The 216,452-nt window shown below is 38.4% G+C and overlaps 1 protein-coding gene across 1 annotated transcript; it reads right to left on the bottom strand.

Annotated features, from left to right (window-relative positions):
* Nucleotides 1-54,247: 54,247 nt before the first annotated feature.
* Nucleotides 54,248-206,916, bottom strand: SPTLC3 (serine palmitoyltransferase long chain base subunit 3). The gene is made up of 12 exons (XM_045833316.1): nucleotides 206,666-206,916; nucleotides 172,274-172,456; nucleotides 145,818-145,972; nucleotides 145,058-145,206; nucleotides 119,543-119,667; nucleotides 116,237-116,330; nucleotides 102,420-102,525; nucleotides 92,613-92,832; nucleotides 83,918-84,044; nucleotides 62,365-62,500; nucleotides 57,083-57,212; nucleotides 54,248-55,465 (listed from the first exon to the last, which is right to left on the bottom strand). The coding sequence occupies exons 1-12, from the start codon at nucleotides 206,780-206,782 to the stop codon at nucleotides 55,352-55,354; spliced, it is 1,656 nt and encodes a 551-aa protein (XP_045689272.1). The 5' UTR covers nucleotides 206,783-206,916; the 3' UTR covers nucleotides 54,248-55,351.
* Nucleotides 206,917-216,452: the final 9,536 nt, after the last annotated feature.

Genomic DNA, 216,452 nt, shown 5'->3' with positions numbered 1-216,452 from the left:
GAAGCACTTTGGGGTGGGGGGAGCAGGAGAGTCAGCACATGGATGGAATACATAAATCAAGATGGCAAACTAGAATCCTGTAGAAAGACAAAGTTTAGGGCTGGCTCTAACACCCTCCCGTCCCGCCAGGGCCAGATTGTGAAGTGGGCGCAGAGGGACAAAGGACTTTCCTATTGCCCAAGGCAGGCTGTTCTAAATTAGAATCCAGGCGCTGCTGCTCCTGCGTTTGCATCACACACAGTCCCCACATGTGAACCTCAACTGCCTCTCCTCTCATCTAAAATTAACATTTTTTGGATCCTAAGGAAAAAAATAAGTTTTAAAAACTCTGGAAAGAAATCCTTGCTGTGAGTAAATTCTTACAAATTTGTAAAAGGAGAGTTGAAGATCAAAGTCTTTGTAAGATGTTGTAAAAATCATAAATTGAATTTTGGGGACAGAAGTCTTTATAAAATGTTGAACAAATGTATGAATAACTGCTATTAAAATCCTTTTACGCTGTGAGATCCAAATTCCAGGTGACTTTATGTTCTAGTAAGTACACGTAACTAGTGTCAATAAATGTCCATGCTGTGTGATGAAGTTATCAAAGCTGCCAGCAGTGCTCTGCCTTTGAGGAGTTAGGAAACATAGGCTTACAATTTTTTTGGGGGGGGGGGGGGAGAATGACAGGTTTTAATAGCCTAAACAAATTAAGTTTCAAGCACATTTATGAAATCTTACTAATAGCTGATGAAAGTTTTAAACATCCTGCCTCCTTAAGAATTCCTGCAACACTGTCTTCATATCCTTACTATTGATCTTCCTACCTAGTAAAATGTCTGATTGCATGTCCATATTCCCACCAGACGTGGATCACCTTTGTGGTAGAACATTCCAGAACATATCTTCTACCTACTACCTACCCTCCACCCCTCCAATATCCAGTTTTCTTCTTCCTGGGGTCACAACTAAAGAAACATTTTTCTGCAGCACTTGAGACTAAGTGAGACAGTGAAGAGCTCTGTTACTTCTATGTCGGGCCATAAAACTTCCTGAGAGATATCTACACACAACTCTCTCTTTCTTTCTACTTGACAAAGGACTCTGAGGTACCAACTCAAAAGAGAACTATTGGACCAGGAATATCTATCTTCATTTAAACTTGCATAATAAGAAATAAAGCTTTGTTGCTTAAAGCACTGTGATATGGTGAAGTTTGCTATAGCAGCCAGCATTAGCTGGCCTGACAAGTAGTACATTCTTCAAGACAGGGACACCTGCCTCATCATTAACATATTTCTAGTTGCTCAATTAGTGTTTGTTTAATGAACATAACAAATCTGGTCTTTATTTAGACCTTACTTAATAAATTAACTCTCTTGAGAGTGGTCCTACTAAAAGTGGCTGACCTATGAATATTAACTCTTCAGCCATTTGTACTATTCCCTCATAGATTATGTTTTATTATTATTTTTTGGTCCTTTATCTTGCAGAAAAGCTTATTTGACTGGAATATTTGGAGAAAGTGAAAAAAGAAATAACAACCAGCCAGAACATCTATAGTAAATATCATTGGAGAGAACCTTGTGGTCTATTATTGTCAGGATTTTATTGTTTATACTTAATTTTCTTACTGAAAACTGTTGCAGTGCAGCAAAGAGTAGTGTAAGTGCAATTAGTAAAATGCAACTTTTTATTATATATTATACTTTTGAATATATATAAAGAGAATAATATGATGAATAATTACATACCCATAACCCAGCTTCAACAAAAAGCAAGGCCAATCTTGTCTCATGTATGTTATCATACACTTTTTCCCTCTGAGATTATTTTGAAGCAAATCCATGCCATCATATCACTTCATTTGTACATATTTCAGTTTGTATCTCAAAAAGGTAATGGTGAACTTACCCCAGTTCAATTAAAATAATTTTAAACATTAAAAAAATCAAGCACATGCATAATGCATATGAGCTTTGAAACAGATTCAAGAAGTCAAAACTAGAGACTTTTTTTCCTGGGTGTAAGAATGATTAGCATTTAGGGATTATGGTGGAGGCTGTTATGTATTCACCAAAACCTGTTTTCTTTTCTTCCTGGACATACTGGTAAACTGCATTTCCTATTATCCTGTGCATTTAGATACGGCTGTGTGACTGAGTTCTGTCCTATAGAATGTGGGTAGAAGTAATGTGTGCCATTTCTCTCTCTAGCCCATAAAAATGTCCTGTGCATGATCTCTCTCTTTTCACTTTGTCTGCTGGCAGGATGTTTCTGCCCAGAATGGACTTAGATCCATGATTAGCCTGGCTCCCAGGAGCAGGCCCTTACCCCACCCCTACCTCTTCCCAGAACACCATGGCTGGGCTATTGTGAGACTGAGAAATAAACTTTTAAAAACACGTATAAAGCAAAATTTGGGGGTTTGTTACAGGAGCTTGCATTACTCTCACAAATATAGGGGATAATGTTCTGTGAGGGAGGGGTGACAAATCTTTTCTTTAGAGGGTCTGATAGCAAAGCTTTTTGTCTTGGTGGGCTTTGAGATCACTGGCACCATTACTCAATTCCACTGTTGCTGTTGCAGTGGGAAAGCAGTCAAAGAAATGCATGAACAAATGGGCGCGCTCTGTTTTAATAAAACTTGGTGCACATAAACAGGCAGCTGGACCACATGACTCAGTTTGCTGATCCCTGTTCTAACAGATTGACACAAGACACCAGTTCATCTTAGGTGCCATATATGAAGGAATTACTGCAAAGTGGGGCATATGGATTCTACTTACTAGCCATGTAACCTCTCAGGCAAGTTACTTTACCTCTCTGTTTCTTCAGCTCTAACTTGGAACTAAGAATGCCTATCTCGGGCTGTTGTGAGGTTGTAGTACAAGGTGAGTAGTTCCAGTTCTGTCTGTCTGATAGATGAAGGACTCCATATTGTGTGCATGCTGCATGTGTGAATTCAGAAGTGCATGTGTCTCATTCACTTCTGAATTCACATAGTAGATGCTCCATAAATATGTATTTATTCAATGGATGAAACTTTCAGAAAACTGCTAGAAAGTGTAGCTGAAAGGAGCCTTGGAGGTAAACTCTGAGCCCTTGAGGAAATATAAACAAACAAAAAGCCTGAAGTGTTGCTCCATTAGAGTCCTTTGAAGTATGAAGAACTCACAGTGTTCAGAAGTGATAAAATCACCACCCTTAGAGGCTCAGAGGAGCTCCCAGGGGCTCTAAGCCCTGAAACAACAGCTGGGCTTGTGGGATACTTGGACCATCCACTTCCTGATTCTCTAACACACACATGCAATACATGTGAAGATAGAGGGGATGCTTGTGGCTCTCTACGTCTCCCTAAAAGCCCCTAAATGTTTGAAGAATCCAAGAGACCCCCAAGTACATGACCTGAAGAGGTTAAAGCCTTTATTCCAGTCCTTCCCAGGCACTGGCTGGATTGGCAGGGAAACAGGATTGGCTTTTTGAAAAGGTTCATGATGGGCCTTCATTTTGTGGCAGGGTCCAGTGTGATATCAAAATATGATGTCATGCTAGTCCACTGACCTCTTCTGCAAATAGCTGTTGCCTGAAGACTTTATCTGTTTCATAAGAAGTTCCTTTTTTGCTTTTACTCTGCTATACTTATTTCAGTGCAAATTCTAGAAAACAAAATGAAATATCAGGGACATGTTATAGCTGGAGGAGAAAAGTGCTAATAATTGCAAGGTTATATGTTATACATTATGTATGTTCTTTTTTTAAAACTCTGACAAATAATTTCTAGGCTGGAAGAGAGCAAACTATTCAGTCAGAATTGAATCTCAAAGTGGGAAGGGGCCCATAGAGTTTATCTAGCTTCCTTTTACAGATGAGTAAACTGAGGCCCAGATAATTAAATGGACATTTTTAGTATCTCAGAGGAACTTGGTGGCAGCATCAGGTTTCCTAGCTCCAAGACCAATGCTCTTTCTATTTTTCAAGGTAAACTTAAAGAATACATATGGAAAAGAGTACATATCCTAAGTTTACAGCTCAATGGGATTTTTACTACTCAAATAAAGAAATAGTGAATTACCAGCACCCAAAAACCTAATTACCCACATGTTACCAATATTCTGACTTCTATCACCATACATTGGATTTGACTTTAGAAAAAAATAATACAATTTAAATTTTATAGTATATCTCTTTTGTATCTGGTTCTTGTTCTATCATCTATCTCTCTCCCCAACCTTTTATTTTGAAAAAATTCAAACCTAAAGAAAAGTTGCAAGTATAATTGAATGAACACTCATACATCATTAAGGTGGATTGTACGAATGACCAACATTTTTCCCTTCATTGCATCAAGGCCCTTTACAAAGTGGATTTGCAGCTTCTCCCATCACAATGAGGTGCATCCACTCCTTGACTCTGTGACTTTTGTTTGGCTTTGACTAGCAATGCAGCACAAAGTGATATCACACAAGTTCTGTGGGCAGCCCTCAAGAAGTCTTGCATGCTTCCATTCTCTCTTTCTGTGTCTGTCTTGGAACTTTGCCACTTCCATGTGAATACCTGCTAGAGGAAAAAAGACAGGGTCCTAGTCGAGTGCAGCTAGGAGACTATTTCTGGAAGCAGGTCCATTCAGCTGACCTGCTGCTGATCAGAGATGCATAAGGAAACCCAACAGAGACCTCGCAGAAACAACCCAGGTGAGCTCAGCCTAAACAGCGTGATGAATTGGCTGTTGTGTGGGGGTTTGTCATACAGTAAAAACCCATCATTCAAACTTTCAACCCAAATACTTCACTCCCAATATCTCTTCTAAGAATAAAGAGATTCTCCTCCATCATCACAATATAATTAGTTATCATGCTCAAGACACTTAATGTCGATGCAATAATATCTAATTTCCAATCCATACTCAAAATTTTCTAATTGCCCCTATGATATCCTTCTATCCAGAATTCAGGTGAAAATTATTTACTGCATTTAAAAAATTGAGATATAATTGACTTATTATATTAGTTTTAGATATATAACAATGATTCAATATTTGCATATATTGCAATCTGATCACCACAATGTCTAGTTAGCATCCATCATCATACAATAGTTATAAATTGTTTTCTTATGAGAATTTTTAAGATTTAACCTTTAAAGAACCCTCAAATGTACAATACAGTATTATATAAATATAGTTGCCATGCAGTATGTTATGTCCCCATGACTTATTTATTTTATAACTGGAAGTTGTACCTTTTGACTATTTTACTTATTGCACTTAATTGTCATTGTCATGTCTTTTTATGCCTGTCTTAAATAGTCCCCATCTACTCCCCATGTTTTTCTTTTGGTCTTTAGTGCCATTAACATTTCTTAAAATGTCTAGGCCAGTTGGTCTTGCAGAATACCTTCACTTTGTATTTGTATGATTACTTTTCTAGGATTAATTTTGGACCATACACTTGCGGCAGAATTCTACCTGAATATTTCTCTGTGTATCACATCACAGGGTCCAAAACAACAATTTGGGAACTCACTTTCAAGGTGCAGAAATCTTGAGTAATTTTTATTGGGTTAAGTGGGAAGAGTTTTTAACTGAAAATATGTTGGTGTGTTATATGTTTCATATGCGGAAAGAAAGAATATGTAGTTTCTGGCAATATCCTCTACTTTGTTCTAAGTTGTCAATCTTGTCCAGTTTCCTCTGGACAGTGGGCTGTGGCTATAGTAGGGGGTGACTTTACTCTATGAACCAGTTATTTTTTTATTTGCTCTCATCCAAAGCCATTATCAATTCATTCTTAATAGTTTAGTCTTAAATTCTCTCTCTCTCTCTTTTTTTTTTTTGTTAGAAAGACAGGATTGGTCTGGAAAGGAAAAACAAATTTGTTATTCATCTCAGTTCCCTTCAGTGATTTAAAAATAGTCAAATCTTAGCTTTACAATGCATTTTTAAATGCAACTCATCTAAATATACCTAGGAAAATTAAAACACACACACACATACACAGTCAAATGAAGGGAAAAAATGAACAGTTTGGAAATGTTAACTCTTTACAACTAAAGAGTAGTTAAAATAATCTTTTCAATAGCTCCAAGTGGGGTTATATCTGGAAGAGAGCTAAAACTGGTAAATTTGCATTCAGAAATGAATTTAGTGACAGGAGTTCTTCAGCAGAGAAAGATCAAACTGACAATTTTAAGTGCCACATCAGAGATGTCTCCACTCAAAATAGTTTTGGGACTGACTGGTTCCCACATCTTTACTAATAAACACAAGATCTCATCACCGATGCTTGTGGCAGGATTTCACAATGAGTGGGGGTGGAGTGCCTCATTTGTGAGCCAGATGTGTCTAAACTGAAATATGAAGATTCTCACTTGGAAAACTCTAAACAGGATGGTGAAAGTTAGATGAGAAATAGTCTGTAAAAGAATAAGTATAAAAAAGCTGTTTACATATTTTTGGAGCTCAAATTTGGGTGGTTGTTATTTTACAAAGGTTGGGATTTTCCTTTATTTACCTGGTGTCTGATTTACTTCTGAAATCATGGTTCAATTTTATCCATAAGCAGCAAACAAAAAGTAGTTTTTTGGAATAAACATTTAATTGTTGGGGATATGAATGCCAAATAACACTCTACAGGGATGTTTTGGTTACTCACAAAGATTGAAGGATTCCCATACTTTATTGGTGTGTATGAGTAAACAATGTGATGGTGATACGAGGCACAATGGTATTGAAAAAAATTTATATATGTACTAGTCAGGGAAAGTAACATTGGCTGCCATAATGAACGGTCACCAAAATCTCAATAGCTTAACAAAATAAAAATTTGTTTCTTGCAAATTTGAATACTTTAGTCTTCAAGGGAAGTCTTCCTGTTATTAAGGGGCCCCAGGTTCTTTTATTTATTGGCTGTGCATTTTCCAGAACCTTCTTCAACAGACTAGGGAATAGAGAAGAGTATATGGAGGCTTGCTTAGGAAGCTTTAGGGCCAGGCCATGTGACTTTGGCTTGAACTCTGTCACATGGCCCTGCTGACTGCAAGAATGGCTGGGAAATACAAAATTCCTGTATGCATATAAGGAAAATAAAATGGATATGTTGAATGCACAGCTCTTTTTCCTCACTGAATCATCTTTGCCAAAACACCACTCATTTTCACCAGTATGTGAAGAAAAAGGTATAATGTCATGGATGGACCAGAGCAGGGACCAACATATTCTTTCTGTAAGGTATGGAGGGTAAACAATTTCAGCTTTGTGTGACAAAAAAATTAAGAGCATCATGTATATAATAACCACTTGTAGTATATTCATTTTAAGTGTAAATGCCATTTTTAGCTCAAGGACCACACAAAAAAAGACAGTGTGCTGGGTGTGGTGTGGAGCTATAGCTTCCTGACCCCTGGACTAGAGAAACTCTAACAGGAAATATTTCGTGCTGCACAGTTTTGTTTCACAGATTCTTTCCTAAGGTGATTTTGACTTTGGTTGAGATTTTTCAAATGACTGTATCCAATTATATGAGAATATAGATTTAATTGATATTATGAAGATTATTTAGAATACAATAAATTACATTCTTAGGATGTAGCTAAACAGAAATTAGAGAGTAGGTTATATTTTAAAATAGTAAACCAACATGTTATTATAAAAGAGTTCATTTCTGCAACATAATCCATGGTTTATCATGCTATTTTTTTTCAGTCCACTTTATTTGTAATGACTATTTAATGAGATTCATCTAGTACTTCAGTTATCTCAATTAAAGACCCAGTTTCTGGCCAAGATGGAGGTGTGGTGGATACACTTTGTCTCTTCCTACAACCAAAAGAAGGACGACAAATTTAAAAACAAAAACATAACCAGAACTGACAGAAAATTGAACTGTATGGAAGTCTGACAAAAAGTTAAAGAAGAAATAGCCATCCAGACCGGTAGGAGGGGTACAGAGGACTTGTGGCAGAGCAGGGGCTTGAGGACCTGGGCAGATGAGGCAGTGGCTGGAGGAGCAGGTGCTCCCACAATTTCTTGCAGATAAACAGGGAGGAACAACTGGGGAGTGAGACAGGTCACGCAGCCCAGGTTTCTTGTGTGGGGAAATAAAGCCACAAAACCTGTGACTGGAACACCCTGTGGGGGTTGTGGTGTCAGGAGAAACTCTCAGCCTCACAGGAGAATTCTTTGGAGTAACCCACAGGGTCCCAGAATGTACACAAACCCACCCACCTGGGAATCAGCACCAGAAGGGCCCAATTTGTCTGTGGTTAGCAGAGGAAGTGACTGAAAGCCGGCGAGAGCCGAGCAAGTGGCATTGTTCCATCTCTGACCCCTCCTCCACATACAGTGCCACAACTTGCAAAGAGGTGGGTTGCCCCGCCCTGGAGAATACCTAAGGCTCCACCCATTACAATGTTAACAGGTGTGCTGAGACAAAAAAATATGGCCCAAACAAAAGAACAGATCAAAGCTCCAAAAATAGAACTAAGTGATGAGGAGATAGCCAACCTATCAGATTCAGAGTTCAAAACACTGGTAATCAGAAGGCTCACAGAAATGGTTGAGTATGGTCCCAAAATAGGGGAAAAAGTGAAGGCTATGCAAAATAAAATAAATAAAAACATACAGGGAACCAACAGTGAAGGGAAGGAAACTGGGACTCAAATCAACAATTTGGGGCAGAAGGAAAAAACAAACATTCAGCCAGAACAGAATAAAGAAACAAGAATTCAAAAAAGTGAGGAGAGTCTTAGGAACCTCTGGGACAACTATAAATGTTCCAGCATCTGAAAAATAGGGGTGTCAAAAGGAGAAGAGGAAAAGCAAGAAATTGAAAACTTATTTGAACAAATAATGAAGGAGAACTTCCCAAATAGGTCAAAGGAAATAGACTTCTGGGAAATCCAAAAAGCCCAGAGAGTCCCAAAGAAGTTGGACCCAAGGAAGCACACACCAAAGCACATCATAATTACATTACCCAGGATTAAAGATAAGGAGGGAATTTTAAGCAAGAGAAAAACAGATGGTTACCTACAAAGGAGTTCCTGTAAGACCATCAGCAGATTCTCAAAAGAAACTTTGCAGGTAAGAAGGGGCTGGAAAGAAGTGTTCAAAGTCATGAAAGGCAAGGACCTACATCCAAGATGACTGTATCTAGCAAAGCTATCATTTAGAATGGAAGGACAGATAAAGTACTTCCCAGATAAGGTCAAGTTAAAGGAGTTCATTATCACCAAGCCATTATTACATGAAATGTTAAAGGGACTTATTTAAGAAAAAGAAGATAAAAAATATGAACAATAAAATGACAACAAACTCACAGTTATTAATAACCACACCTAAAACAAAAACAAAAACAAAAACAAACTAAGCAAACAACTAGAACAGGAACAGAATCACAGAAATGGAGGTCAAATGTAGGGTTATCAGTGGGGATGGGGAGAGGGGAGAATAAGGGAAAAGGTACAGGGAATAAGAAGCATAAATCGTAGGCACAAAATAGATGGGGAGGGGCGTTAAGAATAACATAGGAAATGGAGAAGCCAAAGAACTTATATGTATGACCCATGGACATGAACTAAGGTAGGGGGATGCTGGTGGAAGGGGAGGTGCAGGGTGGAGGGGAATAAAGGAGAGAAAATAATGGGACATCTGTAATAGCATAATTAATAAAATATATATAAAAAGATTCAGAAGTGACTGTTCAGGTCCTTTTCCCATATATTTATATATTTTTAAGTATATTTTATTGATGATGCTATTACAGTTTTCCAAATTTCCCCCCTTTATCCCCTCTGTGCCCTGCATCCCCAACCCTCCAGCACCCCTCTCTTTAGTTCTTGTCTGTAGGTTGTACATATAAGTTCTTTGAGTTCTCTGTTTCCTATACCATTTTTGGCCTCTTCCCATGTATTTTATGCCTACTAATTATGCTTCTTATTCCCTGGACCTTTTCCCCCTCATTCCTCCCTTTCCCCTACCCACCGAAATCCCTCCATGTGATGTCCATTTCTTTGATTCTGTTCCTGTTCTAGTTGTTTGCTTAGTTTTTTTTCCTGTTGTTTTTTTTTAGGTTCACTTAATAGTTATGAGTTTGTTGTCATTTTACTGTTCATATTTTTATCTTCTTTTTCTTCATAAGTTCCTTTTACATTTCATATAATATTGGCTTGGTGATGATGAACTCCTTTCACTTGACCTTATCTGGGAAGCACTTTATCTGGCCTTTCATTCTAAATGATAGCTTTGCTGGATTGAGTATTCCTGGATGTAGGCCCTTGCCTTTCATGACTTCAAATATTTCTTTCCAGCCCCTTCTTGCCTGTAAGATTTCTTCTGAGAAATCAGTCTATGGGTACTCCTTTGTAGATAACTGTCTCCTTTTCTTTTGGTGTTTTTAAGATTCTCTCTTTACCTATAATCTTGGGTAACTTAATGATGATGTGCCTTGGTATGTTCCTCTTTGGGTCCAACTTCTCTGGGACTCTCTGAACTTCCTGGACTTCCCTGGAAGTCTATTTCCTTCACCAGTTGGTGAAGTTTTCCTTCATCATCTGTTCAAATAAGTTTTCAATTTCTTGCTGTTGTTCTTCTCCTTCTGGCACCCCTATAAGTCAGATATTGGAATGTTTCAGGTTGTCCCAGAGGTTCCTAAGTGTCTCTTCATTTTTTTAAAACTCTTGTTTCTTCATTCTGTTCCAGTTGGATGTTTATTTCTTCCTTTTGTTCCAAATCATTTGAGTATGGTTTTCTTCCTGTCACTTTTGGTTCCCTGAATATTTTGCTTTATTTCACTTTTGATATCCTTAATTTGTTCTTTCATTTTGTAACCAAGCTCAATCAGTTCTGTGAGCATTTTGATTACCAGGGCTTTGAACTCTTCATCAGATGGGTTGGCTATGTTCTCATCGCTTAGTTATCTTCCTGAAGTTTTGCTTTGTTCTTTCACTTGGGCCCTAGTTCTTTGTCTCAGGGCATCTGCTAAGTTTTAAGGGGGTGGGATCATAGGTATTCACCAGGGCAGGGTAGCCCTCCTTGCTGCACTGCAGCACTGCTGGTGGGGGAGAAGCCAGAGAGGGAACAATGCAACTCTTCTGTTTGGCTTTAGCCCCACTTTCCAATGAACTCTGGCATGTGATTGGGAGTTTCTCCCACTGAGGTAGCCATTATAGTCCACAGTGAGCTCTCAGTCTTAGTTTCCCATTCAGTCAGCCCCATCTGTGTGGTCTGCTGCCTCCCCAGGGGTCCTCTTCATCTGCTGTCTTACTGGTCTGGTTGTTCTGGTTGACTGCATCTTCAATTCCTTGATTCTCAGAGTTCCATGCACTTTGATTTTCTGGCACTTCTGGTTGTTTATTGATTTTATATTGGGTTTTATCCTCCCTTTAGTTGTGGGAGGAAGCGAAGGGTTTCTACCTACGCCTCCATCTTGGCCAGAACTCCCCTTTGCCCATTTTTAATTGGGTTGTTTGTCTTCCTGAAGTGGAGTTGTGTAAGTTCTTCATATATTTTGGAGGTCAACTCTTTGTCCAAGGTATCATTGGCAAATATATTTTCCCATATGGTCAGTCCCCTTTTCATTTTACTGCTGTTTTCTTTAGCTGTGCAGAAGCTTTTTATTTTGATGAAGTCCCATTTGTTTTTTCTTTCCTTTATGTCCCTTGATCTAAAGGCATATTAGAGAAAATATTGCTGCATGAAGTATCTAAGATTTTCTGGCCTATTTTTTCCCCTAGGACTTTTATGGTATTGCGACTTATGTTTAAGTCTTTTATCCATCTTGAGTTTATTTTTGTGTACGGTGTAAGTTGGTGGTTGAGTTTCAGTTTTTTACATGTAGTTCTCCACATCTCCCAACACAAGGAGGACATACAGAGGGCCTGAAGACATATGAAATGATTCTCAGCATCACTAGCCATCAGAGAAAGGCAAATTAAAACCACAATGAGATGCTAGTTCATTCTGGTCAGAATGGCCATCATAAACAAATCAACAAACAACAAGTGCTGGCAAGGTTGTGGAGAACATGGAACTCTAGTACACTGTTGGTGGGAATGCAGACTGGTGCAGCCACTGTGGCAAACAGTATGGGATTTCCTCAGAAAACTAAAAAGGAAATTGCCTTTTCATCTGGCAATTCCACTGCTGGGATTATACCCTAAGAATCCTGAAACACCAATTCAAAAAACCTATGCACTCCAATGTTCATAGCAGAACAATTCATGATAGGCAAATGTTGGAAGCAACCTAATTTCCCCTCAGTAAATGAATGGATCAAAAAACGATGTCATGTTTACATAATGGAATACCATGCAGCAGAAAGAAAGAAGGAGCTCCTACCCTTCACAAGAGCATGGATGGATCTGGAGAGCATTATGCTAAGTGAAATAAGCCAGAAGATGAAAGACAAATATGATCTCACCTATAAGTGGAACCTAATCAACAAAACAAACAAGCAAGCAAAATATAACCAGAGACATTGAAATAAAAAATAAACTGACAGTAATCAGAGGGGAGGGGGAAAGGGATAATGGGGAAAATGGGAAGGGTCATCAAAGAACATGTATAAGGGACACATAGACAAAGCCAAAGCAGTGTAGGATCAAGGGTGGGAGGTGGGGATGTGTAGGGCAGAGGGGAATCATGGAGGAAAAATGGAGACAACTGTATTTGAACAATAATAAAAAATAAAATAAAGAAACACATAAAAAAAGACTCAGATGTTACCTTTTTCTTTGCTCTTCCCTTTCTCTTTGTTTTGGAATGGTTACTTTTCCTGGATATTGTATAACTGGGTAATAATATTAAGCAGAAACTAGAATCATGTAATAGTCCAGGCAAAGCCACATAAGAGGGTGTCTATTTGGTCTGACCATATCAATCCTGACTCATGCTATGGTGAGGGGTGAGATTTTATATATCATTTAGATGAAGTAAATATAATAAGTAAAAGGAAGCATTGCAAAATGTGGTTTATAAGATTTTATTAATGAATAGAAGATATCTATTGTGGCTTTTTATCTCTTTATTAAGTGTTTTTGTGATTGAGCAGTATGTTTTCACTGTTAAAAATATAGAAAATTATTAAAAAAATAGAAATTATACATATATTTATCACTAAAGATGATCACTGTTAACCTTCTGGTGTAGTTCTTTCCTGTTTATATACATACATGAGTGTACCAAACACATATACATAGTTCACATACCTATTTAGGCATTTTTACATAGTTTGAAGACATAATAGAAACCATATTGTATATGGTGATTAAGAATCTTCTAAAAGAAAACTTCTAATGGCTGCAATATATGATCTTATATAAATATATCATAATGTATTTAGCCTAACATCTATATTTGAACACTTACATTGTATAAAATTTCCTTAATTAAAATAACATTAAGAGAGGTATACCCAATGAAACAAGTGCTTATATCAACAAAAAAATGTGTAAGAATATTCATAGAAGCTTTATTCTTAATAGTCTACAGCAGGAAACATTCTGAATGTGTATCAACTTTAGAATGGATAAACAGATTTTGATATATCCATACTAATCATCAATGGGAAAGAACAAATCACTGGCTGCTGCAACAATACAAATGATTCACACAGATATAATGTTTAATATAAAAAGTAGATACAAAGGAATACAATCCGTATCATTCTATTTATATCAACAAGCTCAAATACTCTAAGGTGATGAAAGATCTTGGGAGGGGTGTAGACTGGGATGGGGCCCAAGGAAATCTTCAGAGTACTAGAAGTGTTCTATATTTTGAACTGTGTGCTAGTACATATATATGTAAAGTTTAATTGAGCTGCACACTTCATTTAAGATTTGTGTGCTTTCTGTAACTTGTACCTCAATAAACAGATATGAGAATAACAATACTCTGTGATACATATTTGAAGATAGGTTTTGACCACATCACTTATAAATTCCTTACTATAAGGAATTCCTTACTTAGTACCCATGTGTGGCAGACAAAAAGTAGGAAGGGATATCTAGGAGTCAGGGGTCCCATCCCCACACGAGATGCCCACCCCACAACCCAAGATTTCAGTTCCAGGAAGAGAAGTCTCCATAACTTCTGGTTGTAAAAACCAGCAGGGATTGAAGCTCCTGGGTCTTCCAGGAGACCCAGGAAGTTCCTCTTAAAGCTACCCTGTTCCCCCCACCCACACCCACACACACTTATTCAGACTTACTCCCTCTGAGCCTCAGTACCAGGGCAGGAGATTGAAAAGCGCCAGAGGCATATAGGGAGGAACTGAATTTTCTGGTATCAGGGCAAGAGCTGGTGGCAGCTTTCTCCCAGAGAGAAGTGCTGGCAGAGGCTGTTGTTCCTTTTCCTGAGCCCTTTCCCCACAGAACCAGCAGGTTGGCACCGTATCTGAGGCTCCATCAACCTGACTCACACTGTTTGCCCTGCTCTGGTAATTCCCTGAGGCCCTGTCCACCAAAGTTTCAGGCTCACCCAAGCTGTTTCCAGTGGATATTCCATATGAATGTCTTGTGTTAGCCCATGCTTCAGATTTTCCTAAATTCTCTCAAGCAGCAACTGGCTTCGGCAAGCTCCATACCTCTTGCTAAGTTGCCCCAGATCCAGCACAAGTAGCAGCCATCTGCATATGCTTTGTAGCTAATGCTGTGTGACCCTGGACAGAGTACAGACAGTGGCTGACCTTGGACGTGCCAACAGCAATCAAGTCTCAACGATAGGAAGAGGGTATACACAGCCCACACAGTGGGCACACATTGAGTATCCACTGGGGTAGTAGGTGAGGATGTGCCAATGGGCCCTACAGAACATCTACTACATTAAGTCCTTATGTCAAGCCTGGAAGACATAGTAGCTCTACATAATACATAAAAACAAACACAGGGAGGATGCCAAAATGAGGAAACAAAGAAACATGGCCTAAATGAAAGAATAGATCAAAACTCTAGAACTAAACAAAATGGAGAAAGGCAATCTATCAGATGCGGAGTTCAAAACACTGGTTATAAGGATGTTCAAGGAACTTAGTGAGGACCTCAACAGCATAAAAAAGATCCAGGTAATCAACAGTAGAGTGGATGAAGCCTAGAATCAAATCAGCAATTTGAAGCATAAGGAAACAAAAAACAACCAATCAGAACAGCAAGAAGAAAAAGAAGCTAAAAAATGAGGACACTGTAAGGAGCCTTTAGGACATCTTTAAGCATAGCAACATTTGCATCAAAGGGGTTCTGGAAGGAGAACAGAAAAAGCAAGAAATTGGAAATATATTTGAAAAAAAATAATGAAAGAAAACTTCCTCAATTTGGCAAAGGGAATAGACATGCAAGTCAAGGAAGCACAGAGAATCCCAAATAAGATGTACCCAAAGAGGCCTACTCCAAGACACATCATAATTAAAATGCTAAAGGTTAAAGATAAAGAGAGAATCTTAAAAGCAGCAAGAGAAAAGCAGTTATTTACATAAAAGGGAGCCCCCATAAGACTTTCAGCTGATTTCTCAAAAAAAACTTTGCAGGCTAGAAAGGATAGGCAAGAAATATTCAAATTGTTGAAAAGCAAGGACCTACAAACAAGATTATTCTATCCAACACAGCTATCATTTAGAATCAAAGGATAGATAAAGAGCTTCCTAGACAAGAAAAAGCTAAAGGAGTTCATCATCATCAAACCAGTGTTATATGAAATGTTAAAGGGTCTTCTTTAAGAAGAAGAAGAAGAAAAAATATGAACACTAAAATGGCTATAAATAAATATCTGTCAACAAGTGAATCTAAAAAATGAAATAAATAAGCAGAACAGAAATAGAATCATAGATACAGGGAACATTTTGATGATTGCCAGATGGGAGGGGAGCTTGGGGAAATGGGTGGAAAAGGTGAAGGGACCAAGAAATACAAATCGATAGTTATGGGATAGTCATGGGAATGTAGTAAAATACAGCATAGGAATAGAGTAGCCAAAGAACATGTATGCAGGATCCATGGACATGGACAATGGTATGGGGATTGCCTGAGGGAGTGGGAGGTGTTGGGTAGAGGGAGGCAATGGGGGAAAAACTGGGAAAACTGTAATATCATAATCAATAAAAAACAATTAAAAATACTTCTTTACTTTCTGTAACTTGTACTTCAATAAACAGAAATGAGAATAAGAATACTCTGTGATACATCTTTGAAGATAGGTTTTGACCCTATAATTCCTTATAAATTCCTTTGTGTAATCTCATACATCCTAAGAAAATGCTATTTGGAATTAAACAGCATATTTTTTACCAGAAGTCTTCTCTGGACTTCATATAAGTTTCAACTTAATCCAGTGTTGAATATTTGAAACCTGAATTCAAAAGTCATTGTAATTAAAGATGATGTTCCAAGACTGAAGTTTATAGAAAGGATTCACAGTAGAATTCTTCATCTTGTAAAATTTTCTAGTACAACTGAGTTATGATACAATTAATAAGCAATTGTTTTATGTATCCAAAGATGTTGTTAATTTATGGGGTGAGATAATATGCATCCCATAATATATTAACTTTATATGTAAATACTCCATACATTAGGTTTTTACTGTGATAATGTTGCTTAACAAAAACACCAAAATTTCAGTGGATTACCACAACAAACATTTTAATTCACACTCACAAACTTTCAGATAAGCACTGATGAGACTAATTTTGGCAGGTCCAAGATAGACTATGGTCAGTTGCAGGTCTGTTCCCCATGTCTGCATTCAAAGACTAAAGCTAACAGAACAACTACATGAAGTTCATGGTGGAAAGAGGAAACTCCAAAAGGCCTGCCCCAGCCACAAAGGCACATTTAAAGCTTCAGCTCATGTCACATCCACTTACATCCTATTGGCTAAAGCACTATGGTTAAGCTCAACATCAGTGCATTGGGGATGTGGAAGACTGGGGTGAGTACACGCCATCTTGTATTAGTTATTACTGCTGTGTAATAAATAACCCTAAAACTCATTGCTATAAAACTATTAAAATTTATGATTTTTCACAAGTCTGTAAGTTGATTTGGGTGGCTTTACTCATCTAGGCTGATCTTATTCATGCACCTGTGGTCATTTGGCAGATGGGCTGGGGACTGGTTTATCCAGGGTCACCTTAACTCTTTTCCATGTGGTGTCTCATTCCCAGCACTCTAGCTGAGACTTGTTCTCATAATTGTGGCAGGGTCCAAAAGAGAATGGAAACCTACAAGCTCTTGAGCCTAGGCTCAGAACATGTACAATGTCACTTTTGCTGCATTCTGTTGTCTAAAGACTGAGCTGGGCTCAAAATGTGAGCAAAGTGGCTGCACCACCTGATGGGAAGGGCTGCAAAGGCACATTGTAGAGGGTATAGATAAAGGGAAGAACAGGAAATTGTGACTGGCTTGGTAATCTACCATATTGACTATAGTGCACTTTGTAAGGGTATAGAGGGAGGGAAAATCTGGATTTTAAATAGAAGAAAAAATATTTCAACTTTGTTAAATCAGTTTCAACTTAGCTTTCTTCTAACAGAGGGGAAAAACTATACTGCATTGCTTGTCTTATTTTAGGATCCTACTGTGTGCTTTTCAGAACCAGTAAGTTTTCACCAGATTATAGGTTTCTTCTACTTAAGGCCTTAGGCTCATACTGAGATCTTGAGGAATTTGTTCACCAGTGTTCCTTATGATAGCAGAGGAAGGTGGCACATAATACTTTGTCTAATTTGTTTCTCCATATTTTCAGTGCCCATTATTCAATTAACTGTAGAAGGAAACTGCATGATCAGAGAAACTGATACTAGAGTAAGTTTTGATAATGAATAAAATTGTGTAAATAGGGTGTGATTTTAGTGTCATTTCTTCCATTTCCTTCTCAAGTCTCTCATTTCTCCCTTGGTTGTCTTTGTGGGGACCTTTGGTGGATTGCATTGTTTTTCCCAGTTCTTCAGTGAAGTATATTTTACTACCCCATTGATATTAGGTTTAGCCATGTGACTTGTTTGGGCTTATGGCATATGGGTCAGCAATGATGTGGTCGTTCTGAGGCTGGGCCTTAAGAGATATTGTGTGTTTCTTCTCACTCTCTTGTGCCTCTGCCCAGGTCAGCTACTGTTCTGAGAAGGATGACAGATGTGTGGGAAAGAATTGGACCCAATTGCCAGCCTGGGTCCAAGGCTAGCAGGGTCTGGCCTATGTCAGCCAATCCCCCACCTGCTCCACAGATGTGAAAAAATGATTACTGTTTTAAGCCACTGAGTTTTAGGGTGATTATTGTTAACTACTGTTAACTGATTCCTAAAATTTCCAGAATGACCTGAATTGTTTGTCTGTGACTCAGGTTCACATTTACAGACACAAACTTGAGTAAACAAATTCTATGTGAAACTATATAGTTAGAAGATATTCTTATCTCATCTTTACAATTTGCCATAGCTATACAATTTCTTCATTATTATTAACTTAATCTTTTTGACTTAATTTTAAATCAATCATTTAAATCAACATTTCCACTGATCTTTATCTAAGCAATAATGTTCATGAAATCAAAAGCTTGATGTGTTGTTATATTTTTCACATCTATATACCTGTGTCTATCTGTCTGCATCTGTATCTGTCTCTGTGTTAAGCCTTCCTCCCACATGCCCAAATCTGAATCTACTTTAGCCTGGTAAACTCCACTAGCTGTGTCCTGATGACTCCCTGAAACCCTGCCTCACCAAAAGTTTCTTCAGGCCCTGGGAAGGTGGCAGCTGGCCTTGGTATACCATAAGACTTTTGCCAAATGTCCCCAGGCCCAGCGCTGATGCCAATATAAATCTGTATCAGCCTGGTGAACACCACTTGCCCCACCCTGGTAACTCCATAAGACCTCATCACTCAAGTCACATACAGCCCAGCGCTCTTTCAGTAGCTGAGCCTTATGGGAAGCTGGCAGGTGACAGCAGGTCTCTGTGTGCCTTTGCTCATTTGCTTACTTGCTCCGGCCCTGGTAGCCAGCTTTGGTTGGCTCTTCCCACATGCATTCAGGCCCAGAAAAGGCAGCTAACAAATGTGGATTGCTTTGTAATTCCTAACAGGTAGCCCTGGGCCAGTCACAAGCAACACCTGACATTTACCTCCACCGGTCCCTCCCGAGAGGCACCTGAACCAACACACCTGGTGGTTGGCTTAAGACTACAATAGGCTGCCACCTGTTTAGCTCCATAAGTGGCATACCCAAGGGGAGGTATCAACAGAAACCAGACCTTGCTGGGGCAAATCCCCCTCCATGGGGTCAGCTCCAGCACAGCAGCTTGTATGCTGTGGGCATAGCCTAGCTTTGGAGCCATACAGCCTGAGGTTCAAATCTACCCACTGGCATGGCAACAGCAATCAATCCTCAACTACAATAGGAGGACACACACAGACCACACAAGAGACACTCTTGAAGCACCTGGCTCATTTTATACAAAAAGAGAAATTAAGAAAACTCTTTATATCATTGAATAAAAAACACTCAGGAATAAATTTTCCAAAATACAAAAGACCTGTACTCAGGAAATTATGACATTGAAGAAATAAATTGAAGAAGGTAAAAATAAATGGAAGCATATACCATGCTCATGGATAGAAACAACATTGTTAAAATGTCCATACTACCCAAAGCAATATATAGATTCAATGCAATTCCTATCAACATAGTAATGGCATCTTTCAAAAAACTAGAACAAATAATCCTAAAATTTATATGGAACCACAAAGATGCTTCATAGCCACAATAATCTTGAGAAAGAAAAACAAAGTTGGAGGTGTTATGCTACCTGATATTAAACCATACTATAAGTCACAGTAATGAAGACAGTATGGTACTAACATAAAAACAGACACATAGATCAATGGGAGAGAAGAGAGATCCCAGAAATAAATTTATGCCTATATGGTCAATTAATATATGACAAAGCAGACAAGAATATACGAGGGGGTAAAGAGAGTTTTTTCAATAAATGATATTAGAAAAATTGGACAGATACATGCAAAAAAATGAAACTAGACCACTTTATTACACCATACACAATAATAAACTCAAAATGGATTAAAGACAAGTATAAAACGTGAAATCATAAACTCCTGGAAGAAAACCTATGCAGTAAAATCTCTGGCATTTCTCTTAGCAATATTTTTTTTCTGATATATCTTCTTAGGCAAGGGAAACAAAACAAAACAAAAACAAATGGGATTACATCAAACTAAAAAGTTTTTGCAAAGCAAGGGTACCCTTCCACAAAATGAAAAGACAAACCACTGAATGGGAGAACATATTTGCCCATGATACAGCTGATAAGGGATTAATGTGAAAAATATAAAGAGCTCATACAACTCAACTACAAAAAAAATGAACAATCCAATTAAAAAATGGGCAGAGGACCTGAATAGACACTTTGCCAAAGAAATAATAACACAAATTTGAAAAGATATATGCACCGCTATGCTTATTACAGAATTATTTATAATAGCTAAGATATGAAAGCAATCAAGTGCCCATCAATAGGTGACTGGATAAAGAAGATGTATATATAAACAATATAATATTACTGAGCTATAAAAAATGAAATCTTACCATTTGCAGCAACAGGGATGGACTATAGGGCATTACACTAAGTAAAATAAATCAAACAGAGAAAGACAAAAGCCATATGGTTTCACTTATATATGGAATCTAAAGAACAGAATAAATGAACAAACAAAACAGACTCATAAATACAGAGAACAAACTGAGGGTTGCCAGAAGGGATGGGGTTTGGGGATCTGGGCTTTAAGAAACACAAACTGGTAGTCACAAAATAGTCATGTTGATATAAAGTACAGCATAGGGGATATAGTCAATAATATGATGATAACTATATATGGTGCCAGGTGGGTACTAGAATAATTGGAAAGGGGTCACTTCATAAATTATATAATTGTTTAACCACTATGATGTACACCTGATATTAATATAAAATAACACTGAATGTCAACTGTAATTGAAACAAAAAGAGAATGGTTAGAATCAGTGGTACTGGTTTACTTATTTCTAGATATGGTTCCTGAAATCTGCACTATGCCTTTCTCTCTTTCCCTGTCTACTGGCTGCAAGCAAAGAATATAGTTTAGGATTCCAAGGTTCTTGAAAGTGACAGAGTCAGTAGAAGGTTGATTTTTAAACCTTCCCGTATATTGGAGGCCTCCTCCTCTGCCGTCTGCATCCTCTCCTACTCCCACAACCAGCACTTGACTACTCATGAGGGAGAAATCACTGCTTACTCTGTTAAGCTACTGAGAATTCAGGAGGTATTTGTTTTAGCAGTTAGAGTTACCTATCTAATAAAAATGTACCACCCTTAAAATTAGAGCATATCCATCTATTTATTCACTAAGCTTACCTTGTACCTCCTGTGATCTATTTGCCACACTTTGGAAATACAGAAATGATGCAAATTCCCTTTTTACAGTCAAAGAAACTGAGTTCTAGAGAAGGAGCACCTGCCACCCAAGTATGCATTGAGTTAGAGCAGGGACTGAAGACTGAATCCAAGATGCTCAAGCCCTCCCTCAGACTGGCCATATTCTAGAGATGCTGTCCACATATTTAGTCCCCTCAGGATTACAAAATAGGAACAGACACTGCCAATGTCCCATGTTGCTTTGGCACCAGTGATAAATGACAAGGACTCTCCACTGTGATCATTCGTGACTCTGCTTGAGGGTGTTCTTTGGTCACAGGGGTGCATCCTGCATGCATGCAGGGATGGGTGCCCTGACAGCTGCCTCCACCAGTGCTCACACAGGAGTTGGTGAGAACATACCTCAATTCTCTTCCTTCAGTGCCTGTTCTATAGTCTCCCAGCAGGTCTTCGGAGAGACTCCACCCCCATTGCCCACAGTGGTAACTTGCCTGCTAATACTCCTTCTCTTGGCTCCTTGCCTCTCACTCTCACTTCCCCCTTCTTTATATGACAGGCAGAGAGCTTGAGGGAATGCATCTCCAAGAAGGTAAACTCTGAACAGAAACCTGGATTGGAGGAGGGACAGGCTAGAAGAGTGTTGTAGGCAAAAGATTCATCACTTAAAAGTCTTGGAGGTGGGAAAGGGCTTGGTATGCTCATGGAATAGAAATGAGACCTGTATGGCTGCCACAAAGGGTTAAATGGTGGGGGAAGGTCCTAGAGAGGTAGGAAGGCCCAGATCCTCAAATTGTTTGACTTTATCCTAAAAAAATAAAATAAAATGGAAAACCATCTTCCCCATTCCTCAAAGCCTAGCAGTTTTTGTCCTTTAGGTTTTAGCTAACATGTCACCTCCTTAGAAAGGGTCTTAAGCAGAAAAGCCATTAAATCTGATTTATGTTTTTGGAGTTCAATAACAGACTTTTACATAAAATGAAAAAAACAAGGCACTGGTCCTTTTGGGCAGGAGACAGCATGGGTACCCAACAGGTTCAACTTTTGAACTCTCTGTAAGGAGAGGAGGGTCCCGATGGTGTCCAGTGCCTCGGTGCTTGGTGAGCAACCACCTGCCCTCTGCCTCCTATTTTCACTATGGTCTGTCTGTCCTTCTTCTAGTCAGAAGGGGTTGATGGAGTTGGCCCTGGATGGGAAGGTAACCCCACTGCTTTCTAAACTGACACCTTGGGCCCTAGTCTGTCTTAAAACCTTTAAACTGCCAGCAAATTCATACCAAATCCAAAGTGGAGTTAATTCAACTGGGAAGAAAATGTGAGTCAGGATTAAACAGGCAATGCCCCTACACTTTGTTCCATACAAAATAAATATCTTTTGCATTACACCCCATTAAAATTATTAAAAGAGGCTCCAGCAATATTTCCAAACCCAGGGGAAGAATTCTATTACAAAGGTGGACAAAATGGGCTCTTGAAAACTCCAACAAGGGACCCTGGAAATGGCAGGGAAACTGTGAGCTGTGGATGTAAAATAATTGACAATAAGTGGTCCAGACAAGCCCAACAGCTCAGCTCTCTGAGGGGAGTCTCTGTCACCCCATTCCCTTCAAAGGTGGGGGATTCTGTTGTGAAAGCAATTAGGTTGTTTGAGACTTGGAACTAAGACGTCTCAAAATTAAAATAAAACTATGGAAATCCAAAACCAATCAGTACTCAAAAGACTGATTAAATCTGTCTTTGAATGTGTAGATGCTTGAGTAATATTATTTGAGTTATTATATTCATGAGGATTCTGAGAAGTCTTATGGTGTTATTAAAGTTTTATGTGAAACGATTTTGCAAAGCTGTTTTGGTGTGAGCCAATGTGACAAGCACTTGGATAAACAGTGTTTTTCCTCTGAAAGGCAGATTTATTGTAGTTTCAAAATGGATGTAAAGGTTAGGTCAGAAAGTGTTTTAAAAGGGGAGCTTATCCTTGTAGGTTTTTGCGTTTCTCAGCTTGAAGCTCCCAGTGCCCACCCCAACTCTAAAGTTTGAAAAGATGGTGTGACAGTACAAATTACTTTGTTTTCCATGTAACAGAGTTTGAGGTTTTTATAGTTGTATAAACTATTTTTTCACTCAATCTTTACAAGTTGTGGCATTGAGAGAAATAGTCAATGGATGTAAAAATTGTGTGATAAATCACTACTAATAAAAATGCAAGGATTGACCATGTTAACCGAATCAAATAATTGCTTTTCATATCATTTAAATTAATTCTCTTTTAATCTATAAAAGCATATTTATTAAACTATACCATTATCTCAAGTGTAGTTGAAAATGTAAAGAACTTTTCTGTATAGAAACACAATACAAAAGTATTGTGTATTAAGTATTGATCTGCGCATTAAGGAGAGTGTGAATGAAATGGATACATATGCACATGTATCTTTGCAGAATTGCTGATGGAGAGATTTTACTTCATTTTTCTTTATTTACTTCAACCTTAGGGAAAAGTTTGAAATTGTCACATTATCAATCTACTAACCTTTCCTATGCTCCAATTTTCCTCATAAAATGCGGGTAATAATGGTATCTACTTGTAGAGTTGTTGCAGGTATTAATTTAGTTAATAAAGAATCTAAACAGTGACAGACATTCAATACATGCTCCCTATATTTTCCAACCCCCAGCATCTAGTTATTGAGCATGTAGCAAATTCTTAAGAATTGCTTCTCTTTTAATGATTTTTTAAAAAATATGTTTTATTGATTATGTTATTACAGTTGTCCCATTATCCCCCTTCATTCTCCTCCACCCTGCACACCTTCTCCCACCCACATCCCCTCCTTCAGTTCATGTTCATGTGTCATAAGTTCTTTAGCTTCTACATTTCCCATACTATTCTTGCCCTCCCCCTGTTTATTTTCTACCTACCATCTATGCTCCTTATTCTCTGTACCTTTTCCCCCTTTCTCCTCTTCCCACTTCCCTGTTGCTAACCCTCCATGTGATCTCCATTTCTGTGATTCTGATCCTGTTCTAGTTGTTTGTTTGGTTTGTTTTTGTTTTTGTTTTAGGTGTAGTTGTTAATAATTGTGAGTTTGCTGTCATTTTACTATAATGTTTTTTACCTTCTTTTTCTTAGATAAGTCCCTTTAACATTTCCTATAATAAGGGCTTGGTGATGATGAACTCCTTTAACTTGACCTTGTCTGAGAAGCACTTTATATGCCCTTCTGTTCTAAATGAAAGCTTTGCTGGACAGAGCAATCTTGGACGTAGGTCCTTGCCTTTCATGACTTGGAATACTTCTTTCCAGCTCCTTCTTGTCTGCAAGGTCTCTTTTGAGAAATCAGCTGACAGTCTGATGGGAACTCCTTTGTAGGTGACTGTCTCCTTATCTCTTGCTGCTTCTAGGGTTCTCTCCCTCACTTTTACCTTGGCTAATGTAATTATGATGTGCCTTGGTGTGTTCCTCCTTGTGTCCAACTTCTTTAGGACTCTATGAGCTTCCTAGACTTCCTAGAAGTCTATTTCCTTTGCCAGATTGGGGAACTTCTCCTTCATTATTTGTTCAAATACCTTTTCCACTTGTTGCTCTTTCTCTTCCCCTTCTGGTACCCCTATAATTCAGATGTTGGAACATTTAAAGATGTTCTGGAGGTTCCTAAGCCTCTCCTCATTTTTTTGAATTCTTATTTCTTCATTCGTTTCTGTTTGGTTGTTTTATTTTTCTCCTTCTGGTCCACTCTATTGATTTGAGTCCCAGTTTCCTTCCCATCACTATTGGTTCCCTGTGCATTTTCCTTCATTTAACTTAGCATAGCCTTCATTTTTTCATCTAATTTGTGACCAAATTCAACCAATTCTGTGAGCATCCTGATCACCAGTGCTTTGAACTGTGCATCTGATAGGTTGTCTATCTCTTAGTCGCTTAGTTGTATTTGCTGTGGAGCTTTGATCTGTTCTTCCGTTTGGGCCACTTCTTTTTTTTTTTTTGTCTTGTCACACCTGTTATGTATGAGGGGCGGAGCCTTAGGTGTTCACCAGGGCCGGGCAACCCAGTCACTGGGTTGTGACCTGTATGTGGGGGAGGGGTCCTAGAGGGAACAATGGTGCTTGCTCTGCTCTCCTTTGGGCTTCAGTCCCTTCCAATGCTTCCCCCAAGCAAACTGGGCCTTTCTGGTGCTAATTTCCATGTGGGTGGGCTTGAGCGCCTTCTAGGACCCCGTGGGTCTCTCCAACGAACTCTCCTGTGAGGATGGGAGTATCTCCCTGCGACTCAACCCCCACAGGTGTTTTCAATCAGTGCCCCGAGGCTCTATTTCCCAGTGCTGGGACCCTGGGTTGCGTGCAGTGCCTTGCTTCACAATCGCCACCTTGCTGGGTCTGCCGGTTGCCAGCCCTCACCCAGGGTCTGCCAGCCACCGCCTGCACACCCAGGGTCCACCCACTGAAGTCTTGCATGCCCCGGATGCCTTAGGTGCTGGAGTCCACTGCTCTTTGTGCCTCGACCCCTCTCTGCCCGGCTGCTCAACTCTGTCCCTCCTACCAGTCTGGATGAACATGTCTATTTTAACTCCTTGGCTGTCCAACTTCCAGTTCTGGTTGTTATTCTGTTTCTAAATTGTTGTTGTCCCTAACTTGGTTGTGTGAGGAGGCACAGTGTGTCTACCTATGCCTCCATCTTGGCCGGAAGTACCTTTTAATAATTTTTAATTGTTCTATTACAGTTGTCCCAGTTTTTACCCCTTTGCCCTTCTCTGCCCATCCCAACCCTCCATTCCCACAGTTAATTTCAGCACTGTTGTCTATCTGTGTCCACGGGTCATTCATGCATGTTCTTTGACTAGTCCCTTCCTCTTCTTTCCACCATTATCCCCCTCCCATTGTCCCCCTCCCCACTCCCCCTTAGGGACTGGCAGTGAAAACAATTGCTTCTTAATGAATATTAAGAGAAGGGATCTAGAATTTGAATAAGATATGCTACTTCTGGGAGCATATGAATAGCATTGTAGGAATTCTTATGAGAACTGCATTTATTTCTTTTTTAATTGATGACAATGTTTAAAGATGTGTAGTAACGTAAGTAGCTATGGCATGGAAAATCCAAATGGCATCAAATTAAGTGCTGCCATCCACCTAGTTACTCAAATTTTTCCTTTCCCGCTCCCTCCACTGCCTACCCATTAGCAAAGCCTACTGATTTCCTACCTCCAAAATACAGATGAAATTTACCAACTTCTCATCCCTGGCGCCAGCCCCTAGCAAGACCTCCAACAGTTCTCATCAAGGTGCTTCCAGCAGTCATTACTTCATTTTCACTCTTGCCCTTTTTCAATCCTTTTCTTCCATAGTAGTAGGAGTGATTTTTTTTTTCAGAACACACTAACTTAATTTTTTCCTATTCTGTTATCAAAAATTACTTTATGCCCTGACTGGTGTAGCTCAGTGGAGGGAGTGTGAGCTGCAAGCCAAGGGGTCACCGGTTGGATTTCCAGTTGAGGCACATGCCTGGGTTGCAGGCTGGGTCCCAGTGGGGGCCACATGGCAGGGGCAGCCACACATTGATGTTTCTCTCCTTCTCTTTTTCCCACCATTCCCCTCTCTTTAAGAATAAATAAATAAAATCTTTTAAAAATTACTTTGTTAAGTTATGATTGACAAATGGAAAGCTGTACATATTTAATGTATATAACTTAATGAGTTTGGAGATAAGTGTATGTTTGTAAAGCCATCACCACAATCTGTGCCATGAATGTATCCATCATCTCTGAACATTCCCTCCCACCTTCTTTATTTACTATTATTGTAATAAGAACACTTATAAAGTTTAAATTATACAATATAGTATTATTAACTATAGGTACTATATTGTATAGTGGATCTCTGAGACTTATTCATAGGAATGATTTTTTTAAAGAGCAAATGAGGTCATGCCATGCCCATCTTAAAAACTATTCAGGGTTGTGCATCGTGCTTAGAAAAAAATGCAAATTCCTTGCTATGGCCCTTAATACTCTATTAGAACTGGTCTTTGTCTGTTTGTCCTACTTCATCTTGGGCCATTCTCCCGTTGACTTCCTAAACACCAGGTTCGTGGTTCTTCTGACAGCTCCTGGATCACAACTATGCTTTCTGTTGTGGGCTCTTTGCACAAAAGTCTGTTGTGTAAATCATTCCCATCTTCCACATTCCCCAAAGCCTAGCTGCTTTTTGTCCTTCAGATTTTAGCTAATGTGTAACCTTCTCAGAAAAGTATTCCTTGATTGCTCTACAGAAAAAAGTTCTGTATCTTTTTTTTTTACTTACTGAATTTTTTGTCATTTGTAAATGTATATTAGTTAATTATTTACTTGTCTTTGTCTGGTTCCCCTGATCCATGAGGTCAGGGGCCATATCTGTCTTGTCTCATCAGAACATGCCCAATGCCTAGCTTAGTGCCGGATACACAGTGGGCACTCAGTAACATTTACTGAATGAAAAGTGGAAGTGGGGCTATGCTAGAGTTATGTTTTTCAATGAAATGCAAATGAAAATAATACTTACTTTTTTCTTTTGACAGGACAACAAGAATCTGTTTCCCAACTCTCTCATGTATGTCTTTCCACTTTTATGCCTTCACTTGTTCATTTCCTTTACCCTATTATACCTGCTGCCTCACTAATTTCCTTTGTAGATGAGGTCCCATCTCAAGGCTACCCCTTCCATGAACTTTCTTCTGATCTTTCCAGATGAATACGCCCTTTGTTGAATCTCCCTCCTTGTCTCTGGTGCATTCCTGCATGCTCTTACCTTGCTGAATGTGATGTGAACATGGGCTGTAAACTTTTCAGAGCCCATACAACCCTTCATCCCTGAGGAACTTAGCAGTATGCTTTATAGATAACCCTGCTCTCTGTAAAAGTTGCTCAATTAATTTACTTATGATGAAAAAACTGAAAAATGAGCTAATTATACAAATGTTTCCAAATGTCCAGATGTTTAGTTTCATGTAGAAAAAGCAAAATCCTGAATGACTGATCAAATGTCTTCCTTTTCATCTTTGTGGTTTAGAATTGTTTCAGTGCAGTTTGGTTCATTTCTCATCAGCTTGACCACGTTCTCTCCCTTGCTCAAATAGTCCAAATTTGCCTCCATCTAGGGCTTCCTCTTTAAAAATATATTTAAAAAATTTAGTGCTTCTTTTTCAAGGAAAGGCTGAGAAACATTAAAAATACTAATACTGAATAATAAATATAATGAGGTGGAATTTGTTTTGAGCATATTGTAGGAAGAGCCAAGGCAGACCTCAAAGAACTGGCAGTTTCTCTCTGCTGGGATCAAAGGGCAGGTGACCTAGATTCCAGCCTGATACTTACAACAAAATGTGTTTGCAGCTTTGCCTCTAAATTCCAAAGAAGGTCACAATGAAATGAGTGGGGTTGGTGATGATGACCTTTTATTAACTTAAAAGGCTAAGAGAAGTAATATGCCTCCCATTTTGGAAGTTAACCAACATCCTGTTTTTATTTTTACTATATATATAGTTAAAAATAAAAGATATATATAATATAATATATATAGTAAGTCAAAAATATAAGAGATATATGTATCTTATAATCTGGCTGCACAAAATGGGAGCTGTAAACTTTCTGGGGTGGTGGCAATGATCTCTATCTTGAGAGAGTTCTGGATTATCTATGTGCATACATTTATATGAACTCAAGAACTCATAGAACCAAGCACTTAAAACTTGTGTGTTTCCCCCACTAAGTATACAATGATTTTAAAAAGAAACGAAAAGGTAACACATAGGTACTAAAAAAAAGTCAAGTAGCACAGGATTGGCCAAAGAAAAAAATAACAATAAAACAGTTACACAGGCAATTATCGTATGATGTGGTCCATGGTGAGCTGCATCTACATCATCTGAGAGCTCATTTAGCCATGAAGATCCTCAGGCTTCACCAGGGAATGTTGAAGCAGAATCCATAGTGTAGCAAGGTTCCTCAGGCTATTTGGCCACATATTAAAGTTTGAAAGTTCTGTCCTAAAACAAACAAAACCCACAAAACAAAACAAAAAAATAAAACAGAGGATCACAGTTATGTACATGCCAAGGGTCCATCTTATCAACTGTGCCACACTGTTTGCTTGGTATTTTGGTTAAAATTTAGTCATTTTCTTACCTTCTCTCACTTTGCAGTATCTCTGTTTGCTGTCCCTGGAAACTGCTTAAGCGTCAGACTAGAGCTGGAAACTGTCATTCAGGCCCGATTTTGTTCACAGCTATGCACTGAGCAGGCAAAATGAAAGTAGTAAAACCACTTAACTTCTGTTTACTCTTCTTTACAAAAGACATAATGGCACTGGGCTACCCAGAGCTTAAATTAATTAATGTTTATGGAGCACTTTAAGCCTTGGGGATAAAAGCCTCTTTGAAAGTGCGGGTAATCATCATTATGGCTAATGAAGCTCAGTCTAGCCCCTCCCCCTCACTGATGGGCAGAGAGCTGCCCTGTAGAACATTATCCAGAAAAGGTGGAAATTTAACTCAAATGTCATTTTCCTTCTTTGGTCACTCAATGGATAGTTTTTTCCCCCCTACAAACTGGATATAGATGAATTAAGTGGGTCAAATCAAGTGGGTTGATGGTAAAATAAGCAAAGCATGTTCCAAATGCAGTGAGTTCCTTCAGCTTCAGACTTCTTTGGTTTGGAAGTGAGATCCAAATTCTTTGATTTGAAAGTGAGATCCAAATTAGCCAGGGAGAGAGGGGCAGGGGTGAAGACAAGTGACTTAAGAGTTTATAGTGTTGGTTCTCATGATGCTGAGGCTTATTATTTAGTCTTGGGGTTGACCAACTTTCAAGAACATAGTTACTGCTCATTGCATAGAGAAGACACCCTCAGTAGGTTCTCTACTCTGGGAAAATTACAATTGAAAGAATAGATACACCTCCAAATGGCAAACTGAACAAACTCAACAACTGACAGTGTTCAAAAAAGGACCTGTTTCCTTAACACAGATTATGTTGCAAATGACATTTAGCAATGACAATTTTAAGTTACTCTTTATTCATTTCTATGGTTCTTGTCTTAGATTGTTACTGTTATCTGATTTGAGATCATAAAGAGAGCAGATGGAGAAACTCAATGAAGTAGCCACAGTGCCTTTGGAAATTTATTGTAAAATGATTAATTTGAGTTTTGGGAAATCAACTCATTTTGGTGTGTACAAGAGAAATTTGCTACTTTATCTACTGGAATCGTTTTGAAGAGGGACACTTTAGTTTGAAAGGATCTTGTAAGAGCCGATTCACATATTTGTTAACTAAGCATTATCACTGCCAATAAAGCTATCTAAATGTAAGAGTTCCTGAATCAGGTCTTGGGACTGGTCTGACAGAAAGAGTGAAGTCCACATATTAGCTGAAGGAGTTAGACTACAGTACAGGCCATCCTTGGAAGAGGAAGAATCACTGACCTGAAGTGCAAGCGATGTCTTGACTTTTAAATCTCTAGATTTGGGCACCATCTTGTCCACTTCTTAAGACAGGCTTCACTCCTTACCTTCCTTTGAATCCCTCAGAAAGTTTTAGGACCCTGCCTTGGGGATGGTGAGCAACTGTTCGCTGCATTCAAGAATCAGAGTCCTAGAGGGAAATGCCTCTAGGCATCATAATATTTAATATAAATGTTAAATTCAGTTATAGGGCATTGGTCAATTCAAGAGGCATATCTGAGAACCTCCTTTGTGCTACAGAATGAAAAGGGTGCCTTGCCCTCAAAGGGCTTGTGAGTTAGGTATAGAGTCAAACATGTTCACAATTGCCTGTTACACTAGAGGAGATTTATTAGGGCAGGAGCTGGGTCTGCTTCACTCTGTTTCGGTCTTAGTAAATGGTGAAGCACAGTACATGTTTTTTGAATTCATGGAAGGAGGGAGGGAGGGATGAAGGGAGGAAGGAAAAGGAAGACTGGAAGAAGGGACGAAAAAAGGAGGGAAGAAAGAAAGAAAATGAAATAAACTATCCATGTTGTTATTCAACTAGAAACCAGTTATGGGCAGGTTTCAGGGAGGAGGAAGGCATTGAATAAACATTCAATTGTAGGAAGGACTTGGAGAAATACACAGTAAAAGAGAGAACATTCTAGTGGAGGGAAATAACAACAATAACAATGGGAATGAATATGTAGGTTTGTGCAATGAAGTGGGGGTTTAATAACAGCAAAAAAAGAAAATAGATGAACAAAGAGTAGGGCCAACTTATAGGCACTTAGATAAGAGGTATAAAAATAAAATTGCTTTGTATCTTGTCATGTTCACATAGTAATGATAATCTAATTAAAACTGAAAAAAATATAGCCCTGACTAGTATGGCTGAATTGGTTGGATGTCATCCCACAAACAATAAAGTGAAGGGTTGCTGGTTCAGTTAGGTTGTGCATTCAGTTCCTGGCCAGGGGCGTATAAGAGGTCACTGATCTTTGTTTCTCTCTCACATTGATGTTTCTCTCCCTCTCCTTCTCTCTCCCTTCCCCTCTCTCTAAAAATGAATACATAAAATATCTTAAAAAACTGAAAAAATATAAATCCAGACATTTCCAAATAACTGAGCATTTGTGGTACATGGAGAATAATATTGTTACCTAAAAAAGGGGGTTTGGCTGTCCATTGTCAAAGAGAGGCATATTCTGAAGGCAAAGGTAGATAAGGAAGAAAAAATGTTTTTATTAAGATGTTGCAAAATTTGGGAATACTGGAGACTCCCCTGCTCTGGGCTCATATTTTCCACAAAACACAGAAAAAAGTCCATTTGTTCCCCAAAAGACTGAAACATAAAACCATGCCCAGAAATCCCGCTCCATCCTTATCTGTCCTTCAGAGCACAATGCTGCTAGGCAGACTGCTCTCTGACTTTAGGCTCCCTGGAGTCTGTGCTGGGGTACTGGAGCCTGCTTCTTGGCCACATGGCTTCCAGGGCCCGCTGGGTCCCATGAGTGCTCCAGCCCACAAATCTGTGCTGCAAATTCCAAAAAAAGTGAAGACAGAGTCTCTGCCTTCCTTCCATTTAAATTTCCTGGCCCAAACTTCATGCAACTGGGAAGCATCCAGCCCCGCAGCAAATCCCATCCTCTTCCCAGGACTTTCCTCTCATAGCAGCTCCCCCTTCCACCATGTACCACAGGGACTAGGAGTGCTTTTCACTAGCCTTGCTCTGTGCAAGGCTTCCTCCTGCCGCATTCTGATAGGGGGTAGGGAAATGTGTCATCATGTGCCACGCTAAGTTGTTTACCATTGCTTCAGGCATCCTCCTTCTACGGCCTTTCCCCTCTCTGGACACTGTGCCAGGATCAATATCAAGATATTAATTAGGCTGAAATTTACCAAGCTTTTGATAAAGACTGGTGGGGGATCCTAGAGAGATTTTGCTATTTATATATTAATGCTAGATGACAAGTTTTAAATTAATTTTTGAAGTAATTTGTGTCTTACAAAAGCTATCGCTAGTATTTGCATGAAAATCAAACTCCTTTTTTAATGGCAACTAAAATATTTTTCAGTGGGCATATCCAAAACAAATAAACAGAAACAGAAAGGGGTTAAAAAATTGTTTAAAATCTTTCTGTAAATCATTGGCCAGAAGAGAATTTGACCTGTAAGTTCCCTGGATGTGACTTGAAAACCACACACCCTCTTGCTCTTTGAATTTAGAAATTTCTATTCTAGGATAATAAAGTGAAAAGCACAATTTATCACAAAAGCACTGTGGATGCCTAACCCCAGACTCTTGAATGTCTGTACAAGACAGATCCTCAGTGAGAAAAGTGTAAGTAAGTTTCGACCAGTGTAGACAACATCTTTGAGTCTTCAGAAAGGCAAATCTAAAAATAATAGTAGCGAGTAAAATGTGAACTTTCCCATTCATCTTAATGGGGTTGTCAACTATGACGTTTAATTATATCGCTGGTACCCATTTGATGGCAGTTATGGGACTCAGAGGCCAGCAATTAGTGGTGACTTCTAGCCCAAAGAAGTGCCTCCGGTTTCTTGATTGTTGTAATGATTGTTTGCTAAGCAGAAGGTCAGTTCAAGTCTTTTTGATCCCAGTCAATCACCTTAGTTACTGAGTCATTAGCCTCCTAATAACAGACAAATCCTATGCTCAGCTAAATCTGTCTTAGGTGTATTGGTCATTCTTACCAATAAGTCAAAGAGCCTTGTATCTCTGATTGTGATTTCATAAAGAAAACCACAGAATATAATTAAGAAATGGCCAGTGAGCAGGTTCTGTTTCTTTCATGTGATGGCAGTTTCTCTCCCTCTGGAGGATTCTAGTCCAGCTCCTCAACCTGGTGAACACTCTTTAAGGTTGAGTCACTACTGACATGAGGAACTCTCAGGGAAAGGGAGTGCAAAGTTCACTCAGTCCTTTATACTTTCATCAATTCATTTCATAAAGTAAGTTTTTACCTTTATTATTGGCCAAACACTGGTGCAGAGTAAGCTTGACCAACAAGATGTTGGAATTTACAATATACAAGTGATAATTTGGAATTTACTAGTATAATTCAGGTATACAAGTAAATAGTTTAGAATTTACTTGTGTAAGAGCGATAAAATGCTATGATGACAATAAAGAAGTGTTTTGAGGTTGTTGTTCGGCATTGCATGATAGAAATATCATGTAAGCCAAAATATACCATACATGCCATTTTAAATTTCCTGGTAGTCACATTAAGAAAAGTAGATAGAAACAAAAGTAAAGAGAAAAAATTAATTTTATAACATACATTGTAACTCAATATATTCAAAATAAAATTTCAACATGTAGGCAATATAAAAGATTATTGAGGCCCTGGTTGGTGTGGCTTAGTGGATTGAGTGATGGCCTGTGAACCAAAGGGTTGCCAATTTGATTCCCAGTCAGGGCACATGCCTGAATTGTGGGCCAGATCCCCAGTAGGGGGTGTGTGAGAGGCAACTGCACATTGATGATTCCTCTTTCTCCCTCCCTTCCTCTCTTTCTAAAAATAAGTAAATAAAAATTTTAAAAAGTTATTGAAGTGTTTTACATTCTTTTATTCACAATAAGTCTTCAAAATCCAGTGTCTATTTTATACATATATAGAGTACTTCAGAAATGATTAAACATATAGCTATATGTAAATGTGGCTATTATATTGGATAAAGTTTTAAATAGTGGATGAAGAGGGACTTTCTACCACCTAAAAATGAAAAAGAGCCAGCCATGCAGAGATATGACCACTTGAGAGAGAAATAAGCAAGTGCAAAGGCCCTGAGGCAGGGTCCAGTTTAACCAAATTTGAATTCATCGTAAAATAAGAAAAGCAATATAGCTAAACATTCAAGTTATACTCTATACTCACATGGAGCCTTGCTAAATAGCTTAAAACCAACTATTCTTTTAAAATACCCACTTAACACAAAAGGCCATCATTACTTATGAGCCTAAATGAAATGATCTGTTCAGTTCAGCTTAATGGCTTGGTTATAATGGAAATAAACTCAGTGCAGAACAGAACTTAAAAAAAATTATTGCTAAGTGAATGCATCTTGAATATATATTTTTTCTTTTTGCCTTCAAACATGCAAATCCATCACATTCTGGTGTGTATTTTACTGAAAAATATACTAATTGTATACTCTAGGTTCTAATAGCATTATCTATCTTCAGGACAGGACTTGGTGAAAAATACATCTGGGTACCATTGCTTGTGTTTCATCTTTGTCTGGAGGCAGGCCATGTTTGACCCCTCACTTAGCCTAGCAACATAATGAATTAATTAGAAGCAAAGGTATGCTATGCATAGAAAATGAAAACACTTAAAAAGAATCACACAGAAAACACTTAAAAAGGATCATTAAATACACATTAAAATAAAATGTCTGGCATATACCCTATATGCCAAATAAGCATTTCCATATTCATATGATACTAGTTTTATATATGTCTTCACTGGGATTCCTCCAAAAGCTGATTCTGAGACAAGGATATGAGTGCAAGAAGTTTATTTCAAGAGGATTCCAGGAAGCAGGGAGGAATGAGACAGGGAGGGGAGGAAACCAGTACAAGGTGCTTTGGCAAGCTGGTCACCATAGTGGATAACTGGAGCCTCTTTTAACTGGAATTATGCCACTCTGGAATTTGTGTAGACCCTGCTTCAGAATTATCTCACTACAGGAGCAAGAGATTTATCCCTCAACTCTGTCAGTCATAGGCTGCCCTGCTCCTGTGCTGGGGAGAAAGATTTTAACAACCTAACATACCCTAACACTTGTGACCTAACTCCTATGTAGGTGGAGAGGGCTCCAATGCCCAGAGAAAATCCTCAGGAAAGGGATAAAGATGTTGGAAGTTAGAAGTTCAATGGTGTGAACAGAATGGGAAAGGCCAAGTGAACATGGGCAAGTCCATAATAGTCTCTGATCAATGTGTATAATGGAAATTCATTCAGAACTTAACTTCAGCATTTAGTAACTTAAGTGTACTTTGCATTGTTGGGCATTTTACTGTTTACAAAGGACCTTCATTTATGTTGTTTTCCTCAGTCCTTACAAGGACTCTGAGGAATAGGTTGAGCAGGTTTTACTATTCATATATTATAGAGGAAGGATCTGAGGTTCATGAGGGCCCATGGTGACAGAAGGTTAAGAAGCAAAGCAAAGCAGGGATCTGGCTCTGGTGGAAATTGTGATTGCCTCTTCAGTACCCCCATTTATTCTCTATCCCACACGATGCAACTATGCACTTTGCACTCTGCATGAAATTGACCCCAATCCTAGCTATAAGGGATGGATGGACCTTGATTGACCAAAGCCAATCAGATCTTTGTGATTTTTTAAATTTAATTTTTATTGTATTTTTCCCATTACCATTGATTCCCCTTATACTCCCCTCCCCCTAACAATCACCACACTGTTGTCCATATCCATGAGTCCTTTTCCCTTTTTGCTCAATCCCTCCACCCCCTAATCTCCCCCCTACCACCCACAGCTGTCATCTTGCTCTCCATCTATGAGTATGTCCCAATCTTTGTGTTCTTACTGATAAGTGATTGGTTCAGTTCAGTCAGGGCAAAGTGAAGAACTACAAATTAATGTCTTGGATAAGATAAAGATATCTCTTGATCTCTTTTTTAATTATGCAAGTGTATGAAAAAATATGTAGCCCTGTATTTGTTGACAGCCAACATGTGAACATGAGGAACCTGGCCTTAGGGTGAAGCTGATGTCATCAATGGCAGAAAAGACATTAAATTTACACAATGGAATACTATGCAGCAGAAATGCAGAAGGAGCACCTACCCTCTGTGACAGTATGGATGGAACTGTAGAGTATTATGCTAAGTGAAATAAGCCAGGTCATGAAAGACAAATACCACATGATCTCACCTATAAGTGGAAACTAATCAACAAAACAAATAAGCAAGGAAAATATAACCAGAGACATTGACATTAAGAAGAAACTGACAGTAACCAAAGGGGAGGTGGGAGGGGATAAGTGGACGGGGAAGGGGGAGGGGATTTCAGGAACATCTGTAAGGAATACATGGACGAAACCAAAGGGGGGTAGGATCGAGGGTGGGAGATGGGGATGGCTAGGGTGGGGAGGAGTGGTGATGGGGGGAATAAAGACAACTGTACTTAAACAACAATAAAAAAGTGGAAAAGCCCAAAAGCAAAAACAAACAAACAAAAAAACAGAAAGGGGGCCTTGGTGACATTATTGACTCACTGGGTAAAACTCTGCTGAAATGAAGAAATATTGTTTAAGCAAGCTCTTTGGACTTGGTTCTCAAATGCTTGCAGCTGAGAATATTCTACCTGACTCCTTGCTTGCTGCTCTACGCTAAATACCCCAAGTCATCCTAGAATGAAAGAATTTAAACCTGTATGCAAAACTCAGAGGGATTTTACATATCATTTGCATGACATGTTCATCTAACTTTAAAGTTTTCCACTTTCACTTGAAATGTATTGATAATTTGTGGAAGCATACATAAGGTCCAGGTTAGAGCTTGAAGACCAGCTTTGTGTAAGGGATTAAAGAGCAAAGTGTTAACTAGATGAAGAAGAAAACTTGTTTCAGTTTTAAGTGAATTTGTGGCTGGTATGCAAAACATTTTTTTTGTGAGAAATCACAAGTTCAGACAATAAAGGAAGAAAAAGCAGAACTTATGATAACTGGAGAGTCAGATTTTCTCTTTTTATTTGGACGTGCACTGCTACCACTATAGGGAGGTGGTGTACTTTCTTCTCTTTCATCTATCTCAATTACATAGGTTGGAAAGTAAAATACTCATTTTCCTAGCCTGTCTTGCAACTACAGGTGGTTGTGTGATACAGTTCTGGCCAAAGAGATGTAAATAGGTGTCTTCTGAGGGGATTTCAAGGAAAGCATTTGCTTTCTTGATGAAATAGGACATACACAACCAGCATTTCTCATCTTCTTTTTTGTCTACCTTGAATGATGATATAAAGTCCAGAACTATGGTGGCCATTTTGTGATAATGAGGCAAGAGACATAAAGACAAAAGCTAAGGACAGTAGTATGGAAAGGCAGAAGCAGTCTAGCTCCCTGATGGCACTGGTGAGCAGCAGACCGCATACCAGAAATTGCTGTCTCTGGCCTTTCTCTTAGGTGAGAAATCTAAACTCCTATTTGTGTAAGCCAATGTTACTGAGTATGATCTTATTTGAAGTCTAACACATTCCTAATGTCTGTGTGCAACCACCTTAACAACTTTTTGACTATCAAGGGTTATTTCAGACTTTTTACTCTGTGTGATTTTTGATGTTTTGATGGATGTAACTTACGTCAGGGGATATTCGTATATCAAATGTATCAGTGACTTAGTCCTTAAAAACTTTAAAAAAAAATGGAAACGCCCAGCTGCTCTAGTTAAGCAGAAAGATCTTTTATTGTGAACTCAAATCATCTTGGGAGCATATCTGGGTTCTTCCACATAACTGGTGTATTTACACCATCCACATTTAAAGTGATTATTGATGTAATTGGATTAATATCTGCCCTGTTTGTAATCATTGTCTTCTCATTGTATTGTTCTTTACCTCTTTTCTCCTTTTAACTGAGCATTTTATATAATTGTTTCATTTTACCTCCTCTTTCAGCATATCAATTACACTTAATATTTTAGTGGTTTCCCTAGAGTGTAAAATACCTTTTATTTTTGAATTAAATAAAAAAACAATCTAAGTCCATCTTCAGATAACACTATAGCACTTCACATGGTGTCCAGGTACCTTCTAGCAGAGTATTTCCAATTCATCTATCCCACCCCTACCACATTACTGTCATTTATATCACTTATCCATATGCTATACTCTCTGTAATATGTTGTTACTATTATTACTTTGAAAAAGTTATTTAAACTAATTTAAGAAAAATAGGAATAAAATATTTTATTTTATCTTTACTTATTTCTTCTGACACTTTTCTGGTCTTTAGGTAGATTCAAATTTCTTACATACACTATTTTTCTTCTGCCTGAAGAATTTCTTTTAATATTTCTTGTAAATCAGGTCTATTGGCAATGAATTCATTGTTTTTGTTTTTACTCTGTCAGAGTGAAAACAGAGAAAAAATTCATTGTTTTGTTTGTCAGAGGAACTATTTCTCTTTCATTTTTAGAAGATAATTTCACTAGACATAGAATTCTAGGTTGATGGTATTTTTTCTTTTAACACTTCAAATATTTCACTTCATTTTTTTTTCCTTGCATGGCTTCTGATGAGAAGTCCACCATAATTCCTATTCTTGTCTTATTGATAAGGTGTGTTTTTCACTCTAGCTTCTTTTAAGATTTTTCCCTTTGTCCTTTTTAATCCTTTTAGTGTTCTCTAAGCTTCCTGGATCTATGGTATTTTAGTATTTCTCATTATTTTGGAAAAGTTCTCAGTCATTATTAGTTCAAATATTTCTTCTGCTTCATCATTTTTTTCTTCCTCTGGTAGGTCAATTATTCATATATTACCTTTCAAAACTGTCCTACAGTTCTTGAATATTCTTCCCTGGGAAGTTTCTGTTGACCTATCTTAAAGTTTGCTGATTCTTTCCTCGGTCATGTTAAGTCTACTGATGGACCATTTTTCATTTGTGTTACAATGTTTTTTATTTCTAAACAAGAACATCTGAGTCACATCTGAGTCTGCTTCTGATGCTTGCTTTGTTTTTTTAGACTGTGTCCTTTATTTTGAATGTTTTATTGGGTAACAGGAACTAAAATAAATAAGCCTTTAGTGTGAGGTTTCATGTTTGTCTGGTTAGGAATTTGGCTCTCTTTAAGGCTTACGGTAGCCATAAGTGCAAGAAGTTTAGGATTCCTCCAGTGTCCTTGTTTTTGTCTTGACTTCTGGCTTCCCTAAGTATTTCTCCCCAGGGAGAGTCTATTTTGGCTTTCAGATATAATCCACTGTTATTTTATCGGAGCCCTATAAATGTGATGATAAGATGTGGGGGAGGGAAAGTGTTTTATGTTTTATATTCTTTCAATTAAACCTCAGTGTTTTAGTCCACCTATGTCTTTGGGCTGTGCCCTTTACAAGTATTTTACTATAATATAGCTATTTTCTGCTTTGCTCCCTACTTCCTTCCTTGGCTGCAGCATTCCCAATCTATTTTTTTTGGAACCCTGCCCCCTGTTGACTATGTCCCCCTGCTCCATTAGATGAAACAAGAAGTCTAGAGAGGACTGGTGTGGAAGGAATGCCCCTTCCCTAGTTGGTACAGGATCTGCCAGTGTTTTTCTCCCTAGAAAGTATGTTTATGCTCTGGAAAATGTTTTGGACATATTTTTACAAGGGTTAGTTCTCCTCTTCCTGTTCAGAGCTGAGAGGGGATCTTTCTTGGGTCTTCACTGTGAGAACCTATTAGGACTCATGGAGGTAAAACTTACGATGAAATTTTGGCTCCTACCCTGCAAGGCAGGGGTCCTCAAAAATTTCTCATTCTCATGTTAGTCCACATTCAGCCTCTAGCAATTCATGAAAGTTACCATTTCAAAGTTCTTACTACTTTATGGCTCTAACAGCTTCTGTTCCAGGTAAGCAGGTCTTGACTGTGATTTTCAGGGTACCCCTGCCTTTCTAGATTTCAAAGTGGCCATTTGCCCTTCCATCTCAGTTCTCTGATGGGTCCAAGAAAAGTCATTAACTTTCAGTTTGTTCAGCCATTTCTTATTGTAAGAATGGGAGCAATAACTTCCAAGCTCTTTACATAGAAGAGAGGAACCCCAAATCCCCATACTTTCCTCTTGAGTCTCTCTCATTTTTTATTCTATAAAATGAGTTTATTTATAACTACCACCCAATGTTATCCCTATAATTTATGAGTCAACACTCTGTAAGAAAGATTCTATAAGCAAGACTCATCGCAGGTGGTCAGTAAAGTGGTATTCTGTGCTTAAATTTTAGAGTGGATTCCATTGTCATAAAGAAACAAAGTGGAGTTAAACCAAGCATACATTTATTTTATGTAAAATAGAAATTTAGTAAATGGAGAGAACATAATTTAAATAATGTGGATGAGTCTGCGTGTCAATCCATAGTATATACATTTGTGTCCACTAAAAGTAAGGAGCAGTGAAGAGCTGGAGAGTGGAATAGAGGAGGGAGAAGAAGGGAATGTTCCAGGCAGATGGAATAATGTATGGTTGATGCTTGAGGCAGGAAGATGATAAAAAACATTTAAGAAATATGGCATTGGATCTGGAGGAGGTAAGAGGTGGGAGACAGTGCTGAAGGGGAGGCCCAGTGATCATTGTAGAGTTCTTGGATTCTGTTTTAAGAGCAATGAATTAGTTACTTTAAAACTCAATTTTTATCATTCACATATGTAATAGGTATAAAGTTGGACCTGGTGCTTTACTAAAGATTTATGTTATATTTTTTATTGTTATTAAGTTCAATAGTTTTAATGTGTTTATGTGAAATTATTGTCTCATGTCTTTAACTTATTGGTTCTATCTGATAGTATTACTTTTTAAATAAATTTATTGTACATCATATATTTTTTTCCTTTCATGTTTGAGGAAAAATTCTTCCTGAATCTTTTGTTTTTACTTGAGTTATTACCTTTCAATTATTTAAAATGTATAGATCTTTCCATCTATTGGTCTGGCAACTCAGTGGTTTATAACAATAAGCATTGATTCCTCATGTCTGTCAGTCAGTTGAGATTCAGTTGGCCTAGACTGGGCACTTTCTATATATGTAGTTGGTGATTTCTCTGGAAAGGTGGTCCTATGGGAAGGTTAATGTTTGTTTTCTTGGAGAAAGTTATAACAATGTTATAGTTGTTGACTCCAGTAAGACCATAGGCCTCAAGATTAGATGTTTGTGGCTGAAAGGGAAAGAGGTGCCTTTTTGCTTGGGTTTACCCAACAGCAGACTCAGGAAAAACAATTTTTCCAATAGTTCATATGGGAGATGATTCTGAAAGTATGGTGAGAGAATGGAGAAGGAAGACAGGGAAGAGAAGGCAGCCAATGAAGAATTTACTAATGAGCACATTAACACTGTGGGCAGCTAGAGCTCTATCTTAACGAGGACACTCTGAAAGACTGTGTAAAATGTACCTTTAAATTATGCTCCCATATGACAAGAAAGTCAAAGTGTTCATCTGCCAATTCCCATTGCTCTTGTGGTATCATTAACTCTTGGTCTGTGGGGACTGAGGGCTACTGAGTCCAGAGAAAACCCTTAAGCAAAGGGATGCAGGTTCTTGCAGAGGAAAGCTGTAAGTGTGCAGGAAAATGTCCACTTAGCTGCAAGTAACCTCAAAGGAGGGCTGAGACAACAATACAGTACTAGAATGTGGAGGCTGAAATGAGCCTGACGATGCAATGATTCCCTTTATTAAATACTGCTCTGAAATAAGCTGGTCTTCAATAAGCACTTGTTACTGTGAGTGAACACCTTTCAGGTAAGAATAGAAGTGGTATTATTTTCCTTTCCCAATATTTAGTTCAGAGATGGACACATCTGTTACTCAGTAAATGTTAGTATAGGAAGGCAGATTAGGAGAGTGGAGAGAGCTTGGCCCCTGGGACTGGATAGACTGTTTATAGTCTTGTAGCTTGGTGATTTATGCCACTGCATTCCCATTGGCAAGTTATTTGCTCCTTTTAGTCTATTTCCTCATCTTTAACATTGAAATAGTGATGTGTACTCAAATAGTGCTTCTTACACTATTTCTGTATACATGTGCTTCTACATGTATTTCTGATACAATTACTGATAATTTCCTGAAATGCAAATTTTGAATTACAATATGAAAAAAATAGTTACCAGCAGATGTTCTAAAATGACTAGATATTTACTTAAATTAATAAAGAGGGCAGATGAATTAAAAGCTTCATTTGATACTTTATACCATCAACTGATGTCAATATTAAGATTAAACACGCAAGAACAAATAATATAAGACAGTACAAGTTGACAACTTCTATCTAATGTCAATCATGATATATATTTTTTCAGCATGGAATACTTTAAGCTTTTCAACAATCATGTTCTAATAAATAACCCTTGGATAACTATGTTACCACTTTTCCACATTAAGGTTTTCACATGCCATGATGGTCAAAGCCTAAAAGAAAAATTAGAGAATGCCAGGAAAATATTAGAATAAGAAGCATTTTCCTACTCTTCTGATAGTTGCCTGAGATATGGTTTGAGTATATGTCATCAGTTGTCAGTATTGGGAATTTGGGGAACACTTTAGAGTCAGCAGTGATCATCTGGGCAAAAGTTTTCTGTAGGAGACTGTTCTGCATGGCGTGGACCCAGCTCCCACTCAGAGATTTATAGGACCCATGCCCATGGATAGGTTCTCCCATGGGGAATCAGGCCTGCAATGTACATAGGCTGCTATGAGTCTTGCTTTTTGCTAGAACTCCCTCACCCTGAATTGAGGACATTTATTGCAAAGCAACTTCCTAAAATCCATGCTAAACCTTCCAAGGATGAGTATAACGGGGTCCAACCACTTTGCCTTTTCATTTGCAAATATCCCTCTTCTGTGATGTGATTAGCGGCATTGGCTCCTTTGTTTTCTGTAAAAGATAACCACCTAAGGCAAACCTGTGCATAGTAAATGAGGACCAAATGTAATGTGCAGAGAAGAGAAATAAAGGCCCGTCATGGAAGAGGCCGCAGCTTTTGCTCCCCTTGAGAGAAAAGCTATGCTGTCCCTTTTCCTCCACGGGACTTGGTAATCCGTGTAAATGTCTCATTTCATCCATAATGACACAGATGCTGTGGGCCTGTGTCTGCATCAGTTTTCCATTTTCTTTACCCACAAATTTATTTCTATATCCAGAAACAGTAATTTTTAAGGAAAAACATTTCTGAGGAATTGATATCTTGTTAATGTTAAAGATAGATATATTGATAAATATTATATATAGAATAAAAAAAGAAGCAAATGAGTTAACAGATGATCAGTGGCTCTTCTAGAATTTCTGTATTGGGGGAACTGAAAGCAGATATCAGTCAGGGTGGAAGGGAAAGCAGGGTATTTGCAAAAGATTGGGAACACATCCTTGATTGAGGAGAGGCTGGTGAAGCTTAAAGAAGCCCCTCCATACAGCCCTTTGGTGATGCCATTGTATCTGGTAGGTTTTGAAACAAGGGCTTGGCAGTTAACAAGGGATTTAATGTAATGTAGATTTTATTATGCTTTAATGCATGAGATTGCCCTGTTTGCAAATGTGCAGATAGCATATTGATAGTGTTTGTATCTTATGATATATAATTCTTATTACAATATAGCTATAATGATGTGACACTTGAAACAGTAAAGTTATAGTCCAAAGCATAATGAAATCACTACTTTTTCTCTGGATTTCTCTCTTGTGAGTATCTCAGTCCTCATGAGTGACTGTCAACACTTGGAATCAGGATTCAGATTGAGGTGAGGAACCCAATCCAAAGACTGGATGAGTGACAACTAAGCAAAGAAGGTCAGGCATTCTACCCTGAGCACCAAGAATGGCCAGTTGTATTGCATAGGGCACAAATTCTGTAGCGTGGGGAACTTGATGGATGGTGGTGTTGGGGAAATCAACAAATTCATCCTATAAGACAGAATGAGGTCCAGCCATGTCAGTAACTTCACTATGCTTGCTGCCAGGCAATTGGCTGGGTGTCCTGAGAAACTTGTAACAGGCTCCTCCAAGTGGATGTCTGTAAGGGATAAGGGACCTGGTGGCCAGGGACTCCTGAACAATTCAGATGCTGATCCTGAGTGATAAACACTCCTTATCTGATATCCAGATTCCAGTGTGAATGGACCCTAATACTTCTCAAGAGGCCTCTCTACTCTTGTCTCTGCGTGCAAAGTCATACCCTGTGAACAACCTTGATCACTTTCTTTAGGGCTCAGTTCCTAGCCAGTGGAGATTTCAGACCAAGCCAGAATGAAGGAAGAATTGTTCATCTAGGAATAACATTATGAGTTAGTCTAGTATGTTATTTCTCCTATAAAGTTAAGTTTATTTTGTTTTTTTTTTTAATTTTGAAAGACCATACACACACACACAAGCAATTTTTACCCCCCAAAATTGGGTATAGTTTTCAAGATTTTATTTTTTGTGGATCTTTGTATTGTACATACATGTTTAATTATTTAATTAGTTTTATAAAGTTATTTATACTTTCAGTATCAATAAATACATTTTGCAGTATCATTTAACTTTAGTTAATTAAACTTAAAAAATCTTAAATAAAAAGCTTAAAAATTAGGACATTAAAATTAAATAAATCTCCTATTTACGGACAGTTATGTTATTTCCAATATTTAGATTTTACAAACAATACTCTGATCCTTTTTGCTAAACTGTTGTGGTATTCTTAATTTTTTCTTAAGCTCTTTTTCATATTTTGTATCTCAATCTCTCTAGGATGGATTTTGCATAATTTTCTTTCTTATAGTTCACTATTTCATTCTTAAGGGATGTCTAAACTGCAGTTTAATCTGTATTTTGAGATTTTACTTTCAATTATTATATTTTGATATTTCTAAAAGTTCTATTTTCCAGATCTGTCCCCTCTTTCTCATATTCTCTGTTAATTTTTTTATGTCTTTAATCATTTAAACATGATTATTGTGCTGGTTATCCAAGTGTGTCTATTGTCATTGTTTCTGATATTGACTTCTGCTCTTGTTCATGTGGACTATTTCCTCAAGAGTTTTATATTTTTGGACTGTGAACTCATCTTCCATAGGACTTCAGCAGGGATCCTGGTGTAAGAATATTCCCCTTCAGAGAGATTTTATGATAATTTCTGCCAAGTACACATGGGAATTATCAGCTCAGAATACATTTTATGTTAATTTCTTGACATGGGAATTCAAGTGTAAATGTGAATGCCAAACTCATGAGGACAATTCTATGGTTATAAATTATCTGAGTAAATCAATTTTTTTCTTCATTTACATTCTAGGCAGAAAACATCATTGTCATTTCTCTCCTCTTTTGGGTAGATTGTTCTCACTGGCCTAAGTTCTCATCTGTGTTCACAAATGAGCATTGAAACCCAAGTCTCTATGATAATGATTCTAGAAAACACCATATGGCCACCAGAGTTTCAGCTCAGCATTTACAGGTTAAGATTTCACATTCCTTTTTATTTTGCACCCCTGAGGACTTCCCTAACTTTCTTGCAGGTTTGGCCCTGTATTTAAAAGGATCCTGCATCTTCTTTAGTATTTTCACTTCGCAATGAGAGGTTTTCTGGTTATTTGGAGCATAAAGTTGCCAGCAACTAAATTTCTTAACTATTTCTTTAGATAAATAATAAACAACATCAAAAGCAGTTTGTCCTCATTGGTATATCTTATGAGTATAATTCAAAAGCACAATAACACAAGGCAGCTTTTTAATAATTACTTAGCTCTTTAGTTAGCTAAAAGATTCTGTGTTCAACTTGCCTATCTCTCTTTTAAACATTTCTTTATTAAAACTTTTAATTTTTTTCCAGAAAAAGAAAAAAAAAGTTTCAAAGTGTGAAGCTCACTGGTGCTTTTTTCTTTTGTGAGAACATCTGTCTCATCATAACATTTGGAATTGCAAATCCAAAAGACCTGAACATACATGTTCATGGAATTCTGATGAACAAACATTTTCTAAAAGCATGTTCCCAAATTATTATTTTACCAGGTGAGGGCCTACTATATATAAATTCTATTTCATATCACTCACATGTATTCATGTTTAAGGCTAACTGGTGAAAATAATAGAAGCCACTACATGGGGGTGGGGTAGGAATGAATTGCTGTGCATGCTGTTACTTGTAGTGGCTATACCTCTCCTAGTCCTTAAACAGTCACTGAAGAGTAGCTTTGAACAAGCTGCAAAACCCTTTAAGGTCATAACCCAGGAGGGCGAGAGACTCCAGGAACATGCACCAGGGAAGATACAGATGGATAAACAAGTCATAAAGTGCACCATATTTTCTCTTTTCCAGCATTTCACTGAAGAGGTGACCTCAGGCTATTAGCCTGTGAAAGAGGAATTTTAAGAGTCAACCCCAAACAAACCTATACTAACCCCGAGTTGGCTGACTTTCCCCATCACTAATGAAACCCAGGAGCGTCCTGATGTGAGGTGTGACAATTTGGGAGGCAGAGTGAAGATCACAGAGGTGAGAAAACTATCACCTCTCTCTTTACATCCTGAGGAGCATATGGGCCAGGCTCAGCATGGCCTAAGTTCTCTTCGTCCACTGCCTGAAATCTGCACGCAGATGAACACCCATCTCTGTGGTACCCAGTCCTCCAGTCTGGCCCAGCTCAACCTTTTCAAAGGTGCCTTAGCTAAGAGCACTCAGATCTGCTGGACACCTTGCACGTATCTTTCCCAAGGAACTAGGTGAAGGCCTCCACACGAGATGAGGTGATGAGACTGAGCCTGGATAAGTGACTGGTCTGACCTGCTGACAAGGGGGCTGTGGGGTCACAACTCTGGGCTCTTTGACTGGAGTCTGGATAGAGCTTATAAGGTTTTCTCTATCTATGGGAATAAATAGGGTTGGAGTTGGAGCAGTGTTGCGGGAAGAAGCTCTCTAGTAACTGAGATACTAGGTAGGGTATTACCTGCAGCAATTCTGCTTCTCATAAATCTCTGGATACTTTCTTTGGATTGTGGAATCAGGGAATGCTATTCTCCTCAGAATGTGTCCAAAGAGTCAGAGTTAAGTCAATCATTAGACAGAAATAAGATGTGGGTCTCCTTCACACTCATTTTTGCTTTCTTACAGGTTAAAATCTTCAGTCTCAACTACACATGAAATATCAAAGTGCTAGGGCTTGGTGGAGGTTTAGGCAAGAAATCAGCCTGGGTCCTTGAAATGCCCTGTGGAGGAAGGTGCTAACCAAACACAGACAGTAATTCTGACTTCTATATAAACAAAAACCAGTCTATCACCTTTTGTTATAAAAGTTTAATCTACTTTAACTAATAAATTAGCATTCTGGGATTTCTTTTCATTGTATTCCTTGATTATTTCTGCTCTTTTCTAGATGCTACATCTTCCCTTTGCTTGGACGTGTTTATTGGAGTATTGGTCAAGTAATTTTTTAAAGAAAGGTACTGAGGAAATAAACTTTTTGAATGTTTTATGTAGAATAAATGTCCCAATTTCACCTTCCCTTTATTAGATAGATTTTAGATTTAAAACTATTTTCCCTCTGAACTCAAAGGCATTGCTTGATTGTCTTCTAGCATTCACTAATGCTAATGAGACATTCAGGGTAGAACAAGTGGTGGCAAGGGATATAAACAAAAAATGTGCAAAAACCAATACAACAGTCAATGCACACAGACAAATATGTTACTATTAAATGGAAATCAGACATAAATGAAAACCCATTTTCTTTATCAGATTGATAAAGACTATGAAAATGGTAATACTCAGTATTGGCACAGATTGGGGAAGCATTTTTATAACCTGCTGAGAGATGTGAAACTTGGAATGAACTTGATGGAGGAAACATTTATAATTTTCAGAAACAAAATCTGTTATTTTGACCTTTGTAGGTGAGATTGTTTTTGTTATTTTACAGCTGGAAACTTTTTAGATTTCCTCTCAAACTTCAGTGTAACAAAATTTCATGAAGATGTGTTTAGGTGAAAATCTATTTTTTAGGTAAAAGGATTAAGAAATATAGTTGGCAGTTACAAAACAGTCACAGAGATGTAAAGTACAGTGTAGGGAATATAGCTGATAATATTGTAATAACTATGTATGATGCCAGGTGATAAGTCAAAATGATTCCCTGATAAGTCTACCACTAGACTTATATAACTTAGACATTTAAATAACTTATAAAGTCTACCACTAGACTTATCAGGGTAAGTTATATAAATGTCTAACTATTATGTCATACCCCTGACACTAATATAATATTGCATGTTAACTATAATTAAACATAGTTAAAATATTTTTATTAATGAGCTTAGCACTTATGGGTTATTTCTACTTTCTGATTTGTTTTAGCTTAGGAAAATAGTTCTTCTGTTATTTCTTTGATTTTTCCCCTGCCTTCATTTTTTTTTCTGATTCTTTCTCAACTTTTTATTAGATAAATAATGGTCTTCCTATATGTATCTGACATATCTTTTAAATTTTTGTCATATTTTTATCTTTTTTGTCCTTTGCTTTATATTTTGAGAAAGATTTAAAATTTTTTCTTCTTTGCTTTCTAATAATTTTTTCAAACACTTAAATGTTAACTATTTAAAATTTATGAACTCTGGTTCTTTTTCGTATCAACCTATTCTTGTTTTGTGAATGTGAGAGATTTGCACAATCAGGTTGACCAACAAGAATGGTAATTAGAATATTTAAAAAGTTCTCTTTCCCATGATTGTTTCTGTTGGTAAAGGTATTTTTGCTTTTTCATCTTGGCCACTCACTTGGTGTTGCTGGTTTTTCTTAAATACCTGGTAATTCCTGATTGACCATTCTTATTCACAGTTGAGGTCCATGTTGATTAATTTGAGTAGCTGACTTGTTTCTCCTCTAGTTGGCTATTATAAATAATAAATGCACAGTCAAAAATATAATTTTTAAGAGTGTTGACTTCATTATAAATGAATGAAGTTTAATAAAATATCTTACAAATGCATATTTTGAAGTTTTATTTAAGTTTTTTGAGTTAAAATTTCTTCATATTTAGTTGAAAACATTTTAAGTGAACTAAATTATATTTCTAAATATTAACACACTATTTTACATATAAAAGAAAAACCATTTGTTATAGGTGTCTATAATTTGTAACCATGATTTATTGATGCCTTATGTGTGTAGAGATTTTTTAAAAAACTAGTATAAGGTATATGAAGTTGGTATGGACACTAGTAAAATAGTTGTATGACTTAACTATAATTATTTACAAAATAGATACACTATGGGGAAATCATGTAGGGTTGGCAACAGAGAATATTTTTTTCCCTTTAAAAAAACTTACAGACTGATTGGCTGAATCAGACTGGTGAAAAATTTTCATTCAAAAGATGCCAAGATCTTTTTCCATGATCTCACATTGCTACTCATTTATTTTTCACACAGAGCCTTATTCATGCTGGGGATTACGGTCAGGTTGTAGGCTAGATTGAACTCATCACAGTACAGCCATTACACTTCTTTTGGTCTTCCTTGCACATTTGCTCCATGCATGATTCAAATCTGGAAAAAAACATACTTATGGGCTGGAGAAACAAAGAAGCAGCAATTTCCCTGCCTTATTCCTTGGACGGTGATGAAGTAGAGAGCATGATGTGGTGATTGGAGCCAGACCTAACCCTGGCCGTGGGCATTGCAGCCGACCCAAACCTAATTAAGAAAGATCCTGAATAAACTTGGGTGAGAGCCAAAATCACTAGCTCCTTCAATCAATATTTTTTGATATAAAAATTAGCATCTGGGCTGAATAAAAAGGAACACTGTTTCATTCCACAGCTAAAAAAAAAATAAACACCCTCTTGCTTCTACTCTGACCTCCTGATGTTGGATATTTTATTGATTTGTATCTGTGATAGCTTTTCACAGTGTTGGCTGGCAACCATCAGATTTGAGCCTCACATTTGAAGGGATGCAATGGGAATTAGAGTGACAAGTTCTACTTTAACCTCTAACTGTCACAGGCATCAAACTTTTCTAAATGGGTAAGCTGGGCTCACTTATTCTCTTATTTCTGCCTTTGTTATCCTGAAGACTTATTTTATCATGAAGTTAAAATAAATTAAGGAATAAGTTAAGATATCTCTACCTTTTAGAGAGATTCAGTGAAATATTTACTGATTGAATCTTATGATTTCTGGGGCTGCTTCCAAGTTATCTGGTGGAAATGGGAGTGAAATGAGTGGGGCAAATAGATAAACAAATACTGGCCATGAATTGATAATATTTGAAGCTGGTTATAGGTACATGTTGGTTCATTATACTATTCTCTATGTTACTGTATGTTTAAAATTTTCCATTATAAAACATTTTTAAGTAGATGGATTAGAAATATTTTTTTTAAAAAGGTTGGACTGCTGTCAGCTCAAAACTGAGTTCCTCCACAGGAACTACCTTCAGCCAAATAGTGTTGTCCAAGGTAATGCCTTTCCCCACACCTAGCTTGCATCTTGTAACTAGTTGATGGCAGGGAAGACATAAAGTTTTGGCTCCCTTACCTCATTTTTGTGATGACGCTAAATGACTATGTCAGTTGCATAGCTTCCCCTGGAATTGGCTAAGGTCTTTTTTATGGTATCACAGTTCAAATTCTTCCTTTTTCAATCCCGTTCACTCACTCCATCCTAGATATTGTACCATTGTACATGGTCTCAGTGGTGTGCTTGTGAAGGTTTAACGGCTAGCTCTTCAGATCCCTAACTTGTTCGCCAATTTCCATGGTTTAAATACTTGCAACACGACCACTTTTAAGCTACCAACGTGAATGCAGAATCGGGAAGAGATAAGCACAACTAGTATTTATGACAAAATACAAGCCAGCACAAGCCACTCTTGCCAGTTTTCCTCAATGAAATTCTGAAATGCAAATCTCTATCTCAGTCTTTTTAAAAGAATAATCCAAACTAAATTAAGGTAAAATGATGAATTACTTTTAGATCATGAATTTTGGTGTTCTGTTTATTAATCTAATATTTCACAGGCAGAATGAAATGAAATTGGTCACCTCAAATGTTTCAGTGAATCACACACACACACCACAACACTGTAAGGCAATGTCTCACAATAATTGCTTAGAAACCTTTAAAATATAGACCTTTTCACTTGCTAAACATTACACAACTGCAAAGGGTGTTCTGAAATCTGAAAACAGATTTCAAATACGTTGTTATTACTGAGACCAATGAAAATTGCCAAGAAATCACTAGATAAGTTCAAAATAAAATAGTTACAATTGCTGTAAATAAAAAAATATATTTAAGAATTAAGTTTTTGTCATCAGAGCTTTTAGGTTAGAGTAGGCCACTTATATTTGCTATCTCCGAAGAAAAATATGGAGGAGCATTGCAAGTTTGAAAAACTGTTAAGACTTTCACCCTATTTACAAGTTCTTGTTGTAATAAATAAATAATCAAAGGTTGAAGATTTTTAAAGGGGCAAGAAGAAAAATAAAAGAACAAGACACCACATTCAATGAAACAAAGCAATGAAAGGAAAAGGAACATCTTGTAGTGAATGATAGAGTGAGAGAAGGAATATGTTGTCCATATGAATGGTGGTTATCATTCAATATTGGATACATATTTTTGTAGGAAAAGAAGATACCTAAAAAATGGGAACAAAATGTCCAAGTGAGTAGAAAAAGTTGGAGTAATTCACTTTACTTCAGTAGTATAAACACCCTTAACTATAAACAAAGAATCAGAACAGTTTCTGTTATGCTATTAGAGCCAATTGGTCTATCAAAACAAAAGCTCCAATAATCATTTCAAATTATGATATGGATTAGAATTCCCTGGGAAGACTCAGGAAAATATAGATTCTTGGGCACTACTGTTACTTTGATTTAGTGGAAGTCTGGTGTGGGATCCAGGGATCTGCATTTTATCCTAGTAAATTATGAAGCCTGTGGTCTCTGTTAGACCAAAACTTGCTGAAAGGCAATCCAGACAGACATCAATGATACTGCACTTCCGTGATAACATTAGAAATGTGTCCATGTCATTTTATTATGCAAAGCATACTTCTTAAAAATATCAATCTGGATCCTTTATCTTCTGTTTCCCTGAAGATCATTTTTAGGACAACACCTTCCTTCTATCTATCAACAAATCAGATTCCTCTCTCTCTACTTTTACATACTTGCTCTATAAAGGAAAAGTGAGTGTATGTGTGTGTGTGTTTGCAAATGGGAAGTTTGTGGGTAGTAACTTTCTAGTTCTGTAAGAAAATTCTCTTTCCAAAAAGAACCAATCAAAAAGATATTTTTGGTTCTGCTATGGTTATGGAAACTCAGTAATCCTTATTGAATTAAAGTCATGGTCTTATTAACCTAGCAGTAGAAGACAATTTCTTAGTATTCACCATCATACTTTTAACCAACCTCTTTCTACATAATATCTATTAGTGTGTGCATGTATAAGTGTGTATATGTTACCAGCCCAATTGGACCTGGATCCCTCCTAATGTGCTCAGGAAGCACTCCACTTGGATTACAGTTGTTCTTATAAGTGTATATTCAACATAGACTCTGGCAGAGATAGGTCCTTATCTTGTACACAGAAAGTAATAAATTGCCCCAGAACTCTTGGATCTTGATGGAGAGAGAATAACCTCCCTTTGCCTCCCATACCAGGTGGCTAAGTAATTAGTTTCCTATTATGAGTTAGAGTCAAGATCCTCCTTGAAGGTATAATGATAGTTGTTCCTGCTCACAAAGACATCCCTCTCTAGAGGCTTAAAACTCAAAGGGTGGGTGTGAAGATCACAGACATTCAGAATGTTTATTGCTTGCTATGCCTTAGGGAAGGCCCAGACCTTCTGCTGCCCTCTTTGTCTTCTGTTGCTTTTACAGGTCTGATGACATTCATGCATTTTGGAAAACTAACTAGGATCAACTTCATTTAAATGCACATTATCCAAAGAAAAGACCTACATGCCTTCCTGTCTTTATACACTTGTACAACATATTTTCTTTGCACAAGTAATGCTGTTTTGGTTCACCAAGGAGAACTGACATTTAAATGATCAAAATCAGCCATTGAATGGGGCAACTGTATCTTCAGAACCCACTTTTTCTCCTTTTAAGCTAATAATGCTTAAAGAATGTTCATGAGGATCCTTATAATACTTAAAAATGTTCATGAGAAACTTTCTTCTTCTGCTAACAGTACTTAAAATGTCCATGATTCATTTTTAAACAGTTGTACCTAGTAGGGGTTACAATTTCCCCATAAAAACTTTCCATACAGATCACCTTTATCCTTTAATAAGTTTTGAGTATCAGGGCATATTGCTCCATCCAACACTGGTGCTTCGGGTTGAATTTTTATCTCAGTGCACAGCATAAAAGCTTGGGTCCATCTGTGTCACAAAAAGTCAAACCTCTCTTGAAGTGATTTGTTTATAGTGTCATTTGATGGAGTGGAATGTTCTGTGACTCATTCAAATTCTTACAGAAGCTTTGCTAAAAGGTCACCACTGCTCTTTAGAATTTCCAAATCTGGGCACCATCTGGGAGCTTGTTAAAGATAAGGTTTCCCACTGGCTTTTTCCATACCAACTAGATCCAATTAGCAAAGGGGTACTATTCTGGAGGAGTTGAGAGAGAGAGAGAGAGAGAGAGAGAGAGAGAGAGAGAGAGAGAGAGAGAAGAGAGGAGAGAGAAGACACTAAAGTAAATTACATTTAGTTGCCAATAATGTGCAAGTTTACACCAAATTAAAGTGCATGTGGCACAGAAGAGTACAATTTAATATTAATTGGCCTAAATGGAGGGGGGTGTCAGTTTTTAAAAGGTTGAATAGAATTTACTTTTAGATGTTTTTGAACCAATTTTTCAAGTGTAATCTTGAGAGTCAACTCTAAATAACATTGAATCTCACCTTTTACTAAAAATTCACTAGGAAAATGACAACACATTCCTTAAAGTCATGAAGACTATACATGCTAAACATTCACTCTGTGTGGCACCAAAACTGTTCAAGTTCTTCTAACTTTATGGTTTTAGTTTAGGTCTAACATTAGCTTGTGCTTGCTTTCTACCCACTTCCTTAAGAAACAAACATCTTGAATTTTTGGAACCTCAAAAGTTCAGCTGTAAAACTGTAGGAGACCAGTGAGAGGAAAAAGGAAGTTTCCTTCAAAGATGTCTCTGGGCCCTCCTGGCTAGTTCTGCTTTATCCCTCAAAACATCAACTATGGCTTTTGACACTTGTCTTTGGAAAAAGTCCAAATGTGGCAAATGGTAGAAGCAACATTTCTTTACCTTCCTGCCTGAACTTCCTGTGATACGAAAGAGTTCTAGCTGGTGCTTTCACACGGTGAACAAGAAGGTCAGCTACTGCCCACCACACTTGCCCACATCTGCAGATGGAGTAAGTAAACACATAGTGAGATCTACTGAATTAAAAATCAAAACCCTTTCGATTAGAATTCCTGGAGGGGTCTGGACTAAAGAGGTTGCACAGTAGCAGCTTAAACACAGGCTCACTGCTATTAAAAACATTCTAAGAAGTGTGTGTGTGTACTTGTAGCAGGATACTTGGGAGAGGAGAAACTTAAAATCTGAAACCATATTTTTGTCTCTGCAGTCCTGAGTGCGAGACATTAAGAACACAACAATGTCTCCCTTGGTTCAATTAAACTGGTTTGGAAACCAAACTGCCCTTGGAAAGGGAGAGGATCCACTTAAATTCCTTTTGAAGCAAGGAGAAAGTCTTTCCAGCAAAGTCTTTAGGTTCTAGTCAGATCCAGGAAACTTAATCGTCGAGTTCAAAGCTTGTCTCGTCGTACAGTTCAGGACGTGCTGACTTCCTGTTCCGGGAATATTTCAGCTGCAGAAGGTCACCCATCTCATCCAGGGCTTCCAATACCTGTAAAGAGATTGCCTTCCATCAGTTATCTAAATCCCGCAAATGGCTCTGCTCTCACAGAGAGCCACACTCTTCTTTTGCCAGCCTCTTAGATTTCAGAGAAAAGAAGAAAGATCCAATTCATTAAGGTGTGGCGTATAAGGCAGCCCTAGAGAAATGTTAGGTGCTAATTCACTTTATTTCATATTCTTTATAGTCTAACTCCACGTTATGAATGTTTCACTTATTTTGGGGGTATGAAGAAAAGAATAAAAGCATGTGACCCATGCTTACCCTTTAACTTTATTTTAAAGCTTAGTGACTTATAGATAAACTTGTGGAAGAAAAAGATAAGGTTGTGAATTACATTTGGATTGTATCTTTATGACACAGCAAGTCAACCCAACCAAGAACAAAATGGAACATTGTGGGAACTGATCAGTATCGTCCTTTCTCTCCCATGTTTGCCCCCCACCCTCATCTAGGCTCCTCCTCCCCCAGTTTTAAATACTTATCTCTATGTTCCATAGAATAATAGATTTTAAAACCACAAGGGACCCAGAATTCATCTGCTTTAATTCTCTTAATTCAGGCAGGTAAGTATACCTCCAATTTTATAAATGAAACACCTTAGATACAGAATATAGAAAATATATTTTTACTTTTAGTATATCACTAATCCTGTAGTATTGGACATGACTTTTTATTCAGTTTTGAGCCTGTTTTTCTTAACCTGTCAAATGAGGAGGAAGACAATATTAAGGTCTAATGCTTTGAAAAAAGGTGAAATGGAGCTTATGGACCTTTTAGAAGTCATTTTCACCTTCATATATAATAACTCAGTCATATATAATAAATGAATATATAATCACATATTATGTAATAACTCATTCTCACCTTCATGCTCCTGTAGTCATCTATATTTCTTTTTCAAGATGAATTTATTCTGTCTGGTGTTATCATTGGTTGCTTATTTATTAGTATCTCTTCTTAAACTTTTTGCTCCAGGATTTTTCATATAGTAGACACTCAATTAGTGTTTGCTAAATTGCATTGACATTATAAGAAAGTTCCATCAGCTCCAAACTGATTGAGATGGCTTAGTTCTCTGACATTATTCATTCACATAAAGATTTAAATCAAAGGACAATGAAATGTGATTTTTAAATCATTAACATCTCAGATAAATGTCTGATAGGATAGATCTATCTTTGATATTGGTTTCCCAATAGGTTGTCAAATTGGGTTATATGTTATGACGATGAATTTGGTGGCTATGGAAAATATCACGATGCAGGCAGTTGATGCTGAAATAGCATGCTAGACTAGCTTTTAGAATTTCTTTAGAATTAGTAAATAGCAAAACATTTGGCTACATGGGCAGTCTTTTCCATAAAGCCAAAACACTGACGTGATTCAAGTATTAACTGAACTGATTTCCTTTTCTACCTCCTGAGTTAAACATATTGTTGGGCAGTGTTGGCATAACTGTTTTTTTAGTGGTGCTTTTCAAATTACCGTTATTTTCCTAAACCTCACAAGAGAGACCCAGGGAACCTTAAACTAGTTCAATAAAAGAATGGGTTCAGAATCCAAGGTACTGGTACTAGAGATTCCACTGGTATGTGCTGTACTCACCTTATCTAACATCTCTCGTGTATGTGCTGCTGAAACACAGAACCGTGCCCTAGCTTCTGCTAGGGGAGTAGCTGGAAATCCTACGACCACCACCCCAATTTTTCTGTTTAGTAGATGCCTTCCAAAAGCCCTAAAGAAAAAAAATTAAAAAGTAGGTTAACTGGAAGATGAAAAAATTATAATGCAAAAAAAGAATATGGCTAATTGACTTTTTCTTTTTATATAACAATTAGTAGAAGATAATAGACATTATTAAACATCTGTCAAACACAATTCACAAAGAAATGGGACAATTGATGGCAGCAATAACTGACTTCATATTATGAGGCCTGACCCACTCAATAAATAATCTTGAGCACTGAGCTTCTGACATTGAGAAGAAAATGCTGATGTACTTGACCCTGATTTAACAAGTCTGCATTGTTAATTTTTTTGTCTGCAGGATTCCTACAAATAAAAACCAAACAGCTAACATAGAGCAATTACATAAAGAAAGAACAGATAATAAATTCACACCTACATGTTTTAAAAACTTAATACCAATAATATAGTATGAAAATTTCAAGAAGTCTGTACTTAATGGCCATATTGTAATTTGAGGACCAGAATCAGAGGGTCTGCAAGAGCCAACCCCAAGTCACATTCTCACTCCAGAGCCAAAGATTTTATTTTCCATTAAACCAAAGATAGGAAGTAGCAAGGATTTCCTCATTTCTTTATGTGTGAATGAGTACATCCAGGTATGTTCAGGGATAGTAAAGCCATTGACTGATTAAAAGGGGAATGGGGCAGGAGGGAGACAAGAGGGAGAATGTGTACGCATGGGGAGGCTGGCCAGTAGATGCAGCTTGTAGGACAAAAGTCACAAAACTGCAAAGCTTTCTGATGAAGGGTAAAAGCTTTTAAAACTATCTCTTCACTTTTACTGCTTCTAGCCTCTTTCCTTTCCAGAGCTAATCTCAGTAAGAATTCTAGAATATCAAGCTGTCAAGATCTGTAAATTAAATGCCTCAAGTGAAACATCCCCCTTTGTGCTCTTTTGTTCTCTGCAGTAAACTTTAATTACTGAATGGGGTAAACCTCTCATATCTGTTGTTAGCATTAAGAGGTTGCCAGTGTCTTATTTGAGACTGGAAGCTGATAGCATCATAGGAACCCTCCAGTCACAACTCAGGAAGAATTCTTGAACCAGTTGTGAGAGCAAACCTGCCCATTCATTCATTCCTCTGAACCTTTAGCTGTCTGCCTTTTGGTTGCCTCATGAAGATTATCAAATGAAGCAATGGAGATTACAAGACGTACTGAACATACAGTCTTTCTGGCCCCCTGTCTTGGATAAGGTAAGATTCACCCTTTGATTTGGACAGGGAAGGGGTTACAAGCAGATGAAGCTTTCTAACTGAGAAAGCTTGAAAACAGAGACCGTTCTCTTTCTTGATCACCCTATGGAAGGCTGCCCACGGAACTACACAGGATGAGAGCTCATAATTGTCTGAGAAACAAGTCAAGTGCTTTTATTGCAAAAGTACAAACCACCTGACCCATGATCTCAGGCCAGTTGTTGGGACTCCCAAAGGAGCGTTTTTCACTGTCTGCATGTTTCTCTTTGTACCAGAGGAAGTGAGTTTTGCCAAGGAATGTACAGAAAACTATATGACTGTTGATTCATTAGCTAATCGGAGGCCTCCCTGGAGCACTTTTGAGCTTAACTTACACTACTAAATTTTGCTTCTTTCAGTTAATGAATATAATTGCCCTGAACATTTTATATAATAAACCTCTGGGTTTGTACTCCCCAAAGGAAATCAGAGCTTGTGTAGACTAAAAGAAACTAAATTATGCAATAATAATAAAAATAATAATAAATATTAGCATATATTGCATGCAGCATCACTGCATCTTGTGTCCCATCATTTTCTAAATGTGTGACAAGGACCATGAAAGGAAAATGTAAGCCCTGTACCAAATAGTAAATACAATACATTTGTTCTTTTTCATTTCATCATTTTTTATTGTTATTCTATTACAGTTGTCCCAATTTTCCTCCTTTGCCCTCCTCTGCCCATCCTACCTCTCACTCTCACAGTCAATTCCCACACTAAATAAAATACATTCTTGATTATTTAAGTGCATGTTGTGTGGGTGAAGTCACATTATACTGAACTCCTGAGAGGATTCCAGCTAAAGCTATGACAGGACATTTTTCAAAAGTTCAACTGGCCAGAGACTATACTTTCATCCTGTAGTTCTTTAATGAAATCAAAGGTTTTAAAATGAGCAAATAAAAGGATTACTGATACACTAGCTTATATAATTAACTCCTTGTCTCAAAAACTTCTCTACATGCAAACTGTACATTGAAGAAATATCAGAGAAAGAAATCAGGCCAGGTGGCAGGGCAAGCTCTTCCCAGCACTTCCTACTAAAAATAGGTGATATGACATTTTTGTAACTAACCTGTTCAAGTTAACTTAGACAACTCAAACAATTATAGTTTTTTTTTTCATTGCAGTGACTGATGCTTTTGGATGCATCAAAGATGACTTGAAAGATGGTTAAATTTATACCCTGCATTACTTTAATGAGATGTGTATTTTTCCCCCTATGGGCTAAAGCTTGAGAGGCTGTGATATGCACTGAAAGAAGGTCTGGCTTAGAAGGCAAATGGAACTGGCTTTGAATTCTATGCTCTACTACCTACAATCTGAGTGATCCTTAGAAAGTAGTTGACCTTTGTGAGTGTTGGTGTCCTCATTTGTAAACTAGGGCTAAGTAATCTACCCTTAATGGATGATCACTGGGTCTAAGAGCCTTACATAACAGATAATTGGCATTTGGCAATGTTAGTTCCTCATTAAAAACCATCTTAAATTGCCCTGGCTGGTGTGGCTCAGTTGACTGAGCGCTGGCCTGTGAACCAAAGGGTTCCCAGGTCAATTCCCAATCAGGGCACATGCATGGGTTGCAGGCCCAGTTGTCAGTAAGGGGATGAGAGAGAGATAACCACACATTGATGTTTCTCTCCTCTTTCTCCCTCCCTTTCCCTTTGTCTAAAAAAACCATCTTAAATTGAAAGACACTAGATAGTTTGCATATCCTCCAGTGTTCAATATAGCATAATTGATGCAGAGCTCTTAGGATCTTTACCTGATATTTTTCCTGGAGGTTCTATTTTTATTAATGTAACTAAAGATTACAATAATTATTTTGGAGAGCCATGCAACCACAGTGGTTCAATCTTGCACTCAGTTGAAACTAGTAATAATCATCACTGTAGCAGAATTAGAAGTAGTGGTAATAAAAATGGCTACCACTGACTGACTGCTTACAGGATACCAAAGATTATTAAGTGCATTGTACATACTATTCACATTATTATTAATAATAGCTAACACTGAGTAGCTTCTACATAAGAGTTAGTACCAAATGTGAATAGAACTCATCTTGTTTAATCTTCACAATGGACCTACTTATGACATAGGTACTAGTATATTTCATTTCAAAAATGAAAAAATTGGGGCTTCAGAAGGTTGGGTAACTTGTCCAAGATTTCCCCAGCTAAGTAGAAGCAGAGTCAGAGTTTTTTTCACTACACCATAGAGCAGAACTGTCACATGAAGCTCCCTCTCAGTTCTGTTTTTATTTTTCACATTTACTGCTGTCCAGTCAGGACTCCTGGCATATAAAGGAGCAGGGCAACTCTCTATCTGTTGTTGTGTGGTTGAGTCCTTCAATTTAAATACATTTGTTTTTACTCTTCATAAACTCTTCTCATTGGATTGATCTGTTTCCCAACCTATTGAGATTTTTAATTCCAGCTTTCACCATCACAATCAGAACTATCCAGCACACCCACTACTGCCACCTGCCAGCATTGTGCATGCCACACTCTTAAAAAATAAAGTAAGTTGATATTTGGTGTCTTCATTTGAACTAATAATAAAATATTTGACATGAGGTAAATGTGGAGCATTTCTTTTAGAACACGCCATTTCCCCAACTACTCTGAATAAATGTGGGACTTTCTCCTTCCAAAATCAGATGGTAAAGGGTTTTGGATTATCTGCTACTTTAAATCACCATTGCCACACTTCCCTGCCATTAGCACAGAGCAGTATCCTGTGTGACCCTTCTGTAGCACACTGTCTTCTTGCCAGTCCAGGCACTGATACCTTGATCCAGATCTGTGTACAGAAGGTCTAGTGGTGGGAAAGCTATGCACACTAAAGAATTCACACATGTGTTTTAACTGCTTGGGATTCTGCTGTGGTGAAATGACACAAAAGTGCACTCTAAAGAATCAGTCTTTCAGGAACTGCTAACTTTCTCCAACCCATCATGAGGTCTCAACTAATAGTCCTGGAGCCTCTTTTGTACACCTCCAGTACTTTGCTAATCTATTCAGACAGCCAAACAAAGTTTCAACCATGGGGTTATGTTCAAAGAGACTCAGGACCTCTAGATCTGATGAATGTGTGTTGAATATTACTTTCCACCATGAGCTTGGTTAGACACACAAATATGCATTCACATTCAGGAATAATTTTTATTAACTTCCTTTTAATTACAGAGGCAATTAGTCCCCTAGCAAGTTGGAGAATGGCACACATATAAAATTGTCTTTGACATATTGAGAAAAATTCATTTTTCTTCATATGCAGTTGCTATTTATGCTCAGTTTCAGAGTTGCAATCAGTGAAAAACAATTCCAAATAAGCTCACAGGAGAGGTATTAAAATTTGGTGTGAAGAGCATGAGCTTAGGAGTGAGACTAGGATTGGACTTGTCCCTTGGTTTTACTATTGCTTGACAAGTATGGCTTCGAGCAAGGTGTTTAACTGCTCTCAGCCTCAGTTTCCCTACACTTAAAGTGAGGCTGCCTTCTGAGAGTGGCCACGAGATGTCAATGGGAGAAAGCACAAAGCCTGGTAGTGCTGTTTCTAAGTATTAGGGGAAATGGTCTTCAGAAGTTCTCTCCAAGAAAGATCTTAGGGCAGGAGGAGGCTCGGGACCATCCTTAAATTACTGTTGAAACTTAGAGGGGGTAAGTGACTCCCCTAAATTCACAGAGCTTGAAAATGGTGGGCCCTAGCACCTGTGAAAAGATCCTGCTGTTGGGCTGGCATGTGGCTTCTAAGAAGGTCTACAAGTGAATTCTGAACTTGGCACCCTGTTCAAAGTGCATGATTGATGTCTATGCTGCAAGAACTTCCTAGTGTCAAAAGCAGGATCTTAGTCAGATCACCTTGGGGCATTACTCTGACAGTCTGTTGGATACTCACGCTACTTTAGCAGGTAGGTAAAGGAGCAGGGGAACAACGGGAGATTCCTCATTGCCATAGATAATGAATCCCATTTCATGCAGTCTCTGTCTGAAGTATCTTGTGTTTTTTGCAAGTTGCCGTACTCTCTTTAACCCTGAAAAGAGACAGGCATGAAATCCACCAATTCCCACCAGGAAGAGGGAAGCAAAGGTCAGATTGGCTTGACGAGCATTCCTAAGTCTTTCTGCAGGTCTGCTGCATTAGCTGGGGTGAGGTGGAAATAGAGCAGGGACACATCTCCTGGTGAACGGGAGTGGGCACTGATGCCTGGGAAATTTCCTGAGCCTGGAAGACAAGACCTAGAGACAATGGTACTGCTAGCAACTAAAGGCAGGCTAGGTGGCAGCACCACAGTGGTGTAGGGTGGTGGGGAGGGTTTCTAGCAGGAAGGGAGGAGATGGACTATCTTTTACTAGGTATCTATTGTATATGGACTCTGCACTAACTGTTTTAAAAATATTAATTCAAGAGAAGGAGCGATACAAGAAGTCACACACACACATATACCATATCATGCTAGTTGTTGTTAGAGGCCTTTTAGCCAAGCTTACCTGTCCTATTAAATTGTCACTCATCTAAGTCTCTAATTGAAGAACATGTCACCCAACTTCAATTTGAAGGAGCAGCACATTCCTGGACAAGATAGGTCCAGCTGAAACCAGGACTCTTTTGTGAGGTATTTGCAGGTGGTAGAGTAATAGAGAGAAAGGAAGAGGTGGATCTCTGCTTTCCCCAAGTAGAAAAAAAAATGACAGTGTTGATCCCAAACAGAAGATCAAACCAAGGTATATGTGTCCATTTCCAGGTTATTGGTACTTTTGCTCAAAAGCTCATCCTCTGTCCTTAGCATATGTCCAGTGAGATGTGAGATGACAATGGAATAAAGAGCAGAAATAGTTCTGAAGACATCTGTCTACTCCAGTCCTGCTTCTAATCAGGAAAGTCAGTAAATCAGCCACAACTAGTCAATAAATACTCCATATGGAAGGTTGAATGGGATTGGGTGTTTAAACCCCTTAGGAATCAGTTCAATGTTTGCATTTGATTCAGCAGGAATGTGCTGTTACTGCTGACCTCTGTTCTGGTTGGTTAGGAGTCCATTCAAACTGATCAGAGCTGTTGTTCTACCAGTTGTTCAATTTTTTAAACCTCACTCCTGGTTCCCTGTAGTTTTCCAGATGGAAAATGGGTGAAATATTCAGTAAACATGTCCTCTGGTTTCTTCTTAGAGACATGGCCATAGATTGTGCCTTGACAATGGGTTAAGCAATACACATATCCTGTTCAGCATCTTTACTCCAGGGGACCATGGTGTTTGAGTAGAGTTTGCCTTGCCTTTCCATTTTGCTGCAAGGGTTGCATATGATCAATCCCTAAGCAACTGAAATACTTCATTTACCTTACTATTGGTTCAAGATGGAACATAGCTGGGACCTATCAAAGTCTTTCAGATCTTCTGAGGAAGAAGTATAAGAATTAGTTCCATCTCAAGCTATGTCTTTGTCACCATATGGCAGAAACTTGCTTGAGAAGGACGTCAATCCAGAAGAAAGCAAAGATATAAGTCAGCAAGAGTCTTGATGGCATCATAGGAACTCTTGGGTCTATTCATACCTAAGTGACTCTATTTGTTAGGCTAGCCCTGTTGTGTGGACCAATATATTTCTTTTTCTTATTTAAGTTACTTTGAGCTTACTTTCTAAAACCTATAACCAGATGTGTTCTGAATAATACAGATGGACTCTAATTGAGTGAGGTTACCTCTAAAGGACAATAACAACATAAACAACAATAATAATTGTAGCTCACAAAGAGGTAATGTCACCATTGTTATAAGCATTTGACATTTAATAATTTATTTAGTACTGTATTCATGTAGTTGTAATCTCATGTTATACAAGAGGAGCCAAATGGGTAGTAGTGTCAGAATTTGAACCCAGGATCTAGAGTCTGTGTTGTTAACCTCTATGTTATAGTGCTGTGTGCAATAGTAGCAATGGAAAATGTCTGCCCAGAGAATGGATGGTGGCCATCACTTCTCCTGAAGCTCAATAAAATTTATCTCTGCCAGCTGTCAGGGTCATTGTTGCACTAAATTTTTCCAGTAGAGGCAGTTGAAAGGTTGAGAGCTGAGCCATCTTTAGACAGATTCATGTTGTGAGGGATGGGGTAGGACATCAAGGACTAGTGTCTGGAACTTACCACAGAGAAGGAATGGTGGAGCCCCTTCACTTAGGGCAGGGCAACTGAAGGGCTACTCCTGAAAAGTAAGGGTGAACCAGAAGTAGACAGCTCCTGAAAGGGTACTTTTTTTATTCAAACCTCTGACATTTTTAATTAGGCTCTATCACTTCCAAAACACTTCAGATCTTCTTTTGAGGATTTTTTTTTTTTTGCTCATCAGGCCCAAATCTACTTAACTTCTGTAACATTTTAACTGTGTTAACAGAATATTCTGAGGAATAAAGAGTTAATGAAGTGGAAAACCAACCAAGGAAAAGGATTTTAAATGCTCCAATTGTCTCTACTTATTTTCTGTTATAACCCTTCACCCAATCCCAGTTCTCAAGGAAGATCCCCAAGTCTGCCAGCTCTCAGCAAGCAAGTTGTGATGAAAAAGCATCTGGATTACTGTACTTTCTCAGAAAAGCTGACCTCTTGCCCCAGCCATGCTAATAGATGCAGGACAGCCTTGACCCAAGGGCAGTCCATTTGGGTGTTGCCAAAGAGCTATGAATTGGCCTATCACAGGAACTTTGCCAAAGAGATAATACATATGACTTATACCATAAGATTCTCTCACTGGTAAAGTGTGAATATGAAAAATTTAAAGGGAACCAACAATTGGTAGTAAGACTAGATATTGAAGGACATGGAGAGGAAAGCTAATTATCAGAATCTATAAAACAGAGGAAGACACTGCTCAGTAGAAGATATGGTAATCCATGAAGAAGAGAAGTGGTCAGGGCAAGGTTAGTTCATAGCAACAGGAAGAAAAGGAATAGAAAAAAAGAGCTTATAGTCTAGTGGGAGAGACAATCAAGTCATCATAAATGTATATAAAATTGCAATTCTGATAAGTGCTGTAAAGAATGCTATTTGGTTTTATGAGAGCCCATATTAGATTGGACCAAGTCTGAGGAAGTCAATATATGGTAAGTGAGCTTAGATCTCAAGGATGAACAAATGTTAACCTGGCAAAACAAACAAACAAACAAACAAAAAAACAAACAAACAAAACCAGAGGAGAGCATTCCAGGCACAGGAAACAGAACAGATGCAATGATCCTATGGTTTGTAGAACAGAGTGGTTGAGAACCAGGCAAGATGTAGTTGAGTGTGGGGCATGATGAAGGTGAAACTCTGGGTCAATTGTTTTAAAAAAAAGTACAGGGATTGAAGAATCCAACATTTAATGGTTTGGAAGTGGAGGATGAACTTAAAAAACAGGTAAATAGCAAATGGGGAGAGAGAACATAGATCAAGAGATACAATAGTGTTCACTGGATTTATCAACATGGCCATGATTGATAACGTTTACTTTCAGGTTCCTGATTGGGACTTTGGTTTTAAAAATTAAGGATTTACAAGTATGGTTTACTTTAATTAGCATAGGCTTTTGTTTTCCCACTCAACTCCTTTTTTTTTTTTAAAGATAGGCCTTCTCCCTCAAAGTTTCAGGTTTGAAACTTGAATACAAGTAAGGGGTTTGGAGAAGTATAGAGCCATTTGTATAAATTTTATAGACACAGCCTCCTTGCAGCTTAAAAAACCTGTTTTGAAACATGCTGAAGCATCCCTTGGAAACATGTTTTGTTTACAGAGAGCAACCTATGTGAAGGAAAGAACTAGAAATTAGGTAGGAGAATATTTGCCTTTTTTTTTTTCAAAAAATTTCAACCATACATTGAGTCTGTGTATTTAGGAAGATGGGAACATAAGAAGTAGGGAGAGATTGTGGACAGGAAGGGGAAAGACAAGAGGGACAGAGTAAGACTTGTTTTAAAGAAGATGATTGTAATAAAGGCAAAGATATACATCCCAGCCACCAAAATGTATTCCATATGGCCTGTCCCTCGTGCATTCAGCTCTTTTGTTGATCGTTAGCAGCCCAAAGAATAGATGACTTCATCAGGCTGGGTGGGTCTGATGATTCCTAAATGACCCCCCTCAAAGACTAGAAGGATTTCCTGGCCTGCAAGTACATGAACATCTTAAATTGCTTTTCCCAATGGCATTATCTTTGCACTTGCCCATAATGATTCATCTATCATTGGGCTGCCCAGCTACTTAATTGGCCCCGTCTGTCCCCTCTGCCTTGATTAACCCAAGTAACTGAATCATCAGCTAATGTCATCACTTTACTGCTTCTAGATCCTTTGGAGAGTTGACCAAACAGATCAGAATATCAATCCCAGGGGCAGCTGACTCTTAAGAACTGAATGTTTTATTCTTGCCCTGTCTTTTCTATCTTTGAACCATTTAGCACAGCATGGATTATGAGCCATTATGACACTTTTTGTGGTCACCATGTTTCTCATATAGGTCACCATAAATGCTTTTGAGGTCTTTTGAGTTGGCCAAGATACAGCTCCTTTCAATTACTCTATTGCTCACCCTTTAAAATTGGAAACATTCTCTTACTCTTAAAGGGCCTGGGGGCAGAGAGGAATTTGTTCGTATAAAATGCTACTCATCTAGACAGGATGTGGGTGATTTTATTAATTACATTGTGCTTTGAGATCCTTGCCTGAAGAGTGCTTTGTAAAAATAGAAGGAATTTTTAGCACTTGTTCTTTCATAAAGGGACAGCCATGCCAGGACGACACAGATACTGGCCATTGCAGCCACATTCCCTTCCCAACCGGCGAAGTCTATCCTTAATTTCTGATCCTTTTTCTACCTACTCCAGGGAAGACAGGAAAGATCCCTGTGCAGATAAATAAGTGAATGAGCTGATCTCCTCTGTAGGATTCTGGAGAGTTTATCCAAGTTTTTTCTTTTGCTTTATTCTGGGTTCTCAGAAGAGGCTGAGTGGAAAAGGATAGGCTTCAGAGTTAAATGGTCTAAGAATCAAGTTGTACCTGGACAACCTAAGACCTTAAAATTCTCAATTTTACCTGTAAAATAGAGATAAATAATTTTATCTCCCAGTAAAATTTGGAAAAATAAAGGAGTTAATGCAGGGAAAATGCTTAGTACTGTGCCTGGCATATAGTAGGTGCTTGAAAGGTTATTATTACCTTTTTTAATAGGGCAGCACTTCTCAGCAGCCTGGCTGCCACCTGAGAATCATCTGGAGAGCTTTGCAAAATCCCATGCCTGGCCTGTACCTCAGGCCATTTAAATGAGTATCCCTTGGGATGGTACCAGACATGAGTTCTGGTTTTCTCAAGGTATAGGCAAAGAAACTCAGGCATCTTAAAAAAAGCAGCCCTTACCAGTTTACCCCCAAGGCCATGCCTGGCAGTGTGAGTTGCCTGATTGTGTCCTGGCTGAGTTGTGCTCCCTGACTGGACACAGAAAGAAAGTAAAGGATGGGTTTATGTCATAGCCCCTCATTTGGCACAATGACATCCCAAGCAGTTGCTGAGTGCTTAGGTGCTCAGATAGTATGAATTTGTGGGTTTACCTGCTCCTTTGACAGCTATTGGCTCAAAGTACTCACTTAACTCGAGGTTGACCCAGTGCCAGCCTCACCCCTCTCACGAGGGTATATGAAATCAGGGATGAACCCATCCGAGCAGATGACATGTATGTTGCCATTCCATCCATTCAGATTCCTAGCCCTGCCGACTTGAGAGACGCGCTAGGTTAACAGAGGCCACAAATAGTTTAACCTTCCCTCCAATGCTGTTAAAACAAAAACAGCTGGGGCAAGGGAAGGAAAACAAATAAAACACAAAGCATCCCACTACAAAGCTTTGTAGTCCCCTAATAAAAACAATCGTCTGTGGCCTTTCCAAAAATATGTTTGGGACAACTCAGTCTCCAGAGGGCCAGAAGGAATTGTGGACAGTGGTGACTCCCAGAATAACCTGTCAAAAGCTAAAGAAGGAAAATTTCTTTTCTTTTAAACCATCAGCACAAAAGAGAGAGACAGGGAGAGAGAGGCATTTCCTCCTGTTAGACTAAGTAAAAGAGGCGGATTTGAGTAGCTTATGAGCCAACACCAGTGCCTCTCTCTATTTTCTGCAGATTTTGCAAGCTCACTTTCAGACAGAGGAAACATGAATATGCTCAGATGCCATGGGGTGACTTATTGTATTATTTTCCAGGCTTAAAAATGCACAGGCAGAAATACATGCTACTCTCCCCGCTTAAATTATTTAGCACACCACCACTGTCTGCATGCAGACTGGATGAACTCAAGCACGCTCCTAGGCAGCACTGCTTGGAAAATGTGGGTCCTTTTCTTCAGAGATGGGAAGAATCTTTCCATAAAATATCTCTCACTGAAAAATCAAATAGATATTAAAGAATGCCTGCAGTGTTCTAAGAATGCCTAATCTCCCTGCCTTTACCCGCTTCTTTGTCTGCCAGGTTAGCCTCGCTTCTCCGCTTCTCCGCCTGGCATGTGGAGGGGGTGGAAGGCGGGGGTGTTGAGGAGAGACCTTGGAGTAAGGTTTCAATGTGGCAGCAGGAACCCAGCGTCTATTATTTTAAGCTCTGGACACCAGACAGGACATTTTGTTTCTAATACACTCGGATAGAGAGATCTCAGTAAAGATCAAGAGGCTACAGAGTGGCAAGAATCATAAGAATCACATTAGCAGTGACAAGCTTCCCAGGAGGATGGAGAAAACAGTGTTTGGAGTGGTTTGCTGAGAGGAACGCACATTTTTATCAGGCACTGAAGCTCTCCTTTTGATGTCAAATTCCAAGGTTATGGCATATTTTATAGTCACACACACATGTTCCAAGGACACTCCAGGCTGCTCAATTCTACCTCTGTGGAATGCATGCAGGAGCAAGCGGGCCGGACATCAAGGGTAGACAGCTGTCTGCATGGCCTGACTTCAAGGGCCCTGGGGAGACACCACCCTCTTCACCTACCCACCCACTGCTCAAATACACCATTAGGGGTTTAATCCATGTGTGTGTGTGTGGGGGGGGGGTAAGAGTATGCCTCCCTTGTGCACCTAGTATGAACCAAGCTGTGTGTGTTTTGGGCCCCCTTTACAGATGAGGAAACTGAGCCTGGAAAATCATTAATGCACTACCCAGATGACCCGGAAACTGGCTATGCCTCTGAGTCTAAGTCTTCTCTTTGGAAAGAAGCTGGTAAACTCATTCCTGATGAGGTGCGAATTCCATGATTCATGGATTCATACATTTCACAGATGAAAAGCACTCACTATGTACAGGACCCGGGCTAGCTGCCAAGGTGGAGTAGAAGATGAAAAATTTCTAGTAGAGAGGACAGGTATCAGATAAAATACAACTGAGACGAAGAGCCATAAGACAGATGTAGAAGAAGTTAGCAGGCTTTTTACACACTAGTACTGCATGAATACTTACAGAATGAATAATGATTTACTGTTGACTTGTATTAAATAGAGAGCAATATCATTACAAGTCATTAATTATGGAATTTTACACATTAAATGTGGTAATTTGCAAGGCTAGGGTCCCTCTGGGAACCTTGTAAATTAGCAATTCTTATACAGACCACGGAATCTTTTAGATTTTTTTTTGTTTGTTTGTTTCCTTAGAGTACGCATAGCAGGGCCCTCTCTGTAGAGATCCTGCTCCAGAAGGACTGGAGTGGGCCTTTTAGAAAAACTCTCTGGGTAACTATGGTGTGCACCCCGGTTAAGAACCACAGCTCCAAGGCACAAATTATATTGTGTTTCTTTTTATTCTACAAAGATAGTAAGGCTGATCTTAATTGAAGACACTGGAGATCAATTTAGTTTCAGTATTTTGCCCTCTGTCAACAAGTCTGTGCATTAAGTTCCATCTGAACTTTTCTTTTTTCTAGGAAGATGAGCAAGTCACTCATTATCTCTGAGCCTTGATTTCCTACTCTGCTAAATGGGGATGATAACAATAGCTGCTCCACCTATTTCTGAGGACTTTGGGGAGGATGCTATGTAGCAGAGGGTGTGATCAATGGTGGATTAGAAGGTGGGCATATCTACTATTTTCAAGGAGCTTACAGACTAGAAAAAAATCATGTAATTATAAAGGAAAGAGGAAAATTAAATGGTCCATGGAAGAAATGCTGTGGGAGTTTGAAGCAAAAACCTAGAGGTGATAGGTTAACATCGTGTACATGTAATTTCAGAGGCAGGGAGGTGGGTGTCACCAGGGAAATGGATAACTCACTTGCATAGAATGTTTGGATTACAGTCAGGAGAAAGATCAGTACAGTCAAGCCATTGAGATTTGTGAATGCTGCCCTAAGAGCTGGAAGTTTCTGGTGAGCAGCAGGGAACCATGGCAGCACCATGAGCAGGAAACGCTATGTTCCGAGGTGATTTAGGAAGAGAAATTCATTGTGTATAGTCTGTGGATTAGGATGAGGAAGAAATTACAGGCGGCAAGACAAGGTAGGAAGCCCGAGTGGCAACAACATCTGTGTGTCAGCAACTGTTCTGATTTTTGGCAAGAAGGCAAAGGAGGCAGAAAAGACCCTGGGTTGAATTTGGGGCCTCTGAAGGGGCTCTGAGAAATGATGGAAATGAAGGTGGCCCCCAGGAAACCCCATTTGTGACAGCTGCCTACATGATTCAAACTTCTATTTTTCAAAGTGTTTGCTGTGGGGTGAGGTGCACTGAGGAAGCCTCAGGGAGGGGCATGCAAGGAAAAATTGAGGGACAGGCTCAGCAAATGGGAGATCAGACTGCCCCACTCCCTAGTCTGCCCCCACTACAATAGCAGCATCAAGGCCAAGTGCTCAAAGACTATGAGCCCAATGTCTTGGGTTCAAAATCAGCTCTGCCATTTTGGATAAGGTACTTCATCTTTCTGTATCTCAGGTTATTCACCTGTACAATGGACTAATGACAATAATAATAATAGTAATGCTCATTATATACTCTTCATGAGGATTAAATATTAAGTACTTAGAAGAGTATCTGCCACACACTAAGCCCTGTATAAGTATTGTGAAATTTACAAACTATATACATTATATTATAAAATGGACTTCCACATACATTTCATTTCAAAGCAAATTCTATGGCTTAAAAATATTGAAAACCACTCACGTGAACTAAAGACTAGACTGAATGACTTGGATTTGCCCTCTACAGCTGGACCCTGTGATCAATCAAAGTGACCTGCGGCACCTGTAGCCATCTGGTTGCTCCTGTGCCCTCCTACATGTGTTTTGTTGTCTGGGATGGGTCTTCATGTATCTTTTTATCTCCCAGGATTCAGTTTTCACCAAGTAATATTCATTCTTCATATTCAAGTTGAAGCATATGATCACTGGAAATCTAACTACATAAACTTCTCGAATTTACGAAGGTGAAATAAATTTTAAGGACATTAAGACCTAATCAGGTAAGCTCTTAGATGGGACTGGGCTCTTCCTGAAGGAAGAAGAGAGAGGGGTATCTAACATGAAGAAAATTCTCCATCGCTGGCTTCAGATGGATTGGGGCTACATGTTAAGGAATTCAAGCAGTCTCTAGGAGCTGAGAGGAGCCCCTGGCTGACGGCAGGCAAGGAAACAGAGACCTCTGTCCTGCAACCCCAAACAACTGGATTCTGCCACAACCACGTGAGCCTGGAGAGGAGCCTGAGTTCCAGAAAAGAGGGTAGCTGTTGTTATCTTGATATCAGCTCTGTGAGAACCCGAGCAGAGAACAAACTGTGCCTAGACTCTGACCCAAGGAGACTGTGAGATAATAAATGGGCATTGTTTTAAGCCACTTAATTTGTGGTAATCTGTTATACAGAGATAGAAAACAAATACATTCTCTCTAGCCAAGAACACACGCTGGGCTTCTCCAGGCACAAATCCACCTGCCTAATCCTCCCCAGCTGTGGCTGCTAGGGTAGCTGGTTTTCTCCACAAACTTCTCCAGACAAAAGTGGGGCTGGGGTATGGCCCCTGCTGCATTTGGGGCTTTTGCTGCTTAGCTGAAAATGAACCCATGATGGGAAAAACAAAGATCAATGAGGAACAGCAGCTCCCCCTTCACCCTCAAAGATGCTACAGCTGGAATCATGTTCTTTCTTTCTCCAGTTGTACTGAACCAACATGAAATTCCATGTGCGCTACATCACAACTCCCCCATCTCAGAGTCCATCAACACAGAGGAAACAAAAGCGAAGAGGAAGCTTCTGCAGGTCTCGTGGTGTAAAAGGATATCTTGTTTGTAGGATGGGGGAAGGAAGTGGCCACACTATCCTTTTGCCCCATTGCCGTCTAAAAGACAAACAGATTCTCTTTACCATCTTGGTAGGGATAGTTTTTAAGTCCTAAAAGCAAGTGCAGAATTGACAGAGTTGCCATAAAATTCTACCCTTGGCTAATGGTTAAGGTGAAGTAAATAAAGGGGCAGAGGTTGTGGAACATTTTGCAAATGATTTCTGCACAAACAGACAAACTCCCTCTTTTAGCTAGAATTCAGTTTGCTGGCTAGTTCTGTGTTATGGGGTAAACCCAAGTCATCCTACAGACAAACAAGCAGCAACAGGGAAGAGAGGTAAGGCCTGTCACTTCGCTTGCTAACCGCAACCTTAGGTCCACACACACAAAAAGACCAGGTAGAACTTTTTTACCCCCCAGCACAGGTAATTAATCATGGATGGAGGCAGCCCCTTAGTTGAAGGCCAGTGGAGCGTAGCACCCGCCATCTGTTTTGTATTAGTTATTGCTGAAATGCCAGTGGCCTGAAACCATTTAGAAAACGCAGCTCTCTGTGCCCTGTGTGTCTCTCTCTGCCTCTTTCTGTGTCTCCAGCTGGTAACCAAGTAGCAAATATACTTAGGAAGCAGCAGCTAATTCCTTCCTCAACAATGCCAGGGGCTTTCAGTGCCAGGGCCTCAGACAGTGCATTTGGGTGGAATTCTCTGTGAACTCCTCTTGCATTCATTGAAGGACTTCAGAAAGACAGAACTAACAATACTTGCTGGGTCTGTGGGGGTGTGGGGTGGGAAATAAATTGTAGGAAGCCAATTTTGTATTCGCTGAACTCTACGCCAAGGTAGGTAGGTGCTGAGAAATGCAAGAACTTTTAAAACCCCGTGTCTAGTTATCATGGTTTTATCACCCCAATCACAGTCAATTTTGGTTTTCAGTGTCTCTTCCTCTCCTTATAGAAGAGACAGAATTTCAGATGAAGAGTAAATCAGGAAGAACAGTTGCAAGAGAAACTTGATGTTGCAGATGGATACGTGTAGTTTGCAGCCCCCAAAGAGCCTCTGCTGAAGAGAAACAACATCTTATGAGAAAAGTTTGTGAGTGTATCTCGTGTCAAATATAAACAGTAGGAAAGTGAGAAAATTCCACTCTTGAGAGCGAACTGCTGTCACCCAGTGTATTCCTTTCTTTCCTCCCTCAAATCCCTAAATCTTCCCAGTAAGTCACTTCTGTTTTTTAAACCTATCAAACTCAAGTGCAAAAATATGTGTGCCCTGTTTCAGGGACCAGAGCAAAGGTCCAAGGTCACAGCTGGAAGGCACTGGTGCCACTTTCTCCAAGTCCATGTTGGGTTAGAGGCAGGGTTAATGCCTCACCTGCCAATCTCATGATAAAATTTCACAAATGATCAGAATGAATGAAGTAATCCAGATGAGATGATTTAAAAATCAGGCATGGTTGTATTTTCCAGTGCTAATGCATTCTATGTCTTACTTCCTGCCCTCTCCTACCCCCTTATCTTATATTTCCTCTGTAGAGAGTAAAGAAAAGAAAAATGATGGAACTTCACAAATGAATGAAGTTATTTGAAAGATGTTGCCATTTCATAGAACTCCTTCTCCTAAATAGTTGAATAAGCAACATAAATTAAAGTCTTTGAAAAAATTAAATGGCTTAGATATGGTACAGAATGAATTATCTGGAGTGAACTTGCCCATGTGAACATAACAACAGAAGCACACAGTGTTAGTGCTCCCTAAAGCAGATGAAATGCTTAAAGTGATATTGATGAGGGTTGTATTTTCATATGAATTTAATTTTGATATAGAGTTACTAGTTTTCTTTCTACTAGGGCTCAGAATTCAGTCTTTTCTTGTGACTGCTTACCTTGACAGGTCAAGTGCTGGGTGCTGACATGATGAATAGCTGATGAATATCAGAGATTCAATCCTTGTTGGAGCCTCTTAGCCTCCATTTAGTCCATGGTCCCCCCAAAACCAAAGTGTGGCTGAATAGGAGAGCTGGGGTGACTCAAAACCAACCAATCCAATTTAGATAACTGGCCTAAATGTCTATGTTTTTAAATTGCATGTTTTAAAGTGCAATTTACAATTTTCTGGCAATGATGCAATTCATAATATTCTGTTTTATGACAACCCCCCTTCCAAAAAAAAAGTCCTGAACGTCTGAGAGTATGGTACTATTTCCAAAATATACATTCTCTCCTGTTTTGGCATCACATCCAGAGCTGTTCCAATTTCATGTTATTTTAATTTCTTCTGGGTAAGCATTATGCCCAGGGTCCATTTTCTCCCTTCAAAAAGTGCACAGTATTGGGGAATTTAGCAACATAATAATGATAATGATCTCAATCCCTGCCATGGCCTGGGACTAGGTTCTGTGAAAAAAGAAGCAGAAGTGGTGTAGTAAAAGCCAGACGAGAAGCCCTGAGAATCCCTATAAAAAGAGAAGGAATTAATCTTCAGTACTTTGGGTTTTATTTTTCTTTTGTCCTTAGCTACTTTTATTCCATTCCAGGTCAAGAGTTTATTTACTAAGTCAACAGAGAAAGATTGGGAAACTGTCTAAAATACAAAATGTCTTTCTACAGTAATACACCCATCAGAAAGTTGAGGGGAAGAATATGCTGGACTAAAGTTAAGTACTAAAGCAAAGATTGGGGGGCTATTCACCAAACCCATTTCCCTGGCTGAGGCAGATAGCTAACTTTATTTCCCAAGCTCCTTTGTGGTTACGCAAGGACATATGGCTGAGTTATGGTCAATAGAATGTGGACAAAAATAAAATGTGTATTTCTAGTTATGGCCTCTGGAAACATCACACACACATGATCTTCTGTGCTCCTTACCACATTGGTGACAATCTTGGAAGCCATATGTTCAAGCTGGAGGAACCACAAGAGCAAAGGAGGCTGGGTTCCTAGAAGAGGAACCTGCTTAACAAAAATACCCATTCTGGGCTTGGTATGAGCAAATATTAAATTTCTATCGTATGAAGCCACAGATATGTTGGGTTTTGTCTGTTATGGCAAATAATTTACTGATATATTTTAACTAATACTGGCCTTATAAAAATATACCATAAAATTCTCAAGGATTCAAAATACTAATGCTTTCTACTTTTCATTGGCTGTATGGTATAAAAGGAAACTCACTTTTTCTGTGGGAATTTTAGATTCTCAACCTCTCATTACTTGTCACCATATAATGTCATGAAAACATTTCTTGACTGAAGAAAATCCTAAATGCAAATCATCATCAAGATGGGGAAGATGTGGGAAGGAAGTCCCTCCACCATACTCAGTGGAAAATGGCACTTTCATATACTTAAGAATCCACCTACTCTCCTCTGTTTTAGAAAAGTACTTCAACTTGGACAGAGAAGATTAGTTAGTGCCCAGTCTTTGCTGATTACTGTTTATGAAAATATCAAATGCACCTCTGAGTTTTGGATAGTGTCTCCATGGGAAAGCTTAAGTGAGGCATTCGGCTAACTGCTTGGATAACTAAAGGAAAAACTCCATTTTTACTTCTGCTATTTGGGCATTATTGGCTTGAATTATCCAGCTTAGGCACCTGTCTGTTAGACAGTATTTAGACAAAGCTTTAGTATATATGTAATAATGTAAAACCATTTATTTATCAAAAAAAAACAAACAGAAAAGGAACTTTAGATTTTGGCCTATGTGTGTACCCACCAAGGAAGTGATTATAACTGTAGTATTTGAACCACAATAATTCTATAGATAACCTCTGAAGAAATTAAGATCATGATTAGAGTCTAAGCTTTGTCCAGGAAATCTGCTTCAAACACTAAATCAGGTCATTCCATATTCTTTCATTCACTCATTCATATATTTGATTCTTAAGGCATAATTATTTAACTAATCACTGCCTATTTGAAGGGCTAGGGTGGGGTGTGTAAGACTAACATCATAGAAGCAATAGACTGCATGAAAGTGAGAAGAAACAGATTATTTTTTCACTGTGGCCATTGAGACAGGGCTTAGAAAGCTGAATAAGGGCTTAGAAAATAAAGAATAGGTATAGTGGGTTGTGGGGAGAGATAAGGACCATCCAGGTAGAGGAAATACAACGAGCCTGCATACTGGAGGTACCAATACCTGTTGGGTAGCTGATGGGATATGGCCAAAGCTTACAGTGAATGAGGTCATTCACTCAGCCAACATTTGCTGCTTGAGGTTGGAGGGTGAGGACAGCCTTCATAGCACTTGTATCCTCCTGGAGGAGATAGACAATGACCATGGAAACAAGTACATAACCTCAGGTGGTAATAAGTGCTATGAAGAAAAATGGTGAAGAATAAGGGAGTAGATAGAGTAGCCTACAAGGAAAAGGGTATATTTTAGAAAGGGTAGTGAGGGAAGGTCCCTCTGGGTTGGCGACAGGAGCTAGGAGGGTCACTAGAACATGAAACCCCATTCCAAGCTGTTCTGGCTCCACATGTCATCTGAGCCCCAAGTTTCAGTTTGGGCCTCTTCTAAGAGAGGAGGTCAAGCAGCAGAAAGCACAAGGGCATTTGTGTATGGGGTCAGGAGCAAGAAAGGTCTGTGTGGTGGTGAAGAGGTCAGATATGAGGGAAGTTGACAAGCCACTGGAAAATCAGAGAAGGCCCCAACTGTTTTCTTTGATTTTGTAGAAAATTTGTCTCTTTGTTTTTGGGGCTAAGAAAAATTTTATCAGTGACATTTTTGACTTATCTGTTTTTTAATAGGATTCGAACTTCTTCAGCTACCAGAACACATGCCCTCCTTTCCATTGCTTGTTCTTTGTTTTGCATAGAAACCACAGTCATCTTTAGTACCTCAGATATTCTCAGTTAATAGAACCAGGGAGTTTGCAATGAAGGGATGGAATATTTGGGTTTAATAGGCAACATAACCATAAAATAATGACACCATAGTATAACCAAGCATGGATTTAAAGGATGTCCCTTCCCCTGGTCAGGAACAGAGAGTCTTCCTCCCAGAGCCAGATACTTAGAGGAGAAAAGAATAATCCCATTACCGAGAGCCTTAATTCTCCAGACTTGCCAAAGGCAGTACGTGAAGTGCAAACAGGGCCAAGGTAACAACTTCTTCACAGATGGAATGTTTTGAATTCACCCCAAGTCAAGCAAGAACTAAAACCTCAGAAAGATTTAATGTGAGGAGGCCCTCTGTTGGGGAGTGTGTCTGTCTAATACTGCCCCCTCAGATCCTGGGCTGGTCACATTTTTAATTTTCTAAAGGGCGAAGGGAGCTAGGCTTGGGAAGAATTGCTTCTGCTGGGACATGCTGAAGGTACTTAGTTCTAATTTTCAGGCTCAGTTTCCTCATCCTTTTCTAATTGACCTTTCTATAGTTCACCAAAAGCTGGATTTTTAGACTCTGAAAGGCTTAGTAAGCTTTTCTTTAAATTGAAAGTGGAGAATTGAGGTAATGTATGGGTAATATCCACATTTGATTGATAATACCTAAGATGACTGAGGAATATGAAATTGAAAGTATAACAAGAATCTTAGTATCTGATCTTCCACAGCAGCATCAGGCAGCATAGACCATTTTTTCTTAGAAAAGTACCAAAACCATCTCAACAATGTGTTATCAAAACTGTAACCATCACAGCAGGGAAAAGAGTAGCCAACAGGAGGGTGATAATTATAGTGTAAAGTCGAGCAGACCCCACATAATTGTAGGAAAAGCCATTCTTTCTAAGTTATGAATTTATCATAATTTAACTTAACTTTAATTTATCATAATTTAAACTTAGCAGTACTGTGCATTGGGGATTTCCTTGCCCACCAGCTGGATTCCACCTGTTAAAGATGCACTGAAGAGAGAAAGAATTTACCAGGAGGCGTGAGGTATCAGAGAAACGGCAGTATCTCTGCCAGATGCCTACTATCAAATCAAATAATATAATCAATGTTGTGGCTAGAAAATACTAATGACTTTACAAACTTTAAAAAATTATAAGAAAGCACATGTTTAAGGGGACCCTGTTGTGGGGAACATGTACTTCATGAAGACATAAAGTTCTTGGCTATTCCTGATATCAGAGTGGTCACAAGCACTGGGGAGGCGCAGGGAGGTGCTTGCAGTAACTGAGTGAACTGGATTGAGGAATCAGGGGGGTTAAAAAAAGTAGATCAAAATATGTTTTAAGCTCCCTCGCCACCATGGGTTTTCTCTTATTTTCATCTGTACTTCCTCCTCGTATTCTGCTAGTTCATCTACCCCTGCTTGCATCTGCCAGAATTCCATACTCTTTCTCTTCACTTTCTGCTGTGCAATACCCTCACCTGTTTCCTTTCCTTTACATAGAAATATGCTTCTAGAACTTGAGCCTGTATCAGAGTCACCTGCAGGGATGGTGAAATGAGACTGCTGACCTACCCTCAGCACTTCTGATTCAGGAATGCTTGTTGCAGTTCTCACTGTGAGAACCACTGCTGTGTCACAATTTGCGGTCATTTTCTCTTTCCCATCAGGTAATCCCCGCACTTCAGATGGTTGGGAACACATGGGCAACTTTTTCTGACATCTGTGGCATTATAATTAGCATATAAATATAATGAACAAAACTAGTCATGAACTTAGGCAAGAATTTTACCCCCTCAAAAAAAGGCTGATCTTGGTGAGCAAGTTTAGTCTCTGAGATGGTGAGTACCAAGTGTTGAGAGATTCTGCTAGAGTCTTTTGATGAAAAGATGACACTAACAGATATTTTATCTGCATCTGAATCATGGCAATGCACAGTTGGGGGTTGGAACATTTCTTTCTAATTCAACTTGAAAATATGTATTGGAGGCCTACTATGCATCAAGCACTATGCTGATCATTGGTGATATGATGATGGTCTCTCTCCATAAGAAATGCACAATCCACTGGTGCCTGACAGGAGAGGATAATTGATTATGAGGTCATCATACAGTAGTGGTTCTCAAAGTGTGGTACCTCAACCAGCAGAAACAGCATCACTTGGGAGCTTATAAGAATTGCAATAAGAATTTCTGAATCAGAGGCTCTCCAGAGCAGGGTCCCTCCAGGTAACTCTGATGCATACTCAAGTTCCTGAGTGTTTACTGTGTATCAAGCATCATGCTAAGTTCAGTACCTATATGGCATCATTGAATCCTCCTGAAAACCCCAATTTACGATGAATTAACTGAGGCTAAAGAGGGTAAGCACCTTGCCAGTCATGGAGCAAATAGTAAGCAGGGGACTGTGCTTCAAGCAGCCCAGCTACAGAACACACACCCTTAACCTTCCTTGTGATTTGAGAACTGAAAGGGTACCCAGAACTGGGGGAAGGGAGGGTGGAAAGGCAGGGACAAAATTGGGAGCTCATAAAGAACATTGACTCATTAATGGAAAAATATTAATCAACGATTAAATAAATAAGAATTTTTGACAATGCTTGCTTTAGGGGAGTCATTGGTGTGGTTTCGGGCTCACCCTCCTGTGGTTGCTTGTACCATGTCTGACTAGAAGAAAACGACTGTGCTGCATTCTTTCTGTACCTCTTTGAAAGGTATGCCAATTACTGAGGGGTCCCCTTAGCAGCCACAACTGGTGTGGAATTCATTCCTGGCTCCTAGTCCTATGAGATAAACATCCCCTTGATGTTGTTTAGCATAGCACTGACACTGAAATCGAGTAGGCTGGTGAGCTGGAAGTTGAGTCATGATATATTTATTAAGCTGAGCACTGGCTTTAACACTCAGAAGAACACCAGATTAATTCAAGACATATTTCTAGGCCTCATGGGGCCTTGGTACAGCATTGGTTTTGCTGGTGGACCACCCAACATCCATTAAGATGGAGAAACCAAATCTTCACTTTGGGCTCATTGTGCTGCACAGTGACAGAACTGGAGATGAAAAGGGCCTCGGTGCATGTGGAACACACGCGCAACGGACCTGCAGCCCCTCAGCCTGTGTGCATTAACCCCACAAGCAGCCTGGCTGCAGGGTGAGGTGCTTGTTTGTGCATAAACACTGTCATTTCACTGGGACTGCTATTTCATCTTTGAACCTTGGCTTCAAAGGAATACTGACCTTATTCCCATAGCTTGTCTTTCTTTGAAGCGCATGGCTTTGCATTGCAGATTAAAGTGAAGACATTCATCAAAAAAGAGATCTGGCCAACCGCTCCCCAAACTCAACCCCGAAACAAAGCCTTGAAAGGCTCCAATCACAGTGGCAGCGGAGTGGGCCAAGGATGAAGGCTTGGAGCCGGGTTCTCTCTCTTAGATCCTGTAAAGCGGCTCTGGCATGACATAGTGCTTCCCTTTGAGTGTGGGGCAACTTTACCAGGAGAGTCTGTCTACATCAGCAGAAAGGGGTGAGTTACCGTAATATTCCTAACCTGTCCTGCTCATTTTATTTAAAGCAGGCATTGTCATAAATGAGGCCAGCATGATCATTCAGTGCATGCCTTTGAATTCTTCAAAAGAGGCATCAGGCAGAACCATCCGAAACTTGGCTGATGATTCTCTCAATTTTCTTTCCTCCTACTTTCTTTTGTTCATTCCTTTGAAAAGAAACTGTCCTTTCTTTCTCTGTGGTTCTCCAATCTTGGCTCTAAGGAGACAGGCTACCCACATAGCCTTCTCTTATATATTTATCTCTTTTCTCTCTTAAAATGGCAAGAGTAGTGAAGGGAGGAACTTTAACTGGGAGGTTAAAATTAATAACCAAATAATTCTTTAACTTTAATGCTAAGAGAGAAAACCAAGGAAATATCTCCAACCTCAGAAGAATAAATATTGATGATAGACAACTATCAAAGGAGAAGTGATTATTGAGTACAATTTTTCTGCAGATCTTCAACTGTGATCAAATACACAGAATGAGTTCTCTCTGGGATGAAGTGGTAAAGCAATCCAAAGGAAAGAAGGAAATGGTTGTCAAGTTGCGTACATGTAAATCATCTGACTCTGATAACACATACATAAAAGGGCTTAAGAAATAGGCTAATTTTCAGAGTAACTTTTTTTCTAGTTATTCATTTCTAAAATAAGACCAAAGGATAATTCTGGTAATTGTAAGGCAATTCACTTAACTTGTTCTTTAACTTATGTCTCAAATAATTGTTTTCCATTAGGAGATGCATGAAGTTCAAGATCATTAAATGGCTTCATGAGAAACCAGTGGTGCTAGGCCAGCTTTTTCTACAACATGACAGCTCATGTGGGCATGGAAAGCTCTATTCCTAGCTTTAGTTTTAAGAGATTGAAACAAATCTACTTATCCATATCATATCCAATTTACTACCCTCCTCAAATTTGGGTGTGGCTATGTAACTAGGTTTGGCCAGTGGATTGTGGGCAAGGTGGTAAGTGTCACTTCTGGGCTGATGCTCTCATTCTCTAGCCAATGTAGGCTACATGCTGAGATGGCCAGCATGAGTCACTGTGCCCATGGACGCCAACTGTGCAGAGTTGTCTGATTTGTATCAAATGTGGTACAAACAAGAAATAAACCTTGGTTTTATTAAGCCACTGAGATTTTCAAAGTGTATTTGTTATGTGGCATAAATTAATTTATCCTGACTAATGCAGGGCTTTGGAGTACGTGTAGTCTTATCTCACTTCCATCATAAGAATCTTTCCTATAGCAGCCCTGAGACAATGGTCCAAATACTTCTTGAACACCTCAGGAAAAACAGCAAATAACATGGTAAGCAATTATATAGTACTTACTATATAATTGTTTTCAGACATAATTTTAAGCATTTTACATGTCTCATAAAAACCTTAACTCATCAATAAAATCTCCCTCCTTTTACAGCTGGATGAACTGAAGCACAGAGAAGTAACTTGCTCAGGGTTAAACAGATAAGTCACTTGCCTCAGGCTACCTAGTATCCTAGGTGTCAAAATCAAGCAGCTGCTTTCAGTCTATGCCCTTAACCATCGCACCATGTGGCTTCTCTAGATTGGATTTTCATTTCCTTTTCACACAGACTGTTCAATAAAACACAGAATCATAAAACTCAAAAGACAAGGCTGGAAGGGACCTTAGAGATCAATCAATCCCTGCATTTTACATGGAGGAGAAACAAAATCTCTCTGCAAGCCATTTTCCTGCTTTTGTGAGAAAGATCTCCCTTGGGGGTTTTCAAATTAGTGACCTGGGGATTACTAGAACTCAGCAGAAAGGTCACAGGAGCTGTCAGTTTGGAGATTAGAATGACTAACCCTGTTCTAATCTATTTTATATAGTAGGCTTCTGGGTAAATTTGTATGTGAATATTCTACTGCTTTGATAGATTTTGAAAAAATGATGAGTTTCTCCAGACTTCTCCTGAGGTAGTCGGCTTGTAAGGTTGAACTACTTGTAAGGTAAATAATAGGACCTCATATCAGCTGGGAGGTGGGGTGGGACACAGGGAATGTTTATCCTAGGGGTCAGTTCTGGCCCAGGATAATTTGCTACTTCCACAAAAAGACTCACTAGATTGTCTGGCAGCAAGAACGGACTTATTTACTACTGTTACCTACTCTGTAATATGTAGTAGAAGCTCTATAAACTGTATGTGAAAGAGAGAAGGAGGTTCCCAAGGGGTTTTGATGAAACAATTTTTCAAAAAGAAGATTAAGTTCATTTGGGTTGAGCAAATCAGCATGCTTTGGCTGCAGTGACCCAATGGCAAAGAAATGGCTGGAAAGTTATTGTGTGCTGTTTTGTCTATGTATTCTCAAATGGCCAGTGGTGGATTTCCTCTCCCATGAAAGAAAGAAAGAGAAAGAGAAAGAATGAGGTAGATATATAAAAAAATGTATATTAAATTGACAGCTCTGAGAAAGCACAGGCAAACATATACCTTAGCTTGATTCATTTTAATGCAACTAATTATACAAAACTAACCAAATGTGCTGATCACATTAAGAGGTAAATGAAAAACTTTTCTTTGCCTTAAAAAAGCATTTCTTTTTTTGTGTGTATTGACAGCAGTTTTGGTACATTTATGTACCAGGTATGATGTGTATTAGGGTATGATGTGTATGTGCTATTTATGTACATGTGGCTTGATTTACAAATTCAGATACATTAACTCAAAGGTATATATTTTAGAAGAGGGAACTTGATGGGGCAAGAGGACACAGGGAGAGGTCTAGGAAAGGATTTTATGGGAGCTGTGCTCACTGCAGGCCCTCTTACCTTGTGTGGTCCCATCCAGTCCCATGATGAATTTCATTGATCTGATGACTTGCTCTGCTATTGGGGGGCTCATGGATGTAGCATAAGCAGCACTATGTGAGTGAACCCGTAAATAATCCACCAGGTCCTTTAGTAAAGGAGGAAAATCCAAAAAGAAGGCAATTAAATCTTACTGTTGGTGGTGAAAATCACCTCTTGTCCCAATTTCGTTCATCATAGCATAAGACATTTGATTCTTGAATGTGACCCAGTTTTCAATGGGCATTACCAAACATTTTTCTATCCCTTTTCTTAGTTTCTCTCTCATAAACTAAGAAAGTATCCAGTAGAGGATGTAAATTTGGAGTTGAGGTCTATAAAGCCAAACCAGATGTGTAAAAAAAAAATTATTTCCCAAACATTTGTTGAGTACTTAGTATATACAAACACTGGCTTAGTATTCAGGAGTGTCCAAAGAACACAAGATGTGATCTTGCCATTGAGGATATTACATTAAATTGTGCCCATGGAAAAGTAATGGTAGGAAAAGTAACAAGCCATACAAACTAGTATATGCAACAGGGCTACAGCCTGCAGAGGAAAGAGAGTAGGTATGTGCTAGTTGGAATAGATAGGGAAAGTTCCAGGAAGAAAGTGAAATTGATTAAGTCTTGAAGAATAAAGACAAATATAGAGCAAAAGAAAACTTGGGTGGGGAGATGGAGTGGCAGAAGGGAGAGCTCGTTATACCTTGGGCAATAGGAAACTACTGCAATTATGTGCAACACTATTTGGGGTTCCAACTCACTACAGAAAGCTGGTTTTCAGTGTCAGCGGGAGGAATGATTCTCTACCTGTGTATTTGACTCCTGAAGCTAAATATAAGGTCCCACATAAGCCTGCTGGGAGCCTAAAGTGTTGGGAACCGCCCTGACTGGTATCAGAGGCTGAAACCCCCGCCTAGGCTAAAGCTAAGGGAACGCCCTTGGAACCGTGAGCCAGCAAGGAGACAAAAACTTATCTCCCTGGCAGGAATGCTGCTTCTGCTGCTTTATTCATGACTGAACCCCCAAAAGCTTGGTCGGTTAGCCAAAGACGGGTAAGATTCCCCATGGGGGGAACAACCTAAGCCAGGCACGATCACTTTTGGGAGGCCCCCCAAAAAGAAGGACTTGGGGGGGGGGCTGCAGCAAAAGGGGGTGATGGACCCTCACTCCTCGACTTTGACAAAGTCTGAGTTCTCAGCGTCTGGGAGAAAATCTCCTTATCTCTCAGTTGCCTTAGTTCCCTTGCTCCACCTAAGCCTGAAACAATGACAGGGTGGTGCAGCTCAGTACTGAGAAGTGCGGATTCCCTGGGTGATCAGGCCTAAGAAAGAACATGTAAATTACTGTGAAACCTTCTTTGTTTAGAATGCTCTCTGTTGAATGAGAAGGGTCTTAGGAGGAAGTTAGTTTGTTCCTCAGTCTTACAGCTCTTTGACCCCCCAACTCAATAGACCGGGCAGAGTTCTTTGTTTTCTATGGTTCCTTACTTCCCCTTAATGAGTACTGTACTTTACCTGAATTATTATGCAGAATGAGCCCAATAAAAGCAGGTATGGACTGTAAATCGGCGCGCTCCCCACTAGGGGGGGTGGCCATTCTGTCCCTACTTCCCCACAGAAACTAGTCTGTCTCTGTGCATGTGTTGTTTTTTCTCGCGTGTTTATCGTCGAGCCATCCACAGCGTTCCGTGGTCACTGCTGGCCGGTGACCCATGCGCAACACTAAAGAAACTCTAATATCCTAATGTCACAGTCAGGAGGGCCTCAGAGCTGGCATCTGGAGGCACTCAGCTCCAGCTGGGAATACCATCTATTTGCCCACTTGTACTGGCTCATTACCTGGGACCTTCAGGGTGTTCTGCAGAAAAGCTAATGGGCTGATGAAAGCTCTCTATATTAGCAGTGGGATCTGTAGAGGATCAGTCACCTTCTCTTCTAGGACAACAAGACAATTTAAAATCCCACTTAAGTGTCCTTTCCAATTATTCCCTCTTGTAGGTGAACTGGGATGGGGGTAGCTCTGCATTGGGCAGACCCATCTCTTCCTAATCTTTGCTTCACTGGCTACATCCATTCCCACCTCTGAGCCTGGGACTGTGCCCTACCCTCCACTTTTCTATCTCTCTTGGGGTCATCTTCATTGCTCATCTTCTTCAGTAAAGAGAGTTACCTGCTTCCCAGCTGGTTGGTGACATGATGCCTCTACCTGGCCCATGTAGGGAACCAGTAGCTCCATTTTGTCCTTCCTGTTTTCTTCAACATGTCCTTCATTCTAAATCCCATCTTCCATGCATTCTTCTTCCCTGAAATCCTTTCTTCCCTTTCTCCTTCATTTTACATTCTTTTTTCATTCCTTTTTTGTTTCTTTCCTCCTCTTTGCTTTTACTCAGATTCCCTCCCTCCTTTTAATTTCAAATTCTCCACTTAATGTTTTTCTCTGTTTCTATTTCCTCCTTTCCTCCTTTTTTTTTTCTTTTTCTTTTCTTTCCCCACCCTGACCCTCCACCTTCTGGCTCTGGGCTATGTTCTGGGTGTGGAAGTCCAAGAAAAGAAGAAGAATAGAAAAACTAGTTATTGGCAGCCATTATCTACTTATATTAAAATTAAAATTTGATTCCTGTCTATTCTTTTGTTTGGTGAATCTCTTTTGTTTGGTGGGGTTTCACTATATTTGAAGAGTGTATGTCTGATGACCTAAGGCACTGGGAACATAATATTTGGGATATTCACTTTGGAGGACAGCAGGGTGGGGGGTGTTGCTCAAAGAGAGAGGCAGCCATTTTCCAGAGTAGCTTCAGCAGATCTGTTCTTCACAGCTCTATGTTCAGTGCTCTCTTTGGGCAGCAGCAAGGGTTTTCCTTCTCTATTAAGAGCTGGTACCTCCCAGCATGATGCTGAAGAAGCCAACTAGGAGACCTGGGAGGGGCTCCTGTGGAACTAAGTCAGGAAAGGGCTGTTTCAGGGAGGTAATCTGGCCTTGAAGAATGGGTAAGTTTGGATATACATAGAAGAGGTGAAAGGCAAGGATGTGCACTAAAACTAGGGATCGAGAAGGCATCTTAAGCAGCTAACAATGGAGGAGTCAATTAAGAATAGAGAGAGAAGCTAGAGCTTCCAAGAAAAAGTGATGAGGGGTTGTCTCCTTGAAGGCAAGTATGACCTTGGAGCTATGGCACAGGCTGTGGATTGTTTGGGTTTAAACTCTGGCTCTGCCACTTACTGATATGTGACCATATGCAATTTATTAAACTTCTTTGTGCCTTAGTTTTCTTCTTTGGAAAATGAGACAATGATAATATCTCAGAGTCATGAGGATTGAATGGGTTAATACATATATAGTGCTTAGAATAGTATCTGGTATAATATACAGTGAATAACTGATGCTGTTGGCAGTTATCACTGGGTTTTCAACCCAGAGATTCTTAGAACTGGGAGAATGGGTGGAGGGAGGGGACCAAAATATAAAAATTCCTTGGAGTCCCTTTATTACAGCTCCCTCATTTTGCAGAGGGTAATGTTTTAAGTTTATGCAACTACACATTGGACCCAGACATCATACTAAAGATGTTCAGTCCAATACTTCCTCCATCCTTATTTGAGGGAAAAGAAAGGACAACAGAAACTTTAAAGAAAGGTGTGTACCCAAACCTGACAGGTTGCTTGACTCTGAAAAGATGGCATAGCTGATATAATCGCTGATATAATCACTGATATATCTACAGCTGAAAATCATTGGCTGCTTGAGGCTCCATTTTAAGAACTTTATGTGTTATCTCATTTTAGCTTCATAATAACTCTGTGAGGTAGGTACTATTTTTATTTCTATTTTATAGATGGGATTGCTGACTCATAGAAAGGATCAGAAAATTATCCAACCTAATAGTGGTTAGATAGTAAGGATATGGACCCAAAGAGCCTGGCTCAAGAGTCTGCACTCTTAACACCACACTTATTACTTCTTCAGACCAGAAGAGGGGGGACCAGGAGGGCAAAGAGAAGACTACCTTCACTTCTACTTTTTCCTAATCCACAGGGACTGTGTCTCTTTTTTAGGGGGGAGGACAGGATAATTCCTTATATACTCAAGTATTTATAGTACTAAGCCATAGATTGAATTGTATCAGTATCGAATGTTTCATGTCTATTAATCTTATATCTCCAAAGAGACTGAAATCTTGAGAGTAGGAAACAGAGTTATACACTTTACTGAAAATGCTGAGTGGTCTGTTAAATACTGATGGTCTAATACTGATGGAGAATGGGGTTGTTTTAAGGGTTAAGGAAGGATGGTAAGGGTCCCTGAAGTATATAGGGGGACACTAAGCTGCTTTCTTAGGGGAAAAAAAGTAGCCTTGTGGCATCACTGACAAAGATCAGACAAGGAAACAAAACAAGGCTGCCTTTGATCCCTAAAAGGCTCTTCTCAATGTCCTTACCCCCAATTTTCCTTCAAAAATTTAGAAATTTCGTAAAACCAAGGCCATGTGCATTCTTAGTTTGAAGTAAATGCCTCATCAGTGCAATATCACTTCCTTTTAAAGTTAAGCTTATCTTGCTCATAATCTTCTTCTAGACTGAGTCCATTTTCTATCAGAGTCTGAGTGTACAGACATGGACTAATTTGCTTGTGTGGCTAGAAAAGTGGGGTTCTTTGAGTAACTTCTGTAGAGCATCAAGGAAAGCCTTGTTTTCTGTTTTCTTAAAAAAAAATTCCATTTTAGCATTCCCCCATTGGGTGCCATGAGCCATGAATTAAGAGTTGGCTTTGGTCTTTTGCAAGGCGAGTCTGGGTTGTGTCTTCCTTCAGGGTAGGTTAGAGGTCTTCTCACACTGAAGTTTCCATGTCCATTTGTACGTTCAAAACCCTGATTATTTTCTCTACCCATAGGTCTGGAGTTCAAGGACAAGGGTGGCTTTTCTGAGAAAATCAGACAGGAGACTCTTAGAATAAACATCTTGGCATTCATTCCATGACCCCCATTTACTTCAAAGGGCTGTTAAATACAGCCAGGGCTGAGCATGCGGGGCAGAGCTGGCTTCTGCAAGGGGGCTGCCTTCGTCTGGCACACAGGCTTGTGGGGATAATGCTCACTCCAAACTCGGCTGCTCTGTCCCATATCCCTCCTCCAGAATTCCAGCCCTGCAACCTATCAATCATGAGGGCTACATTTGCTTTATTCATTTGTAAGTCTCTGGTCAGCCAGTGGAGACTGAAAGACAGTGGTCAGCACTAGGCATGCAAGAAAACTCAGGATCATACCTGAGAAAAATGTGGACCCCAAAACTGGGTTTGCAATGTTGACCTATCTCCTCAGCAATTGGATCCATAAAAATTAAAAAATAAAAATAAGAAAACTAGCCACATCATCTCAGACATTCTTTAAAAAGCCATTCACGGCATAGAACTCTGACAGGTGAAGATAATTACCTGACATTTTACTTCAAAAATCTTAAAAGAACAGATTGTTCCAAGTTGGGTTGCTCATAGATCATCTTACAGCCACTCCAAACTCAAGGTGAGCAAAAGAACAAAATCTTGCTGAACTTTGAGAGCCTTTTTGGCAGTTTTCCTGAGGTGGAGAGAGAAGGGTGAGGTCACAGCAGTAAACTCCAATAAGCAGAGATGACTTTGTAGGACACTTTGTCATGGGAATACCCAGGCCAAGATGAAATCTCTACTCTGCGCTAGTATCTTAGCACCAAATCATTTTTAAAATCCTGTCATTTGTTTCCAAATATTTTTTCTTATATGATGCATCTGATTGCTAAGGTATATAGTTCTCACCTTGACCAGCTCCACAAAGATTTCTAGAGCCTTCTAGTAACTGTTAGTGAGAATATGTATAGTCCCCCTATAACTAACCCTAATATTCATATTTAGAAAGAGAGGCAGGAACCAGTAAGTCACCTTTTTCTAGCATTTTAGACCCAAGTGATACTTTAAAATCTCCCAAGTTTTACTAAGAACTCAATGAACATAGTAAAATTTAAATTATTAGGGTTTCAGAAAAATGCATAGTCCTAATATGGGCATGCTAACATTTTTTTATGGTTAATTTTGTTGCCTTTTAACCTATTGGTTTAGAATCCTGTATATTTTTGTAGTACCCATCAAATTGAGACATAACCTGAAAAATATCCAGGGAAATTTATATGGTGAAGTCCTGAAAGCTGTACTCTACTTAAGTAGATAAGTAGCAAGATTTTTTTCAAGCAAAAGCATTAGTATTTGTCCTACCCTATGTCCCATCAGTTAAAAAAGCAGTTTAAAACAAACAAAAAGTGAAAATTCTTCACAAAGTTTTTCAAAGTCTAGGGAAATAAACAATGATTTAAATGGAAACTATACATAACTTAAAGTTAACATAATTTTAAAAATTGAAGGTAAGAAAAGCTGATATAGAAGTTTCATGAACTTGGGCTCATTAGGCTGGAAGGAAACCACAGTTTATCTGGGTTTGTCACAGTCTGACCAAAAAATACCTTTCCAGACAAGTGTGTATCTGGCTGATTTTTAAATCACCAGGGAATGACACATACATACACCTTCTCAAGTGACCTCCTATCTCCTGCTCACTCTTCATGTCTTGAAAACCTCCTTATGTTTTCTAGGTTTTGCATCTTGCTGTTTCAAGGCAGAGTCTGTACAGGCTAATGGATCTCTGCCAAACACTTCCTAATTCTTGCTGCCATCTAGTGGTAAACTCATGAACTGCAGGGAAACAAGAGGGAGGAGAGAGGTAGAGGAGGAAGAAAGGGAGAAGGGGAGGAGAGGGAGGAGGAAAGGGAGGAAGAAAGGGAGGAGGAGGCAGAGGAAGAGGAATGATTCAGTCCTCTGTGTCCAAGTACTGTATGCACAAAATGAGTATTTTAAAGAGCAACAAAACAAATAGATCTATATACATTTTCTGCATCCTGATTAATGTAAATAATAATTTTCACAATTGCTTAGTATCTACCCCAGATGAACAGAAGTTACATGGACAAGAGCAAGCACACCTTTAAAATAGTTTACTGACTTTGGGATAGAGAGTGTGAGAGAAAACTGTGAGCTGGTCCTTACTTTGGGGTTCATGAACCTTTGTTTAAAGTGATATCAAAAGAAGAAACTCGAAGGGGGAAAATGTGACAACTGCCAAATTTGACAATATTTCAAGGATCGGCTTGCTTCAGTTTATTCAGGTGCCTTCAGTTCAGGAAACAGAGTTATGCCTGGTTAAAATTTTTCTAGCTCAGAACTGCTGCTAAAGTAATCACAAAACCACAAGCTCACAAACTACTGTAGCCTAGAGAAGGGGACTCCTACATCTGAGACCTTCTGATCCCATTGCCTTTTCAGTCAAGGAAGGGAACATTTAACCTTTTACCAGATTTAGCTGAATTTCGTAGGATCCTGGGCATTCCGACTGTTTTTAGCATTACCCAGCTAATTCCCACAGGATGAAAAACAGTGCTTTGAGCTTGGACGAAAAGTAGTACTTATTGAAGGGTAAAGACCACTGAAAACTCTGAACATTTGAAGCATTTGTGCAACTCATGGCAGGGCAAGTGGCCACAATGAAACAGTTGTTTTAAATAACAGGATTTCGATGACCACACTGTTTTCAGCTGTTCTCCCTGGTTTTCCCAACTGGTTTACCACGAGTCTGAACTCTTGATCCTGCTGGTCATAGTAAGCAAGGAACTCAGAATTTTAGGTAAGCTGTTGATGCCACCTGCACACATTAGTTTTGGGTGTGCTGTATCTGCCTGGGTGGAGCCAACACCACTGTCACACAGTCTCTTTGGGACAGGCATAGGCCTGTGTGCAATAGCTATCAGGATGTAGATAAAACTGCCATACAACGAGGCAGGCAACTGTCTTCTTTATCTCTCAAACCCAAGTTTTGAATATTTCATTTTCTTTTCTGCTTCCCTCTTCTTTAAAATTTCTTTTAACATTTATTGGCTTATGCTGGCAACCCCCTTGGTGATATTGGCATTAGAATGACCCTAGTAACACTCACTTAACAGTCTAATCTCATCAGATCAGAATTTTTAAGGCATATAGGTATTAGCGGATGACAAGATTTGATCCATGAATTATCCAAAACTGTGAGAGAGAACTATTTTGCAGAGAAAATCCCTTAAAAGGAGGTTTCTAATCTTGTGACTACTATTTTGATCAGTACTCTTTAAGCCCACATTGTAGCACAGGTTCGTTCACCTCTTGAATATCTGATCTTTGCCTGCACTGTTGATTTGTATTTTCATGCCACGAAAACCACACTGCTTACAGTTTTGTAACATCTCCTTATCATTTCTGTGGTTTGGTATACAGAAATACAATCCCCCATCATTGGCCTATAGAACTGACATTCATTCTAAGACTTCTTCCATACTGCCTGCAGAGTTCATCATCCCTCTCCTTTGTGCTGTCTTTGCCTGTGTATACCTCTGGTGTAATTTTATAAAAATGTGATTACTCATCACATGTTCCTCTGCATTGTCAGAGAGTGAGCTTGTTGACATTCTGGGGGCCACGTGGCTGTGAACCCTCTGTCATGAGGCTGCGGTGATCAAATGAGGTGTGGTGAACTGAACTGAAGCTCTTATGGAACCCAGTTAAGCCCTTCAAAACATCCCCAGGTTGTTCAAATTTTAAATAGACACAAGGAGCCCCTCTCTTACCTTCCTTCCTGCTATGTAACCTCCTGAGGCTCCAAAGCTTTTGGTGAATGTGCCCATAAGCACGTCGACATCTCCAGGGTCCATTCCAAAGAATTCCGCTACACCTCGGCCAGTTGGACCCACAGACCCAATACTGTGAGCTTCATCTATGTAGAGGTAAGCCTTGTATTTCTTCTTTAGAGCCACGATCTGGGGCAGATGCACAATGGAACCTTCCATGCTAGGGCATAAGGAGAAATGTTCGTCACTAGTGTGTACCCTCCTAGGAAGCTCTGCGTTACTCTCCCTTTCAATATTTTGCAGAGAGCCTGCCCTGACACTAGTCAGGGATGACAGAGATGTTTCACTCTTTTCTTCTTAAGGGATATTTTTTTTTGGTCTGAGACAACCTTCTCAGGCTAATATGACAAGGCTAATCTGGCAGTACTTCATAGGAAAAGAATAAGTTACATTAGTGGGTTTAAGTGCTTTGAGTTGTTGTAGCTAATTCCCAAGTAAACAATTAGCTCACAGCATTGTTGATCAATTTATTTTAAAGATGACAAGTTTAGTTAGACTGACAACTATGGATTTTGGGTATTTGCAAGTTTTAATTAAATTGCTCCATGTGATCCATCCTTATCAGCCTGTCACTCTCTATTTGGCCAGTTCTGGCCCTCTCTGACCTAAACTCAGTGCTTAAACTGCTGGAGATTGAAAGAAGGAATTAAAAACACACAAAATAACTTTATTTTAGGACACATAGTATTAATTAAAGCACAACAGAAAGTTCTTAGGATCTGTTATGCAATACAGTCATCCCCACTCATCTTTGGGGGCTATGTTCCAAGACCCCCAGTAGATGCCTGAAACTAAGGATAGTCCAAACCCTATACATACTGTACTTGTTTTTTTATACATACATATCTGTAGTAAAGTTGAATTTATAAATTAGCATAGTAATACATTAACAATAATAACACAATAAAGTACAGTTGTAACAATATACTGTAATAATTGTTATGTGAACATGGTCTTTCTCTCTCTGATAACTGACAGGACCTGCTAACTGAGATGACCGCTGAGGGACTAATGATGGTTCAGGGAGTGTATACAGTGTGGATACTCGGGACAAAGGGATAATTCATGTCCTGAATGGAATGGTGAAATTTCATCACACTACTCAGAATGGTGCATACTTTAAAACTTATGAATTGTTTATTTCTGGCACTTTCAATTTAATATTTTTGGACTGTGGTTTGCCACAGGTAACTGAAATGGTGTAAAGGAAAACCACAGATGTGGGAGACCTCTGTATTCACTGGAAATCAAGGGTTCATGTGAGGCATCTGGTGGTGTCCCTTCTTTCTGTTCCTTCAGGGCAATGGTTGTCAGTCTTGAGTGAACACCAGAATCCCTTGAATGGTTTACTAGAGCACAGATGGCTGGGTCCCTGCCCCAGAGTTTCTAATTTAGTAGGACTGGGATGGGCTGAGAATATGCATTTCTACCAAGTTCCTAGGACATGCCCATGTTGCTGGCTGGGGACAACAGTTGAAGAACCACTGCTGCAGATAAACTGTTTTGTTTTAGCCCTAAGTGCTTACTTTTTCATGATATTATAAATTGCAAAAACACCTCAGGTTCTCCAGTAATGAGAAAAACATGAAATAAATAAATAAGCAAAATTATAATTTATATTTAAATGGCAACTCTGAAAATCAATGACTTCAGTCAGTTCTCAGAACACTTGGTAAACTGTGTCTGCATCACACACAGTTTTGAGTCCACTGACAGGAGAGTCTTATGAGAACACAGACTCGCACCCTCACCCCACAAAGGAGTTTGTCAAACAATTCAAGCAACCTGTCAATTTAGTTCAAGAACTAATCAACTGACACAAACAGAGTTGAACTTTTCCTTTCTTCCTAATTAGTTTATTTATTAAAGTTAATACATTTAGAAAAATAAACCTAAGTGTTAGGTCAATTCAATCAAAACAGTCCAGCTGGTTGTACAATTACCCAGACCAATGGTGTTGGTTTGGAGGGAGTATGATGATCAAGGGTAGCATGTGTATGTGTGTTTAAAGGACTTTGTTTTTTAGAGCAGTTTTAAGTCCACAGCAAAATTGAGAGGAAAATACAGAGATTTCCCACATGTTCCATGTCTCATACATCTGCATAAACTGCCACCATTGTCAGCTTCTCCCACCACAGCAGCACATTTGATACAGTTGATGGGCCCACATTGACACATCATCACCCGAAGTCCCTAATTTACATTAGGGTTTACTCTTGGTGTTGTACATTCATGGGTTTAGACAAATGCATATATAATGATATGCATCACACATATTCATCATACCACCTATTTTCACTGCCCTAAAAATCCACTGTGCTCTGCTTATTCTTCCTTGTCCCCACCCAACCCCTGGCAACCACTGATCTTTTCATTGTTTCCATACTTTTGTCTTTTCTGAAATGTCAGTAGTTAAAATCATACACTATGTAGCCTTTCTAAATTAGCTTCTTTCATTACTAAAGTGCATTTAGTTTTTTCCATGTCTTTTCATGGCCTGATAGCTCATTTCTTTCTAGTGCTGAATAATATTCCACTTTTAGATGTGCCACAGTTTATCCATATCCATTCATGGACTGAAAGCTTGCTTCCAAGTTTTGACAATTATGAATAAAGATGCTATAAAGATTTATGTGGATGGTTTTGTGTGGACACATCTTTCCCTATTCTTTAGGTAAATACCAAGGAATATGATTGCTGGATTGTAGATAAGAACATATTTCATTTTGTAAGAAATTACCAAACTGTCTCCCAAAGTGGCTGTACCATTTTGCATTCCCACCATCAATGAGTGAGAATTTCTATTGTGACACATCCTTGCCGACATCTATTGTTGTCAATGGTCCAGATTTTGGCCATTCTAATAGATCTGTAGTGGTGCCTCATGGTTGTCTTAGTTTTCATTCTTTTGATGCTATATGATGTGGAACATCTTTTCACATGCATATTTCCATCTGTATATCTCTGTATATCTTCTTTGGTGAGTTATCCATTAAGGTCTTTGGCCAATTTTTTTAATTAATTGATTTGAAAGAGAGAGAGAGATTGATTTGTTGTTCCACTTATTTGCACATTTATTGGTTGCTTCTTGTATGTGCCCTGACTGGGGATTGAACCTTCAACCTTGGCATATCAGGACAATGCTCTAACCAACTGAGCTATCCAGCCAGGGCTTGGGCTCACCTTTTAATCAGGTTGTTTGTTTCTTTATTATTGAATTTTAATAGTTCTTTTATATTTTAGATAACAGTTCTTTATCAGATGTATCTTTTGCAATTCCAATTCTCTTGACATTGCCTTTTGCAAAACTAGAGCTTTTTATTTATCTATTTATTATTATTTTTCATTGTTTAAACTCTTAGTTTTAATGAATCCAGCTTATTGCATTTGTGTTTTACACAAAGTTGTTCTGAATGGCTGTTTTTAGATGTCAATGAAATGAAGACCAAACAGAGTCAACTTCTCTTAAGTTTGTGAGTTAATTCCAACATTTTCTTAGATAAATTGCTTGCTAAAGTTATTTTCATTGAGGAGGAGGTGGTACAGCCATCTAATTACCTAAGCTCAGATTGTAGCCATACCACTTACTAATTGGGGGTGTGAGTAGGTTACATGATTCTGTGCCTCAGTTTTCTCATATGTAAAATAAGCATGATGGTGAGACCCTCCTTAGAATATCCTTATAAGAATGACCAGAAATAATGCTGATAAAGTGTCTCACACATAAATGAGTGCTCATTGGGGTGTTGCAGTTCTTGGGAGAAAGTGGTTGTGATGAGGCCTAACTTGAGAGGTGGGAACCCTTGACAATGCTCTGTGTTGCATCTTCTAGGAAAGAAGCATATGGGTGTCACACATAATAAATGGCTAGATGCCCTCAAAATTCTAGATTTTCTTCTCATCTTTAAAATGTTTTAAGTTGGTAACACAAATATACTAAAAACATAACATGTCACAAATAACCATTCTTTGTTCTGGAACTGAATTTGGCAGGAGCCAGAGTTAATGTTGAACAATTTGCAGACACTCAGAGCAGCTAATTAGCCATCTGTCACTGGGGCTGGCTTAGCTGATGTTAGGAGTCTGCCCACCTGGTTTATATTTCTCCCTGTAAGATTAATGACTCTACAATACTGCTGATTTCTGGAGTTAATGCAGGGTACACATGAGTCTAGGGAGAGCTCAGCATTTATAAAGAGTTATATTCACTTGCACTAAGTCTTCAATTTCTTATTGTGACCTAATTTGGATTGAACCTTTCCCTATAGTGGGATAATGAGTTTGGTGCATGCATACAGACGATCATTATTCTTGCGCATATCTGTCAAAAACAATGTAGAAAACAAGGAGAGTGTTTAATTCTTTCTTTCAGAATGGAAAGCTGTGATTTCTTTTGACTTCAATAGAAGAAATCAACTAAAATACAACTGCAGGTAAAGATAATGCCACCAGTTAATTTGAAGCCCTGTGAAGGGATCTGAATTATTCTTAAACCAGTGAGCCAGTGATTAATTTCTTTATGTCTTTTCTATTACATAATGTATTAGTTGAGTGACAAGACTTCTTTTTGAAGTCTTCTCACCACCATCTCCTCCACATATAAACCATATTATCCACTAGTAGGATTGGGAATTAAGCCAGTGGCTTGCCAACTTACATGGTGGAAAAATCTCCTTGGTGGTCCCAAAGTATAACCCAAGGGAAAAGAAGGTGGAAGGAGAGAACAAAAAGAGCTAAGACTAATTAATAATAGAGTTACTAGTGCTTCTTATTCTTCATCTTTATTTGTTTAAATGCTAAAGGTATAGGTTAGAGATTACCACTGAAGTTTTCAGTGCTTAAACCCACAGTATTTTGAGGAGAATGGCTTATATTCTTAGAGAAAATGGCATTCAGAGACTTCAGAATTTGCCATTCTCTCTCTCTCTATATAGATATATTTTATATATCTATCTATATATATTTTTCTTTTGGAAGGGCTGGATGTTATTTTTTGGTTAATTTTATTTTAAAAGTTTGTGCTCCAGCTATGCTAGTTTATATTTCATGTTATCTGGGACCCCTTTCTCCTTCTTTAGTATATTTTTGAATAATTTTGAGATTTCTCAACTACAATGAGTCAAAAACTAGACTTCCCAGAGATATAAAATTAGAAGAGTGTGATTTCAAAGTAATACTTAAAAAAAATACAAATCAGAACACTAAAATATTACTATTGTACTTTTAAACCAAAAATCACGGAGTCATGGAACTTTAAGCTTTAAGTTTCAATCTTCCTATTTTACAGATAAAGAAACTAAGTCCTAGTTAGGCTAATGCTGAGAGTCAAATGGATAACGTTGCAGTTCCCATGTTTACTTCATTAGATGCGGACACATTAGCTGACTCTCCTGTTTATATTGGGCCTCTGTCTCAACAGGGCCACCTGATTTGAATCCCAGCTCTGTTTTGCCTCAGTTATCTGCCCTGGGGCAAGCTATCCAGGCCTCAGATCCTCAATATCTTCATCTTTACAATAACCTCAAGAGACATGGAGAGGCTCACTACTCAAGATGGCACATGTGAAATGTTTAGCAAGGAAATTAATGTGATTTCCTTCCTCTGACACCTCTCCTTCAGGTGGATGAAGAGCTAATGAAGCCGCTTGGCTACATGGGTGATTTATTTTCCAAGTTGCAACTTTCTCATCTGAAAATAAATTTAATGACATTGGGTGCAAGCTTACTATGAGAGGGACTTCGGCAAGCACTGGCTTATATGACCTCATTTATGTAGAAAAGAATGTTACAAAGGGTGGCAGCTGTAGGTGGCAACAACATTTGAATCCAAATCTCAGGTCTCCCTTCAAGTCCTGGCTATTCTACAGTCTATATGTAAATAATAGTACATAGGTTATTTATAGATGTGACATTGCTATTATTTTTGTTGTAATTATTATTATCTGCTTTTGTGGCACTTACTGACTTCTTGGCCTTGGTATTTAGCCTTTTCTACATTGATACCTGCCTGAAACTATCTAATTTGGTTGACTGTCCTATCTGGAGTTATAAAAACATTGATTTATGTGAGCTTTCTGTGGTGGGATAATGTTTTCCATGGTGGGAAACCACAAGCAAGAGATAAAAAAACCCTGGGGGTGAAAGTTTAATAGATGCTTTGTGTAGATATCAACAAGGTAGGGGTCCATATTACATCTCTAAAAAGTAGAAATGAATTAAACTGTTGATTTTACATTCTTAACCCTGGCCCTTTGGAGAATCTTGTGGGAAGTAATTTCATTTTCTGGTGACAGCATCAAATGAGAACATCCATGTTCCAAAACTCTATCCTAGGCTAGCTGTATTTTACAGTTGGGGAAACTGAAGCTCTAGAAGGTGCTGAGGCCTAGACATGCTTTGTCTACTGTGTATGAATGAAGCCTGTTAGTCACAGTCTCATTTAAAAACAAGATTCCTGTGCAGGAAAGATAAAAGGAACTTATCTATGACGACACATCATGGGAAGTGGACACTTCACTCTGTATACCTGCGAGGTTAATTGAGCCATTGGGGTAGACCCACCAAAGATGGCTGCCTGCAAGTCTTCCCATCCCTGTACACTAATCCAGTTTTCCCATCAGGAGGTGGGCTCTATTTCCCCTTCTTTTGAATAGGGGCTGGCCTTGTAATGTGCTTTGACAAATAGAGTGTGGCAGAAGTGGTACTGCACAAGTTCTGGGCCTGGCCTTTGAAAGGCTGTCAGCTTCTGCTTTCCTTCTCTTGGAATCAGCTGCCATGCTGTAAGGAAGCTCTGGATGAATGGGACAAGACTACACATAGAGAAAGCACCCTAGTAAAGAGGAAAGAACAAAACACTTCAGTCAACAGCCAATGCCAAGAGCCCAAATGAGTAAGTAAGATCATTTTGGATGCTCCAGCCCCTACTGAACTCCCAGCATAATACAATCCCATGAATGATCCCTAATCAACACCATGTGGAGCAGAAGGAGAACTGCCCAGGGGGTCCAGACACCCCACAGTAGCATGGGAAATAACAACTCATTGATGCTGTGTGAGCCATTATATTGTGCAGTGGTCTAGAGGGGGGATTGCAAAACAATGGAATGTATTTATACATTAAACCCACATTATTAAATTGTGGGTGTATTCTTACATGTTTAAACTCCAATCACCTTCAAAGTATTCTCCATTTGATGTAATATACCTATTAAGACATTTTTCCACTGCTCAGAACAATTTTTTAACTCATTGATTTTGATGCCTTTTAGGGTTTCTGCCATTTTTTGTTTCACCTCTTCCAAATCGGCAAAATGTTTCCCTTTGAGGATTTTTTCATCTGAGGAAACAATAAAAAGTTGCTCTGGGAGAGATCAAGTGAATGGGGAGGGTGGGGCAGGAGGGTCATATCAGTTTTGGCCAAAAACTGCTTAACATTCAGTGTGGTGTGGGCAGGTATGCTCATAAATCACCCATCATGAAATGGGTAAATGCATCGAAAGTCTTAAAAAAAAATCACTGAAGCAGAAAACTGTCTCTAATAACAATGCCAGCTGGTACACTGATACAGATGGATCCCTAGAACACTCACCTGGCAGGGGAGCCTGTACTACAAGGGGCCCACCCTCCAGAAGATAATTCTGTTTTTGGGGGGGGGCCCGTCATATTATGCAGTGATAGATAACAGAACAGTAATCACTACTAATGAAGCCTAAGTTGTGGTTTGGTGCCATGCTGGTCTAGAGCCAGAAGTCCACACCCAGCTCCCCTGTCCTCCTGAGATCATGGTAGGAGGCAGGTCCTGTGTAGCCATTAACAATACCTGCTACTGGAGTGATTTCTTTTATTACTGATGGAATATTTGAGAATAAAACACTGGTGGCCCACTTAATTTCAGCCATGATCAGTGTGCATACAATGCAATTTTACTTTAGTGGAGTCAAGTTTTATTTATTTTCAGTTGGATTTTGTTTACTGTGGTAAATGGAGATGCCCCATCTGCTCTCCCTCAGGTGATATATCCTCCTGTATTCCAGGACTGAGTAACAGGTGTTTAGATAAGGGCTCCCCTCCCAGACTGGCAACCGTCGAAAATCACACAGGAAGAAATATCTATGCTTGTGGCATGATAGCCCAGAGGCAATATGCAATTATTTCCTAAAAGTAGCAAGTTCAGGGCCAGTGAATAGTCCAATTATGCTACAGCAGGGTTTTCCAACCTCAGTCCTGTTGACAATTGAACTGGTAATTCTTTGTTGTAGGGGACTATTCTGTGCATTGTAAGATGTTTAGCAGCTCCCCTAGCCTTTGCCCACTAGATGCCAGTCTGTTCTGCAGTTGTGACAATGAAAATTGCCAAATGTGCCTCAGATTGGGGTGAGTTTTGGGTAAGAATTAACCCTGGTTAAGAATGCTGCTCTAGGGTGATCCCAGAGATTTAATAAACAGGATACACTCGCAGGCTGACTGAGGAGTTCCCGATAGGTGATGCAGGGGTAGCCTACCAGAAACTTGAAATGCCAGCTTTGCAACCCCACAGGAGCACTGAGAACATGAAGAACACCAACCATTGGGGCAGTAAGTACTAGAGAAAAAGAATAAAGTGATGCTAGGATGATGATGACGATGCTGCTGCTGCTGCTGCTGCTGCTGCTGCTGCTGCTGCTGCTGCTGATGATGTGATAATTTTAAATTTGGGAGAAGGCACTTCTTTTTTTCCAAAATGGATAGAGACACATTTCATCTACTGCTTGTTATTTAATTAAGGGAAATAGTGTGCACTCTGGGAACAATTGGATTAGTTGGCTTAAAGAAATGCTACTTCTGTTCTCAAGTCTCCTTTGTGGACACACTCCTCTTTTTTGGGAAGTTGAGCCCTCATTCTCCTCTTTTCATATTTTTCACTTTTTAATGGTTATCTCATAGGAAACATCTTCCTCAATTCCTGTAATATTAGGACTGTTTGAGAACTTATTTAGGAGTGAGAAACTTCTGAGATAATGTTTCTTTACTCTAGGACTAGTGTATCTAACAGAAGGAGAGCTTGGAGAACATTTCCACTTCAGTAATCAATTCAGACATGGAATGAGGCAATCTCTGTCACAAGCTGCAATATAAAAGTATAGCTCTGAATAGCTTTAATGGGTGTTTTGTCTGCTCAGCTCAAAAAAGGGTAGGAAAACTCAGGCTGGAGCATACCTTCAGAAGCTAAGACTGTTCCCTCCCTCCCCCTCCCCCAGTTCTGTATGGAGAATTGCACTCTAAATTGAAGAAAATGAGCAGGCCTTTTGTATTTTGATACCAGCTACCTGGCCAAGTTCAGCAAGCAACTGGAACTGGATTGCACTATCCAGTTAGAAACATCCAGGTTCCCATGAGCAACATCTACTAGAGTTTTAAAGTAAAGGAACATTCTGATGTTCAATCACCCAGCCCCTAAAGGCCTTTGAAACTGTGAGACAGCCAAAGGTAGAGGAAAAAGTCAATGCAAGTCAGTAATGTCCTGTGAGGATATTTCTGAAGAAGACTTCACAAGCATGCCAGCCTCCAAGGTGCTCCAACGTATGTATAGTCATTAAAAAGACAGGTGACCCAAGGTCTGCCAGCTCACATGAGTAGCTCTAGCTCAGATCCCTCCATAATATCTGTATTTAGCCCATTTTTCTATTTAGCTAGGAGAGTTCAGCCTTTTTCCATTTGCCAGCTTGCTGTGGGCTTCAGAGTATTCAAATGTCTCTGGTTATTTACATACCTGTAGACGCCCTCCACCAGGATGAGAATCTTTTTCCAAGCTCTGTGGGTTCGAGGCTGGCCGTAGATTACAGCATCTCTCAGGAGCTTCTCTAGGCTTTGCATGTCTTTAAATAATACAAAAACAAAAACAAGAACAAAAAAACAAATCCCTGAGTCATGAAAGGGGTTTTCTTCCTCCCCTATTATCATTTTTGGGGAGGCACCAGATTTTTTAGAGTCAGGCTGAGACCTGAACTTTTAGAAAGCAAAGTTAGAATCAGAGAACACTTGGGGGGACACAGGGGTCCCTTTTTTAGTAAAATTGAACTCTGACAAGGTGACTAATTGGGTTTCTGTAACAGAGAGAATAAACCTCTGCTGGAGGCACACGGCTTCATAGGCTCTTAAAAGGCTTTCCTTTCCTGCCTTAGGAGAGGCTGAAATTCTACATGAAATATCTCTTAGGCATAAGGTTTCCAGCCAGGTTAACATGAACCATGAGAGGTAAAATTAACTAACACTAGTTTTTAAGACATGAGCATGTTAATGTCTAGCTGAGTTTGTGTGGAGTGGCAGCATCGCTGGTAGCTGTCTCACTTCCTATACTTTGGGACTTTTACTTTTGGAATCCCCCAACTTCAGAGCTGTCAACGCTTAAGGGCAGTAGGACAACTTTGCAAAATATTTGGAGACTTCTGGACACATTAATAATAGCTTAGAATTATTGAGCCCTATCTGCATTCCTTCTAAGCACATTCTTTGTAATAACTCATTTACTCCTCTCAAAGACCCTAAGGAGGAGGTATCTGCATTTTATGGTTCAGAAAACTGAGGCCTAGAAGGGTGTGGCAGGTTGCCTGAGGTCTGTGATCGGAAGCAGCAGAGAGCCAGGATTGAAACCTATGCAGTCTACCATGACCCACATTTGTGACCACCACCTTTTGTGTGGGAGCCACTGTCTCTTCTTATTCTCCACAGTGATGTAGAATGAGCAAGAATGAATGCCTGCTAGATTTATCTCAACTTTGGTGTCAAATATAATTAATAGTGACTTTTCATTTATCTCTAGTCAGAGTAGATGACTGGGCTTTGAATGGGAGAGATTTGTCCACCAACCCAGCTGTGTGTGTGTGTGTTTTACCTGCAAACCTGCATATTTTTCTACTCATATTTCTACTGTATTTCTTTGTACTCCCCAAGCTTTCCCTTTTTTTTTAGAATCTAAGACTGAAGTCTTTTAGAACTAGAATCCAATCTTAATTTGAAAAGATAGGGATGCTACCGAACTGCTTGCTGACTTGACTATTATATAATGGTCACTGGGCATCAGAGATCCCATTTAGAATACTCGCCAAGAGAAATGTAGCAAAGATAAGCCTAAAACAGCACAGCCAATATTGGTTTTAGCAACTGCATACATGCTCTCATGAGGCAGGTATTTATAGATTCATCACGGGTCTAGGCTCGCTAGCTGAGGTTGTAGTTCTCAGTGGAAAGCCCTTCAACTTTGTCTGGTAGTCCCCAGTCTGTGGTTGGATCTGCTTGAGGGTTACCCCCACAGCTGGGTGAATGCCTCAGTGGGCACATTTACTTTTCCACACTGCCACTCTGCTATCCCCAATGAGGCCACAAGTATTTCTTTGAATTAAAATTATAGAGGTACCAGTGGCATTTTTAAATTAATCAAGTACATTTGAGTTAACCACGTTCACAATGGTGTTGGGAACCGCCCTGACTGGTATCAGAAGCTGAAACCCCCGCCTAGGCTAAGGCTAAGGGAACGCCCTTGGAACCGTAAGCCAGCAAGGAGACAAAAGCTTATCTCCCTGGCAGGAATGCTGCTTCTGCTGCTTTATTCATAACTGAACCCCAAAAAGCTTGGTCGGTTAGCCAAAGACGGGTAAGATTCCCCAAGGGGGGAACGACCTAAGACAGGCACGATCACTTTGGGAGGCCCCCCAAAAGAGGGACTTGGGGGGCTGCTGCAAAAGGGGGTGATGGAACCTCGCTCCTCGGCTTTGACATAGCCTGAGTTCTCACCATCTGGGAGAAAATCTCCTTATCTCTTGGTTGCCTTGGTTTCCGTGCTCCACCTAAGCCTGAAACAATGACAGGGTGGTGCAGCTCGGTACTGAGAAGTGCGGATTCCCCAGGGTGATCAGGCCTAAGAAAGAACATGTAAATTACTGTGAAACCTTCTTTGTTTAGAATGCTCTCAGTTGAATGAGAAGGGTCTTAGGAGGAAGTTAATTTGTTCCTCAGTCTTACAGCTCTTTGACCCCCAACTCAATAGACCGGCAGAGTTCTTTGTTTTCTATGGTTCCTTACTTCCCCTTAATGAGTACTGTACTTTACCTGAATTATTATGCAGAATGAGCCCAATAAAAGCAGGTATGGACTGTAAATTGGCGCGCTCCCCGCTAGGGGGGGTGGCCATTTCGTCCCTACTTCCCCACAGAAACTAGTCTGTCTCTGTGCATGTGTGTTTTTTCTCGCGTGTTTATCGTCGAGCCATCCACAGCGTTCCATGATCACTGCTGGCCAGTGACCCACGCGCAACACTCGTGAGCCCTTGTGGTGCAGATGAAACTCAGAGTTTTCTCACTAACACTTCACCCTTTGTTCTTCCTCCTCTTGGACTTTAAATGCCTTTAGGGAGAGTCTTGGTTCTTCTTCTCCACCTTTTTTTTAAACCACTCCAAATTTCTGGCCTGCCCGGTCCACTGACCTCATGGCAACTCTCTTAGCTGAAAAGACTACTTCTCCTCTCCAAGGCTAGCTCAAGAAGCCCTTTGTGGCTCACTTGAGGATGGAGACGGCCTACAGCCTTGCTGTTTCCTGTGTGGTCCTGCGCCAACAGCATCAGTGTCACCTGGAAACTTGTGAGAATTTCAGAAACTCAGGCCTCAGCCCAGATCTACAGAGTCTGCATTTTAACAAGATCCTCAGTGACTCCTGTGTACATCAAAGTCTGAGGAACAACATTGCTCTAGAATCTAGATCATATGCATTTGCCAGTAAAATAAGCACATTCAGGGGGAAAAATTACTCAGTCTTGATATAGCCAAATGTCTAACAGAAGATGTTGACCTTTCCAGAGAGTCAAATCTTACCCAAGGGTCTGAGGTCCTGGCATGCTCACAGTGTTAATACACTCAGCCCAGAGTTTGTGTTTACCAAAGCCAGACAAGTACCCTAAGGGGCTCTGGCCTATTTCCTCCAATACACTAAAATCCTAATGGAAATCAACCTTGATCCCTGGTTGGAGCCAATGCCTTAGCTTAGGGTGTGCAAAGGCTGGAGTATGTTTTGTGCCACCAAATGAGTCACAAAAGCTAACTAAGGAATGGCTATTTCATTAAAGCCGCCCATAGTAGAAAATCCAAGGAGCTATTCTCAGCACTGAGGAATTCAGAAGTCAAACTTCAGCATTCTGGGTTGAAAATCAGGCTACTAACAGGATATGCCATCACCCAAGACTGATTTTTACAAGGACCCACAGCCCTCTGGGTCCTGCACATGGCCTGGCAGTAGCTGGAGTTAGCTAGTGGATAAGAGCTTTAGCAAGTGCTGTGCATATCCTGCCTATATCCCTCAGCCCAGCTCCTTATTGAAAACATAGGCCATTCTTGGTCCAAGAACTTTTTTTCCAGGCTATGAAAGCAAACTAGGCCTGAGTGGGGATAGCCCTCAATCAACCACAAATGTGAATTGGTGGATAAATACTCCAGCTCCCTTACCCTAAAATGGGATAACACAGATACACCTACATGGCTTCCCAGAGTTTCCTAGTAGAATTGAGCTCCACAGTCTATTGTGGTAACTTGCTAGACAACGTGCTCTTTACTGACTGCCTTTGCTTCTTTGTCTCCATTCCCTGCTCACCTGCTGGTGCTTCCTGAGATCTCTTCCTGAATAAGCAACTGGGAGAAATGAACCAAGATGAGAGAAACAGACTTGAGTTTGGATTTTGACTTTCATCATTTATCATCTGTATGACCTTGAGTGGGCCATTTAATCAATTTGATGATCAGTTTTCTCTTAATAAGTGCGAATAATGAAGAGAACTACGAATCTGTGTTTTTGTTAAAATTAAGTGAATGAATTATGTACAGGGTTTAATGTATTTCCTGGCAGCAGCAAATACTGAATAAATGGCCATTATGATCTCAGTAATTGTATACATTTGATACAGGGTGCAGCCAAGAGGGGGCCCCGAATAGGGATTTGAAATGGGGTTCAGAACTCAAGGTGTCTAGGAAATATTAGGATGTCCTGACCCCTTTCCCCCTCAGGTGTGAGTTGGGGGAAGGGACACATGGAGCAAGAACACGCAGGGCTGTTTTGTACAGCAACAGCTTTACAGCTAATCCATGGCATGATCATTTAGCATATCTATAACCTTTAAATGGTTGCATAGATATGTTAAATAGCTCTGGCCATGCTCTGAGCCAGGGGGATGGAAGGAACTTCCCCTCAAGATGTAACTGGGGGGCAGGTCCCCGAGTTACAGCACCTGCATGAGAGCTTGGAGAAGATTGGCTCCATGACATGGGGCCCCAGCTGCCTAGACTCACGATGGCAGCCCAGTAAACTTGGAATAATACAGGAATGCTGGCAGATGTAACTGATTGTAGGAGGAGTCGGAAATGGGGGCACAGAGGAAGATTGGCATGGGGATTTAAACCCAGACATCACAGCCATTGAGGGGAGAGTACCATGTGGGTTTGCCAGAGTGGGGACCCCCTCCCTGCAGCTTAGGTGAAAAGGGAACCATGAGGTTTCACCAGAGTGCAAACCCCCATAACTTTGGTAGAAGAGCACCATGTGGCTTTGGGGTGCTCCCTTTGACCTCGTGGCCTGGGAAGCAGGAGAGACTTTGCCTGGAAGAAGGGCGAAAGAACTCGTGCCAGTAGGCCATGAGAAGGTGCCACATGGCTTTGGATTCATTAGAGATCCTGCCTGGACAGTGACACAGCTTATGGTGCCTGTGGCCTGAAACACGGAAGTTTGCTTCTTTTCCAGAGTTATGGTACCCTGAATTAGGGCAGAGAGAGAAGGAAGTACTGTGGGAGTCTGAGGGTATCCAAAAAGGACTTTGATATTTTAATAAGCATATTAGGTCACTACTTTAATTTGTATAGCTTTAAATAAACATTGCCTTTCCTTTTCACAAATCTCTGGCATTGAGAGATGTCTTTCCTATTGGTGACAGGCAATAAAACCTGGGTGGGGGGTTCTTTTTGGTAGGTAATAGTATTATCGGAGTACCCCCTTTGGCCCCTTATTCTGCAACAGTTTTTGGCATCCCTGGGTGGGCCAATAATTGTCCCCCCTCCCCACCCCCGGTCTGTTCTGTAACACATTCTCTATCCAGGAGAACTAATCCAGGGTGATAAAGGGTTCTGGTACCCAATTTTGAATTTATCACTGCTAAAAATGCACTTCTGAGTTCTTAAAGAGTAGCTTTTAATTGTTCTGATTTTGTTTCATCTCAGAAGTTTTGTGGGAAATAAAGAAAGAGAAATGATGAATAACTTGGTCAAGCCTGTTTACAAAGGACTCAGTTTATTATGGTGGTCTGATTAAATGAACCTTAGGTATATTTTTCTGATGCAGAATTTCAGAATTCAAGGGTTCAGAATTTTGATTTATTTAGAGAGGCTCTAAATAACAAGTTATCTGCTGGTACTGATTCCATGAAATAGAACTCCCTCTCTTCCAAAAGATAAGGGTGTATCTTAGGGTGTAAGCAAAGGACACAAAGTGGACAAAAGTCCAGGGGAGCAGAATGTGTAGAGGTGTATGAAACTCCATGATCCTGGCATTTGAGAATGTCATTCTGGTTTAGGTGACGATCCTTAAGAACACGTCTCTCAAGTTATTAACTTCTCTCTGGGCTGGTTGCCTACCTCATACACACACAGGAAGGCAAATTTTCACCTCTGCAGATCCTTACATAATCTCCACTTTATCATTCTGATCTGTGTGGATGCATATTGTGGATTCAAGCATTGTTGTTTACTGAGGTATTTAGTATTTCCCAGCTCTAGCAGAGCAGGAAAGAGAGCCAGCAGCCACTGACTCCATACATTTTGTAACTCAATTTAATTCTTTCCCCTCCATATACACTCTAACTTCCTAACTTCTTAAGTAACAAGTCTGGAGGTAAGAACCCTGGAGGTACCCCTGCTGTCAAAAGTGGCTGTTTTTGTGGTGTAAATGCAGCAGTAGTGAAAGTATGCTCATGCGTAAAAGTCCTATTAAGCACATATGTGAGTGGGAACAGGCTTTGTGTATCTGAGGATGAAAGAGTATTAGTTTTCTATTGCTGCTGTAAGAAATTAGCACAAATTTAGTGGCTTAAAAATAACTTCTTTTTTTTTAAGAGAGAGAGACAGGGGAAGGGAGGGAGAAAGAGAAGGAGTGAAATATTGATGAGAGAGAAACATCAACTGGCTGCCTTTTATAGGGCACTGAACCTGCAACCCACGTATATGCCCTGACTGGGAATTGAACTGGTGACTTTTTGGTTTGTGGGATGATGCCCAAGCAACTAACCCACACTGGCTGGGGCAACAACACAGATTTATTATCTTACAGCTCTGAAGGCCAGAAATCTGAAATGGGTCTTCCTGGGCTAAAATCAAGGCCACAGGCTGGGCTGCTTTCCTTTCTGGAAGTTCTGAAAGATAACTTGTTTTCTTGCAACTTTTAGAGTACAGGTGGCAAACATTAGGCCCACAGGCTGAATCTGGCCCTCCACCTTGTTTTACCTGGCCTGGCACCTTGTTTCTACCCAGTGGCAGCACCGAGTTCCTTGCCCCTAGTTAAGGAGTAGTTACATTTATACAGTCCTAAAAGTACATTTGGCCCTTTGAAGGCAACTGAGGTTGATATGGCCCCTGGTGAAAATGAATCAGACACTCCTATTTTAGAGGCTTCTGGCATTCCTTGGCTTGTGGCTCTCTTCCTTCCATCTCCAAAGCCAGCCATTAAAGTCTCTCTCATATTGCATCTCTGACATTCTTCTTCCCTTTTCCACTGGACCCATGCAGATAATCTCTTTACCTTAAGGTTAGCAGAGTAGCAACCTCAATTCCCCTTTGGCCCATAATATATCCAAAGGTTCTGGGGATTAGGATGTAGGAATCTTTTGGGGTCATTATTTTACCTGCCACAGAAGCAAAAGAGTAACAGCATTTCATATCTAATAGTTTCATGGATTAGATGACAGACTTCTGACCCTTGCCGCACACAGTTCCTCATTAGCTGGGAAGGCCAGAATTTTTACAGGCAGTTCCAGGCATCACCACTGAGCACTGTATGATCCTCAGGGTTTAATATCCCTAATCCTAGATCTTTTCATTTTTAAACTAGTACTTACATCATTGGTTTGTCCACAGGGTTAAATAAGTACATGAGAGAAAGCCATTACCTCAGCATCTGGCCCAGAGTACATTCTCAATAAGCGCTAGTTGCTGGTATAAAATAACCACAGGTCACATTCATTATAAATATTATCTATTTTCTGGAAGTACAAAGGGAGGGCATGAGGCATACATTATTGAATGTTTTAAGAGCTTTGTAAACTTAGAAGATAATATTAAACTCAAGTTATAATTTTAGCAAAGAACTAAGAATTTACAACAAAATTTTATATGGAAATAATTTTAAACTTAAAAGAATAAGAATACTACAAAGAATGCATATATACTCTTAGAGTCATCTATTAACACTTTTTATCATTTGCTTTATCATCCTATCATTTACCTATCATCAATTTGTCATCTATCTCTGCGTATAAATATGTGTGTGTGTACATTGTTTTTCACATTTTTTACCTGAATTTGGACTAAATTGCATAAACCAAGGCCTTTACTCCTAAACACTGTAGTGTGTCTTCCCTAAGAATGAGGGCATTCTATTACAAGAATCCAGCAGGGGTCAGCAAAATTTTTCCATACAAAGCCATATAGCAAGTAATATTTTAGGCTTTGTGGACCACATATGGTCTCTGTAACACATTCTTCTTTATTCTTTATACAACACTTCAAAAATGTAACAACTATTCTGGGCTCACAGGCCATAGTTTGTCTGCCCTGGACTACAGTGTGGTTATCCACTTCAGTATATTTAACATTGGTACACTACTCTTATCTAGTATTACTAACCTACTGTCCATATTATAATGTTGTAATTTGGCCCAGTAATGGCCTTTATAACATTTCTCTGTCTCCTTCTGAAGTCAGTCTAGGATCATGTATTATACTTAATTGCCATGGCTATTGAGTTTTCTTTAATCTGGACCATCTCCTCAGCTTTTCTGTGTATCTTATGGCATTCACATGTTTAGAGGATACATCCCTATTTTATTTTTTAAGGTAGAACATTCCTACTTTGGATTGTCTAATCATAAAATTCAGCATTTTGATCTGAATACTATGTAAGTGATACTGAGTCTTTCTCAGGGTATCACATATAAAGACTCACAATGTTATTCTGCCCCTCAATGATGACATTGGTTTTTACCATTTGTCAAGATGCTATCTGATTTCTCCTTGATATAGTTACTGCGTTTTCCTTTGGGTGTAATTTTACTGGAATTTTTTTCCTGAGGTTGGAATCTAAAGGACAAGATAATAAACATAGCTGCATAGGGTGTCATGGGCTAGATCAGGAACAGCAGGTTGAACTGAAGCAATTTCTGAGTAGTAGTTATGAATGGAAAGACTCAGTATGTGGCTGAGCTTCATCAGTTTATTTAAATATTTAAAATAAAATTGCTTTGTAGGGCTCTGCTTAAAATATTTTCCCATTATATGGTTTTGCTAAATTAATTGTATTTTGTATTTGTGTTTGAATACAATGTGGAAATAACCTGCACTGACATGTTCACATTGATGGCATCCACTCCATACATCCACAGATAAGAGCTATATTTTTGATGACTATTTGTAGAACTGGAAGGTGGGTGATGATTATCCCTTGTCTTCATATTTCAGCTTTCACCAATAGCAAAAGAACTACTTTGAGCCACCTCTGCCTCACTCCTCCCAGAAAGGGGGTGGCTAACATGGTGAGTCAAAGCCTGATTTTTGGCCACAGGAAACTTTGTCTCAGGAAGCAGTAGACAAACCTTATTTCACTTCCTGACCTTTGTGCTGCAGGCTCTTGAGTTTCTTGTCCCATGTAGACCAAGAATGGTTCTGTTCCAATTTGTTTTATTTTAGCTTTTTTGCCAGGGAGCAAGTGGATAAAGGAGTTGGGTTGAAAGACTCAGGCTTGGCTGAACCATTCATTTTAGAATGAGCTATTTATTCTAGATTCCAAGAAGGGGGAAGTAGAAAGTCATGCTCAGGTGTTCCACTTCTGCCTCAGCAACAGTGGCCAGAGAAGTATATAAATTATCTATTGTTATGTAACAAATTATCGCAGAACTTAGAGGTTTAAAACAACAAACGCTTATTATCTTTCAGATTTTGCAGGTCAGGAATTTGGGGACATTTACTGGGTATTGTGGCTTAAGAAACTTCTGCAACATCCTTATAAGTGATCCAAGAAAGGAGAGGCAGAAGCCATAATGTCTTTAAAACATAATATTAAGAATGACATATCATCTCTTCTGCTATATTCTTCTGATCACACAAACCAATCCTGAGACAATGCAGCAGGGGACTGCACAAAATCATAAATACCAGGAGGTGGTGGATCACTGGTGGCATCTTGGAGGATTGCTACCCAAGCTGGAGGGTAGAGATGCTTGGTTAATAATAGATAAAGCTTTCACTTAGTCGTCCAGTTGGGTATGTGTGCATATATATATGTCCACCTGCCTATCTTGCTGACATATAGATATCTGTAACTATCATCATCATCATCATCTCTACAGACTCTCCAATACCAGTGAATAATAGAATTTAGGCTGAATTTCAAACAACAACAAATGTAGGAGAGAGAAGTTGTAACAGTACTGCTATTAGGACAGCCAATCTTTACAATCCATAAGTAAATGGTCTTTTCCATCTGTTGCTGTTTAAAGATTTAATTTAACCCAAAACTTGTACATTGAGTTTCATCTCCACTGAACATATGAGAAGACTGCCAAATACTTTGAGCAAAAAGCCAGTTCACCTAGGGAACAGAATAACATAAAGCCGACTGCCCAGGTAATCTTTGTTGCTTCTTGGAGTACATACATCTTAGCTTATTTATACATTGTAGCAGTTCTACACTAACTATCCAAGGCCTTATTTTTTAGGCTCTTCTCCAGTAGTTCAGCCCTATAGTCAGGTCTCACTGGAAGTCTTGATGTTCTTCTCAAACTCCAGATTACGTTCTGATTGAAACATCCGTTCTCTCATTCCTGATTAAAATTCTCTTAATCTTTCAAAGTCTAAGGAAAATACTATTCATGTCATGCAATCCCCCAAATAAAATGACCCCTACATTGTTCTGAGTCACCATAATATTTTCTATTGTTCTTTAGTGGTACTGGTGATGCAAATGATGAGGATAATAATTATAATAACCCAGCAGGTACAAAAAATTCAGGAGTTTCCATTACCAGGCACTGTGCTAAATAAGCACTTTATATGCTTCCTCCAACATATCAGGAATCAAGTATTGTAATTATTCTCATTTTTGGAATATGTAAATTGAGATCCAAGGCAGTCAAGTACTTTGCCTAGGACAACATGCTAACAAGCTCTAGAACAAGAACACAAATGCTTGGGTCAAAACCTATACTTGTTTAAATACCAAATCAATGGTTTTAAATTTCTATATGTTGTATGATCATTATATTTTTAGGACAATTTACTTACAAGGAAATATACAGATGTTGTGTACAATTCAATGAATTTTAATAAGATTGTAAGCATGACCCTTATTAAAATATCAAGCATCTCTATCACAGCAGTTTCTTTATGCCTTCGCTCATCAGTTTCCTCCCCCACAATAAGAGGCAAGCATTGTTTTGATTTCTAGTGTCATAGGTTAATTTAGTCTGTTTTTAAATTTCCTATAAACAAACTTGTACAGTATGTACTCTTTTGTGTCTATTTTTTTTATTGTACAATATTTCTTTAGAGTCATACATGTTGTATGTATTTGTAGTTTATTCCTTTTTATTATAGAGTCATATTCTATTATATTAATAAAACATAATTTTTTCCATTCTCTTATTGATAAATGTTTGGCTTGTTTCCAGTTTAGGGCTATTATAGAGCTGTTATGAATGTTCTGTACAAGTCTTTTTGTTGACATATGCTTTCATTTCACTTGGAAATTCCAAGGCATGGAATTTCTGGGTCATAGTACACAAATATATTTAGCTTTATAAGACTTTGCCATTGAGTTTTGCAAAGAAGTTGTACTGTTTTATCTTTCAGCAATGGATGAGAGTTCTAGTTTCTCCATATTTTTGCCAACATTTGGTGGTATCATCTTTTCTTACTTTAGCTATTCTAGTGGGTGTATTGGCCAAAGCCTGTACTCTTATCCTGATATCCCCATGGCCTTATTGTTATTTGCTTTAAACCATAATACAGTTACTTTCATACATATCTGTTTCTCCTACTAGATTGTAAACTCTCACATAGCTAAGATATTACCTTATCATTTTTATATCCTCTAAAGGCTGAATACAGTGATTGAATCAGAATAAGTATTCAACAAATTTTGGCTTGGAAAACTTTCTCTGTATTTTTGACCCCCTTTATCAACTGTAGACCAGGAGTGCTAACAGCAGTAGCCATGGTGAGAGGAAGAGTGATGATAGTTATTAACATGGCAATGTGTGTGTGTGGTGATACATCCCAGGATGCACTGGCAAGATCCAGGGTCAGCCTAAACAAAAGGAGGTTAGAAAATAAGATTCTAAGGTTTATAGTCCTCACTGTGCATCACAATCATATGGGAGAGTTCTGCAAAAATTCAGCTGCCTTGATTCCAACAGAGATGTTTGGATTTTATTTATCTGGAGGTGGGTCCTGTCATTGATCTTTTATAGATGATCCCTAGACACCTCTATTGTGAAACTAGGGTCATGAGCCACTGCCCTCAGTAGAATGGAGTGAAGAAATGACAGGTTAATCCTGACCATGATCTGCTTTATTTGTTCCTTATAGATCACAACTGAATATGTCTGCTTCCAAGAATAAGATTATTACATTTAACCATACCCATGGATAGAACTACGGTTGAATAACTGTCAACTATGCTTTATCTTTCCCCAAGTGGATGAAATCTTTGATCACCAATCATTTGTCATGCCAAAGAGCCAAAAGAATATAGTATAATTTTGCTAATACTAAAGCATTTTCTGTGGTCTCTTAATAAATTCCATTCTCTTAATAAATTCCTTTCTTGAACACATGAAATGTTTACTCCAAACATGAATTCCCAACATTGTCAAAATAATTGGGGTCTAGATGTGACAATCAATGGTAAACAAAACAGGACTGGAGGAATGTAACTTATAGACTAGCCAAGATCAAGTGTTTCATGCAAAATTAAGAAATGGAGTCAACATATTTTGAATTAACACTGAGCTGGCTGTCATAATTGAGCTAGGTCTGAGACACCTGAAGTCTAGTTCTTCCGGAGGATTTGGTTCTGAACTCCACTCCAGAGTATTCATATTTACACAGCTGCTGAAGGTGGTTCAGCAAGTCATGGCAAGACTTTGCCCCATTTGGTGACAGCAGGAGTTTTTTTAATTAGGAAAAATCTACAATTTAGAAAGTAGATTCACTTTAAAACTCCCCCATTCATTTGATTTTCTTCCCATGTGACAATTATTCTTTGATTGAGATTCTTGTGAAGTGGGCATAACAACTGGAACAATTCCTCTCAGTTCTCTGTCACTTTTCTTCCTCTCACTTTAGTCTTTGTTACTCCCTTGAAGCATAGATAGTAGTGCCAAGAGAGAGGAAAAGAAAACATAGAAAGGAAAGGAAATCAAGAGAGAAAGCTGGAGAAAAAGAAGAGAGAGGAAACAAGAGTGTATGTGTTTGTATGTGTGTGTGCACATGTGCACACACAGAAAGGAGAATTTTGATGATAGTAATGAAGAATTACAATGAGAAAATGAACCAAGAAGATCCTTGCACATCAGAGAGTTCAACACTCTTATTTTACAGATAATAAAACTGAGTAAAGGAATGGTGAAAGGATTTACACAAGGTGATGCGACAAGTCAGAGGCACAGCTAGACAATAGAACACAGTTGTCCCCCACCACCTGTTTTAAAAGTATTCCCTAATATTTACCATGTTGTACCATCAAGTCTTTAAGGGTAAATAGCCTCTGCCTCCTCCTTACAATCCAACCATACAGCTCAGAGCCTGAAAGAGCATTTTAATACAGTTGAATAGACTGCTTGTGTGTGGGGGGATGTCTGAGCATATGGTGGACAGGGTAGTGAAAAGAAGCATTATGCTAAGGAAGATCTCTTTTTACTTGACTATGACATGCAACTTAAGTCTTCATATTTTCCAAAGGCAAGTAATAGAAAAGGAAGAGTTGTAACACTTGTGATAATTAAATGGTAGTTCTAAGAGATCAGTCAGATCTTCAGAGACCATATTGCAAGACCACTAATAACATTAACACTAATGTGTTTGGGTTGCACTTAACAATCTGAGTGTTTAATGCACTTCAACCATTTGTTCTGGGTCAGCAGAGGTTAACAAATCAGTAGTGAATATAAACATAATTGTGTTTCACTAGGCCAAGCTCTCAGTTTGAAGAGCAAGAACAAAGCCCCAACAGTCATTTTTGCTTTCTTCTAGAAACAAGCAGTACATGCTGGACAAATACATTGATACTCACTGTTGTGTTTGAAAATCCTTATGGTTGCACCTGAGAGTCTGGCTCCAAGCACGAGAGATGCATGGTTTAATTCATCACTTAAAATGAGGCATCCCTGTTAAGAAAATAAGCATGCAAAACACACATCAATAAATAAAATTAAGGAGGAACAACATGTGGAAGCAGGAAGATATTTGAGACTTGAAACATAGATCTGCAAACCACTTCAGTTTTAAAAGCTCAAGAGTTTAACCCGGTGTCTATATGAATAAAATACTACATAACATTTAGATGATTGAGATGGGGATTGTTTTAAGGGACTACATATTTAGTCGTTTGTATATAATTTTCTGCAGAAAAGGTCATTTGAGTTCTTGGTTAAGCATCAGCTATCGTCTAAAGAATTGATGTTTGAGAGGAAAACTGATATACTTTTGAGTGGGTTGTGGACTTGTTGGGGCCCTTCCATCCCATGATGGCTTATTTGGGACCATTTTGGTGTATTTCTTCTGAAAGGCAGGGATCTTTTTTATAGGAAAATTCTAATTCTTATTTTTCAATTCTCATTCTTTTTTCCTTTTTATTGAATTTATTGGGGGTGACACTGGTTAACAAAATTATATAGGTTCCAGGTATACAATTCTACAACACATCATCTGTACACTGTATTGTGTGTTCACCACCCCAAGTCAGGTATCCTTCCATCACCATGAAACAGAACAGAGAGCCCAGAAATAAACCCTTGCCTTTACACTCAATTAATATTTGACAAAGGAGGCAAAAATATTTAATGGGTAAAGATAGTGTAGTATTCAATAAATGGTTTTGGGAAAAATTAGACTGATATGTGCAAAAAATGAAACTAGACCACATTCTTACACCATACACAAGAATAAGCTAAAAAATGGATTAATGACTTAAAAGTTAGACTCAAAACAATAAAAATCCTAGAATAAAACATAGGCAGTAAAATCTTGGACATCTCTCACAGCAATATTTTTTTAATGATATATCTCCTCAGGAAAGGGAAACCAAAGAAAAATAAACAAATGGGGCTACATCAAACTGAAAAGTTTTTACACAGCAAAGGAAACAATCAACAAAATGAAGACACCCCACTGAATGGGAGAACATATTTGCCAATGATACATCTGATAAGGGGTTAATATTAAAAGTTTATAAAGAATTTAAACCAAAAAATCAAAACAATCTAATTAAAAAATGGGTAACAGAGGGACCTGAATAGACACTCCTTCAAAGAGGACATATTGACAGTCAATGGACATATGAAAAGATGCTTAATGTCACTAATCATTACAACCACATTAAAACCACAATGAAACATCTTCTCACCCCTGTCACAATGGCTATCATCAATAAATCATCCAGCATTGGTGAGAACATGGAATTACTGAATCTCATTCTTCACTGTATGGATCTCCATATAACAACAGTACCACTGCTTTGCAGTTAAAAAATACTACATTTGGAAAAATATGAATGGCAATTCACTCTGAGGCAGGTGGAAAATCCCAAATTAATCTACTGCTTATAAATTACAGCTTGTAAAATGATTTTGCATTTTTAATTAAAAATTTTACTTTATGAAATTGCTCAACCATACCAAAATTGAAGAGACAAACTATGGTTGCCATTTGTCTTTCATGGCCACCCTGAATCTGTGAGTTCTTCCTTATATTTTGGAAACATAACATGTTTTAAGTTTTTGAGGCAGGAGTCAGAAACATTGCATATTCTATATTCCTGATGTGTGCAAATTTGTTTATTTTTTTTGGTGAACATTTGAGAATTACTTATAAACCTCATAATACCTCACCCTGAAGTTCTGCAGCATGTATTGATTAAGAACAAGAACATTCTAATACAAAATCACAATGCAATATGCAATACCCAAGAAATCAAACATTTATATAATGTTATCATTTAATATACTGCTCAAAGTCATATTTCCCTAGCTGTTCTAATGTGGTCTTTATGTCTTTTACAGATGTTTTATTTCCCTATGTTTTTATTCTTAGGTATTTTATTCACTACCAGCATCTGCTAGATAGAAAAGATTTAGATAGAAATTGTGAATCCTATTCACTGCATTGACTCAGTCATTTATAGTGCTTTTTATATATGAGAACCAACCCTTGTGAGTAGCCACACCTTGTAAAAATATTGGTTCTGAAGAACTTAGTCTAGTTCTAATATTTATTTATGTATTTATATGTATGTATAAATTTATTTATGTGTTTATGAGTGTATGTATGTATTTTTACATTATTTTTAAATTTTAAATTTATTTTATTTTTATTGTATTATTTCTTTCTATTTTAAAATGCATAATACAATAAAAAACCATACACTACAGTTAATTGTCATGAGTCAACTTTTTTTAAAAAACCATGTCTGGTTATGACACTTGCTTTCACTTGAAGTGAGCCAGCCAACTCCCCATTTTTTACAGAAGAATTTGGAACATTTTAATGATTTGTACTGCAAGACTTTTTGCAATTTGGCCGCTGCCTTTATTCTGGGCTCTTCTTCATCTACTACCCTATACTCTAGTTTTTCCCAAACTGGGCTTTTATGCATGCTGTTTTTTCTTCCTTGTCAGAAGAAAATAACTTACCTATCTTAACAGATAAGCAAAAGATTCAGTTCTAATGTTACCCACTTTACACAGGCTTTCTCAAGAACAATTTGGGGGCAACTTTTTGTCCTTCTCCATGTATATACATGCCTGTTCTGTTTTAGTCATCCTATTTTATTTGGTGTGTTTTTCTCTCACTAGAATGTAAACTACATAAATTTACAAGGCACAGATCCTGTTCATCTTTGATGTCTTGTATCTTACCTCACAACTGGTATAGTAGATTCTCAATCAGGGATTTATTAGATGAATTAATAAATAAATTAATGGTACAAGCACAAAGTTTTATTCAAATAAATGCAAAATATGTTTTGGCTACATTACAGAGCCAAAACATATTATGCACTTTGGCTACATTACAGAGCCAAAACATATTATGCACTTATGCATATAATGGTCACTTGAGAGCTTAAGAATTTAATTGGGTTTGATAAACCATCATGGAAGATGAAATTTGACTAACATCTGGGCTGTAATTCTGTAACCGGAGTATTGTGATGAAGAGATTTTCTGAGCTAAGATGGTACATATATTTAAAAAGCTAGACACCCCATATGTTTTTCCTCAGAAAAGGACCTTCTGAGCCATACCTCTAACAAAGGACCCTCTTAGAGTTATAATTCTTAGGAATAATACAGCAGAAGACAATTATGTTAACAAATTCTTACCTTTCCTACTAGAGCAGGAATATTCATTGAGTTAGTTGCAAATCCCATCCCAAAGACCATGGCGGCTTCTACATTCAGGAACTTAGCCACAAGGTCCTCCAACTCTTCATGCTTATTCAAGGTTCCTGCACATGAAATAATATGATGAGCAAGTCTTCCTTCAACAAGTCCAAGAATGAAAACTCAAATCTCACTACATACCCATCTCCAAAATACCTAGATAAGAGTGTGCACGGCAGGTATATTTGCTATAGTTCCAATGTAAAACAACCCAAATGTGTATCTACTATAAAATGGATAAATGCATTGTGGGGGTATTTATATAGTGGAATTCAACATAGCTATGAGAAAGAACAAATTACTGCCCCATACAACAACATAAAAAAGTCTGTCTCACAATTTGGTGATTGAGTGAAAGAAGTCAGACACATATACAGGCTGTATGAGTCTATTTACGTAAAATTTAGAGACAACTAACTGTAGTGTTGGAAGTCAGGATGGTGGTTTCTTTTATTGGGAGCATGAGAAGAGCTTTGAGATTCTCTAAGTATTTTATTTCTAGATGCGGGTGCTCATTTCACAGGTGCGTTTGCTTTGTGAAAATCTATTGAGCAGTATACTTGTGATTGGTGCACTTTTTCTATGTAAGTACCTTATAATACAATAAAAATTACAGAAAAATGCCACAATTTCTCTCTCTCCATACTCTACATCCTGCAAATAATTAAATTACTCAAAGGTTCCCCACACTTAAATGTAAACAGATCCCGTGACTTGTGTGAATACTAATAACATTAGTTATACTTTATTGAATTTTTGGAATGTGCCAGATTTCAAAGCTCACTATTTAAGTTATATCATTTAATCTTAATAGCCCAGTAATGCAGGTAGTATTACTTTATAATTTAGAAAGCTAAAGTGTAAAAAAGGTAAAAGAAAAAAGCAACAGAGATAATCTAGTCTAACTCCAAAGTTCATGTGTTTACCTTCTGCTATCATTTATATGCTTACTCTCTAACCCTTTTTTACACACAATCCCCTCCTGCCTTGCTGAGAGTAAGCCTAGTGCTCCCAGTTTTCCGTGTGCCACCACTCTGACTTCTAGGTCTGCAGTGCCCCATCCAGTAGCCTCGGATTATGTGTGGTTAGTGAAATAGAAACACTGAGTTTTAAATTTTATTTAACTTAATTTAAATGTTCATACTGAAGCATTATAAAATACAGGGTCCAGCACAAATAACACCCCTTTGTTATTGCAACATCTTTATTACAAAATCATAAGCATGTAATTCTGTAACATAACACTATCACACTCAAGCACACCATATGTCATTTTAGGTGAAGTGTTCAAATTAAAACTATAAATTATTATACCCATATTATTACTCTATCAACCACACTCAAGCAGGCCTTACTTCTGCTGGACCCTGTATTTTCCACTAAATGCAACTTTATTATTTTGATAGGGTTACATTCCACTTGTTTCACTTTGCTCAATGAAAATGTAATGTCTGAATTGAGATGTGCTATAAGGGTGAAATATACACCATTTTTAGGGTGTAGTACAACACAAGTAATGTAAAATAGCTCATCAATATTTTTATAGCGATTACATGTTTAAATGATATTATTTCAGATATATGGGTAGAGAATATAAAGATGAATTTGAAACTTTTAAAAATGTCTTAAATTTTCTACTAGAAAATTTTAAATTAGAGGCAAATTGCATCATATTTTTATTGGACAGTACTGCTTTAAATGATACTCTTAACAGAACAGAAAAATGTACAAGTGGAGAGATGCTGTAATTTGGAATGCAGGAGCCAGATTTAACTCAAATTTAAGTTAAAGCAATATTGTTAGCATATTCAGAAATATTATAAACATGCTTCTTTAAACATAATGGTCAACATATTTTACTAAACATAATGTGATATCAGAAATTACTTAAATTGGTAAATTAGCTTGCTTACTATGCTCAAATGGTGAGGTGTTAAACTGTAGAAGGCACTGAATGGTTCAGTTTAATTTTGCAGTTAATATGGAAATTGACATTTGATGTTCAATCTTTGTCTTTCCTGAGAAATCACACTGTCATCTAACAGATGGCTGGAGGTCTTTCTTCTCAAACCATTAATTCTTTTTTCAAGTGTCAGAAACATTAGTAAAGCAAGTATTCCAGCAAAGTCAATTTTACTCAAGTTTTGGGGGGAAATGTTAAAACTTTAAATTGTAATTTGAAACTTTTTTATTATCAAAGATATACTATGGAATAAAAAGAGAAACCAAAATTTAAAGATAAACCATGGTCACATAATTATTTGTCAGATTTGTTTTTATCTAACAGAGAATGCATCCCAAATGAAGTGGCCCCAAGAATACATAGTGAAAAGACCACTGTCCTGGACACAAGAAGACTTGGGTTCTTGTTTCAGCTTTTTTACTAAACAGCTGAGTGGACTTGCAGTTCCTGGAGAGGTTGGGAAAGGTGCCGTTGTAGGTTTCCCTGACACTGGGCATACTCTTTCCTCCACATCTGTCTTCTTGCAGCACCCACTCACTCTTTGAGATCCACCAAACAATGACCTCTTCTCTGGGATTCTGTTCTCAGCTTTCCCAGACAAACTTGGTCATTATCTCTTCTGAGATCACATAATGCTTATAGCATTTATTAGGTTGAACTGCGGATGTTCCAGGGGCAATCTTCTTTATTACAGAAGAGCCCTCAAGGTATGGACACTGTGTTTAAAATATTCTTTTTGGTTACCGTAGTTCCTATGCAATACTGACACATAATAAGTGCTTGTTGAGTTGCATGCTGTCTTCTGATGGAGAATGAAGACTGAACCGAGCCTAGAGTATTTGATGGCACAGGGGAGAAGGCCAAGAACCATGTGACACTAGGGCAACAATGTGGCGAGGCAGTGAGCACCAGTTTGAAAATACCTATATCTGAAAAAGGCCTCCAGCAATGCAGGTCAATAACAGTCAGAGATCGGTAGTGACAAGGGCTCTGCAAATTGCTATGTTGTGCATGTATTGACACTTGTTCTCAGCCTGAAGGTTTATCCAATGGGACACTGAATAAAGGAATAAATACGAGCTCGGTGTATTCTCTTGAGAGTTCTCAGCGTTATTTCAGGTGCCAAATACTGAGTTTGCTACTACCAGTCAAATCAATAAAAATCAGATTCAGGATAAAAGTACCAACACTATGCTTATGGATGATGTACTTCTGCTGGATTTTGCTGACATCAACTGGCTAATAAATTTTAGTTAGAATGTATAGATTTCTATGTTGACACTTGATTAATAGTAAAGAGTGTGTCTTCATATTGACACAGATTAATAGTAAAGAGTGTGGGTATTACTAACAATATTGTTTCACAACCACCATTCTTCCTGCGTGGCACATATGAGGATTATCTTCAACACTGTGACTGTAGTCACTTTTTGTCCAGAGTATTTTGTTTGTAGATTGTCCCTTAGACTTGACCTAGGAGTGGGTTATTATTTATCATGGCAACTGGCCAGCTGGATCACCTGGCTGTCCTAGTTACACTGTGATGATCAGCACACATCTGAGCCACTTGTGCTTGAACTGGTGATTCCTGCTAAAACCAACATCAATGCTTCTACCTGAAGAATCCTACCTTCCAGCTCATCACTCAAAAGCTCTTAGAATACCTTGCTTTCTTTCTTATTCCACTGTGTCCAGTCTGGTGTGGGTTATAGAGCTACCATGCCTCTTTAGTAGCTTTGTTTTTCTGTAAAACATTCAGAATAAGTGTGAAAAAGCCACATGTGGTAATTGAAATGGGTCTAGAACATGCTTTTATACTGTACATAGGCCACTGCTGTGGGGTTAAGAGAACTCCCATTCTTATGAAATAGAATAAACAACTTTTGTCTGCCCACACAGGCCTTCATTTTAAACAAACCATTTTCTATCTCTTGGCTGGTTAAACCATTAGTAATAATTAGAATCTGATACAAACAAAAAGCTTAAGTGAGCCATGGAAATATAATCATTATGACCCTTTCTGCCACAAAAAAATCCTAATAAAAGAAGAATTTTTAAATAGACCAAATGACCTCTATCTCATCTCTGTTATCATGCTCAATAAATTCATGTTCTTACCCTTCTACTTTCTTTTTTTATAATGTTTTATTTTTGTGTAATTTCAGCCCTACAAAATAGTTGTAACAATAGTACCAATAATCTCTAGATACTTTTCACTCAGATTTCCCAAATGTTATTATTTTACTATATTTTCTTAAATATATCTCCCCGTCCATGTATGCACATATGTCATATATAAATGCACACACATATAAATGTACATAAATATTACATATATATGTATTTTTTCTGAACTACTTAGTATACTGAAATCATGATGTCCCATTTATCCCTGAATATTTCAGCATATAATTCCTAAAAACAAGAAATTATCTTATGTAATTATAGTACTATTATCAATACAGTAGTATTATTTATTGTATAGAACTAATTCAGATTTGATTCTCTCACTATTAAATCCAACCCCTAGAACAAAACAGGTAGAAGAAAGTATAATGAAGTAACTTACAATGTGTATCCACTAAGGTACCATGATCATTTAATTTAATTATTGCACCTGCACAAACTCTATGAAATAGTCATCCTTGTTCTTACTTTATCAATGAGAAAATACATACAGAAGCAATGTCACTCGTCTAAAGGACACAGCTAATAAGTGCAGGCTACCTACTTAATGACATGTCAGCCTACTATGCTACATACTTCAAGATTCATCTCAGCTAAATGTCATACACCTTTTTGAGGGTAGTTCTGCTATTATCCCAATTAAGCAGATAAGGACATCGATGATAGAGACTCCCCCAAGGTTACATAGTTAGTAAGCCAGGAACCAAGATTTAGATGCAGCATACCCAAGTCTAGAGAAAGAGCTCTTTGTCACTGTTCCATGGCAGTTTCCAGTCTGGCCTAAGGAGTCCTAAGCATCTGTATGTTTATAAAGATTTATTGCTAAGGAAATCACAGGGCAATTTGAAATAATAACTTATACATGTCCTTTTTAAATAGCTCTTTTTCTTCCATTTTTTTTGTAGGTAACCAGGAACTATTTAACCCTGTGTTTCTGGAGAGGTTCTTGATACAGGACTCACAGTGAAAATTGCTTCCTTCCTGTCTTTGGAAAAAGCTTACACAAATTGAAGAAGTTAGACTAGGTGTACTTAAAAGAAAGAAAATATGGTATCTGAAAAACAAAGAGGGTAAGAGACATTTGATTAGGACTGGTATCAGTGGATACATGCACATCTCTTGGTGGCAGCTTGGGGAAAGTTGCAAGGTGCATAAGAGTAGTTTGAATGCTGGACACTGGGTTTTCTATCCACACCAACCATGCCACAGCCCTTATTGTGGGACAAAAATATCTAGACTGCTGGACCATGAGGATTGTGTTCACTGAAACAGTAGGCCTCTCAACAGGAGACCAAAGACAGTGGAGAGAGCCCTGATGTTTGGGAGCTGCATAATACCATATAATGGGTGTCCAAACTTTTGGCATCTCTGGGCCATCTTGGAAGAAGAAGAATTGTTTTGGGCCACACATTAAATACACAAATACTAATGAAAACAAAAAAGGCTTCATAATGTTTTAAGTAAATTTATGTTTTGCATTGAGCCTCACTGATAACCATCCTAGACTGCATGCAGCCTGTGGGCTGTGGATTGGACACCCCTGCATGTTTGCTCTCTCTTGATGAATGGGAGCCCCAACATGGACTGAAAATGGAATGGCTAGATTAGGGCCTTAGAGTTAACTTTAACTTATTTTTATTTGAAAGAACTTGGACACTACTCTCACACTTGAGTTTGCGAATGACCTGGCCTTTTCATTTATTAGCTATGTGATTGGGAAAGTTACTGAGACTTTTGGATTTTGGTATGCTTTTTTATATAAGGATGTTAACTTAAACACTAGGGCCCTTGTCAACATTCAGTTGTGATCTCATGATCCTTTTTCAATTTTATCTCCACGAAACAGAGAATTAAATCTGGACATGGTGTATGAAAAAATGGGTAAGTTCCACCTGCTAGCATGGATTTGAAAGTAATTTATAAGCTCCTGTGTAGTCTTTCAGTTCCCACTTTTTACTTGTAGAGCTTATCCTACTTCTTCTTGGCTTACTAAAATATACTCACAGTACACAGTGGGCCAAGCTGGTATATAGTTGAAGAAAATATAAATAGGTCTTTGCCCTGAAGAAGTAGGGAAGACACACAAAATAGGTAGAAAAAAAATAGAAGAAGTCTTCATAAATTTCTTGACTCTGCAACTTGGCTTCTTAATTCTGCTAGTCAGCACCAGGTAAAAAGTTGTAACTAGGTTTTGTCCTGTGCATTAGAAGGAACACGAGTGCCAAGATGATAAAAAATGGCTTTAATAATCAACCATCTAACTCTTTTGCATTCTAAAGAGGGTAAAGAATAAATGGGTTCTGGCTGGAGTAGCTCAGTGGATTGAGCGCGGGCTGTGAACCAAAGCATTGCAGGTTCAATTCCCAGTCAGGGCACATGCCTGGGTTGCAGGCCACAGCCCTCAGCAACCACACATTGATGTTTCTCTCTCTCTCTCTTTCTCCCTCCCTTCTCTCTCTAAAAATAAATAAATAAAATCTTTAAAAACTGAAATATTATTTTTAAAAAGAATAAATGGGCAAGTATCATAGTTCTGTCAAGTAGTACTTTTGCCATCCCAAATGCTCCTATTCCCATAGACCATCACCTGAATGTGGGAAGTTAGTAGTCGACATTGACAATATCCCTGGTCTTCCTTAAGTTGATATTAGTGGCTTTCAAGGATATATTCAAGTGCCTATGTCAATGAAAATTAATCCATACCCTTAGTATATTTGGATGGAACAGGATTTTTAGTCTAAATAAAGTAAGTAAAGGAGACTAAAGTTTGATATATGCTGATATGCATTGGATTAGGAAACCTGGGCAATGGTATTAAATCTACAGGACTCTTTTTTACAAGTTGCTGTGATGGCAAGTACTTATCTATATCAGCAAACTTTGTATGGAGTGACAGACACAAAATATTTTGGGTTTTGTGGGCCATTTGGTCTCTGCTGAAATGATTCAATTGCCATTATAAAGTAAAAGCAGTCATAGACAATACACAAACAAATGGGTGTGGCTGTGCTCCAATGAAACTTTATGGATCCTAAAATTTGAATTTCATAAAATTTTATATGTTTCAAAATATTATTTTTATTTTTATATTTAAGCGACTTAAATCTGTAAAAATTATTTGTAATTTGCAAGTAATACAGGAACAGGGGCAGTTTGGTGAGCCCTGATGTAGATTGCTTCTAGTTTAAACTATGAACAGTAGGGGATACGGTAGTGAAGACAGCTCTTCAATGAGACTTAAGAGAACTAGTGTCTAGTTTTCACTTCTCAACCTAGTAACTGCATGGACATTGACTGACAAGCCATTAACATATCTCTAGACTTCATGTATATCATTTTATGGTGTTTGTCTGGCTGGAGGGAAGGTGGTAGATGATCTACAAATTCTGAAATTATATGAGATGAAACTTTGTTCAATCAACTCAGGTATTATACTCATGAAAATTGTTGGCATATCTTGTTGAATTCTTATGTTTGCTTGCCTTTGTTGAACTTACAGGGCCAAATTGTACATTTACAAAAATATCCCTGCTAGTTGAAATTTGGCTCGGCTGTAATTTCTACCACTGTCAAGAGAAGGGCAATTACCTTGTTAGAACTCTAACAAGTATCAGGAAATTGCCGAAAGGCTTTCAGAAACCAGGATACACTTTCATTTTCTTACTCCCAAACAATTCCTCTGTGAGTCCCTCTCGCCTTACTTATATCCTTAAAGGAAAATAAAAAGGCTTGAGAGAAAAACAATGAAATCTTATTAACCAGATTTTACAATAATTTGGTATGAGAAGAACTGGCACTGCTTATGAGGAAAGGTTTTTCTGTGCAAATTAAGAAGGTAAAACTGAGGTGGGAGGTTTATAGCCTATTTAATGGAATCTACTGCTTCAAAGCATGTTTATAGCACTGATTTGCATTAAAAATGTTACTTAAAATTGCTTTTCTTAAAGAAAGCAAGATCTCTACTTGGTAACAGTTTCTTAGAAACTGCTCATTTTCATAAGCACTTGAAGGATATGAGCTGATATTTATTTGAAATAGGCTTTAATTTCAACATTTTGCAAATTCAGGTTGGTTCCTTATTTAGTAGTTCAGGTTAGCAAGACACTACATTTCTTGGGTCTAGCTACAAATATCTGAGAGAAAAACATAGTAATCTTGATAATCTGAATTAAATGATAGAGAACTTGTCTAGAAGATAAAGAGGGAGACAAACCATCTAATGATTAAGGACAATGTTCTCAAACTTTGAAAACAAGAGATATTTCAGCAAATTTGCATATTACACATAATAGGAAAATCACAGCTGAAACTCAAGAAAGGGAAAAGAGTTTCCTACTGTATTCACTTGCATTGATTCCTAAGTCAATGTGTTCTTTCTGATATTTTCAAGATGAAAATATTTGAAGGCTGCTTCCTGAAATTGAAATTATAGTTCAAAGGAATATTAAGTGGTTTTAGGCATGCATACTATTCAGGTTTCCTTAAGAAATGAATCAAACATAAGGCTTTCCTTCTCCAAATAAGAAAAATGTACAAGTAGAGGTGGGCTTTCATTGACACAGTGTTAGTCTTAGGGCACTCCATGAGCTCTTTTACTACAAATGAACTTCTGACAAACAGTTGCTGGGTGAAGTTATGGCTACACAAAGGGCTTACAGAGTATACATATTCAAATAATGTACTGTCACCACATATCTACTGCACACCCTTGTAGAATAAAAGTGGGATGGGGAAAGAAAGGGAAAAAAAGCTTCTTTTTAGTATGCTGGAGTTTAACCTGTCTTGATTTTGGAAATTTGGACAACTTGTGTCAGGTAGGCTATGTTCAGACATCAAAACCAGTGTCTTCACTGATTTTCTGGGATGTCTATTAGTTTTCAGTTTTTTTGATAGACTCCATCTCCTAAGCATTTATGTATTCACTTCACACAAAGTAAAATACATCTTGAAAATGTTTAGACTAGTTTGGTCAAGACAGTTTTCAGAGGTTCCCAGAGTGTGGTCTTTAAAGCAGCAACATCACCTGGGAATGCATTATGAATGCAAAATCTTGGGTCCTATTCCAGACAAACTGAATGGGACACTCTGTAGGTAAATCCAGCAACACGTGTTTTTCTGTACCATGCAGGTGATTCTGATGTGAGGTAAAATTTGAGAACTGCTAGTTTAAGCTTGAGGAATAGAGTGAAGAAATAAAAAAGGAGTCATTACTGTTAAGATGCTGAATCAAGTAGGTTGAGGCTTACAGATTCTATTCTTGTTGCAATTCTATTCTTGTTTTAACTAGCCTGAGAACTTAAACTTTTGAACTTGCCATTCTTGTGTCAATGCTTGGATATACATCAAATCTCCAGATAACCCTCTGATTACCCTGAAGGAGTAAGGAAAGAATGGTCACCTATTCAGACCACCTGATATCCATTATCTAGACCACTGGTTATCTACAGGATTACCATTTTGGATCAATCCAGAGGCTAAGAATGCAGGATTGATTCTTCTCAAGAATGTATTCTTTTCTTTTTTCTTTTTTTTTTTTTTTGCTATAAGAGTCTTTAGCTTTTTTTTCTCCTTCAGAATACTCTGGGTATTCCCTGTTACATTTCCAGTTTACAAACCTTAAGACTCTTACATAAATCTTTATCATTTATTTCTAGCCAAAGCCTCCAGACTCTTTTTGAGTTCATTGGACAGGCTAAAGAATCCACACAGCCTGTGTCAGGATCCCCACAGCAGACTGAAAACTATGGTCAGTCTGATTCAGTGACCTCTCAGAAATACCAGAACTATTTTTTACGATGGTGCCTTCACTTTATGCTCTTGTTGACTTTTAAGAAAATAATTAACCCCCAAAATATGAGTTCATTGTGGAAAAATTAGAATGTGCTACGAAATAAATCATAACTCCCCTATCAACACATATATTCATGTATTTTTTAAAAAGTGGTCTCATAATTTACATATTGTTCTATAATTTGTTTTATCCTTTTAACAATGCATTTTCTATTTTAAAGGCCAGAAAACTGAGGACTAGGAAGACATGCCATATAGTTTATTTCAAGCCCTAGCTAGTTAAAGGAGTAATTAGGATTTGAACCCAAGCAACTTAATCCCAGAGCCTTTGTTCTCAACCATGGTGCAAAGCAATTGCATTATAATTTTTCATGACTAGATAATAACAATGTAATTTCACATGACAAATTAATATACCAAGTAGATCTGTTTAATTTCATATCCCTGGAAACTCATTTATTTCTAAATAATAATAATATTAAACACATTGCAATAGTTATTCTTTATTATATACCTTTCATCACTTATTTAAATCTTTAAGGCACAATTTCTCAAAACGGAACTGTTGAGTTCAATACCTTGCTGTTGATACATTTTTAAATTGCCCTCCAATTTACTCTATCCGCAGTCTATAAGGATGCCCTTTTCTTCACTCCTTTGGGATATTATTATTTAACTTTTGCCAATCAGGTGAAAAGTGGTAACTGTGTATCAATAACTCTTTGACTACGAATGGGGCAGAGCATTTTTCACAGGCCCATTGGCCACTTCCATTTCTTTTTTTCTTAACTGCTCATTTGTGTGCTGGATCTAACTTGTCATAAAAAATTTATTCCACTATAACATACATATAGAAAAAGAAAACAATTATAAGTATAGGGCTTTTAGAAATTTTGTAAAATGAACACACACATATAGCTGCATGAAGACAAAAAATAATATAAACAGTAACTGGGAAGTCCCTTTGTAACTCTCACCACCCACCTCCCCCATAAGGTATCCACTATTCTGTGCATTGTCAGTAAGGGTGTTATTGTTCCCAAAGGGTTGAAAATTGTTTTTATGCTGGGATATCTTACTCTACTTATGTACAAAGCACAAATATTCATGTACTATATAAACAGATAAACCGTATATCTGTGTTATTAAAACATCATGGGAGGAGGAGATAATAAAAAAGGCTTGAAAAAAAAGATTGAGAAACATCATACTATTTTGACTGTGCAGTTTTGCCTGTATTGAAGTTTATCAAAATCTTGGTCCATTTCTTAAATTGGAATAATCTTTTATTTTGATTTGTAAGTCTTTACACATTAAGAATTTTAATATTTTTCCATATACATTGGATATAACTTTATCTAATTTTGTTCTTTCACTTTTAACTTTGTTGACATTGTTTTTATGTGTGGAACTTTAAATGTTTGCTTTTGCTGACTCTTTCCCCTTAAATTTTCTGGGAGTGCTCTCTCTGGTTCCTTAGAGGACTAGAACACAGTAGATTACTGCCTTGATTAAGCTTGAGAAATCTGAAGGGAAAACAGTCATGAATGGCAGTTAGATTGAAAGCAAGCTGGCTTTCCTGTAACAGGGAATAGTCCCGGTGTTCCATGAACCAGGGTGGCCTGGGTGGTATACAGTCAGCCTGGAGGGCATTTATAATGGCTCCGCTCCCACCTAAGAGGTATCCTGCTAAGTGAGGTGAGTTCTGCTGCATAAAATTGGAGGTCACTGAGAGATGTACAACTGAGGGGTGGTCATAAGTAACAAACTAGAGTAGAGGCTTTCATGGTCTGAATGTTTGCATTTCTCCCCAAAGCCTAAAATTCAGATGTTGAAAACCTAAAGCCCATAGTGATAATATTAGGAGGTAGGACTTCTGGGAGGATTAAGTCATGAGGATGAAGATCTCATAATTAAAATTATAGTCCATATAAGAGAGGCCCCAGTGAGCTAACTCATTCCTTCAACCATGTCAGGATAAAATGAGAAGTTTGCAACACAGAAAAAAGGCCTGCCCCCGACCATGCTGAAAACTTGACTTGGATTTTCAGCCTCTAGAACTGTGAACTTCTGTTGTTGATGAGCACAGTCCATGGTATTTTGTTACAGCAATTCAAACAGGCTAAAAAAGAGGTGCTGCTCGCATCAAGGGAGCACAGTCTGACATTGCCAGCCAGGCACTGGCAAGGAACGCACCAAAAATGCATTCTGCATTTGAGTTGTCTGAGTAGTTTTATTCTGCTCATTTGTTCATTCATTCTTCAGTTCATTCATTCACTCAACTTCCATTTTATTTATGGAGTTATTTCTGGTGGTGGTTGCTCTCGTTTTTTTTTTTTACTTCAATTCCAAATACATTTGCAATTTACCTAACTATAATTTACCTAGAGGTAAAATGTGAGGTAGAAATCTAACCTATCTCCTATATGTTCATCAAGTTATCACAATACTAATTACGATCGTTTTCCAACTATTTGAGATATTGTTCTTACTATATACAAATAGGAGGTTGTGTCTGTCTCTAGACTTTCAGTTTATACTACCCCCTACCCTGTCCATTTGAGTCATTGGGATTGTATTCAATTTAGATATTCATTTGGGGAAATAATGATAGAATTACAATACCAAGTCTTTTCCTTCAGAAGATATGACATCTCTCTGTGTTTTTTTTTTACATTTTCATTTAAGATTTTTTTAAAGAATTTTATTTTTATTTATTTTTTATTTATTTTTAGAGAGGGAAGGGAGGGCGAAAGAGAGAGAGAGAAACATCAATGTGCAGTTGCTGGGGGCCGTGGCCTGCAACCCAGGCATGTGCCCTGACTGGGAATCAAACCCGCGACGCTTTGGTTCGCAGCCCACGCTCAATCCATTGAGCTATGCCAGCCAGGGCTCTCATTTAAGATTTTTAAATAAAGTTTTAGCATTTGCTTCAAATAGGTTCTAAATATTTTCAAAATAATTTTATTGCCAAGGTGTTTGCTATTTTTTAGTGGAAGTCTTTATTTAATTCTTTATTGAATATTTATTATTTCTAGTAAATGTTTTGTTGTTAATTATGGAAAATAGAATAAATTGGACTAAAACTCTCTCTCATCTCTACGGTGGCTCCAAAAAAAGCCCCTTCAGGGGTCCTCGGTGCTACTCACAGATGACAGCTTGAAAGCCAGAGAGGTGAACAGTCAGATCATTTACCAATAATGGTTAGTTTACCTTTTATTTTATTATACATATACTTCTTACTCTGTCACATGGCAGTCATTAATAAATATTTATTGACTTAAAATGAAAAATAAGGACCAGGGTGGCTGCAGCCCCAGGCCCTGCACCCGGTGGGTCTGCCACTGGGCTCTTGGGAGAGAGCTGGGTCGGCTGCTCTCTCCCTGGTCAAACAGGGTTTGAGCAGCACCAGGAGACACCTGGTGGCTGGAAGTTGCAGAGAGGGGCGTAAGGACTAAATGGAAAACACACGCGGCTGTGAGCAGCCACACGTAGCCCTGGGAAGAGTGAGCGGGAAGAGTGAGCACGGGAACCGTGGGACCGGAGGCAGCCTGGCCAGGGCATGCCCTCAACTAAGTAGACTGTGCTTTGTGGAAAGCCTGGAGCCCATATCCGTGGACCTGGAGGGAGTGTGCTCTCCACAGAAGGCCCGGGGCCCGCAACTGTAAATCGGGGCGCGGGGGAGCATGCTCTCCCTGGAAACACCAGAGTCCACACCTGTACACCTGAAGAGAGCGTGCTCTTAGGAAAGCCTGGATCCCGTACCCAGGGCCCTGTGGAGGGGCACCGCACGAGCCCTGGGAGAGAGTGCAAATGAGGCTGACTGAGTGCTGAACAGGAAGGGAGATACCAGTTGCCCCTCAGCCAGCAAGTCCAGGAAAACCAGTTTGGCCAGTTTGAAACCAGCAAGAGGTTTGTTGCTGTTTGTTTTTGTTTTGTTTGTTTATTTGATTTTTAAAGTAATTTTTATTATTTTTTTATCTCTCAATTCCTTTTGCTTCTCTTTCCTTCTTTCTTGTTTTATTCCTTCTTCCTTTCTTTCCAATTTTATCTTTTCTTCCTTCCTTCTTCTGCTCTTTTTTCCTTTTTTTCTCATTCTTTTTAAATACCCACAAGTGAGACAAAAATCTGGAACTGTGAAAAGACCAGAGTTGGACCCAAAGAAGGGACATCCCAACAGTTGAGACAGTGACACAAATTTCACTTTGCTATTACAGAAAAACTGCAAGTTATTGCACATTTGTATTATTATTTTTTCATTATTCTTACATCTTTCATTTGAATAGTATTTTTGTGTCCCTCTTTTTTCTGTTTAGTCTTCTGTGCTTGGCTGGTTATATTGTATCATTTGACAGGTTTCCCCTATTCTCTCATTCATAGTGTATTGCTAATTTACTGTCCTTCACTTATGTTCCATAAGCACACTACTCACGATCCTATACTCCCTATTCTTGTTATCTAGATTTCATAGATTCTATCATATGATTGTTGCTGTAACATGATTGTAAATAAAAGCTGTTCCATACTATCGTAAATACTTCACAACACCGCTCCCATATCTTGGCCCATTTCATGGTTTTCTGAACTCTATTACTGTATTGGTTAACTCTATTCTCTCACACACTACACCTACTTACTATCCTTTACTCTCACCCTACCTCAGATTCTGACCTCCCACAATCCTTTCCTCCCCAACAAGAGTCTTATCTTCTTTCCATCCTTTCTAAAAAGTGGCTAGTTGGGCAGAAGATCATGGTTAACACTGTACATAGCCAAACGACTTCCTATCTCTTCTCTACTGGCTGCTATTGTAAATATCATAGAATACTCTCTCGCTGTCTTAAACCATTTTGCCTTATCCCTCCAACTGACCACAAAAAAGCCTAGGTGGAAGCTGTGAGCACCAGAATACCCAAAGGAGACTGCACCACTGAATCTCACAGGTATTCTACCACAGAAGTTCACACAATAAACCCAGGGAGCCAGAACAGATCAATTTAAAAAGCTGAGGCTAACAAGAAAAGTCTCAAAAACAATGGGAAGACAAAGAAACAATCCCCAAATGAAATGAAAGGAGGAAGCCTCAGAAAGAATGCTAAATGAAATAGAGGCAAGTCAACTATCAGATATGGAGTTCAAAGCAATGGTTATCAGGAAGCTCAATGAGCTCCCAATGAGCTACCAGAAACTACAGGGAAACTACAATGAACTCACTGCAAACTGTATCAACATGAAAAAGGAAATAGAAACTCTCAAAAAGGGCCAGAAGGAAAGGAAGAATACAATTTCTGAACTGAAGAACACAGTAGAAGGGATCAAAAGCAGGATGAAGCAGAAGATTGGATCAGTGAGCTGGAGGACAAACTAGAAAAACACACCCACAAAGAGCAAGAAAAGGAAAAGAGGCTCAGAAAGAATGAAGAGGGATTAAGAGAAATGCAAGACAATATGAAACGTAATAATATCTGTATAATAGGGATACCAGAAGGAGAAGAAGAGGAACAAGGGATAAAACACCTATTTGAAAAAGGAATGATGGAAAACTTCCCTAATTTGATGAGAGAAAAAGTCACACAAATCCAGGAAACACAGAGAGTCCCACTCAAGAAGAACCCAAAGAGACCCACTTCAAGACACATCATAATTAAAATGGCAAAATTCCAACACAAAGAGAGAATATTAAAGGCAGCAAGGGAGAAAAAGGAAGTAACATACAAGGGAGCCCCCATAAGCTTAGCAGCTGACTTCTCAATGAAAACACTCCAAGCCAGAAGAGAATGGCAAGAAATATTCCAAGTAATGAGAACCAGAGGCCTGCAACCAAGGCTACTTTACCCAGCAAGGCTCTCAATCAGATAGAAGGCCAAATAAGGAGCTTCCCAGACAAAAGAAGTCTGGAAGAATACACCTCCACCAAACCAGCTCTGCAAGACATGCTAAAGGGACTGCTTTAAGGAAAGGAAGGAAAAGAGAGAGACAGAGAGGAACACAGATATGAAAGTGGCAACGAATAAGTACCTATCAATAATAACCTTAAATGTAAATGGATTAAATGCTCCAATCAAATGACATAGAATATCTGAATGGATAAGAAACTTTGACTCACACATATGCTGCCTACAAGAGACCCACCTCAGGACAAAAGACCTACACAGACTGAAAGTGAAGTGCTGGAAACAAATTTTCCAAGAAAATGAACAGGAAAAAAAAGCTGGGGTAGCAAAACTCATATCAGACAAAATAGACTTCAAAAAAGAGGCCATAAAGAGAGACCCAGAAGATCACTTCATAATACTCAAGGGAAGAATCCACCAAGGAGACATAAACATTGTAAATATATATGCACCCAACATCGGAGCACCCAAATACATAAAGAAAATTTTAGAGAACTTCAAGAAAGATACTGACAGCAGCACAATTATAGTAGGGGATTTTAACACTCCACTGTCAAAAATGGAGAGATCTTCCAAACAAAATATCAACAAAGATATTGTGGCATTGAACAATGCCCTAGATGAAATGGGCTTAACTGATATATATAGAGCCCTTCATCCCAAAGAAACTAAATACACATTCTTTACAAATGCACACGGAACATTCTCAAAGATATACCACATGAGAGGACACAAAACAAGCCTCAACAAATCCAAGAAAATTGAAATCATACCAAGCATTTTTTCTGACCACAAGGGACTGAAGCTAGAAACCAACCCCAAGGAAAAAAAAACAAAATACTCAAAATCATGGAGATTGAATAGCGTGCTATTAAACAATGAATGCATCAAGAATGAAATTAGGAAAGAAATCAAGAATTTTCTGGAAACAAATGAAAATGAACTCATAAAAACCCAAAACTTATGGGACACAGTCAAGGCAGTCCTGAGAGGGAAGTTCATAGTGATACAGGCCTACCTAAAAAAGAGAAACATTTCAAAGAAACAACCTAACCCTATGCCTACAAGAACTCAAGGAACAGCAACAAAGACATCCCAGAGCAAGTAGAAGGAAGGAAATAACCAAGATCAGAGCAGAATTAAATGACATACCGACTAAAAGCACAATTCTAAGGATCAATGAATCCAAGAGCTGGTTCTTTGGAAAGATAAACAAAACCGACAAGCCTTTAAGCAAGTGCATCAAATAAAGGGAGAGGACCCAAATAAACACAATCAGAAATGAAAGAGGAGAGATTACAACTGATACCACAGAGACACAAAATGGATAAAAGAGTGTAAGAAATTACTATGAAGACCTGTATGTCAAGAAATTTGAAAACCTAGGTGAAATGGACAAATTTCTAGAAAAATAGAATCTTCCAAAACTCAATGAAAAAGAAGCAGAAAACCTGAACAGACCAATAACAGCAGATGAAATTGAGGCAGTAATCAAAAAACTCCCAGCACAAAAAAAGCCCCGTACTGGATGGTTTCATAGGGGAATTCTACAAAGCATTTAAGGAAGAGCTAACCCCTATCCTTCACAGACTATTCCAAAAATTTCAAAATTATGGAAGACTCCAAAACTCTTTTTATGAAGCCAACATCCACCTAATCCCAAAACCAGATAAAGACACAACAAAGAAAGAAAACTTCAGGCCAATATCACTGATGAACATAGATGCTAAAATCCTCAACAAAATATTGGCAAACTGCATCCAACAATACATTAAAAAGATCATACACCATGACCAAGTGGGATTCATTCCAGGGATGCAAGGATGGGTCAATATTCACAAATCAGTAAATGTAATACATCACACAAAGAAAAGCAAAGACAAAAACCACATGATCATATCAATTGATGCAGAAAAAGCATTTGATAAGGTACAGCACCCATTCATTATAAAAACACTCGGCAAAGTGGGAATAGAGGGAGCATTCCTCAACATAATAAAGGCCATATATGAGAGACCTATAGCCAACATCATACTCAATGGGCAAAAACTAAAATCTTTTCCATTAAGATCAGGAACAAGACAAGGCTGTCCACTTTCACCACTTCTATTCAATATAGTATTGAAAGTTTTAGCCACAGTGATCAGACAAGAAAGGGAAATTAAAGGCATCCAAATCAGAAAGAAGGAAACAAAACACATTGTTTGCAGATGACATGAGTACATAGAAAATCCTACAGACTCCACCCCAAAACTGCTTGACCTAATAAATGAATTTGTGAAAATAGCAGGATACAAAGTCAATATCCAGAAATCAAAGGCATTTTTGTATACCAACAATGAAACAGCAGAAGCAGAAATCAAGAAAAAATCCTATTCGATATAGCAAAAATAAAAATAAAATACCTAGGAATAAACCTAACCAAAGAGATAAAAGACCTGTATTCAGAAACACTGAAGAAAGAAATCAAGGAAGACACAAACAAATGGAAACATTTACCATGTTCATGGATTGGAAGAATTAACATAATCAAAATGGCCATACTACCCAAAGCAATTTATAGATTCAATACAATACCTATTAAAGTACCAGTGGCATATTTCACAGACGTAGAACAAATACTTCAAAAATTTATATGGAACCATAAACGACCCTGAATAGCTGCTGCAAGGTAGAAGGGGTCATAATACCTGATACCAAACTGTATCACAAAACCACTGTAATCAAAACAGCCTGGTACTGGCATAAAAACAGGCACATGGACCAGTGGAACAGAACAGAGAGCCAAGAAATAAACCCAAGTCTCTACAGTCAATTAATATTCAAGAAAAGGGACAGCAACATAAAATGGAGTAAAAATAACCTCTTCAACAAATGGTGTTGGGAGAATTGGACAGGTATGGGGAAAAAACTGAAACTCGAGCACCAACTTACACCATACACAAAAATAAATTCAAGGTGGATAAAAGATTTAAATATAAGTCGTGACACCATTGAAGTCCTAGAGGAGAACACAGGCAGGAAAATCTCAGATATTTCACACAGCAACATTTTTACTGATATGTCCCCTACAGCAAGGGACATAAAGGAAAGAATAAACAAATGGGATCTCATCAAATAAAAAGCTTCTGCACTAAAGAAAAAAGTATTAAAAATACCTTTTTTAGTATTATTTTTCACTAAAAAAGCTGAAGAAAATAGTACTAAAATAAAAAGAGAACGAACCATATGGGAAAACTTATTTGTCAATGATACCTCAGACCAGGGGTTAATCTCCAAAATATATAAAGAACTTACATGACTCCACTCTAAGAAGACAAGCAACCCAATTAAAAAATGGGCAAAGGACTTGAACAGATACTTCTCCAAGGAGGACATACAGAGGATCCAGCGACACATGAAAAGATGCTCAATATCGCTGTCAGAGAGATGCAAATTAAAACCACAATGAGATACCACTTCACGCTGGTCAGAATGGCCATCATAAAGCAACAAACAAGTGTTGGAGAGGTTGTGGAGAAAAGGGGACCCTAGTGCACTGTTGGTGGGACTGCAGGCTGGTACAACCACAATGGAAAACAGTATGGAACTTCCTCAGAAAACTAAAAATGGATTTGCCTTTTGACCTAGCAATTCCACTGCTAGGATTATATCCTAAGAACCCTAAAACACCAATCCAAAAGAACCTAGGCACCCCAATGTTCATAGGAGCACAAGTTACAATAACCAAGTGCTGGAAGCAACCTAGGTGCCCATCAGTAAATGAATGGATCAAAAACCTATGGTACATTTACACAATGGAATTCTATGCAGAAGAAAAAAAGAAAGAAGGAAGGAAGAAGGAAGGAAGGAAGGAAGGAAGGAAGGAAGGAAGGAAGGAAGGAAGGAAGGAAGGAAGGAAGGAAGGAAGGTCTCCTACCCTTTGTGACAGCATGGATGTAACTGGAAAGCATTATGCTAAGGGAAATAAGCAAGGCAGTGAAAGACAAATACCATATGATCTCACCTTTAACAGGAACTTAAACAACAAAACAAATGAATAAGCAAAATATAACCAAAGACACTGAAATAGAGAACAGACTGACAGTGTCCAGAAGCAAGAGGGGAGGGAATTTCAGGGGAAAAAGGGAAGGTTTTACAGGAACAAGTATAAAGGACATATGGACAAAAACTAGGGAGGGGGTGGAAATGGGAGGGAGATGGAGAGGGCTGGGTGGGTAGGCTAGGATGGGAGTAAAAGATAGAAAACTGTACTTGAACAATAATTAAAATAAAATTAAAAGAAAAAAGAGAAATGAATAATTATATTGTCTAGTATACTTCCAAAGGATATTAAAAATGGTGATAAAAACACATGTTCATCTTTTTTCTGACTTTGAAGTGAAAGTTTCTAGCGTTTCATCACAAAACACAGTACGATCTCTTTGTTTGAAGTAGATATTTTTTATTTCCTTCAGGAATATCCTATTTTTATTCTATTCTTAAAATTTTATAAGGAATGTATAGTGGATTTTGTAAATGCTTTAGCAATATCTATCAAGATAATATGTTTTTTCTTGATCTTTCAATGTTGTAAATTATTATTGAACTAACTGGCTAGATTCTATAGCCCATGGGCCATGTGCAGCCCGGGATGGCTGTGAATTCAGTCCAACATAAAAACATAAATTTACTTAAAACATGAGATTTTTGTGTGTGTGATTACATGTCATGATGTATTTCATGTGTGGCCCAAGACAACTCTTCTTCCAGTGTGGTGCAGAGATGCCAAAATTTGGACACTTCTGGACTAAAACTAATTGATCATGCTATCCTGTTATTTGGATACACTGGGATTTGCAGTGCTAATAATAATGTTTTTCTAAGTAATACTGCCTAATAAATTTCCTTTTATTAAATTCTTGTTGGATCAGGGTATGTGAACTCAGGGGTTGCCAACTCTGGCTGCTTATCAGAATCATCTCTAAGTGACTTATTAACATACAGTTGACTCAGCCAACAGTAATTATTCTTCTCTAATTCTTAAGGTGTGTTTTTATCTTTAATAATCTAAGATTTTTGCTTTCCTTTTATTTCTTACTGCACTGAATGCTTAACTTATTAGCTTCAATCTTTCTTCTTAATAAAGAACATACCTGCTTCTCTGAGTACAAATCTCCCTGGATCCCATGAGGTTCCCACAGCTGTTAGTTTCTAAATATGATGTAATTGTAAATTTTATTCCCTTTTTGATTCAAAGGCCTCCTAGGAAAGGCCTCTTAAATCCTTCAATTGATTTTTTTAAAAGTGTTTGTTTCTAATTTTGTTATTAATTTTTAGCTTTATTTCACTCTGATCCAAAAATCTACTCATGTAGATTCCACTTTTTGAAATTTAACGAGGTTCTCTTTGTGGCATAATATATAGTAAATGTTGGTTAAAATTCAGTGATTATTTAAAAAGATGCAGTATACCAGCAATATATTTTAAGGTTCAGCATTTAATACATTTTTAATATTAAACTAAACAACTACACTGTTAATGTCTTATATGTCTTTCTTTATTTTCTTCTTTATTTTTCAAGGACTAGGAGGTACTTTGTGGTCTCCTATCACTATTTCATTTTTTTATTTTTCTTGCCTTTTTTCTAATCAGCTTGTGAACCTTGTGAAATTTTAAATTGAGCCACATGATTTTCAGAGCCTCTCATATTCATTATCCTACTAATTTCCAGTTGTACAAAAAAAATTAAACAGCTATGTATATCTCTGCTGTGTTACTTGATGTATAGAAGATATAGGAGTTATATCCATCTTCATTATGGGCTCTCTGTATAATTTTTCTAGGATGAACATATTTAATAATTAATAACTTAAACTTAACTTCTGCTTTCCTTCTTATTCCCATTTGCACCACACATTTAGGCTGTTGAGTATTTGTTTTTAAGTTTCAGCTTCTTATTTACTTAAGCTTAATTCATATGCAAGAAAAACAAGCAATTATGCATTTAACACTTTGCTCATGGGTTGCTGCCTATGTCTTTCATCTTTAAACCAATATATTCAAACGTCTTCTACATACAGAAAAATTAAATAGTTCATTCAGATACAGAAATTCAAAGATCAATGTGGTAATATCTTACATAATAGAGATATTACTGATTATTGTTTGATGTTAATACTCAGACATTATGAATAATTTGTATATGCTTTTCAATCTCAGTGCTGAAAGTCTAAAGACCTGTGTAGTTTTAGAATCTGCAGTCATTCTAGTGACTTTCCAACTAAAAATATGGGGACAAGTCACCTTAAAAAGAGAATACTGAGTATCAGTCTCTACCACTTTCGATAAAGTGTTCACTCTAGAATTTATGAATTCACAACACAATGTTACACACACACACACACACACACACAACCCTCAACAATTTCTAATCTTTCACAGCACATTAACCAAGTTATTAGGATAAACTACCCTATAATTACCAAAGATGTCACACATAGCATACCCACAATTTGAAGAAGACAGCCTAGATCAGGGACCATTCTAACAAAAACAACATGAGTATAGAAGATACAAAATCTAAAATATCAGCCATCTTAAGTGCTTGATTATGACTCCAAATTGCCATTTCACTCTGCTTCAGAGTCACAACATAAAAAATGCACAGCCCTCCCAGCACCATCAGCCTGTGGATTGTTATATTGACTGACAAAAGAGTCAAAGCCTCCCTTAATTCTGTATCCCATTACTTTTAGTTGTACCCCAAAATGAACAGTACACATCATTTTGGTTCTTAAATATAGCACTTGCAATTCTGTAATATCTGTCTGGAAATGTGTTGTTTCCAATATATTTTGGGCTTAGTGTGAACATTTGCAGGTACAGATTTGGCAAGCAACCTTACTCTTGGACTCCTTTGTGGCTCCTTCCACTAAATCGACCTCCCTTTCGGCACTGAGGTTTTTTGCTGGTGGTTGCAGAAGGAAGGAAGGAACCAGGTGCCTGGTTGGGACCTATCTTTCTACTCTTATCCTTTGGAATAACTTTAATTTAATTTCATTGTATTTGTTTGATTACAGCACATAGTTAAATTTAGGTTTTCAGTCAAATCTTAGTTCTTTTCTTTCAACAGGTAAATATGTTCTAGTTACACATTTTTGGTCAAAATAATATGTGTGGTCTTCTATCTCTTTATTATGTTTTAAATATTTCCTCTAGATCTTTATTTTTGCTTAATTTTCCTATTTTGTAATATAATTTCAGTGTTCTTTTTTCTCCCCAGGACACTGGAAACTATTTTTAAAGCTATTGGAAGTATTTTTTAAGCTATTAAAAACACTCTTAAATTTTACTTTTGGTTCCTCAGGAAGTTATTAGGTTACTAAAAATTAAATCTCTGTAGCCCCAATTTTTCATTGTTAATCTGCTGTTACTATTAAACATTTTCTTAAGACTATATAATTTAAGTTTTTCAAAAGTTACTTATGTTTCTTGAAATAAATGGCATTCAAAATTATGCTACTAATTCTTCCATGTTATGTTCAGGTTACTATTTATGGTGCAGAATGATTTTAAATGTACCCTATTTACTCATTTACTTTGGATTGCTTATATCCTTGCTTTTAGTCTTGTTATTTGCCTAAAATTAGTGTGAATAGTTTCTGTTTGGCTTTTTCACTGTTTACTTGAAAACTGTTAAAGTCTTCTTAGAGCTTGAGCTGGAGAGCTCAATGAAGCAGGTAAGTATTAAAACCGACCTTTTTAGAAGGGTGAGTAGGAAGGGAGAGAACTGAGGTTGCAGGCAGTCCTAACTAGGATCTTCACCTCTGCTTGGTTCTCTGGGTTTGTTGGGCCTGCAGGATCAGGGACCTGTATTCCACATGGGGCTTCCACTGGAAGAAAACCATTGCCTGTGTCAAGCTCCTGCTCCTCAGCTTCTGCGGGCTGTGATGTGGGAGTGTTCTGTCTCAGTAAGTTGAAGGGTATGGTTCATCATACTCAGGAATGCGTTTTCTGTCTAGTTTGTTAATAGTCCTGGTGTCGGGTGTCACTACCACTAGAGGAAACATCCCCAAATGTTACTGACTCCATGTCTCTTATGACCAGGGATCTTCTTCCAGCCTCTGCCCCATTGCCAAATGGGGCATCGTGGGCAACCCAGTTCAACTGAAGTAGAACTTTTTTTTCATACTCGGCTTTTCATACCTCCAGCCCTCATGTCTCAAATTAAGACAAGGAAGATGTCTTTCTTCAAAAATGTGGGCAACCACATTCTGGAGCTTTAGCTAAATATTTACTGGTTACTTTAATTAAAAATTTACTTTGTTCAATTTGATGTGCTATTTATTGCACAGATCTAAATAATTACATGTTTTTAGAGCCCTTATTCCAACTGGTTACCTAAACTGTGACTCATTTTTCACTAATGGTAAATCTCTTTTTAGCATATTTATGATTCTTGGTCCTGAAACTGATCTGGGTGACCTGCATATATTATCCTGGATGGGAAACGGCTGTAGTAACAATCACTGAGGTACACTGGGAATTAAGTAGATTAATAAGGCATCACTTAATCACTATCATCCTTAGTTTATTTCTGTAGAATATGGGAATAACACCAACTATGCTGCCTAGCACAGCGCAGGATTTTTGTGAAGAATAAATGAGATGATATGCAAGAAAACCATGTGCCAGAAATAGCAAAGAACTCTACAGGGGGAAGCACATATCACTCTTCCTCCCTGAAGTGGTGTAGTAGTTTCCTTCTCTCTGATTTCCCTCCTCTAAATAAGAGAGAAAGTTTCAGGTAAGAAATAAATAAATAAGCAGTTTGTTGTACCTTGCCTATTTATGGTGTTCATCATTCACTCATTTATTCATTCATTCAACCCAACAGTCAACAGGCTACTACTTCTTTCCTTCAGAAGCTTATGCTTTAGTAGCAGAGATAGGCAATGAACAAATATAAATGCAAAATCAATGATGGACACCATTCAGAAAAGCGGGAGAAAGAGTCAAACCTAAATGAGAAGTTACTTTTTAATGGGTGGAAAGTTTCAGTTATGCAAGTGAGTAAGTTTTAGATATCCGCTGTACTACATAGTGCCTGTAGTTAACAGTACTTTATTATGAACTTAAGAATTTGTTAAAAGGTTATATCTCATGCTAAGTACTCTTTCCACAAAAACAGAGAACATGAATACACTTTCTGAGGTGATAAATACGTTTACTACCATGATTGTGGTGATGGTTTCATGGTGTCTGCATATGTGCAAACTTAGCAAAGTGTATATATAAAATAAATACAGTTTTTAAGTATCATTGTACCTTAATAAATCTGTTTTAAAAGAGAAAAAGAAAGGTACCAAGCAAAAGAGGCCATACTTATTATTTTAGACAATAATGGTCAGGAAAGACACATTTTTTATATTCTGAAGAACTAAAATCTGTAATTAATCAACTATTTGGTGAGAGCATAACGTGTGAAATTTTCATGAAGACTTTCACATACCTTTTCCCTTTTGCATTTTATAACAGCTTTTGGGGGCACATAGTCTAGATATGATCTAGATTTGAGAAGTAGCCACATGGAATCTCAGACCCAACTAGACAAAATTTCAAAATAATGAACATACATACCCATTTCATGTCTGGTACTGGCCACACCTACACCATACACCTCTAAAACATCTTTCACTGTCTTCATAGTTTCATCGTACCTGGCTGCCAGGCCAAGGAAGTTATAGGAGCCCATGTTTATGACATCTTTGATGATTCTTCCAGTGAACCTGCAGTGAGGACAGGTGAGCACACAGGGCTTTGTCATTTAATATCATCCTAGTGCCCCCCAAAAGACTCTCCCAAAGAGATCTTGGGTCTGGTCCAAATCATTTATTTTCTTTTAGACTTGTCACCACAAACTGGTTTGCCCTCAGTGGAAAGTACCCCCAATGAGGAAGCTGAATAGAGTATTACAAAAAGGTATCCCAGCCATGCAGTATTATTTAGCTCTGATTTGCCTTGAGCACTTGCTTTCATGACACGTGTGCTCTGGTTTAAAGTCCAGCAAGAACTTTCTAAATGAGAATAACACAATCATCCCGGTCTCTTTCAGCAAGAAGTTGGAAGGTATAATTTGTCAATAAAGCTAAAAAGGGCTTTTCCTTGCTGGCTCTGTGTATCCTGCACTGTCTGACATGGGTCTCACTTAAACTGCAATATAAACAAGCCACTTTGGCTGCATAATTACTGACTTCCCTCATTAGCATATGAGGGCTTGCAAAAGCTAAATGATGGGAGACCAGTTGCATCCAAGCTTTGGTTTTTCAGATCTGTAATCTGATACCCACAACAGGATTTCCTTGAAAGGATTTTCTTTCAACCAAAGTGGCTGCCTCACCTAAATGTCCAGTTGTAGTCATCCGACACCCTCTCCATCATGTCGAACAGGGGTCCCGGGGCACTGCAAATGGGTCGGTTCCAGTTGTCCCTTACTCTCATGTAAAGGTTCCGTGTGTAAAAATTCTCAAAGTTTTGATATAGCGGCACAAAATCCTGTAAAACAGTAGCAGAAGTTTACCTTTTGTCCACTGCTTTTTGTATCTCATTTATAAGTGAAGGCTAGGAGAAGCCCTGGAAGAGCCATGGAAATATTCCATCTGCAAACAGTTTTTGAGCAAGGGTTTGTGGGTGAGGGGACAGGTAGGGTCCATACATAACTATGAGAGAACTCCATGCCCAAAGAACTCACATTTTAGTGGGTAAAGTAGATAAATGTAGCAAATAAAGGTAACAAAGATGACAGAACAATATAAAACAAGTCCCAAAATGTGTGGTGGAGACAATGAATCCCTGCAAAATTTTATCTGAAGAGTGACAATAGGTATTTATGTCCAAGGCAGTTCAGTTGGAAGAAACAGGTTGGGTGATAATTTTGTCTTAGCTTTTTAAAACATGAATACCCCCCACTCATTACGCACATAGAAATGTGGATGGATTTGAACTTTGGACCTGTTGGCAAAATTGTTTGCTGGTATATGCCTGTCATACAGGCAAGGGCCTAGAAACTGAGTTAAGTTTGTGGAGGTACCTGGCTTCTCTCACAGTTGAAATAATAGCACTGTTTTGCTGCATAAAATATAATCCAAGCCTGAGAGATTTGCAGTTCTGCTGAGGTTCGAAGCAAACATATCTATTGTTGTCATCTAACTCCTAATAGTTAGTACAAGGCAGAAAATGCAAAACCTAGGCCTAAGCCAAGTACTTTGGGTATTAGTAAGACTAGAGCACTTGCTAGAGGGAGGGACACATCTTGCTGGAGGAAACAAGGCGGCTTTATGTAGGAGGGACACCAAAGGTAGATTGTGACTGCTATTGGCAGAGATGCTTGGACTCTGTCAGGGTAAATGGGTCTCTGTGATGGAACTGTACAATGCATTTGAGAAGAATGAATAAGAATAAAATGCTTGTAGGACACTTGGTCACGTCCCAAATGTCCATAGAGACATTTGGTCTAAACCAATCCATTTGCCTCATCCCATGTGTCATTACCAGCTAGTCTACTGAGGTGAAACAGGGTATTATTTGCACTACAGCTACAACACAATTTTGGACCAGTAAAATATGATAGTGTTTTTTTATGTATGAATCCAATAAACTAAAAGTAGAAATAAATGTTATGGGCTGTTTGAACCGAGGGTCATTTTCTAGGCATGAATGTTTTGGACAGGACCAAATGATAAGGAAATCTGGCATGGACAAAATGTCTCTGTAGACTTTTGAACAGGACCAACTGCCTGTTAATTGAATAGCACATAAGGCAGCTCTTGTTACTCTTTCCTCAGAACCTTAATGTCTCCCACCTCACTGGGAGTCAAAGGCAGGGTCTTGACTGGTCTGGCTCCCTGTTGTCTTTCTGATCCTATCCCTTGCTATTTTCTGTGGTGTGGGTGAATCTGTAATGTCAGCTGGTACAGAAATTGGGAGCCTTAAGTGTCCAAATGAGGAACTCACATGTTACCCTGGAGGTAATGGGGAGCCACTGAATAATTGAGAATGAGCTTTCTCATCCTCCTGCTCATCCTATTTTAATTCTTTGTTCTCTTTTCCCTTATGAAATGGAGCTAATTTCCTGAGGGGACAGGAGAAGCATGGGAAAAGGCTTTGTGGAAGACCTAGTACTACTGGTTGGGCCAGTCATCTCCTGACTGGTCCTTTCCAAAGGAAAATATATAGAATCTGCAGGTTTTAATGGCTGGTGACTGCATCCAAGCCATGGTCTTTTTTTTGCAACTTTACCCTTTGTTTTTTCAGTGATAATGGCATCATCTCTGGCTTTTGATTATAAGATAGAATGTTAATTGCCACATACTAGGGCAATCATGTGAACTTGTGAATTTGAAGGATGGTTGGGCTACTATAATAGTCACGTCTGTAAGCTGAAAATCTCAAACCAAGTGCATTTGTTCTCAGATAGCTAGGTATCCTGCTGTAGGTTTTATTATGACTTAAATCTACAAGGTTGTGGTAATCAATCATACTCTTTTATGTTCTAATGGAGAAGTAGACATATTTCTGAGAGAAAAGGAGATTGTGTGTAATTCTATGAAAATCTTTTCCAAAATATTTCCCCTTTGATTTAATAATATTTTTACAGACTGTTTACTGACCTGCAGATTGTGCTATAGCCATCCCCAAGTGTTATATCCTTCTATTTCTAATTGTTTAATTTCTTATTTGAACTATATCATATAAACTCATCCTATCTAGAGGAAATAGAAAAATAGGTCTTTAAGTAATATTTCTGGACTCTGAATGAAATTATGGTTTTAGATTTTATGAGACATTTTACTCAAAATAAAATTAAAGTTGGTTTAGGAGAGAACATAACAGTTGATTAAGGAAAACAGTTGTTATTAGGTCAAAAAGAACCAAAACATTATCTCTTCAAAATTAAAACAAAATTAATTTCAGACATGGAACCACAAGGTGCATAAGATATCAGGGCAGAGGGGTCATGGAAATCATAGTTCAAATACTCATTTGTCAAGTGAGGAAAACAGATCTAGAAAAGTGACTTGAACTCAAGATAAACCTCCCACTTCATCCACTTTCTCAGTCAACACTTTAGGGTAACCTCAGGCTGGCATCTGCCCTAACTTGTCCAAGCTTCCCTAAGCTTCCTTCTAAAACACCAGCAATGACAAAAGAATAACCTACAATGTGGAAAATTAAGGTAAAGAGATCACTGTACTATGAAGGAGTGTCCATTCACCATAAGGAACTTGCCGTTGACTTGAGAAAACAACTTGGGGCTTCCCATCATTGATGACTTATAAAGATGTACCATCATGGCCCCAGCAGGGAGGTGGGAAAATACTCCATGCTGCCAAACCTCCCTAGCTTCTGGCTCAGAGATCCAAAATTTCTATGTATGAGTAAACCAGAAGCTAGCTCTTAATTGGGATAAATGTTCTGAGGGAAAAATACAAGGATTTTACCAATTCTGTAAGATAAGAGAAAAGTTTCTGCTAGGGAACGATCTTTACATTTAAAAGAACTTTTATTAATGAGGTGCTTAAAGCTTCTCTTTCAAAGGCATAGTCTTTCTTTTCTTTTTCTTTTTTTTTTCCACAGAGAGTCATTTCTTTGTGGTGGTATGTGCACTAGCCCAGATCTGAAAATCAAGTTTGGCAGTCTACATGTTCCCAAGAGACACAACTGAACTTGGAAACCCAATTAAAACTCAAAATCTGGTCGAGGGAAAAACTGCTTTGCCTTTGGCACCTTCTCTTCCTCTTCCTCTGTTCCTGTGAGGCTTCTTACCACTGTATGGGTGTGTTGTCACCTCACCCCATTCCTTTGAGCATCAATGAGATTTTTTTAGGAGCAATCAACACCTTGTGAAGGTCAATGTCCTCTAGTCTCAGTTAAGCCTCCCACAGCATTTTAAGTATACCACAAAATGAAACTGGACTAGATATTGCAAAAACAAGCATTGCAATAGGATAACATTGCAATAGCTTTGCAATATATTTATCCATCTGTAGATTTAACTTGTAATTTGACCTACTCACTCTTTATTTTTCTTCTTGACACAAATGACTAGATGTGAGAGTATGTCTCAGTCTACAAGAACAGAATCATTTCAGTGGTAGGGTGCAGGAGGAGTCAGCCAAACAGCAAAACCTAAATATGCAGCTATGAAAATGGCTTGTTTCTTCTGCAATACAACAATTTTTCTACCTTTAAGCTTGTAAGGCACTTCATAATTTTCCAAGTGTTACAGGTATTACTATTCAAGTTTTATGGATAATTAATGGAAAGGCAGAAAATTTGAGTGGACAAATTGGGAATTGTACTTTGTTCTAAAACCAATGCTTCTTTCAATAGATCATGCTGCAGGGCTAGGTGTTTACAAGGAAGTAAAGAGGACATATCCATGGCCCATTGTAGAAAAACATTAAAAAATTTGGAAGCATATTCCTTCTTATTTGACTTAACTACATTTCCATTCAATTGCAAATCGAATCATGGACTTGGAGAGAGAGAAAGTATCATTATCAAGCACCATTATTCATTTGTTCCTATATTGACACTTCTGGTCTCACCTAATTTAATTTTATATCATTATTTCCTTTTGGGAAATAGCTGTTTCTCTTACCAGGTTTGAGCTCAGAATAAGAATAAAATATGTTTGTGTTTTCTTTTTTGTTGAAAAGGGGTAACTAATATTATAAATAGCCCTTTGAAGTATGAGAAACACAAAGAAAAATGGCTAACTTTAATTTTTCTTATTAAAAAATTAGAGGGAGGTTGAGTAAACATGGTGGACTCAGTGCTTATATGTGTATTCTACTATTCATGTAAAAGTCTTGTGAAATTATAAAAATATGAATTTAAAAAAGAAAATAAATTTATAATTGCCTGACAGAGAGTCAAGGGTATCATAATTCAGAAATATTGAAGTCACAAAATATAGAAAATAAATAAGATCTGATCAGTGGAGAAATAAAACCATAGTGAACTATAGCTCTAAAACATTTTCAGAGAAGACTGGTATGGACATAAGCTACCTGTATGGGAGCTTCAAGGTATGAGAGTCAGCACCTAGAAGAAGTTAATACTCAGGGTGAATAACTGGGAAGGTAGATCTCTTTGTTCTCCTTGTACTGAGTTAAGAAGTAAGAAGCAAGACAAAGCATTGTGGTGGGGAGCAAGAGTTGAACAGAGGAGCAATGCCCCAATATGGGGAGCCCACACAGCAAGAATATAAGCTACTGTTCCTGGCAATTCATTCTATTTCTTTCTACAGTCATTCAAGATAGATGAGCACATGGGCAAGTAAGAATTCTAAATACAAAAATGAGCATAAAACAAAGTGTCATGACTATTTAAGGAAAACTAGTGCACTAGTGCAAGAGGCACCAAATTCAACAGAAAAATTAACGTCTAGAAAAAAGACAATAGAGCAAAAGGAAGAATTATTTATATATGTGTATATATAAGTATGTGACATCTTTATAGAAACTCAACAAAACAATGTATTCTGTAAAAAAATTAAATATTTAAAAATATAATTGACACAACTGAAGAACAAATTAATAAATTAGAATAATAATCTGACTAATTTTTAGGAATTATTGAGAAAAATCAGAGAAGTGAAAATATGAACAAAAAGTCAAGAGATATGAAGGACAAATTCAGAAGATCTAATAGGACTTACAAGATTGAAGAAAGAAGAGGAAGAAAAGGTGAAGGAGAAGTAGGTGGAGAAGGAGGAGGAGAAAAATTCCTAGGAGGAAGAAAATGTAAATGATCTACTAGGAAAGAATGGAACAAGTAAGTAAAAACCAAAATCATTATAAATCCTGTAAAACTTCAGATCTTTAAGGATTAAGGGAAAAATCTCAAAAGTATTCAGAAAAGGGGGAAAGGCAGTTTATATACAATGGAACAAGAATTAGATAGCTTCAGACTTTACTCAGGTAGAAGTTATGGGAAACATTTGAGGGAAAGTTATTTTAACTTAAAATCTTGTACTCATCTAAGCCAGCAATCAAATGAGAAGTCAAATAAAAATGTTCAATATCTAAAAGAAGTCATGAGTTTAACTCCCACAGGACTTTTCTATAATAATTGAGTGTGCAGCACAACAAAATAAACAATGAAACAACTAAGGAGGAAGACAAGAGATGCCAGGAAAAATAGTGAGTGAAGGCACTGATGGAATGTGGGTTAGCCCGAGCAGTTTTATTTATATAGTATGAAGAAACAGAAACTAAAAATTAATAAGTAAATGACAACCTGGAGAATGGGTGTCTGGGAAAAGAAGAATGGGTGCCTGAAAGTTTATTAAATTTTTCTCCTGGTAGGGGGAGACTCTAGTTACTGAATAATGATACCTAGATTCTAAATATAGGTATTAAATATTCAAAGAGACTCATTAAAAATAGCTGGGGAAATATTATGTAGAACTTCCTAGCAGTGATAAGGAGAAAAATGCAGAAAAAGAAAACTAAATTAAAGGTACCAAAGGTACAAAAGAAGAAATAGTTAAAATTAAAAATGAATAAACAACAGAAAATGTGAATGTCAAATATAGATAGCAGGAATAAGTTAAAACAAATGAGTAATTAAAATATTAGGTTTAACTATAGGGAGTTGCCAATGTTTGACATTTTGGCCTATACAAACATCAGTTTCATATGGTTCAAGTAAGTAATTGTTTGTAAATTATATTATCTTATTAAAATACAAAAACTTTCACATTTTTTTGACAAACCTATATATCGCTTATATGAGACACACATTTTCTGAAAACAATGAAGGCTAAAAATGAAGAGATAGCTGTTGACAAAAAAGCAGATGTACCTGTCAGACAAAATAAATTACAAAATAAAAGCACAATAAAAGAAAAATCCACTAAGAACTGTAAGAGCCATGGACTTTTAAGTATGTGACAGTTAAATTGGAATACATAAGAAAAAAAACTAACAAATGTATAGTCACAGAAGACATTAATACACATTTCTCAGAAACTGTTAAGTTTGAATAAACAAAAATCTTAGAGAACTCAAATAACATAATTAACAAGTTTGTTGTGATAGATTTAAAGGAAAATTTATAGTTTTTCATGGCACACAAGGAAAACATAAGAAATTGCAATACCACTCAGAGTTTACCCAGGTCTAGTTCTGTCCCCTGAAAGTAGAGGAAGATGTCATTTGTCTTTCCTAAACCCTGTTAGCTCCTGTCCACCAGAACACTGATCTTAACTAAATGGGCCTTTGAAACTAGCCAGGAAAATGGCTGTTTTTAAAATAAATTGTTTCTCTGGGACCTAGTTCCAAATAACATACCTATCCACCAACACCTAAGTTCCAGGTATGGGATGTGATTTCAGCACTCAAGAGGCTGATACTCTAATTAGGGGAATAAATTGTACACATAAACCATGAATGGTCAACCTGTGATGTAATCAAGTGCAATTATACCAACATACATACTCAAGGTTATGAGAACGGAGGAATCAAGAAAAGTGAGATGAGTTTGACCATCTGTGCTGGTCAGACATGTCTGAAATACTGTGTCCAGGACTGAGTATCTGATTTCAAAAAGCCTTTTGACAAGTTGTGCCCAGAGAGGGGCAGCCAGGATGGGGAAATATCTGCTTGAATGACTCTAACAGGAAACATGTCCTATGATGAAGGGTTATATGATGAAGGTGCTGGGGATATTTGGTCTGCAGAAGAGATTTGTTGGTTTAGGGCAACATATAGTTACAGGGCTTTGGAGTGAGACAGACCTGACATTGAACCCAGCTTCATTTTTTATTTGCTATATGATCATGAACAGGCCAATTAATTTCTCTAGTGTTCATTTCCTCTTTATGGAGTGGAGATAGTAAGGCCTATCTGTGGTGAAGATGATTGGTTACATGTTAAAAACCACAGTGTCTGACAGATGCTCCAGTGCAGGCTTAGAGTGAGCATGGGTAACATAGAGGGAGGTGAATCTGGCTCTGCCACTTAATATGTGTATGACATGTGGCCAGTTTTTCTTAGTCCTCTTGGGTTCAGTTTTTTCATGTTTTAAATGGGAATAATGACTCTTATTTCACAGGTGCCTGGAAATTTCAATGAGAATTCATGTCCAGTACTTTCACAGAGTACTCTGTGAATTCAGGAAAAAAAATGTCAATTTAAGTATCTGAGAAACTGTGACAACTAAGGAAAGAATTCATTAAGGGTGGTAAAATTTGAAATTAATATGAAAATATCAATAGATTTCCTATATGCCATTGATAACTAATTAGAAGATAGGGTAGGGAAAAAAGATAGTATTCAAATAGTACCACCATAAAAAAAATCATAGCCAAATAGTAATCAAAGGGGAAATGACAGAACTTTAAAGAAAATTTAAAAATGTTATTAAAACACATAACAAATAGATAAGTAAATAAAGACATCATATTTCTAAATGGAAACACTAAATATTATTAAAGTGTGAAATATTTCAAAGTTAACCTATAAGCTTAATGTATTGCTAATTAAAATAAAATTTTTTCTTATAATATAATACCTGATAAGCTAATTCTAAAGTATACACAGAAAGAAAAATCTTTAAGAATTACCTAAAACTTGTACACTTACTTAAAAAATAGATAAAATCAGTGGGTAAAAAAACCTATTTAATTAGTGATATTGAGACAATTAAAAACCTTTTAAAAAATAGTCCTCCTCCTACCTCACACAGCAAATATAAATCAAGTCAAAGAGGATTTGTGGATTCAATATATAAATGAACACATGAAATCATATGAGTACTCAATTAAATTATAGAAAAATTTGTTATAACTTTGATTAAAAAAATGGCTTCCTAAATAAGATTAACTCCTCATCCCCAAAGGAAAATAAGTAACAACAAAATAACAACACAACAAAGAGAACATAAATGAAATGTATGATACATATGACTTAAAAATTAAAACTGTATGTATGGCTAAATATAACATAGAAAATGTTAAAAACTGAATTAGATAAAGAAACAGAATTAGATAAATATTTAAAATACACTTAACAGACAAATTATTAGCATAAGGACATATAGAAGGAATTCCTATAAATCCATAAGAACAAACAATTTAATAAAATATGAGCAAAGGATATGAATAGGCAATTCAAGAGGAGTAAGTATAAATGACTAATAATCATATGAAAAGGAGCTAAGTCTGATTCTTAATCAGGAAATGCAAATTAGACAAGGACAAAAATATGTTCTATCAGACTGGCAAAAAAAAATGCTGATAAGGGATAAGATCAACACATCAAGAACTAGAAAGGAAGCAAGAACTCTCAGGTATTTCTGGTAAGTCTAGCTAAGCAAATTTTTTTAAAAGGCAATTTGCCAGACTTTCAAAAGTTAAAATGTATATTTTTTGGACCAGGAAGCTACTTTTAGGCATTATCCTCAAATAAATGTATATGCTATTCATTGAATAATTATATGCAATAATAAAAATATGGTAATATAATAAATAAACACATCCATATTATGGAACACTATAGGATGCAATTATTAAAAAGAATGATGTAATTCTGTACTGGCATGTAAAGATCTCTAGACATACAGTTAGGTTAAAAAAAGTAAGGCACACATGTGTATAATATGATCTCATTTAAGTTAAGGAAAGGACAGAGTAAGTGCAAATGAACATATGTGTAATTAAGTGCAAGAAAAAGAGAGAAAGGATGCACAAAGATACTGTTGTTTTTCATTATTTCTATAATAAGAAAAAGGAAACAAAGACATGAGTTTGAGGAAGGGTTCTTGATTAGTGACAGTGATATACCACCCATTCTTCATATTGGCTTAGGACTAGTTGGAATACATTAGCAAAGCTCTACCTTATCAAAACCAACCAACTCTGCTTATTATCATTGATTCTTTCTTGCGAAAGAAAGTATATATACACATATATGTGTGTGTATGTATAATCACTGCATATTCACTGTGGGGAGGCTGTGATCTTCTAATTTTACTTCTATTGATAGTCTTACTATACAAAATATTTTTAGAACTTTGATTTTGGAGTTGTTTGGATGACCTATGGGACATGATCTGCTAGATACGATTGTGAAAAAAATTCATCCCTTGTGAAAGTGCATGTACTTTGTAAAAACAGCCAGAAGGTATTTGCAACCAAGCTTGGTTGAAGAGATTGAAGATTTTACTGGCCAGTGATTCCTGTTATAGTTAAAACTATTGACTTCTTAGTGATACTGAAGTCAAGGAAGTGAGAGTGAGTCATGCAGAGGAAGGATCTTGCCAACCAGAGGGGAAGGAATGATAAATCCTGGAGGAAGTACAGGTGAGCTCTTCTTGAGGAAGAGTAGGTGGTCCCAATGGTTGAGGCATAGTGAGAGAGCTGAGCTGAGAAGTAGAGGAGATGAAAGTGGAGATTTAGAGGGGGTTGCATTCTGTAGGGACTTGGCTGGCTCTCGATCTTACTCTGAGTAAAAAGAGGGCATTAAAGGGTTTTGACTAGTGATGTTCAATTAGGTTTTAAAGAAATCATGCTGATTGTTCATTGAGAAAAGACTGGAGGGATTGAGCATGTAAAAAAGGTACATCTAGGCAAAAGAAGATGGTTGTTTGGACAAAGTTGGTGGCATCAGGGGTAGTAAGAAATAGTTGAAAACAAATATATTTTAAACATAGCACTAATGGTGTTGGGGGACAGATTTGACTTGGGGAATAAGAGAAAGAGAGATGTCAAGAATGAGAGGTTTTTGGCCAGACTACCTGGAATGATAGAGTTGCCATTTACTAATCTGGGAAAGATTGCAAGAAGGACAAGTTTAGAGGGAAAGCTCAAGTGCACAGTTTTGAACATGTCAAGACTGTGTAATTGCTGATAAAAGGCATCCGGTGTATAGGTAGATTGGACAGTGGCCTGGACAGGAGCCCAGATATCTACTCTATGGTCATGAGAAGTGGTGGGGAGGCCAACTATATCAGCATAGGTTCATGTAAGTGGTGACTGAGGAAGCATATGGAAGTTCTGGTCTTTTTCTATTTCTTCAATGAAAGAGGAACAAATTATTAGCTGAAAGTGAGGAGGGACAAAAGTGTTGGAAGTTTGGAAAGAAAGCAGAAAGTATAAAATGGTAATCCAGAAGAGCTAGTGACTAAAGGTACTACGATAATATAATGGGTAGATAGTATCATAATTTAGCTGCATTCTTGGACATCCTGGTCCAAGAATTGTTTGTTGGTGTGGGGGAACACCCCATATTGAAATTGAGTCTCAGGACATTATTTATATCTGAACACAGGTGACAACTGAACTTCAAACTGAGAACCTCTAGAATAGTAATGCTTCTTACACTTACACTCTAATGTGTCCACATCACTTGAAGATCATGATAGAATAAAGACTTTGCTTCAGAAGTTGTGAGCTAGGCCTGAAATTTTGTATTTCTAACAAGCTCTCATATGATATTGGTGAGAAGGATCAACTTGTGGTCCCTAGACCAGCAGCACTAGCATCACCTGGGAGCTTTTTAGAGATGCAGAATCTTGACCCAATCCCAAAGCTATTAAAGGAAAATCTGCATGATCTGTAGACCATTCATATACATAGGAAAAATTGAGAAGCACTGCCCTACAACACTGGTTTCTAACTTAGGCTGCACATGAGAATTACCTGGGAAACTTTTTATGAACCCCATCAAGCAGTGTATACCACAAAACAATTAAATCAGAATATCTGCAGATAAAGCCCACATATTAGCAGCTTTTAAAACTTCTCAAGTGATTCCAATGTGCAGCCAAGACTAAGAAGCACTGCTCTGATATTGCCATACTACAAGCTGCTGACTAACATGCTATGTTCCCCAAGAAGAACCAATAAAGCTCTCTGAGTTTGGGCCCACCCAGGTCTAAATAGGAAGACCAGTGCTTGGGCTGTCTGTTTGTATTAGACAAAATCATATCTCACACCCAGTGATCTTAATGGACCCCATACTTCAAATTACTCAGAAGAGGATGTCTACTGAGAGCATCCACCCAAGGTGGAGGTGTAGGCAGAAACACTTCACTTCCTTGAACAACCAAAAGAAGGATAACAACCAATTTAAAAACAAAAAACAACCAGAACTGCCAGAAAATCATTTGCATGGAAGTCCAACAACCAAGGAGTTAAAGAAACATTCATCCAGACTGGCAGGAGGGGCAGAGACAGGCAGTCAGGGTGGAGAAGACATGGGGCAAGGCAAGGCAGCGGACAGCACAGGCAATCCCACATTCGAGCATAGATTACCCCCTAGGAACAGTGGTGGAGTGAGACAGACCGGGAAACCCAGATATCAGCACAGGAAACCAAAGCCTCAAAACCCCTAACTATAAAAAATCTGTGGGGGTTATGGTGGTGAGAGAAACTGCCAGCCTCACAGGAGAGTTCATTGGAGAGGCCCACAGGGTCCCAGAATGTGCAAACCCACACACCTGCAAATCAGCACCTGAAAGGACACAATCTGCCTGTGGGAAGCAGCAGAAGTGACTGAAAGCCAGAGGAGATGGGAACAAGCAGCATTGTTCCCTCTTGGACCCCTCCCCTACAGACATTACCACAACAAAGCAAACAGCATTGCCCCACCCTGGCGAATAGCTAAAGCTCTGCCCCTTAGTACAGAACAGGCATGCTGACACAAAGAAATATGGCCTAAATGAAAGAACAGGAACAGGTTAAAACTCCAGAAAAAGAACTAAGTGATAAGGAGCTAGACAACCTATTTGATGCAGAGTTCAAAACACTGGTAATCAGGATGCTTACAAAATTGACTGAGCTTGGCTACAAAATGAAGGAAGAAATGAAGGCTACCCAAAATGAAATAAAGCAAAATACACAGGGAACAAACAGTGAAGGGAAGGAAACTGGGACTCAAATCAATGATTTCGAACAAAAGGAAGAAATAAGCATCCAACCAGAACAGAAGGAAGAAAGAAGAATGCAAAAAAAATAAAGAGATGCTTAGGAGAGGATGGGAAAACTTTAAGTGTTCCAACATCTGAATGATGGGAGTGCCAGAAGGAGAAGACGAAGAGCAAGAAACTGAAAACTTACTTGAACAAATAATGAAGGAAAACTTCCCCAATCTGGCAAAGGAAATAGACTTCCAGGAAGTCCAGGAAGCCCAGAGAGTCCCAAAGAAATTGGACCCAAGGAGGAACACAACAAGGCACACCATAATTACATTAGCCAAGATTAAAGATAAGGAGAGAATCTTAAAAGTAGCAAGACAAAATGAGAGAGTTACCTACAAAGGAGTTCTCATAAGACTCCTCATTAGCTTATTTCTCAAAAGAAACCTTGCAGAGAAGAAGGGGCTGGGGAGAAGTATTCAAAGCCTTGAAAGGCAAGGACCTACATCCAAGATTGCTCTATCCAGCAAAGCTAACATTTAGAATGGAAGAGCAGATAAAGTGCTTCCCAGATAAGGTCAAATTAAAGGAGTTCATCATCACCAAGCCATTATTATATAAAATGTTAAAGGGACTTATCTAACAAATAGAAGATCAAAAACTATGAACATTAAAATGATAAGAAACTCACAACTATCAACAACTGAGCCTAAAAAACAAAAACAAACTAAGCAAACAACTAGAACAGGAACAGAATCACAGAAATGGAGATCACATGGAGGATGATCAGTGGGGAGGGGAAGGGGGAGAATGGACGGAAAAAGTACAGGGAATAAGAAGCACAATAGGTACGCACAAAATAGACAGGGCAAGGTTAAGAATAGTATAGGAACTAGAGAAACCGAAGAACATATATGTACAACCCATGGACATGAACTAAGGGGGGTGGCGAAATGCTGGTGGGTGGAGGGTGGTGCAGGGAGGAGGGGGAGAAAGGGGAGAAAAACACTGGGGTAACAGTAATAGCATAATCAATAAAATATACTTTAAAAATTACTCAGAAGAAAGTCTTTGGGAGAATCAGTCTGTTGCATCAGGATGCAAAACAGTAAAATTTTATTCATGTGACCATTTGGAGATGGGTCTTAAAAATTCCTATAGCTACAACTTGTTGAACCTTCTTTCTTTTATGTGGAAGTAAAAATATCTGAGGATGGGCTGGAAATCCCAAGTAAAAAGGGATTTACTTGCTGGGGCACTGAGGTATATCTGGATCTAATGTGAACACAAAATTCCAATTAAGATGTTTTATAACAACAGTTTGTTGTCATTAGAATGAATCTTGATGAACCTGTTAATAAACCATAAGAACTGAGAAATATGACTGTGCATGAAAGGTTTTTTTTTTAAGATTTTATTTATTTATTTTTAGAGAAGGAAGGGAGGGAGAAAGAGAGAGAGAGAGAACCATCAATGTGCGGTTGCTGGGGGCCGTGGCCTGCAACCCAGGCATCTGCCCTGACTGGGAATCGAACCTGCAACACTAGTTTGTAGCCTGCCCTCAATCCACTGAGCTACGCCAGCCAGGGAAAGTTTTAAATTTCTGATGATGCTTGATGTTTATTTGATTATATTTGCTAACATCTTTTTGGTTTTGAGAAGTTGGGCCATTACATAATTGAGAAAGTAATTCATCTAGGGTAATTTATCATCTTTAATAAATTGCAATTCAACTCTAAAGTTGCCTTTGATTTTTTTAAAAAAGACATGGTTTCCCAAAAATTAAGAGCTAAAGGGAGAAATTAAGCAAACATATTTAAAACTTGTATTGCCCTGGCTGGATGGGTCAATTGGTTGGATTGTTATCCCATGCACCAAAAGGCTGTGGGTTTGATTCCTGGTCAGGGCACATACCTAGGTTTGTGGGTTCAATCCCTTGTCAGGGAGTGTACTGGAGGCAATGGATTGATGTTTCTCACATCGAAGCTTTTCTCTTTCTCTCTCTCCCTTCCTCTCTAAAATCAATGAAAACATAGCCTCAGGGGAGGATTAAAAAACAACTAAAAAACCCTCCTTCTATCTGTGTTCTTTTCCTTGCCAGTGCTTTCTGATTGCTGGTGGAGTCTATGGGAGGTACCAGGGCCCTGGGCTGGGGATGTTTTTAGTACTCTCTGGAAAAGAGATTTTGATTTTTCTATTCTTTTCACTTAATTTATACTAATTAATCAGTAATCAAGTAATTCAGAAAAAGTTTTATCAGAGCCTTCATGCTTTGGTATCAGTTTCAGGGAGTTCGGGCTAGAAATCAAAAAAAGAGAAAAAAAGAGATTCTAAATTTGGGGCAACCCTTTAGTTTAAATGGATAACTTTGGTATGCCGGAAGTCATCCCAGTGAGAGAGAAAATAAAGAAATTGGATTAATAAACGCTCATTTCTGATTAAGAAAAAAGAAGGGAGATGGACATGTCCATTAGTTTGACTGCATTTTTATATACATTTTACTATGTGTATAAAAATATCATGTTGTACACCTTAAGTATATATAATTTTATTAAAAATAAGATTAAAATATTAAAAAATGAACAGACTCAAAGAGTATAATAAAAATAAAAACATCCATTTATGATTTTTTAAAAAACATAGTAACTCTTGTCCACCACCACTTTCTAGACGTGCTTTCTTTCATGGTGTCATTTTGTGCATGGCTGGTTTGTTTTATGGGACAATCTCTACTCTCAGTGACCAGCTTTTAGAATAGAATAATGCTTATTTCTGCCAAAAGAGCCAGGGGTTGTTGAAAAGCAATATACTCCATGTTTCCAGCCAGAGACTTTAAGATGTGCCTCAGGTAGCTTATTAACACAGAGCAAGAATAGTGCCAGAAGTTCATGGTGGGGGGCAGCATTAAAAGGATGAAGGCCAGACTGGAGATAGAGTGTATAGTGAACTAGTTCCATAAAAAGGTATATAGTGATTGCAGCCATTGTAGTTTATTAGTACCTGTTATTCTGAAAGCTTCTAAACCTCCAAGGGGGCTCAAAAGGAAGAAAAATTTGAAAAAGTATGCATATAAAAGGAATATCTACTAAGGTGAGTTAATTGAGTGATGCTGCCTACTTCACAGAGATCAAGTGGGTGGGAAATTATTTATTTTGTAAAGAAATACAACACACTGATTTGTTGATGTGATAATGTCTTTCCCCTGAGAATTGGTTCAAGTGGTTTTTGCACTTGACAGGTGTTAAACAGTGATGGGTGTTACAGACAGGCTACTATGCACTGCTCCTCTCCCATTGTTCAGGACTAAAGCACCCCTTTCTGTCCTGCTGCTGGGATTGTTGAAGCTGACAGCTTAATGCAGGTCAAATTCCCCTCTGGTGGCAGTTCCCATCTACCAATCCCCTTGCCTCAATGCTTCTGAAGGGTCCTGCCATCTCCTGAGCACCCTCTGGGATCCATAGAGGCCTCTGCTGGGACTGCATCACAGTTCACCTGCACCATCTTGCTTCTTCACTCTCCACCCGATAACCTTCCTGCCGTCAACCATCTCAGAGTCATACGCTGCACTGAGAACCCACTTGCATGTATGTAAATATGCTCTGCTTGAAGTGTAAGAAATATTTTATAAATACCAAAACAACTAGTCACTCTGAGTTGATAGAGCAAAAATATTGAAACAGGTTAGAAAATAGATGGCAGATCTGAAACCTAAGCCTTCCAAGAGATGCCAAACCTGAGAAATTTACATTTGACTGACCCTTTTTCAGCAAATATTCCAGAATGTGCTGATTTACTGTGCATATATCTACCCAGAGTGCAGGCAGATTGCTGATAAGCCTTTCTAGAACAGACCAGCTGGTATCAGGTGTAGGCTGTGGAGATAGATCCTTGCGAGAGTAGCCAATAAGAATGTGCTTTTTCCCAATTTCCCAGTTTCTTTTTTTTTTAATCATTGTTCAAATACAGTTTTCTCCTTTTTACTCCCAATCCAGTCCCCCCTCTCACCCTCCCCACTTCCCTCCCATTACCACCCTCCCCTTAGTTTATGACCATGTGTCCTTTAAGTTTGTTCCTGTGAACCCATCCCACTGTCCCCTTAAATTCCCTCTTCTCTCCCCTCCGGTCACCGTCAGCCTGTCCTCTATTTCAGTGTCTTTGGTTATATTTTGCTTGTTTCTTTGTTTTGTTATTTAGGTTCCTGTTAAAGGTGAGATCATATGGTATTTGTCTTTCACTGCCTGGCTTGTTTCGCTAAGCATAATGTTTTCCAGCTCCATCCACGCTGTTGCAAAGGGTAGGAGCTCCTTCTTTCTTTCTGCTGCATAGAATTCCATTGTGTAAACATACCGTAGGTTTTTGATCCATTCATTTACTGATGGGCATCTTGGTTGCTTCCAGCATCTAGCTATTGTAAATTGTGCTGCTATGAACATTGGGATGCATAGGTTCTTCTGAATTGGTGTTTTGGTATTCTTAGGATAGAGTCCCAGCAGTGGAATTGCAGGGTCAAAAGGCAGATCCATTTTTAGTTTTCTGAGGAAGTTCCATACTGCTTCCCATAGTGGTTGTACCAGTCTGCAGTCCCACCAGCAGTGCGCTAGGGTCCCCTTTTCTCCACAACCTCTCCAACACTTGCTGTTTGTTGCTTTGTTTATGATGGCCATTCTGTCTGGTGTGAAGTGGTATCTCACTGTGGTTTTAATTTGCATCTCTCTGATAGCTAGCGATATTGAACATCGTTTCATGTGTCTTTGGATTTTCTGTATGTCCTCCTTGGAGAAGTGTCCTTTGCCCACTTTTTAATTGGATTCCTTGTCTTCTTAGAGTGCAGTCTTGTAAGTTTTTTATATATTTTGGAGATTAAACCCTTGTCCGAGGTATCATTGGCAAATATGTTTTCCCATACAGTTGGTTCTCTTTTAATTTTGATACTGTTTTCTTTAGCTGTGCAGAAGCTTTTAATTTTGATGAGGTCCCATCTGTTTATTCTTTCCTTTATGTCCCTTGCTCTAGGGGACATGTCAGTAAAAAAGTTTCTTCGTGAAATATTTAGATTTTCCTACCTATGTTCTCCTCTAGGACTTTAATGGTGTCATGTTTTATATTTAAGTCTTTTATCCACCTTGAATTTATTTTTGTATATGGTGTAAGTTGGTGCTCAAGTTTCATTTTTTTTGCACGTGGCTGTCCAGTTCTCCCAACACCATTGGTTGAAGAGGCTATTTTTATTCCATTTTATGTTGCTGCCTCCTTTGTCAAATATTAATTGACCATAGAGACTTGGGCTTATTTCTGGGCTCTCTGTTCTGTTCCATTGGTCTATGTGCCTGTTTTTATGCCAGTACCAGGCTGTTTTGATTACAGTGGCCTTGTAGTATAGTTTAGTGTCGGGTATTGTGATCCCTCCTACTTTACTCTTCTTTCTAAAAATTGCAGCTGCTATTCGGGGTCATTTATAATTCCATATAAATTTTTAAAGTGTTTGTTCTATGTCTGTGAAATAAGCCATTGGTACTTTAATAGGTATTGCATTGAATGTGTAAATTGCTTTGGGTAGTATGGACATTTTGATGATATTGATTCTTCCAATCCATGAAAACAGTATATGTTTCCATTTGTTTGTGTCTTCCTTGATTTCTTTCTTCAGTGTTGTGTAGTTTTCTGAATACAGGTCTTTTACCTCTTTCGTTAGGTTTATTCCTAGATATTTTATTTTTTCTTTTTGCTATTTCAAATGGGATTTTTTCCTTGATCTCTGCTTCTGCTGTTTCATTGTTGGTGTACAGAAATGCATTTGATTTCTGGATATTGACTTTGTATCCCGCTGTTTTGCCAAATTCATTTATTAGGTCAAGCAGTTTTTGGGTAGAGTCTATAGGATTTTCTATGTATACTATCATGTCATCTGCAAACAGTGACAGTTTTGTTTCCTCCGTTCTGATTTGAATACCTTTTATTTCTTTTTCTTGTCTGATTGCTGTGGCTAAAACTTCCAGTACTATATTGAATAGAAGTGGTGAAAGTGGACAGCCTTGTCTTGTTCCTGATCTTAATGGAAAAGGTTTTAATTTTTGCCCATTGAGAATGATGTTGGCTGAAGGTCTCTCATATATGGCCTTTATTATGTTGAGGAATGCTTCCTCTATTCCCACTTTGCCGAGTATTTTTATCATGAATGGGTGCTGTACCTTATCAAATGCTTTTTCTGCATCAATTGATATGATCATGTGGTTTTTTGTCTTTGCTTTTGTTTATGTGATGTATTACATTTACTGACTTTGTGAATATTGAACCCATCCTTGCATCCCTGGAATGAATCCCACTTGGTCATGGTGTATAATCTTTTTAATGTATTGTTGGATGCGGTTTGCCAGTATTTTGTTGAGGATTTTAGCGTCAATGTTCATCAGTGATATTGGCCTGAAGTTTTCTTTCTTTGTTGTGTCTTTATTTGGTTTTGGAATTAGGATGATGTTGGCCTCATAAAAAGAGTTTGGGAGACTCCCATCTTTTTGGACTTTTTGGAATAGTCTGTGAAGGATAGGGGTTAACTCTTCCTTAAATGCTTTTTAGAATTCTCCTGTGAAACCATCTGGTCCAGGGCTTTTGTGTGTTGGGAATTTTTTGATTACTGCTTCAATTTCTTTTGTTGTTATTGGTCTGTTCAGGCTTTCTGCTTCTTTTTCATTGAGTTTTGGAAGATTCTATTTTTCTAGAAATTTGTCCATTTCACCTAGGTTTTCAAATTTCTTGGCATACAGCTCTTTGTAGTAATTTCTTACAATCCTTTGTATTTCTGTGGTATCTGTTGTAATCTCTCCTCTTTCATTTCTGATTGTGTTTATTTGTGTCTTCTCTCTTTTTTTCTTGATGAACTTGCTTAAAGGCTTGTTGATTTTGTTTATCTTTTCAAAGAACCAGCTCTTGGATTCATTGATCCTTAGAATTGTGCTTTTAGTCTGTATGTCATTTAATTCTGCTCTGATCTTGGTTATTTCCTTCCTTTTGCTTGCTCTGGGCTGCCTTTGTTGTTGTTCCTCGAGTTCTTGTAGATGTAGGGTTAGGTTGTTTGTTTGGAATGTTTCTAACCTTTTTAGGTGGTTCTGTATTGCTATGAACTTCCCTCTCAGGACTGCCTTGACTGTATCCCATAAGTTTTGGGTTGTTGTGAGTTCGTTTTCATTTGTTTCCAGAAACCTTTTGATTTCTTCCCTAATATCATTCTTGACCCATTCCTTGTTTAATAGCATGCTATTTAATCTCCATGATTTTGAGTGTTTTTGGGTTTTTTCCTTTGGGTTGGTTTCTAGCTTCAGTCCCTTGTGGTCAGAGAAAATGCTTGGTATGATTTCAATTTTCTTGAAATTCTTGAGGCTTGTTTTGTGTCCTATCATGTGGTCTGTCTTTGAGAATGTTCCGTGTACATTTGAAAAGAATGTATATTTAGCTTCTTTTGGATGGAGGGCTCGGTATATATCAGTAAAGTCCATTTCATCAAGGGTATTGTTCAATGCCACAATATCTTTGTTGATATTTTGTTTAGAAGATCTGTCCATTTTTGATAGTGGGGTGTTAAAATCTCCCACTGTAATTGCGTTGCTGTCCATATCTTTCTTGAAGTCCTCTAAGATTTTCTTTATGTATTTCGGTGCTCCTATGTTGGGTGCATATATATTTACAATATTTATGTCTTCTTGATGGATTCTTCCCTTGAGTATTATGAAGTGACCTTCTGGGTCTCTCTTTATGGACCTTTTTTGGAAGTCTATTTTGTCTGATATGAGTATTGCTACCCCTGGCTTTTTTTCCCCTGTCCATTTGCTTGGAAGATTTGTTTCCAGCCCTTCACTTTCAGCCTGTGTAGGTCTTTTATCCTGAGGTGGGTCTCTTGTAGACAGCAGATATGTGGGTCATTTTTTCTTATCCAATCAGCTATTCTATGTCTTTTGATTGGAGCATTTAATCCATTTACATTTAAGGTTATTACTGATAGGTACTTATTCATTGTCTTTTATATACGTGTGTTCTCTCTCTCTCTCTCTCTCTCTCTCTCTCTCTTTTTCTTCTCTCCTCCTTAAAGCAGTCCTTTTAGAATCTCTTGCAGAGCTGGTTTGGTCGAGGTGTATTCTTTTAGACTTCTTTTGTCTGGGAAGCTTCTTATTTGGCCTTCTATCTGATTGAGAGCCTTGCTGGATATAGTAGCCTTGGTTGCAGACCTCTGGTTCTCATTACCTGGAGTATTTCTTGCCATTCTCTTCTGGCTTGAAGTGTTTTCATTGAGAAGTCAGCTGTTAGCCTTATTGGGGCTCCCTTGTATGTTACTTCCTTTTTCTCCCTTGCTGCCTTTAAGATTCTCTCTGTCTTGAAATTTTGTCATTTTAATTATGATGTGCCTTGGGGTGGGTCTCTTTGGGTTCCTCTTGATTGGGACTCTCTGTGTTTCCCGGATTTGTGTGACTTTTTCTCTCATCAAATTGGGGAAGTTCTCCTTCATTACTTGTTCAACTAGGTTGTCGATCCCTTGCTCTTCTTTTTCTCCTTCTGGTATCCCTATTATATTATACGGATATTATTACATTTTATATTGTCTTGCATTTCTCTTAATCCCTCTTCATTCTTTCTGAGCTTCTTTTCCTTTTCTTGCTGTTTCTGAATGTTGTTTTCTACTTTGTCCTGCAGATCGCTAATCCGATCTTCTGCTTCATCAATCCTGCTTTTCATTCCTTCTACTGTGTTCTTCAGTTCAGAAATTGTATTCTTCATTTCCTCTTGACCTTTGTTGAGAGTTTCTATTTCCTTTTTCATGTTTATATAGTTTGCAGTGAGATTGATGTAGTTCCCCTCTAATTTCTGAAATCTCATTGTGAGTTCATTGAACTTCCTGGTAATCATTGTTTTGAACTCACCATCTGATAGTTGAGTTGCCGCTGTTTCATTTAGCATTTTTCCTGAGGCTTCCTCGTTTCCCTTCAATTGGGGGTTGTTTCTTTGTTTTCTCATTGTTCGTGGGTTTCTTCTTTTTTCTTCTTGTTTGTTAATTTGAACTGTCCTGACTCCCTGTAATTATGGTGTGAACTTCTGTGGTAGAATATTTGTGCGTTTCAGTTGTGCAATCTCCTTCGTGTATCCTGGTGTTCACAGCTTCCCCCTACTCTTTTTTGTGATCAGTTGGAGGAGTAAGGCAAAATGGTTTAAGACAGCAAGACAGTATACTATGATATTTACTTTAGCAGCCAGTAGAGAAGGGATGGGTTATCCTTTGGCTCCTTATAGTGTTAACCGTGATCCTCCACCCCACTATCCACATTTTGAAAGGATGGAAAGAAGGTAAGACTCTTATTGGGGCTGAGAGGATTGTTAGTTGGATCTAGAAAGCTGTGAGGCTGTGGGAGGTCAGCTTCTAAGATAGGGTTGGACTAAAGATTGGTATATAGGGGTAGTGAGTAAAAGAATAGAGACAACCCCCACAATAGTATAGTTCAGAAAATTGCAAAGTGGGCTGAGATCAGGTAGGGGTATTGAGAAGCATTTACAATTGTATAGACTAGGTCTTACTAGCAGTAATAGTAAAGTGACAGTCTTGTGGCAGAATCGATGAGGTCTAGATAACAAGAATAAAGAGTATAGAACCTTGAGAGGTGTATTAATAGAACACAGATGAAGGATAGTAACTTATCAACACCTTGTGACTGAGATACCAGGGGGAACCTATCAAATGACAGTATAACCAGCCAAGCAAAGAAGATTATACAGAAAGAAAAAGAATACCAAAATATTATTAAAATAAAAAATGTCGGAAAAGTGAGAAAAAGATAATACAAATTTACAGTAACTTGCAAGATTAAAAAAAAAGGAAAGAAAAGCAGAAGATGTAGTGCAGGAGAGATAAATTTGGAGTGGAAAGAATAATATTAGGTTGAATGGAAGAGAAACATAAGGGATTGCGAGATAAAAATAATGAGAATTGAAAAAAAGTCACATAAAACACAAGATAAAATCAATCAACCAACAACAGCCAGAGAAACCAAACAAAGCCAAAACAAACAAACAAACAAACAAACAAACAAACAAACAAACCTCTTGTTGGTTTCTAACTGGCCAGACCAGTTTTTCTGATCTTGCTGGCTTCAGCTTGCTGAGGGGCCTTTGAAATGCTTCTCTCTCTCCCAGCCAGATCTCAGCAAGTCTGTCAGGTACCCTGGGCACTCCCCAACACACTGGCATGCGAGAGTCAGTCTTCCCAACGGTGCGCGAGCCCAGCCGTTTCCAGCTCCGTGTTCCCTGCCAAATCGCACTCTGACCGAGTGTTGGCGCCTTTCCCAGCTCCCCCCGGTCGGGCTAGCTGGAAATTTCTGAGCCACTACTGTAGGAACGCACCCAGCACCACGTCCCTCCTGGGATCGCAGCGCGTGATTCCTGCCTACCTATGGGTTGCAAGCCGAGCACGGCCCGGCTTGTACTCTCCACCGATCTGCACTTCCACCAGGCTAGGGGTGCGGGCACTTTTCCAGGCTGCCCCTGGTCTTGTCAGCTAGAGGCTCTCACTTCTCCCCGGTCTCTGGGCAGGTGTTCATATTCCCTGCGCGATTTTTTCTCAGTCCAACTGGCCAATCTGTTCCTTCTAGCAACCCGTTCTCCCCTGGAGTTGCTCACGCCCTGTATTCGGGGAAGGGAGGGAGCAGCGACTTCCCTCTCCCGGGAGCCCTGGGGCAGACCCCGGAGCACCGGGGCGGGCCTGGGGTCTGCACACCCCTAGACCCCGCGCTGATCCCTGGGCCCCTTTTGTCCTGTAGCAGACTCCTTACCGTCTGGTTTTCCAGTGAGTGCAATAATTTTTGATGTCCTGCTTTCAAAAGTGATTCAGTAACCTAGCCCACTTGCTCTGTTTCTCCACCGATCCACGAGTTTCCCCCCTCTTCACAGAAGCCGAGAAAACCACTGCCTAGAGTAAAGCCACCATCTTCCGTCCTCAGAATCCCAATTTCCCAGTTTCATTATCAACTCTGCTGGGACCTGGGAAACCTGCATAATTCTCTGGGAGCCTGCTGGACTTTTTCCCATTTGATTTAACTGCTTCAATCTCCTTTACCATTAGAAAATATTTATATTCTCAAAACTGTCTCTGACCATCTTTTTGTCAAAATAAGACCATTTCATTCTGATGGATATGCCACTACTGTCCTCAAGTCTGACCAAAGTAGAAATTTGGCATTCTTCCCACTATATTATTTTCTGTACTTATTTCAAGACTTGCTGATTTCATCTCCCAAATATCTCTATAGTTGGTTCCTTTTTTTTCATTCCATCTACTTCTTCCCCAGTTCAAGCACAAATTATTTCTTTCCTAAACCATTATAAGGTTTTTCTATTGTTACTTTGCTTCTAGTCTTCAATTGGAATTCCATCTCTAACATCTATTAAATTCTCTGAAGTTACTTGTTCTCTTCTCCCCATTCCTCTTTTTTTTGTCTCTATAAACTTTCCTTGGGAGGTCTCATCTATATCTGTGGGTCTGATTAATGTTGATATGCCCAAGATATACTGAAAATGCCCGAATATCCATCTGAGACTTTTCTCCTGAGGTTTGGACCTCTGTATCTAGCTGCCAATTCTTCAAACTCAACTTGTCAAAAAAAGAATTGACCATTCACTCTGCCCCTCCAACTGGATTGTCCTCCTCTATTTCCCATTTCAATGAATTGCACCACTTTCTTTCTACTCAGTTGTACAAGTCATAAGCCTAGCTGTGGTCTTCAATCTGTAATTTCTCAATTCACATCATTCATCTCTGTCTTCTTAAATATCTCTTGGTCCTGTCTGTTATCACCATGACAATTATTGCTAACACAATCTCAGCCCAAGTACTCATCTAGAATATTTTTTAACCTGGATTTCTGCATCAGCCTTTTAACCGGTTTCTTTGGTCTCTGTGTTATCTTTCTGTAATCCCTTTTTCATAGGATAGTGAACATGATCTTTATAATCTTCAAATCTACATTCCTCTGCCTGAAACCCTTCAATGCCTCACCATTGTTCTTATACCAAATATCCATGGCTTATATAAACTCATTATGGTCTGGCCCCTACTTGCCTCTCAAACAATCTTCTCCCCATACGCTGCCACTCTCACAACACTTCAGTCATTGGAATATCTTAGTTCTTTTAATGTACAATGTTTTCTCTTACCTCTGGACCATTTTGCACCATGCTTCCTCTCCCTGAAGGCTCCATCAGTCCCAGTTTGCCTTCTCCTTTGCTTTACTACTTATTCTTCAGTCTTCCAATCTCAATTTAACTTTTACTTCCTCCCAAAAGCCTTCAATGACCACCAAGTTTGGTTTAGATATTTCTCATTTTTAGCTCTCTTGACATCCTCTTACTACCTCTGTGGTAACTCTTATGAACTTCCATTGCAATTGCTTTTTTATGGTTAGCTCTCTGAGGGTAAAAATCATATCTGCCTTTGTTATTCTTGTATCCCTAATTGCAGAACTATATCTGGCACAAAATGCATGCTGAAAGAGAATCTGACTTGATTGATGAGTTAATAAATACCTTGGCATGAGCAACGCCCTTTTCTGAGAATGTCATTCTTTGTACTCTTGCTCACTAGGCAAATTCCTGCTAACCATTCAAGCTCCAATATCATGCCTTCCTGACTTCCTAGGAGAATCATAGAACCCAGATTTCTGCTTCCCATATCACACTCCTCCCCATCATCACTTTTTGTCAAATGTTTTGCTCACGAGTCTGTTTTTGCACACCAGACTTCAAATACTCTGATGGCAGGACCTGTCTTTAATGTTTGTTAGCACCCATTACCTGGTATGGAGCATGTGCTCATATACTCGCTAAAGGTAGAAGTAATCGTAATAATGAACCTGGGCCCAATTTTCTTCTGAAGTTGATACATTTGACAAGGCAATTCCAAAAAAATGCCCCACATGATTTGTTCATGGAAGTATTATTATAATGAGTGTTTATCTTATCATAGGTACTGTTCCTAAGTTATAGGATTTGAGGTTCTCTCATTGCATTGAAATTCGTGTCTCACTTAGCTTTGCTTAGATGTGTTCATGTCGAATAATCTATGCCCACACTTACAGTATTCCAAATCAAATTTTAGGCAAAAAAGATTCCTAGCATCATAAATCATTTGAACCAGTTTGAGAATCATGTTAACAAAATGCAGGCTCTTTGCCTATCTCTGAATATTTTTCAGGTTAATTCTGTTAGCTCTATGTGAAAAGAAGATGATATACACTTTTATAGGTTAACTATTGAAAATATTTAGATCAGTGCTTCTAAAACAAAGGTCATTTTGCAGTCCATGAGACATTTGGCAATGTCTGGAGGCATTTTTAATTGCCACAAGTGTGTGGGACAGAGCTAATGGCATCTAGTGGGTAGAGGCCAGGGATGCTATTAAAAATTCTATGATGCACAGGGCAGCCTCCCACACCAAAAAATTATCCAATCCAAAATATCAATAGCACCTAAGTTGAGAAGCCCTGATCTACATGAAATAAAAATTTCACACTTCATTTAGGCATACTTTTCTCTACAACTAGAAGACCAGAGTATATAGTCCCATCCATGTGCCTTGTTCTTACATTATGATTTGAAAAATTCTCTAAAATGGTATTTTAACATCTATCTCATGGGTTGTTATATAAATTAAATATGGTAATAGATGGAAAAAATCTTAGTTCAGTATCTGGTAAATAGTAGGTCACTCAATAAATATTTGTAAAAACAAGTCTGTGAACACATAGGGGGTAGGGTCTAGGGGTGAAAATAAATAACATTTACCCTGAGTTGTTCCTGAGCTCCTCACCCTTTTTAGGATCTGTGCATGTGTCACGGCTTCTGAGGATAGTTTAGAGAAGAATAGCATTGACAAAGATCCAGGGAGATGCGTATACATACTTTTTGTTCTTCTCGCTCTACAGCTGCATTGCATTTTTCTATTCCCCAGTTTCTCAAAAAGTCTCTGAGATAGCCAAAGAGGGTTCCAATTCCATATCCCATGTAAGTGAAAACCATAACGTGAAGAGGTGCTTCCTCAAAGGATTCAACAATTGGCTTATAAAAATGTGGCTTCCCATTTTGCTGAAAACACAAAAAGAAAATCAAAGGTTAGCACTCTACCAATTACAATAAAGTATGATACTTAAAATTTTGGACTTTCAGCTATTTGGAAATAGATCACCAAAAAGGAAATCAGAAGTGTATATTTTATTCTACAACCCTCTAAAGAAATAATTGATTAATGTAAAAATTCTCATCAGATGTTAAATCCATAAGTGAGCAGTTACTGAGGAATCAGGTTTTTATAAGATGACACAGTATCATGCACAGGTTACTACATAATCACAAACCCGGGGTTACTACCTTAACCAGGTGATCAAATTCCATAACAAATGTTGGAACAATTAGACACTTTGTGATCTTATTATATTGTAATATTCAATATATCAATGAAACATTTCGGCAGAATTTAGTCAAGCTCTTATATCTAATTTCCATTTCACAAGTAATATCAGGATAGAGGAACATGGTAAATTGCTTCATGAAGAAACAATCAGATAATCCACAGTATGGAATTCTCTATATGACAATTGGCTTGGCCTTTAAAAGCAAAAATAAATAAGTAGGATTACATCAAACTAAAAACTTCTGCACAGCAAAGAAAACAATCAACAAAATTTAAAAACAACCTAGGAATAAGAGACAATATTTGCAAATCATATACCTGATAAGGGGTTAATATCCAAAATATATAAGAAACTCATGCAACTAAAAAACTAAATAACCCAATTAAAAAAATGGTCAAAGGATCAGAACAGATAGACATTTTCCCAAAGAAGACATACAAATAGCCAACAGGTACATCAAAGGTACTTAAACATCACTAATCATCAGAGAAATTGAAATTGCTTTGAATAATGCAATTGTGAATAATGAGATATCACCTCATGCCTGTTAGGATGGCTATCATAAAAAACAAAAAAACAAGAAATAACAAATGTTAGCAAGTGTGTGGAGAAAAGGAAACCCTTGTGAACTATTGGTGGGAATATAAATTGGTACAATCATTGTGGAAAACAGTAAGTTGCTTCAAAAAATTAAAAAATAAAAACCCCATTTCTGAATATATATCCATACAACATTAAATAAGTATCTTGAAGAAATATTTGCATTCCCATATTTATTGCAGCATTATTCACAATAAACAAGATACAGAAACAATCTAAGTACCCACTGATGGCTGATTTAATAAAGAAAATGTTATACACAAACACACAAGAATATTATTTATCCATTAAAGAAAGGAAATCCTGCCTTTTGCAACAACATGGATGAATCTAGAGGACATGATAGGATAATGAAATATGGGGGTATGGGAGCACAGTGAATGTAAATGACCATAATATAGGATAAAAAGTAAATGTCATAAGAGTCACACAGATGGAAGGACCATATCACATCAGGTGATCAGAACTGGAGTCCTGAAAAGTGTGGAATTGGAGCCTAGTCTTGATGGGAGATATAGCATAAAGGTAGAGAGCGCTTGCATGGGAGTGAGACTGCCTGGGTTCAAATCCAGGCACTTTCATTATATGACCCTGCCCTCGAATGCCTCAAGTGTAACATGGAGCTAATAAAGGTTGTTTTGAAAATTAATGGAGCCAGTAATATATGCAAGGCACCTGCCATAGAGTAAGAACTCATGAAATGTTAATGATCTTCATTGAATCTGAATAGGGATGATAGATGAAACTGTTAGAATGGATTATGCTGCTTTTAAAGAAATTTTGGAAAGGAAGAGAAAGAATATGTATAGAGCCCTGGACAATCTTACACATAGAAAGAAATGGGAGAATGAGGGTCCACTAGGAAAGAGCAAGGAGAAGAGAGGAAAAAATGGGAGGTTGAAGAAGAAAGAGTGGTTGGTGATGGCTGAGAAAGACCATTGTATGTGGGAACTCTCACAAGAAAACTGGACTCCTCCTTCACAACATACACAAAAATGAACTGAGAATAGATCATAGACCTCAATGTCAGAGCTAAAACAGTAAAACTCTCAGAAGAAAATATAGAAGTAAGTATTCATGATCTTGAGTTAGGCAAAACCTTCTTAGATACGACACCAAAAGCACAAATGATAAAACAGATAAGTTGCACTTCACCCAGTTTAGAAGTTTTTGTGCTTCAAAGGATATTATTAAGAAAGAGAAAAGACAACTCACAGTACTGGAGAAAATGTTTGCAAATCATATATCTGATAAGAGTTTAGCATCCAGAATACACAATGAACACGTGCAGCTCAATAATAAAAAGACAAAAAACTCAATTAAAAAATGAGCAAAGAATCTGAATAAATATTTGTCCAAATATATAAAAATGGCCAACAAGCACATGAACAACCAAATTATTATTCTTAAAGGTAGGTAAAATGTAAAGCAGCTCTTTCCTCAGTAGAATTCTCCACTTTTACCCTAAAATGTTTGAGTTGCCATTTATTTCTCTTCTAAAATACTTTGGACTGTCATTAGATATGGTTGAAGTTATACAAATAAAGCAATGCCAAAGCTCATGAAAGTGAAGTGATAAAAGAATGATGAGAGTACACAGTTCTTCCTTATTTGGAAGAGTATCAATATCTTAAAGTTGTCTGGGGATTTTAAAATATAAGTATTTTAACCACAGCCTTGTCATGTATTTAGAAATGCTTTATGAAACAGAGATTTCACCCCTGGTATAATTAATATTAACTTACAGGCAGACCCTGGAAAATGATGTTCTACATGATACACTCCAGGTGGAAACCTCCTATCTATGAGATCTCATGATCAGTCAACTCAAATTGTTCAGATTGCTGAGATATATTAATACATGAAAACTTCAATTAAAATTTATTTTTTCCCATTGTCTTAAAGCTCAAGCATTATACCTATCTAAAATATTTTTATTGTTATTTTATTACTATTTCAACACTAAACCAAACTTTACTGAGTGTCTGTGTTTCCAAATGCTCTGCCAGAAGACAGGGTGTTCTTACAGATAGACTACAGGCTGACAAATAGTACCAGAGAGACATTTACAGTATTGTGGGTACTGGGAGGAAGATGCATTTAACAGTGGTTGGAAGCAGTGTGAAGCTTTCATGAATAAGAAGTCAGTTGACCAAAGGCTGGAAGTATGAGGGCTGGAAGGATAAGGGCAGTAGGAATGCATAGATAGAAAGATCCCCAAGATAGACTGAGAGCATCTGGGGCAATGCTCATCAGACTTTCTCCTAGGCCACTGTAACCACCTTCTGGATGGTCTCTTTACTCCATCCCCACTACCCAAATCTTCAGTTGCTAGAGTGCTCCCTAGAGATGCTCATCAACAAACAGGGTTATGGAAAGGATACATACCTCTGCAACTTTTGGGTATTCTTCACAGTGTACATAATCTAGAATGTGAGAACCAAGGTAAATATCTTTCTTGCTCATCACTCTCTCCTCATTGGAAACATGGTAGGTGCTAAATAAGTATTTGCTGATTGACTCAGTTTATTGACTATTACTAAAATACTGAAGAGAAAATTCACTTAACTTTGGGAAACCCAGCACATGTATCAAATGTATTTATTACCTTTTATATACATTTATCTAATCCATGACAAATCTCTATTCAGAAGTGTTGGTTTTCAGCATAAAGTTAAGTTTTTTAGCATAGGAGACAATGCTGTCTGAAGTCCTCCAATTTCCTGTTTTCCATTTATTGCTTAAGCAATATCAAACTGCTTTTACTTTGTAATAGGGTACAGCCAGGGTCCCCTAAAGAGGGATTTGTAATGGGGTTCAGAATTTGGGGTGTTGAGAAATCATAAAATATAGGATATCCTCACCCCTACAAGTCTGAACTGGGGGATGGGACACAAGGAGCAGAGCCATTGAGAGTTATTTTGCACATTAACAGTTGGTCAGCTTCATACCTGATATGCAAAAATGGTTATTTTACATATCTATAACAGCTAGTTAGCTTCATAGATTTGGTAAGTAGCTCTGGCCTTGCTTTGAACCAGGGAGATGGGAGTGACTTCTGATGTAACTGGGAGGCAACTTCCCCTGGTTACAGCACCTGTGTGAGAGCTTGGAGATGGTTGCTCCACACCACAGGGCTATGCCTGCCTGGACTTACTATGGCAGCCTAGAAAAGCTGGAAAAATGGGAATGTTGGCAGGTGTAGCTGATTGTGGGAGGAGTTGGAAATGGGGCTGCAGAGAAAGATTCATGCCAGAATTTAAACCCTGTTTAAATCAAGGTGTGGCAACCATGTGGTTTTGTGGTTTTAACATTGCAATTGTGGGGCTCCCTTAACCACGTGGCTTAGGAAACAGGAAAACAAGATTGTAGCAGCCATGCAGAACTCGCTCTTAGCAGTTTGGAAGAATGCAGGAGAGACATTGCGGGAAGGAAAGGGGTTAAAGGACTCTTGCTGGTGGCCAATGAGAAGGTGACCCGTGGGTTTGGATTCAGAGCTGTAGATCATGGCCACACAGCTGATGGTGCTGGGAATGGTCGGAGGCCTGCCAGCCGAGCATGGATGACTGAGAAGAACCAGGAGAAGTGAGCTGCAGACTTCTGTTTTTTCTTCTGGAGGACGAAACTTCTGATTGCCAAGTTCTGAGGCTGGCCTGCCAGGGCAAAGGGGAAGGAAGGACTGTGTGTGTTTGTGGGTGTTTTAAGGGACTTCGGGATTTTAACAAAGACATTAAGTCATTACTCTAAGTGTGTATAACTTTTGAATAAATAGTTTCTTTCCTTTTCACCAAACTCTGGCATTGAGAGCCACAATTTCTAAGGGGAACATGCAAGGTGAGCCTAATACAGAGGGACCCCAGGAAGAGGGGTCCATTCAGTAACAGTAGCTTACCACATGTCTGTTTTATAACAATTTAACACCCTGATTTTTTACACCCTGATTTTTATCCCCTCAAACCTTTACTCATACTGCCACTTCCGTAATTTCTTCAGTTTTCACTCATTTTGCTAACTCATCTCTCCTTCTCTACTCCACATACATATTAATATATTATTTCCCTGCTTAACATCCACTGTTTAAGATCCAGCTCTGTCTTTAAGTTCTAAAAAAGTCCAGGCTAGATGTCCTCACTGTATAACACTATCATTACATTTACATATGGTATTACAATAATATTTTTAAAAGACAAATCATTTGATAACAGGACAGAAAATAAAGGATCACTTGCAAAAACAATAGCTTTCATTATCTGTCACTCAGGCCTTTAAAATATTTCAAATATTTTAACCCTATTGTCCAGTGTGGCAAAGACTGACTGTTCGTCAAACCCATTTTCCTTTTCCTTTTCTCTCAGCTGGACCACATTTCCCAAAATCCTGGCAGACCAATGTGGCCACATGACTGAGTTCTACCAATGTGAAAGGGGTGGAAGCAAAATGTGCCACACCATGCCTGGCCCATAAAAGTATTTCTCATGATCCATCTCTTTCTCTTTTTCCTCTGTTGCCATCTGAAGGCCGATGGCCAAGGTAACCTTAGAGCCACATATTAGGGATTGCCGAGTTTTTTGTTAGTCTGGTTCCCTGAATAACTGTGTGAGGCCAAGTCCTGACCATCTCACTCTTCAACACTCTATCACTGACAATTAGACAATATAAGTGAGAAATAAACTTCTGTTTGGTGCCTTTTTCTTATGACATCTAGTATTACCTTACAGAATACATAATAACTGTGTTAAAGTTAACTGTGTTAAAATACTTTTAACAGTAACTGTGTTAAAATACTTTTACTTCTAATCTTTGCTTAGAAGCATTTGAAAGAAGTCTGAGAACCTTTTTACCTTCCCAAGGAGTCATGTATCAGGACATGTCTGGGCAGACCACAATTCAAATTTGTATCTGGGAAAGTTTACGCCAGAAAATGAACTGAGTCAAAGGTTCAATTCTTGATTTATCAAGCTGTTCTGCATGTTAGGCAGTGCATGATGAAAAAAAAAAAGAAGTATATTACAAGATTTAGGCTTTAGTGACCACGGAAGGCAGAAAGAGACACATTATAAACATTGAAATATTGATGGGACCACTTCTTTATATATTAGCTACTCCAACCCTTTTTTCCCCCCATTGGTAAACAAGTTCAGATGTTGATAGCTTAAGTTGGTTTCCAGTTGTGTTGGATCTCTTTACAACCTGAAGAGTTAGCTAATATGTCACAGCAGCCCATGAAGAGAGCCACAGCCTTCCACAGGACACACCCAGATTGAGAAGTGAAGGATTAACAGAAAGGACAGGATTGCTTGAACAGGTCTACATAGAGCCCTTAGCAGAGTGCCAATAAATGAATGAGAGATAGGGAGGGAGGCATGGAGGGAGAGATAGCAAGTGCCAAGATTGAGAAAAGTCAAGAAAGGAGGTGAGGGCTTTTCTAGAAAAAAAAGCATCAACATCAGCACTTGTTAGTGGCATAAAACAAGAAGAACAGGGTCTTTCATGGACCTCTGGATAGACCTCATATGTTACCTACTTGGAGATGGGCTGTTTAAAACCCACGGGAACAAAATAGTCTTTCTATGGCAGGTCAGCCAGACTATCTTTTTCAGATAGAAGTGAAGAAATGTGTACTTTTCATTGGGATGCCCCCTCATCAGAACTGCTGGAGGAATGCAAGGTAGAAAGATTTGTAGGATGCTATGATCCTATCTGGGATGACAGCTGGGGTGGAGACTCTAAAATCAACTGAACATAATTCAACCTTGGAACAAAGTGGCTGTCTCACCACCCTGCAATGTTGGAATTCTTTTGATCTTACTTGCAACTGGCTGACTCACTATAGGATCACAGAGCTTTCAGTAAGTTACCCTGATAAATCAGAGAAAACAATGTACCAATGGTTTAATATCACTGAGAATAACTACATCCTACTATCTTCTTGATCAGTTATAATGTGTCATGTGAAAACAGTGCTCAAAGCTTTTGGGGCCATGATCTTATTTATTTACACAATATTGCTAAGGGGTAGGTGATGAATAGCTGTAATAGAATTAGAATTATCTTCACTTAATAAAACAGATACAAGGCATTAAGCAACTTCCCTAAGGTTGCAAAACAAAAAAAAGGCAGGACTATATTGAATTTCTCACCTCGAGAACACCAGAATTAAAGCAGAAAAGCTTAAAGTTAGATCCCTGAGACAAGATGGGACATATTTCAGAAATAAAATAGACATGAGGCTGAATCTTTCTCCTTTCCAGGTGGATATTGGTGGGACCAAACACTGTGTGGGAAGGCTGACTACCATGTGCATATACCTCTGCTGGTCACTGGAAGGAGCATTCAGGCAGTGTCTCTTACAGCTCCCATCCTCATGGAGCTAGTTCATGGGATGATGGGGAGATAAAGTATGCATAAAAAAATACAACATTTTGGCCCTGGCCAGGTTTTTTGGTTGGTACATCATCCCATACACCAAATGGTTGATGATTTGATCCCTAGTCAGGGCACATAACTAGGTTGGGGTGTGTATGGGAGGCAACTGATATTTTTTTCTCTCATTTTGTCCTTCCTCTCTCTCTAAAGTCAATAAACATATTTTAAAATATATAACATTTGAGTCCTAGAGAGCAAGAAGTATCAAGTTGCAATATCTAATTAAATATATAGCAGTGGTAAAAAACAGAAGTTTGATAAGTCACTTCATATTTATACATTTGTTCATTCATTCAGCAAGCACATTCTGAGCACTTACTCTGTGCTAGCTGCTGTCCTGGGTCCAGGTGACACAGTGGTAACTAAAAGGGACCCAGTTCCTGTCCTCACAATGCTCATGGTCTATATGTATGCTGTTCAATACACTACTCACAGCCACATGTGACATTTATATTTAAACTTAAATAATTAAAATTAAACAAATTTGGAGATTTAGATTCTCAATCGCCCTAGCCACATTTCAAGTGCTCAATGACCATATATGGGTGATGGCTACATCACTGGAGGAGACAGATATACAGTATTTCAGGAGTTTCATTATTACAGGAGTTTCTGTTGTCTGAAGTTGGCAATTTGTGGTGCACAGACCAGATCTTGCTCACCACGTACTTTTGCAAATAGTTTTATTGGAGCACAACTACACCCATTTGTTTTTGTATTGTCTATGGCTGCTTTCACTCTATAATGGCAGAATTGAGTAGTTGTGACAGGGGTGGTATATTTAGCCCAGAGAGAAACAAATATTTACTATCTGGTCCATTACAAAAAAAGTTTGCCAATCCCTGGTCTAGACAGAAATACAGATGCAGAACAAATAAAAAAAAAGTGATGAATGAGTAAGATTGTTGTGGAGTAGACAGTATCTGACCTAATTCAGGAAATAACAAAGGCCTCTCTAAAGAAGATGGCATTTAAAATAAGAATGGAGTAATGAGTGGGGATTTACCAGGCAGAATGTTTCTAGCAGCAGGAAGAAGCTGCAAATCTGTGGGGAGGGGATGGGGTTGTATATGGCTGGGATAGTGAGGGGGCAGGTATGGCCAAATGTCAGTTCCAGGAGGGGAACTCCATCTGTGTTGTCTCTTGCTTGTGCTCCAGTGTCTAGGATGGCATCTGATGTGAAGTATATATCCATTAAATGCTTGATGAATGATCGAATAGGTTGGGAGGTTATGCAGAGCTCATAAGCCAAGTTTAGAATTGCAACCCTGATTCTAATAAGGGAAGCCATTGATGGGATTTATGCAAGTGGTTGCTTATAATTTCTGATCAGACGTGTGTTTTCAGAAGGGCTCTTGCAGGGCTTTGTGGACACTATGTCTTCCAGGAGCCCCTACATTCAATGATTCACAGTGATTCACGGTTGAGTGGTTGGTGATTTTAAAGTCTCTACCATTGTAGAGGGGGATTTGATGAAGCAAACACTTGTTCAGTTGATTTTGGACCTACCACCAAAAATCACAAGTGTCTTCTAAATGTCTTGAGTGAGCAAAAAACAGGCATGCTTTGACATTACAATGAGGTGTGCTCTGGTGGCATTTCTTTACCATGTCAGGCAGCTGTGACTCATAGGTGAGTTATAACAAGGTGTGGCTCCTAGAAGTACACAAAATGTGGTTCTGACAGTCACTTGGCTAAACTTAGTGGATTGAACTTGGAATACAAACAATAATTTTTTCTTTGAGTCAAATTGAAACAATTTCTTCTTGCACCTCAATGATCCTGAACCCCACTCAAAACTTTCTATTTTATAAAGCTAGATCAAACAGTTGCCAGCCATTCAGGAACACGAAGAAGCAGAAAGCTTTCCTACGTAGAAAGAAACTGGCTAAGCATTCAGTTATTGTTCCTTTTTTGTGTCCTTTAAGATTTTGCACATACTTATTCTTTTTGTTTCTCTTTCTGCCACCCTATAAAAACGCACACATTCATGCATGTCATGGGCAGTCTAAGAGTCCATACCTTGGTTTATCTTTTGCTTACCTTTCAAGATAGAATGTGTCCATAAAGAAATAATGCTTAATTGGACATATTCATATTTCCTGGCTGGTATCTTTTGTTTTCATGGAAGGCAGAACATGGCATTTTATTTTCTATAAAAAGCTTTTGCTCCTTGGAAAAATAAGCATCTTGTCTCTGAACAACCAAGTCATCAAGAATATTATATCACAACAATTTATTTCTTTGCTTCCAAAAAAATCTGCAAACATTCATGGTCACAGTCATAATTGTTGGATTAACTTTTAATATCATGTGACACATAATATAGAAAAAAAAAGTAACTTCTCCAAGAGCAATGCTAATCTTGACTGGTTTTTACCTATAGTTTTGAATCAACCACATTATGGATCCAGACATTCTTTAAAATTTATTTATTTATTTATCTATTTATTTATTTAGCCATTATAGTTTCTGACCACTAAGTAATGGATGGGTGCAAGACATGAGTCATCTGATTGGTATAATGATTAATGCTACATTTAATAAAAGAAAAATGATGTTTGCAACCTACTTATTTCAGTTTTTGAGTCATTTTCTTAGGTCACCATGTGGAGCACTTCTACTTATTTCTCAGTTTATAGGTACCTGATTAAGCAATCTTGCTAAGAATGACCAATGGGAAGCATGGCCGGCCCCTTAGAGAAAATACCAGTCTCTCTTTCATAAACTAACAAACCAACTCATGGGGTACATCAGTTGTGGGATTTTCCCAGGTGTCTCAAATTATTTGCAAGGTTTGGCAAAACGTGTTAGTGTCAACGGCCCCTTTATCTGTTTTTGGTTCCATGGTGTGAAAGGTGGTGCTCTGTAGAAGCGCTAGCAACAGAAACTGGTGGGTCACAGAGGTGTGTCTTGCCTATCTCATTTTGAGACCTTGGGCAAATGATGGCACTTATTTGAGTCTCAGTTGCCTATTGATAAATGTGTCACTAAGATCTAGAAGATGAGATAAAATGCTTCTCTGAGATCTGAGATCAGTTCTGCCATTATTATTCAGGTGTTTGAGAAGATCTGGAGCCTAGTTTCTTTAGGACTATAGGATTAAGTGACTGACAAACAGCAAGTTGCAAGAAACCAGGAGTCCCTTATCTTGTCATCAATGTTGTTGCCTCTGGCAAGCTCAGCAGAGTAACTAAGAAGTGAATTGACTATGTTCCCCACTAGATCCGGAAGCAAGCATTTATGATGTTATATGTTTGAAAACAGGGTTGAAACTGATCAAGGGCTCACAGAAAGGTGATTCTAAGGAATACTTATGCTATACAGCATAAGAAGAATAAAGGCAAACAATTTTTAAACAATGATTTGTAGAAAATTTATGTCATGTAAAAATCACTTTGTCACACGGCTCTGGAAATCTAAGGTAGAAATTAATATTTTTCAAGGCTTTCAGAATCTCATGGATTAAAAATGTTTTTAGTAATACTGATACCAAAGCTGCTCTTCTGAGCAAGTACAGTAACAAAAATAACATTTGTTTTTCTCACTGTGAATTAAACTATTGAAGTCAGAGGTCCTGATTTTTTTCACCTCCTACCTGTTCTTGTAAGGAGCAGCTGAAGGGGTTGCATGCACTGAATAAGGGCTTGGGAGGTGTCTAGTGCAGGCAATTCTTTGAGACATTTTTGAACAAAAGAGTCAGAATTTCTGGGAATGTTTTCCAGTTTGTCCCCTTCATCCACGTGGCTTTGGTATCATTATTTTTCTTAGTCTTGGTTTTTTCATCCCTAAAATAGGTAAATAGCAGCTGTTCTGTCTACTTCATAGCAATGCTCTGAGGGTCCAATGAGATCCTGGATATAAGGATCATTGTACAGATAGAAAGATCTTTGTAGTTTATGCTGAAAATGAAAGGGGCCAATAATTGGTTAAATTTAAAAGAAATTTTTTCTTAATTTTAGGTTCCCTAGAAGTAGACCCTGAGTAAAGGATTCAAATGCAAGTTGTTTATTTAGAAGGTGAGCACTGGTAGAGGAGAGACAGGAAAGGATACAAAACCAGTGCATGTTGTGCTATCACCCACTTACTACTGTGGGCAGTTGGAGCTCACTTCTGGTGGGGACTCTGGGAAACAGTGTAGAACATGCTCAGAGTCACCCACCTGAGGGGTGAGGGGGTGTGGGTGTTTATCCTCCTGCTCCAATCAGTCAATGGTTGAGGGCTACTCTTGGAGGTGTTGATTTTCTGGCACTTGTAGCTTGATGCACACTAGGTCAGAAAAGCTTCAAGGGCCCGGAGAAAGTCCTTGGGCAAAGAACATGAGAGCTGGTCTTTGGAAATAATGCTTTGTACACAGAAATGGTAAAAGCTGACCCTGGCTGGTATGGCTCAGTGGATTGAGTGTTGGCCTGCAAACCAAAGGGTTGCTGGTTCAATTCCCAGTCAGGGCACATGCTTGAGTTGTAGGCCAGGTCCCCCAGTAGGGGGTGTGTGAGAGGCAACCACACATTGATGTTTCTCTCCTTCTGTTTCTCTTTCCCTTCCCCTCTCTCTAAAAATAAATATATAAAATCTTTAGAAAAAAGTAATGGTAAGAGCTGAAAGATGAAGTGAACATGGCACCAACAGGATCTGCTACTGTCATCATGATTTCATAACTGCACCACCTTAATACTCAGGCTTCACCTCTCCATATTATTATTCGCTAATATTCAGTTCATTTTCATTTCAAGACTTGCTGGTCTTTTACTCAGGTATTTCTGACACTGTATTAAAGACTGTGACAATATGCATTCCAATATACATCTTCTCTTTGTTTTCTGGCATGGTTTCATCAAAGAAAGGCTAGGGATAGAAATAGGCAGATTCCTGCAAGGGCCAACGTTAACAAGAACTCACACTTATGGAGAGTTTCTTTTGGTCACTGGCACTATCCTAAGTCTTTGGATGCTCTACTGCATGTCACTTACAACAATTCTATTGGGTAGGCACTACTATTATCCTCATCTTCCAAATGGGGAACTGAGGCACAGAGATATTATATCACTTACCCAAGGTCCCAGAGCTACCAATGTAAAGCTGGAATTCAAACTTAAGCACTGCCATGGGGAAGCCCTACCCCCAATTTCTATGTGATGATTTAGTTTATGAGGGCAGCAGGACTGTGGGAAGTGACAACAGGTTATATATGCTAGGAGAAGGGGAAAATCCTGGTTCCACTACTTTGCAGCCATGTGGGTGACCGACCTCTTTAAAGCTCAGATCCTTATGTGTGAAATTTAAAAGCCTATTGTTGATTAACAATTATATTTCAAATAGCACAAACACGTGGTAGTTTTCCATGTGTAGTGGCAATCATCACTTTAATTAATATTGATTTCTCTGACATGGTGTCCTAAGAGATGCAAAAAAGGAAGTTCTCTACATATGAGCTCTTATTTTGGGAAACAGGAAAGAAGATGCCTTTAGTTCTCACATGAAACAAATGCAATTTTATAATATCAATTTTGAAATTGAGACTAAAGAATTTGTAATAGCAGATACCATGTTGAGTCTTCAAATATGCAGTCCCTGGCTGTTTGCTTTAAAAACGTAGAGTTTTCACAAAAATGCTACTTCCCAGAGAGAGCCTTGGGATTGGGGACAAGAGGCTAAAGGAGTATCACATTGGTGTGACTTTGGAGGCAGCTACTTAGGTTTACTGAGTTTTATTTCTCTATATGTAAGAAGACAGGAGTTGGAGTGAAGTTCTAAGAATTTCTAAACCAAGTTCCCTTACTGCTAACTGGATTATACTAAAGACCAGAAAGGAAAATAGTTCTTGATCACTTTGGAATTAAATGTGTACAACAGGGAAACTTCTCTGGTGAGTCAGCCTTCCCTTGAGCCCTTCTTTCCCCTCATTTGATGCTAATTTACATATTACTCAGTCCCTTTATCCAGAAATTAAACTCTCCAACATTAAGTGAACAGTTTTGTAATGTCTTTCTGCAGTCAAAACTGTATTATGAAACTCTTTCCAATAAGAATAATGAAAAGGTAGTGCAAGGTGAACATTCATTGAATAGTATACTTATGATTTGTGCATTTCATAATATGTAAATTTTGCCTCAAAGAAAGAAGAAAGAAACTATAAACAAAAATTGAAGTTTAGCTAATGATATGTATGTGGAAAAGTCTAGGGGTGAAGTGCATTGATTCCACAACTTCCTTTGAAATGCATAAAGCACACGAACTGATGGATGGAAAGAGGGATAGATAGAAGGGTAGACATGAGATCAAACAAATATGGTTAAATGTAGAAATTATAGTTAGAATATAACTATAGAATTCAGGTGGTAGGTATATGAGTATTCATTGTAGAACTCTCTTAATTTTTCTGTAAGTGTGCATATATTCACAATAAGATATCTAAGAAGAGGCATTTTTTTTCTAGTGATAAAAACATAGATCCTGAGGCCAGCCTGCAGTACTAACTAAAGATTTAATCTTAGGAAAGAAAATTTATCTAACTTTTTATAATCAGTTGCCTCATCTAAAAAAATGGGATAGTAACAGTATCAAACACATAAGGATAATGTGAAGACCAAGTAAGTTAGTATTTGTAAAGTTTTTAACATGTAGTGTGATGAAAAAGTTTGTTAAATGACATTTTAAACATCATCTCATATACAGGGTGATTGGTGGGAAAGCAGATTGTACTGACTTTTCTTGGACATTCAACGCTAAGAATGAAGAATGTTATTAAAACCAGATGACAGGCCTGTATACCTTGAGGTATTAGTCATTTTCTCTCTAATCCAGGCATATTTCATCTCCTGCTAAGAGGTAACAGAATCATCAGGATTAATCAATAACACTTAGTTTCTATTTTCATTTTCTTCAAAAAATTTCACTTGCTTAAAGCATGTTCCTTGACACCAGGCTTGGAGTATACACGATATCTGAATATCAATATAAACTGTGAACTATTGTTGATTAGTGCAGCCACTATGGAAAACAGTATTGAGGTTTTGCAAAACATTAAAACTAGAACTACCATATTACCCAACAATTTTACTTCTGGGTATTTATCCAAATAAAACACAACACTAACTGAAAAAGATATATGCACCACTATTTTCATTCCAGCAGTATTTACCATGGACAAGGTATGGAAGCAACCTTGGTGTCTATTGACAGATGAGTGGATAAAGAAGATGTGGTGTATATATACAAGGAAATATTATGTGGCCCTAAAATAGAATGAAATATTGCCATTTGCAACAACATGCATGGACCCAGAGGGCATTATGCTAAGTGAAATAAGTCAGACAGAGAGCAGCAAATAGCTACTGATTGCATAAAATAATCTAATGCTTTAATGATTTTTAAAAAGAGGGCAGTGAATGTTCTCTAATAAAGTTAGGATATCTGTAATTTAAAAGAGGTTATATACTATGAAATTTACAAAGAAGCCTGTGTATCATGTGTGGGGACTTTTTGTCTTTTAAAGATCTAGGCTTGTAGATAGCAAATAGCAATTTGAATAACAAACCAAACAATCTGAAATGAGAGTTGTCACAAGCAATAGATTAATAAAAGCATGGTTTTATCCATTCCACAAATATTACTGGGCACTGACTAAATACAGGCTCTGGCCTATATGCTGGGGATTCAACAGAGGATAATATAGAAATTCTTGCAAATGCAGAGCTTACTTGCTAGACATAACAAGAAATAAATTTGTGTGTGTGTGTGTGTGTGTGTGTGTGTGTGTGTGTGTTTGTAGAAGGTAAAGTTCTTAAGTACTAAGAAAACAAGCACGAAAGGGAGGCAGGAAGTGAAGTTTGCCATTTTAGATAAGATTAAGATTACCTTTAATAGAGAAGATAACATTTGAGTAAGCACTTGAAGGGAGGAAGTGCACAGGCACCTGGATACCTGGGAAGTATAAATGGGAGAGGAAGTGTCAATGACCCCAGGTAGATGGATGCATGGCGCTTATACCAGTGTGACTGGAATATATGGAGCACTGCAAAAAAGAGCAGATGAATAAGAGAGGACCAAACAATGGGGCCTTATGGCCCTTGTAAATTTTGGCTTTTGCTTTGAATGAAGTGGAAGCCACAGGAAATATTTGGGCAGAAGAGTGACATCATGATTTTATTTCACAAGATAATTTTGCAGTTGTGTTGGGGGACAGTCTTGCAGTTCTGCTGGTGTGGTCAGTGGAGGGGAGGACAGGGGCAGAAGAAGGGTATGGTGGTTTAAAAATATGTTCATTAATTTTTTTGGTACTCTTCTCATTGAGAGGTAGGATGGTCCCTTCTCCTTGAATTTAGTGGGCTTGTTTGTGTTGACTTCAAGCTATAAAGCAGGGTGGAAGTGAAGCTATATTTTGAGGCTAGGTTATAAATGACCATGAGACTTCTTCATTTACTGGAAAATTCTCTTCAAGTTTCCACTGCTTAAGAGGATGCACGTGGCAATTTGGTCCATAGTCCCTGCTTGTCTTGCTTGTCAGCCATCCCAGCCTGGATGCCAGGTATGGGACTGAGGAAGCCATCTGGGAGGCAGATCCTCCTGACCCAGCTGTTTTGGAACCAGCCAACTGGTTCATCCTAGCTGAGGCCCCAGATACCATGGAACAGGGAAGAGCAGTCCCCCTGTGTCTGAACTTCTGTGTCTGTTTCTGAATTTCTGACCAGCAGAATCCATGAGCATAATAAAATGATTGTTGTTTGCCACTGTGTGTTGGGATGGTTTTGTATGCAGCAGCAGATAACTGGGACACACAGAGAAGAGAGGAGACTCCTGAAACAATCCAGGTGAGAGATCATGGTAGCTCAGACCCATGTGATTGCTGTGAGGTGAGTGAAGAGTAGTCAGATTCTGGATACACTGTGAAAGTAAGATTATGAATTTTCTGACTGATTGAATGTAGACTGAAAGAGAAGTCATGATGATGCCCAAGTTGCTGGTTTCAGCCCCTGGAAGGATGGAGTTGTCATTTGCTGTGATGGGAAAAACTATAAGAAGAAAAGGTTTGGGGACTGAGAAAGTGAGTATCAGGAGATCAGTTTTAGACATGTGAAATTAGAGATGGCTTTTGATTATCCAAGTGGAAGTATCAAGCAGGCAATTGGAAATGACATATACATAGAGAGATGAGACAAGATCAGATGATCATGGTAGATATGCAGTTAGAAAAGAAAAAGAGTATAAAGACTGAGCCTTGGGTCACTCCATTGTGTAAAGGTCATGGAGATGAGGAGGAACCAGGAATAGAAACTGCAAAGGAATAGCTAATGTTATAGAAGTGTCATATTCTGGAATCTAAGAGAAGAAAGTGCTTTAAGAAGGAGGGAGGGAGTGATTACTTGTGTCATATGCTGCTTACAGGTCAAGTAAAATAAGAACTGAAAAGCCACCATTGGATGAGAGAAGTTGAGGGTTTAAGATGATAATTTATTGAGCCCCTATTACATGGCAGACATTGTACTGCATGCACACTATTATAACAGCAGAGAAAGAGATGGCTGCAGGCTAATATTAGTAGAAAACAGCTATCATTTATTGAATATCTACTATATATCTGATAGTTATTGGGAGTATTATATATACTATCTCATTTCATCTTCATCTTTGCCTTGTGAGATATATATAGATCAGAGATATGAGGTTACCTGCTTGATGTGACACAGCTAGTAAGGGGCAGAGCTGGGTCGTAAGCCCAGTCCTATCTGATGTCAAAGTGAGTGGTCTTCCTAATATCAGTCTTCCTCAGGTGGTTTTCTGGGAAATCCTGAGGGGTTCTAGGGTATGAAAAGTCACTAGGACAAAAATATCTTTCTGGGAGTTCATTTTTACTTAAAGTTCTAAGGGATGGGGCATAAAGTACTTTTATGGTAAAAAATAGAAATATATTTTAGAGTAGAATGCAAAATTCTAATATAAGTTTTTAAATAAATGAATAATACATGTGCTTATTGTCTGAGTCACTTTGGGTTTTGTGTGGTTTTTCTCTGCTTGGTGAATCAATTTATGAATACCTTATCCTATCTCCTCTGGAGAGGTTGATGTGCTGGTTTTTCTGGTCAGGTTGTGAGAGCAGATGTAGCCTAATTAGCAAAGGCATTTCATGACTGAGGTTCTTAACCTGGGACCTGAGAAAGTCAGAGAATATATAAACTTTCTACATGGAAAATTTTATGATTATGAACACATTTATTTTTCTATAAAAAGTGTTTATCAGCTTCTCAAAGATCATTGACTTTCAAATGGTTAAGCCCCACATGGCAGAGAAAGAACAGTCAAGTATAACTTGTCGTTAACAGAACAATTATGATTTGCACATAGCCTTCTCTTGGGTAACTCTGAAGGCCCAGTTACACCATATCTAGAGAACAATAATGGTGACCAAACTTTATGATGCATTGTCTAACAAAGGTTTGTGTTCACTTCCTGTGAAGTCTGAGAGATGAAGTTTGACTAGAAAAATACTGTCAGTTTATGATATTTTGATGAATACTTTGGTACTTAATATTTAAAATTAGGCCTAGTTAAGGAAATCTAGTATATGTGATCGGTAATAATTATTTCTCAAATTTGCACATTCCAGGATCAAAAGTTAATATAACAACTCAAGAGAATGAAGATACATTTTTATATCATCTATTTTTTAAAATTTAAAATAAATTTAAATTAAGAGGAGCCAAATTCTCTGAACCATTCTTCTTAACTATGTATGAGAAAATAGCACTTCATCTATCACCTCTTATTTTTCTCACCCTTTTTACCTGTAGTTGAGAGATTACAGATTTGTGATTGGTAGGAATATTTCCTTGGAAACTACACTATTTGAATTTTTTAAAGGTTAAATGCCAACACTTAAAAATGAGGAGATCGTCTTCTCCTCCCAACTCACTTGAATTTCCAACTAAAGTCTGTCAGCACAGGACCTAATCTCCCTCAGGGCAACATAGAGCTTTGTTAGGTAAACCAATTCTTACCACTTCTTATTGTTCCATTCCAGGCCCTGCCACCCTTCCAGGCATTTGCAATCTCTGTGTCTGCTGTAATCAAATGATCTTCAATGTGACAAAACTATTGAGTGGAGTAGGATTCAGATGGTGCTGTGATGGATAAAATAGAGTGTGGAGAACAATTTTGAATACTTCTCTGAGTGATGCCAATCATGTTTTTTCCTCTAAATGTTTAACCAAAATTGTAAATTACTTGGCCAATGTATTGGTTTTTAACAGAGTGGCAACAGCTCCTTCTCACATTAATTTACAGGTTGGTAAACTTTGGAATTCCAGTAAAACTGTATTAATTCAGGCCAACTAAGACAAAGCTGACCATATTTAGTCAAAATATTAAATTCAGTGTATTTGAAAAATAAATATAGATTCCTTGCAAACATTTAAATTAACATTAATACACTTCTAACAGTGTTTCAAAAATGTTTTTTAAAGAAACTTTAGCAAATAAATAAAATTAATTTATAACTAGAAGATACCAAATATACTTAAAAATCTGTATTCTTTTAATTAAGAAAACATCTGCACCTGAACACACACACACTCCTGCTCCAGTTATCCCTTTATAGATAATACAATAAATTACAGGCCACAGCAGGTTGAATACTTACACTTCAGATTTGGCAGCATTCAGATGATTATGGTTTTGCACTGGTTTGAGTTTGGTATTATGGTCAAAATATTTGAGTTTGTTGTATTTGCCTAAACCAACTAGACATTCATCTTAAGCATATAGTTCTTACGCCAAAACACAAAACAAATTGAAAGCAAATGGATGGCCACACAAATTCTTCCCTCAAAATGTAAATGTCAGCACTGAAAATGAGTATAATGAGATTGAAGAATAAATTTTCTAGACATGTTAAAGAAATAGAATATCCATGTGTTCTCTTACTTATTGCTGTTTAACAAGCTGCCACCACACTTAAAACAACAATCATTTGTTTTCTCAAGAATCTGTAATATGGGCAGGATTCTGCAGGGCAACTCATCTATTCTCCAGGAAGTATCAGTCAGAGCTGATATATCACAGGCTGGAGGATTCATTTCCAAGATAGTTCACTCACATAGTTTACAAGTTGGTGCTGCTTCTCAGCTAGGAGCACAAGGATCCTTGGTTTCTCTCAACTTGGGTTACTCCTCCAGGCTGCTTGGGCTTCCTTCAAGCGTGCTGTCTGGGTTCTAAGAGAGACTGTTCTGGGAGGACTGGGTTCAAGCTATAAGAATTCTTTTAACTTGAGTCTCAGAAGTCCCAGATAGTGCCTTCTGCCACATTCTATAGGTCAAGTAAGTTATTAGGTCCAGCCCAGATTGAAAGGGAGTAAAACAGATTTCAGTTCTCAATGGAAAATATGTCAAATAATTTGCAACTATCTTTGATTTACTGCATTGCATATCTAAAATATCACAATTACCAAGAAATGCTGTGCATGGTGAACTGCTTACAGCAGCGTGACCATGTGCTCATGAAGAAAGCTTCTGAAAGGCAGATTATTGCTAGAGCTCCATCTGGGGCTCAGTGCAGGTTTTTATGACTCAGGGTTACTGGTTTTCTTTAACTCAGAGTAGTTTAAAGTAAAAAACAGGTGAAGGCCAGTACACTGATGCAGTGTGTCTATGAGTGAACAACATTGCATAGTGAAAGCTCTGGTATGTGGTAGTTTGGAGTCATTTGCAATAATAAGCTGAAATTTTCATTAACAACAGTGAAGCAAGCAAACAAAACAACCCATGATACCTTTAATTCACACCGGCTCTGCCCTTTAAGGATGAGTTTAGTTTACCCCTTCTTTGTGGAAGTAGGTATGAATCTCATTTCTACTAACATCTTGTGTTTAGAGAGATAGCATGGACTAAGAAATACACACTTGAGTTTTAGAATCGGGGAAACCAGGTTCCAACACTCGTTTTGATGCTTCTGAGTTCATGACTTTGGTTAATTTAATAAAGCTTTGTTTCCTCATCTCTAAAATGGATCTGATAGAAATAATATCTACCTTGTAGGAATGTTGTGAGATGATGAATACGAAGCAGTTAGAATGCCTGGCACTTAGAAAGAATGCAGTATGTGTTAGGAATTACACAATATGTAATTATTATTTTCTTGGTTACTTCCTAAGGTTTTTAACTATAGGCCAATATATTAGGAGTTAGAGCTTGATAGTCTGGAATATTTGTGGTCACAATGAAAGCATGATCCCCTTTCATTTCTTATGTGTATCGGTACCTTTGTCAACTGGAATTTTCAGTTCTTGAAGAGTTTCTAGGTCTATTTTAGTGGGAAGCAGATAATACCACGGGGTCCTGGTACTAAAAAGAAGTTGGGCTAAAGTTGTATAGTCTAGAGTTCATGTTCCAGTTCTCTTATTGCTGGGTGATCTTGGGGAAGTTATGTTTTCAGAGCTCAATTTCCTCATATATGCAGACAAGGCTGAATATTCATTTAGCACAACTGTTATGAGAATAATATGAGGCAAAAGAACCTGGCATGAAGCAGCTACCAACAATGCTATTTATTAGCCTTAACATTATTATGGAACTGATCAAAATAACGAGATTATTCTAATCTAGCGAGATTAGAATATCTAATCTCTAACGAGATTATTCTAATAACGAGATTAACTTAATTTCATGCTTTATAAACACGACCTAAGAAAATGGGCCTTTTTTTCCATCTTCCATAGAAGCTGATTCTAGCTAATTCCTTTCCTTCACTTTCTTTTCTTCCTTTCCTTTTCTTTACTTTTAAAAAAGATTTTACTTATTCATTTTTAGAGAGGGAAGGGAGGGAGATAGAGAGAGAGAGAAACATCAATGTGTGGTTGCTGGGGGTCATGGCTTGCAACCCAGGCATACACCCTGACTGGGAATTGAATCTGCGACACTTTGGTTTGCAGCCCACGCTCAATCCACTGAGCTACACCAGCCAGGGCCTCCTTTTCTTTACTTTTTATATTTCCATTTATACTTTCTTCACATATTTTGCCTATTATTTTCTCATTTTCTCTTTAGTTTCTGGGTGTTTTCTGTGTTGGTTCCTAAAAGTTGTTTTATATATTAATATATTTGCATTTTGTGATATGAATTGCAAATATTTCCTAGTCTGTAATTTGCCCTGTGATTATTATTTTTGTTGTTGTGTTTTGCCATGGAGAAAGAAATGTTTGACTTTCATGCAGTCAAAATTGTTTGAGCCTTTCTTTTATGGTTTCTGCATATGATATCTAGTTGTAAAGACTTTTCCCATGCACATATTATTTTCAAATTTGTTTTTTGAGCAATGTCATGGATTAATTTTAAAAATTAAAAATAATATTCACCTGTTCACATGCTGGTACTGTGACAGGACATAGCTTAGCAGTAGCTATTCTTTGGTAGGAGCTGACCAGCAGCCATTCCCAGACAGCAGCCATTCCCAGATAAGCAGTTATCTCAAGGTCATACACTAACCCCCATTTTAACAGCTGCACTCCTTCCCCTCCTCCTTCTGTCTGTGTAACAAGCATATAAAGGAAATTCCAGCTTGAGCTCATTGCTCAGAATTTGGAGTTCCATTGTCTCATCTGAGCCCGCGCATGTAATAAAGGGTCGTGCTCTGCCATCTCTACCGCATTGAGTTATTCTTTCCCACAACATTTTGGTTCCCTGACCAGGAAATGACTCACGCAAAGCAGGCATTTTGTCTCCGGTGAAGACGAGTGGGGGCTCGCCGGGGGAGCCCTGTCGCAGGGGAAGGAGCATGTGCCCTGGTTGTTTCAGGCTTCCTGGGACGGAGGCTCCCGTGCCGCATACCCAGCTGCTCTAAGACCCGGGCAGAAGGGGAGAGACAGACTATGAACTGTTGGAGGTGCCAGATCGGTAAGTGCCTTGGGGACTGGACCCAAGACCAGTGAGAGGCTGATCATCTCTCAATCAGAAATTCAGGAGTCTGGGCCACGTTAAGATAGGGCTCAGACCACCATACTCCAGCTCGGGGAAGGAAAAGTTATAAACTCTGCGTGACTGAGAGTGTGAGTGTGAATGTGTCTGTGACTCCATGAACTGAATTAGGCTTATGGAGTCTGATTGGGCCCTCACCTGTGGTTCCTGGGTCAGCCATACAGCATAACGGCTGGGAAGATAACCCGAACGACTACATGGGCAGCCTTAGCCAAGACAGAACCTATGAGGCCCAAGAGGGGCGAGGCCAGGCGGGCAACCTGAGAGTCTCTTCCCATGTCTGTCAGCACTGATCGGGAGAATTCTTCATGGCGGGGGTGGGGGGGTTCTGCCACAGTACTATATTGCATGCATGTTGGAGATTGGACAGCAAGCTACGTGGGTACACAGCCATTTTGGGTAAAATGGAGGACGAGCCACGTGAGTGCCCCACCGTGGAGGGTGGAGCGTGCATGGTTGTTGTTATCTTGGATGATGGGTCATGTGAAAGCCCCTCCATCTTGGAACTGGGCAAGGTGCCAAGCTAAGGGATCTCTTCAGATTATAGGCTGTATGCTGCTGCTGTGTGGGCACCGCATCAGTCTGGTTCTCTATGTAACTGGTTCTGATAAGAATGGCTCTGGTTCTGAAGAACATGAACTGAGGTCCAAGGGTGAACATCTGACCTATAGGGTGTTTTCAGGGTCTGAGCTTCAGAAAACTGCATGATATCCCTGCAAATCTAGGGAATTTTAGTGAAAGGTACCTGCAGTGCCAGGGACTTTCAGCTGCCACATGCTGAGTTTAAGCATAGTCCTTCCCAGTGTGGGAAAGGAACCAGGATTAAATAAGAATGATGGTTAAATCTGAATGAGTAAAATTATGTAAAAAGATTGTAAAGTTTTAAACCTGGAGTAAAGGAAACCTCAACTATTTGTGTTCTGGTTTTGTGGGAAAAGAGCAAATTTCTGACATTGGTGTTGTTTCTGATCAGAAACCCTCTGTACTTGAAGACCTGTTTAAGGTCACCTGTAAGACCTAAGAAAGGTCGCCTGTAACCTGTTGGGGAGAATGTCTTTGCCACTTGGGACCCAGGAAGGGTCATTTGGGGCTGCTGAGTGCTTCAGCCAGAGGCAAAGGAGCATGTCTCTGCCAAAAGACCGGGCCTGAAGGAGCATGTCTCTGCGTGGCACCGATGGACGCATTGGTGCAAGAGAATGCCCCTACCTGTGTATTGTTCTGGAACTCTGTGTTTTGGATTTTGCTCTGTATCTGCTCTAAAAAGGAATTTGAAGATTCCAGAAAGGTTGAAACGTCACACTTTGTAGGAAAGTAAATAAAAAATATTTTATATATATATATATATATATATATATATATATATATATATATGTATATATATATAAATGAAGAAGGTCCATGGGAAACAGCAAAAATAAATGGGAAAGTAAAAGTTTTAGGAAAGAATTACATGGTATTAGTTAATAATAGAAGGTATAAGGCATGGAGATACAATCTTGGTGGATATCAGAAGCTGTATGAAAGAAAGAATAGAGGGTTTGTGAGTGTTGCAGAATGTCTGGAAGTGAAGGTTTTGAGAAGCCCAGTGGATATCAGAAGGGAAAGGATTTTCCTTCAGGCTTTGTATTTTTCTCCCTACCTGATCTCTCCAGAATTTGGCATTCTGAAGGAGTGAGTGAAGACATAAGGTTTCTTTGCATAAAACCAATAAGATCAGGCGCTAATAGTGGTTTCGTTAACTAAGACTTTGACTGGAATGTCACATCTGAAGGAGGCAATGTATGGGTTTTGGTCATCACCAGAAAGCCCTGAGGAACTGGGATTGACTTGAGAAGCTAGTGTAAGCCCATGAGAAAAGCCTGGTACTTTGGTTGGTTGTACAGTTCATGGCGGTTTTTCCAGGGAAGGAATGAAGGTTGCTTTCATGAAAGGTGGCCAAAAAGGAACCTGTGGGCACAATGGAAGCCTCAAGGATCTGAGTGAAACAACTGGTACAGGCAAAGCCAGATGGTGGATGTGTGGCTCTGCTTCTGTGCCCCGAGGGGCGAACTGAGAAGTCAATCTAAAGGTTCCCTGTGTGAGTTCCAGCAAAGCGGAATTAAAGATCATAAGTGATCCAGACTGCTCTTGGTGTGTTTATGCAAACAGTGAAAATGAAAAGCGGAACTCAAGGTAGTCCCTTTAATAACAGTGAGGGGGATCTTAAGGAGAAAAATTGTGGTTCAAGGAAAATCACAATGCTCAGTATTGGACACCAGAATGACGCAGCTAACTGTCTTGAAAGCGTCTTTTTGTTTGAAAGTTGAAACTGGTTTTGTAATATCATCAAAGATATACAAGTTACAGGTATGGAGAACCTGTCAAATTGCCATTGCTAAATGTCATTGCAGGAAGGACGTTGCAACTGAATGTCTTCCCAAAAGACAGTCTCACAGGCACAGAGACTGGTTTGGAGACTATTGTGTGAATTAACCTGTGTGTTCTTCTGTTTTCATAGGACGTATGCCTATGACTTCATTACCTGAGTGACTGGTTGCAATATAGGTCTCACTTAAGGAGCCCATTCTTCATCATCACCCCCTGAAACTCAATAGTTTTGCTGAACTGAGTGGTTGGGTTGATGAGCAGTTTGGGCGATCTGTGGGCTTCACTTTAGAACTGATTTTCCCTTGTCTGTCTTGATGGCTTGGACAGGAAGGGTTCAGATATCTGGAAGGAGGGAAATCCTAATATATTCCCCTCAGCCCGAGTGAAGTATAATGGGCCACAAGAGTTTTGGATAGGTATAGCATGCCTTCCTCCGGATAAGCCATTCTTTCCTTAAGTTCCTGCCTTTGTCATTTAGTGGTTATGATTTAACTGGGCCTTCCAACTCTTTCCAAATCTGTCATCTCCAGAATATGACCAGGATGCCAACGGTCCAATAATGCCAGTCTTTGGACACCAAGCCTGCGACTTTCTGGTGACAGCCAACTGACCAGGATTCTGTAAGGTCCTTTCCCTTACAGGAAGGACTCCCTCCGTGCTGCACTCCCCCACCCCCTTCAGGGCACCCCTGACCCACGGGTAGGTAGGACAACATCCATTTCCAGCCAGAAGTAGTTACAAGAAGATAAGACCTTCGCCCATTGTCCTTGAAAGGAATTTAAAGTGCGTGTATATCTGAAATGAGAGATTGTTGCAGGGTGCAGCCAAGAGAGGGGACCCCAAATGGGCATTTAAAATGGGGTCCAGAACTCAAGGCACCCAGGAGATTTTAAGATGTCTTCACCCCTTCCCCCACAGGTGTGAGTTGGGAGAGGGACACACAGAGCAAGAACATGCAGGGCTGTTTTGTACAGCAACAGCTTTATAGCTAATCCATGGCATAGTCATTTGACATACCTATAGCCTTCGGCTGGTCACTTAGGTATGCTGAATAGCTGTGGCCATGCTCTGGGCCAGGGAGATAAAGAAAGACTCCCCCCGCCCAAGATGTGACTGGTAGGCAGGTCCCCCGAGTTACAGCGCCTGTGTGGGAGCTCAGAGAAGATTGGCTCCATAACATGGGGCCACACCTGCCCAGACCCATGATGGCAGCCGGATGGGAGCGGGTACCGGCCTGTCCAGGATCTGTGGGCTGTCAACGAAGCAGCCGTCACCCTCCACCGGTTGTCCTGAACCTGTACACCCTCCAGAGCCAGCTTCCCCCAACAGCAATGTGGTTTACCTGCCTTGATCTGAAGGATGCCTTCTCCTGCATTCCTGCGGCACCTTCCAGCCAACCCATTTTTGCCTTTGAATGGAAAGATCCGCACACAGCGGTCAAGACTCAGTTGACCTGGACTAAACTGCACCAGCAGTTTAAGAACTCTCCAACCTTATTTGGGGAAGCCCTAGCAGGAGACCTGAAGCCCCTCACTAAGGGGAGGCTGGACCTGACCATTCTGCAGTACATGGACGACCTCCTCCTGGTGGCCCATCCCAGGAATGGTGCTGGGAGGGAACGCACACACTGCTGAAGCACCTGGTTGAATTAAGGAAAGAACACCAGAAGCACATCCTGAACACACTCCTACTTTTCACGTTGAGTTGCAGAGGGCACACGCGGTGTATCTGAAGTGCCCCCACAGCCGTCCTCGCAGTCCTCTGTCATGGCCTTTCATGGTGCTCCATCGGGTTCACCTGCCCCAGCAGCCTACGAGCTTCCTCGGGGTTCTGGTGCGTCACCCAGTGCAACGCTCAGCAACCAGGCTTGTCAGAAGTACTCACGGTATGATCAGGGGTGCGGATGGAAAATGGAACCTTAGCTAAATTCTACCAGGAAACTGGACTTCCCTGGACAGACTTGCTGCCGCTAGCATTGCCTAGGTTGCAGGAGTCACCCCTTGGATCCACTACAGCCAGGCCAAAACTGCAGCAGATCCTGAGGACCCGAGGACTAGGCCTGTACCTAGAATACCTACGCTGAGGCACCAGAGGAAGCCAGCCAGTAAAGAAGACACCAAGGAATGGACCATTGTTCCACAGGGTACCTGACTTTAATTGGCACCTTCGCAGGAGCATTGGGAATTGGACTAGTGACTGTGACCCCTGCAGAATGGAATCCCATGGAGTGGATCACCCTAGGAATAGTTGATCTCTTTTTGGTCTCTGCATTTGGGTTTATTGTATGCTTCACTTAACAAATACAGCCCCTGTCTCAGCCCCAGCCTGCAAATGTAATACCCCTGGGCATAGAATTATGCTCAGCAGTAGAGTGCTCTTTTGCTATCTCTCAAGGTTAGCTTTCAGCTCCTCCACTGACATGCCATCAGTTTGCGTTCAGCCACGGCAATCCCTCTGCACTTGGGGAGGGAAGGTATACTGGACTGGAGTGATATCCAGGACCATAGGATACCAGACTCTGAGGTGTCAGGCATATGGGACCCTGAATCTTCCGGACCTTGGTCCAACACCTGGGGCAACAGTGACTCATAAGGCAGACGCCAAAGTGTTAGCCCTCCAGTGGTACCAACACCAGTATCAGCAGTTGCAACCCTCTCAAGGACCTCAGCCATATAGCCAGGTATATAGTGATACTAAAGGGATAAAAACACCTTATAACATCAAAGGGGGGAATATGACAGGACATAGCTGAGCAGTAGCTATTCTTAGGTAGGAGCTGACCAGCAGCCATTCCCAGACAGCAGCCATTCCCAGATAAGCAGTTATCTCAAGGTCGTACACTAACCCCCATTTTAACAGCTGCACTCCTTCCCCTCCCCCTTCTGCCTGTGTAACAAGCATATAAAGGAAATTCCAGCTTGAGCTCATTGCTCAGAATTTGGAGTTCTATTGTCTCATCTGAGCCCATGCGTGTAATAAAGGGTCGTGCTCTGCCATCTCTACTGCATTGAGTTATTCTTTCCTGCAACAGTACAAAGCCTGTCTAATTCTTATGCTATATAACATGTTTTAGTAGTTGGCAGGGCCAGTCGCCCCTCTGAATAACTCTTTTAAATAATTCTTCTCTTTTAACCTTGTTAATTTTCTACATCAATTTTAACATCACATGTCTGCTTCATACAAATTATGGTGTTTTATTTACTGGACTTACACAAATTTATAGTTTAACTTTGGCAGAATTAACATATCTTTCATCTTGAGTCTTACTATCCATGAGTATTATATGTCTTTTTACTTATTACAGTTTCTTTCATGTCCTTTTGTAGCATTTTAACACTTTTCATTTAGATTTTAAATTTACATTTTTCATCTATTCCTACATACTTCATGTTTCTTATGCCATTGTAAGTGAAGTTGTTATTTCAATTACACTTCTGATTGATTTTTTCCATTATTCTTTATGATTTTTCATGTAAATAAAACAATTATATTTTTCTTCATGGTTTCTGCTTTTTCACTTTGTTGGAGTGCAAGGGGAGCAAATCATGGTGACAATATCCAGCCTTGACATATCCTGCATGTTTCCCCCATTGCTAGACACAGGTGGTAGGCTCTGTTTATGTTGTTTAATAACATAAACCAGTCTTACACAGTGATTAGCCCATTAGGCCAGAGCTAATCCATAAGTCATGTTCTGAAAATCACCAGAGATAAAACCCACACAGCCTGAGAAAGCCACATCTGATCATGGAAATTCTCTCCTCAAACCTTCATCACTCATGAATATATTGCATATTATGGCAGACACTCTTGATGCAACATCCAGATCCCCTTGCATTCTGATAATTTATTTTTTAAAAAGATTTTACTTATTATTTTTGGAGATAGAAGGGAGGGAGAAAGAGAAGGAGAGAAATACTGATATGAGAGAGAAACACCAATCAGATGCTTCTCTTATGAGCCCTGACTGGGGACCGAATCTGCTACCTAGGCATGTGCCCTGACCAGGGATTGAACCAGTGCCCTTTCAGTTTGCGACATGATGCCCAACCAAGTGAACCATATCAGTCAAGGCTGATAATTTCTTACTAAAAATATCTTTAGATAAATTTTAGGGCTTTCTCTAATGATATATAAGCAGGATAAAAATGCTATATGGTTAATCTTCCTGGGAGCATTCCTCAACAGATGATAGGAGTTGCTTGATAAATGAGGATCCTCCCCAAAACGGAATTTATTTATAAATAATTGTGTATTTATTCCCATATGTTTAAACTTCAGTCACCTTCAAACTACTCTCCATTTGATGCAATACACCTATTGAGAGTTTTTTCCACTGCTCAAAACTGTTTTTGAATGCATCTATTTTGATGTCTTTTAGTGCTTCTGCCATTTTTTGTTTCACTTCTTCCACATCAGCCAAACTTTTCCCTTTGAGGACTTTTTTATCCAGGGAAACAAAAAGAAAGTCACTCAGGGAAAAATTGTGGGAATAGGAAGGGTGGGGTATGGGGGTCACGCTGTTTAGTCAAAAAACTGCTGAATACTCAGCAGGGTATGGACAGATATGCTCATAAGTCACCCATCATAAAGTGGACAAATGTGTTGAAAGGGTCTTCAAAAACAATTCACTGAAGCTGAGAGCAGCTTCTCACAACAATGCCAGCTGGTACACTATTGATATATGTGTGTTCCTAGAAAACTCACCTATAGGGGAAGCCTATGCTACAAGATGCCCACCCTCTAGAAGATAATTCCAGGCTTTTTGTGTCCCCCCATATATCTCTTTTACTTGTGCCTTAGTTGGGACAACTTTAATGATTATATATGTTCTACATCATCATTTAGATATCTTCAAAAGTCTGAGCCCCAGTTTCCCATAGTGGTAACCTATTCATGAATGTATTGGCTTCCTTCTCTTCTGTGTCTCACTTCACGGTTACCCTAATTCCTGGGTTCAACTTTCAAATAAATTTCTTGCACTAGAATCTTTATCTCTGGGTCTGTTTATTGAGGAACATAAAATAAAAGAAAGGCATTTTACAATCTTATCCCCCTACTTTTACAGCCCCTTTGCCTTTTTCTATTGAGCATCCTAAACTTCGTCTCATTAGCCCAAACTCCAGTACCCAAACATGTCATGTTCTGATGTTTTGTATCTTTCTCAGAGCCTTTCCTTCTGTTAGGATGCCTTTCTATGACTGTGTACCTGGCTATTCTGTTTTTTAAGACTTGGTTCAAAAGTCATTCTGTCTAGAGTGACTTTGTCTTCCTACCCAGGGCCAAATGCCCTCTCCTCTATTCTCCCAAGCATGGTCCATATATCTCTGTCATGATGGACGGTTCCCTAAAATGGTCACAATAATCTCACCAATCCCTCACAACCTTTTGCTATGTGACTTTGCAAATACTCTCATTAAGAAGCAGAATCTAGCCCAGGCTAGTGCAGCTCAGTTGGTTGGGCATTTTCCCCTCAAACTGAGAGGTCACTGGTTTGATTCCTGGTCAGGGAACATGCCTGGGTTGCAGGTTCAGTCTCAGGTTGGGGCACATACAGAAGGCTACCAGTCAATGTTTCTCTCTCACATGCATTTTCCATTTTCACTCTTTTGGAAGCTAGCCTTCATGTAAAGAAGCTTAGGTTACTCTGCAAGTAAATAAGATACCACATGGAGAAGGTATCATTGTGAAAGAGATACAAGGTGCCCTGCGCAACAACCAGCACCAAGGTCTCAGACATGGGAGTGGGTCCTTCTTGGACACACATCAAACACCACATGGAACACAGATGAGCCCTGCCCAAGTTCCTGGCCCACAAAAATCATGAACAATACAGTAGTTGTTTTAAGCTATTGAATTTTGTGGTGGTTGTTATACAGCAATAAATAACTGCAAAGTCTATTATAGAACTTACCATTAAATACTATAATTACTTGTTTACTTGTCTGTCTTTCACACTTGTGAGCTATGCATAAATGGGGACAGAATATTTTCATCTTAATAGCTGTAATATCTGACACAAAAGAAAGTTTTACAATGATGATCCAATAAAAATAATGGGGGCTCAGCAGGGAGGAGGTCACAGATAAAACTTGTTACATTGGGATTCCTTTTTTTTTTTAGGAAATGAGAACCCCAAACCAAATATACTAGAAAATGGTTGTAAACGAGAATGAGATAAAAATTCAGAGTAATTAAAAGGGATTTCCAAGGCATTTTGTTTATGAATTCTCTAAGACTTGGTGAGATTCTTGACCTCTATTTCAATCAGTGTGCAGCCTAGATGAGACCTATAGACACTACTATTCACAGGAGTCTGTCAGGCAGTCACTACTGTATGCAACTGAACTGTCAGTCATGGTTCTCAATGTCCAGGAGAAGCTTATGTCATAACAGAGAAGCAGATGCACTAGGACCCTGCAGGTCTCAAGAGAATATAGTAAGGTGTGGAGAACAGGAAGGTGAGCTTCAGCGGTTATAAGTTTTCTGCTAATAGGTAAATTACAAACCTTTAAATATGTCTTCACATGTCTCAAGGATAATAGATTCTTAATAAATACTGGTGCCTGAATGAATAAACAACAGAATGAGCAGCTACCATTTAGGAGCTTTGTCATGTTACAATGTTGAGGGTCAAGAACACACTGAATTAGAATAATTCTAACCCCAGGACATTTTTGTTTGCTAAGAAAGGAAATGATCAGGGAAAATTTTAACAGGTTTCTTTCATCTCTTTGGATCTATTTCATAGAAGAAAATGCAGACTTCATCCCATGAAGATACCTCTGAGGAAATGCAATATTAAGAGCACCAAAGACACAATGACTACCTTCCTAGCTTTAGGCTTTCCTAATAAAATTTATGGCCAGGTACAAAATACTGAGTGGAAGTGACAGAGCAATTATATGGAGATTAAGTTAATGAATATAAAATTAAAGAAACTATCAAGTTTGGATGAAGGCATTAAGGGTCCTCTGTCTGTTACGTGGGTATGCTCATGAGAAGGGAGAACAAATCCTCTAGGACAATAGCTCCATCCATTAGGAGTAAGAGGTAGGATAACATATTAGAAGTGGACAAAGAGCCTTAATCAGTGATGAAAACCAATTATCAGTGCATCCTCAGATCATATGAGGTTTAAAGAGAAAAACAAAAGACAGTACAGTCAAGTTCCAAAAAACCAGAAAGGAACTCTAGGTTTCCAGAATGGAAAGAATCTGGTTCCCTTGCTAGTCTCAAGGTTGGAGAAGTGAGCCTGGCCCCCAGTGCTAGGGTGTGGAAGCAAGGCTGCGTGGGAACAAAGGAAAGGAGGGTTCCTGAGAGATTGCTTAACACTGTTTTTTAAAATTATTATTTTTTATTCAGGAAACCTTGTGCTAACATAATCTTACAGGGTACCCCAATATATGACAGAGACAAATGTATTGCCATGTGGTTGCAAGAAAGCAGGAAAAGTAAGGGGATCTTCAGAGGAGCTGGTAGGAGTTTAAGATGCTGCTTCATGGGACACTATGCTAACAGAACGTACTTGGAAGACTACTGGCCCAGGACATCTGTAGGCCTTTGTGGATTGCTTGTCTACTGTCCTGGTTTTTGGTCAAGACTCAGTTTGTTAAAGGGCCACTTGGCAAAATGGACTAAAACTATAACTGAAGATCGTAACAGTGAAGACAACTTCATCCACATCATGGCAGGGAAGAAGGCCCTTATCTGTCCTTCTCACTAAGGTCTCAGCATGGTTTATTCTTTCTGGAAAATATTTTTCAGGCAATGATTGAGGCTCTCAGTGGTTGCCAGTTCCAACTTAGTAACACCTAAATTTATCTGACCCAATAGGTTCTGGATGGCCCTTTGGGAAGAGATGTTGGAAAAGGTAACAGCACCCTTGATATTTCCTGTTGCTCTCAGAGAAGCCTCAAAGTCAAAGTCTACTTAGTAATGAAACTTTACTTAGCGAGCACTTAGTAATGAACCTTTAAGATACTAGCTTTTGTCCTTACTTAGGAATGGTTGTAACCATGTAGCTAAGTGTCTAACCTCAGACACTAGAAAGTGGTTACAAACCCAAGCTAAGTAAAGAGAGAGAAGAATGGCCTTGAGGGCATCTCAGCCCAAATGAGAGCCTTTAGGGTCAGAACGTTTCAGAAGGTGAGTAGGAAGGTGTCCAGTGTCACAGGCATTTCAGAGACAAGGAGCATCTTGGGTGATAGTCTGAACTGACACAGTGACAAATAGTACAGATTATTATGACTGCCCTCATACAAATGGCAGAATTGAGTGTTTTCTCGTTACATTGTACTAGGTTTCAGATACTCAGCTGGAGAGTCTAGGCCTCAGATTTTCAGTAGACACTTTTAAGGGTAGGGTAATGCCTTTTTTAAAGAGGTGACCACAGCCTATTTACATACAGCCTATGTTCCAGAGTGCCCCCTCTTCATTGCCACTTTACCTCTTCCAACTGGAGGCACAGATTCAGTGTACTGAGTGGGGGACTGGCTCCCAGCAAGCCCAACCTGTCTTGTGATCTTACAGCAATCTGACCTTTCCTCTGGGCTGGGTGGATGCTGACTGGTGTTCTGAAGATGAATGAGTGATGGAGGACTGCAAAAGTTCCCTGCCCAGCTTCTCATTTCCCAACAGTGAAGCTACCTGTTTGGCTATGCTAATTTGCTTCTGAAGCAGGTGAGCTCACCCCTGCTGCTCAGACCAGTGAGCCAGGGCATTGTGTGGGAAATGGGGAACTGCCTTTTTACAAGTAACTCACAGAGCCCAGCTCCCTCTTTGAATAAGTGGATGATATTTCTTGAGTTCCTTCTCCTCAATATAGCCCCATCAAACATTCTACCATACCAGGAGCCAAAAATTGTATCAAATGGGAAAACAAAAGATTGTTTGGTTCCTGTGGAGCAGGTAACAATAAGCCACACTTTCTGAAGTGTCTTCGAAAGGAAAGTCGCGATGTCAACTTTCAGAGAAAGGCTCTGGCCCAAAACCAAACTGCAAGCTACAACAATGCTCCACTAAACATCAGAAGTAATTTATCTTTTATCCAGAGAGGCATTTCTCATGTAGAGGGAGAAATGCTATTCATACCACATAATCTCAAACTTTCAGTTTACTTTAGTTCAGTTTACTTCCTCTTTTTCTTACGAAGCATAATGAACGTAGCCTGTGATAAATTCTTGATGGACTGAAATTTAGCTGAAAAGTTTGCACATTCACAATTCTGCCCCTCAAAATTCTGTCTCTGCTTGAGAGACAATAAAAGTCAAACCAGTACTTTACATTTTCAGGTGTTAAAAGGCTCTTAGGGCTATGTATGCCCTCTCTTATACAGAGAAGAAATTCTCTTGTTAACCCACACCTAAGCTATTCAGTAGCCAAGCATTTGAAATGAGCTGAAGTGAAGAGTCAAAACACAGAACACTTCATAAAAAGGGCTTTCAGTTAAGACAGCTTCAAAAAGCTTTACAAAGAAATATTGAAATAGTCTGGTCATTCAGAGTCAGGGAATGATTGCCTCTTACCTGGGCTTCTTTCACTATTCCATTTTTTGTACAGTTTCCATTCTGTGAGCTGTCACTCTGTTTCTTGTGATTGGGTAGTTTTCCATTGCAAACAGCACCACCTCCAGAATTGGCCATCTGTGTGAAATGATGGAACCCAGCAGTTTTTTTCTCCAGTGCTTCTCGGCAAGCTGCAGTTTTGAAGTTAGTGAGGGGATGGCTTAAAGCACTTGGGGCTGAGTCTTTGGAGGAATCCTACCAATCAGGCTTTTCCAGAAGAAGAGCAACAATCTATCTTTTGGTCAGATCTTTGAAACTAAAAACAAACGGTTACCTTTCCACTCCTCAGCTCAGAATGTGGCTTCCACAGCAACAAACTAGCTCCTGAAGCTGCAGAGAGATTGCCCAAGGACTGTGGAAATCAGGAGACTGCAAAACCAGTGGTAAACTATGAGGGGGCGGTCTGGGAGGAGGAAAATCTTTTACAGGCACACACACACTCACCTGGAGTCTTCTACGTACATATAGTCAGTACTGAATTTACATCTATTCCCCACCTTCCCCTTGTGCATTTAATTACATTTTCTTGGTTGTAAATCAAGCTCAAAGTCAACATTTCTTTTTGCTGTAAAATAACATTCAGAAGTAATTGCCAGGAGCTGGAGGAAGGCGAGAATAGGAAGTTACCGTTTAATGGGCACAGAGTTTTAGTTGGAGAAGACAGAAAAAGTTTTGTCAATAAATAGTGTCAATGGTTGCACAACAATATGAGTGTACTTAATGCCACTGAACTGTACACTTTAAAATTGTTAAAATGGTAAATTTTATGTGATGCATATTTACCACTATACAAAAGTGGCAAAAAAAGAATATTCAGAATACACCTAATGTTAAATCCACCTAATATTTAACCTAATGTTAAAATCAGTGTTATAATGAGAGGTACTACTAGCTCACAGAGAATCCCTGTAAGACGGAAGACTAGGAGACAGAATATTTGGTTTCTTATCCTGGCTGCATTACATTTATTTTGTGACCTTGCAGGAATTTTCTCTCTCTATGCCTCACTTTCTCCACCCATAAAGTGAGATAAAAAATATCTCATAAAATGAGATATTTTTGTGGGCTAATGCCTGATGAGTGGTAGGAAAACAAAACACTGGTTTGGCTTTGTTACTGACACAGGTGTTGCGAAGCAGATGGTGACTGCAGCATCCCAGTCTGGATCAGTTCCGGTTTACTTGTTAGTTCAGTCTCTCAATGCTGGATGTCAGAGGTCTGTTTTCTCTTATGAAATGGCATTGTAGTGATATGGTTAGCAGTGTTAATCATTTAAAGCCTGTTGAGTCCTCCCAAATCCACTTTCATTGTTTTCCTGAATCAAGGATTCTTTAACAACAGACACTTAGAAAAGTAACCCATTTATTGGGTCAATGGACAAAAAAAAACAAAGGGAAAACAAAATCAAAAAGATAGGAACAGTCCGTGTTGTCACAGCCTCATTTCCTGGTTCTTAGCTTTGGAGAGGGTTTGTTTCCCCTCCAGAAAGAGGTGGCTTACAGAGGAGATGGTGATCAAGCTTTTCTTAACCACAATTTGCATGCAAGAGTTAATACCAAGTTAATACCCTTTGTGTCTCAAGCTCAGAATTTATAATGCATCTCTCTTAGCCATTGCTGTGAGAGCAGACTTAGTTTCTTATTGGTCTCTCTCTTCCATCGTTATTACACTGGGACTTGGAAGCTAAACCTGTGTTGTTGGCTTATTTCCTCTAGAGTCTAGACTTACCCAAAAGATTGATGGAAGAGTAGAAGAGAGCACTGATACTGTTGGCCTGACTGCCTGAGCTTACTGAGAAAGACAAGTTGAAGACACTCATTTTGACTGAGCTTTACTGACCTGTATGTAGAAAGTCATTTTTAACCTGAGGGTTTTGAGATAAAACTAAATTCTGAACATCAGATATATCTATTCCTTCTCCTTTTCTTTTCTTATTTTCCCTTTCTCCTATTTTTCCTCTCTCTTCTTTTCTTTCTTGCTTTCCTTTATTTTCTTTTTACAAAGGACAAAACTATACATAAAAAAATCTCAAAACACAGATGAAATCTGCTTCCTTTTCTTTTCCTAATCACAAATTGCCAAGGTCAGATAATCACACATAGACATTCAGGAAATATCTACCACATATGCTACACTTGAAACTCTTCTACTTGCCATATTGATATATGTGAATTGCTGTGTGCACAAATTCATCTGAATATCCCAACCATTCGACATCAGATACTGAGGATGGGCATATCAATGGTGGTTCATTGTTTTATACCATCTCCAGTGAAAATAAATGTGGAAGTCTGTTTGAGTGAGTGGTAGCTTGGAGTGTAAGAATATTGATTGTTTCTAGTCTGAATGTTTATGTTCCCCTCAAAATTCTTATGTTGAAATCTTTACTCACAAGGCAATGATATCATAAGGTGGGGTTGTTGGGAGGTAGTCAGGTCATGTCATTAAGATAGAGACCTCATAATGGAATTAGTGCTCTCATAAGAACGTGTCAAGAAGTCCCCTTGCCCCTTCAGCCACGTGAGGTTATAGCAAAAAGATGCACCTTTAGGAAGCAGGTCTTCACGAGACACCAAATCTTCTGGTGACTTAATTTTGGATTTCTTAGCCTTCATAACTGTGAGGAATAAATTCTGCTATTTGTGATCTATTCAGTGTTTGATATTTTGTTATAGCAACGGTAACAAGCTAAGACATTGATCAACAGTAAAACACAGACCAATTATTATGATTCGATGCCTCTGAATAAGTAAGTGTATTTTAGATCAACCAGTAAACCCAACAATTGTTTGAATAACTATTGTATATTAGGTTATTTGCTTTCATTAGGACAATGAATAAGACATAGGCAGTCTTCACTTTCATGAAACTAAGAGTTAACAGCACCTGCATATCTTCTACTCAAGATCTGTCATTATTAAAGGTGAAAATAAACCTTCCCTTTAGTGTATTAAGGAGGAACATCAAATCAGTTAATGACCTTGTGGTATTCTCTGAAAGGACATTTTTGTCCAGATATCAGCTTCTAAGGGTAGGCAAGAAAGGGAAATTCAGAGGCTTGGTAATATGTTCTGAAAAAGCTTTGGGAAACACTTGGAGATAGAAAGTTGATAGAAAAGAGGAAATGAGCAAAATCAATGGTCAGAATTGTACAGTGTCTAGAAATCTATTTGGTGAATTAATCTTTACTCACATGATGGAGGGTAACAATGGTGCAAAAACTAAAATTCCAGCAAGTTAAGTGACTTTCCAAAGCTGCAAGAATGTGTGGCAGAAGTAGGTTATGAATGCTAGGTCTCTGAGTCCAGAGCAAGTCCCCTTTCCCTAATACCATGATTTCTGTCCCTCAGCTGTTTTCTTGAATACATTGATCAAGAAGTAAAATAACAGAAAGTGATATGATTTGGGAAATTTCCTTGAATTGGCCAAGTAACAAAAATAATTTATTTTGCCTTTCTGATTCATTAAAATCATGTCACCTATTAAATAAAAGCAAAGATCTAATGGCATCTCAGTATCTACTGGGCTTTGATTGCCTGGGATTCCTCTACAGGTAAGTATGTACATTTTCTAAAAGATTTAGTCTGCAAAATTCTCAGTGTAAGATGATTCAGCTCAAAGACTTTTTTAATGAATAAGTTATAACTATCATGACATAGAAGGCCAGATACCAACGTTACAGATATCATGTGTCAAGGTTTTTCTTCTCTTTTTCAAAACATGGGCTAATAAGATAGCAGTGCTCTTTTAAATTAAAAAAAATCATGTTATCAATGACTACCGCCCAAGGTCAGCAACAGTGGAATATTTCTGCTTTTCCTCTAGGAACTAATGTCCACGTAAGCCCTTTTGTAGCAATTACCTTCAGAATGTCTCTGAGCAAAGAATAGGGTTTTATACTACTTTGGATGTCATAACTCTTTGCCTATGAAACTGAACATCTATTTTAAAAATAAGTCCAAGATTCAGACTTTCCAAATATAGAGCTGGATACTTCTAAGAAGCACTCAAGAACCACTATTATCACTTTACTATTTTAGAGGTTTGAAGATGAGCTTCTCGAAACCAGTATATTTTGGGATAGCAATCTGACTTTGTTAATTCACAAAAGCACTTTTATACCTGCCAAAATTACTTTATTTGTTTCCTTGGGGGAGATTATTTGTTCAAAGCAATGATGATTTATTTAGGTGGTTTTAAATTAATATTTGGTATGGTATAAAATTGACAACCTAGTTAAGTTCTACCTATAAATCTTGTTATAACTTCTGTATGAATTAAGAACAATTACTTTTATGATTGTTAACTGACGTGATTAACATAAGTTGAGTAGGCTAAATTCTCCTTAAACAAAAGTGACATTTATAAACTTAGTTAATGCATTTGCCTTAAAACATTTTAAATTTAGCTGATTAAATGCCTTTAAAACTTAAAACATCAACTCTAGTGATCTATGGGGTGACAGATGTTGCAGCCAGATCACCCTGACATCACAACAGCATGGATGGAACTGGAGAGCATTATGCTAAGTGAAGTAAGTCAGGTGGTGAAAAACAAATACCATATGATCTCACCTATAAATGGAACCTAGTCAACAGAACAAGCAAGCAAAATATAACCAGAGACATTAAAATAACGAACAAACTGACAGTAACCAGAGATGATGGGGGAGGGGAAAACAGGGGGAGGGGAAGAAAAGGGTCATCAAGGAACATGTATAAAGGATCCATGTACCAGGCCAAAATGGGAAAGGATTGAAGGTGGGTGGTGGGGGTGGGTGGGGTGGGGGAAAGTAGTGGCAGGAAAATGGGTACAACTGTACTTAAACAACTATTATATATATATACACACAAATGCACATATGTATACATACAAATAATAAAATAAAAAATAGAATAAAATAAAAATTTAAAACATAATAAACTATAAAAATGTTCCCTGAAAGTAGGGTCAAGTCAAGGAACATGTATAAAGGACACATAGACAAAGACAATGGGGGAAAGGATTGAATATGGAATGCAGGGGGTATATAGAACAGAGGAGAATAATGAGGAAAAAATGGGGACAACTGTAACTGAACAACAATGAAAAATAAATAAAATTTAAAACATAAAATCACTTTAATATATTTTATTTTCTTTTAAGAACTTCAAATGGCTACTGAAACTTCTAACCCTAATAAGTAAAACTTGCTAAGCACAAAACCAACTTATGTAAATTTAATAATTTTAAATAAATTTGTCCTGGCTGGTGTGGCTCTGTGGATTGAGCACTGGCCTCTGAACCAAAGGGTCACTGGTTTGATTCCCAGTCAGGGCACATGCTTGGGCTGTGAGCCAGGTCCCCAGTAGAGGGTGTGTGAGAGGCAACCACACATGGATGTCTCTCTTCATCTCTTTCTCCCTCCCTTCCCCTCTGTCTAAAAATAAATAAAATCTTTTAGAAAAACTCTAAAATATTAAGAAAATAATTTTAAATACATTTATATGGCAAACACAATTTTACCCAATACTCAATATTACCTATAAACTAGTTAATATTCTCTTACACGTATTTAAACTGATAAGACTTCTATGTGAAAATATCTTAAATGTTATAGGTTATTCAGGTCATTTGTACACATAGATTATATCTAGACTTAATAGGTAAGTATTAATACTATGGACTTAATTTTTTCTTATTTTTTGACAGTCAGTGTGGCTTCTTTTTATCTTTAGTTATTGAGTTCTATTCAGCTAGTCTTCAACTGGTTTTCAAGAGCAGTTGCTCTATTATTTAGTTGTAATTTTCATGTGGTTGTGGGATGAGGCCAGCACACTCTGAGGTCCTGGCCATAAGTCCTCTGGGCTTTGTTTTCTTTATCATTTCCCTATTACCTTCAATATTTCCAGGACTGAAAATACAGTCACCCAACTCTAAGGAACAGGTGTGTCCTCTAGATGAGGTTGAGGTACTAATACATTTGTGTAACCTGTCTTTCACTTTGCTAGTCACTTAATTTGAACTCCAAAGTATAACTGAGTCATTTTACAGCCTTGCTGGGTGGGCCTGGTAGAGTGTGTGCCTTTTCATTGATTTTCTGTTTACCATTTTATGGAATCAGGTTGCTATGGGGACAATTGGCATGGAGAATGACAATGCCTTTGGTCATTGACATATACTACTGAGTATCTTCTCATTATGCTCTTCTGCCCTTTCCTCCTCTAGTGGATTTCTCTTTGCTATGTAAGAAAGCAAAGGAACCATTCTGCTCTCTCCCTGTCAGGCTAGAAATCAGGGATCTTTGCTAGCCTGCCTAGAGCTTCAACCACCCAGACTCTCTGTAGCTATTCTGTCTCCAGGGACTTTCCTCCTCTAAGGTGCACTGCCTGGGGAGCAGGGCAAGGCCCTCCTACTGCCACTCACCTGTGCCTCTGCTTTTATTATTTCCCTTCCAATTTCCTTTTTTCCAACCTGGAATCATCTCTCTTCTAGCCTCTGAGAACATACCTCTCTCCACAAACGTGTCACTGTCACTCATGTGAGTCTTCTCTTCCTGAGTTTTGGAAGGTTATTTGTATTCTGTTCTCTCGGTGCAACAAGAATAGAGCAGCATAACAGCTAGGATAAGGAGGGCAGCGAAGATTAATAATGCCCATCAGTTACTATATTAGAATAATATTCTGTAACAGCAACTCATCTCTATCCTTACAACACACAAACGTAATACAAAGAAAGAAGCGAACGTTTTGTTCCACTGTAACATTTCACATGAATGTGTATGAGCTTAGGCATTTTAAATTGTTTCCATTCAACTTCATATACCAGTGATTTTCAACTGGTATGCTAGAAGAATTTTTAAAACATGCAATGCCTGACTATTCAGTTAGGGCCACTGACCTCTTTTCCCTTAGATTGTCAAATAAAAAATGACAACAACCAATACAACAATAGTCATTCACTGTGAATAAATCAAAATTACACCTATTTTTTGTCGGATTGGCAAAAAATATTTTTGTATGCCACAAAATTTGAGTAATTAGTTCATGTGTGCCATGAGATACAAAAGGTTGAAAATCACTGACAAATACATGTACACTGAGTTACACTGTGGATAATTGGGTAAGAAACTGTTGTCCAAGACTTGGAAATGGGCAACAGAAATGACAAAGTGTCTTTTCAGTGGAAGGCAGCACAAAGTATAGTGAAACATTAAGGGTTCATCTAATTCTATGAGTATGTGCCCTTTCATTGGTTTTATGTTGGCCATTTACAGTTATGTGGGGACAAAAGTTAACTTGCAGAAAACTGATAGCTATGCTAATGACTCTTGTGGATAGAAATGCAGTTTAATTTTGAATGGTAGAGATACAACTGGTTTCTGCCAATTTGAAAAGATAATCCCAAACATTAGAGTGCATTGCCATAGTGGACACTATCCAGTTTTATATCCTATATTAGAAAATTCATTTGTTGCATTCCTCTTTCTCTCTATATATCTATCTATATTTGTCTGTTCTTCAAATTTTCCTTTGACCTAGTCTTAATATATTACTGTTGATTAATTAATAAAGTGAGTAAAAACTTTGATGTGTTCATTTTATGTTTGTCTAAAAGTAAAGTTTTTTAATTTTTGAAAACTACACTTATTAAGTTGTAGAATAAACTATTTTGTTGGATTCTACACTGCCATTATAATCTTCTTGCTTTATCAGCAATATTCAATAGTTTTGCGGAGTTTTTCCACATTTTAGTGTCATAATAATCTTCACAACAATAGGTGGCAAAATTTCCATTTTATACATTTAAAACTGAGGCTCAAAGAATAATTTAACTGTAGGTCCCAAATAGTTAAAAACTGCTCTGTAATGTAGCTGAGTTTTCAATATTTTTTCATTTTGCTTCAAACTCTTTACCCTGTGTTACCCTGAGCCATTTTAAAGTAAAAATTACTCAGAACTACATAGTATTCCTGTAAAATTATAAGTATTGGAAGACCTGAGAGTCCTCATTTTAAGCCTTTTCAAGAAAAAGCAAACTGTTAACTTTGGAGGCTTCAATGCAAAACAGCATTTGGTAAGATACCAAAAATGATGTTTTAATTGGTAATTCAGCCAATTAACTTTGGAATCCCAACTTTATAGAGGGTGGCTTGCAGGACATTGGATAATAGATGTCACTTGTATTAAGGAACATATGCTATTTAAGTAACTAACATTCAACAATCTAGTTGTGAAGGCATGGCATGGACATGTGAAGTTTTAAAAAATCCATAAAATTAAAAAATGTAAGCAACATTTTTCAGAAAAGAAATAGATGTGACATCACAACTAAGTAGCAATTGGTTATCAAATGAATTATCTTTCTTTGTGGAAATAAAAAGGCATAAAAGATAATGTTTTATATTAGCTTGGTATTTGGGTTCAAAATTCAGTTCATCTTGATTATTTTTCTCCTCTGCAAACCACAAGAGAGGTATCATTCAGATTTGAATGGTACCACTACTAGAGTACCTATACTGAATATAAGAATTCTTACTTTCTTCAGATAGGCTTGTCTTCATTATTTTTTAAAAGAATTTTTTAAAAGATTTTATTTATTTATTTTTTTAGAGAGAGAAGGGAGGGAGAAAGAGAGAAAGAGAGAGAAACATCAATGTGAGGTTGCTGGGGGCCATGGCCTGCAACCCAGGCATGTGCCCTGACTGGGAATCGAACCTGCGATGCTTGGGTTCGCAGCCCACGTTCAATCCACTGAGCTACGCCAGCCAGGCTCCATTAATTTTTTTTACTGTCCTAACTCATGATTTATGATATCTTATGGAAATGTTGTAAATATTTTTTCTTGAATTTCCTGACAGAAAATACAGGATGAGGCAAAAGTAGGTTTACAGTTTTTCATATGGTGAATACAATAATTAATAAATAATACAGGATTAACTGTTTCATGTACTCACAACTGTAAACCTACCTTTGCTCCATTGTACAGAAGGACTAGCTACCTAATTTGCAGGCCTGGTACAATATTAAAATGTGAACCCTTTGTTCAAACAAGAAGCAGAACTTTGCAGCATCCTGGAACCTAGCTCAGGCTCCTTCCAGTCATAACTCTTTCCAGATTAACCATTATGCCAAATTCTAACAGCACAGATTAGCTTGGCCTTAAAAGATTTTTTATATCAATGGCACAATGCAGAATATACTTTTTTATGTCCAACTTCTTTTGCCCAACATTATGATTGTGAGACTTTTCCATATGCTTACATGTAATTGTACTTAGTTTATTCTTATTGAATAAACTTCATTGTATAGATTCTTAAAATTGTTAGTACTAGTATCATAGTAAGGTTAATTCCCGCCCCCCCCGAATTTTCCTCATACATGAACACACATAGACATACCTGTGTACATATAGACAGAGAGACAGACAAACAGACACACACATTATGATGAATTCTGTCACCCTGAATGAAGGTGGGGAAGGGAGTGTTGCATACTAACTGGGTTTTGACCTTTGAATAAGGTGTCTGTTGTCCAGAAAGTGCAATGTGTTCCATCTCTGAAAGACATTGGTTGACATGTTGAATCAAATTGTCTTCTTTTCCAAAATGGCTACATTTTTTTTATTCTTTCTGTGAGGGAGCTGGTGCCGGGAAACTTTAGCTGAAGACATGCCAAATGTATATATAACCTGTTTTTCCAGTTCTGGGAACGTGACAATTTTTCCTCACTCCATTTCCCATTAGTTGGTTTTTATTTTTTGCCATGAA

This window comes from Phyllostomus hastatus, unplaced genomic scaffold, assembly GCF_019186645.2.
Source record: "Phyllostomus hastatus isolate PE091 unplaced genomic scaffold, TTU_PhHast_1.1 phas_contig_17, whole genome shotgun sequence".
In the NCBI taxonomy this organism is placed as follows: domain Eukaryota; kingdom Metazoa; phylum Chordata; class Mammalia; order Chiroptera; family Phyllostomidae; genus Phyllostomus; species Phyllostomus hastatus.
This window is presented reverse-complemented; position numbering and strand designations above follow the sequence as displayed.

What these genes read in the sequence shown, in the direction of transcription:
- SPTLC3 (XM_045833316.1), bottom strand. Translation starts at nt 206,782, where the DNA reads ATGGCCAATTCTGGAGGTGGTGCTGTTTGCAATGGAAAACTACCCAAT. An exon ending in CTGGTGGAGGGCGTCTACAG is followed by an intron (nt 92,833 to 102,419) that starts GTATGTAAATAA and finishes CTTATGCCCTAG; the next exon opens with CATGGAAGGTTCCATTGTGC. An exon ending in TACCTACCTGCTAAAGTAGC is followed by an intron (nt 57,213 to 62,364) that starts GTGAGTATCCAA and finishes TTTTTTCTTTAG; the next exon opens with GGCTTTTGGAAGGCATCTAC.